The sequence below is a fragment of the Esox lucius genome, chromosome 10, assembly GCF_011004845.1.
Source record: "Esox lucius isolate fEsoLuc1 chromosome 10, fEsoLuc1.pri, whole genome shotgun sequence".
NCBI classification, from domain to species: domain Eukaryota; kingdom Metazoa; phylum Chordata; class Actinopteri; order Esociformes; family Esocidae; genus Esox; species Esox lucius.
In genome coordinates this window covers 14,872,519-15,160,876 of record NC_047578.1, presented here as the reverse complement: position 1 = coordinate 15,160,876, position 288,358 = coordinate 14,872,519, and the positions used below count along the sequence as shown (strand labels likewise).

At 42.1% G+C, this 288,358-nt stretch overlaps 11 protein-coding genes across 22 annotated transcripts; 8 read left to right on the top strand and 3 right to left on the bottom strand.

Moving 5' to 3' along the window:
- Positions 1–4,074: 4,074 nt before the first annotated feature.
- tmem222b (transmembrane protein 222b) lies at positions 4,075–12,965 on the top strand. 2 transcript variants are annotated; one of them, XM_010873599.4, is made up of 6 exons: positions 4,075–4,217; positions 7,097–7,181; positions 8,829–8,860; positions 9,443–9,539; positions 9,685–9,815; positions 10,444–12,965. In XM_010873599.4, the coding sequence occupies exons 1-6, from the start codon at positions 4,099–4,101 to the stop codon at positions 10,529–10,531; spliced, it is 552 nt and encodes a 183-aa protein (XP_010871901.1). In that variant the 5' UTR covers positions 4,075–4,098; the 3' UTR covers positions 10,532–12,965. The 2 variants fall into 2 exon arrangements, with proteins under 2 accessions (XP_010871901.1, XP_010871900.1); XM_010873598.4 differs by lacking the exon at positions 4,075–4,217 and adding an exon at positions 8,123–8,259.
- A 3,712-nt stretch (positions 12,966–16,677) lies between these two features.
- tpbga (trophoblast glycoprotein a) lies at positions 16,678–19,162 on the top strand. Its single transcript, XM_010873600.5, has 2 exons — positions 16,678–17,546; positions 17,802–19,162. The coding sequence occupies exons 1-2, from the start codon at positions 17,284–17,286 to the stop codon at positions 18,682–18,684; spliced, it is 1,146 nt and encodes a 381-aa protein (XP_010871902.3). The 5' UTR covers positions 16,678–17,283; the 3' UTR covers positions 18,685–19,162.
- Positions 19,163–32,901: 13,739 nt separating this feature from the next.
- LOC105012631 lies at positions 32,902–34,699 on the bottom strand. The gene is made up of 3 exons (XM_010873602.5): positions 34,586–34,699; positions 34,441–34,499; positions 32,902–34,355 (listed from the first exon to the last, which is right to left on the bottom strand). Exons 1-3 carry the CDS (start codon positions 34,606–34,608, stop codon positions 33,073–33,075), a joined length of 1,365 nt encoding a protein of 454 aa, XP_010871904.2. The 5' UTR covers positions 34,609–34,699; the 3' UTR covers positions 32,902–33,072.
- A 3,775-nt stretch (positions 34,700–38,474) lies between these two features.
- On the top strand, positions 38,475–47,001 carry kdf1b (keratinocyte differentiation factor 1b). Of its 4 annotated transcripts, none has more exons than XR_002197253.3 (6): positions 38,475–38,724; positions 39,721–40,641; positions 41,699–41,814; positions 44,017–44,142; positions 44,561–44,681; positions 45,152–47,001. XR_002197253.3 is itself a non-coding variant. In XM_010873603.4 (5 exons), the coding sequence occupies exons 2-5, from the start codon at positions 39,743–39,745 to the stop codon at positions 44,623–44,625; spliced, it is 1,158 nt and encodes a 385-aa protein (XP_010871905.2). In that variant the 5' UTR covers positions 38,475–38,724; positions 39,721–39,742; the 3' UTR covers positions 44,626–47,001. The 4 variants fall into 4 exon arrangements, 2 of the variants coding, with proteins under 2 accessions (XP_010871905.2, XP_019905583.2); XR_002197254.3 differs by having other exon boundaries at positions 44,561–45,246; positions 45,446–47,001; XM_010873603.4 differs by having other exon boundaries at positions 44,017–44,094; positions 44,561–47,001.
- On the bottom strand, positions 46,986–47,994 carry nr0b2b (nuclear receptor subfamily 0, group B, member 2b). Its single transcript, XM_010873604.3, has 2 exons — positions 47,421–47,994; positions 46,986–47,258 (listed from the first exon to the last, which is right to left on the bottom strand). Exons 1-2 carry the CDS (start codon positions 47,992–47,994, stop codon positions 47,005–47,007), a joined length of 828 nt encoding a protein of 275 aa, XP_010871906.2. The 3' UTR covers positions 46,986–47,004.
- A 2,274-nt stretch (positions 47,995–50,268) lies between these two features.
- nudc (nudC nuclear distribution protein) lies at positions 50,269–56,483 on the top strand. Its single transcript, XM_010873605.5, has 9 exons — positions 50,269–50,465; positions 50,920–50,997; positions 51,084–51,299; positions 51,404–51,499; positions 51,692–51,805; positions 51,896–52,090; positions 52,206–52,289; positions 52,406–52,524; positions 56,090–56,483. Exons 1-9 carry the CDS (start codon positions 50,394–50,396, stop codon positions 56,139–56,141), a joined length of 1,026 nt encoding a protein of 341 aa, XP_010871907.2. The 5' UTR covers positions 50,269–50,393; the 3' UTR covers positions 56,142–56,483.
- Positions 56,484–69,887: 13,404 nt separating this feature from the next.
- On the top strand, positions 69,888–73,548 carry tbxta (T-box transcription factor Ta). Its single transcript, XM_010873606.4, has 8 exons — positions 69,888–70,204; positions 70,567–70,831; positions 70,999–71,133; positions 71,260–71,321; positions 71,509–71,570; positions 71,792–71,965; positions 72,137–72,260; positions 72,419–73,548. The coding sequence occupies exons 1-8, from the start codon at positions 70,020–70,022 to the stop codon at positions 72,681–72,683; spliced, it is 1,272 nt and encodes a 423-aa protein (XP_010871908.1). The 5' UTR covers positions 69,888–70,019; the 3' UTR covers positions 72,684–73,548.
- A 24,973-nt stretch (positions 73,549–98,521) lies between these two features.
- Positions 98,522–143,124, top strand: arid1ab (AT rich interactive domain 1Ab (SWI-like)). 2 transcript variants are annotated; one of them, XM_010873609.5, is made up of 19 exons: positions 98,522–99,693; positions 116,080–116,295; positions 116,940–117,665; positions 117,940–118,056; positions 129,226–129,466; positions 131,045–131,134; positions 131,643–131,813; positions 132,841–133,177; positions 133,653–133,813; positions 133,921–134,021; positions 134,296–134,505; positions 134,653–134,857; positions 136,653–136,785; positions 137,206–137,375; positions 137,596–137,860; positions 137,965–138,061; positions 138,294–139,134; positions 139,281–139,411; positions 139,594–143,124. In XM_010873609.5, the coding sequence occupies exons 1-19, from the start codon at positions 98,791–98,793 to the stop codon at positions 141,538–141,540; spliced, it is 7,062 nt and encodes a 2,353-aa protein (XP_010871911.3). In that variant the 5' UTR covers positions 98,522–98,790; the 3' UTR covers positions 141,541–143,124. The 2 variants fall into 2 exon arrangements, with proteins under 2 accessions (XP_010871911.3, XP_010871910.3); XM_010873608.5 differs by having other exon boundaries at positions 133,921–134,030.
- Positions 143,125–145,160: 2,036 nt separating this feature from the next.
- LOC105012649 (fibrous sheath-interacting protein 2) lies at positions 145,161–155,401 on the top strand. The gene is made up of 13 exons (XM_034294833.1): positions 145,161–145,235; positions 145,407–145,568; positions 145,783–145,872; positions 146,312–146,451; positions 146,681–146,780; positions 146,932–147,042; positions 147,245–147,380; positions 147,527–147,600; positions 147,786–147,858; positions 150,904–151,015; positions 151,342–151,378; positions 151,629–155,040; positions 155,217–155,401. The coding sequence occupies exons 1-12, from the start codon at positions 145,161–145,163 to the stop codon at positions 153,147–153,149; spliced, it is 2,631 nt and encodes an 876-aa protein (XP_034150724.1). The 3' UTR covers positions 153,150–155,040; positions 155,217–155,401.
- Positions 155,402–158,182: 2,781 nt separating this feature from the next.
- On the top strand, positions 158,183–241,611 carry zdhhc18b (zinc finger DHHC-type palmitoyltransferase 18b). Of its 7 annotated transcripts, none has more exons than XR_004576261.1 (10): positions 158,183–159,274; positions 161,765–161,925; positions 163,859–164,008; positions 164,293–164,430; positions 164,848–164,899; positions 165,078–165,180; positions 166,173–166,285; positions 166,496–166,598; positions 169,325–169,399; positions 170,003–170,090. XR_004576261.1 is itself a non-coding variant. In XM_034294741.1 (9 exons), the coding sequence occupies exons 1-9, from the start codon at positions 159,024–159,026 to the stop codon at positions 240,137–240,139; spliced, it is 1,128 nt and encodes a 375-aa protein (XP_034150632.1). In that variant the 5' UTR covers positions 158,183–159,023; the 3' UTR covers positions 240,140–241,611. The 7 variants fall into 7 exon arrangements, 5 of the variants coding, with proteins under 5 accessions (XP_034150632.1, XP_034150631.1, XP_034150630.1 ...); XR_004576260.1 differs by having other exon boundaries at positions 166,496–166,643; XM_034294741.1 differs by lacking the exons at positions 169,325–169,399; positions 170,003–170,090 and adding an exon at positions 240,083–241,611.
- On the bottom strand, positions 223,109–230,844 carry tent5bb (terminal nucleotidyltransferase 5Bb). Its single transcript, XM_010873612.5, has 2 exons — positions 230,486–230,844; positions 223,109–224,314 (listed from the first exon to the last, which is right to left on the bottom strand). Exons 1-2 carry the CDS (start codon positions 230,639–230,641, stop codon positions 223,283–223,285), a joined length of 1,188 nt encoding a protein of 395 aa, XP_010871914.1. The 5' UTR covers positions 230,642–230,844; the 3' UTR covers positions 223,109–223,282.
- Positions 241,612–288,358: the final 46,747 nt, after the last annotated feature.

The following is a 288,358-nucleotide window of genomic DNA, read 5'->3' as shown; positions in this document are numbered from 1 at the left end:
TTCCCATATATTGAAATCTAATGTGTTATATTTGAATATTGTGTCACAATTTAACAATTGATTTATAATGGTAATCAATCCATAACAAGTGTCAGCTAATATGTTGGATCAGAGTGAGGCTATTGGATATTTGTTTCCAACTACTTCTCATATGGGAATAGGCCTCCTCTATACTGATATGTACTTCCAGGTCCTAACTAGCCTTGCAGCAGCAGTATATTGCTCTATTGATCTTCCTAAAATGACCATCTATGCAAGCACACTGATAACAAAACCCCTGGGACCTTATCAGTCAATATTTCACATTATTGCTATTTTTTCCCTAATTTTACCAGGTGAGATGACCAAGAACACATTCTCATTTACAGCAACTTGGGATTAATTAGGGTTAACTGTCTTGCTCAGGGTCAGAACAACAGATTTTTCACCTTGCCGGCTCAGAGATTAAATTTAGCAACCTTTTGGTTGAACCAATTCGTATTGACAGCAAAGTTATACAACGGACATTAGCTGTTATGCAACCTAAATTGCAATTTTTGTATATACACCGCAAATATCTGAAGGAAATCCATGGACGCAACCGTGTCGCTACTGTTGTATCTGAAAATAGTTTTGTGTCTATTTTCATATTAATGTTTTAATTGGGGCTGGTGGTGATTTCCTTGGTGGTGATGCCTATAGTCATATTCCCTAAAGAGAACGTTCCCTACTAGAATATTCAGGCTGCTTCTTTTTGTACCACTATACTTGTGAGGACCAGAAATCAATGAATATTAACAAATATGTCCTATTCTTAACCCTATAACCCAGAAAACCCTAATCCCTAAATGTCATTGTAACTCTAAATACAAAAATATCCTTTTGGGTTTGTTAGGATCAGCTACCTTACTTCAAATTGTCTATGGTTTATTATACTTGTCAGGACTTTAGGTACTTGTTTGGTAGTAAAACAGATACATACATAAACACACAAACAGTTCATTCACTAATGCAAGCACACAACCTAAAGGAGCATTTCTGTAAGTGAACACCATTACCTTAATGATTTTCGACCTGCTATCTAGGGAATGATGCCTCTCTACATTCTCCTTGGAATCATGGCCTTTCTTCTAGCTAAAAACCTCATCCTTTCTTTTCCTCCTCTTCCGAAAGACACCAGGTCCATGTAAGGGAAATATTATGCTGCATAGGGTAGTAACTCTTACTAAACCTTCCATGCTTGCCCAATCAGGTACTCTTACTAAACCTTCCATGCTTGCCCAATCAGGTAATCACAGATATAAGTGTTGAATAAGAGGAAGGGTGATAAGTTCACACATTGACATTTTACATTTCAAACCTTTTGACTTGAAAAAGAACCCCAAGCTGCCATGAAGATTCAGCAGACTGAGCTACACATCCTCTGGCCTAATTGGGTAGAATGTCTGGGGGCCAGAGCTTGCTTGATATTGAAGTGGCATTTTGCTGGAGAATTCCCCTGATTCCACTATACCGTCAGCTTACTGTTCTTTCCTCTTCCTTCGTTTATCAAAGTCTACCTGCTTTTGCTGAGTAGTTTGTTTTTGCTCTTCGCACAATATATCACCTGTCATATCTAATAGGAGGCTACATGGAATATACTGAACCCAGCCACATCCCATGGGCTCCTCCCCGCTTCCAGATCCAGAACCACACCAGATATAGATGGATAACTTCTTCAATCGCTGCCTTTGCCTCTGCTACTGCTTGCAACCCTAACTCAAAGGCATATGTTTAAATAGGGAGCCAGATTCTCATCATTTTCCCAGCAGTTGTTCTTTTGACCAATCACCTTAGATCATTTTACATCATATCTTTTCAGAGCTGATCTAAGAACCCAAGCCAAGACTATTTGGCACTGTTTACCCTGGCAGGCATTTCCAATATTTTTCCACCAATTGGTCTTAATACCATTTCAAATCAGAACTTTATACCAACTACAGCGGGGACAAACACTCAGAATTGGACTGTAACTCTGCCATTAGGTAATATTGAGAAAACACTGTCTCAATTTAGCAGACGTTTAATGGAAAAGCTAGGGAGTACATTAATGCCACTTGATTTCAAAGTACAAAAGGAAAATTGGGTTTTAGGGAGAACAGCAATCACGCTCCAGGCAAATCTAGCAGGGAGGCACCTTGTGGCTGCTAATTAGCCTGAAATGTATCTTTAAGAAAACAATCATTACAAAATCACTAGTAAGAAACACATGGTTGATATGACTTGGTTAATATTACTAAGTTACAGAGTGTTCATAGCATGCTGAAATCATTGAATCATTGTTAAATATAACATGGCTAGCTGGACATAAAATGGTACCTATAAGAGAGGTGTTGCAAAATATTTTCACATTCAGATGAATTGTCGGAATGCATACAATTCTGTTTTCTAGAGTAGCCTCTGTGGAACACTTATACTGCTGCAGGTTTTAGCAAAACCCCTTTTTTTCACTACTTTCCTGTCCAATAAAGCTTAAAATTCCTGAAAGAATGGGAATGTATTAAATTATTTCTGAATGTTAGGTGTTTGCCAGTTCACTGAGACATCTTTTATTCAACGGGACCTCAATTTCATTCCAAATGAAGGAATTTATTTGCTGAAATTAGATTACAAGAGACTAGGTCCTGGGGCTTGGTCAATCTGCCCAGAACCTCCAAAATGCCCAGAATGTTCAGCTGCATGTTCAGGTCCAAAGATTTTAATTTGTCATACTTAAGGAGGTATCTGGAAACTGCATATGTTGCTTGGTCCTTGACAATGTCTGGAATTGATTGAGGAGGCACAATACATTTACTCCAAGCCATCCTCTCAACCTAACAGGTATTTCAGTGACCAGTTCTTCACATTTTGCCTTGAATGACTCTGTGGAGGGTGGCCTGAATGTGGGGTGGAGTTCTTACAGTACATGGCCTCTTATTGTTCAGATAACACAGTCAGAAACCAAACGGCAACCTAGACAGCACACTGAAAGGCACAACCCCATTGTCATCTGCTCAACCGCGTTGTTGTCTATTTATATTTTTGACATTGTTTGGCAGATTTTCTTTTGCAGAACAACTTGTAGTTAGTGTTTTCATTGTAGCTAGCCAGTAATAGTATGTTCAATTTAGAAAGTGTGCTGTACTGAACAGTCAGAATCAGCTTCATTATCAAGCCTATTTACACATACTACTGTAGATGTATGTACGTAGAAGAGCAGAGGTTTGGTTGCTGTATAATGCAACTGTTTACTTTACATTTAACAGTTTGGAGGTGGCTTGTTGAGTTAAGAACGAGTTGACCACTTGCCAATGTCCACCTGTATTGCCTGCCCACCCTCCACCTGCCGAAAGAAAATTATGGCAACATTGGGATGGGAGGTGTCAGTAATGATTTTACCTGGACGCTTCCTTAACCCAAAGTCGTGAAGGGTCGAGATGCAGGCACTATAGGAATTTAACCCACTGGTCCTTCAGCAAAAATATTTCCCACTAACCTGTCCAAAAGTGGATACGTATCAGAAAACATTTAGTTTTCAAATAATTATATTTTTTATCATTAACTGAATTCTGATGTCTTGCTATGGGGCAATCCAAAGAAAAAATTAACTGGGGGCGTGTCTTGATTGTTTTCGGTACAGTCTCTGGCATGGACTATTCATAAATCTGTGATTTATATTTCATGTACGGAAAAAGCTGAACGACTTTAAGTAAACTCATCATCTATGTCTAATAAGTGATTACTGACATTAATATGAAGCTACTTTTAGAGTATTGAGTGTGCCCGGAAGCTTGATCCTGCTGACAAAAAGAAGACGCTGAGGTACGTTCAGTTCGTCTGAACGTTTGCTCTTATCTGGTGGGTGTGTCGCATCATTCTTGAAATGTGTTCCGGTTGGTCTCATTTTGTGGGTGTGCGAAGTGTGGCTTATAGATATGAGTCTGTAGCCATGCTAGCACAGCTTCCCCAAACTCTACCTGTTTTTCAGCTGGTTGTTCAGCGCATGACCGTATCGGTTCTATAGAACGTCTCATAACGTTATGAACGCAGCCCTGCTTCCCAGGAAGTGGAACGAATTAAGTTCCCTATTCACTGTTGGTGATGGCGGATGTTGTCGAAATAGACACCATGAAGAATTATCATATAGCCATTGAGAGAATAGACCCCGATACGAGCCGTTACCCCTACTGTATTGTGTGGACACCGATCCCCGTGCTATCGTGAGTTCCTGTAGTACATGTACATACATGTCTCGTTTTTTGTGCGTGAATCACACGTAGTGGGGCGAGTTGGTGACAGCTCGATTGCTAACGTTTGCTAACTTAGCCAGTTGCTTATCAGCAGTTTTGAAGTACTGTTGGTTATTAGATAGCTAAGATCTGAAGTCGGACAACGCTTGTCAAATTTGTGTCGGGGACAATACACTTGACAGCATTGCCATCACTAGCCTTGGCCAAGCAAACTAAACTGAAACTGCGAGATCGAGTTTTCGACTAGGGTGGGCTGACTGGATCGCCGACGTCATATATGTTTTCTTGTTTCAACAAGGAGAATATGCATTTAACCAACTAAATTAAAACTATAAGTTCAAGTTGTAACAAATAAAAACAGCAGAGTGGTTATTCCCCTACAAAAAGTAGTCTGTTTATAAATTGAGAAAAAAATCAAAGTACTCAACGCTGACTTAAAATAATTGTTATATCAATATTAAATTGTATTTTCACATGCTTTGAAGACAACAGGTACAAATTCACTGTAACGCTTACTCATGGGCCCCTTTGCAACCTTCCAGCTAATTTAAAACTAAGAGATACAAATACTGTGTATAGAAACATAAAAACGCAGTAAATGTGTATACAATGACTAACAGAGAACACTAAGGAATTTGGCTATACCGGAAGTACCAATGGTATGTGGTAGTAGAGCTTTATGTGTATGTGGGAAGATATGTACAGCTCCGGTAAACATTAAGAGACCACTGCACCTTTTTCTTTCCTTTCCAAAAAAGTTGAAAAAGGAAGTTTTTGAGTGAGGAACAGAAGGGTTAAAATTAAGAGACAACTGCTAATTGAACTCTTCTGTTCCTCACTCAAAACTTTCCTTTTCAACTTTTTTGGAAAGGAAAGGAAAAGGTGCCGTGGTCTCTTCATTTTTTCCGAAACTGTATAATATATATAATAAATATACTGTAGACAATAAACAGTACTAGCTGTCTGTGTGTGCATGTGTATCTTTCGACTCCTTTATGTTTGGATAAAGTCAAAACTAAAGGGTTAGATCAAAGAGGTGATTGCACAGATAGTCCGTGGAGTCACTGATTATTAATTATGACTTTTAACTCCCTTGGCTCTCGTGACACATTTTTATTTTCAATCTCAAGTGGGAAGAGGCTCTGTTGTGCTTTCATCACAACGGTCTGGTTTGTAGGAGAGTGAACATGAAACTCTACTCATTCCACATCCCCTCCATTCCATGTGGATGGGAGTGTTTTCGCATATCCCTTCCCTGTAGTCCACAGTCAGCTTCTTCTGATTGCGGGCCATTGAAGGAGTCTCTCCGCACCGCAAGGTCCCAACTTCCTCTTTATTGTCTTGTCGTGAGTGCATGCTTTGGGTGGTGTGCTGTGTTGGGTTAATAACAAATAGAATGCAGTGCCATTTTGGTTAGAAAGGTCTGTTTCAGTTTCATCAGACCAGATCGCTACAGATTTGGCTGCTTGGTAGCTTCTCCGATCAGTCTATTCCTCCGATCAGTGGTCATCCATGTTGGAAGGACAGCCAGATATAAGCAGGGTCTTGATGATGTCATACACCTTCCCCTTCATCTCTGTACCCATCACCTGATCCGTGTCTTTGCACATCTTTGTCCCTCAGATTCTTTGAATACTCCTTGGTGTTCGGTCAGTTCATTTCCTAACAGAAGAAAAAATAAGTTAATACTGGTACATACTTATGTGTGTGTTGTTTTTTCCCTGATAAATAAATGTAATAAAATTAAATGGGAGCTTTTAATGACAACCTATGTGCCTTCACACAAGATTTTTTGCCTAGTATTTAGGTCAGCATGTCATCCCTGCACTCTTTCCAGGTATCCTGGGAGATGAATATTGCGTGTGTCATGATTTAGTATGCTTCCTCTGTGCTGTGCCTCCTGCAACCATTTTCTGTTGCAAATGAACATCTCTCGAAATGCACAATATAGCCAATCACCAAAATGCTCTGGTGGGCTGCCAGACTTCTTAGCAGCAGGACACCTATGTCTGGCTAAATGCTCTGTGTCCAGACTTGAGCTGTGCATTTCCGTCAAGTCAGAGTGTGCGGTCTGTGGTGCATGCAATGATAATACAAGGAAAGGCAAACCAGAAAAGCAGAAAACGGCATGTCCAGAACTACGGCGGTAACACGAAACAAGTCCTGGCCATTTATTTTCTACTGATTCAAGGTCCATGACTGTGTTCTCATCCAGTCTCAGTATCAGACTTGTACTTGGTGTGATAATGCAGCCAATCGTCGATGACATTTAGGGAGCAGAATACACACTATCCACACAATGTTAACATATTGCTGTATACATTGGGTGGTGATCAGGATTGCCTGGGAGATGGGTGATCCAGTGGTGTGCCTGGTGTCTGCTACGAAGTTGTCTTCTACTTGAGATTGTGTGAAGTGATGGTCCCATAGACTTTTAATGGTTCAGCTGAAGTAATAGCCGAGTCCTTAATCAAACTCCCAGCAGAGCTTGTGAACTCAAGGGGGATGTTTCTCAAAGTCTACTGTCTCCACAGTTTAACTGCTGCACTGGTAGAGCTCTAGTTGTTGGTGTAGAGTGAATAAAGGAGTGGTGAAAGCATGAATCTTGGCCGTGCTCCGGCACTGTGGAGTAAAGAGTCCGTAGGCTTACCCGTTATCTCGTGTTGCGTCCTGTTCAGGACGGTCAGGAAGTCGGTGATCAACAGACAGGTGGAGCTGGTCACTTTCAATTGGGACAATGGGGCTGAACCCTGAGCGACATCGTGCAAACGGTGTCCTGCGTGCAACACCTGGTGTGGTTGCTGTTGTCTAAGTTTGATCTGTAATGCCTCTTCATATTTTATTTTCAGATGGCTGCTACCATTTATTGGCCACATGGGAATCTGCACTTCTTCTGGAATCATTCGGGATTTTGCTGGGCCCTACTTTGTCTCTGTGAGTGCCTCCCCTGTTCATTTTATCTTTCTTTAATCTTCTTCCTCTTCAACCTCTGTTCTTCCTATCCTCTTTTCACCTGTTCTTCCTGTCCTCTCTGTCTGTTCTTCCTCTCCTGGCTTCACCTGTCCTTCCTGTACTCTCTTTGTCTGTTCCTCCTCTCCTGGCTTCACCTGTCCTTCCTGTACTCTCTTTGTCTGTTCCTCCTCTCCTGGCTTCACCTGTTCTTCCTGTACTCTCTTCACCTGTTCTTCCTCTCCTCTCTTCATCTGTTGTTTTTCTCAAGTGGCTCAAGGTAATGGACCTAAATCCTTTATCCTGTAAATGTTAGCAAAAACTTGATTAGATTTAGGGCCTGTTTCTCTGACCCATATTTAGCCAGCTCCTGCCTTAATGTGTAATACAAGTTATACTTCGACCTCGTATGAGTCTGCCCAAAGCAGTTTAGAAACAGGGAAGACCCACTTTGAAACATCATATTTCTTGGCTGCCTGTAGAGGTATTGATCTAAATAACTATTGATCTGCTGAACCTTGAAGTTGAAGTTATATTTTAAGTGCTGCTTGTTGCGTTGGTGCTGGGGTGGTGCTCGACTGGGGACTAGGTTTCATGAGTCTAAGTAGGGCTGTGTGTTTGTACACTATTACATTGATATTCAAAAGAAAATGCGTCCCCTCGTGGATCAATGAAGAGTTCAATATTATCTGATTTATAACTCGGAAGCACAATGAGTTAGTTGAAAAAATACATTGTGTTCTTTGTTATTGCTAAGAAATTGTCCATTTGGAGAGAAATAAATTACTAGTGTCTGTATACCCAATAAGATTACACAGGTCTTACCAATCACAACTTTTGCTACCATGAGCCCTTGAGCCCATAATGTTAACACAATGTCTGTCATAGCTAGAAGTTAATGTGTCACTCTCTGTGGTGTTTGGCAGGTATTGATATTCACAGTACTCCTCATTAAAGTCACTGCCTCACAATTAGCTGAGTCAGTGGGAGAACAGGGTTCAAATCCTGCTTGATGATTAGCCCAGGGGTCCGGCGGAAGGCTGTGGAATTGGCCAATTGGCAGGTATGAGCTCAGTCAAGGTAGAAGGCCAAAAAGAGTGTGTGCCTTCTGGCGTGTAAGGATTCTGGTGTAGACTTCCCGGTTGAGCAGGCAGTGTGATAATTACAGTAGCGGCGTTGAATGTGCTTCGGATGACACATCTGGACATACTTTCTTCATTGAATCTTAATCACAAATTGGATTTCACAAATTGGGGTGAAAAACAGGATAAAAACTGCCTTTCTCTGGTTTGTTCAAATCTAAGCTGGAAAGCTTTTTCTCAGCCCTGACAGGTACCTGTAAGGTAAAATGCTAAAATGTTTTGGCTTCACTTTTACTACGCTTAAGGGTATTATTGGTCTCCACCAGATTGGTAAAACGTGAAAACACACACACAGGTGCTAGGCTAACAGGTCTAGCTGCCTCCAGCCCCTAAAAGCCTTTCATGGTTTGTTGTTTAGTGACTTTATGAACATTAATGCAGACTTTATTAGTATGGTAATTGTACAGTGTTTTTGAATAATTAATTACATTAGAAATATTTTGAACAGATTACCATTTATATTGAATATAATATCTCTGTTTTGTCACAGGAAGACAACATGGCCTTTGGAAGACCAACAAAGTAAGTAGCCTACATTTATAAGCTCTGCAGTATTTACATTTTTATTGTCCTCTTCGTGGTCCAAGCAGTAGAAATTTTAAAACCTCTGAATCAAAAAATCTTGAATTGGCGGCCCTTGATGACCGTACTGTAAAGGTGCATAATTGGAACCAAGGATTTGGATCCTAACAGCGGCATACCAACATTACCTGAGTGTCCAGGCAGTGTAGCTGTGAACTGGCTCAGGACTTTCTGGGTTGGGTGAGAGGGAGGACACAACTTGATACAGAACTGTGATGAGAAGCCTAATCAGCTTTTCATGAAGTAGCTGCAATTAGGCAACATCGTAATCAAGAATTGTGATTATTTTTACATTTATTTAAATGTACTTATCTGGAACGCTCTGGATAGGAGCGTTCGTAAAGCAATTCAACTTTATCTCTCATTTCAAATAAATGCTGAGAGAGGATTTTGGAGAAATGCACAGCATTTACCTCGGTTTCAGATATTTTGCGTGTTTATCTCAGTACAGCACAAACAGATGTGGGACCAAGCCACAAAATAGTAAGTGTAGTTCTTGATAAATCTTCTGTGTACTCCAAGGTACTGGATGCTGGACGTGGCCAAGGTGTACGCAAGCGGCTCCAATGCCTGGGACACAGCAGTACACGATGCCTCAGAAGAGTACAAACACAGAATGGTAAGAAACTGTAGCCAGAAGATTGCAACGGGCATGTCGCTGGAGGGTATCTGGTGGGGGTTTTAATTGTTGCGGGAAATGTCTCCTGTTAACCCCCGTTCAGCTAAACCAGCGTTAATTCTGCTTTCTCTGTCCCGCCCCTCAGCACAACCTGTGCTGTGACAACTGTCACTCCCACGTCGCCATGGCCCTGAATCTGATGCGCTACGAGAACAAGACGTCCTGGAACATGGTCAACCTCTGTCTGCTCTCCCTAGTCCACGGAAAACACGTCAGGTGTTTACTGCTGGGTCACTTTTTGGGGGGCGGGGCAGAACATTTGTTGGTAGCGCTTCATGAAGCCATTTGTTGTAGTTAAAGCTGGATGTTGGGTAGGAGTACTCTCTTGAGCCCAGGGGCTGATGGATGTGATGGATATGATGTGGCTGATTATCCTCTGAATACGCGGAATCATTGCGCACACTGACTGACTGGACAGACGATTCTTTGTGGAAGAAGCTGCAGTGAGTTGTGACATAAGTCTGACGGACAAGTGGTGTGTTGTAGTGAAGGAATGCTAGCCCTTTCCCTTACCCTTCGCGGTCATTGCTAAGCTAACAATGGGCCTCGTGTCATTGTCAACAATACCCCCCCCCCCCCCCCCCCCCCCCCTTTTCCTCTTTTGAAAATGATACTGTGTATGGTTCCCTCCACTATAACTGAACCCTCTGTGCATGCACTGCTGGCCTGGTTGGATCTTAGAGGTTGTCACGGCGACTACCTGAGCCTCTGTGTAATTTCTTATGTGCTTTGTGGGGTCGGGAGTGTGATGTAAACATGATGGCTGGAATTGCTTTTCAGTTGTAATCACTTATGTAGTAGACAAATGACTCTGTCTGTCTCTCTCCTCCACCAACTCCTCCAGCTGTGCAGGGTTCCTGAAGACCTGGCTGCCCTTCCTCATGTTGCTGGGAATCGTCCTGACTGTGGCTCTGACCATTAACCTGCGATGACCAGCCAACCTGGTGGTAGGACACTGCTCACTGACAAGCCAGGGGGGCGAGGAGCAGAGGGGGCTGGGGTGAAGGATTCCCTGCAGGAGGGCGGAGGGGGGTAAGCGAGGTGAGAGCACAGACATGCCGGGGGGAGGGTGGGTTTGGACACCCCCTGCAGGTTGACCTTTGTAAGTGACAAGGTGGTAGGTATCACTTCACACCTACTCTACCCTGCTTGTGAGGAAGGAGAGGACTGTGACAGCCCTGCAACAAACCAACTAATGAGTGGAGGATGACGAGAAGACCAACAACCACTCCACAAAACCTGTCTGTTTCTGGGAGCAGGCAACCTGGCTTTCACTGGAGGAGCTTTATTTGTACATGTGGATGCTTATTTCTGAAATATATATAAATATATATACACACACACACACACATATCCCAACCCCATTTATTTGCAATGCTATTTTCAAATGTTTAGATTTTCAACAATCGCCAACTGTGGGGTTGAAAACCGTTGTAACCATGGTTAAATGCGGGGAACAGGGATGTTGCAGGTTCTGTCGACTGATTATTGGTGTAGGGGGCTGGGCTTTTTCTTCCTTCCACGGGTAGCAATCTTGTGTCACATCTGCCATGCTGAAACGAACACAAACATCCATCTATTGACAAGGTTCTATGATGATAACATACTCTTCTTGGTCTTTTTTGTTAATGAAATTGAAGTTACTTCAATGCCTTTTAAAGAATAATTACATTTGCACTGTACACGTGGTTTCATGGTTGCGTTAGTAGAAGTCTTTCACTAAGTGTTTTTAATTTTTATAATTATTTACTACATTAGACTGTCCAGGATAATAACTCTACTAAAAGTGATGCTTATATATATTATATAAGTCTAATTTACTGCTTGTAACTGCATCTAATTAAAAAAGTAAGATTTTTCTTAGAACTTGGACCTTCTGGTAGATCTCTTCACAATGGTTATAGATGACCGTGTGTAGGTTTTACATATTATTACAGATTTTTTATGCTTCCAGCTGTGGCTATGGTAACTCTGTTAAACTCTAGACTACTAACTTTGGACTGCAGATACTAATGAAATGCATGATGTCCTTTAATGCTACAGAGTTCATTTGTGTTCTGTAAGCTAAAATGTGAGTTTGCCAAATATATAATGTTAAATGTTAGCCCATCCTGGTCCACACAGGAGAGTGCCAATCCCTTTACTGATCTACTCCAACCTCAAACTATGGGTTTCTCCCAGAAGAAGTACCTCTAAAACCTGTCTCTGCCAGGGATATTGACAAAGTGAAAGTCATTCATATAGCTGGTGCCTGTACAACAAGTGTCTTCTATTATGGCACTTCCTGGTCGATGTGTATGTAAATGAACAGCTCAATTTATATGAAACGTTACATTTTATACCATACAATCCATTTAGATTTTGTCTGCAGTCGCCTGGTTTCAAGCAATGGCTAATCCTTGATGATGGTTGGCACACCAAATCCGTTGCCATGGCTTCCTTCTGCGGTGGCAGGTTCAAATCCCCTCATTGTTTGGAGTGAAACCACAAAGCGCTGAGTTGAGCCTTCTCTCTTCAGCTGTGGAGCTGCCAAAAGCAGCAGGTAGTCTGCTGGCTCCTCCAGGTTTACACACCAGTAACCTTGTCACATTACCGAGCTGAACTTAACCGAGACAGAATGTAGATGTGTTGTGCCTGGCCCCGGTGTCCCCTGCCGAAATGTACAGCTAAATGAGCCTTTAGAGCCATATGATGCTATGGTTCTAACGATTAATAGGACACTGTGGTTCTAATGATAAAATATCTCTAGGCTTTTGAGAAAGATTGTATCTGGGCCAGCACAGCTTGGTTCAGGTCGGCACGATATTGTGAAAAGGATAATCCTCTCCTCCTGTGCCAGAGAAGTGCCGCTCCTGCTGTCTCAGATCAGATTAGAAGGACATTGTGAAATGTCAATGCATCTTAATGCAGCCCTTTTCAAGATTTCCTCCTTTCTCTCTTTGGAACTGCTGCTTTGATATTCCGCCAACTGTGGTAGATGTTGATTGCCACAATGTGCTACTGCAATAAGCAGAAATATGTGAACATATAGTTTTGGGTGGGATGTAGGTTTGTATACAGTTAAACATTTTAGTTATTTAGATACTCTTATCCAGAGCGACTTACAGAAATAAGATTTAGATGATATAGGATGTGGTTCCTTTGTTTTTCTTATATTCCAATTTCCTGTGTTGCAGAACAGTGTTGTATGCCAAAATGCCAATTCCGAGGGTTTCACACCCCACTGGTCCGCTAATATTGAGAGGTACTATGGCTTCTTTATAATCTTTGTGTAAATAATAGACCAAGTAGTAATGTCTTAGGTTGATTGTGGTATCTCAAATGTGCAGTTTTAATTTCCTGTTCTAATATATATTGTAGAATAACCATCTGTAATGAGTCCCTTTATTTTCCACATACAATGCCTTGCGATACACTAAAATGCACAGTTCTGCAACTACAGTATCTCACAAAAGTGAGTACACCCCTCACATATTTGCAAATATTTGATTATATCTTTTCATGTGACAACACTGAGGAAATGACACTTTGCTACAATGTAAAGTAGTGAGTGTACAGCTTGTATAACAGTGTAAATTAGCTGTCCCCCCAAAATAACTCAACACACAGCCATTAATGTCTAAACTGCTGGCAACAAGAGTAAACCCCTGAGTGAAAATGTCCAAATTGGGCCCAATTAGCCATTTTCCCTCCCTGGTGTCATGTGACTCGTTAGTGTTACAAGGTCTCAGGTGTGAATGGGGAGCAGGTGTGTTAAATTTGGTGTTATCGCTCTCACACTCTCTCATACTGGTCACTGGAAGTTCCACATGGCACCTCATGGCAAAGAACTATCTGAGGATCTGAAAAAAAGAATTGTTGCTCTACATAAAGATGGTTTAGGCTATAAGAAGATTGCCAAGGCCCTGAAACTGTGCTGCAGCAAGGTGGTGATGACCATACAGCGGTTTAACAGGACAGGTTCCTCTCAGAACAGGCCTCGCCATGGTCGACCTAAGAAGTTCAGTGTACATGCTCAGCGTCATATCCAAAGGTTGTCTTTGGGAAATAGACGTATGAGTGCTGCCAGCATTGCTGCAGAGGTAGAAGGGGTGGGGGAACCAGCCTGTCAGTGTGCGCAGACCATACGCCACACACTGCATCAAATTGGTCTGCATGGCTGTCGCCCATGAAGGAAGCCTCTTCTAAAGATGATGAATATGAAAGCCCACAGTTGGCTGAAGACAAGCAGGCTAAGGAAATGGATTACTGGAACCATGTCCTGTGGTCTGATGAGACCAAGAAACGTATTTGGTTCAGATGGTGTCAAACGTGTGTGGTGGCAACCAGGTGAGGAGTACAAAGACAAGTGTGTCTTGCCTACAGTCAAGCATGGTGGTGGGAGTGTCATGGTCTGGGGCTGCATGAGTCCTGCCGGCACTGTGGAGCCACAGTTCATTGAGAGAACCATGAATGCCAACATGTACTGTGACATACTGAAGCAGAGCATGATCCCCTCCCTTCGCAGGGCAGTATTCCAACATGATAACGACCCCAAACACACCTCCAAGATGACCACTGCCTTGCTAAAGAAGCTGAGGGTAAAGGTGATGGACTGGCCAAGCATGTCTCCAGACCTAAACTCTATTGAGCATCTGTGGGGCATCCTCAAATGGAAGGTGGAGGAACGCAAGGTCTCTAACATTCACCATCTCTGTGATGTTGCAATGGAAATTCATGACATTTTCACTTAAGGGTGTACTCACTTTTGATGCCAGCGGTTTAGACATTAATGGCTGTGTGTTGTTATTTTGAGTGGACAGCAAATGTACACTGTTATACAAGCTGTACACTCACTACTTTTACATTGTAGCAAAGTGTAATTTCTTCAGTTTTGTCACATGAAAAGATATAATCAAATATTTACAAAAATGTGAGGGGTATACTAACTTTTGTGAGATACTGTTAGTAAATCCATTCCTGAATGTGAGTGTATGAGTTGTGGTACACTGAACAGCAGGTTTGTCTATTTGTTTTATATTTTCAATGATGGCATTGTTTAGTACCAACCAGCAGGTAAGATTTTCATTGTGCAGTTTGCCTTGTCTACTCTGAATGTGACTATTACAACTTGAAATGATAGACCGGAAGTGATGAGTGTCACCTGAGCTGCAGGTCAGAGTCGCTATGCTCACTCTGGATATGGTGTTTGTAGTTGTGGAATTGATGAGGGTCTGGTAGATGGGGTCTATTTAGAATGGTCTCGGATCTATAAATATCCCAAATGTGTGTGTGTTCTGGTATTCAAATGACCATAGGAGTTGACTATACATAACTCAGAGACCTGAGATTTTCAGTCTTAGCATCCTTGGACAATGAATGGTAGCCTATGAGTTGGCTGAAGTACTTGTCCTTTTTCTAATTTACAGAGGTTGATGTGGCCTTGATTCCAATGTGAAACCTACTACTTTCCTTTAACAGGAAACAGAGTAGCATGGTTTGTGTGGGCCCTGGAAAACCTCCAAGTTTAACTTGTATTAGTGCTGTTCTGTTATAGAGTTGTGGTCTGTTCTAGGACCAGTTATACCCTTCAGGGTGTAGTTACATTGATATTAGATGTTCTATCATGCCTGGTTGTAACCAGGAGCTGACTTGTGGAATGTGGACACCTGTGGTTTCACACATTCAGTCTGCTAACAAACGACAGTCGGGATGCTATTATAACTGAGGGCCAATAATCATATAAAGTAATAAAAAAAACTTCCACCAATACTCTTTTGTCCCTTTAATCCCTTGAAATGTCACTGTGTTGCAGAAGATTAGTTCAGTTTCCCCTTGAAAGAATCTGCAAGTGACTGGGTAAACTATGAATATATTTAAACGGCATGCAACTATGATACCAATAAAGACATTTATTATGTACTTTGTTTGTGAAGCATTCCTCAAAAAATTTCTCATACATTCGGTGAGGTTGCTATTCCTAGATCGTAATATTAACTATGACTCAAAAAGCATAGGCTTTTTACTGCAATTAAGCGCTCAGAGTTATGCATACTTTGTGTCAAGGAGGAGGCAAATTGAAAATACATGCTAACTTTTTAAAGTGAGTTTCAACTACGGATCCAATCATTATAGCTTCTTTCAGAGTTGACACTTGGCTGTCAGAAGACCAACCTCGGTTTCAATCGCCATTTGTCATATTTGCAAACAGCCTTGAGGCTCTCCGTAAAGAGCAGGCGGTGTGGGCAGACATCAGCGGCTACGTCCCCCTCCCTCTAAAATACATTGTTGAGCTAGTATCTCCTACAGTGGAGCCAAGAGAGCGCGTCTATAACTGACAAACTTTGTATCCGCATATTCAGAAGCGCATCTTGATCTGGAAATATTCACAATGTGCATTAGTCTTTATTGATTTGAATTATAACTGGCTATGTTAATCTTTCACAGTAAATATCAAAAATAAGCCTACACATTGCATGAGGTAGGCCTGTTCATCACATGCATAATTGCTGGTTGAGGAATTAAGTGCTTATGTTTGAAAACGCTTAGCTATTTTGTAGTGTCCAAACGAACCAAAAATTTACCCTACAGTTTTTCTGTCCCACTCCAGTTTAAAAACAAAACTATTTTTATGACTTTTGCATTCATTAACGTTTATTTTTTTTAAACTGAATTGCATCGGAATTGCATAACCCGATGCGAGACCACGGTTGTAGACCGGGTCAAACAAGTGAATTTGAATGTACTTTTTAAATATCGGCTGTTGGTGACTCAGTTGTAGCTTGCAAATTCCGCGAACAGCGGTATGTCACACGAAACGAGTTGCGCTATGGTGCTGTCAGTGACTTTGAGATGTATTCAATTTAATTGCTCAAAAACATTGAATTAATTACAAAAAATTGTATTGAACTTCATTGCTAAAAAATAATTCTTATAAACATTGTTGATCTGGACACGTATTCGTTAAGCCTATTATCCTACATAGATGTGTGAGCTATTATCCATAAGTTACGTGTTTTATCTTTAAGAAGACAGTTAACTTTAAAATATTTCAATTAAGTAAAGTTGTATTGGACTCTACTGCCCGTTGTATCCTGTGTGCTGTTAAAGTGGGAGGGCAGAACGGCTCCGGACCCGGTGCGTGGAAAACTGGAAGGCCCCTCCCCGCATATTGTAGCCTACGCTGCGATGGTGAGTAATTTCATTGTTTGAGGACAGAGACGCCCCGCTTGCATCAACTGTGATCAAACAGCCCGGACAGCGAGACCCTTTTTTCTCATGGAAATCAGACCCTGCCTCTCAGTCACACATGGGCTTCAGAAGTGCTAAGAAGTTTAACATCCATCCAGGACTTGTAATATAGTACCGAACGTGTCAAGGAGACGCTGAGTACAACCTGAGCAGTGTACGAAAGGACTCCCTCACCAAGTTGTACGCTCATCCGTAGCAGGATATAGCGATATATGTAGACTATTTCTATATAGCTCCTCGGTGAAGTATATGCTATGTTGCCTACAGCATATGCACAGAGCTGTAGGCTACTTACTGTATGGCGCGCTATGAACGTTGGCTAGGGAGTTTGTTGTTCTTTTGAAATGGCTAACCATATTATTCGGTCTGTATATGATCGTTTTCCATCCGATGTGTAGAAACTATATTCATTATTGTGCTGGTATCGCATAGTTTGGTAGTTTGGTTTTTTAAAATGCTGGATTTGGCTATAAGTATTGTTTACTGTGCGCTTCTCTATTCGATCTCGGCGCGCGCAACTGGGTGCCCTCTTCGTTGCGAATGCTCTGAAGCCGCACACACGGTGAAGTGTGTTTCCAAAGACTTGCGCAGTGTCCCGTCTGGGATACCGGGGTACACGAGGAATCTGTTTATAACGGGAAACCAGATCAGCAGAATTGGACCGGAATCGTTCAAAGGGCTAGACAATATCACCACGTTATCATTGAGTAACAACAGGTAAGAGAAACATTGCCAAAAAGAAAATAAGCTGTAGTTTAATTTTACAATCAATTGCCCACATTTATATTAGCCTCATGATTTGAATGATACGTTCATAACTAAATGCCTCATAGTCTGTTTATTCACTCTTTTTGGTTAACATCAAACATTTGACTTTTAGTGTGTTGAGAAATCCTGGATCTGTTGTGTGCTTTTGCATTATTACTGTTAATAAGCATGTGTGACTACTTCCATGTCCCTCCCTCCCTGTAGGATAACAGAGGTAGAGTCACAGACATTCTCTGGGCTGCGCTCCCTCCGTACCCTGGACCTGAGCTCCAACCAGCTGTCAGTCATCCACCCAGAGGCTTTCACTGTCCCGGGCTACACCCTGAGGGAGCTCAATCTCAGCCGAGTCCTCTACAACCACTCTGCTGTCACAGACCTCGCCAGCAGCCTCCGCTGGTCCACCCTGGGCCAGCTCCGGACCCTGGACCTGTCAGGGAACAGGCTGATCTACCTGCCCCTTAACACCTTCTCCTATCTGGGCTCCGTGCGGAGGCTGGTCCTGGCCAACAACTCCCTGGTGGCCATTCACAATGGCACCTTTTCTGGGCTGAGCTCTCTGGAGCAGCTGGATCTGACCCTCAACGCTCTCCGGACCATCCAGGAGGAAGGTCTGGCTGAACTGGACACCCTTCCCCCTGGCACGAGGCTCCTTTTAGGGGAGAACCCCTGGACCTGCATGTGTGGCATGGAGCCCTTCGCTGCCTGGCTCAACGCCTCGCGGGGACGGGTGGAAGACGCGGAGGTCTTGGCTTGTGCCTTCCCCCCAGACATGAGGAACACCCCCCTGCTGAGGGTGGCAGCGGCGGGACCGGCCGGGGCGGGCGGGCACGGGGCGGTGCTGGGCTGCCCTCGGGTGGGGGAGGGGGCGGACCTGGCGCTCCAGACGTCCTACGTGTTCCTTGGGATCGTCCTGGGCTTCGTGGGGCTCGTCTTCCTCTTTGTCCTCTATCTCAACCGCCGGGGCATCAAGCAGAGGATCAACGGCATGCGGGAGGCTTGCACCGAGGTGTGGGAGGGCTACCACTACCGCTACGAGCTCGACTCAGACCCCCGGCTCTCGCAGGTCTCCACCACTGCAGACATTTAATGAGAGGAGAGTCTTTCGTGTCTATCAAACATTTTATCTCATTTTCTATTGCATTTATATGTAGAGAAGAAATGTAAAAAACTGTATATACATTGCCTGTAAATATATACATAGCCTACAGTATGTGACTGAGTATTGTTACTGTATTCCCAGTAGCTTGGTCCGTGATTAGAGCATGAGCCTGTAGTACTCTACCCACTCAGCCAGTCTTTCCTTTGTCCACACATGGTCTTAGACTGGGGATTAATCAGGGTAACAAACAGGCATGGACTATGAAAGTGAACTAATTCACTGTTCTACTTTGATTGCCCCCTCTTAAAAAAAAAGTAGTGCTTCTCTGTGTATGTGTCTGTCAGACTGAAACTACAGTTGAACGGTGTCATTTATGTATGTTTTCGTTCTCGGAACTGAGGCTACGTCTATGAATGAATATGCTTTATTCGTGAAGCTGAAGTAATAAAAACGTCAGGACTTCTTATTCATCGTTATTTGCCGTGATTCTACTTGAATATTGTTCTTTAAGAAGACGTGAATTTACATAGCATCTCGACCCAGCTCACATACTGCCAAACTGATCAGTCTCCAGAATGCAGGTTGTGTTCTCCACCCCTGTGAAACCCCATTATGTACTACTTTTGAACCAAGCCTGTGGGTGTGCGCTTTTAAAGGGAGTAGGGTGCCATTTGTGATCCAACCTCATTGAGATCTGAGGGCCAGCTCACCCCAGGACCAAGGACCATGTCTTTGGTCTTCTGTCCCTCTGCCCCAGGGTGCCTGAAAGGAATCTCAGCAGATTAGTCTCCATAACATTCCAAAGGAAGGAGAATCTTTCCTGCTAAAAAAGTGCTCCTTAAATCAACATGCTGCTCTTCTCCCTCTCTCCTCTTCTCTCTTTCCTTCTCTCTTCCCCCTTTTGTCTCTCTCTCTCTGATTCGTTTGCAGAGATGAGGAAGAGAACAGAGGACTGTGCATATACTGCACAGCTCCAGTCTGCCAGCAACAGAAATCTCCAGACGTCCTTTTTCACGAAACATAGCTTTGTTCTACGTCCTCTAGTTTTATTGTCTGGATGATGAAAACCAGGACGGCAGGGCTGTAGGGCTGGGGCACTAGGGCTCGTGTGCATGAGGCTGAGCCCAAAGCAATCCCTCCTCCTTTAAGACAACAGACATTTGCTTTGAAGGAAGAAAAGCCTGGCTGGAGCGGCAGATTTTTCTGTTTAGGGGACTTTTCAGTGATAAGATACAGATGAGTCTGGAACGCCAGCAGCAGAACATGCAGCAGCTACATGATTTCATTCAAAAGTCCAGGTCTGCTTGGCTTCAATAAACCAGTGCCATGGAGAAACTGTTACTATCTTCTGACAGAAAATAATTTTATATATTTCCATTACATAAAATTCCTCTACTGTAAGCAGATATTTGGACCAATTTGAGAAGTGATAGTTTGCCTAACGGCCTGTGTTGGTCATATGAATGATCTTTGAGATTAGGTATTTGTCATGAATGGTGAGGTTTTCATCAGGTTTTCTCTCCTTTTGGTAACTGCCATTCAGTTTATGTTCAGTTTGTTTTGAAGACAAGAGAAAGAGAATTAAAAAAAGTAGGATTTGTTCTTTTTATTGTTTTAACAAATTAAACATTCTAAAAGCATGTTTGAATTACCTTTCTTTTTTTACATGGTCTATTAAAGCACATGTCAGTATGGATTTCTGGTAATAGGGTGGCAGCATAATGAAATGGCTAGATCTGAAATACAGCATAGACCTTACAAAGCCCAACTTTTGACAAGAACTATTAGAATATAGAACTATAGGATATAAGGTACACAAACCATAATTCTGCACATCGTAAAAAAAAAATCTAAAATCAAATAGTAAAAAACAAGAGGTAGATTGCTCATATAACCAGCTGCAATGTGCTTTTATCAAGTGAAGTCACAAAATAAATTATGCAACTCTGGTGGCATTAAACAGAGTTGGACTTTATCCTCCAGGACCAAATCTGACTCACTCCCTTGGTGGCCGTGGTGATGTAGGATGTGTCAGAGGAACACCTAACCACTAGCAGAGAGCCGCTACTACAGGCATGGTTCTGTGCAAACCAATGCAAGAAGGGGGAGCTCTGAAAAAGCCAGAGAGAGAAAGAGAGATGGTTTGTCACCAAGTGTGTGTCGACGATCGACTGTGTGCGTGCTCAACGGCCAGTTCTTTGTCATATCAAAACTATATTAAAATCTCTCTGACGGTAATAATGCAATATTGTTCACTCTTTTAATTATAGTCTTACCGAAAGGGATCATTTAGTCTGTATATGGTCTCTGCAAGTGGAACAGCAGTCTAAGCACTCTTTAGTAGCACCTAGCTGACCACTATAGGGTAGGTTTAAACCTGATCCTGCAGTTAGCTAATGAGTGGCTAGGCTTCAGTGGCCCCCTACGGCGCTTGGGGAGCCCTGAAAGCTAGCTGAGGTTGTCAGAGGAGTGGGCGTGCCCTCGAACACGTTGACCCATGTGACCTCCTGGTTGGACAAGCAGTATGAAAGAAAGATTACTCATGACTACATTTAATCCCAAACAGAAGAATTACATCATGTATGTCAAGTAAATAGCACATGAAGGTGCACTGTGTATCAAATATCACTTTCAGGCTCAGTTCAGGCTTCTACAACAACAGCACAAAGACATCCTCTAACAAGCTAATAGCAGCTTCTGTGAACTATGCACTATGCGCCCTCCCTTTTGATGTCATAGCAGCTAGCTGCTCTCCAGATCCACGGAGAGTCCTGTAATATTGACATATTTAAAATTGGAACAGTTCAAAGGTATGGATAATGGAAGAGGTAAAATTTAGTGAAAATGATTGCAGGTTCATAAAACATATTTTCTTTTGTCATGACCGGAATCTGTAGTGGTACACTATTCCCCGGAGCACTATATTTGATCCGGGTCAGTGGTGCGCTATAAAGCGAAAAACCCTTCTGACCCCTGCTGTATTTACGCAATGGTCAAATTAACTCCCAAACTGTTCTTGGTTACCATGACAAAAACTTCAACTGGTACCAAGAAAGGTATTCGGGTTCGGTCATTCCCGCTCATTGATATGCTTTCACATTTTAGAATTTGTGGGTCCAGTATAAACATTTTGAAAAGACCCTGCGTAATTTTGCCATGGCGAGTTTAAATGAATTCTGGCTTTGTTCCGACCTTCTTGCTAATGTTAATGCTGGGAATGGTTTTGATCAGTGTACTTATGAGGTCTGGCTACGGCCACAGCTGTTGCCTTTAAAATTCCATGCTGTCAGTTTTGAACATGCCGGGTTGCAAGGTTGTCACGGGAGAGACAGGAGAGATAGGGACAGTGGAAGAGAGAGATAGCATCATAATATAAAGAGGAAAACAGGCTAGCTAGTTCACAGTTGCTGTTGTTGCTGTTATTTAGTGTTATATTGATGACAAATCAGATTTTCATTCCCCACTTACAGTTATAGATGATTGCCACAATGACACCACTGTCTCTACTGAAGTTAAGCAATCACTAATAATGTCTCTCTTGCTCTCCCACATGGACACTTGCTATTTTAAAAAGAACAAATGTCCCTGGTATATAATTTGCTTTTCATTTTTACAACAAGTTGTTTTTTTTTACAACTTGAATGATTCTAATGTTTTGTTAGACCACTGGGCAGCTTTTGAAGAGACAACTTTCCTTTTTCCATATTTTATTATTCTCACTAATCTCTTCTATGTGGCTTAGCTATTAAATAGAGAGAGAAAGAAAATAAAAAAATATTTTTTTTCATAGTTTCTAAGTTGCATTTGAAAATGTTCCTCTCAGGCAATTAGCTGTTTATATGAGTCCTTTCTGTTGGGGAACATCTTGGCACCATTAACTGGGTTTAATGGCCATGATAGAAAATATGCCTTTAAAGTGAATCCCACATCTGTGAGAAATTGAACATTTTAAAAAAGAGACCACAACAGTCATCGGCATGACGACAAAGACAAAAGTGGCATCCACTTGGCTGCAGGCTATATAGTATGGCAAACAGACAGACACAGCTCTGTAGATAGAGGAGCAACTTACTCTCACTTGCTCTCTCTTTCCAGCCCTCTCTTTTTCTCTCTGTCTTACACTGTCTTTCTCTGTACCATTTTGATCTGAATGACCCTTTTTAACAGCAAGGATTCTTTGTCATGTAAAGAGTTCTACAAAGAACATGTAAGAATCTAAAGAATATTTTTTTGTGGGAAGAGTTGTTTAGGAAGGATTGTTTTATGATTCTTTGGAAGAAGTTGTAAATAGAAACCTTAAAGGGGCAAGCCTCACCAAAACACATGTTCCTATGATACATTTATAAATAATGAAATACAGTGCTTTCAGAAAGTATTCAGACCCCTTCACTTACTCCATATTTTGTTGTGGTATAGATTTCATTTTTAATCAATTCAATTGGTGGATTGCTGCAGAGGCTATTGTCCTCTTTGCAGAGAAACTGTGAATCTCTGTGAGAGTGACCTCTGGGTTATGGTCACGTGCCTGACCAAGGCTCTTCGGAATTTGTTTGGCCAGACAGCCAAAGTATTGGTGGTTCTAAACTTCTTTCATTTCACAATGATGGAACTCACTGTGCCCCTGGGAACTTTTAGTGCTATAGCAATTTTAGCAATATTTTTAATAACCTTCCCCCGATCTATTCCTCTACACAATTCAAATCTCTGAGGTCTACAGATATTTCTTTGGACTTCATGGCTTGGTTTTGCTCTGACATCCACAGTAATGTGTGGGACCTTACAGTGTGTAGGCAGGTGTGTGCCTTTCTAAATCATGTAAACTAAATTTGCCACAGGCAGACTCTAATCTAGTTCTAAATATATCTCACAGATGATCAAAGGAAGGGGTACTGAGTATATAGGGCCCTAATGTGTAGAGGGGCCCTCGAAATTGTTTGAATCTTGAATAAAGAGGGGAGGGGCCCTCAGAGACTGCCTAAATACAGGGCCCAGAATTTTGTGCTACACCACTCTTTCTACCTACTGTAAAACCAAAATGTTTCCCCATGAGGCAAATGGAATAATCTTCCATGGTTTGATTTAGCACCTTTCTTTCTAAGTGTGCACTCTGTAATTCTCTCCCTCATTCTATTTTCCCTACCCAGTGCACCCCCACTCTCTCTTTTTGTTTACTTTCTTAGCAGATGCTCTTGTCCATTTTTTTCTCTCAATTGAATTTATTTTCAAAGGGCTTTATTGGCATGGAGACGTTTGCTTACATTGCCAAAGCAAGTGGAAAATGTTTGGTAATTTCATAAATCTTTCCTTTTTAGGGCGGTTCTGGCCTTTGACTCTACCCAGAAGAAACCTATGATATGTTCAAGTGGCGCACAGCTGCTTTCAAAGAAACGATCACTATCCCACATCTGACGCCACTGTTGCAAACACCGAAAGAAGTCCGTCCCACGCCCCCTGACACGTTCAGCCCCTCAAGGGAACAACAATTAGTTTGAATCAGCATACAAACAATATAAACTATGTTATTGTAAGATCCACTTCTTTACTGCAGTATGTCCAAGGCTAAAATTCCTTCAACTGATTGGCCATCTCCTTCCCTCCTCCCTCCTGCCCATCCCTTCCTGGACATATCATATTTACCCAGCCGTAGCTGGGCCTCTATAGCATGGTGCAACCACAAAGGGCTCTGGATACAAACTGATCTGGGACCAGGCTCGTGTCCTCTGTCAGGCATGTCAAACCAGTCCTGAGACAATAGAAATGTACACAACCACAGAGGCTTTGGCCAATCCATTGTTCTGGTGCTCACTTGATCAATGGCAGCTAATAGTGTTTGCCAGAAGGTAGGAGAGCAGTTGGTACAGCTGAAGCAATACACCCATTAAAGCAGAGCGGCCTCCCATTCATCACTTTCATAAGGGCTGGCTGTATCGACGCACACTTATAGGTGTACACACCCTATCTCTCACACACACACGCTCTCTCAAGCGCGCACAATCTCACAATCTAACAATTTCCCTAACTGGAACCCTAAACCTAATTCCAAAGTCCTTTCCCCAAGCCTGAATCTTACTTACACGTAAGGACATTTTTCGCTTCTCACTTCCAATATAAGTTTTTTTTTTAGTCTTTGCGTTAGGGTTAGGGCTGGAATTAGGGTCAGGCACGGTTTAAATGGTGTAAAATTCGAACCGGTCCTCACTTTGATAGGAACCCCAATGGAAGCACACAAGCGAGGACACAAGCCTCAATTGTTACTGAAGCCAGAGCTGGATGCAGTATGTTTGTGTGGGGTTTTTATGGTGTGGTACATTTCCTCATAAAACCCTCCCTCTACCTCAAAGTATTGTAAGACTTTCATCCACTAGTGACTGCCTAACATTGGTATTGAGCTCTCATAGAAAATAGAAACAAGGGGATTTGGTTTAGATGAAAACATAGAGAAAGGACCATGTAAAATATTGAAACCACAACAAATCTGGCTTCTCTCAGAAGTCTTGACAAACACCAAAACCACCATTGATCTGAGAACTGAGTATAACTGTAAATCCAGCACTAGTTCAGCTGCACTGCTCAGACTTTTATACATCCTCCCCAGCTCTTTTCCTTACAGCCTCCGTGGCAAAGCATTGCTCTAACCAACTTGAAGCTGTGTTGTGGCCACAGACTTCTCCCAGCTGTGTGAGTGATCCAGGTCAGTGTGTATATGTGCCCCACAAAGGGAAAATGCAATTTCTGGCTCAGGAGTTAGGTTTAGGGAAACCCAACAATCAGGAATAGTGATACTTACATAGTAGTTAGGTTTAGGCATTAGGGCTAGGTTACATTTAGGCATAATCATTTGATTATTGAGGTTAGGCTGAGTGCTAGGGGATAGGGAACAACGGTTGGTCCCCACAAGGGACCCCCACAAAAAACAAATGTGTATATGTACAGTCCTCTTTCCGCCCATCTGTCAGTCTGTGTGGTTTGTAAGAAGTTCTGCTCTGTTGTAGCTGTGGTTGTTCAGAGTTGGGGGCGGTTATCCCCACACAAATACACACACACGCACGCATGCGCACACACACACACACACTTTTTTTCTATACTTGTGGGGATCAGAAAAATATGTTCCCTATATTCCCTATCCCCAACCCTAAACCTAACCGTAGACCTTAAATTGAATGGCCTAACCTTAATGAGTAAAATTGACCTAACCCTCATTCCTGACCCAAAACACGATGCATCATTAACTTCAAACTAACCCCAAATTAATTAACACTAAATCCCGCTATATGTTTGACCCTAAACATAACCCCTAACCTGGAAATAGCCTTTTTCTTTTTGGGGATTGGCTAAAATGGTCTAAACACTTGTGGAAACATCCGTCAGGTTTAACTTACTAAGCTGGGAAAACAAGGATCGCACACACACACTTCACTTCACTTTCCATCTCTGCCTGTTACCCTACCGACAGAAGTATCTGCCAACACAATTCCTACCAGGATTTATATTTTGTATCCTAAGCACCAAACTTGAAAGACAATTGAGACTGCTGTCATCTGATCTAATAAGGACTTTCTGTTGTATTGCAGTGGCAAGAAAGAACACAGGAGGAGGAGGATTCCTGGAATCATGGTTGAATTTGTTATTCCAGGAAATAAAGTTTGTCTTTTAAAATATTTCATGTTCTAGGGTTGAATTGATCACGTGAAGCTAAATTACAATCTAGTCATTGATTGATTAGAACATTCCAATACTAAACCATTATTCTATTCATCATCTAGAGGGTAAACTCCTGCCATTAGTCCTCTCAGAGCACAGAGTGAATGTATGGCAGTGACTGTGTAGTCTTTGGCAATATCTTCTCTGTGAGTAATATCATGGACTTGACCAGTTTTCATACAAATGATAGAGAGTCCTTGCCCATTTAATAAAATATTTAATTAATTAATGACTTGGTATCAGGTATTAGGCTAAGCTGTGAGGAAACAGGAACAAAGAAAATACAATTCATCTCTCTGTGAATTGAAGCCATCTGAAATATTCTAGGACAAACTCCCTTTCCCTCTCATTAAAGACCTAGTGTGATATCTCTCAACAGCCACTTTCAGTAAATGAGAAGGATATGCTTGGGCTTGCTTTTTCTGACACAGATTCAATTAAGGTGTCAATTCAATGAAACCCATGTGACAGTATTTCATGCATTATCTCTTCTAGCTTAAGCTTGGTCTTCTGCGTGAAAACCAACAACCACTACTAGCTTAACCCCCACCGATACGCCCTCACTTTTCAGAAAATTATAGGTGTGTTGACACTGGATGAATATTAAATAGACTGTGTAAACATGCTATGGAGATTTGAATGAATCCTAGCCCATATCTAATCTTACAATGAAAAGGCACCTTCAGCAGAGATTCTCTTGAACCATGCTTGATCCGAGCCACGTGTAATATTAACAGTTTCTCACTATCCTGTTTCAACCTCAAAATGATGACTCTCCTCAATTGTCTTGATTTGTGAAGGGTTAATAATAGATATCCACATACTAGTCCTTAGAAATCAAAGCAAATATTGTATAATATTATTGTTTCAAACACTAGTCTCACACTATAACAAATACATTGTTAGTAGAAGCCTCAACTGTACTGCTAACTGACTTCCAAAACCTAATATTAAATTAGTGGAACCCAAAGGGAAAAAGTAATTTCCCTCTTACATTCAATAAATGGTTGTGCCACATTTAATGACTGCAACTAAATGCTAAGTTGACGATCAGTCTCTCACATCGTGTGGAGTAATTTTGTCCCACTCTTCCATGCAAAGCTATTTTAACTCAGAGACATGTGCAAGTTATTGAGCAGGCACTTCTCTTTATAGGTCCTGTCACAACATTTATGTTGGGTTTAGGTTTGAAAATCATTAGTGTACCTCAAAATTGTATTGCTTTTTTGCTTCTCAGCCATTCTGATGTAGCCTTACTATTTTGTTTTGTATCTTATATAGAGCAGCATTGTTTTTACTTCAATGATGGCATATCTTGCAGGTCCTTATGCAGCAAAGCATCTTCAAAACATTACACTACCAAAACATGTTGATTTTGGGTCAGTAATGTGGAATGCAGTGTTTGGTTTTTGCTAGACATAACAGGACCCATGAGTCAAAAAAATCTGGGTTTGACCCATCTGTCCGTTGAACATTCTCCCTGGAGTTTTGACAGGTGCTTTCAGGTGCGCTTTATTACATGTATCCCATTATGTGTGGTGAAAACCAAATACAACATTCCGCATTATTTACTATATAAACGGTCAAGCGTGGTGATGGTGGTGGGACGTTTTCAGGATGCCTCGCTGCCTGATGACCTGGACAACTTGCCAATATAGAAGGACATTTTAAGAGTATTTTTCAACAGGAGATGCTAGTCTAATTTTGTGTGGAAGGAAGCAGTTATTTATTTATAGAACCACATAAGAGTAATCTCAATGAAAAATATGTTTCTGTTCATGTTAAGAGGTCCAGCTGTGATAATTAACAAATCCTGAGTCCTCAAAGGTGCAAAAACGCAAAGGATTGTATTTTGATAGGTCCATTTACGTAGATGATCAAAAAATGATAGTACTCAACATACTGACAGTTGATAAGCAACTGCTTCCCTAGTTGTCGGTTAGGGTTAGAATAAGGGTAAGGTACAGGTTAAGATCGGGGCAATGTTTAGGATTGCATTTTATGGTATTGGTTAATTAGGGTTAGGTTTGGATTTGGAATACCTACAAGCCATTTAATCTGGACAAACCAACATTGTTTGTGCGGTGGTAGAACTCCAGGATGGAAGTGGACAGGGCTTTGAGCGCTTCACTTCATTTGTGATGATAAACCCGTGATCAGTGTGGTCACAGCGGCTCACATGGCTCACTATAGGTAGCTTGACCACTCGCCTGTCCTGTGGGCGGAGTCTTCTGCTCATTGTGTATCGGGTTATTATTGCCATCGTTACTTCGCCTCCACGACCAGATGCTGAAGCGGGAGGGGGTCCAGTGTGCCCGACAGGGATTGGAATCACCTGATTGGCCGGGAGGACAAGAACGTTCTGAAGGTTAAAGGGCAGATTCTTCCAGAGAGAAGAGAGGAGACACCATCTGCCTGGTGCTTTGCTGACACATCTCTGTCTCTCTCAGAACTGTAGTACTGACATGAAGATAACAGACAACAACAGTTCAGTTATGATGTGTTTTTTTCAGCATTGTTTTTTGCTGATTGGTCTACAAACAGCTAGAAAGTTCATCTCAACTGAATCTGAATCTCTGCTGTCTTGCGAACAAAGCCCTAGTATTGTATGTGTATTTATTAATTTGTTACCATTAAATTTAATAATATTGTATCCAAATATTGTATCTGTCAACTAGAATTCAGCGAGGTAGAGTCTACCTATTGCAAAGGTTCTTTCTTTTTATTATTTTATTCATTTACTAGTTCCTTCCAGACCATTTGTAACCAGGGGTTTATACATTCTGCCAAAAGAAAATGTTTTATTTGCTAAACATTTTTTCCATTGCGAAAGGTTTACTCCAAACACTCTTCACCAAACACTCTTCAAGCTGTTGAGTTCTGTTTTGTTCATAAATGGAAGTTGAATGCAGTTTACTTTTCAAATATTTTCTTGTAATCTGAGAAAGAAGCTAAATATTGGTAACAACATAAACATCTATACATTGAAAGCTCTTCGCACGTGAGTGAAGATGCTGGTTTTAGAAATGGGTGGTCTTGTGAGTACACATCCAGACATTTTTGCTACGTAAATCTTATTTACTGCATTTCTACAAAAATAAATACATAATGGCCACTTAAAACTGTTATTTTTTTCAGAACAGTGAAATAGTAAAAAAAAGAAAAAAAACTTACATTGCCAATATTTTATCGCAGAATTGACAAATAGAAACCAAACCACATGACTTTAGAAAAGTTAATAAAAAAACTAATAATGAATAATGCTAACTTTGTTTTCAATGCAGTTTAGCAGTAATATTCTTCAATATGAAGTGCTATGTATATTATTAGAAACTACCAAAAACCGTGGCTTTATTCTCTGATTGTTAAATGGCTACATTTCCCTCTGCTACGTAACAGATTGTTTAATCCCTGGTAATCTGACTCAGATGGCACTCCTGTCACTGTTTGATTCTGTTAAAATGAGGCATGGCAAAGAATGATCTGCGTTTACTGTATTATTGCCGTAGCAGTAAAGGCATCAGCCCCCATTACAAAATAAACAGTAAAATAAAGATGTCAGGTTGAAATGACAAGCAACATTATAATATTCTCTTCTCAGAAAACATATTAGAAAAGTGGCAAGGAGGGAATTGTAGCCCACCTTAAATGCATAGACAACCTTTTAGATGCATGCACATCTTCATGTTTTATCTTATATCTTAAATAAAAAGTATCATAAAAAATAATAATTGTAGATGTAAGCCATACAGTGCTAGATAACATGTTTTAAAAGTGGTCTAAACTATGTCATATTATAACATAACAACTGCCATGTTCATCTGTACATTACATTATCAAAGAACAGATTTTTAACCAGTTACCATCTAGTTATCTACTCTTTGCCAGGTTAGAAAACACAATTTCATGAAATTAATATCCAATAGCATTGACTTTAATGGTACAACAACAGTCTACTATGTTTTTCTCTCCTTATAAAAAAGTATCTAAAAACCATGTTGTCATCTCTCTCAACACTTATATCTTCCCCACTGCCTCTTATTGCCAGGCTCTGACAAATCTGTTTTCGTCAGTGAAAACAGCTTGATTCTAGCCATTACTGTCCAAAAGATATTTTCTACTGTACACTCTAAAAAGGGTTTATTCTCATTGAAACTGTAGAAAAAGGTCGCCCAGGAGCACGTCTAAAAAGGGTTATTTATGGAATCATTTTAATGGTTCCTCAAAGATCCATTTGAATATATTTTTTAACGGTAGAAGCTTGAGCTGGTTGATTGTTCATATCGTTTTTTTAAATACTGTTGGTCATATATCCTTAAAGAACTTACACGCCATTGTTTCATAGCAGAGGGCATTCCAAAAAAAACTTTCTTTTTAGAGTGTATCATGCAAGTAAAAACAGGGGTTCGAAGTATATTCATTCAGCCTAACTATACATTTTACTTTAATAATAGTTTTTTATTGCTCAAATTCAGGTACTTCCTTCACACTTTCTTACTGTTTGACAAAAACTTATATATACCACTTCCAGTAACATATATTCAATAATTTTATGGCATAGAAAGAAAGAATAAGGGATAGATATACATTTACTGACTAAATTCCTCCTGGAATTATAGCATTTTTCACTAGGTAAATTACATTATTCTGGGTTAATGTGGACACACTGACTTTCAAACAGGATTTGAGCACCAGGATGGCCAGATAGATAGCTACATGAGAAAAACAACAGTCACTGTCTGCTCTGCTTGGTTGTATCTCCTGGTATGATGCAGTTCCTCATCCTCTCTGCAACGGCCTTATTGAGGACACATTTGGAGAGTGTTAGTTGTTTCACTTCGCTTCTTTCTCACAGTCATCCGCCTGCAAGTTCTGATTTTCTTCTAGCACACTGGTTCCGTTTTATTGCATCACAGAGTAATTACAAAGCTAGACAGGGACAAAAATGTAGTTTCAGGGTGGAGAAACTGTGGATCAGTCTCTCTAAGAAAACTCCAAAAAGGCTTCTCCTCTTGCATCAAATAACCCATTTGCACCCAAAACGTAATATGCTACATCTATGAATAAAGATCACTCACTGCAATTATATTTTTTGTCGAAAAGGGCTGTTAATTACATTAACAGTAATATCAACCCCACGTGGTGGCCCGGTAATGGAGACATTATTTCTATGAATATATTTGATTCAGACTGATCACATTTGGTGGAAATTCTTAGAGGTGTTGCTAACCCACATAAATGCACACCACAGGCACATCTTGATAACTTGGGTAACGGATGCATCTTGTCAGAGTTCTATCACTTAATGCTTACGCTGATTGGCCCAGGGCAGCAGTGGATGAATTGTGGGATATGAAGTTTACTATTGCTTTGTTAAACTAAGGAACTTAAAGTAGATTGGACATAATGACTTCAGCGCAAATGAACATAAAGGTGAAAGTGATGTACTTATGTTGTAGGCTTGTGATAAGACATAAGTGAATTGTGTTTTATCCTGGTCTTACAAGAGAATAGATGTTGTCCCATTGGAGAGAACAGAAGTCCTCTGAATTATCTGCCGATCAATATAACTAATTTTCAGTATGTTTTATTACACCCTTCTCATATTACTGCAAATACCTACCCACTGTTTAAACGTGTGAAAACTGTTTCTGCTGATGCACATGAAAGTCTACCTTTCCCCTCTGATTTTTCCTTCCTTTGCATTCATGATTTCTCTTTTCTTCAGTCTGAATGTTCTTTAGCATGATGGGAAAAAATCAATGAGAAGACGAAAGTGAACTGGTAAAAGAAATGGTCTGTGCCACTGCCACTTCCTCTGGCTGGAAATAGCATCTTTAATATTACCTACCACACATGGATGGTCAATGCAAGGATGGAGTCACACTGTGTTTAAGTGTTACAAACAGGGAAAATTGGTGTGCACTTCCTGGCTTCACTGTTACACCTCTTTAAATGTCAGATGAGTCTCCCGTAATATAACATCTAAAAAGAAAGAATCAGTCAGAACTGAGTTCAAGCCTTATGACATATTTTAAATATGTTGAGCATTTTCTTGAGCCAGCTTAGAATGCCAAATGGGCATTAGAAGACATTGTAGTTTGGTGATTATTCAATAGCATCCCCTGAACTAGGCATAGATCAAGAATCTGAATTATTTCAAACACAACCTAAACCCAGGGGTTAGCAATGCCATGTCTGATGTGTGAGGGCTGTCCTGGTTTCAGGCTCTGATGGTGCATACAGTCTCCTCCAGCTCCCTCCACAAGGGGACAGTATTGATCCCTATGAATCACCAACAGATTCACAACTGAAGAGCAATAGACCTGCTGGCAAATTAGTAAGTCACAGAGGTACAAACATTAAATGAGGATTCCTAGGAAGGCCTGCACTCTGCCACAGGGTCATATTCAAGAGAGATGTCCACATCCTCCACTGAACTACTTAGCTCAATGTTAATACAGACAAGAAAGGACTTGAGAACAATTTACAGGAAGTACCATTTATTAATCTTTTTTTTTAAAACCATTGAAGTAGCAAACACCTGGCACTCCATCCAGAACTCTGCACCTCATCTAGAACATTGATTAGGGATCAACAATGCAAAGTCCTTAGCATATAAAGCAAATCAAACCAATGCAAGACAAAACACAGGCTACACAGATCTCACTTCCATCACAGACTGGGCTCCCATCTGGAGACCTTGACACGGACGTAAGCAGATGTGGGAAGCCGTGAAGGTGCATTGGGATTTAGCTGTGGCTTGCTGACCCTCAAGGAACTGGCAGAGTCACTATTCTTCAGAAGAGTGTGTTTGAGCCGACGGATAGGAGATCCTCCATAGAGTTTTGGGATGTTGTGGGTGGTGGTAGGGGCTAAGCGTTTAGGGGTTGAGGCACCATTGCGGTTCAAAGTCCAGGCAGGACCATAGCTGCTGGAGGAGATTCTGTGGTTAGGTCCTCTTGCAGAGCTAGGGTCAGACTTCCAGAGGGTGTAGCTGGGCTGTCCGATGGCAGCCGGAAAGCCAATTGGCTTCTGGATAGTGCTGGCGGTTTGGCTATAATGCTTGGAGCTTAAACCACTTCCACTAGCAGAGGCATGATTGCTCTGGTATGGTTTAACAACAGGGGAGAAGTTGGGCCTTTTGCTTTTCATTGCAAAACTCTGAGGACCTGGTCTCAAAGCTTGTGAAGAACCAAGTGAGGGAACTTGAATTTGAGGGAACTTGTCAGGTGAATTTGACTGGGCAGAGAACTCTACTGGGCCACTGGAAAGAAGCATCTTCACGTCATTGCTAAGTGTAGCCACACCAGTAGAATGTTTCTGATTAGACACAGCGCTACTGGGAAAATCTGGAAACCTAACGCTTTGGCCATAACTTGATTTGAGAGTGTTGTCTCTGGACTTGAAGCTTCCAGTTTGTGTCATAGAAATCTGTTTCTTGCTGTTTAATAAACGACTTTTCTGGGTGGCACTTTGTGCTGATCCAGAGCTGCTGGAATGTGGCCGTAATGACAGAATCTTTTCAGCATGAATGGGATGGGCTCTTTTTGCTTCCCAACTGGAAACGGCCTTCACTGAATTGGCGTTTAAAACACTTTGATCAGAGGATCCGCTGGCCAGGGTGTTATGCTTGTGGCTGAAAGAGCTTCCACTGGCTATGGAGTCAGATAGGAGGAAGTCAAAAATCTTAGAACGGACCCTTTTACCTACCGTCTGGGCTGAGGTGAAGGGACTTTTGGGAGTAGATTTATAGCTACTTGAATCAAAGCTCAAGAATGATGGTCTTTGGCTATAGGGGTTGGATCCAGTCCCTCTGTGGATAATATTATTCTGGCCTGAACCAGAAATGCCTGAAGCTGGTCTGAATTGATCCTGGTCATAGTTGCTACCAAGCATCCTCTGCTCAAATTCAATTTTGGATGAGCCAGAATACTTAGGGACTCCTTTCTGGGCATCTGAAAAGAAAATTAGTCATAAGAACCCTCTCCAAACTAAAAAGGCTGTTCTATAAGACAAATTACAATATTTCTCATGTCTTACCATATGACGCCAAACCATAGCTGAGGTGTTCTGTCCATACTGAACTAAGCAACAAAACCCTGTCAAGAAGAAGAGTTTAGCACCAATACAAGTGAGCTCATACATTCAACAAGAAACCAAAAACACACTATTTAAAGAACCTTACCCAAAACAAATTCCAACAGCCATAGCTAAGTCTTAACACACCCACAGACTTGACAAAGCAAGAGTTGCAATGTCATCAACATAAGCGCCACTGACTGTGTAATTTGCTAGGCATGTATTTATTTCATGAACCTTGCATTTGCTATTTATCCATTGGCTAATTGATTGATTGTGGTCAGCTGCATGTCTTTGTGGAGAGGACAGATTTGAAAACAATTGATGTGACAAGAGTATTTGAGGGGTTGAGTAAAATCAGACAAGACTCTCTCAGAGTCATTTTTGCAATTCACTCATAGAGAATATAGAAGACACATCCTTCTGTAAGGATGTAAGCTATGCCACTTAGGTCTTAATTTTGAAGTTGTTCATATTATTATTATTTCACTACAGTTGGTAAACACACTAAAAGGGTGCATAATGCCAGCATGAGAGTTTTATTTGAAGAAGTATAAAGCCACGTTGGCATAGTGGTAGGGAACTTTGTTCCTTGAGGGCCACAACACAGGTATTTGTCTCTAATGGCAAGTTAATTGCGCTCACCTGTCATTCCTTGCATAAAGGAGTCCCTGATTAGAAGGAGGGAATGAAACTCAGTCCTAAATGAAAAGATGGTTTGAGGATGCATGTTTGAGGCTGGACATTACCATCAAAGGCAGCTGTGCTTTTAATGAAGCCAACTGGATGCAACTTCCAACTTCATTGGCTGATCCTGCTGATGACCCAGTTGGTCAATGACTGATCCCTCTTGATAATTTGATTATTCATGTCATCACAACTCCAACTTGGTCATGAGTAGGGGTAGGCCAATTAATTATTCTGAAATATAATATGTTGCACTTTCACATAGAGTTGTGCTGCCCTGGTGTTGTAATGGCACTGATGCAAAGATTAGACCTCTTTCCATCTCTATGGTCCAAACCAGTTGAAAACTTTAAAATAGTGAAAGCCCTCAAACATGCTGCCAAAGCGACTATCATTATGAGATCCCAGTCATGATAACTGCTTGTTAAGGGAATCAATACACACCACCAGACGTACCAATAAGGCAGTAAATGACAGACAAACTTGGCCTAGGCTTGCAAAGTGACAGCTTTGACTTTCTGTAGTATGTGGCTACTGTGGTATTCATATACATTTTTGGATGGGGACTAGCCTGTTTATTTGACCTGTACTGGGGATTTCCAGGGCTTTCTCAATGGAAGTCGTTCATTGATGGTCAGCTGAGATGACTCATCCATATTCATATAATTTATTTCCAAAAATGTTCAGAAGCTAAATGTCCAGAGCCAACACCCCCGCATCTAATTGCTATGGACAGGGCTCTGTTAGGTGTTTCTGCACTCTGTCCTATTAATGTGAAACCCTCTAATGGTACTCCTACCAACTACATCTGTACCCATAGTGAAACAAAATTCTCCACCTCTGGACAACCTCTGCCAATGTCTGGTTCAGACATAAATTAGAGGTAAACCGTACTCAAGCCGCAATCCACCCCACCTCCACATTATGCTGCAACCAAAACCTTAGGTAAAACGACCAGCTCATATATGAACACATTATGGTCACTTGTGATTTTTTCCAAACTTCATTAAAAGCATGTCCTCCTGGTTTTGGTTTTATCTGACATGGATGTGGAACAATAAAGCTCAGCTTTTGTTTAACTATCTGCACAAAGAGAAATCTATGTAACAATAACTTTTTCTGTATTGCATTTATTTGGCCATCTTATTGTGCTATCTTGAAACCCTAGCCAGTGACTGGGATAGAGATGCCTGTGTGAATAGGAAAATTGGACTAAAGCTCCCCGTATAGTTGTGAATTGGGCGTCATCTACTGGTGAAAGGATGCACTACAGTTTTGACAATGAGGCCCTGGAAGTATGTCCTCTGTGTCAGACAGACCTATGGATGCCATTTTTCTGTCTCTGCATGCATGTTGAAGAAAGCATTGGCCAAATGATTGACCTACCAATCACCTTACCATTGTAAATAATTACTCATTATTATTTGTAGATCAGTCAGTCAATAACAATTGACCAACAGTACAATGGAGTTTTGATCCTCCTGAACATGGCTATTGGCTTCATAACTACTTCTATGTTCTATTATACTCATCGCAGATACAATATGGTATCCACAAGTTCATCTGACTCTGGGAAACTTTATTCTTTCATACAGTAGCAGAGCAATGTTTTAAATGATCTCAAGAGGATTAAGGTCTTAATAGTACTTTATGATCCGAATGACTGTCTATGTGTTAACTTTGGGTTTATTTAGTGGATGAACGTTACAAAGCCATTTTGATATTGTTTTGAATAATTTACCTGCATTTTCTTCCAACAGGAAACCATGATGGCAGCCATTATATTTCCCCGTTAACATCCACAATGGAAATGTACACCGATCAGCCGTAACATTATGACCACCTGCCTAATACTGTGTAGGTCCCACTTTTGCTACCAAAACAACCCTGAACCGTCGAGGCATGGACTCCACTAGACCTCTGAAGGTGTGCTGTGGAATCTGGCACCAAGACATTAGCAGCAGATCCTTTAAGTCCTGCAAGTTGGGAGGTGGGGCATTCATGTATCGGACCTATTTGTCCAGCACATCCCACAGATAATCGATCGGATTGAGGTCTGGGAATTTGGAGGCCAAGTCAACATATTGAACTCATTGTTGTGTTCCTCAAATCATTCCTGGACCATTTTTCTTTGTGGCAGGGTGCATTATCCTGCTGAAAGAGGCCAATGCAATCAGGGAATACCATTGCCATGAAAGGGGGCACATGGTCTGCAACAATGCTCAGGTAGGTGGTACATGTCAATGTAACATCCACATGAATGGCAGGACCCAAGGTTTCCCAGCAGAACATTGCCCAAAGCATCACAGTGCCTCTGTCGGCTTGCATCCTTCCCATAGTGCATCCTGGTGCCATGTGTTCTCCAGGTAAGCGACACAAATGCACCCGGTCATCCACGTGATGTAAAAGGAAACATGATTCATCAGACCAGGCCACCTTCTTCCATTGCTCCGTGGTCCAATTCTGATGCGCACGTGTCCATTGTAGGCACTTTCGGCAGTGGACAGGGGTCAGCATGGTTACCCTGACTGGTCTGTGGCTATGCAGCCCCATACGCAACAAACTGCATCAATGAGCTTTGGCCTCCCATGACCCTGTCGCCGGTTCGCCACTTTTCCTTCCTTGGACCACTTTTGATAAGTTGCAGTTTTGGAGATGCTCTGACACAGTCATCTAGCCATCACAATTTGTCCCTTTTCAAAGTCGCTCAGATCCATAAGCTTGCAAATTGTTCCTGGTTCTAACACCTTAACTTTGAGGACCGAATGTTCTCTTGCTGCCTAATGTATCCCCCCACTGACAGGTGCCATGACAATGGGATTTTCAGTGTTATTCACTTCATCTGTCAGTGGTCATAATGTTATGGCTGATCGGTGTATATTTTTGTTTGGTACATTGAGTTCCTTTATGGACAAATCTTACTTTTTATCTGTCAACATTTGTGTACAGTGTGAGTTTTTGTCATTGTAGCCTATGCCAGATATATTGAAAATCAGAAGTTGTTTTCATACTTGACTTGAGGTATGATATATAATGATAATCTAACATGTTTTTCAATCTGGCCTGTCAAGATACCTGTATTATTTTGATAAATGTATGGCACCTTTTGTATTTGTAATTAATATAGTACAATGACGTGAATGGCACTTCTATGAAATGTTCCTTAATATATCTTGTGTTAATATCCGAGTTAATTACATTCATCTTCACATTGCACCGTTAAATATTAACTGGACTAAAACCACCTAACTTGTGCACCGGGACTACTCGGTCCTTATAATCAAATCCCGTCACTAGGCGATCAACGCCTGGGCACAGAAAAGTGCCCCTTTGCCTCGCAGGTGAAAGATTGTTGTAGGAAGCATTAGGGAAACGAAACTACACTGTCATACAAAGGCAAAACGCAGTAACTATTTTAATCAAACGTAGTTATTGAAATGACATCTGTTTTGTTGAGAATTTAACTAAAAACAAAAAGTATGAAAATGTAAACTTTAGGTCTTTGTGGATAACCTTTCGAAAGAACAGGGTGGAAAACCCGCGATCCTGCTTGTTACGGTGAGTAAAACGTCAACACACGATAATGCTAAAAGCCGTGGTTTAAGTGTTTATTTGAACAAATTCCATATTGCAAAATATACGATACTTCATTTGATATACGTGCATATACGTTTTTTTTTTCCAGAAAACTAGATAGGCTGAAAATGTCGTCGTCAACTTTAACCAGCTGTTTTGCCGGACTGCGGGTGAACCAAAAATAAAAACGTGTATATGAAGTATATAAAGATATGAAGTAGGCAGCAGGCCCTGCCTGCTGTCATCTCACAGAAAATCATGGCATTGTTTTAATTCTAACCTGGCCATGTATGCTGATGACATTCACCGTATTATACATTTGTTGACGTTTAGTAGCCTGCATTGAATGGACAGTCACGTTCACGTTCCCGGTGCAGACTTCCATAATGGTGTGTGTGTGTGTTTACTTTATGTGAAATAAGTTATTTGAACTTATTCATTAGGCCAGAAAGAATGTTTTGAACTTATAGACCAGGGCTAGTTTACGACTAATACCTGAAAGTACTGCACAGAACGCAACAGACACTTGGTCGCTGTAAGTCGTAGACTCTTGAGGGTGAAATATAAAAGCTTGTATATGTAACGGTACCTAACCTTGGTTTTATTTCATTTTACAACAATTCATTTGAGGCGTACATCCTTTAGGCTAAGAGCACAACCTTCACAGAACAAGTTTGGTTGCTTTTCTTGGCACCAAGATATGTGGTGATTGATGTTGGTTGGTGTGCAGGGTGGAGTTGCTGCCTCATTTGACTTGTATACCAAGCCAAGGGACTACTGGATAAGTCATTCACAGAGTCTCGTGTTGTCTTTTAGTGTCAATACTGTATTGTAGCTGTATATTGATTTACTCATAATATTGTCTGACTATTTGAAGCTGCTGATTATTACGACATGGTTCTTTGTAAATGTAAAAGGATTATTTATTAGCGTCATGTAATGCATTGCCCTTTTCTCCCTGACCTTTTGGTGTCCCAGTGACTTGGTCTATTGATCTACAATGCCCAGCACCAGCACCGGGAGCCCCAGACCCACGTCAGAGCCAGAGGTCCAGGACAGCCTCTTGGGCCCTGCAGGACCAAATCATCACCTTTCCCAGGGCAGGAACACAAGCCTGGAATTGTTTTATGAGGAGCGATGCCTTGACCCAGAGTTGAAGTCCTGTGAGCTCCAGAGGCCAAAGGGGAACCCACACAAGGCCCGCTCCAGGGACACGCAGGGCAGGGAGGCTGAGGAGAAGGTTGGGTTCATCCCCAGCTCAGCAGACTCCTCTCCAGGGGGTCAGGGCTGTGGGTCGTGTGGTGGTCCCTGTGCATCCCCAGGCAGCTGTAGGAGCTGTTTGTGCAGTGTGCTGACGTGTGGCCTCTACAGGGTGTTTTGGACCACCGTCCTGGCACCCTGTTTGACCCCCAATCCCAGAGGGAGTTTGCCAGAAGACAGCCAGGGCAAGCTCCACCTCCAGAGTCTCCAGGGCCACCCTGGGACCAGTGACACTCAAACCAGGAAGGAGAGTGAAGGCAGAGGCTCCGATTGGTCGGAGGACGTGTACATCAAAGGGGTTAAAGTAGACATTCCCAGAATGGAGGAGGAGGAGTTTGTCTCTCCCAGACCTCGATTGCACCATGGTTCCGAAGGAGGGGGGTGGTACAGCCGCCCATCCTACTCCTGGGATGAAGAGGATCTGGCCAATATGAACGTTGGGGACGTGGACTCGCTGATCACGCAGAAGCTGCTGGAGCTGTACACTGAGTACCAGATCGAAGAGTTGGCTCGCTGCACCTCGGATTCGGTTTTCCTGAACAGGACCAGTAGGATCAGCCAGCTGATCAGTAACCTGGCTGAAGAACACCAGCTGGATGAGCAGGACGCCGAGTGTCGACTGGTGAAGGGCATCATCAGGTACGTTTCCCCGGCAGACCATGTCAACCGGGGCTGAGAGGCTGGCGCCACAAATGCTCTACCGCGTCTCTCGGGTAATATCAAATGAGAAGTGTCACAGAGCCCCCGCATCTTAATGTTTACCATTAGCGACACCCAAAATCAGCCAACAAATAATAATAAGTCATCGACAGCGAAATCAGAAAACCCAGTTGGGACATGGTTTAGCTGTTCAGTTGCATATAACGTTGTTTCAAATTGCACTTTCACATTGTCCCACAGGAAAAGAAACATGCATGCCTACTGCCTAGTCAGTAGACCACACAGTGTACATTTCTGGTAACACTTCATCTTATAAGTCAACCTGTGGATGATTTACACACTGTAAATACCATTTCAATGAACTGTCTACTAACACTAACCCTAACCCTAATCCAAACCTTATTCTGAACCCTAATCCAATCCCTCTTCCTAGCCCTAATCCCAACCCTGTTCCTAACCCTGTTCTTAAACCTATTCCTAACCCTGTTTCTTACCCTGTGTCCTAACATACAGCTCCAGAAAAAATTGAGTCCACCGCACCTTTTTTCTTTCCTTTCTAAAAAAAAAAGGTTTTGAGTGAGGAACAGAAGGGTTAAAATTAAGAGACCACTGCAAATTGAACGCTTCTGTTCCTCACTCAAAACTTTCCTTTTCAACTTTTTTGGAAAGGAAAGAAAAAGGTGCAGTGGTCTCTTCATCTTTTATGGAGCTGTATTTGCTAATTTAGGTTTTTGTCACGGTACAGAGTCGTAATGATCTGTAGAAAGAGATATGCCTTAAGCTTCAACCTATGAATTAAGTCTGCATTAGTTTTGGCTACAGGTGACAATACTTATTGCTAAATAGATTACATGGATAACAGATATTTTTATTGGCCTTGTTTCTGGAAAAATGCATATTTTCAAATGGGTTTCAGGCAGCATTTTGTATTGATTCCATTCGGGACACCTAAAATTAAGTGTTTAAAATCTACAGGTTTCATAAATAATTCACTCATCTGCGGTGTCATGAAACGTGTTTTGTTGTGTTCTGTCAGAATCAGCACTAGGGCGAGTAAGAAGAGACCTTTACATAAGAGGTCACACAGGAGACAGTCCGACAGTGGTAACGAAACCATGAGCAACTACCAAACATCTACCATCAGCAATAACAGTAAGCAGTATCACAGTCTTATTGGCTGACATACACTTAAGCCGTAGTAAGATGAATTCATTGTGAAATGTTGTATTATTCTCATTGATTCATTTATTTCATGTTGGTGTTATCGTAAACATATGTTATATAAATTGAAGGCTTGTTTCTTAAATTCTCCACCACCTCTACTGGATATACTGTCACCTCCCTAAAATGATTGGCACCCTTCATAAAGATTAGCAAAATTACTATCAGATAATACAGATACTGTATAGGATACTCAAAGGAGCACACTCCCAATAGTCTCGCCATAACAATCATCAACTAAAGGAGCACACTCCCAATAGTCTCGCCATAACAATCATCAACTAAAGGAGCACACTCCCAATAGTCTCGCCATAACAATCATCAACTAAAGGAGCACACTCCCAATAGTCTCGCCATAACGATCATCAACTAAAGGAGCACACTCCCAATAGTCTCGCCATAACAATCATCAACTAAAGGAGCACACTCCCAATAGTCTCGCCATAACAATCATCAACTAAAGGAGCACACTACCAATAGTCTCGCCATAACAATCATCAACTAAAGGAGCACACTCCCAATAGTCTCGCCATAACAATCATCAACTAAAGGAGCACACTCCCAATAGTCTCGCCATAACAATCATCAACTAAAGGAGCACACTCCCAATAGTCTCGCCATAACAATCATCAACTAAAGGAGCACACTACCAATAGTCTCGCCATAACAATCATCAACTAAAGGAGCACACTCCCAATAGTCTCGCCATAACAATCATCAACTAAAGGAGCACACTCCCAATAGTCTCGCCATAACAATCATCAACTAAAGGAGCACACTCCCAATAGTCTCGCCATAACAATCAAACCAAATGATATCTGTGTATTTGACATTAAATCGAATACTGCCTCTATGTTTCAACTTTGGTTAAAAATAATACCATGACATTTAATTCTGTTGTTTTTATTTTGATTACTGTTAGTTTTTAAACGTGGTATTACTTTTTATTGATAAACAAAGCATTTTATTTAATATATTGCTACTAATTTTCTGATGAAATCAAACAAAAGTGAATTTGACTTCTTACGTCTAAGTCTTTTGTGTTCCATGGCTTCTGTCAGGGAAATTTCTTGAACTTTAGAAATTACCATCACATTTCTTGTTTCACTGGGGTCTAAAAACAACATGGCACTTTAGTTTCTTTATTTACATTCTCTTATCCAACTAGCAGGAGCCGATTTTGGCTTTTGTCTCTGGGGATTGATCCTGCAAGGTCTCTGTTACTATTACCACTCTGATGCTCCACACAGCTAGGGTATCTGCGGCCTCCCACGCATAATAAATCACCATGGCAAAAATAACACAGACGATTGTTGACCTTCATCAACTCAGGCGATGGGCACAATAAAATAAAAAACTGAAATGAAATGCATTTAATCTTCAGAACTGTTAGGGTAATCACTAAGATCTGAAGATTTACATCTAAGTTTTAAACCAGTGGAACAGTGGTAAAACTGCCTGGTAGAGGACACAAATACATTTTCCACCAAATACAGTTAGGTAGATGGTTCAGGAAAAAAATAAGAATTCAAGTGCCACGGTAGAAAAATTACTGAACTGGGTTGCATCTACAATTAGACTCCACCTCCATGACAATTGCCTGTTTAGAAGGGTTGCCAGAAAAAAGACAACTGATAACAACCAACAGATTTGCTAACAAAGAGTTTCCAGAAGTAGCATGTTACTTGTTTTGAAAATGTATAAAATGGTCAGTTGAAAGGAAAATAAAGCCCAAGAAAAAGTTGCAAATGATTGCTCCATGTTAAAAGAAGGATCTGTGTTATGTAAAAAGTACCAACATTTTGCCATGGTCATCTCCACCCTTGAAAAACGTATTTTCAGTTAACATGGGCAGTGCGTTAGCAGAGATGAAGGGTTAAATAATCTGGAAAGAATCTACATTGTTTGAATCAAAACCTGTCCACATGTTCCAAAATTACAGTATAGCTAAATATGTACATAGTGCATTTTAAATAGCCTTTTTGCTGATCTTTATGAAGGGTGACAATAATTTTACAAGTGGCTATAAATATGTCAGAAATACTGTGAATGGTTTATCGTATTACATTGTTATCTGACAAAGATTCTTTATTGTTTTTTTGTTTATTTTTGTTTGTTTTCTTTACCCTGAAGATGACTATAACATCCAGATATCCAAGGAAACAGATTCCGATATGAATGCTAGAAATATGAGGATGAACAGTGAAGCTGGTAAGAAATTCGACTCAATCCCTTTTGACTCAGCCCTAAATACTGAAGGTGGGTAGTGTTGTGCCAAATGTTATCTCAGAGAAAGTTATCTGAATTGCCACACCTCCTAATATACAAGCCTTTCCACAAGTTGGCTTGATTGCCTTTAGTATCTCCCTGGATAAGTAATTTAGATTGACTACAAGAGATACAGATTGACTTCATGAGATTTCGCTCGGTACTCATCTGGTAGAAACCAAAATGATGGTCTTAAACCAATGATGAAGTGTGTGTGACTAAATGTTTGCACGGGTTATAACATTTTGCATGTTGTTTTGTGAAATTATTGTAAGATCTGAAAGGATGTTTTAATTGGTGTTTTTACATTCAAACTATGAAGCCATAAGCAAATGTCCACCTTGGGTGGAAAGTGAACATGTTTCAATTCTACATTTAACACTGTCTTTATCTACTTTGGTTAAATCAGAAAGTTCTGAGCATCAGATCTCTGTGTGTGGGATCCCTCTGCACAGGACATCAGTCAGAACATGATGAACATTCTTCAACACTGCTGATGCCATGGATCTAGTTAGCAGTAAAGTGAAGAGGTTGGAACCAATATAAATATATATATATATGTCTTCTATTTAATTCAATGTTTGGACCTTGAAGGAACCAGGTAATTGCACTCAGTTCAAATAAGTTAGTAAGTAGTATTACACATGAATGAACTGCTCCAAAGACCACACTATATGATTCTTTATAGAGCCATCCTATTAGCCTTGTCATTCTGTTTTTGAAGGATTATAATGTACTTATGGTAGTGAATGTTTGATTCCATGCTTGAGGGTACAAAAAGTTTTACATTGAAAAATGTGTAATTGCTGTCGATACAAATATCCCTGTGAGCCTCCCCCAGACCCATGTTTTACAGGTTTAAAACTAAATCTTTTTAGTATATGACATACCTGCATTACTCCTTCTAAACAGATTGCTCTGATCCCTTAGCTGTAAAATGTTTTATCTGTGCTTGTTAGTCGTATAAAAAAAGTTACATATTTTAGAATCCCTGGTTTAGACTTACCGGACTCTTCCAGAAGCTGCTGACATTTTGATGCGCATCTCCCTAAATTCCAGAAGCTTCCGATATTGTGATGCACCTTTGAATATCAGGTAGGTGTGTGTTGGTATGAACGTTGACTCTCAATGCTGCAGGATCTGTTTCAGCATTATCAGTTAGACTACAACACTTTGACACAAGGTCCTGTGGAGTAAATGTGTACAGTGGCTTGACCCAAGAAACAGACACCTGCATGTGATTGCTCCACGCTTTCGTTGTGCAAAGTTTCAACCGTAATCTTCACCTTCGTAGGGTTTAACCCACGTGAATAAAGCATGGTACTTTGGACAGAAAGAACCATCTTGGAATGAATGTTATAGGCCGAAACCACTCGTTATGGATGAAGAAAGAACACACCTCAAAGGCAATAGATGTTAGAATTATTGCCTGTTATTGTTCTTAACTGTGAAATACGATTCTGGATGTAGATTTTTATGCGATGGAAGCATTTTTATTCTAACATACCTTTAATGGTTATATGTTGGCAATCCTTTCAAATATGTGTCTTGGGTTATTCTGTAATATGTTGTCATTGTATACTCCAATGAGTACATTCTTGAAGAGATCCAGTGAAATGTCTGTAATTCTGTAATGTATGTAAAACTATAAACAAGGATAAACAAATTGTTTTGTGAAGGAGCAGAGTTGCTCTCTGTAGCAAATTCAAAAAGGTGCAAAGTCTAAATTGAAGTAGCCCCACAACTAATTGTTGTCCAGGCCGATATGTTTAAAGCATGGGACTAGGTCACCATTCATTAATTAACCAGGGGAAGTGTCAGTGCAGTAGGTTTTGTGTTGTTGATATCAAGCCCTTTGAATGTCTGTGTTTTTATTCTGTGTAAATAGCCTTTTTCTCTCGCAAGTCAGTCACACCACCTACCCTTCAGTCTCTCAATAGCTCCATTCTGTGGAGTTTATGGATCAGAATTAGCTGATGATTTTAATGTGAAGTGCGATGTTCAGATTGTTGCGGTTGAAATTAAGACATCTGTCAGTCTTTTACTCCGACACTGGATGGCAATCGTCTGTATTCTACTCAATACAGTTTTATTGGAATGTTCTGTAATCTAATGTTTTGCACCATATAACCCCACATTTGTGCTTGAAGCTACAGAGACAGTTTACATACACATTGACAGGGCATTCCTTTGTGCACCCGTGGCAGATTTCTTTAAACAATTATATTAATTTTACCTATTGGATAGGATTACTTTCATAGAAATAGAATGGATTAATAATGAACTTGATGTAATTTAGTTTTTATGCATTTAATACTATAGCTGGATAATAAACTTTTGGGGACAGACGTAATAGGTGGTATTGTCAAAGTAATACAGCCCCACAGTACAACAAGGTGTAGATTTTAAGTTGTTAATGTAAAAAAGGTTATGGTTTCAGTTTATTTTGGTAATACACAGGATTGAAATATTGATAAGTGTGAAATTTTTTACATGTAATTATTGATACATTGTTTAGCTAGTGTTAATTACACCTACCCTAACTGCATTAGCTTGAGTTTGAAATGCCCAATACCAGATCATGCTACTCAACTCATCTTTGTAGTTACAGAGCCAGCATGAGCCAGTATAGAATCCAGTGTTTATGGCACATACTGTACTTCATCAGCATGAAATGTTTGCTAACAGATTCCTTTCCAACTATGAAAAATAGACACAAAGACTAAATAATACTGAATAACAGTATATCTTAAAAAGACAATAGCTGACTTTATAGTTATTACATTACAGATATATTGTTGGATGTATGCCAAAGTAATTGTAAATGTGTGGATTAAAGCCAGAAAAACACTGTCAGCTGTACTCCTTTCTATTACACAGCATCTCACTTAATAAGTCAAACATGTCTGCCTGACCAATAACAGGCCTAAAGAACAGTTCTGTGATAAGTGATTTGCTGATGGTCTGTAGGGCGGAGGTCATTAGTAGGATACGGCTGAATCGATCCAGATCTCCTGGGTGAAGTGTCAAGACAACATCCCGAAGAGCTGTATAGGCCTCTTGTTGGAGACTGTCAACAATTTCAGTGGTGCTAAGTCCTAGGACATCTGTTCCGTGGTGGAAAAGTAGAGCAAATTAGGCATTTAAAATTGTTAAATAATAATGCCATTGACTGCTTAAAATATTAAAATGGAATACAATTAATTTGATGTCAGTTCAGCAGTTACACAACACAATGGAATGCTGGAGAAGAAAAGGGCCGTCTTTACCTGGGTTGAAAAGCACAGCACCTTTTAGATATGCATACTCCTTTGGGCTGAGGTCAAGGGCCCACAGTCTGGTCAGACAGGTTCTGAGTCTATACACCTCAGCTAGTGTGGGCTGTGACCCATTCCCATCATGTGTCTCCTGATTGTTAAGAAGGATCCTCTTCAACATGCCATCCTGCGGTACGTCCTTCACCTGGAAAACCGTCTGTTCCTGGGCCATGCCTAGTGAGAACAGAGGCGCCCAGCAGTCCTTCAGCAATGACAGCTGATCCTCTACTGGAAGCTGATTGAAAGAGGGTAAACTCTTCATAAAGTGAATGGTTTTGACCAGAACATTGGACACCGCCCGGCGTGTTCCCTCAGGGTTCTCCAGATACACCACCCGGCGCTGGTCGTGGTGACATTTGTGAGGCATCATCTTGTTGTTTTCATACCGGATCAAGTGTTTGTTGTTGGTCAGTCTGTCATTGTTACAGTTCAGGATGTTGTACAAGATGGTCTGAGGCTGTTCTGGTTGCTTCCAGTAACCTGCCCAGTGGCAGGTGGTTTTCATCTCTTCAAGAGTAAATATCATGGATAATTAACCTTTGAGGACCAACACAGTATCAATTTATAAAAATCTATGTATAGTGTAGTGTTAAAAAGCTATGCTATAGAAGGGACAATAGACATTCTCTAACATTTGGTCCAGCAGTCTGTTCAGCAGCTCTGTCTGACTATACCAGTAGCCCAAGTCCTATTTATGGGAGGATAAGATATCGTCCCCTATTCTTTGTGTGACAAACCAGCCTTGACCCCTCCCCTAGATGACACACATCCACAATCAGCTGGGAACCACCAAGTGACCCTGCTCTGCTCGCTGCGCTAGCTTCTTTCTGCTTTGAGGGAGGTGATAAGGCATATTCAATGCAGTTATTCAGCAGGGAGTGACGTGAGGAAGCTGTCTGCACTACAGGGTCAATGACATTTATCATGTTTACCTCTAGTAATTAACTTAGCTTGTACCAGGCTACCAAGGACTACCAGGTCAACGCTCCACACAGACGGGTTCAGTCTCGGAATATGGGCTGTAGCTAAAGGATGAATGTGAATTCAGATGGCATCCTTTGTTATTGACAAAGAGTGATATAATAAAACAATTATTTGTGGTAAGACGGATGTTACCCAGAACACTACAACATTAGTATGAAAAGATCAGAATGGGTTTGATTGTGTAAGTGTACACATCGATAGATATCATGTTATTCTCATAATGACTCATTTCTTTTTGGAATTGTATTTTCACCACTGGTCTATGTTACCTAGAAAATATTTAAGTCTTTCCACTCAGAACCTTTTTTTATTTTGGTTAATTAGGATAGTTCAGTTATTTCTTTACATCTGGCCTGTTATCTGGGTTAGAGTGAACTGTCAGTCATTGACACTCATTTATTGTCCTGCTAATCACAATCACTGACAGTCATTTCAGGATAAGATTTAGAACGATGCTACGCAACTATGTAATGTCACTTCTTTTAAAATGGATTTCTGAATGTTAATTTTCAATGCTGAGATGATTAGCTACAACTTCTGTTTCATCTAGTGTGTTGTAAAGAAGTGGGAAGCAGGAATATAGCACATAAATGACTGTCCTTTTTGAAATTACTGGAACTTTTTCATTTCAGAGCCTTGTCTTCTCGCATATGGTGACTTATGTTGTCACCTGTTAAAGAAATTATCGAAATGGTCTAGAACTCTATAATTTGATTAGAAGCATAATAGTGTGGCATGGGGCGTTTCAGTGGTCCAGCCACTACGTACGGTACTGTACATGTGTACTGCTATATAGGTTTGAATCCGGTACGCTTCTGGCATCACTCAATGGCCAACCGAGAGTGAAGATGAACGTTTCCACCCACTTTATTACATCCAAATAACGGATGCCTTCAATAGCAAAATCAAAGATGATTCAGTATGAAGACAAGACAGGAAGTTCTCCGATGGAAACACCAGTCACAAATCATGTCATCTCGACGTTATAGCTAATAGTTTCACTTTCCACAGAACGTATCCTTCAAAGTAAAGTTCTTATTTCTACAAAATGTAAAACCTTAATAAATTTTTTACTTTTACGTGGCTGTAGTAATGACAGTTTCACCTACCCAAGACGTTGTCTCGAAACTAGATTTTTGTATTCAATTTTGAAAAAATAAACTACTAAAGACGATTTTCTATTCACTTTTGAAACCCCAGTCCCATGTCTGGTCTGTCTTTTTAATTTTACATTTCTTTGGTTGAAAACGTGTTGAGTGCAATGTTGAATAATGCCATATTTATTAACAATGCTAACTTTTAAATATGGTAGCATAGGAACCGTTTTTTGAATGATGAAAATACAATATAAGATAACTATGTCCAGAGGCGTCGCTAGGATCACAATACATTCGTGGCTTAGCCCACGCTCCCGCCCCGTTCGGGGCAGAAAGTACAGGGTTTTGAATGTACATGCTGAAGATTTCGATGCACACGCTAGTGGCCTACACCGCCATAACGCGCGATCTTAATTATTGAATAGATCAGGGACAATTTTTTTATTATTATTATTTTGGTTCCATTTGAGATACGGGGCTATTCATAAAAGATCCGCCGCTATAGCCACGGGCAAAATACGCTACTGACTATGACAATTATCAACAACGGATTTCGAGAATATTCGTTTGGTGACCAATAAATCATCGTTCCCGCTGCACACGGTTTCCCACCTTCAAACACTGGAACACACATCCGGTAATGTACATGCTATCATTGGTTGTTTGGTTTATCAATCAAATAGTTGGCCTCCTATTGGATCAAACCTTCCGTTTAGAAACCGTGGAGATAGTTTCCAGGGAACTAGCCCAGCAACGTGACTGTACGTATTGCTCCCTGCTGCCTTTAACTTGTCCATTTCAAATAATATTTTTATCTAGTGTATATTATATATTAGGACGGAAGATGAGTGACGAGGAAAAGTATGATGGGATGTTGCTTGTCATGGCACAACAACACGAAGGAGGTGTGCAAGAGGTAAACTAACGTTACATCTTGAGTGAGAACATGCTAGATTAGCTACGTCTAGCTATGTTAGCGAGCTCTGACGGTGCTGTAGTAAGCTAATATATTATCATAGCTAGCTAGCTAGCAGGCTGCTGTAACTCTAGTAGCCTGCTACGTTAGCTTACGGGATGGTGAAGCGTAAATTGGCCGAAGTTATCAAATATGACACAAAATATTTTTATGTACATTGCCTTTAGTCTTGAAGTAACACTAGCTTAAATATCTTGCTGTTTCAAAACCATTCCCTACACTGCATTAGTCTTGAAAATGGCTACATTTGACTTTCTTACTAGTTTGCTAGTCTAGCCAATACTTAACGTTAGTTGTTTAGTCGTGGTGGGTGTATTACGGAGTTAATGGGCCGTGACATGTATCAGCCTCAGATTGAAGCATACTGTATGTATTATCTATCTTCTCCCAACAGTTAGTAAACACGTTTTTCAGTTTCCTCCGGCGTAAAACAGACTTCTTTACGGGTGGAGAACCAGGTGCACCAGAGAAGGTGAGTACTAAAATGGCTATCCAATAGAACAGAAATGTATCAAAAGGGGCATAACAGCTATATTTCTGATCTCCCGTTGTCCTCAGCTGGTGAAGGAATCATTTGCCCACCACAGTGGTCTGGCTCTAAAGGCCCACAGAGAGAAGCTGAAGAGGCAGGAAAAGGAGCAAAGGGAGAAGGCAGAAAGAGCTGCCAAGCTAGCTGAGGAGGAGGAGAAAAAGAAAAGGAAGAAAGCAGATGAGCCTCAAATAAAAGAACTTACAGATGAAGAAGCAGAGAGGCTCCAGTCTGAAATTGACCAGGTAAGAGGGACTTACTCAGGTTGATTTTTGTCGGCTTAACACTCGATCAGTTTCTCCTTGATGTAATATCTTACACTACGTTAATGTATTTGTCTTGGTTTTAGCAAAAGAAACAAGAGGAGAAGGAGACCTCCAACACAAATTCAGTAACTCCTCCTGAGAAAGCTGAGAAGGAAAGAAAAGAAAAGGAAGACAAGGAGGTTGGAGATTCTTTTGGGATGTTAGAAAACTGAGCTGTGGAGATTTATATCACTGTTTACCCCATTATGGAATGGCCAACCTCACAACTATACTACTGGAAAGCATAGATTAGAAGTCAAGGTTATTTTATGTATGCAAAGTATGATTAAGACAAAACTATACTAATTAACCGCACTCTTGATTTCTGCCAGACTGATTCAGATGGAGAAGAAGATGAGAAAGACAAGGATAAGATCAAACCCAACGCAGGAAACGGAGCTGACTTGGAGAAATATCGTTGGACACAGAGTCTGTCAGAAGTGGATGTGAGTTCGTTTCCCTTTTGTGTTTAGTGTGTAGCCGTGAGCATGTTGTGCCCCCATTCTAACTGGGTGTTTCAATCTTCCCTCCGCCAGCTGGTGGTGCCTTTTGATGTGAAATTCCGCTTGAAGGGAAAGGATGTGGTGGTGGATATCCAGCGTCGTCACCTAAAGGTGGGACTGAAGGGTCATCCTCCTGTCATTGATGAACAGCTTTACAACGAGGTCAAGGTGGAGGAAAGTTCCTGGCTCATTGAGGATGGCAAGCTGGTCACTGTTCACCTGGAAAAGGTACATGCTTTTCTTTGTCACAAGGTGTTTGATCAAGAATGCCCCCCCCCCCCCCCCCCCCCCCGCTTTGCGCATTCTGTTTAAGTCTTGGAAGTCAGTATGTCTTCTGTTTCAGATAAACAAAATGGAGTGGTGGAATAAGCTTGTGACTACGGATCCAGAAATCAACACAAAGAAGATCTGTCCAGAGAACTCAAAGGTAAGCAACGCCACAATACGGTTGCCATGCTCCCAATCTACAGTACTGCAACAGAACATGTGATTGGTCATCTCTATGATGTACTAAACATCTTTTTTCTCTCCCTTTTTTGTCAGTTGTCAGATCTTGACGGGGAGACCCGTGGTATGGTGGAGAAGATGATGTATGACCAGAGACAGAAATCAATGGGTCTACCCACCTCTGAGGAACAGAAGAAACAAGACATACTCAAAAAGTAGGTTTCAGCACATGATTAGATTTGATTGAACTTTGTTATTGAACAAGTACAGTACAACAGAATGCAGTTAAGCGTGTAACCAGAAGACCAAATAGAAGAGGGCAGTATTAAGTATATGTATATTACAAGTGTATAGATGTGCAATGAAAGCAAATGCAGTACAAATGGCAATACTAAATGTGCAATTAAGGCAAATAGAGGAGGACAGAAAATGTACAAGTATTAGGTATAGTCTGTGGGATGATAGTTGTGCTGGTACAGATGGCAATTCTAAACGGCATTCTAGATGTGCACTTGAGGCAGAAGGAAGGAGTAAGGTAGCATGTGCAACCAGGATGCAGAGATGGCAGCAATGAGGTCCCTGAAGTAGACATGTATAGGTAACAACTGTAAAAATGCAAGCACAATGGCAATTCTAAATGTTCAAAGAGGCAAATTGAATGTACAAGGTGCATGTGAAACTGAAATGCAGGGATAGCAGCAGTGAGGTTCCCGAGATAGACACATACCTGTAACAACTGAAAACTTCCATTATCGGACTTTGCAAGGCAGTGTCAGAATAGTACAAAGGTGAGTTGTACAACAAGGTCCCTGAGAGGCGGGTGGGGGGGTATGTGTAGTGATGCTTCACAGAGTTCAGCAGTGTTACAGTAGATGGAAAGAAACTTCCTGAGCCTGCTGATGTGGCATCGAAGAGACCTGTACCCCCTGCCTGATGGTAGGAGGGCAAAAAGTTGATGGCATCATTATATATAAAATCCATCATAACATTTTGGTACTGCCATACCTCTCTTCATATACAGTGCATTAGGAAAGCATTCAGCCCTTTTGCCACATTGATGATGGAAACAAAATCTATTTAATTTGTCATATATTACAAATGTGGTGAAAGTGTCTGAATACTTTCTGAATGCGCTTTACACTATGAATAGTTTCACCTGTTGCTGTTATGTTTTGGACCTGGAAACGTATAACGATACTCAGAAATTAATTGTAATTAATGTTGTTAGGGTGTAAAATAAATCTCCCACAATGATATCCCATAAAATGCATACTCAGTGTAAACACACTAAATATCATCTTACTAGGGCACCATAGCTGTCCCATCAACACAGCTAAGTGCACAGTGGTCAGATTAAACTCCTTTCTTCCTCCAACTACTGTAAAGCAAAGAATTTAGTGTTTTCCTCATTCCCCTTGCATCAGAGTTGCCAGGTCCTCTACATTCCTGCTAAATATCAGGCCTTTTGGTAATTTCAGCTGCTTGTTGCCTCAGCTACCAGATAAACTGATTTGAGTTAGAAATGCTATTTTATCTAGGGGAACATGGATTTTTTATCTTTTAAATTAATAATCCAGTTTGTTTAAGCGATTTAATATATACTTCACATGCTGATAGTGATAGATTTGTTTTTGTTTTTATGGAAAACAATTCGAGCTACCTAGACACAGAAATACTCACTAGTTTTGCTCACTAGTTTTTTAGCCACAAAATACCATCTGATATTATTGTCATATATTTGCATTATTTAGCAATGTAATGACAATTTGTGTTTGGGGGGTTAATTATTCACACTGGAAATGTTGGCTGTTTACTTCTTTACTCAGTCCTTAGTTTTACTGTCTGATATTCCAGTAGCTACTGTATACTGGTATTTAACAGAGCCAGAGCATTGAGGTCAGCAGTAACAGTGTATGTGAAAGCCGGCTCCATCTTTACTGTACGACTCCTACTGTGTCCCTGTCAAGGTCAAGTTTTAAATCCCAGCCATAAACATAGACGTCTACCCGCTTTCGACATCAATACATCATAATCAAGGTGTCTAGGGAAGTAGCATGTCTTTTGCTGGAACCACATGTGCCGACTGATTGCATAGTTGACATAACGTCTGTCGCTTTTTTTATTGGAGATCTGCGATACTCAGGGTTAAAGTTCTATGACGGATTCCTGTCATGCAGTCTGAGACAAGGTCGTTTTTGAGATCCGTGGAGATTCCCAGTAAAAAAGGTCCAAGCAGGGGCCGTGAATGGGGTCCTTGGTCATTGATCCCCCCTGAATTTTTTCCCCATAATTGACTATGCAAGTGCTCCATCCAATTTGTCGTCATTAATCTCTAGCAATATTCAATATTCTGTTTATTAAATCAGAAAAGTGGAGATAAAATTTGAGATGCTGTTGGCATCATTGTTTTTATGTAGAATACCCTTTTTAATCTCAAGCACATGGAGGAGATACCAGGAGGCGGGCTGTTACACAAGGAGAGCTGGACATCAGCCCAGCAGTTTTTTGACCTAACAGTCAGAAACAGACTCCATGCGGGTGGTATGAGTGCCCGACATCCTCTACTGGGTCCTGTGCTCACAACCCAGCACTGTGCAGCTTGGTTGGCATTCGCCCGAGAACACCGGAATTGACATGTCCGCCATTGGCGCCCCTTTCTCTTCATAGATGAGAGCAGGTTCACACTGAGCGTGTGAAAGAGTCTGGAGACGCCGTGGTGAACGTTGCTGCCTGCAACATCATCCAGTATGACCAGTTTGGCGGTGGGTCCGTGTTGGTCTGGGGAGGCATATCCTTGGAGGGTCGCACAGACCTCCACGTGCTAGCCAACGATACCCTGACTGCTGTTAGGTACCAGGATGAAATCCTCAGAACTTACACTGGTGCAGTGGGCCCTGGGTTCCTCCTGGTGCAGGGCAATGCCCGGAGTGTGTAGGCTGTTCCTGGATGATGAACCGATTGATGCCATTGACTGGCCATCTCATTCCCCAGACCCGAATCCAATTGAGGACCTCTGGGACGTTATGTATCGGTGCATCCGACGCAACCAAGTTTGAATCATGCTCTCAATCGGTTGGTGATTTTGGTTTCCATTGACCGTTATGTCTTTTTTTTTCTCAACGAATTCCATTGTACTGTGAAGACTGATCTTTAATGTATTTCCTTCATCGAGACCCGACGTGTGATATGTTTCCTTAAATTTTTTTGAGCGTTGTACATAATGTGGCATTGATGTGCCTTCTGCATGTGACCGGACACGTCATGTTTATATAGCTTTGCCACATGACAAGGATTTGTAATAGCTGCCAAATATCAGTGTACAGTACTGGAATCTGTGGATGGATGGATGGATGACTCACTGGACTAGTGCAGGTAGGTGCATGACACTGATAAGGGGAGTGTGGGGTATGGACGGAGGGAAGGAGTGGAGGACGCTCTTATCACCGTGGAGGTTGTTAAACCCTTTCGGCTCTGTGCGCATCATGACGTGTCAAGGTTAGCGATTGGTCTCCCTTGGTTGTTCCTTAGTTGGCTCCTTCTACTCTGCCAGTGAACGTGCCCTATTCAACGTAGGCACAACTCTTTACAACGTTTGACTTCTGCTCGTTACCGTGTAGCTCAGTAGTACAACTCTGTTTACTAACAGATGTTAACACTGATGTATTGTTCTCTAGGTGGGTGCGTCTGTACAAATTCCTTGTCTAACCAGCTCAGTGTTATCAGTGTCAAACAGTCAGGCCCCGGCTACTTTTTCATTGACCCACTCTGTCATTGTTTCAGGTTCATGTCGCAGCACCCAGAGATGGACTTTTCAAAAGCAAAATTCAGCTGAGAGATGTCCCTGTCACCCTCCAACGAATCCACCAACCCCTTTGCGTGCCCAGGAAACCAACAATGAATCCTTATCATATCACGCTTCAGGCGCAGATCTTCTAGCCAAATTGAATTCCCTCTTTTTGTCCTTATCGTCCTTTGTTTTTTTCCCCCTTCCTGTTTGTAGTCCTGAGGAGCTGGCTTTGGGTTAATGTCATTCTAGTGACTGGGATGGTGTCTTGATTACTGTAATAACGGTCAACTTCATTAGGTTGCATGTGTTACTGTGTTCTGAATATTTAAAGAATTGTTTGAAAGTGTTTTACTTTAAAAATAACAAACAATATAAACCATAACAATATGGCGTCGTTTTTCTTCACTGGCATACCACATGTGTTTAGTTACTGTGCAGGTTTGGCGTTTCATTTATTGTGTAGTTGAATATTAACAATGGGAACATGATAGTTTTGTAGGCCATGTGATTAGGTAGTATTCTGTGTGTAATGACCTGCTGTATTGTTTGACAAGGTTCAAGCCTCAGGTTCAAGTGCTGCTTTTATTCTAAGCGCCTTAGTCATTGATAGTTTTGTTTCTGTGTGAGAGCTCCAGTAGAAAACAAGCCTGTACTGACTGACTCATCAGTGTAGAATGGATGATGTCCTTTATTTCATGTTCCTTGTCAAGATCAGGAATCTTAAAACTTTGAAGAGATCATTCACTTTTAAATGCTAAGGAAATGCTAAATGAGTATGAGAATTCTTACATACACACAATATTTCCACGTTATTTTTTAAACCACAATTTTTGTTTAAAAATTTAAATCAATCTATCTAAATGTATTACAAATAATATCCCCCAAAATGTGTTTATTGAATAAGTACTCCTTAAGTCAGTGTTTGGTAGAGGCACCTTTGGCAGCAATCTCCACCTGCTTTGCGCATCTGGACACAGCTAGTTTTGCCCATTATTCTGTGCAAAATTGCTCAGTCTGTAAATTGTCAACTCTATCATATTCTCCCACCATTTGTCTGTACTTTGCTTTAACCATTTTCCCCTCAATCTTCACAAACTGCTCCCACCCAGACACAAAAATCCTAATTATATCTATTCTAATTTCATGTTGTAACAATTATTTGTCCAAGGAAGGTGAATACTTTTGAGAGCCACTCCAGGGTCTGTGTTCATTGGAAAGTAGTTGTCCTGTATTGATACATTCATCACAAGGGGGCAGTATTATCCTTTAGCAAAAGCAGCAGAAGGCCATTTTCAGGTTTGTGAAAAGAGAACTCAATGTTGATTGTTCATATATTCTAAGTGTTGTTATCGGTGGGTAATATCATACACAAAGCATGTGCATCGTTGACATACCATTACATACAATGGTTGGTGAGCATATAAGATGTGATATGAACGGTCATGATATAAAATACATTAATGTTGATGTACACATTTAGGTCTAGTATATGCTTCTATAGACTGCGCCTGTAGAAAGTATACACCAGTTACAGAATAGGTTTCAAAGTGGTGCTTTTAGTTTATAAATCTCTGAATGGTTTAGGAACCCAATACATTTCTGATAAGTTTGAAGACTATAAACCGAGCAGGGCTCTTAGATCCATGCACACAGGTCAGCTAGTATAGCCCAGAGTCCAAACTAAACATGGAGAAGCTGCGTTTAGCATTTATGCTGTACACAACTGGAATAAACTACCAGATGATCTTAGACTTTCCCCATATGTATACATTTTTTAATCCAGATTAAAAACACTTCTCTTTTCATTTGCCTATGACTGAGCACTTAAACTTAACCACAGTTTTTTGCCTTATAACTTCCTATGTTTTTATCCCATTTATAATTATTATATGTTTTCTTACTGTATTTTTTATTATTATGATGTATTCATTTGTTTTGATGTTTTCTTTTTAAGTATTTGTTTTTATGTTATTTTACTTTCATTTTTTTTTGTAAAGCACATTGAATTGCTTCAATGTATGAATTGTGCTATTAAAATTTGTTTGCATTTTGTTGCTTCGCCCGCTGTTTCATTGCATTTAAACTTTTAAATTCCCAACTTATCTACCCAACTGTGAAATTATATATTCAAAGTACCAAACTGAAACATAATTAGATAAGTCTCCGGTCCACTCTGAGTTCGTACTTGCTAGAAAGAACCATCTGCGGGAATTCCTGCTTTCTCTTGGAATAGGTCTTTACCAGCTTTGCAATATTTATATCAATTATTCTTTACTATAGGATTTAGGTTGAAATTCTGGCCGGGCCACTCAGACATACAGCTTTTTATTATTTAACCACTCCTGTGTAGCTTGTCTTGACTGAGGTTTTAAGGCCTTTTAAATATTTGTATCCTCATCCCCTGATCTGTCGTTCCACAAATCATCCTCTGATCTGTCTTTTCACAAATCATCCCCTGATCTGTTTTCCCCAAATCGACCCCTGATCCCTTTTACAAATCATCCCCTGATCTTTGTCTCAGTTCTTCTGAAATCTCCTTTATAGTCATGGATTGCTCTTACAATTCATTACAAAACAGAGGTAACTGTGGAATTTATTCTGATATCATATGATTCTCAACAAATCTCTTTTATGATGTGGGCCAACTAACCTTGTGTGTGATTTTGGAGGTGATTAATTACACCTGAGCTGATTTTGGGTTTCCTGTAGAAGGGGGGTGAAGTCTTACTAAATTTTAATGAAAGAAACTGAGGCACTAACAGAACAAAATAAACTCTATATGCACTGTAGATTCAGGGGATTACTAGAGTTTGTGTGCAGTATAGTGTTTAGTTAACAGTTTTATGATGGCTTTATGTAAGCATTGTCTGAGTCTGTGAAGGAAGTACAGAGAATTAAATCAAAATCTGTCTACTGCAATATTTCCAGAATATCTATTTTCAATCAAATACGCACTGTTGTCTGTTTAAAACCAAACACTGACTCCATATCAGTGGTCAAGCGTTGTGGTAATGGAATGATAGGAGTAGTATTTTGAGAATACTTTTTTGTTAGGACCTGGAAGAATTGCTTTTACTGAAGCAATTGTGAATTCTGTATCAGACATTTGAAAAAATCTGATCATCCACCTGTGAGATAGAGCTGAATGGCATTTGGGTCACAAGGCAAGATGATGATCGGAAAATATAGAAGCAAGTCCATTCAAAATGTTCGTAGTTAAACCCTACAGAGATGTTGCAGTAGGATACATAGTCGTTCATACATAATAACCCACCCTTATCATTGACATAAAGCAGTTTTTCACAGAATCCAAAACATCGCCACTGTAATGTAGGAGAAGGATAAGACTTAAAGGAAACATTTGTTTACCAAAATATACACTAAATAAATGATGTGTTTACTCAACTTGTCTGGCAAAAAAATATTTGGGTATCTAAACAAATAAGCTTTGGAATTAATTACTCAATAATTTTATGTTGGGGCATGTCAAATACTTTTTCATAATTTAGCAGATGCTCCAAGTGCTATGTGCTTACCAAGCTATGCAGGACTGTTGTCGAACTGTTTTGGTTTCTCATCAGTTTGTTTAAACCCATAATCTACATGCAATGAACATCATTTTATTAATGTTTTGTTACGTGCTAGCAGTTTGACTCTGTGGACGAGGTTAGTATATCAATTCATTTTTATTTATTTATTGTCAAGATCCCCCCTCGACTCCCCCCGACCAAGCTGTGAAATTAGTAAGCCTCTGCTCTGTTTGAATCTGCAAGAAAAAATGTAATTTAAAACAAAGCACTGTTCAGACAAAAAAATATGTATCTACACTCACCTAAAAGATTATTAGGAACACCATACTAATACTGTGTTTGACCCCCTTTCGCCTTCAGAACTGCCTTAATTCTACGTGGCATTGATTCAACAAGGTCCTGAAAGCATTCTTTAGAAATGTTGGCACATATTGATAGGATAGCATCTTGCAGTTGATGGAGATTTGTGGGATGCACATCCAGGGCACGAAGCTCCCGTTCCACCACATCCCAAAGATGCTCTATTGGGTTGAGATCTGGTGACTGTGGGGCCATTTCAGTACAGTGAACCCATTGTCATGTTCAAGAAACCAATTTGAAATGATTCGAGCTTTGTGACATGGTGCATTATCTTGCTGGAAATAGCCATCAGAGGATGGGTACATGGTGGTCATAAAGGGATGGACATGGTCAGAAACAATGCTCAGGTTGGCCGTGGCATTTAAACGATGCCCAATTGGTACTAAGGGGCCTAAAGTGTGCCAAGAAAACATCCCCCACACCATTACACCACCACCAGTAGGCTGCACAGTGGTAACAAGGCATGATTGGTACCCGGTGGGGTCTTCTGCTGTTGTAGCCCATCCGCCTCAAGGTTGTGCGTGTTGTGGCTTTACAAATGCTTTGCTGCATACCTCGGTTGTAACGAGTGGTTATTTCAGTCAAAGTTGCTCTTCAATCAGCTTGAATCAGTCGGCCCATTCTCCTCTGACCTCTAGCATCAACAAGGCATTTTCGCCCACAGGACTGCCGCATACTGGATGTTTTTCCCTTTTCACACCATTCTCTGTAAACCCTAGAAATGGTTGTGCGTGAAAATCCCAGTAACTGAGCAGATTGTGAAATACTCAGACCAGCCCGTCTGGCACCAACAACCATGCCACGCTCAAAATTGCTTAAATCACCTTTCTTTCCCATTCTGACATTCAGTTTGGAGTTCAGGAGATTGTCTTGACCAGGACCACACCCCTAAATGCATTGAAGCAACTGCCATGTGATTGGTTGATTAGATAATTGCATTAATGAGAAATTGAACAGGTGTTCCTAATATACTTTTAGGTGAGTGTATATTACATTAGAATCTGCTAATTCCGTCAGGATACAGGCTGTTAAGGAAAAAACATGTTGGCTGGATTAATATATGACACTTTTCTAGCATAATACATTTTTCAGTTAAACCTTTTTCAACATTATTCAACATTATTTTAACTCCCCCAACATATAATATTTTGCGATTTTCAAAGTGTTTGGATTTCTTTCAAGATCAGATAACATTTAATGTCAGGAGCCAGAAATCTAAAAAAGGTTTATCTGGTTACTCAAACGATATGTCAGCGATTGGGCTATTTTTAACAAATTGGAGTGTCAATTATGAATTTCCGAATTCCACTTTACCCACTTAACATTCTTGCTCTGACCAAACCCATCAGTTTAAATTTTTTTGTTGTTGAAGGTAATCAGAGGATAAACGAACATCAGAGGGTGTGGGGTAGTCTGTGACTGCAGCAAGCCACTTGGGTATCCAGAACATACATCCATATAAATACTAAAATCCATCAAAGTAAAGGGTCGTATGGAATGCGTCCGTCTCAAAAGCAAATACTGTCATGGTGTTTTAAAGAGGCCAGGTGGGGCACTGGTACAAGTACCTCAGAGGAGGATTGTAGATCTGTTTAGCCGTTTAGATCACAATTAATGAGATTTTAATGGACCTGATCCTGGATCAGCAGTCCTACTCAGAGACACTGTAAATGTGAGCCCTGAACCCATTGACTGTATGCCTGAACCTTAACCCAGCCTCCAGCCTCAGTGGCTCCCTGTTCGACAATAGGTCAGACGGTAATTCCAGCTTGGTTCTATTGTTAGAGTCGGCATGGGTCCCTGGGTAAAACAGGCTGACTCACTGAGGGGGTCTTGGGGTGCCTTGCCTGCTGCCCTCCCCTTCACCGACTGGAGGAAAAGCTATCCGGACAAGACTCCTGGGAAACAGGGAGAGGGCGAGATCGAAAGGGCAGTCATACCTGGTGTTATAGCTGGAGTTATAACCACCCTGGATCATGCAATGACAGACCCTCCTCATGTCATAAGTGACATTCAATAGAGAACGGGGATCAATCAAACCACCTACTCCTGTAAATGGATTGTCAAGGCGGTCTAGGGCTACTGTTGTATTGAAAACAGGATCTAGAGCATTTAAGATGCTTCATCTGTGTGAACAAACACTCCTTAACACACGTAATGCTGTAATTCAGACGTCATGCATTTTATCTGCAGCCAGTAGGCTGTTTTCAGGACTGAGGGCTGCGATGGGAGAGACAGGACTATTTGACCACCCAGTGGGGGAGATGGGTATCTTGGGATGTCCTGCCAGGTGTGAGCGAGAGGACATGTTTGATCGGTGTTTGCATGTGTTCCCGGATGTGTCTGTGCGTTAGGGTTGATGGGATTAACTGGAGAATTTACACCGTTACTCCCTGCTCTCGCTGCATTTCTACACTTCTCACTTCAGAATTTCCAAGTGTGGGATGAGGGGTTGTGGGGCTGAGTAGGGCATGGGGAGAGACTATGGAGGCGTTGCTCTTTAATATGCGCTGACACAGCTGGGATTTACTATACAGGCAACTTTGTTGGATTTGATAACCATACTTTTTTTGTGTGGGTGGCCTTTATTCTTGTTGGAGATTTCCTTAAATTCATCTGTTTCCTTAAATTTATCTGTTTGTCTCCCTGTCTGTCAACCTATGAAGGCTCCCCACCATGGTCTCTAGCTCAGCTGGTAGTGGATGTTCCATCCAGGTAAGAGACAGGCTAGATTGAGGACATAAAGGTTATTCACAGTCCTCCTCCAGTCTGTAAGTCCTTGAATACCTTCTGTGCGTCAAGCAAAGTTGATTGAAATGTAACTTCAGGTTTAAGAAACACCAAATGTAACCTCATGAATAATAATCACTGTTTAAAATGACGGATGAACGTGACTTTAAATGTTCAGTCCGCTCCGGAAGGCTGTCCCGCATTTTGCCTTTCACGAAATGTAACGCCGGGGAATTCTAATTCCGTGAAAACATTTAATTGCCCTTCTTACGAACAGGTCACCATGATTTGAAAATGCTTTTAAACCTGCTTTCAGTCCTTACATTGCCAATCCATAACCAACCCACAGATTGATATATGAAATGGGGAGGGCGAAGCAACGTGTGTGTGAGGAGGGAAGGGAACTCAGGAGAGAGAGGTCCACTCTACTAAGATGAAGGGAGAGCAGAAGAAAAGGGGCAATTACTGGTCCTTTCTTATGGAAATGGTAATGAAGTGGTGAGCAGCCCAGGGACAATAGGGGCCACAGGCAGGTTGAGCGTCACCGTGTAAACTGCTTCCTGTTAGGGACCATTTAGGCCCTTTAACTTTTACTGACTAACAGGCCATCTACACAGCAACTACAAAGAGAGGGCCTCCCCATCAAAGACACACAGGGGCCAGGGCTGGTAGGGGTCTCTGAGCTCGTCCCGTCCGCTCAGTCCAGACAGACAGACCTTTCCCAGGCCTGGCCTGATTCACCGCCTTCTGTCAATAAAATCTTCTGAATCTGAATCTGCCTGTCGATGCAGCAGTGCTCCTTGACCCAGATGATCGACCGTTTCTGAAAGATGCCTCTGCTGTGACATATACCCACTGTTCTATATCGCTGCTATATAAAGCTATTGTAATAACCAGCGCATGCGAGTCGCAGCAGACAGTTGGTTGTTGTTCCATTTGTTTATCTTATTATTAGAAGCAATAGACGGTTTCACTACTCACACACACGTGAGGAGAAATGCGCGGAGAGGCTGAAATCCTGTTGCTGGGTACCAGTAAAATATTGCAGTTCATGTCCAGAATGACTGGACCGTGAGGAGTAATTGTTCTGGGCAAACTATTTAAATCAGTCCTTCAGTCTTTATTTGTGTATTCCAATGCTGTGTCCCGTAAAAAGAAAATTCACTTAAATCTCAGCACAGCTTGAACATTTGGATGTGGACCAGCCACTGGGAGCAGTGTTGCGGGCCTGATAGATTTTATCACTCAATCTGCCTGGCTTGCCTGGGACAGAACAGACAGTAACGGGCTCTCTGGCAGGTGTAGTGTGAGGAAGTCGATGAGGCCCATGCTGTGGTACAAGCCTGGATCAGGATTGGGGGGGGGTGGGTTCTATCTATTGTCTTTTAATGAGACCCTTTGATCTGGGACTGTGTTTACTGTTTGTACACCTGGGCTGCATCACCGGCCTCGGATTGGCCATGTCCTGCTGGGGGTGGGGGTGGTGGGGTGGGGGGGAGGAATGGTCGGAGGACCCTGCCTGCGTTTTTCCAGGTAGCACTTCTTAGCGAGCTGCTGCTGCCGCTGGCGTGGGAATGCAGTAAAAAGCCCGCTGCTCCGGCCCAACCCCTTTGTTTACCCCATTTTATGGTCTGCTGGCCTACAGCTTCTGGTTAGCCCCCACAGACCGGCCAGACAGACAAGACGCTGGTCTACAGCTCCTGGTTTGCCCCCACAGACAGGCCAAACAGACACAAGATGTTGGTCTCTAACTTCTGGTTAGCCTCCTCAGACAGGCCTACAGCTCCTGGTTAACCTCCTCATACAGGCTTACAGCTTTTGGTTGTCCCCTCAGACAGGCCTACAGCTCCTGGTTAACCTCCTCCAACAGGCCTACAGCTCTTGGTTGTCCCCTCAGACAGGCCTACAGCTCCTGGTTAACTTGACAGATAAGATGCTGGGCTGATGCCTTGGCTGGCTCTTGGCCTGGCTGTGGTGTCTCAATATGAACACTAGAATACCATATTAAAACATTGTTGTCAGTCTGTTCGATGTTAGTGGCGACTAGGGTTTCTTAGATAAACAAGAACTGAACAGTAGCTCGTAGAACATTCATGAGTAGCTGACACCGTGTCGCGTGAACATCTCATTGTAATTGTGCATTTATAAAGAGGAAGTGATGCAACAGTAAAGAATACTTCATGATGTGTCTGTTTCTCAGTGAGCTCACCTCCTGTCACTCTTCAGGGCAAATAATCCAGGGGTCCCACCATTAGGTTGATTCTTGCCTGGTGCTGCGTAACCCTCTCTTGTCAGAGGGATTTCGTTCATGCCTAAGTTTTTATGAACTTTAATGATCTCTCTCTGTACTCCCACACCTAACTCTGAAACTCAGTACAATATGGAATCCAGCCACTTCATATCAGGTGGAAACAGTGTTGGGCTCCTAGAAAAAATTATTAAATACAGACTCATCTTTGTCACTTGCACAATAACAAAGATTGTGCGTGAACTGAGGGAGCGCATATGTGTGTGTGCGCGCGCGTGTGTGTGCGTGTGTGTGTGTGTGTGTGTGATGGAACAGCTGGCCGCTGGACTGAGGAGATTTAACCATGTTTTCTCACACACTAGTGTCTCCTGACCTCAGCAACAGACTGAAAACAGAAACACACTCAAAGGAGCAGCGCTCTCCGAAATGACTTGATGATTTAGATTTAGTCAAACAAACATTTTCCTTAATCATATAGTATACCTGTAAATAGCGATAGATGGATGTACTGAGATATCATAAAGGGCTATTAGAATAGTACAAGATGCTCACAATCATACATTTATACGGTCAACTCTTTTACTGGGGACTGTTTTTGTTTTTAAGTGCTATGAGATTAGAACATCTACTGAAGAAACAGGGAATGGCTAGGTGACCAAACAATCAAAAAATGTGCACATTTATAGGTTTTAGGTTAGAGAAATAGGAAATAAACTAAGATGGTAGGCCTTGCTGTCTTCATGGCAACAGTACACATTTAAACCATCAATCCAATGTGCCCCAATCTGTGTTTCAGCTCAATCCAAGGTCATCAAAGGAGTCCATGAAAAATAATTTTATCTGTTCAATATGTATAAATAGACTTTCAATAATATGTGACAGAAAATGTTTTACACTGTGAGACATATGGGAAACTTCCAATATACTAAAATACATTGCCTTAAGAAAATATTCAGATTCCTTAACTTGCTTTATTTTTTTTTGTTGTAAACTAAATGTATTATTTATTCAAAATACGTTTGTCATCTATCTACACCCAGTAGCCTATAATGAAAAAGTCAAAAAAAGTTTTTAAAAATGTGTAATAATTTATTGAAAATGAGAAATTGAACACTCTAAAACTCATGTACAATCTAAATTAATCTCAGATGCATCCTGCGTCCTTTGATATCATATCCCTGATATGTCTCCAGAACTTGAGTGGAGTCCACCTGTAGCTAATTCAATTGACTGTAGATTATTTAGGAATCTCACATTTCTATGCTCACTTAAGAGATTTGCGTCAACGCCTGGGGAAAGTTGTAAAAAAGCGTTACAGCATTGAAAGTCCCCCCGGAGCACCGTGGACTTTCATTGTGAAATAGTAGAAGTTTGAATCCACCAAGATCCTTCATGGAGCTGGTCGTCCGACCAAATTAAGTAATCAGGCAAGATGGGCCCCTTTGAGGGAGGTGTCCAAGAACCAATGACCACTCTAACAGAGCTTCAGAATTTTTTGACTAAGATGGGGGAACCTTTCAGAAGGACAGTCATCTGTACAGCACTTTATTAATCAGACCTTTATGGTAGATTGGCTAGATCGAAGCCATTGCTGAGGAAAAACGAATGACACGCCACCAAATGACATGCCACCAAATGACATGCCACCAGCGTGATGAAAAATATACTCTAGTCTGATAAACATGAAGGATTAGGCCTGAATGCCAAGCCTTATGTCTTGGTGCAAAATACTGAATGAAGTATCGGAATTGTCATACGTGAGACATTTCAGGTTACGGCAGAGATAACAGCAGAGACATTCCATCATCGATATTGGCTAATAGCTCAGCCTGAGATGAGCTGGCATTAGCATCCCAAAGCGTCCTGCAGAGTGTACTCCGGAGCAGCGCCTTCACCAGTCACCCAGGGCCTTGAAGGGGGTAGAAGGGTAGGGGTGGGGATGTGGGGGGGAGGGGGGCAATTACTGTCCCCACTAATTCTTTTTATCCCTTTCAAAGGCCTAGGTGATTAGAAGAGGAAAGTTTGGATTTCCTGAACTTGAAATGGAAACGCAAAAGTGACAGACGTTTCTTAGGGCTCAATCCGCATCAGAGAGGGCTGGTGTGGGGATTAGGGGGCGGGTTAAGCCGTGGGCAAGGGAAGTGGCTATTGGTGTGTTTTACTCAAGTCCTATCTGGCCCTTGGAGAACCACACCTTTCCTCATTCACACAGATCCACAGTGACACCACTCACTAATAAAGTAACATTAAAATACAATGCAGCAAACACAATTGAAACCCAACACTCACTTCACATAAAACCACCTTGAATTATTGGTGATGAACAGAAGGAGAAAACCTAGGTAATTCCAGAGCCTGGTGCAGTGACAGTGACATAAGAAGTAACATGTGCTTTCATGTAATTAAACTGGGCCCGTCCCGTCCGTTTCATCTGTAACACAAAGACGGGAGGATGAAATGCTTAAACTCTAAAATAAATGATTGGGCCACAGGACAAAAATAGATAAATGAAGATAGTTTATTGTGCAAGTGTCACACGAGACACAATTAAGTGTATATGTGTGTTTGCCTGTGTGTGTGTAGTGAGTTATTTCTTCTTCCCAGGGCTGACTCATCCTGTCTCTGTGTTTACTTATTTAGGCCAGCAGAGACCGAGTCCTCTGGAAAATATGCCTGGTCTTATAACTGTCCCTTTGTGAAGCACCAGGACTCTGTAATATTTCTCACTTAGGTGAGTGTGTGCTGATGGCTGAGGAGACGGAATGGTTTAACCCTCACGTCACCAATGGACCAGGACAACGAAATTATGGGAAGCAAAATGTTACAAATAATTCAATATAATCCCTGTTTCTTGCCCTGATTTTTAATAGCTGAGTAGGGCAGGGATACACTCCCAATACTATTCATGAGGGATATACTCATCACAACCTTTTTATTTATATGCAGAGGTCTAGAGCTAAAGCATTGTCTTTAAACACTTTTTTTTTCAAGTGTACAGCCAACACTATAGCATTACATATATACAAAAATCTTTTAAACTAAATGTGATGCCAGTTTGGGTGCATACAGTTATTCCCATGTGTTCGTGTGCGAGTGTCTGTCCTTCTGACCATCTGTCTGTCTTTCTGTCCGTCTGCCGGGGGTGGAGGAGAAGATATGAGCGGAGACAGAGCGCTAGGTTGGGATGTGGAGCAGTCCCAGTGTGTCACTGATGGTGAAAACCCTATTTTCTCAGGCCTGAAAATAAAAAGGGGAAAAGGAAGAGGCAGCTGAATGATATTGGATGGAAAGGTGTGAGAGAACCCCTTTACATTTATGAGCTTTGTAGAGCTGGAGGAAGTGGAGTAGTAAACTGGAGTCACGCTCCACAGATCCCACTCAATTCCAAGTACATCACAGAGCCTGAGACAGAGCAGACAGGAATACAAGGGCACACCGAACCACTTTATTCTGCCACTCTCAGGATCAATTGTAACCATTAGACCTAGTACAACCTCCATACAGCAGGAAAGACTTCAGCCACACAAGTTGCAAATACTCTGTCTTTTGAAGCAAGCAAACAAGTTTATATGGCACAATTCATGCATAGAAGCAATTAAATGTGCTTTACGAAGAAAGAGAAAAATATAAAAATGCATTAGAATGAAAACAGAAAACACAGATGACAGACAAAATAAAAGAGTTTTGTCAGATTAGAAGAAAGGACTCGGATTGAAGGCCTCATCTGACTTGACTTAAATGTCTAACTATTGGAGTAATCTTCAGGGAACCACATGCAAAAAAATTAAATATTAAATGAATATGAAAATAATAAACTGGAACAAAATATGGAATTATATGATGATACATATCGGTACAATATTGAAGTAGTCCTGTATTCTTTTATTTATTTTATCTTTACCACATCAGTCAATTGAGAAGCAACTGTCATTGACACAATAAAGACCTTGCCAAAGGCCTAAAGATCGTGAAAGAATACTCAGTTGCACATAAACACGATAATCACACTATGTACGAGGGAATTAGCAAATTGTTACAGAATTGCTCAACACCTTTGGTATGTGAAAGAGGCCTATATGAGATCCCTATAATCTCAATCCCTTGTTAATAATATAAAAGTTAATACTTCTACAATTACGTGTGAATAAATGTTTCCTCGATGTTAGTGAGAATGGATGTGACATCAGAATCAGACAGGCGGCCCCATTACGCAGATCTCCGTTGTCACCTCGGGGCTATCCACACTTCGCAAAGTACAGGAACAGAGAACAGCCTAATGGCCCGGCCACAGTCAACACTAGACTTCACACGTGTGTATTTGGGACAACAAAAGATTAGCATTATTCGCAAATATACAACGGAGTTCAAAGGCACCGTTGTCTCTTCCCTTCTTTTGTTTGTACGCAAAGCTTCAAAAAATGTGTTTGGCCTTCTCGTCCAAATGTGTTTCCCCCCGCCCGACAAAAATATGATAGGCCTGTAGCCTAGGATACTTATAAACTAAGCCTATTTAAGATGTAATAGAAATTTATTTTGTATTGGCAAATTAGGAATAATAACATTCAACAGTATTTCGTTAAAGGGTTCATTTAAAATTAAATTCAAGTTTCCGATATATACCTATATATTGGAGTATAATATTTACACACGAACATATAAAATTGGCCTAATATATGTTTATATATAATTTCCAAAATTTCACAAAATGCATAGGCTATGTCTTGGTCAGTCTGTAAATAAAAAGGAAATGACGGCGTTGAAATTCTTATCTGAATATTACCCCCAGAATACATTTTGTAGACTACTGACGCATTTCTAATAAATATTTTTGAATTTGGGACATCGAAAAGATGCTGGTGTCCAGGCCGCAAGGCCGTAGGGGCGTGGTTTATAACGTAGCCACGCCCCTTTCCACATGTTGATAGCCTTATATGATCAGGCCTGGGCTCGCAAACTAGTAGTTCTTGTCTCACTGTCAAAACGGATCTTGGAACAGTGAATCCTATTATAGGGTACATTTCGCGGACCGCTACACCAACTCGTCGTATAGGAAATATGTCTTCTTCAAACTCTGACCATCGGCTAGACCACCTTTTGAGCGCCGTGGAGAGTGAGTTCCAAAAGGGGAGCGAGAAAGGAGACGCCTCTGAGAGGGATATTAAACTGGGACTTGAAGACGCGGAATTATGGACAAAGTTTAAAGAACTAACCAACGAAATGATTGTCACCAAGACTGGAAGGTATGCTATAGTTGTTTTTTTTTATTTTTGGCTACGGATCAAAATGAGGCCTTTGAGGCCTAGAAATTTTTACTGGCACCTAAAATCTTGAGTGGTCTTAAGACGCTCATTTACGCACTTCGCCAGGCAAAAAATAATTGAAATGGGAATGTTCAGACGTCTATATCGGCTAGGCTTTATTCATGCTACATTGTGGCATACGTGAACATTAGCCCAAATGCATAATGGTCTCCCAATTTAAGCTTATTTGAATTAAACAACGGGCCCAAATGTGCAATATATTTATGTAAAACAAAGCGTTTGGGTTTTCTTGAGTAATATACTTTTATATACTTTTTAAACAACTTTATTAAAATTTACAGGCGAATGTTTCCAGTGCTCAGAGCAAATGTGAGCGGCTTGGACCCCAATGCCATGTACTCAGTCTTATTGGATTTTGTGGCTGCTGACAATAACCGATGGAAGTACGTGAACGGCGAGTGGGTTCCCGGGGGCAAGCCCGAGCCACAGAGCCCTAGCTGCGTCTACATCCATCCCGATTCGCCTAACTTTGGAGCCCATTGGATGAAAGCCCCAGTGTCGTTCAGCAAAGTTAAACTGTCCAATAAACTAAACGGGGGAGGACAGGTGAGGCAGCTGTTTGTTTCTGTCCTTTTCGTTCTTATGTCTAGAATATATGAATTATTTCGAGAATCAATATCCGTAATTACTCTACATGATCATATTTATTCTGAATGTATTTTAATTGGTTGTTTTGGATTTCGCTGTTAAAATAATGCCTTATTAATTTCTAGATCATGCTGAACTCCCTGCACAAGTATGAGCCCAGGATACACATAGTGAAGGTTGGAGGCATCCAGAAAATGATCAGTAGCCAGTCTTTCCCCGAGACCCAGTTCATCGCTGTCACTGCTTACCAGAACGAAGAGGTCAGTTGGCCTGAACCACACATGCACAGAAAATCACTGCTCACTACAGTCATACTTATATTGCTCGACTTACAACGAAGGAAGAAGAATATAGTACATTGTAATATTGTGGTCCTTCTTTTCTAGATAACTGCACTGAAGATCAAACACAATCCATTTGCTAAAGCCTTCCTTGATGCCAAAGAAAGGTAAGAGGAATACATTTTATTATGCACTGTAAAAAGGTTGTATTAAGTCCACATGCGCCAGCTCCCACAACAATGCAGGACTTCAGTGTGAAAGAGGTTGATATTATGTCAGGAATATAATGCTCTTTGTTATGTATTGATTGATTTTCTTTGTGTGCAAATTCAGATGTTATTTTCTAAATTCTAGGAGCGACCATAAAGACATCCCAGACCATGGTGGAGACAGTCAACAGTCTGGTTATTCTCAGTGTAAGTCTTTCCCGACAACATGCGCATTATTGCCTTTAGAAATCATTACCTTTCAAACTTCAGTTCCAAAAATCCAACAAATTCATTCCATGACATTTTCTTCAAATACACTGTTGTAATTTGTTATCAAGTCTTTCCATGTCCCCAAGGAAACTATATAGAAAATGGTATTGAAAAAGGTGTGAATTAACCCATCCATTTTCTCTCGTCTCTCTCTCCAGTGGGTGGTTGGTTCCTACCTAGCAATGGCCCCATCTGCCCCAGCAGCAGCCCCCCACAGTTCAGTGGGGCCCCAGGCCACACCTCAGGGTCATACTGTGAGAGATACTCCAGTCTGAGGGGCCACAGGGCTGCCCCCTACCCCAGCCACTATGCGCACCGCTCCTCTGGCTCCAGTAAGTACCTTCTCCAACCAAGCCAGAGGTTTCAGGTTTTTCATATGCCAAGGTACAGATTATGTAAGGAAATAGTCACGTGTTTTAAGATGGTGGTTGAATCCACCCTTAAAGGAAATATGTGTTTTAATCAGAGACATTTTGTAATGATTATTCTTTATACTTGTTTAGACAACTACATGGACAACTCGTCTGGAGCCCTGCCCACCCACGACAGCTGGTCAGCCTTGCAGATCCCTAACTCGTCTGGCATGGGGACCCTGGCTCACACCACCAACTCCACATCCAACTCCAGGTAACAAATAATTGTCTTGCAGAATGTTTCCCAGAATTCTTAATTTTACTGTACTGTAATTTGCTTTCTCATATTTCGTAAAAATGGACCCCCACTGAAAGCATTTATTCTACAAACCGCCATTATTCTAATCTGACTCCCTCCTGTCCTCTTTCTAGCCAGTATCCCAGCCTGTGGTCTGTTGCCGGTACAACTCTTACCCCTTCTGGCTCCGCCTCTGGTTCCATCGCGGGCGGCCTGACCAGCCAGTTCCTGCGTGGCTCCTCCTACACGGGCCTGACCTCCTCCCTGCCTGTCTCCTCGCCCTCCTCCATGTATGACCCCAGCCTTGGTGAGGTGGGTGTAGGTGTGGGCGAGGCCCAGTTTGAGAGCTCCATCGCCAGGCTCACTGCCTCCTGGGCGCCTGTGGCTCAGAGCTACTGATTTATCTTCCGTCTGCCTTGGACTCTCGTCAATGACCACCCTTCTCCATGTCAGCTCCTGTCTACTGACTGCCAGACCTGAAAGCGCTGAGTTGAAGCAGCACAAGTGGACAGCAAAGCCTGTGAAATGCAGAGAGCCACCTCAGAAGACGATGCAGAGAGATGTTTTCTCACATCTGTTTTTACAACACGCTTGGCTTTCATTCCAAAGACCATCAGTTGGCTAAACCAAAGTCATTTGGATGCCTGTTCTAAAGTTACACACTCGCTGTCTCATTGGAAGATGCCCTATTTGGTTCAATTGGGAGTCTCCGTAAATTTCTCCAAGATGCCGTAAAGCTAAAGACCATCTGATTATACATCCTCCTCAGTTGTCACTGTATTTGTGTTCTTGATTAGACCCAGTACTCCTAGACAATCATACGCTGGCGTAAGACAATCGCATATCTACCCAAATCTACGTTGATGAAGAAACCCCTGACAATTTCACTAAAAGGGCCAATTCTTACGTTTGACGGTTTATCGTTACAGTTAGTGCTGTTATTGTTTTAATAAAAAAAAAAAAAAAAAAAAAGATTAAATAATCTGTCGATCTAACATAAAAAAAATGTATATGTGTGTATATAAAATAAATTAACGTCCATTTTCATTGTCGCCGTTTAAATGTAACTGTTTAGCATCCAGTGTCAGAGTGTTGCTTCCTGGAGGAATACAAAGAGGTGCCTTGTGTTCTCCCATAGCAGACCAGGAGAAAGCACTGCATGTCCCAGAGATGTCTCCTCGGCTCTGTTTACATTCCCTCCCTGGCAATCATATGTACATATCTATCTATTTTATTTGTGTTTGTTGGTCATTGGGAGTTTATGTTTATTTATGTCATTTTAATAATAAATTAAAAGTTATTTTGTTTTTCTCAAAACAATGTCTTCCGTGTGTTCTTAAAATATATTTTCAGTCTTTGCTTCTAAAACATCCGTATTCCGATGGCATGAACTTGATCTGTAGAAGTCTGGTGTGCATTACTGCTAACCCACCACAGTACTCTTTCAACAGTCCTATTATTATTTTTTAGCTCATGTCCTGACAAGGTTCATAATATACAAATGAAGAGCCATGTTATTGGCTGTGTATTAAACCCCCTTCAGTTATCCTTTTTTGAAGGAGATGTGTCTCGTTAAATACAACATTCGACATCCCATCTCAAAATGAGCTCCTGAACAGTCCACACGAACTATAAGCTGGCACACGTTTAACAAAAAGACCAATTGTGAGGAAGTTATTGCCAAATAACTATGGAGATAACACATAACCTACACATCACCTATCACACATTACCTACAGTGAGGCTGGGGTCTCCACCAATCATCTTTCATGACTACTGCGTGGAGCGTTCTAAAAATACCAGTGACAACACAGCTATGCTAAGTGACTGGTGGCTCTCCATCTTGTGTAATTGATATCACATGACAAGCGGAGTCAGAACAGTTGAGATCCAGGCGTCCTTCTGAAGGGTTCCCGTCGCTGACACGTCTTTGTGACAATCTTCGTGAAGGTGTGACACACAGCTAACACGTTCAGTATTCCCTTTCTGTCCTTAAACAAAACGAGCAACACGCCTGCATGCCGACATGTCCGACCGCCTGGTACTGAGGGAGAGGATGAAAACGGAAGGCAATTAGGCCTACGCCTCAACACTCTATTTAGGTCTTGACCTGATAAGTCCCTGAAAGGATATTTCCTCAGGTATTGTAGGCGAGGAAGCATCAGTGTATCTGATGAATGCAAGGGCAAAAACAGCATCCTTCTATATGATACCGTGACTAAAAATCACAGGTGGGCCTTTACACTTTGAACTCTTCAGTTCAGTCTTCTTAATGTTAGGCTAGGTCAGGCTGGTTAAACGACCGGTTGATGTGACGTCACCACTCTCTCCCTCTACCTCCGCATTGTTTCTCTAGCGGGCTGGGGGAGCAGAGTGTGGGGACTTGTCCCAGGCCTGGACAGTGATGGAGGGTTCCACACCAGGGTGTAAATGAAGGCTGCAGGGTCACCGGGCCACCAGCAAACAGTAATGAAGCAGCAATGTGACGTCCAGCTGGCAGGCCCGGCAGGGTTAGAATACAGCAGCCCTGTATGCTGGAGCTAAGGTTCCCCTCAGTCAGAGGAAACCCATACCTTTACTTTATGACCAGAAAGTCCATAGCTCTGCCTATTTTATGGAAGGCTGTGAATGCACCCGCCTTTCACATGGGATCAACTTAAGATTGAACGGACTTGGATGTGATTGGGGGTGAAAGTTTGGATTACTTCATATTAAATAAAATAGTAAGATTTGTGTAATACTGCATCACATTCTGTCTTCTTGAATGTCTCTGTTATTTTATCACTATTATTTATTTTGTAGGGGATAGGTAGTTTACTGTTTAGATTATGACCAGTAACCAAAAAATAGCAGATCAAATCCTTCAGAATCTGTTCTATCCCTGAGCAGTTAACCGTAGTTACAAGGTCATTATTGTAAATGAGAATGTGTTCTTAGTCAACATCCTGGTAAAAATAGGGGTATACAAATGTACCTCCCATCCTGTCCCACTCTAACCACCCTGTCCTACCTATCCCATCAAAACCCTGAAGTTATGATTTGACAGCCATTGATGGACTTGACTCCAGAAATCTGCCACGACAGACAGTACTAGAAAAGATTATCCATTGATTATATTTCTTTCTGGTAAGCAAGTATTTGTATGGACTATATCAAATGTAAAAGCATGGTTGTGTCAATTGATGTTTAGTTCATCAGATGAAATACGAAATGCGTGATATTGGTGAATCCGAGATCTGTGTATGCCATACCTGTGAAACCTTTCAACTTGAATCAAAACGTGTACATTTATGGTTTATATTAGTCATTTTGCGTCACGCACGGGTTGAGATTTGTGCCTGCATGTTTCAGGATATTCAGTGAGGATGTTTGCTGATTGAAACACACACTGGTCTTTGCTCTTCCAGTGGTAAATAGGTCCTGCTGAGTTAGGATGTCTGTCTGCTGTCACAGACTGTGTGTGTAGCTGCTGCAGGCAGACAGACAGGCAGACAGACGTTCAGTGACTGAAGTTTGAGTCCGCCCAGAGAGCTGCGTACACAGCAAGTTAACCTCTGCTTGCTCTGTTCGCCATGGCCCGAACTCTCTGTTGGTCTCTGTTAATTGACAATTGGAAATTGGAGCTTTACCTAATGGCCACAATCCCCGGAAGTGTGTGTGTTTATGTGGATGTGTGTGTATGTATGTGTGGTCCAAATACGCTCAACAGAGTGTGTCCCCCACCAGGGTGTTGAGGGTTGGTCTGTGTATCCCAAACAGAAGAGGTAATTGACTTTTGATAAGGTTAATGTTGTTCTGAGGCAACTAAAATCACACACCACACATCCTCCACTTTGTGACAATGTTTTTTGCATTGTGAATTTCTATTCATAGGTGCCTTTAACAGACAGATGAAAGCAGGGTGAGGGAGAAAAAGGAGAGTTGAATAGATTGAAACCAACTCCTGTATCCTGTCCTTGGCTAAGAGTACAGTCACATGCCCCTCTATTTCCAGGAATATTTTGCAGAGTGAAAAAGAAGGCAAATCAGCCTCAGCAATGCAAACAACCCGGTTATGATGAGTGAGTCAGAGTGCAGAGGATTCTGGGTAATTTATGAGGTTCCATCGCCAAAAAACAAGTTGTCAAGTCTGGAACAGCTAGTCAGTGCAGCAGGGCTGGTGGTGTGTTTGCAGACCTCCCCCTTTGCCCCCTCATCTCTGCCTTCACCCTCCTCTCCCCCCTCTTCCATCCCACCTCATCCTCAGATGTCTGTGTGTCTTCGTTAATGAAGAAATTGTCGTACCTGGGTGAGACATTGCTCTCAGCTGAGTTCTCTGCCGCCTCCTCTCCCCCTCTCCTTTCCACCATTTCCCCTGCTCTCAGCCTCTACCCATCAGCCCCGAGCCCAACCAACTCCACCCAACGGCACACCAAGCAGAGTGGGAGAAAGTGGACGCAGGCAGCTAATTCCGGCCAACAGAGGGTTTATTTTAAACGACTGATTCAAGAATTGAGTGCTTGACAAAATGCTAAACAAAATTATTTCTTAAGCCGTACTGTGACATCTGGTCATCGACCACCGCTATTGATGCCTCACTGGTAAAACAGTCCAGGCTCTGGCCTTTGGAGGACGATACCAGAACACTGAATGTCTGTAGATAGATTGGAATTGTAAAATGTGCTTGTGTCATTCTGTAGAAATCCCTGATAGAAATCCTTAAACAAATTCATCCACCCCCGAGACGATGCACTTACTCTCTGAAGTAGTCAGGACGTAGCACAGATGAAGGCGAATGCGATGTTGCCTAAAAGCTTTTATGATACATATGTGACAGTTTCACACATCAAGGACAGTGGCTAGCTAGCATAAGCTAATGTATGTCTCCTCCAGTCACCACTAAGATGGTGACACACTCTCACCATCATGACAGGGCCTGTCAACCGAGCTGTGGACAGTTTCACCAACTAGACAAGACTTGTAAACAAACTGGTCGGTCCCGGCCGGAGCAACATCTAGCAAGGACGCAACGTGTCTGATGTGGCCTATGTGAGAAAGACCCTTTCTTCACCCATTGACAGCAGTGTGCGGATGTGCTACATGCTTGTAATAACAACGTCATAGAATGTCGATTGCTATTCACCTTGGCGATACTACCGCTGCTTCCTGAGAAGAACATAATGTGACACGTACATTAGACGCTATTGTTGGCCACAGATCTATTTAGTTGGAAGTTGCGACAGGGGTATCAAAACCAGGACCTCACTACGACCCTGTGATTTAAATGAACTCTCGCAGAAGCCTGCACATGTACACATTTTCCCGTGTCGTGTTGAGGTCTTGTTTTATGTTGAGGCACATGCGCTGAAACATAGTAAACATTTCATGTTTCTGTTTTATTCAGGCTGGCATTTTAACATTAGTGTTATTGGAAATACACACAGCTGCCCCTCTGTTTCGAGGTTTGGTGAGATTTTCATTGATCCTGTGGTTCTCCCTATCCAATGCTTGCCCTTCCTTCTTTATGACTGACCCGCGGAGCAGAGCATGGGGAACACATCTGTACAAACCAGGAACTGAGGATGGGTTGAGGGGTTTGGATAGGAAAAGGGTGGGCTTACAGTTGGACTACATCAGAGTTAAGATGTGTGTATAACAACTACAGTAAACAAGGGGGAAACTAATGCACATAATCTTTTTTTTACATCAGTAATTTTGACTCTCACTGAGTCTGATCGGGCTATTCAATAGATGCTGTCATCCTCACAAAGCTGATTTCCATCCACTCCCCATATCCAGGCATCCTTTAAACAATTAAATGAAGTACATCGAGAAGTGTTTCTGATCAGTAGAGGTTGACGTTTTTACCTCACCAGTTTCCCGATATGATGCTTGGATGCCCTCTTCTGGTAGGATGTGTTCCCAATTTCCCTCCCATTCAGATCAGTATCACGTTCCTTTCATGTCATGAAGATTGTTACCAAGTCTGAATCAAATGAGAACCGGTTGAGTCTTTAACCAGAAAACCAGGGAGAGTCCTACAACATAAGCTAGTATGAAATGTATTTAACGCTGATAACATGGAAAAGAATCACAATAAAATGTAAAGAATTTCTCATTGCTTTTCTTTTTGTTCATCCTTGGAATCCTCTCTTAACATTCACTGAAATATTTAGCACAAACAATGAAGAAAACCTTTTACATTAGTTGTAGTTAACTTGCAGGTGTAAGCAAGCTAGTAAGCAACAACACTGACATAAAAGGTAGCTTTGTTTAATGCCAGGTGAACAACTACCACAGAACTTTCACCAAACATTTTCATCAGGCTTTAGGGTAATGAAAAAATGTGCCAAGGAAAAATATACTCTTGCACACTGTCACCACTTGCAAATGTTATGGTAAAAAAAAAATACCTCAGTAAAATAGGAAAGAAACGTTCTGAGAAAAGCAACTTGTTTAATACTGTTTAATGACCAGCATAAGCGGACATGTGTTGTGTTATAAGAAAGAAAATTTGCTGCAAGCAAACAAATGTTCTAGCCACCAATTTTTGTTTTCTGTGCAAGTTCGATTGGCAGAAAGAGCAGTGATAGACGAGTGCTCTCAGGCAGAATTATGGTAACCCTACATGTAGGCCTTCAATCCCACAAATGAGCTTTTATTGTGGTTGAACAGGCAATCACTTCAGATGGCTGTCTGTGTTCTTCCTCAGTCCTTACCCAGACACTTCTGAACGTCATAACATGCAATCAAAACACTAGCTTAATTTCAGACCTAGACGTCCCAGCTTTACAGCCAGATGTCTGCTCACAGTAGCCATGACATAACTGTAAATCTGGGACACTAAAATCATGTTACACTTGGAATGGCTTCATAAAACAGAAGGTTCCCAAAATTACATTTAACCTTTGTATTCCAGTGAGACTGTTGTTTTAACAGTCCGTTCAAGGGAGAACTTCAAAGTGCATTTGAGAGAACGTACTTTCTAGCACATTATTTGACTATCTGCCCATGAGACCAGTTAAGCTTCATTGAGATCTGTTGTTACCATCTAACCTTTCATGATGTCTGACACATAGGCTACAGTAATTTTCATTGTAAAAATGTTGTAAATATTGGCATCTGGTAATATAATGCCTTATTTCATGCCCATTTATGTAATTAAGAAAGAGTATTGATTTATTTCAGTGCCAGACAGGAATGAGGCAGGGATGGAGGCAGGGATGGAGGCAGGGATGGAGGCAGGGATGGAGGGGGTTGGGATGCTCATTAAAGCAAATTGGCGTGTTTGGTTCAAATCGTGGTCATCTTGAAAATCTTCACTCCATTACAACAAATATAAAGGAAGAAGCAAAAAACAAATTCCTGTATCATTTTCTGTCTGTTTCTATGTGTATGTTCAACCAAAACAAAAGAAAAAGGAAACAATCATACCCTTCTCCCTTGCTCTTTCCCCTCCCTTTCTCAATCTCCTGTTTTCCATTCTCCTCTTCGATCTATTTGGTGTTCAAAATTCTGCTCCTTGTTGGCCCTTGAGATAAATGGGTTTCAGGACCTCTTCTGGGGGGATGATTGAAGGACCTCTATCACTACTCCTAAAGCCTAACAACAATCCTGCGATTGCTTCTCCTGCATGGTAACAGGCGGCTCTAACTCCATTTTACAGGGTTTTGGCTGGTCAAGTGAAGGAGTGGTCATGCTTGCATTGACACTCCTTATGATTTGTGTGGCCTGGGTTGTAAGCTGCTGATTCCCAAGCATGTGTACCTCTGCAGCATGGTCTTGAATCCAACACGCTAGTTGTTCAGAACATACGTTGTATTTCCTGTCTAATAATTCATGAAAAAATAAACACAATCAGTACACATTATTTGCTCCTGAATATTCAAATTCTTTCTTTTGTTTGCTCTGACCAAGTCTCGTTCCCTGCACGCAACAGCCTGGGGACGAGGTTAACTCTGACCTTCCTTCATTATTGGCAACTTCCAGCTGTTTCAGGATAGGCAAAGATCGTGCTGCTTCTGCTTAACCATTTAGTCTGAGAAAACAGCTGTTCGACTGTTGATCTCAGGTGCCACTTCAGAGGACCAGACATTTATAATCTGTCTGATTTATGGTCACAAAAGGATGCACACTTAGTATTGAATTGATTCTTAGGATAGTCTCTTGAGATGTAGCGTCTCATTTTCGAGGGGGTCATATAGACACATACAGACAAAAACATCATTACATAACAAACATACACAGCAAATACACAGATACAAAAAGCTTGCTTCTCTCTTCCACCCATACCCCAGTCCTCATCTAGCCCTGTCCCACCCATACCCCAGTCCTCATCTAACCCTCTCCCACCCATACCCCAGTCCTCATCTAGCCCTCTCCCACCCATACCCCAGTCCTCATCTAACCCTGTCCCACCCATACCCCAGTCCTCATCTAACCCTGTCCCACCCATACCCCAGTCCTCATCTAACCCTCTCCCACCCATACCCCAGTCCTCATCTAACCCTCTCCCACCCATACCCCAGTCCTCATCTAACCCTCTCCCACCCATAACCCAGTCCTCATCTAGCCCTCTCCCACCCATACCCCAGTCCTCATCTAACCCTGTCCCACCCATACCCCAGTCCTCATCTAACCCTCTCCCACCCATACCCCAGTCCTCATCTAACCCTGTCCCACCCATACCCCAGTCCTCATCTAACCCTGTCCCACCCATACCCCAGTCCTCATCTAACCCTGTCCCACCCATACCCCAGTCCTCATCTAACCCTCTCCCACCCATACCCCAGTCCTCATCTAGCCCTGTCCCACCCATACCCCAGTCCACATCTAGCCCTCTCCCACCCATACCCCAGTCCTCATCTAACCCTGTCCCACCCATACCCCAGTCCTCATCTAACCCTGTCCCACCCATACCCCAGTCCTCATCTAAACCTGTCCCACCCATACCCCAGTCCTCATCTAACCCTCTCCCACCCATACCCCAGTCCTCATCTAACCCTCTCCCACCCATACCCCAGTCCTCATCCAGCCCTCTCCCACCCATACCCCAGTCCTCATCTAACCCTGTCCCACCCATACCCCAGTCCTCATCTAACCCTCTCCCACCCATAACCCAGTCCTCATCTAGCCCTCTCCCACCCATACCCCAGTCCTCATCTAACCCTGTCCCACCCATACCCCAGTCCTCATCTAACCCTGTCCCACCCATACCCCAGTCCTCATCTAACCCTGTCCCACCCATACCCCAGTCATAAACAGGTTGTCTTAAGATGAGAACATATAAATATCCTGAAGCACCGCATGGAGGTAATTGATCTACAAAGAAATTAAGTTTATTCCAGTCAGATGGAGCTTTGTATTGGAATGACATGCGCCCACCTTAACAGAAAAATTTGATTTTGACAATCATGAGTCTTCTATTTTCCAAAGTCCAAGAAAGAAACATTCTTGCCTGGCTGTGCCTGCTTGTTTAATGACAGCCTCTCTCTCTCTCTCTCTCAATCTCTATGTCTCTCTCTCTCCCTCTAAACTGAAGTGTAATCAGCCTTCTCTCTTCCACTCTCTCTTATTTATTTTTAGTCCTGGTCTGTAATAGGGAATGAGGCTGATTACACTTCCAAGATTGACAATTTTATGCTGCCAAATTAAAAAAGAACCCTCTGAATGACTAAGATAATTGTGGCAGTCTCCACTAATGGGCTGTCAGTGATTATCATCCTGCTTAGCCAATCAGCTGTCAGGCACATAGAGGGGGAGAGGAGTGGACAAGGGGAGAGAGAAGGGCTGCGTGCTGAAATGAAATGTCAATCATATTTATTTAAATTAGTAAATTAGCGTGAGTACCTCTTTGTCAGAACAAATAAATCTGGACGCGTCACCTCATGACATGAAAGCTATGACACTGGCCTGACAGATGGATGGAGAAAGTTGAATGAGGGAGATGGAAAGAAATTGCATGTGAATGTAAGTTTGTGACATGATATAGCTACTTAGATTAACATTATGCAGTTTTCAGTTGGCAATAGTGAAGACAATAGTGAAGACAATAGTGAAGACAATAGCGAAGTGCATGGTAATAGTGAAGGCGAAAAGTGAAGCGCATGGAAATAACAAAGACAATAGTGAAGTGCATGGTAATAGTGAAGACCGGTTCTAATACTTTCCTTTAAAAAAGTCCAACTGTGTCTGCTCATTGCTGCTGTCCTTTATAGTTAGTTATTGAATTGTTTGTCTCCCTTTGTTTCCATTGGAAATCACGAAAAAAGTACAAAAAGTGACACTTTATACATGTTTTGATATTGTTATATCATTAAGCCAACTTATGAAGGTTCACAATAATTTGTCTTTTTTCATTCATTTTAACTGGACTTGCCCCAGCAATGTGTAGAGATGTAGTTACATGTTTTGACGATTTATTTTAATTTTCTAATGTTTAGAATCTAAAACTATTTATCTGTTTTTAGATAAATAAAAATGAAAAACAAATTGCTAGTGTAAAGTATGCCACTCAGTTCCATGTCATCTGTGTTCCCACCCTAAAAGATCAGTTCTTACAAAGCTAAACAAGGACATTAGCAAATAACATTAAATTGCGGAGGTGTCTACGTTAAAAACACATTTTCTATAAATTACACCCTTTTTGTAAGTAACATTTCAGGGTTTCAGTGATAATTTGTTTATACTGTCTGCATAATATTAATATGTTTCCCATTACTGATCTTTGAAACATTTAGATTAGCTCTTCACCAGTATATCAGAATTGGGTTCCCTGAACACAGCCTGAATCAAAAGATTCACTTAAAAAAATATATATAATTTAGGGAAATAATATTGTCAGACTATAAATCCTATGATTTTTAGTTAATCATTTGTAATGGATTAATGGTCTTACCTGTAATTATCATTGTCTTCCACAAAAAAGTGTATAAAAAGATAGAAATAAATAAATAAAGGTGACTTCCATAAAAGTCTCCCAAACATTATGTTAAAGCCTCAGTAAACCTTAATTGCAAAGGATTTAACAAAATACAATGATAGTAATAAAATACATTTAAATAAAAACACTAGAATTTTGGAACTTATTGAAACACTGAACAGGGGGTTGTTGGAGGTTAATGCCCTAACCCTCCCCTGTAGCCATTACCCGTGCCATGAGGAAACAAGCTTTCAATCAAGACCGATTTCCCATAGTTGGACCATTCATTTCTCTGCCAGGAGAGGGTGGGGGGCTGTAAATCTCGTGAAACCAGGCTGTATATATGCCCACAGCAATGACTTTAACAAGGGGAGCCGTCCTTCAGGCAATATTCCTAAGTGGCACTTGGGCACAGCCCCCCAAACAACCCCACCCCCCCACCCCCCCACTGTGCATCTCTTAGAGTACTCAAGACCATTTTAAAATATGAACTGGAAAAATGAGATATCCATAACACACGCCCACATACACACTGACGTTTTGTTCCCGTTGTGAATATATCATTTTCCTTATTTAACTAGAAGGATACTTTTGGGGACTTAGTTTCCTGGATCAGAACTACACTGCGTAACCTTAATGTAACCCCATGATACTCCCTCTGCTTCTGTAGTACTGAGTGAGTTCTGCTAGGGCTTCACCAGAGTTCCTGCTAAATTCCACTGACTCCATCTATAACCCCCACAGCCCAGTGAGTCTGTATCATATTCATCTGTTCGGTCGTTCTGTGTATATTATTGCCACAGTGTGATTGATACGATGACATCATACCTGGTCAGCTCTTACTATATTGACTGCTCCCTGGAAATAACATACTAAGTAGACCAATGTACTGTATAACATACACATCAAACATTCTTGATACATTTCTTGTTTGCATGTTGTTATTTTCAGTTTGCGGAATGGATTTTTCCCCCCAACTTGTGTTACATCACTTTCCTCACTAGATGGCAGACCTGAGTTGTATTCTTTTAAAATGTGGCTCATCCAGGCATAGGTTGATTGTGCTTTCTACTCTTCCCCTTCGCAGCTTTAATTACAGTGAATAAAAGGGAAAGTCATTCGTTAGATCCTCTATGGATCTTCCTCGCTGCTCTGCTTAGCTGTAGATAGAATTACAAATTCTCCCATTTTGCAGTCAAAGCTCTTCTTAGATTAAATATTAAGAAAAACTGGTGGTTAGTTAATTAAACATGCCTGCAATAAACATTCAAAATAGCACCTGCCCCATTACCATACACATCCACCCCCTCCTCCTCACAGATTCTTCCTTTATTTCATTCTTTTGTCCCATTCCATTTCTATCAAAAAGATAATGCTATTATAAAAATGGGCTAGAAAAAAAGGGGGACAAATCAAACATATCCGATGCCTCCCTGTTTTATCAAGCAGAAGTGTTTAAAAAAAAATTTATTGCCTCAGTTTAGCTTTGTGTATCACCTAACTCAAGTTCACTTATACATTATATGCATTTTTCTATATGTCTTCCTGGATTGATCAATAGAGCATCCTTCAGTTTCAGAATGACATTACCATAGACATCAAAAACCATCATTAGCATAATCTTGACAGGCTACGGGTATTTGCCTCTGTACACTACTATGCGCATCAATAATTACAAAAAGACAAAAGCAGAGGATGTGTGCTGTGTGTATCAGTCTATTAAAAGATATTCACTTGGCATATCTTTACGATAACCCAACAATCTGACACCGCCGCTATAATGACCTCATGATGTTCTATTGTGAGTCCTACCACATGGATATGATGGAGTCATAGTATGTCACCATAGAATTACAGAAAGTGTGATCATCAGAGTCTGCGGGGACTGGGGTAATGTGTGGCAGTGGCTCAGACAAGAAGAGCAGCTTCTCGCTTACAGTATATCTAATGTGCTGATCTAATGGAATGATTTAAAGGTACAATGCAGCTATTTCTATCTCAATAACAATTTTCTGAGTAACAAGTATCTTACTGTGGCTATTTTTAACTAAGTGCTGAAAAAATAAAGAAAATAAGGAAGTATTTGTTTTGGTTAAAGTACTATTAGATTATTACCTGATTGCCTATGGCTTTCCAAATCGTCCACAATATGTATCCTAAGCTACGTTTAGTTCAGTTTAGAAAAATAAAATGGGTATGGATTGTTTTCTGGTTTGGTGAACCCTATTAGCAAGGCCACTATCCTTTCAACACGTCGCATATTGCTGCAAGCCAAACCTTGCCACACCCACCAAATTAGAGCAAATGCAACACATTGAGAATGTATATTTAACATGTTATTCACTACACATAGGAACATAGAACCTTCAAGCTGTCTGAACACACCTTTTAAAAACTAGATGGTTTGGGTTTCTCAGAGGTTTGAAAATCTGTTATTGGTTTCTTTACTTAGTACTGTATGGTGAGGTGGCCAGGTGGTCCAAACAGCTCCTATTACAATTTCAGAGTATTATCACAATGTAAAAATGTGTATATATATATATATATATATATATAATAACCTCTCACACACACATCTATCTATATATGTGTGTGTGTGTGTGTGAGTGTGTGAGGTTATTTCAGTGTGGTTGTGGGTTGTATAGGTGTTGTGGTGTCAGTGAGACCACAGAGTGAGAAACAAGGTTTCCTCTATAACAAAAGGTCTGTTGCAGGGTCATAACACTGACCCCTCATCTTCTCCCTCTCAATAGGCATTGTGTCAGGTTCCACTTGTCCTGACCAAACTGCAGGCACCGCTGAGGATCAGGGGCTAAACCAGTCTGTGTCTAACAGGCATGACGCAGAAAGACCTCAGAGACTAGGTCAGGAAATGCTGTGTGTTTTGGAGCCAGAGCCCTCTGCCCTTTCTCCTCCCAGGGGTGAAATGTCAAAGGTCAGCTGTCAGCACGCGTGTGTGTTCACCTGTACCGTCTCGCACTGCAGTATCTTCAGATCATCAGCCCTACTCACACCATTCTCTACATCACAGTCACACTGCCAAAAGACAGTCATATAAAAATAATATGTTCATACAACAGGTTTAAATATTGCAAACATCAAAAAAGAAATTGGGGTTGTTGTTGATTCTAATAAATCGATTAGATTACACAGTAATATTTCCGTAAGATTAATGCTTTAAGATTTTGGTTATTAGTCAGTAACCCAGGAAACTCAATCTCTTTCCAAATCCTTATGGCAGAAGCCAGCCTTATGAATGGGGAGTATATAAATCTAGGAAGGGACTAAGAAATGTATAGCTCAGCCTATAGACAAAGGGATTATTTTACTATGACCTGGTTTACTGTCTGGGAATACAAACAGAGCCTCTGTCCTTTGTTTTCAATGTGTTTGTTTGTATGAGTAGGTGTATATATTTGTTGTGAATACTGATGGACATTGGAAAGCTTAAAATCCCCTTTAAAATTTTCTATTAAAAAAAACTGCTCACTGCTTTTAACATTTGATTTCCTCTCATTTCAGACTACACAAATAAAATGTAGTGGGAAACGTTGAAGAAAATGTAAAGAAATATCATCGATTTTTCATTTTTATAACATGAGGTCAGGGGCAACATCCACTCCATGATGTTAAGAGTTTTTACGCTGAGACATCAATCTACAGCTGAATTCCAGGATTATGTGAAATTAATTCAGTTTTACCGGCCCACGGAACAGATGGCTATTTCATTCAGGACTCAGGCTAGTTTTGTTGCCTGGCAATCTCTCCCAAACCAAATCAGAGACCATAAAGTGTCACTTAGGGCCAGCGGAATCTGGTTTTCCACACTAGTCTCGCAGTGAAAACGTCAGTCATCCCTCAAAACGAAGGAACCTCAGCACAGCCAGATCCCCAGACACAAACATCCATGCAAATCAAAAACTTACTCAAAATGAATTGAAGGGTTATATACAATTCTACGCCAAGGGGGTGGGAGGGGCTTCCCCATTGAAAATATACAAACACAAAGAGTATCAATGAGGGAAGAGATATTGCCACAGAATCACTGTTTTAAATGAATGAATGGCCTATTGTGCCTACCTAAAAACTGTTCTCTCTTAACATCAGTTAGATCAAGTGTAGAATAGAGCCAAAAAAGTACAGATTAAAAAATATATATATATGTTTGGGAATTTGGCTTATGAAACTTCAATGTACAGTAAAGACAATACTTAATTGTTGGTGGAATAACCTATTTAATTCCATTACAATATTTCTGTATTAATGAATGTACATGGAGTATATATTTGTAATTCAAGGCGTGCCAATTCAGTATGTTTGTTGATAATCTATGACAAAATGCCTCTTAAACGTCCACTACCAGGGCCTTTCCACTTCTCATTGCCTGTCACCCACTTCTTCCTCCCTTCTCCCTCTCTTCTCTCCTAGTTAAGGCGGGAGTTACAGGAACAGCAGCAGGCAGGCAGGCCCCATCACCCGCGGAGCAACACAGGAATGCATTGTACGCGTTGGAAAGACAGTACAGTCAAGCGAAATAGTGCCTGCGTTAACAAAAGAAAATATTTAGCAGATATTAGCCACGGTACACACACCCGTGTGAAACAGTGGGAACGATGATATTTTCCAGCATCTTTTTCCGCAGTGAAATGGCCGGGTATTTTATAGTTTTCTGTCAAAAAACACAGTCACATATACACACACAAGTGAGCCGCGGAGGAATCGTTAAGGTTGTCGGTGTGCGCTTCGCCACTGAAAGCACACACACAGTAAATTGAAGCTAGAATTGCCTGGAAAACCCGGAGTGGAATTTGATTTTAATCGGTTACAAAAAACGTTTAAAAACATCTCCAGGTTTACATCTTTTCAATGTGTCTGTTTAAATAGTGTCTCAATCTGAGACTATTTAAATATACATTTTTCTGTTTGCATATTGTAGCTGTTGAATCTCATCTTTATGTTCAATGAGAACCGAACTGCTGTACTCTGACCTCCAGACTTGAGCTGATACTTCACCTCAAGATACCAACGATGGGAAAGCCTGCCTGCAACACACAGTGGTGAGGCAATCTATGCTTGGGTATCAACTTTTATCATTTGCTCTTGTAAAATCAACGTATTTTCTGCATATATTATCATAAAACACCCAATCACATGGTTGGCAACAGAACACATAGAATTGTATGGAATAACAATGTTTCCAGAGGAAATTGAATATATTAAACATGTAAAAAACAATAAAAATATATAGATTAGTTCATTTGGACGTGTCCCAGACAGGCGTTAGTCCTCTAAGATAGGCTATCTGTGTCTGAATGACACAACTCCCTGACCACTGACTATAGCCAAAACGATTAATCCAAACTACATGTATACTCCATGTGATTCATCAGTGGTAGACTGACCCTCAGTTTATCCAAGCCAACCTCTCTCCTCTGTCTGCCCTCTTTGTCCTGGAATCCTGCCACTAGCGAGGATTCTTCCCTCAAACAACACTGAAGTATTTGGAATGGGTGGCAAAATCAACACACCTCCCTATTGGTCTGTTGGTTATCCTCTGCTTCCCTGGTTCCTCTGTTCTCCTCAGTCAGATTCCTCCGTCTGTCCTCCATGCTCTTAGCATCAAAGGGGCTGTTTGATGGAGATATAGGCAGCCAGGCAGCACATGTGAGAGAAAAAAAAAAAAAAAAGACAGGCCCACTGTAAGAATGAGACTGGCTCAGCCAGGAGTTTCATCCAACATTGGGGTTGTGTTGGGTGTCAGTGTGCCACCATTTCAAAGAGATGACATGTGAGGGAACACAATGGAGGAAAAAGCACCTCCTGTTGGAGTGTTGGGAGTCTGAATGAATGCACATGCCGTCCCGCATGTCTCTGAAAGAGGTTTGAAGCGGGGAGGTACATTAAGTTGACATGCAACCAAGAAGGTTCTTTTGGGAAGACTTCAAAGAAAATAATTCTCTATCATCACAGTCAGCCCCCCCCCGCTTTCTCTTTCATCTGCTGTAACGTGGACGTGACCAATAAAACTTAAAACTGTCTTTCATTAAGCCAGTTCATGTTTTATTTTTTTTTATCCCCCCCTAAAAAAACATTATGCAAAAGTCAAACGGGCGGAGTGTTTAATGCTAAATACACAGAGTGTTTACATTTCAGTCAGTGTGTCACGGCAACATTTTGAGGGTGGGTTAAACAGCCTGGGAATCCTAAAGCAGATCAACTGTAATTCTGAATCATGGGGATTGGATCATCAAGACTGGACGACACCCTCTCTTCCTTGATGACATCAATTGACGGGATGATCTGGATTGAAGGTCAGCTCATCATTCTGTCACAGAACGTGCTGTTATTTAGATTTTCACTGTACATCACTGACATCACTTGGTGACTGGACGGCTCCTCCCTGTATTAAACCCTGTCAAAGTGTCCAGAATAACCCCTAATCCATTCCCCCTAACCTGATATACCTCAGGGGTGTAGGTCTGTGGCTAACGTCCTGCTCCTCATTCAATCCACCGCTTGTCACGTCAATCTGGTTGACACAGAGAGCGTGCTGCCGTGGCGACAGAGACGGGGAAGGAGCCTGGGGTTCGCCCCTCCCAGTAGCGCCCAGCTGTCGATGGTTACATAATAGCAGGGCCATGTTGGGCTGCCGGACAGCTTTGTCCCCCTGTCACTGAGGGTGATTGTGGCTGAGATTAAGCTGTGGGCGAGGAACCGCCGCTAAGGGCTTCCTACCTGATCTCCAGTGGGGGGGCGGGGGGGGGGGGGCTGGGGGAGCCTGCGTTCCAAATGGCACTGTTCTCTATTGTGCATCACATTTCACCAGAACCCTAGAGCCATATGGGCTCTGGTCAAACAAGGTATACTTCAAAGGAAACAGTGCAGTTTGGGATGCACCCAGACCCAAATTTGGGGAGGCAGCGTTTACAGCTTAAAGCAGTCAGACCCCGAGTCATTCCCCCTTTCCTTTCATACTGTGCTTTGTGTGCCTGAACAGTAGTCCTTGTCTTGATTATGTGGTTGATGTTAAATGTATTGCCAAAGTAAAGACCACCAGGAGAGATTACACTGGCTGCCCTCAAATTACATTTCCTCTGAGCCTTGAATATTAATGTTACAAATTAAAAATATGGCCAGTTGGGAATACAATCTGGGGATTTGAAGGTATGACTAGGCTAGTACAATACAAAATTAAGATAATTTCTTCAGCATGTGGTTCCTATGCACTCACAACAAGTGTTCATACTCCAACACTTGTAAAATATAGGCACAGTCATTTTATTATTATCAGGCCGGTAAGCCACCACTGATTTAAGCAGACTTAAATTCACCACCAGCAGCACATTTTAAATCACTGTCTCCTTTGATTATTGTTTGCATTTATGCATTGTATTATCGCTATGAAGAAGACATGTAATTCTAGTAAAAGTGGTTTAATAATGGGGTTATTGAGCTTCACACCATTTGAATTCAGGGGCAGTGTGTTTGTATGTATTGGTGGGGGGAGTTGTCAATTTATAATGTTGGGGCCTGATTTCCCTGGGGCTTGTGTTGTAAAATGTAATACATTAGTCCAATGTTTATCCACACTACGGCTAAGATATAGTAGTTATGGGCTAACAAATAAGTGTAGTCCTCTCCTTTCCGGAGAGGATGATCACTATTTCTCTGATTGGGCAGAATCCTTTTCAAAAGCTCCGTCCATCTGTGAGCTAACGCCTGTCATCCCCCGGGTTTGTGGATGACAGACTGACTCTGTGGCAGACGGTTATCTCTTCCTCCCCTCTTCCTTCTGTCTCTCACTCTGCCTCCCTCGCTTCTGTCCTTCCGATCCAGGCCAGCTTTTCACTTTCTCTCCCTCTTTCTCTCTCATGGTTATAACAGGGAGCCAAGCCTTACATTAAATCTGTGTTTCTGCATAACCGGCCTTGTGCGTTTTTTTCCTAGTCTGCTGGGCCTCTGCTCTCTCTCTCCCTCCTCTCTCCCTCCTCTCTCTCTCCTCTCTCCTCTCTTGCAGTGGAAGAAGTGCCTTATACAGGCAAAGCAAGTCTCCCCGTTGCCTCCCGCTCAATGTTTCTGTTGCTGTGTTCATGCCGTTCCCTGGGACACAACAATAGCCCTGTAATGTTACAGTTTATTTTTATTGAGATACTGTGAACGCACTGTTGTTTGAACACCCCCCCCCCCCCCCCTCAATGTGTTTTTTTGTTTTTTTTACATTACTCCTCTTGATTGACATAGAGAGGTCTACTGGGGGCGGAGCCTCTTCAGTTCAGCCATTATCCACCGCCACCCCGTCTTTTCATTTTCTTTCTAAATTGCCTTCTCTAAAAAGTAATCAACTCACATCTTTCCCCACTCCTCCTGACTGAAATGGGCTGATTTGCTGAAATGAAGGCAGGAATAAAAGGCTCTCTCACTGTGTTTGAAACGGAATGTAGTGGTTGTCTCCTGGCTCTCTGTGTTCTTAGAAGTGACTTTTTTGTAACAGCCCAGTTGAGGATTGTATTATGAGGCACATGCTGCCATCAAACACACCAGATAGCAAAATCTCTCCCTGAGAAGGACTCACTGTCTCAGCTAAATCCTCCAGCAGAGATGTGGCTTCACGGAAAAGGACTGTCACAGCAGAGAACTAATAAGACTGATATTAGAGCTTTCATTGTACTCTCAAGACTCACACCTATATACCTATTTATGATGCATACATACAAAGTGATTTCACTAGCGTGTCACAGCCTTCCTGTAGTTATTAATTACAATTCTATTGTTAATTTGTTTGTGGGGACTCATCCTTCTAATTCTGGGCAAGGCAGCGAGCTCAAAGCAAATCAACAATACAGTATCATCAATCACTTTTCTTCATCAATACTTCTAGGCTCAGCCTCAGACCCTGTAATGAATTTTACCCTCCGTTTCTCAGGGGTTATTATCCCATTGGAGCCATAGCCAGGCAGCAGAAAGCTACAGTGACACATGCCAAACAAAACCCTCGGTTGGCACTTGGACGATGTGGGCATCATGCCTTTGCCAGCTTCCACGCTGTAGGGTCCGTGCCAGCCTTTTATAAATGCCCTATTTGGCAAGAGCTGTGTTCTGCTCAGCACCGCAGTCAGCGACGCGACAGTGTCTCTATCAAGGTTTCAGTTCAAATATCCTCTTCTCTAAATGGGAACATGTTCCAAATCCTACATGTTCCAAATTCTAGAAGCTCCAAATGTTATGGTCATATTTATAGGAACCGATAGATAGCGTACCGCCACCTCATCTGACAGGAGTCACCGACATATATAATTTAATATGTAGGCTAAGCTTGCATTGTCATACATATTTGTCATGCTTTGTCATGAGTCACCATATACTATAATCATTTGTGTTTGTTATTTTTAGTGGATGCACTCAATGGACAGAAAGAGATGGCAGCTGCTGCTTTGTATGGTCTACTTTAATATCTGGGTTTTCAGATAGGAGGCGTGTCCAGCCAGACTGCTTCATGCTACAGCAAAGGAAGAATATCAGCTCAATGTGTCTCCTCTTTTCTCAGGATTTCAATGCAAACATCTCCAATTCTAAGTCAAATGTACACCAGCACGCACGTGCGCACCCACACACCCACCTTTCACATTGCTCTGCGGCAAGAGCTATGAGCAGTCATCAGGCCTAGATAATAGTTCTCCTCCCAAAGCCCCTGTGGTCCTGTATCTGATGTACCCCCCACAGGGACTTCACAAAGCCAGGACTAAGTTTTGTTTTCACAGTTGACTGCTGGTGGGCGTTGTGTGTGTGTGTGTGCGTGTGTGTGAGGGGTTGGGGGGGGGGGGGACGTAGGTGGATGGTGGCGGCGGTGGTGGTGGTGGGGGGGGGGGGGTGCATCAATGCGAGGGGTCATTCTTGAAGTGTGCCGTCGGCCCCATGTGGAGGCAGGTCCTGTCAGACTGTCAAAGCGGCACCTCATCTCATTGAGGAGCCACCCCCCAAGACAGTCCCCCCCGGCTCACTGGGGGTTTAGAAGGGCGTGTGTGACCAAGAAGGAGGAGCACGGCGGTGTGGAGGAATTGGTCCTGTGATTGGGGGTGCAACATGCCTCTTAGTCTAAACACCATGCTTCACGTCAAACACCTCCACACCTGGTTTTACCTCACTTCTTCTCTGGCATTTAAACAGCATTGAAAGCCTCACATGCGGTCCCTAGTATAGTTCTAATCTCTCCTCATTTGTCTCTGGATCCATATGTTTGCATGTATTTCCTTGAACACCTCTGTCTGTGTGTCTGTGTTTGTTTCAGTGCTCATGCACATTTGTGTCTCTGATCAAACTGAATAATGCTGCTGTTATATCCACAGTACTTTGAATTGTTGTGGTGCTCGGCTCACATTCCAAACAACACATTAGAGACTAGTCTTAGAGACACAGAGTCCCGTCTGTAAACAATATTCTATAATATAGAAATGGAATGATCCCACTGCCAGTGTCTGTAATACTATAGTGATCCTGGAATTCTTTATAGAAATCTCCTTACTGTTATACACTCAGGCAGTTCTAGGAACAATCATAGCAATGCAATGCTGTAAAAATGTAATTCCAGTAATAAATTGTAGAAATATTAATAATAATCAATGTAATATTAAAGCAGGATGGAGTAGATGTTTAAGCAATGGTTAGGTGATGATTTGCACAGTCAAAAGACTCCACTCCTAAAGACACATTTCAACCAACACCAAAGCCATAACTCCTAAATTTTTTTAGAAACTTGTTTTTTCTCTTCTGGTGGGCAACGAGCCACCTGATTCATCTTCTCAGTCTGTCAAGGTTAAGATTGATATGCACAGCTGAAGGGCTGTTCTAAAACCGGCGAGTCAATCCTTCAGTCTGCAATGTGTCAATACTGTCCAGCCCGGGCATCACATCTCTCATCCTGCCCAGCCCGGCCAGACACAGTCCAACTGACCAACCGATACTGTCCAGTCCGGGCAACACATCTCTCATCCTGCCCAGCCCGGCCAGACACAGTCCAACTGACCAACCGATACTGTCCAGCCCGGGCAACACATCTCTCATCCTGCCCAGCCCGGCCAGACACAGTCCAACTGACCAACCGATACTGTCCAGTCCGGGCAACACATCTCTCATCCTGCCCAGCCCGGCCAGACACAGTCCAACTGACCAACCGATACTGTCCAGCCCGGGCATCACATCTCTCATCCTGCCCAGCCCGGCCAGACACAGTCCAACTGACCAACCGATACTGTCCAGCCCGGGCATCACATCTCTCATCCTGCCCAGCCCGGCCAGACACAGTCCAACTGACCAACCGATACTGTCCAGCCCGGGCATCACATCTCTCATCCTGCCCAGCCCGGCCAGACACAGTCCAACTGACCAACCGAGGTCTCTTAAGAGCTCATGTGTAATAGTTGAGGCTTCAAACTTCAATTTGCTTGTTTCCTACCATTGATTACAGACCCTGTTATTCAACTGGCCAGGTTTGAGGTCTGTGTTGAATACTATGAACCAGATTCACATTTTCATCCTGTCTGGTCTACACTGGCAAAAGAAAACCAGATAGATGCTGCATGCAATTTCTGGGTGGATTGTTCTGCATGCAGTGCTGAAATGACTTCCTCTGTCCTGCCCGTCACATCTTCTCACATCTTTATGTTGGCGCTGCTGTGCACCCTTCTGATAACAGCATGCTCAGGGCGATTGTCAGGGTCCGACTCAGAGCGTTTTGTCACCCGAAGTACGATGTGCCCAGTGTGTGTGTGGTGAGTGCGTGTGTGTGTATGTGTGTGTTTGCGGGGTATGCTCTATGACCCACTAAAGAGCCATTCTCAGTGTGAGGGCAATGATGAGTCCCCACCACTACAAACACAATTCTCTCCGGTCTCTCTCCCTTTCTCTCTTTTCATCCCTGTTGAAAGACTATCTATAGCACTTCTCCGTCCTTGTGAGGAGGATACCAAATGTTTTGAGTGCTCTTAACCTTGCTGCAATGCTTTGTGTTTTGCTTAAACCGAGGGGGAGGGGGTTCCCCCTTCCCTGCTCACTCTCTTTTTCTCTCTCACACACTAGGAGAGAAATTGAGTCTTGTGAGGGGTCCATGTGTGCACGTATGTCTGTGTACTCACTGTGCGATTGCAGTTTTCATACAGTGTATTAAGGCATTTTCAAGAATACATCAGATGTGCCCAAAGGAAATGATAGCTCCAGACAAACAGTGCTTTTCAAATAAAAGTGTACTGGTGTAACCTGAATATGTCCTATTAGCTTTGATGTGAAAGCCTGTCAGGGTGCATGGAGGTGTATCTTTGAGTGTGCTTGTATGTGTGTGTATGTGTGTGTGTCCTATCCTATTTTCTGAGAGGATTCCATTTCCAACTGTTTACAAAATACCAGCTGCCTCACATTATTTCTATGACTGAGATGTTATGCCCATTTTAATGAAAAGTGTTTTATCCCCATTATTTCAAACTAAAATACATTGAATGTAAATGTTTGTTTGTGAAACATGACAAAGAGATTACATTGATAGTAACCTTTTCCTAATACCATTATAACAAACGGTATTCCCTGTTTGTTTCAATGGCTAAGTGTTTGAATGAGTTATAGAGTCTGTGCTCTTATGGGTATGACCCTACAGGGAGTGTGCTGGACAGCCACTGGAGTTGTCAGAGTTGTTATTTCCTTCCTTCCTTTGCACACTTCAGACTATGCATTCTGCTGCTGCCTGGCAACCGACTGGACAAAACCCAACTACACTTTGTGCGTGTCTCATTTGATGTGTGTGTATGTGTGGGCCTGTTTGTGTGTGTTTGTGCACGTGTGAGCCAGCATGTGTGGCAGGACTTGTGTGGGAGTGTCCCTGACATTTAGTGCGAGCATGTGCGTCTATGACAGCATGTTGTTGAATGAATGTCAGTTATTTCTCTCTCTGTGCCTGTGGAAGTATATACTGTACGTTTGGTGGGCAGAAGTAGGGGGGCTGCTTTTGCAGAAAGGAATGCAAATGTGTGTGCCTGGATATGTTTGTGTGTGTGCATGTGTGTGTGTGTGTGTGTGTGTGTGTGTGTGTATGTGTGTCTACCAGTTGCTCCAAATTCAACTCCACTCTTGTTTGGAAATTCCACTCCACATTATTGGGTTGTCTTGGAGATCAAATGGCTTCATTCCCAGACTGGATCCCTGGGGATGAAAAAAAACTTCTCAATGATCCATCATCAATTAACTTCCTCAAGACTGACAGTTTTACCTTTGCATGGTGAGGTCAAAAAAGAGACAGAAAAAATGCATACAAAAATGTCTCTCTGTCTATTTATACAATTGAGCTTTATTACACAGACTGAAAAAATAAACTATGAATGGCTCAGCAAGACCTCTGAGTGAACTTGTTAATTCACTTTTTAAGGAACTACACAATAATTTTGGCCAGTGTTGTTGCACTCAGAATATTGTGGTTTTTAAGCTTTTACATTTTCATTGTGATTGAATTTTGAGTATGTGTCCTTTATTTCACTCCAGTATACGTGGTTGGAAATATGCACTGCCAAACTTTTAAACTATAAGGAGTTGTCTTACTAATGCCTTCATAACACTTGATAAATGCAAGTCCATACCAAAAGGTTGTACAAGTTCCATCCAATGCAGAACCAAACCAGGCTTGTTTGAGAGTTTGGCTTTGGATCTTTGTTGAAAATATTTTGATGTAGCAAAATGTTTTATAGAGACTCAATACATGAAATAACAGTTACTGAAATGACTTTTATCTTAGGCTTATATTACGTCATTTTATTATAAGGTATTTATGTTAAAGCATACACATTTCTGTTTGATTGTTGTGAGCTTATATATATTGCTAACAGCAAAACATGCATTTTTGTAAATTACAATACAACTTATCAAATTCTATAGTATACAGACATAATAGGTTTATAACCAAGTGAAACAATGCATTATAATATGTGGGAGGGTGTAAAAAAGTAAAGGGGGGTAAAAACAAGACAAGGCCCCCCTTATAATAAACACCAAGTTTATGCTAAAGAGAAAGATAGAAAGACCCCAACCCCCTTCTCTTCTGTCTCTCTCTATATATATTCTAGCAGCACACAGCAACACTCCTCCCTCCTTTAGCCAATATAGTCAGGGAGGCTGTTGACCCAAACCCTCAATACTCCCTCCCTCCCTTTAAGCATTTACAGACTGTCTGTCCTTCCTCCCTTAATGCACATTTCAAATATAAAAAAACCCCAACTAAACACAACTTCAACTAAGGGGATCCCTTTTCCATACTGGTGAGTAGTGTGAGCCTGGCTGCTATAGCCCGTCTCCAAAATGCCCTGCATTGTAGAGGAGAAAAAAGGCTGTGCTGAGCTGTGTGCTGTACTGGCTACGCCGCCCATCCCCCACGTTCTGATAGCAAAGTTCTGCTGCTTTTGCAAGCAGAGAGAGGCTGCTGCTAGGAGAGAACGCGAGGCAGGCAGAGAGAATGAGGAGAGGGGGTGGGGAGGAAGAGAGAGAGCAGCAGAGTGAGTGTGTGTGTGTGTGTTTGTGGGGGGTGTTTTCATTTGATTATTTACTTCATGCTTTCTTGAAATCTCCTTTGATTCATCCAATGAAACCACACACAGATTTGTATTTTTCTATATAGATATAGAATTTTATGTAGGATTTTTTCAGTGGCCTACACGTTTTTTCTCTCTTCGTTTCTCTTTTTTCTCTTCACTTCCTGCTCTGTGACTGGTTCAGTCCATCCCCCATCCTTCTTCCTTTTCTATCCATCTCTCTCTCTCTTACACACACAGACACACACACAGGGTGTAATTTCATGATTTCCTCTACACAGATCAAGCCCTCTGGTTCTGCTAGTTCTCCTATTCTCTTATAGCACATGGCAGGAGTCAGTCCCAATCCTAATACACTTTGATTAAATTAATCCTTTATTGATGTAATATGTAATTATAAACATACATTTAAATTGTGTATACAATTATACAAAGTTTCATAGTAATCAGTAAGTGTACAAAACACTGAATAAAATGTAAAAATGAAATGCATTCTAACTATACAGACATTTTATTAATTCACAGAATAAAGCTCTGAGAATAACCTATAGGTTATAATGGTCCATAAAACAGCAGCAATGTAAAATGTTATTAATAGGACAAAGTCACATTACTTATGAAGTTATACCGAAGTGAACTAAACCTTCTAATTAAACAAAAATACATGCTCTATACTTGATGTAGCCCAGTCCGCCTCCCTATCCAGTCGGAAATCCGCCCCGTGTTTTGGGTTCATCTGAACGCTTCAGTAAAATGGCTGTGTCTCGCGGAGCCTCGTGCTGGTTTGGTCGGTTTCTTGCTCGTACTCTCGTTCTGTAACAGAAGCTCCCCCACATTTTTTTGTCGGTTAATTTAATTCCCTGGATCCGTATTTATATTCTTCCAGTACCGTTTCAGTCGAATCGGAGACGGGAGTGGATGCCGGATTCGGTCCGGAGGTAGGGGGAATGATCCGGGACACGGGTACACTGTTTTAAATAATTGTATTTATGTTCAATACTATTGAGAGAGCTCGATTGTGAGTGACTCGCTGGGAGAGAGGGATATCATGGCCGCGCAGGTCGCTAGCGTCGCCACTCTCAATACTAGCCCGCCATCCGAACTTAAAAAGCCGGATAGGGACCCACAGGAAGAGTCGGTACCGGGAGACAAACAAAATGAAAATAAGGAACCGGGGTCTGACAACGGATCTCCGGGCCAGAAGGATCTGCAGGACGGGGCCGAGGTTGGAAATGTAGGGGGAGGAGGGGAACCTGACATGAAGAACGGGAACGGGAATTCGTCCAGGGTGAATAATAATAACAACCAGAATGATACCGGGGGACCGGAGGGGCATAACCATCCCGGGATTGGCCATCACCACCCGGGCCCCTTCCCTCCACCTCCTTACGGTTACAACCAGCACTACAGCCGGGGCCCTTTTCATCAACATGGCGGACAACAAAGCCCTGGCATGGCAGCGGGACCGGCAGTGCAGCCAGGCAACATGATGGACCCATACCCGCCCAACTCACACGACCATGGCTTCTCTAACCATTTTAACAATTACAGCCCTTTCCCCAACCGGACTTCTTATCAGGGCCAAGGATACGCTATGAATTCCCCGCGTAATAACCAGCCCCCGGCGGCTGGGGGGCAGCCAGGCAAGCAACAGCCAGCAGGCGGAACTACAGCTATGGCTGCCTCGTACAATAATCCGAGGTATAACATGGGAAACCCGCAGCCCACATCTACCCCTACTTTAAATCAACTTCTAACGTCTCCCAGCTCCACGAGGAACTACCAGAACTACCCCCAAGGAGACTATAGTAACCAGGAAGGGGCAAGTAAGGGAGCAGTAGATGTGGCCGGCAGTCAGTATGGTGGGGGCCATCCGGGTTGGCAACAAAGGACCCACCATCCGCCTCCTATGAGCCCGGGAAACACGGGACAACCTCTGAACAGAAACCAGGTAAACTTTTCTCTCAGTACTGGTCTACTTTGAACAAGTTAGTCAGCAGACAGCTCTGTGTTATAGTATTGGAGGGCTGCATATTGCAATGGACCAGCCATTGTCTATCTAGCTAGCTCTCTAAAATGGCTGCCTCTCTGTTTTCTCCCTTACACCCCCTCCTATAAGAGCATTTAAACTGAGAAACAAGCCATGTTTGTACAAAAATATCAATCCCACTGTGCTCCATGGAAAGATGAGAAGTTCTACTGGTTTGGGGAATAGGGGACATGAGTTTGAGAAGAGATATTGCGAGGCTAAAGGTGATTTACTTAGTAAAGATTGTGCTGCTTCAGTTCCAAGTCTGTGTTAAGCGCAATGACAGTTATTTCTCCAACTAACAAATCCAAGCAAAATGTGCTTTAGAGACTTGTTTTGTCGACCCAGTGCATTTCTCGTATACTCTGACAGCGATTTTAATAGCAAGATGTAAATGATAACGACGACGTTCAATTATATTGGGATAGTTCGTTATAAGCAAGTGCTGCGGACTGTATCTAATGGTTAACGTCTGTCGATAAAAACGCATGTGGTCGATGTTTGTAAATGTTGCAAATAACTATCCCTCAGTTGCGACATTGTTGTCGCGAGGTTGTTGCATTGTATACTCTTCTAATGATTATTTTGATTGTTACGTTGTAGCCAACGACAGAGAGACGTTCTGTTTTGCCCGGAGTTGTCTTTCTACCGCCAGTAAACACTGTCAGTGATTTGAGTTAGAGCAGATTGCTTTGCTTTGGGATTTGAATTATGGAGGTAAAATCCTTCTGTCAAAGCCAGGAGACAGTTGGTCTTAGGTTGACATGCTAGCTGAGATCTGATTGGCTCCCCATTCGTTGCTCCTGGCCATTTATAATTGCATATAATGTAATGCTGCAGAAATCACCCTGATCAGCTCGTGCTTTCTGAAAATGTCAAGATAACATTACTAATAGTATTCACACACTTCTGTTTAATGGATTATGTCGCATGACATTTTTAAATTATATTCAAATAAAAATATTTACATATTCTGGTCTGCATGCTGCTGTCTACACATTTCAGCTGTAATACTGTTGTTTGTATTAGGTGTCCATTTGGGCAAAGTAAAACAACAGTACCGTGCAGCGTATACTTTATGGATGATTTTACTGAATACATGATGTTGTGTAAGTTCCTCTGCAGTAATTTGCATAATGACTGTATTGCCTGCAAAAAAAATAAAAAAAATAGTACAGTTAAGGTATTTGTTTAGTGTGGATCTAGGTAAAATCTCAGCTGTATCCTACATGCAAAAGTGGGTTTAGGTACAACTTCAGAGACACTGGAGAAATGGCAGAACTCTGCTGCTGACTGTGGAACAGCAGAGGGAGTAGGTGTGGCTGTGTTCTCCACTTTAGAAATAGGCATACTTCTTCCTAGCTGATCTCATTGTCTCAAGTCAGATAGAGCGTCTTCCACCTGCACTGATCGCTCTTTTACCCCCCCCCCCCCCGAAGGATAATAGGATAGTTTAAAAGTAAAGCTCCCGAACCATGCTGTTGTAACATTTCAGAATATTGCCTCGTTGACGTTTTCTGACAAACCTTCATTTGAAGTTTGAGTTAATCGAAGCTTTAACCACAATAAGTTGGTCAATAATCGGGATAAGCTTTTGGAATGGATGTCTTATTTGTACCATTTTACTTCTACAAAGGATTTCTGTTCTTTACCACTGGTGTTTTTGAAAAATAGACCTTATTAACAAAAGCTAGCTAAAATCTTTTTAGCTGAGCCAGTTACACTTATAACGAATAACATGTCGCTAACACACGTTGCTGAATACTTGCAGCGCTAGTCTGCCAACTACCATTATTACGCATAATCTTTTTATGTTCATGAGTCAGCTGACACTTTCATATTATTGCTTAAGACATAATGATCTCTGTGAACATGTGGGCGTGGTCGGGTGCGTAAATGTGTGGCAATTTTGTCAAGAACCTTTGTGTTGTAACAAAATTTGGTTAACAGGCTTCAAACACTTAAGACTCAATACACTGTTAAGATGCGATAGCAAAATGTTGGCATTCTTATAATCAAACGTGTTTTGTTTTTTTTTATCTTTGGGACTGACCGAGAAAGTGACCCCCGAAAAAACCTGGCACTTTTACTAGAGTTTGGTGGATGATGCTTCATGTCACAGAGATGTGGTATTTTCAAAGTGGCGTGGATTGGCCAAGGGAGGCGGTGCTTCATTCACGGGAGGCAATGTGTTTCCTCTGGCCTTATGTACATATGATGTTGTTCTTTGGTAGTGCCCCTTACACGCACTTATGTTCCTACAGTTATTACATTAGAAGGGAAACGTGCGTGCCTCTCCTCACCCTTCTTGATGCCTTCTTAATACCCTTCTTCTAGGCTATGGTTCTCAAGTGCCACTGATTGTGGTCGCATGCAAGAAAATGCTTTGGTGTGAAACCTGGAAATTCAATCTTGGAGCGCAGTGCACGAAAATGAATTATGTAAAATAACGAATTCATTTCTTTCTGGAAGGGCAGCGGTTCAGATTCTGACCCATGCTGTGGCAGTACATGTGCTCCCAAGGCCGTGGCTTCAAACCAAGGTTGTCCTTCTCCCAAACTCAAACTGTTTTCATGTCGGACAACATTTCACACAGAATAGGAGTTATCGTTCCAGTTTTGGTGTTTCCAATAGTTCAGCCAAGTGTTTTCATCATAGCCTCGTATTAAGACCTTGTGTTTAACTGGTTTGTGGCTATCTCAAGTCAAATTGCACTATTTAAAACTTGCTGGTACTTTGAAATTCGGTTTGGCTCTACTTTGTTGTTAAGATCACCAGTGTTATCTATGATGCATTCATTGGTGACATGCGTATGCTGCTCTTTTATAAAGGTGCTATCTTTTTTTTGTCTTTTAATAGGATTTTGGACACTACTGTCTTTCTGAGCTCTTTGGCTGTGTTGTTGGTGGAATCTTTATGTGAATAGGTGTCTGGTTGTGGATGGGTAAATTGTTCTTTCTCTGCTCTGTCCAATGCTCTTTTTGGATCGAGTTCCAATTTATTGCTTACCACCTCATCCTTGTTGCTGTTAAAGGGGGAATTGATAGATTGATTAGTGGATTTGTTGATTGATGCAGAAACTGAATGCTTGATTGTGCGTCGGAGGAGGTCACTTTGAGGAAAAGCTGAAGCTGTACAATCTCACCTTATGTCTGTGGGCAAATTGGTCTTTTGGGATTGAAACCTAGCTTAACTGTTGACTGTGACATCCACTGACAAACCCAGGACCTTTCTTGCAGAGGAAAACAATTGCCATGCTAAAATCAAATGAGGTTAGTATCTAGTAGTAGGACACCATTTATTTTGTGTAGATGAAATCCCCCAAAATCATTTAGGTTGCTTTCACATACATTGAGGGCTATAGGTTGAAACAGAGTTAGGCCTGATTGTTACTGTGTAGTTTTGTTGTTGTTGTTGCTTCAGTTGGATTCAGATATCCAACTGTTTAAACATACATTAATGCCAGTCATTACTTTATTTGAGGAAAAATGCATCCCTGTCTATGTCTATCTTGGAGCATTCTTTCCTGTGTTGCAGACTGTATTTTTGCATGCAGTGCAGCATGGAATGAATGGAATCAGCCTTTATCAGTAACCGACTTGCATTTTTTAGTGTGTCTTTCTGCAGGGTTCACACTAGATTAAGAAAAACCTTACCCGAGTTTGGAAAACCGCTTAACTCTTTTGGTGTGGAACCACAGAAATGGATATGCTTGTGAACCATAGTACATTTGGCTAGAGGACTGTTTATAGTTTTTGTTTTGTGTGAGAGGCCTTGACATTTTGACCAAAGTCCGAGTGAAGTCTGTCTCACTATATATACTAGAGCTAGTCTTGTCATGCTGCCTGGTGGTGACTCTGACTTTTAGGCCTGGTTTGTATGTGGCACGTATTCTTTTTAAATGCGTTATGTGTGATTATGGATTCCACTGCGCTGAGTATTATCTTGTCCTGTGTAGCCAGTTCACTGGATGGGTGTTTTCTCTGTCTCTGGATAGTTGTGTTATGGCTCTGTCTCTCTCTTGCTGAGTAATGATTTACACACCATGCAGCCAAGAAGGCATGCTGCCTCATGGTCGTGTGTGTGCATGAGTGCCTGCGCGTGCGCGCGCCCTGTTTGACAGGTTGTGTGTGAGGGGGATGAGTGTCAGTGATGCCTGAGGGAGGGAGGGGGGGGGTGGGTTTGTGAATGATCTTTTGCTGCCTGTGACAGTGGCGCGTTTGTGCGTGCCTGGCGCGGCGCGTTTGTGCGTGCCTGGCGCGGCGCGTTTGTGCGTGCCTGGCGCGGCGCGTTTGTGCGTGCCTGGCGCGGCGCGTTTGTGCGTGCCTGGCGCGGCGCGTTTGTGCGTGCCTGGCGCGGCGCGTTTGTGCGTGCCTGGCGCGGCGCGTTTGTGCGTGCCTGGCGCGGCGCGTTTGTGCGTGCCTGGCGCGGCGCGTTTGTGCGTGCCTGGCGCGGCGCGTTTGTGCGTGCCTGGCGCGGCGCGTTTGTGCGTGGCGGAAGCCTCAGAAGGATCCTTTCTGTGACCTGTTCGGCGCTCCACCGGGTCACTACCCACACGTCTCTTCTCATCAGTCCACTTCTCCTGTTTTTTTCCCCTTTTTCTTTCATCCTTAAGTCATTCCCTCACCACTACCTGTTTGTATGTGGAACAGGATTGTGGGATTTTGTTGTTTCATGGGACAAGGGCCCAATTTGCCTTAACACCAAGGCCATTAACCCAAACAACCAATGAAGTTGATTCCAACTCGGGAAAAGCGTACGCGTGCGTGTGTTGTTCGGCTGACCCCATTCAGTCGCCTAGGTGATTTTGTTGGTAGACTGCTTGTCGAATACTTTTATTACATTCCTTTTTTTTTGTCGAGCTGTCACATGGCCACGCAGCGCCTGTCTGATTCCACCCAGTCTCAGTTGACTACTCCATTGCAGAACTCTTGGCTGGCTTTGTACTCACATGGTGGCGGAAGCCTGGTTAGATGGCTTAGTCCATTTACTCCAAAAAGATATGTGCTACTCATTGTAGGTGGTTATCTTATGTAAGACCAATGGTGTGACAATAATACCATTTTTTTTACATTTTTTTTATAATATATTTTCCGAATTGGTATTGTAATGAAGCCTACCGTATTGCCAAACACCCCCTTTCATGTATCAGCTTTTTATTTTAGCAGATTGCACATTAACTTTTGAGGTCTGGGAATATTCTAAACTGTGCTGCTTATTAAAGCCAATGTACAGTCTTAATATATATATTTTTTTAAATCATCACTATGTGAAATGTTGAATTTTATGAACAATAATAAATATTTTGTATTTATTTATTATTCTTAGCTGTGTTTGGTTCTTAATGTTCAGTCTGATACTGTAAGCCATAAAATTTAATGATATTTGCACACATGTCACTGGTTTGCTGAAAGGAGGGTCTAGAGCCCCACCCCCTTTTAAGGGGTCTGCAGTGCCACAGTTTGGTTGGCATGTTCGCTAATACGAGGGCCTGTTTCATACTACCCTGTGCAACTGGGGCTTTATTGACACCATCCCAAATTGTATTTCTGTTCCCTGACAAAAATGAAATAAAACTGCAAAAAAACGCATAATTGAAATGATCCCATCCGCTAAAGCAATATTTATTTTCAGCATGCTGCTAGCATTGTCTAGGGTGGTGCGCCTGTTTGATTATCAGATAAGAGGAGCTACTGGACTTGCTTGTGCACAATCCATAAACTTTACCTCATTGTTCCAATTTTACCTGCTGCTTTGCAAACATAAACCAAGTTAAAACATTTAGATTTATTGGTTTAAAATAGCTGTAGTATTGGAAAGCTACATCACCACACATTCCTCATTGGCTAGAATTGCAATGAAAGAAATAGATTTGATAAAAGGACTGTTTAAATTTTCACAAATAACATTTTACAGACCACGTTTTTTGTATTTTGAAGAAAAATACAACCGAGTAACAGAATGTAATATAATTTCATACAGTAAGTATGCCTAATTAAAAACAAAAGACTCTCCCTACATGTTTGATATTTTTTTTAAGTAGCTCTCATACAAGAAAAGGGAAAACCTTTGAAAACACGTGTATAGTAGTATGATTTCATCTTTATTACTGGCTGTTATTGTAGTGTGCCTAGATATTTCAGGTCCTATCACATGTGCTCCAGGTAAAATCTGCCAAGTTAGATGAATGGTCTTTGGTTTATTACATTCAATTGAGTCCAGATTTTTAGGCTAAAGGTATTATCATCACTTTCACATGTTAAGGTTATTCCAGTCTCGTCATTTGGTATTATCAATGAAAACGTTTTTTTCCCCAATTTTCTTTAAAAATATTTTATTGGAATTGTTGCATTATTACTGGGTTTATCAGAATGGGTTTCTCTCCATAAGTTGTGTGCTCCGTTGTCTGAAAGGTAATGGTTTGGTCAAGTCGGGTAGTATGTGTTTTAAATAAACTGGACATACCTCGGTAATTTGACCAGCTTCAGGTAAATTCAGTGGTCACAAGCCATGTTTTTTGGGAGGGGCGTTCGATGGCATGGTTGTCAATGCAGCCTGCACATTCAAAGCCTTGTTGAAGCCGTGCTAGTGTTCGTTCTGCTAGATGAAGCCCCCAAGATGGTTTGGAGGTCCATGTTAGCGTGGAATAGGCTACATGCTAGAAATTAGGACATTTCCATTCCCAATTCAGAAGAGAATTCCTCTCGACTCCCCATGTTAGGATAGAATGTTAAACTTGGGCTATTGCTCAAGATCGGGTTGGAATCTAACAGTAATTAAAATAGCTTTTGAGATGCACTAGATTAGCATAATAATATGCTTCTCTCCTAGCTAGCATGGCTTTGCAGACTTCATTTACATGATGTGTCGTGTGTTTTATGGAGAAAAAGGTTAACCTTTAAATGTGTGACTGCAGAGTGGGAATGGCTGTTCAGCTGTTGATTCTCGGGGGTTAGGTAGATCGATGTTACACAACCTCACAGCGCTTAATACACGACACTGTTTGAGGCTCAAGCTGACTAGGTTTTGTGCCATTGCCTTCATGAGGAATGGAAAAGTAGACTTGTCTGGGTCTTTTTACAATTCGTTTGAGTTTACAATCGTTTGGCAGCTTTGAGCAAACTGTACAGTCAGTGCCAAGGCAAGGTGCCTGTGTAAGACTTTGGCGCACAGCTGGGAAACCGGTTGGTTTGATTTTACCTCTCCGCTCAGGCTCCACTATCGTGTAGGTGTGTCTGCTGTCCCGCTATCTCCTACCGTGCGTTAACCTCTCCGCGACCCTGGGATTTGCATAGCTCAGGATTAACTGTTGCTCAGAGAATTGTGTAACTGTTGCTTTGTACTGGATGTGCATATTCACCAATCCAACGGTTCTAATCTCCCTCTTTTGAATCGTTCCTACTGACAGAGGTGTTCAACCGCTTCAGGTCGTGGAGACTGCGGTGATTGGCATCAGTCAGGCGCTCTGTGACTTAGTGTTACAGTGGGTTAGCGGCCCAGTCAGATCCTTAAGCGCCAGGTCCCCATCCCTGTCTCTGTCCATGCCTGCCAGCCGCAGGCTTTGTTCAGATAGGTGTTGCTGGCTTGGTTTTGCCAGGTGTTACTGGCGTGGACATGGCGGTATAGTGACTGAGTGACACACTTATCGTGTGAGGTCAGGGCGGATGGCGGTAAGGTTAAATAGCCGGCATCTGAAGGACAGTCGCTTGAGATGGATAGAGGAGATCATGTGACGTGGCCGTGTGGCTAGGATGTCGTTGGGTTGTCTTCTCTCATTGGCTGATGTCTAGAGCAGGCCCTTTAGGGGTTCTCTTTGTGGCTATCCTAATGGTTCGTATGGCCTGTTGAGCTTACAGGTCCAATATATGTTTTCATGATATCCACACTGATGTCAAAATAGCACTTAACTGGTTTGTTTCACTGGTTGCACACATGTTATGTAAAATGAGATAATACCTTAAAACACGTCTGTTAAACTAACTCTATTGCGAAACAGGAACTAGGAAGCCCACAAAAGTACATGCTCTTTGTATGGGTCCAATGCAACAGTAAGTTAATTTTAATTATTGACAAGTGACCAGATTTTATAATACAATGTGTTTGTGCCTGAAAATGCCTGGAATTACAGCCTGTTCAGGTGGTGTATAAAACACTTTTCAGGCATTTTGCAAGACAGGATGGAGGGGAGAGTTAAATGAGGTTTTTTTGAATGGAACACATGCTGAAGTGATGTGTACTAGAAGCAGCAGCTAGGGGCACTGTACCCCCCCACATCATGGGGATGAAACTCTTAGCCTATCTATTTATACTTCCAGAGTTGATTTCATTGGAAGTGACCAATGATTCTTCTTCTGGGTAGAAGGGTGGGCTCTAGAGGACCATGGAAATAAACAATTGTCCTTATATTTATTTCTTGGTCTCTTAGCCAATCAGGCCTATGGATGTCAATGTTGTCATGTGGATAGTGTCAGGTTGACTATATATCTATATATCTATATCTGTACTATATATATATTTATTTATTTATTTATTTATTTATTTATTTATTGTACAGGCCAAAAGTTTGGACTCTCATTCAATGCGTTTTCTTTATTTTCATGGCAATTTACATTCTAGATTCTCACTGAAAGCATCAAAACTATGAAGGAACACATGGAATTATGTCCTTAACAAAAAAAGTTTGAAATAACTGGAAACATGTCTCATATTTTAGATTCCTCAAAGTAGCCACCCTTTGCTTTTTTGATAGCGCTGCAAACCCTTGGTCTTCTCTCAATGAGCTTCATGAGGTAGTCACCTGAAATGGTTTTCACTTCACCGTGCCTTATCGTTAATTAGTGGAATTTTTCCCTTATTAATGGGGTTGGGACCATCAGTTGTGTTGTGCAGACGTCAGGTTGATACACAGCTGACAGCCCTATTGGACAACTGTTAGAATTCATATTATGGCAAGAACCAATCAGCTAAGTAAACAGAAACGAGTGGCCATCATTACTATCATCATTACTACAAATGAAGGTCAGTCAGTCCGGAAAATTGCGAGAACTTTGAATGTGTCCCCAAGTGCTGTCGCAAAAACCATCAAGCGCTACAAAGCAACTGGCTCACACGAGGACCGCCCCCGGAAAGGAAGACCAAGAGTCACCTCTGCTGCTGAGGATAAGTTTGTCTGAGTCACCAGCATCAGAAATCGCAGGTTAACAGTAGCTCAGATTAGAGACCAACTGAACGCCACACAGAGTTCTAGCAGAAGACACGTCTCTAGAACAACTGTTAAGAGGAGACTGCGCAAATCAGGCCTTCATGGTCAAGTAGCTGCTAGGAAACCACTGCTAAGGAGAGGCAACAAGCAGAAGAGATGTTTGGGCCAAGAAACACAAGGAATGGACATTAGACCAGTGGAAATCTGTGCTTTGGTCTGATGAGTCCAAATTTGAGAGCTTTGGTTCCAACCGCCGTGTCTTTGTGCGACGCAGACAAGGTAAATGGATGGATTCTACATGCCTGGTTCCCACCGTGAAGCATGGAGGAGGAGGTGTGATAGTGTGGGGGTGCTTTGCAGGTGACACTGTTGGGGATTTATTCAAAATTGAAGGCATACTGAACCAGCATGGCTACCACAGCATCCTGCAGCGACATGCCATCCCATCCGGTTTGCTTTTAGTTGGACCATCATTTATTTTCCAACAGGACAATGACCCCAAACACACCTCCAAGCTTGTGTAAGGGCTATTTGACCAAGAAGGAGAGTGGAGTGCTGCGCCAGATGACCTGGCCTCCACAGTCACCGGACCTGAACCCAATCGAGATGGTTTAGGGTGAGTTGGACCGCAGAGTGAAGGCAAAAAGGCCAACAAGTGCTAAGCATCTCTGGGAACTCCTTCAAGACTGTTGGAAAACCATTTCAGGTGACTACCTCTTGAAGCTCATCAAGAGAATGCCAAGAGTGTGCAAAGCAGTAATCAGAGCAAAGGGTGGCTACTTTGAAGAAACTAGAATATAAGACATGTTTTCAGTTATTTCACACTTTAAGTACATAATACATAATGTGTTCATTCATAGTTTTGATGCCTTCAGTGAGAATCTACAATGTAAATAGTCAATAGGAAATGCATTGAATGAGAAGGTGTGTCCAAACATTTGTCCTGTACTGTATATACGTATATCTCGCCCTATATCATATATCAGTACATATATCATGTACTCTATTGAAGATTTAAACAGTATATATTGATATGTCATTGGAAAGAGCAAATATTTATTTTTGTTGCTGAATGGGAAGTGGGAAATCTGCGTGTTTGTTGTGTAAGGTGGTGCCCTGTCGTCTGGCCGCGTCGCTGTCTTGTGTCAGGGCATCCATTCGTTCTGCTCCCAACAGGACCTGGAAGTACTTTAAGGAGCACATTGGGGAAATACTGCATTTGCAGAATCATATCCCATCTGGCATAACAGCAGTGTTTCACATTCAGGTGTGTTGTCCTGTGTAGTCCAGGCCTGAGTGCAGCTTAAAGTGCCTCTTTGTCTTTGCTATATTTAAGTCTGAAAACACAGAACTCTGTTTGTTTTCTACATTTTCATCTTCTTGTCCTGTAAATCTGAAGACATCTTGCCATGGTCTGGTAAAACGTCCTGGTTGTGTAGTCATATAGCAGTTGTATGTTAGTTCCTCAGGATCTCGCTGACCAAAGAGTAAGTAGGAGATGTTTGTTTTTGCATTTTATTCTAGAGTCACCTAGCAGATTTGAGCTTTAACCGCTGTGGCAGCTTAGCTGATATCGTTGGAAGAAAGGAAACTTGAGTAATTGGCTAATCAGACTCATCAGTTTAGCTTTAGTTTTATTTACATTCACTCATTAAAAGGTATGATGGTTGTGGAAAACTCCACCCAGACAAACGACCCCACCAGACCTATTTACTTTCAATCGTCACTGGGTAATTGATTAATTCAATGGGGAAACCTATGTTCATTGTATTTCTTAGCAGTCGCCACATATTTTCCAGATAAGTTTAAGTTGCAGTGATAGTCAGTAGATTATCTAGACATACTGCTGAAGAACACTATTCTGCGAGCATGTTTCTCTCTAAATACTCACTGCTTTAGGCCCATTCAGTAGGTTTACATATCACTTATTAGGTTTGTTTCAAAGAAATAAAATGTTCATGACGTTTGACTAACAACTAACCAGTAAGTTATGGGGCCAAAGTGACAGCGACAGCCCTGTCTAAGGGAGGTTGTGCTCGTGTGTGCGTGCTGAGGTCTTTACAACAGAACAGTAGTCTGCAGGTCCAGGGACATGTGGTGGATTAAATTAGCAAGACTTGTTTATCATCTGTCCCCAGTCCATCTGTTTGAGTCCAGCCCGTTGGTCTCCGCCACTCAACACGAGCCGATAGCATCATCCGTCCCTCCCCAGTTCTGCACCCCGCCGCACAGCCCCGGCCAGGAGACTGTACGCCACACTCCACTGTTTCTGCCAAGACTGCTCTGGATTTCCCCTATGCAGATTAGCCATGTGCTAATTACATTTATTGTGTGTGTGTGTGTGTGTGTGTCTGTGTGTGTGTGGGTGTGTGTGTGTAAAAACCATTGTTTTTACCTTCTTTCTCAGTTAGCTTCAAATGGTAAACAGTTGTGCCTACAGGCAAATAAAGAACATGCCTCTGCAAATTTAAATTTACTTAGGGAATGTTCTTAACCCTTAATAAATTACTATGATAGGAAAGTTGTGGGATATAGTAATTGTATTCTAAAGTTCATTCTGAAAGTAAACATGTCATCGGTAATGTTATTCGACCACTCAGCAGGTGCTGTAAGGTCGACTTACATAACAATCCTTGACCTCCATCCAGGAGAATCAAGAAGAGTTGTGTGTGAAAAGCAAAACTCTCACTCTTGCTTGACCCTCTTGGAGACAGTGCATGTGTGGGTAATAAAGAAGACTAGTACAAGAAAAGCCTGCTAGTTAACTGATCAGGGAAAGAATATTATGGGGATGTGATATTTGTGGTATAACCTACAAAGAGATGGATTGCTTTTTGCTGGACCGCATAAGCGGAGCCGGCCAAGATGAACGAATGTCTCTTACTGACTGACTCTTATTAAATAGCATGGTGGTCAGAGATGCGGACCTGCAACCAATAGGTCCCGTTTTAGAGCCTCATCACAGTCAAAACAAATAATGCGTTAGGATTTGTTCAGGATAGACAAAAAATTCACTGGCTACAACCTTCGGTAGCTACATTATAGGAAGCCTAAAATAAAACAGTTTGCGGTTATATTGCGACTATTTCTTGTGCAGCCCAAGCCATCTTTTTAACTAACAAAACACATACAAAGAAATGTGCTAAAAATACTGCCACGCCACACACGTCATTTATTTAGTGTCCATGTGGACTAGCATGTGTAGGAAAACGCTCAACGTTCCAAAAGAACACTGGAGCTGCATAAAAAAACAACGGCTTTTAAAGTCCCCGTGCAGTGCATTTTATCTAGGCAATGCATTAGCTGTCCTTTGTCCTATACCTGTGGAATCGAACGTGTCTTGGAGGACGATATTGGCAAAGACCTTTTCGGTGTTTGTTTTCCTCCAACACTCTCTAAACCAAGATCTACCCATTGAACCATTTCTGTAACATTTGTTCTACTTCACAGACAATTTTTTTTTTGGTTCCTTGATATTGATTTCTCAGCTTTGAATCTGACTAGACCTACATTTGCCACATCGATCAAAGAATGGCAAGCATATTTTTGCTGTGCATTTTTAGTGTGATGTTTATTAACTACTGTATCTGCATATGTTACTGGATGGATATACATGCCTTAGAGCGGTTGTATTGTTTTAATAGTAGTTGATGACCAGTTTTCGTTAGACTGCTGAACCACCCTAGGCCACAGTTACTGAGATTTTTGGTCGCATGTTCTACTTGAACTAGCCAGCTTATTGTTTAGGTGATTCATATTTAAATGAGTTAGCATGAGATTCCCCCATCATTGGTGTAATATGTTTCAGTCATTATTTTATGGAGCATAAGTCCTTAATAATGCCTGCCCCATGATTGTGTTTAACTTGTGGGAGGGACAAGTAATTCATCATTAACCTTCATCAATGTAGCAGCTACTGTAATTTTTCATACTAATTTGAACTGGTTTCATCTAAACGTTCTCTAAATTGAAAATCCATGATTTACATGGTTCAGGACCTATAATTTACCGTAAAACTTCTTTGAATAGCACTTCTTTGAAAAGTGTTTATTTGCTTCAATCATTGAAAACAATACAGGCTTATTAGAGACAGGCTTTTAGTTGACTGGGGAATCCATTTCCTTAATGCATCAAGCTCTGGCTCAATACACTGTTGAAAAGACCATTGTACTCTTTATTGTGGCTGGTGTGACTGGTCTAAACATTGGAAAAACAATTTCATCACAGATTTTGCCTGACTTTGTCTAATCAAATGTTCACAGTTTATTTATTTATTTTTACCACAAAGGGGAACATTTGGCATAAGCAGGCCATTTTCTGTTCTCTCTTTTCATGTAGCTGGTGTGTCAGTGGGTATTTGTACATAACTGGTTTTGATATTTGTTGGTAAAAAAATTTCTCACATTTGTATCTTGTACCCTGCCTATTTGGCTGGTAAGTATAGACATTGTACTAGCGAAGGCTAATATCTACCAGTTGGCTGATTTTGATTGGTCGGTAACCTGTGACTGAAACTTGCGAAATGACTGTCAGCATTCCATTACTTGGTGCTGAACTCATCCAAACAACTCCAGGCTTCTTCTAGATTGATTGCCTAATGCTGTGAACTTGCAGATTAGAGAATTTATTGCCATGCACTCATTCTCGTGAAGAATGTACGGTCAGTTCTGCCACTTTTGCGCTCTCTAAGTCCCACACTGATGATAAATTGTTAACTTTCAACCGTATTGGTTTGAATGTTATGCCTTGTTGCACGTTGCAAAGGGATCCAATTGAAATCATTAAATTTACCTTGTGACATCGGTCAAGCATTTTTCATTGGAAAGTATATTGTATGGAATAGTCATATGGCAAAGCTTTTTAGTTCGGCTGACGCGCTCCCTCCAGTTTTTCTCCATCCCAGCGGTGCTAGCGCCCCCACTGTCAGGCGCAGCAGGTCAAACTGCTCCCGGTCAACACGAAGGTACCCGCTAAACTCCACTTCAAATGCTATATGCTAGCTGTGAATCTGGCTAAGTGATATAACTCGCACCTGATTAGTAAAATCGTAATGTTATGACATGCGTCCTGATACTAATGTGATTTCAATGTCTTTAAAAAAAAATTTGATTGTGAGAAAAAATAAATACAGTTTTTTGCCAGTGATAGGTTTTGGGACGAGGTTCCAGTTTGCAGCTGGTTGTTTGTTGAAGTGGATGGACCTCTCGGTCCATTTATCGGCTGCAATCACATGCCACTCTTATTTTGCCTGCTTAATCAATGATTGGTTGCAATGTGGGTGTTTTTAAGCTGGAGCAGATTTCAGATGCATGTCATATTACCAGAATGCTACATTAACCCAGTGCTTGTTACGGTAATTTATAAAAAAAATATAAAAAATTTGCCTAGATGTCATGGTATACTAATAAAATGATAATTAATGACCAATTTAATAAACACATCCAAATTACTGAACATGCTAGTCTGTTGTGGGCGTGTCCAGAATCACATGGCCCTGGTCCTCTTATTTAGCCTTGGTACGAAGAGGCTTGAGGTTAGCTGCCTCTACACATGCATTTAGACAGACAAGGTTAAAAGTTCATGAGAGGTTACAGGAGAATACTGGCTTTGAGTGGGGTCCTGTAATGACCATGGGGGAGTGTAGTAACACACACACACACACACACACACGCACACTGTGAACCTGGGATAGCCCTGGAAGAATGAATGAGCGAGAGTCCTGCCCTCAGGGAGACTGGGCTGGCTGGCCCCCTCACTCCACCGCTATGGGACCAGTACCCCCTCCACCCACCCCGCCACTGTCATTCATATGGTGCCAAGACTAAGATATTAAAGCAGAAAGAGAACAGAGAAGAGGAGTCAGTGTTTGGCCTAGGTTCAAAGACCATGCAGCTGGGACCAGTTACATTTTAGGCACACTGCCCCTTCTCCCCTTCTGGTCTGGGCTATAAATAAACCCCACTGGTTGTCTTCCTAACCAGGACTTCAGCTATGGTTTGCGATGGAAAAACATGACAAATTAATGACCGTGGGAAGCGCTAAATAGACTGTGTGTGTTTTGTCTGTGTTCTGCCTGTTGGTTGTGTTCTGGGGTCCTAAAATCTTGAGGTGCTGTGTGATACTTCAAAGCGTCTAGTCTCTGTGCTCTCTGAGAGAGCTTGTGGCTGACCGCCTGTGGTGTACATGCAAAGGTGCATCCTGGCTCCGATGTATCAGAGAACTGTAGCTTTAGTGGAACAGAACTGTCTGTCCGCCGGTTGATGGGGTGGGGATATTTCCCTGTCCTGGGCTATTAGGCCACTCTGTTTCTTTATGTCTCAGAAGACCACCCCAGGTGGGACCTTTTCTCAATTCACTTAAAGCCAGCCGAGCCTGTAAAACAACCATGCAAACACACCCCGCCCGAGCCAGTCGTTCACAGGAAATCTGGGAACTCTGCTGCAGCCTCTAAAAGTCAGCCAGGCTACCCCTGCATAGACCTGTGCACCCCCCCCCTTCCCTTTCCATCCGGTCTGGCTATAGAGGGCAGGTTGACGCCGGCATGGTCGTGTGGCTACCCCCTAGTCAGACCTACCCAGGTCAGGCCCGTGTTCTCCACTGACGTCTCTGGCTATGAGGTGGGCTTGCCTCCAGCCACCGCAGACAGACGGACACGTCCGTTTCCTCCAGATTATTTTCTTAGCAACCCTAACCCTCCCCAACATCCCTCGACGTCAGAACAGAACGTTTCCTCCCGCGGGCACTCGGATCTCCTGGACAGTGAAGGGGGGAGGATAGACTGGGCTCATTCATTCATTCATGGCCAAGTTTTTCTTTTTTCCTCTTAGTGGGAAACTAATCCTGCCAGACTGTTTTGTTAGCATTCTTTCGCTAGCCTATGCCCCCACAGGTTTCGCTTTTCCCACCGGAGGAATTGCTTAATTATTGGTCTCGGCCGTGACATCATGCAGTTCTTTTCCGCCCCGACTTGTGCACGATTCCGTACAGGCTCGCGCTTTAGCGAGTGTAGATCCAGATAATTTTCTTCCAGTGCTACGGTAAGAAGTAGAATGCATGTCTGTCTTCAGTTTTTCATGTGTGTCCTCTCTCTCTTTCTTACCCTCCAGCCTCCCATGGACCAGGTAGGGAAGATGCGAGGACAGGGCTATGGTGGGGCCAACCCCTACACCCAACCGCAGCCGGGCCAGGGCGCCCCTCCAGGGGCCCAACAGGGGGCCTCGTACCCAGGCCAGGGCTACGGTCCCCCTGGGCCTCAGAGGTACCCAATGGGCATGCAGGGACGCTCCCCCGCTGGCATGGCCGCCATGCAGTACGGACAACAGGTTGGTGCCCCCCATCTCACACCTCTCTTTGCCTTTCTCCCCAACCTTTTCTCAGATGCTCTCATTCGGTCAGGTGTTTCTGTTGGGGGAGAGTGAGAGTGAGACGGAGACGGCGTGAGCATGCGACTGGTCTCCTTTGGTGAACTGAATTGCTTCTTTTCTCAGAGGCCTGTAGTGTTTCTGGTGTCAGGTCCATTGTGCTGCCTAGCGCCACAGGTCCGTTGGCCGTTCTGGAACCCTGTTGAGAAGACCGGTCTGGTTTCATTGTTGCCACTCACACACAACAGCCACTTCAGGTGGTTGTGATGCGTGTCTTTTCTTTGAATCCTTGAGATGGTAGTGGGCCTTCTATAGGCTTGGCTTTTGATAAAAAAAACATTCTTTCACCTCATACTTGACAGCAATGTCGGCTAGTCTTCAAAGTGGTTAACTGAAAGGAATAAAAGGCAATTGTGCTGTATTGACGAACTCTGTATAGAAAAGCCCAGTTAATGTTGGATTTGTTTGATCTTATTAAGAAGCATTCATTTCCTTGTTAACTGTTAGCTGTTAACATTTTCTTGTCCACTGATATAGAGTTAAATGACCGTGTGTGAGGTTATGCGCCACTAAACTGGACTACATTTGCGATCTGTCCTCTGTAGATGGCCGGCTATGGTCAGCAGGGTCCAGGGGGCTACGGGCAACAGAGCCAGGGCTACTACAGCCAGCAGCAGTCCCCCTACCCCCAGCAGTCCCAGACCACCCCCGGAGCCCAGGCCCCCTACCCACAACAGGCCCACACTTCCCAGGGCCAGCCTGGGGCCCCTGTCCCCTACCCCCAGGGCCAAGGGCCTCCGCAGGGTGGTCCCCCCCAGGCTCAACCCTACAACCAGGGCTCACAGTCCCAGCCAGGCCACCCGCCCTACAACCAGGCCCCAGCCCCGCCGCAGCAGCCAGGCCCCCAGCAAGGCCAGCCAGGGCCCCAGGGTCCGGGCCCCCAGCCCGGCTACACTCAGCCAACGGGACCTCCAGGCCCAGGGCAGGGTCCACAGCCTCCGCAACAGCAGCCCCCTTCACAGCAGCAAGGACCCCCCCAACAACAGCAGCAGCAGCAAGAGAGGGTAGCCCCTCCCCAGGCCCAGGCGCCCCCAGGCCACCAGCCTCCTCCGGGCCACCAACAACCCCCGGGTCACCAGCCCCCTCCAGGCCACCAGCCGCCCCCCAGCCATGGAGGTCAACAGCCACCCCCAGGCCATCATCCCTCCCCAGGCCACGGTGGTCCTCCACAGCAGCAGATTCAGTCTCAACAGGGCCAGCCCTCGCCCTACTCCCAGACCCCGCCCCTGCAGCAGCAGTCACCCTTCCAGCGCTTTCCGCCGCCGCCGCAGGTAAGTCGCCGCCTTGCTTCCGATGTTTGTTCCTATGTCCCGCCCTGCGCTTGGCCCTCTGACCTGGTGTCTTTGCAGGTGTGCCCATGGCCAAACTAAAGTTTTGGTTGGCTAAACCGAAATGGACGACCTTCATTTTATTCACTAGCAAATTGCTGGAACAGTCCCTCCTTTTTCTGGTTTGTTTCGCGGGGTTGCGTGTTCATCCTGTGAAACGCAGCGCCCCCCCCCCCCCCCCCCGCTGACTCACCGTCTCTCCTCCTGCTCTCCTCAGGAGCTGTCCCAGGACTCGTTCAGCTCCCAGTCCAGCGCGCCCCCTTCCAACCAGCCCATGACATCAAACAAGAGTGGGACGGAGGACAGCCTGCAGGGACGGCCGTCTAGCTTACCGGTGAGCCGTGGCGACGCACGCGTTACCTGTCTGTCACTCAGCGCGGCCGCACGTACACATAGAATGACACTAAGCACTACAACAAACCCCAGCGTCCCCAGCTGTCCGCTCAGCTGTCATCTCTGGCCGGGACCTTATTTTAGCCCATTCCACTCTCCTGGACTGCCTGTCATGTTGACCTTGACTGTTTACATAGTAATCAGCTGGAACTCACACACACCGCTCTTTTCTGGGTTAACAGTTATTCTGACGTGATGGTTCCCTTGGCGCTCCGCAGGGAGTAGAGGTGAATCAGGTTTCTGACAGGAGAGGACAAGAGCGAGAGCAAGGCTTGTTTGCAGAGCTTGGGTACACACAACTACAGACGGCTGAAAGGCCACGTTTACTGACGCATGATGAAACATTGTAAGACGAGTAACTATTCATGAGTAAAAACAGAAATGCGTGTTTTATTTTCCGTGTGGATTATTTTTTTTTAAATACTTTTTTTTATTCAGCATGGTACATTTTTGTTTGACCCCTTTTTTTAATTATCAAATGCTCGGTTCTTGTCCTAAGTTGGTAATGATTAGATTCCAGAAGGGCTTTGAACTTTGTGAGCGGGTAACATTCCAGTAGCTGTCGTTCAGGCCCTATCTGGTTGTTTATAGGTCAGGCAGAACAACAGAGAGAAGCGCATTCAAGGACGGAGAAATAAGATTGTTAATGAGAGCGCTCCAGTGAGGTGGGCATTCCGGAGAAATGGGAAGAGATGTCAGTCGGGATGCCCTCAGGATGTCATGCTACCATTTATTTATTTATACATCTTCCCCGGGCTCAGCGATTGGCCAAGGAAGTGTTTTTTTTTTTTTTTTTTTTTTTTTTTTTAACTTGGGGATTCCCCCATCGGCTCTGCGGGATTGGCTGCTAGAGCCATTAATCTGGCAGAGGATTGGTCGTGCAGATTCCTCACTGCCAGACCTCCTCTTCACCCCCACCCGCGGAGAGCACATGACACAGGGTGCAGATTAGTCCCGCCAACTCTGGCCATGCCGCCTTCTGGCCACACACACACACTCTGAAGCAGGTAAAAAGCACCTCAGAACAGAACAGAGTGAGAACACTGGCAGCCTTATGTGTAATAAAGCCAGTATTGTCTTAGCCAATGCCAACAGATGGCCTCACTGGAACTCTGGTGGTTTATCATTGTGAAGTCAAGGAGCTGGCTTTAGGATGGTTAAGACCGGCTGCTTCTAACAAGAAGTTTATTGGCCACTCTTCACACAGTGTGTACGCAGTATTATGATGGACATTACTTGGCCTATCTTTAACAGGACAGGGCAGGACCTCCCCGGCTGTTTAAAGGCTGTCTGGTCCATTTGATCCAGGTGCTGAATATCCAGTCTTTCATTCCTGTGGGAATGCAAAAGCCGAACTGCCTAACTGACGGTAGTCAAGCCCTGAAAACAAAAACTGTCTGCATTAGAAGGGAAAAACAGCCAGTTAGTCAGGCGATGAGGTTGAAACCAGCTGAACAAGTTGAGCCGGTTCTTTGTTTGTTTTCAGCAGTTGCTAACTGAACAGTCCCCCCCCCCCGTCTCTCTCCCTCTCTCTCCCTCTCTCCCCCCCGTCTCTCTCTCTCTCTCTCTCCCCCCGTCTCTCTCTCTCTCTCTCTCTCCCCCCCGTCTCTCTCTCTCTCTCTCTCTCTCTCTCTCTCCCCCCCGTCTCTCTCTCTCTCCCCCGTCTCTCTCTCTCTCCCCCGTCTCTCTCTCTCTCCCCCGTCTCTCTCTCTCTCCCCCCCGTCTCTCTCTCTCTCTCTCCCCCCCGTCTCTCTCTCTCTCTCTCCCCCCCGTCTCTCTCTCTCTCCCTCACCCTCCGCCGTCTCTCTCTCTCTCCCTCACCCTCCGCCGTCTCTCTCTCTCTCCCTCCCCCCCGTCTCTCTCTCCCTCCCCCCCGTCTCTCTCTCCCTCCCCCCCGTCTCTCTCTCCCTCCCCCCCGTCTCTCTCTCCCTCCCCCCCGTCTCTCTCTCCCTCCCCCCCGTCTCTCTCTCTCTCCCCCCCCGTCTCTCTCTCTCTCCCCCCCGTCTCTCTCTCTCTCCCCCCCGTCTCTCTCTCTCCCCCCCCGTCTCTCTCTCCCCCCCCCCGTCTCTCTCTCTCCCCCCCCGTCTCTCTCTCTCCCCCCCGTCTCTCTCTCTCTCCCCCCCCGTCTCTCTCTCTCTCCCCCCCCCGTCTCTCTCTCTCCCCCCCCCGTCTCTCTCTCCCCCCCCCCCGTCTCTCTCTCCCCCCCCCCCGTCTCTCTCTCTCCCCCCCCCCGTCTCTCTCTCTCCCCCCCCCCGTCTCTCTCTCTCTCCCCCCCCGTCTCTCGCTCTCTCCCCCCGTCTCTCGCTCTCTCCCCCCGTCTCTCGCTCTCTCCCCCCGTCTCTCGCTCTCTCCCCCCGTCTCTCGCTCTCTCTCTCTCTCCCCCCCCCCTCAATACAAGGGGTTTATTGGCTTTTTAAACATTTGTTTACATTGCCAAAGTGTTTTTTTTATTTATAAAACCCTGTAATAAATAAATTGAATCTGTTGGCCCCTCTGTTGGCCCCTCTGTTGGCCCCTCTGTTGGCCCCTCTGTTGGCCCCTCTGTTGGCCCCTCTGTTGGCCCCTCTGTTGGCCCCTCTGTTGGCCCCTCTGTTGGCCCCTCTGTTGGCCCCTCTGTTGGCCCCTCTGTTGGCCCCTCTGTTGGCCCCTCTGTTTGTGTCAGACTCTCAATTCAATATTGGCATGACGTAACAATGTACATATTGCCAAAGCTGTGTGTGTGTGTTTTCAGTTGAGCTCAGCATACAGTTGTTCCCCATACTAAACGAATGTGTCCTGTTAACTTCAAATCTTCCTTTAATAACATTTCCCTTTTCTGTTTTGTAGTATGTCTGCAATGCTGTTTAAGTGCTATTCCTGGAGTAGTGCTATCACAATCTTTTTTCACCAACATTGCTTTCATGCCAACATTCTAGTTGATTTGAATCATTTTATGATAGGGGTGTGTGTGTAACTATGCATAAACATGTAGAGATGCCTTCTGAGGTACGGGAGAAGAAAGAAACATTTATTAACACATTTGTTAATGCATATACACTTTAATTCATGTGAGCGCCACGATGCTTGTTCAGTTAGCCTAGCTGTCTTTTCTGTTGTTCATGTGTGGTTTGCTAAATAATTTGCCCCTGGATTAATGGTCGCTGGATTGATGAACATGATCTGATTTTGCCAGGTAAGAATACAGTGCGTTTGTAGTCTGTGTTGTAATTGACAAGGTTTTTGGGAAAGCCTTTTTATCTGCCAGCCGACTGTTCTAACATTAGCATAATCGCTAACGGCCACACAAAGTGGCAGACAGACAAGCCCACAGACAGGGGCATTCGTTATTGTCTTTTCAAAAAATACTCCTGAAGGAAAATGGGACTCACTCATGCATTTTGTTCATGTCTTCGGATTCGATATTTGTCTCCTATGACAATCTGTTTGTCTGGGTTCTGTGTGTCCTGCTGTGTTTTACACATGGCAGATTTTATTGAGGCCGTTTTTTAATAAAAAAAATTGAAATCCCTACTGACAATATTTCCTTCAACCTCCGAAGCTTTGTAGCAGGGACACAGAATCGAGCTATATTGCGATAACCCACATATGTCTTATAGTTATCAAATCAAAATCTAATCAGATCATTGTTGATGTTGTTTTATCGCCCGGCCTAGCGTGGACATGCCCAAACACACACATTCACACCGTTCTCGGCCTCATGTTTCTGATCTTTCATTAGCTTACTTTCTGAAAGGCATCCCCCACTATCTGAACAAATATCCCAAGATGTCTCTCATCAACAAAACAAAAGTTTCCCGTCTCTCTCTGAAATTCACTTACACCTACAGCCCTGCTGTTTACTGAACACCTCTCGGATGGATGATATTGGCAGTAGCATGTGGAGCAAGGTAGGGCCACCTGAGGTGGTCTGAGAACTTCAGAAAACCCCTCACTTATCATCCCCCTTCCTGTAATATTCTCTAAAGCCGCTGTGGCGTCCGGTTGCAGTAATGACCATTTACCTTGCGAAACCTTTCTTTTGTTCCTGACAGAAGGGTATGGCTCACCAAAACCACAGCATATGTCAGTGTATTGCCAATACCCAACCTTCTCCTCACAATGTTGGAGTTGGGACGGTCCAGTCAGGGCCTTACGGAGCGGAGGGCGTTTGGTGGTGTTGGGGCGTGGGTAGGTGGTAGCGGTGTGTGTCAGTGTGTTGGGGCGTGGGTAGGTGGTAGCGGTGTGTGTCTGAAGTGTGTTGGGTAGGGGTGTGTAGTCGCAGTGGGTGGCGGCCTGTGACTGTTGTCAGTGTCATCCAGCCAGGCAGTTCTTTCACTTTCCCTGGAAGTGACACTTCCTCTCCATGTCAGCCCTCTGTGGGAATGGGGAAAGTCTACACCCTCCTCTCTTTTCTAGCCCTCGCTTTTTTTTTTAATCTCCTCCTTGCCGTCTCCGAGAGGCTCTTTTGTACCCCTCTCGCAGCGCGGGGCTAATCCCACTCAGACACGCCCACTGGTCTTGTGCCCCTGCTGCTAAGGATCCTGGGATGTGACAGCGGCTCCCTTTCTCTCCCTCTCTGTCGGTGTGTGGGGACCGACCGACTGCCTGAGCTCTGGGAGAGAGAGAAGGTCACATGTTGGTCACACTCTGTTGCACTCTTTCCCTCCCACTCTCACTCCCCCCCCCTCCGCTCTCCCTTCCCCACCCAACCACATGGCGTCTGAACTCGTTCAATTCAGAACTTTGTCTGTTGGCCGGTGTGTGTTTGTGTGAGTGATTATAGCCCAATTGGGTTCCACCCTGAGACTCCTTCACACAGGAACTCCGGCGGTTAGCTTCAGTGATAGTGGACCACCCGCGTCTCCCAAACAGCCCCTCATAACCTGCGCTTTGTGCGCGCCAAGTCCTGTCCTGCAGCACGGCTTGTTTGTGCGACACCACCCTGAATCACTCTGCCCGGCCAGGCCAGCCCACTTCTTCTCTCCAGCCCTGCCTGGCCCGACCTTCCTCATTTGCCATTTGTTTAGTGCTAACACCATATTATTTATTCCCCTTTCTCTCCATGTCCCCCTCTTTCTTTTCCCTCACCTGTTGTTGTCCCCCAACCTCTCTTTCTCCCCCTCTCCCCCGTTCTGTCTCTCTCTCTCTGTGTAAATCAGCTTTTGTAACGCTGCTAGCCTTGTTTTGCGAGCCTCTCTCTGCTCTGCTTGTCGTTGCAGTATTCAGCGTCCTGGGCGTGTTTCCTGTTGCTATTCTGGGGCCATAGCTTCCTGTGCCCACGTGTCTTATTCAGATTCCTGGGCTGACTGTCTCTTGGTCTCTACTCGTTTTCTCTCTCGTTTTCTCTCTGGCTCCCCCCTCCCCTACGTCCTCTATCTGGTGCTCGCTCGCTCCGTCGTCCGTACATGATTTTTAATTAATGTACTTGAGAAAATTCAATCTGCTGACAAAGTGTATTGTTTAGATTTGCCCCAGTGAATTGTTTTGGAGCCATAAACCTATCTCACTGTGCCGCCCCCAACCCCCCCCCCCCCCCACCCCTTCTCTTGCGCACCCAGTTGAACGCAAGCACGCGCTCGCTCTCACACACTCGCAGGCCCCTCCCCTCTCCCTCCGTTTCTGCTGGGCTGAGCTGGTTTTACTGCACAAAGACAGAGGCTGACTGCAGCACTGTTTGTCCTCTCAGATCCCTGTCTGAGTGACGCCGGCCCGGATCGGGGGGTGCGGGGGGGGGGGTTGTTGGTTGGGGGGGGGGGTTAGGGGGAATGCAGGCGCACCGAAACAGCTCGTTACGTTTGTCAACTGAGGCTCTTTCAGATGAAATGGCCTTTGTTTCTTGGCTCCGTTCAACCTGGCACTCGTCAGTCCGTGAAGGGTTTGGCGGCGACCTCCGGACTCCGTCGGGTCGTTGCTAGGTGTCTGTCTGTTGGTGGGAAGGACGCTGCTCTGGGGGAGGAGGCCGAGGGGCAGGCCGTGCGGACCCCGTGTCCAAACACCCTGGCTCGGGCAGCTGCCCGCCTCAACGGGAATCTGTGAAGAGCTCTTGGACTCTGCAATACTATTGTGGTCGGTACAAAAGCCCCCCAACCCCCCCCCCCCCCCCCCCCCCCTCTGCGTGCACACCCACACAAACACACTAACTTGCATTATCCACAGCAGACCGCTCCCCCAAGTCCCTCTGCTCTATTTTGCTCCCAAGTTGCTGCAATGTCTGTTACAACCAAGAGCTTGAGCACATTTACAAACCTTAGGATGTTTGGTTTTTTGAAGAAAACTGTGACCTATCGGTGCTCAAGGCATAGTCACTTATGGAATTATAAAACAGCTAAGCCTTTTCATTTAAAACAATCTTCGTTTTATTAAGTGTGTTATACTTTTAGCCGGGATTTCCTCTTGGGCTTCTTTCCCTACTCCCCTTTGCCCGTTAATTACAAGCCCCATGTGGTCTCCTGTGTAAAGTGGTGAGCTAATAGTCTCCAGGGACATGGGTCCAGGTGTGTTGTGGGAATGGTCTGGGAACAGGATGCCTTCAGACAGTGACCTGGGCTAGACGAGGAATTAACTCTGCTGGAGCTTGGTTGGCTGTATGTCTCTGCCACCCTGCCTGTCTCCGAGCCAGAGACTAAATAAATCAACCACACACTCCACATATAATCAGACACTGCTTGAACATTGAGATATTGTACAGTCCTCCTGGTCAACTCTTCACCATTTGTGTTAATTGATCGCTAGGTTGGCGCTGATGGGGCGCTAGGTTGGCGCTGATGGTGCGCTAGGTTGGGGTGATTCTGTCCTATTTAATTTATTTAGCCTTGTATTTCTGGAACCATAATGGCTGCTGTGATGTATGAGGCCTGGGCTTGCCTCCTCTTCTAGTCCCCACTCTCCCTCCACTGTAGGATTCCAGTGCCCCCTTATGGTGGAGCTCAGCCTAGCAAACCCAGAGCTGGGGCTGTGGCTCTCTGTAGCTCTATACCTTCCCCAGGCCGGTCCCTGACCCCTGACTAGAGGGGTCACGGGTCATAGTTTACGCTTGGGCCAGCCTGCAAATAGGGACCATAATGGAATTATAGACACCATCGTATCATTCTGGGTTGAGCCACAGACTTAAGCCGGCCCCCTAACTCTCAGAAATACCCTTTTGGTCATGAACCCAGTGATGTGGCTGGAGTGCTGTTGCCATGTGAAAACAATGCCTCAATGATCCCCGATTGTCAGATGAGAATGACTAGAAGGGAAATCAGGTGAGATGATGTTTGATATTGAAATCGGATCCTGGGAAAGTGATTTCACCTCTTCTAGGAGATCAATAAACATATTACCATAATAACCTCGCATTACCCATAGCAACCAGAGGAAAACCTGCTGTTTAGTGTTTCAGTGTGGAACAGAGTTATGACAGAAGTAAACAAACACTGCAGAAGCAGTTCGCCCGTGTGTGTGTGTGTGTGTGTGTGTGTGTGTGTATGTATGTGTGTGTGTCAGGCCGCCGGCGGCTGTGTGTGTGTAATTAACGTGTGTGTTTGTGCTGAGCAGGGAGGAGAAGGAGGATGGCTCTGGTCTGTCTGTGCTTCCTGTAACAGTGACGGCTCTTCTTTGTAGTAGCTGACTGCACAGTGACCCCGGCAGACTACCAGGGAGGCCCGGAGGGAGGGAGGGAGGGAGGGAGATGGGGGGGAGGGGGGGAGGGGTGTCTGCACTAATGTGTCAACGCACGTGGAGTACGGTTACCATGGCAGCCTCAGAGACACGGCAAGCTTCTTTTTTTTTTTTTGCAAGCTTGCATGTCACTTTGCCCTATCGTGAGTGTATGAGCTCCCCTGCATGAGCACAGGAAACCTGGCAGGCAGCGAGTGGATGAGCCAGAGGGAACGGGTCATGTGACCCGGCCGAACTCCCCAGCGCTCTAGTCCCGAGGTTCTGTTACACTGACATCTTGTCATGACCAGGTCACACACAGCAGCCTCCAGATAGCCCCCGGTTCACCCTGCCTCACTGCCCCCCTGGCCGGGGGGGGGACGCGCACACGCTAAGCACCTCCACTGCCCCACCGTCTCTCTCAAGGCGCCCATTTGTCCCGGGCCACATAGAGCTCTGGTCAAATGAAGTGAACTAAACAGGCGAGTAAGGTGCCATTTTGGAGTTTCCGTAGTTGAAAGAGACTGTGGAGTAGGCTAATTGGCTAGAGTTTAGCCTGATTGATCCGATGAAGTGATCTGTAAATGGAATACATTAGAGTTGAATGGATGGGAGGAAGGCGGGGGGGGGGGTTACAGGAGTGTTGGATAAGTATGGCTGTGTTAGTGGCTGCTTTAGTCTGGACATGGCTGTTTACCACAGGACTATGGAAAGTAAGGGGTGTTACTCTCCTATAATCACAGTTTGACTTTCTTAGGGTGAGAAATATTTTTCTCTAACATTAGTTTGCATAAAAGAAATCTGTACATGCTTTTTATATTTCACTCAGGCTGTTTTCTCATTTTAAGAAATGGACCGAAGCTCTATGGAAGTTCCCATATGAGCTGGATCCACAAAATGGCTGCCACAGTGTACAGAGGTAGATGGTGCTGTAGAGGAGCTGTAACCCTGGCTTCCTCTCTCTCTCTGTCTCTCTCCCATCGCGTTGGTCTAGCTAAGTGTTTTCACCTAACATAGTTTGGTTGTCCACGGGGCTTCGATAGCGCTCTGTTTTTGTTTGTTATTTACATTGTGGTAAACAGCCTTCCTCACTCCACCATCGTCCCTCTGCCCTTCGTCTCCCTCACAACTGGATTTTCCTCTGTGATGAGTGACTAGTATGGTAAATGGCAGCAGTATTGTAGGGTGCTTCCAGCCCAGACAGAATTAAGCCATCAGCTCTCTGTCTCTGTCCAGGCAGCTCTGTGCAGTCAGCACAACTAGACAGGACAGAGCTGGGCTCCTGCTCGCTCCCTTTCTCTCTCGCTGCTGCTGCTAATATCGAGCTGGGGAAAATCAATGGCTGTGGAGTGGGAGTAGCTAGGCAGAGGCTCTCTCTTTCTGCGTGCGTGCGTATACACAACACTGACGGTATCTAGAGATCACAGCTGATAGTTTTGGTTTGGGGTGTTACTGGATGAATTTTAAAGAGTTCTTGCTGGTTATTCCGTTGTTCCCTCGGAACTCCACGCTGTAGTTAACTAATAGTCTTTTTTTTGTTTGTCCTTTTTGGAATTGCATTTCTTTTTTTGAAATCCATAGCCTTAGTCTTCCTACTCGCCTCAAGCGTGAACTGCATTTCGATTGGTGTACAAGTCTATACAGTGATACATGCTTTCAGTGTACCCGTGCTTGTCCAAAAATCTTATTTTGTTTTTTCAGTTTTGATATGGAATCCGTTGTTGTTTAAAAAGAAAATGCGGCTTGTAAACAGCAGAATTTAGCCAACAAGCAGCCGTATGTTTTGACCTGCCATTTGGCTGCTGTGTCTGTGGGGTCCTTGTGCTGTTATCCCTGGGGCAGTAGGCAGGGAGGCAGGCTGGACTGGGCTCTGGGCGCAACGCTACAATTAGCGCTTTAGTAGCGCTGCCCCGCTATCCCTCTCCCAGCCTGCCTTCCATCAGCCCTGCTGTCAGATGACTGGTCTTGTGATGTGTTCTGTGCCCAGTGTGAGGGTGATCTGCTGACTCTGTTCACATTCAGACGTGGCTTTTAAACCAGGAATACCTCCTCACTTTTTGATCTTTTTTTCTTTGATTATCGCCGGTTTTGTGAGAGACCAGACAGATAGTGAGACAGACACAGCTAATGTCCAAGGCCCCTGCTATGAAGTGGAATTACTCACACACACACACACACACACACACACCGCCTTTTCTGTGGGTTTCACATGGGTGCACCCATACACACACTCCATTGAAAACACAGCTCAGTCATGCTCACAATGACTTCGTTCTGGCTTGGGTCACAGCTCTGTGTTTGCCGAGGGGCGGGGGGGGGGGAGGTGGGGGGGCAGCAAAGATAGAAACGAGAGAGTGAGCGAGAGAAGGAGGCAGACAGAATGAGAAGGTTCCCCTCCTCCTGTCGGTCCCTCTGGGTTCCCCCGTCAGGTCACGTTCCAAAAATAGCCCCGGGCTCTGTTTCAACTTTAAAACCGACGGCTTCAGGGCCACAGCCAGCCTCTCTGCTTGCCTTCCACAGCGTGAGATTTCTATGGGAATACTTGGCCACCTTCCAGTGAGAGCGTGTATGGTTCCCTGCCCCCCCCCCCCCCCCCCCCCCCTCCCTTCAGCCCTCCTTGTCAGATGAGCTAGCTACCAGTCAGAGAGGAGCACATGGAATCCACGTGAGGACAGATAGCATGTGTAAACAGCGCACCTTCCCGCTCCCAAACAGTCATCAGCCTCTTGGCTTGTTGCAATCCTTTTTATTGTGGCCAAGCCAGCACATCATCTCCACTCGGTAGCGTTAGCATGTTGCATCATCGCCACAGTGGGATCAAATGGATCTGCTCCTGTGTGTGTTGGAAATCCACCCACACTGCCCAGAGTGGGTGAACTGGCGCTTTGGTGAGGACGTTTAACGGCCTTCTTTGCCACTCTGTACATTTTACCAAGACGTGGAATTGTTTATATTCTAAATCGTTTGATTGGGGTCTTTCTTTGGAATGTGGTTAACGTAATAATAAATATTTCGTAACTTAATATATTTTATATTAGGTGAAGAGATGTCTTTACGTAGTGGGCAGGTTTTCTCAGAACAACCTTTTAGCGTTTTTTAGTTTGTGGACCTAGTCCTTAATTATTTTACAAAAAGCTAACTCGGCATGACAGGCTGAGTTCAATGCTTGGCTCTAACTGAAAAGCTTTTTAGACACTTCTGTGTTCTGTTTGTATATAGATGTTCAAATAGGCATTTAAAAAGCCTGTTCATTTATTTGTATTTTATTGTTGACCCCTGGTCATATGCATCCTTTCTCCAGACTGTGGACAAACAAGATGTCTGTTGACTTCTACAACCAATATGTTCTGACCCCGAAATCCGCAATATCCAAGTGTATTGTATAACCCAAAATCAAGTTCAGAACAGATAAATACTGCATCTGGTCTTTTAGTCCCTGGTGTAGTATTTGATTGTGTTTCTAACCCCTCCCCATCCGCTCCTCTCCTTCCAGGACCTGTCGGGCTCCATCGATGACCTCCCCACGGGTACGGAAGGGGCTCTGAGTCCCGGGGTCAGCACGTCAGGGGTGTCCAGTAGTCAGGGGGAGCAGAGTAACCCCGCCCAGTCGCCGTTCTCCCCCCACACCTCCCCCCACCTGCCTGGTATTCGCGGGCCCTCGCCCTCCCCCGTGGGTTCCCCGGCGAGTGTGACCCCCTCCCGGTCCGGACCCCTCTCACCCACTGCCGTGCCAGGTGAGGAAGTGAAACCGCCGCAGCACCGCATGCTTCTATCAACAGGGTGGGATTACTGTTAACAAATGCAGCTGCGCTCCGATTGGAAATACCTTTTACTCATCGGCCCTTCGACCAATCAGAGCGCCTCTGGATAAGGCCTCTCGCCTCTGTCCTTCGTCTCCCGTGGGTTTTGAGGAGGTGTATATGGGGCCTTCTCACAGGCAGACATGGAGGATGCTTCTGTTAGTCACAGTATCTTTCCCATTATGGCATTGGAGAGTATGCGGCATCCATTTTTAATCAAGCCGTTATCTTCTAGTAGAACTTCCTGACTGATCACACTCAGTAACCCGGTTGGACCTTAGCTGGGTCATCTTAAGTCCCAGCCAGATGATTTCTTCTGAATGTCTGTGTTTTAAATGACCCTTTGGGCACTAGAAGGCTGTTATTGTCTGTGGATCGGTCTGTTTTATGACTGGGGTTTTGAAACTGGGCTCCCCGGGGGTCTTTTTGTTGTTTTCGATATCTAAATTATTAAAGGCTTACTTAATGAACAGGAGTTGGGAAATATGAAGAATGTCTGTCTCTCTTAGTCACCCCCACTGACAATCATATTCCATCCGGTTTTGGACTTGTGTGTTCCCTGCTGTTTCCATTGATTAGTGCTGGGTTGGTCTGCTACACTTGCTTTGGTAAAACCACAAGCAGTTATTATAAGGATGCCAACATTCCATGTTCAACTCGTCTTTTATACAATGCATTCCAGGACAATAAGAATACCCGTTTTTGGTTGCTGGCCCATTTTAAATAAGTGATAAAACAACATCACAAGACCAAAGGTTTTATTTATATATATATATATATATATATATATATATATATATATACACACGCGCGCGCGCGCACACACACACACACACACACACACACACACACACACACACACACACACACACACACACACACACACACACAAACAGCTCCGGAAAACATGAATAGACCAGTGCACCTGTTTCTTTCCTTTCCAAAAAGAAAAGGCAGATTTTGAGTGAGGAACCGAAGCGTTCAATTTGCAGTGGTCTCTTTATTTTAACCCTTCTGTTCCTCATTCAAAACCTTCCTTTTCTACTTTTTTTTTTGGAAAGGAAAGAAAAAGGTGCAGTGGTCTCGGAGCTGTACATATTTGGCCTATAAAATGCATTCCTCGTTGTCGTCGTGCATGCCGTTTTGGGGGAATTATTTTCCTGTGACAGGCCAACAACAATATATAAAAGGCAGTTCTGTGAATATATATTACATGTAGGTCATTGAAGTCCTTGAATTTGACCAGCCAATGTTCGTGTGAACGCAGTAGCTTACTGACTACTTCACCTAGGCCTTAATGTTATGCATGTAGCCATTTGGTTACGGCTATAGGCCTATGTGGTATTCTCTGTATACTAGTTGCATTTATATGTTGGCTTATGTAATATACACAGCCTATAGGGTGAAAGTGCTGGTGTTTGTGTGCATGCCCAACATTTCTTGGGGTCCTTGGCAGGAAACCGCCTGTTCTGATCCCCAGTATGTCTCTGACGCTCGGATGTCATCACACAGGTAACCAGATGCCTCCCCGGCCACCCAGCGTCCAATCGGATGGCATCCTCCACTCTTCCATGAACCCTTCAGCCCTGGGCCAGGACAGGGGTGAGTTGGGTGGCGTTGCAAGGGGGTGTTTGGCAACATGGGAGTCAGTACTGCAGAGTGGAGGAGAACACATCTTCAAACCATGATGCTAATTTATGTTTTCTTTCGATGAGGACAGATTGACCTGATCAACCCCTTCCCTAGATGGGCTTTTAGTAAACGAACTATACTTCTGTCTGCTCGGCTGTGTGTTTTGTGAAGAAACGTGTCTATGGGCCAAGAGAAACACTAATACATTGTTCATGTTTCTTAAAACAATCAATGGGAATAATGTGCATGTAAGAACTCTAAATCACCCGAGGACTACTCTATATTTGGTTTCACAATGCTTAACGGTGATTCCGCCAAAAGAAAAACATTATTTGGGTTGGCTTTTAAAGGAAATTGAATCGTAGATGATAGTTTATTTTGGCCCTAAGAAACCTGTCACTCTGTGGAAAACTTCATGTTGGGAAATAGTGTGATGGTCTTCAGTGTAGCTAACTCCTCCCTCTCTCCGTCTCTGTAGTGTACATGCGGAACCCCCAGATGCCTCCGTATGGGTCACCACAGCAGCCTGGCTCCGCCTTATCTCCTCGCCAGTCACCGGGAGGCCAGATGCATCCTGGGATGGGGCCCTACACTCAGAACAACTCCATGGGGAGCTATGGCCCTCAGGGTGGCCAGTATGGACCGCAAGGTAGGAAGTCTGAGACAGCCTCGTGCTAAAGGCTACATGCTGGAGCAAGGGGGCTTTCCGCAGCTTCAAAGATGCTGCCGATCAAATACCTTATTGTGATGCCAGCTGGAGTTCTGATTTGGGTTCCGCCTCCGCAGTCCTCAAAGTTGCTGAATATTTTCCTCCGCCTCATGGTTCAGTTACAGGAATGGAAAGTGAAAGGGGGGGGTCGAATGACTGTGTCACACCAGCAGGTAACACGATATTTCAGTTGTAGGTGGTATTGAATCCGTAGAGGCCATGTGATCTCCTTTCACATACACACAGAGCTTGATCTGATTGGGATGCCATTCATTGTAGAGGTGGTTGGAGCTCTTTCCTCTCCCTGTTACAACCTAGTATCACTCCCTGGACTGTTAATATACATGAGAGCGTTCAAATCTTTTAAAAGGTGTTTTAATCTACAACCAGCGCAGTGTATCTGAGGGGGACTAGACAGAATACCTTTTGAAGCTGTGTTTTTAAATGTAGAATGGATGTATGAAAATAGACTTTTCTCGAGCTCTCTCCTCAGAGGGCTTTATTCACGTTCTTTGAAGAAGTACAGAGATACATGTCCCATTGAATTAGACTCTAGCATAGCTACACCCTGTAGCCTGTCGGAACAGAGACCGAGAGACTATCTATGGAGTTAAATTTAGTCACGCACCACTGAAACTCCCTTTCCAGTTTCTATTTGATGGAGGTTTGTCTGAGGCAGGCTAGGTCGAGGTTCACCACAGGTATCTATCGATCGGCATAGAAAAACAAACACCTTTTTAAACTAAAATATTGCTGTTCGATTTATTTTCCCACAAATCTGATCAAGACAGTGATCATGCTGGGAGCCTACACTGTTATCCCTTGGATGGGTTCAGTGGAGCCCTCGTGTTTTAAACTGTGTGGAACAGGAAGCTTGTCCTGGACTGGTCTCTGAACACAGTTTATCAACATGCTACAGTGTACCCTCCTAAGCAAGTCCGCTTATCTCTCTCCTCTCCACCCTCAGGTTACCCCAGACAGCCGGGCTACAGTGGCATGCCAAACGCCAACTACCCTGGTGGTCCGGGGGGAATGAACCCTGGTATGAATCCCATGCCCGGCCAGGCTGGTGGGGCTCCGTATGCAGGCATGCCCCCTGGCAGGATGGGTCCAGGTCAGATGGGTGCACGCCCCTACGGCCCTGGTCCTGGGATGGGCCCAAACATGGGCCCTGGTTTGCCCCCACAGGTGGCCTCTGGGATGTGCCCTCCTCCGGGCATGAACAGAAAGGGTCCCGGCGGGCCCCAGGACGCTGCCTCGGCGATGCTCCACGGTGGCCCCGGGGCCAACTCTATACACAACAGGTTGGTTGCTCTAAAGGACCCTGTACTGGTGGCGTTTGGTTTTACATGGGTCTCTGTGCTGGGAAGGCCTGTCAGTGATCCAGAAAAAGAAACTGTTTGATTCTTCCCAGTTCCAGGCTGTTTTGTGTGTAGGCCGAGATTAAAGGTGTGACTGAACTAAGACTTAGACCAGGCAGTCAGGATATGAGAGTACACAGGGACTCAGAGGTACTTCATGACATCGGGGAACCAGACCGCATCCGGCTCACCTTCCCCCTCCCAAACCGTCCTCGGCCTCTGCTTCTTGGCTGGTTGCAACCCTCCTTATTGTGGCCAGGCCATTGTGCATAGAACACATTTACAATGAACGCATGCTTATTAATACACTGTGTTACACATATCAGCGACTACCCAATGAGGGTAAATTATTAATGATGTTCTGATGTGGTTGTGGTGTAACCACTCTGTTTCCACTATGGTGTTGTCCCTCCCCCAGGCCTCCAGGTTACCCTCCCAACATGTCCCAGGGAATGATGGGAGCCGGGTCTCCTTACGGCCCGGGGCCAGGGGCAATGAACAGCATGCAGGGCATGATGAACCAGGCGGGACCCTATGGAGGAGGGCCTATGGGAGGGAACATGGCCAACAACACACCCGGTGAGTCTGGAAAACAGAGCCCACGTGGATTGGAATGTGATTGCTTTCGGCACATGGTGTGATTTTGGTATCCCCCGCCCCCCCCCACTCTGCTTTCCATCACACAGGCATGGTTCCTAGCCCAGAGTTTGGCATCGACGTCAAACTCAACCCAGCCCAGAAGATGAACAACAAGGTGGACGGCACGCCCAAACCTGAATCCAAGAAGGTAAAGAAGGTTTGTGGTACTGACTTGTGGTTTTGAATGGCTCAGTCCGAATGAGAACGCACGGTTGTTTGTGCATAGAAATAGAATCCCGGCAATGGTGAAAGCCCCTCAAACTAAGGCACTGGACTGGTGGCCTCGTGGCTGAGGTCCATATGGCTGACCTGGCAATGTGATTCTTCTTCTATGGGGTCAGTGAGTGGAAGTAAATGAACGTCAACGGTGAACGTCAAGCCTCCTCCTCATCGCCTTTCCCTCCGATCTCTGTCCTTTTCAGAAGTCCAACTCTTCAACGACAACCAATGAGAAGATAACCCGTCTGTACGAGTTGGGCCCGGAGCCAGAGAGGAAGATGTGGGTCGACCGGTACCTTGCGTTCGCCGAGGAGAAGGCCATGGGCATGACCAACCTGCCCGCGGTGGGACGCAAACCGCTCGACCTCTTCAGGCTCTATGTCTCGGTCAAAGAGATCGGAGGCCTCACCCAGGTCTGTTGGGTGCCGTGGCCTTGCACAGGGGTGGTGTGGGTAGTCACGATTTGTGTGTGGATCCTGTGACGTCTCGGCTATCCTGGCTGTTCTCTGCCGGCCTGGACTGTGTCGTGTTGTTCTAAGCTCCCCCCTTCCGCCCACCAGGTGAACAAGAATAAGAAGTGGAGGGAGTTAGCCACCAACCTCAACGTGGGCACGTCCAGCAGCGCCGCCAGTTCTCTGAAGAAACAGTACATCCAGTGTCTGTACGCCTTCGAGTGCAAGATTGAACGAGGCGAGGACCCGCCCCCGGACCTCTTCACCGACGCCAAAAAGACCACCCAGCCCAAGATCCAGCCCCCCAGTCCAGGTGTGTGTGTGTTTGTGTGTGTGTGTGTCCTACATCTACTCCGTACGGTTTGGATCATTCCAGAAGAGAACGTGTCATTGCTCTGGTCTCTCGACGCTCCGGTGGTTACTGTGCTATTTATCACGCGGCTCTAGTTTCCTCTACGCCCCATATAACTGGGCCGTAAACCAGTAGATTTTATTGTATCCTATTAATGGTGATGTTAAAAGGCGATCTTACAACGTCGTTTGTCATCTCCTCTGTATAAGCAGCCTGGCTATATAAATCACTAGTGTTTTGGCGGAGGGTAAACTTGCTGTAAATGATAGCGCCGCCAAGGTAGTGAGTTGTGTGTGTGTGTGTGTGTGTGTGTGTTGTCCTCTGACAGTTTCATGAGCGTATCTGGGGGAATACTTGCTGTCCTGGTCAACCCCTCCTCAGTCTGACCACAAACCCTCATTCCCCATGTTTTTCTTGATATTGGCGCGGTGGTGTTGTGGTTGAGTAAAAGACTGTGTGATCACCTTTCCTGGTTTCATGTAATACTGGAGGAGGAATGTGCTACCCTCTGCCCCCCTTGGGGTTATGTGGTAGGGGGTTCGCTTGTGTCTTCACCCTGAATGCTGTTTGTTTTGGAGGGGCCCACCGCCCGGCAGAACCGTTTTAATGCCAGGACCAGCCACGTGCTCCCCAGCAGTCTGCCCCCCCCGTCCCCCGTCTGGCCCAACCAGGCCCAGGAAAGTCCTGTCATCTGGGGGCAGGAAGTCTGTGCCAGGGGGTGGGGGAAGGGGAGGGGGCACCAGGGAGTTCCTCTGTGCCAGGGAGTCAGTGCCAGAGAGGGGCGAGGAGGAGAGCCCTCTGTGATATGGTGCATGTCTGCTGGCAGCCCCCCAGTAGCAGAGACCGGGGGGGGGGGGGTCATCGTCTGTCGATGCCCAGGCTCTGTCACTTAGCTGTTGCTTGTACTATCGCAGGGTCTTGTGTCTCTGGTTCCACCACTACATAGGCATCCCGCCCTCCCTGGAGTTTTGTGTTGAGCCAGAAAATGATGAATGGGAAAAGTGTGTGTGTGTGTGTGTGTGTAAAGTCACACGCTTTTTTTTTCTCCCCTCCCTCCTTCTGTGTCTTTTTTTTTCTCCTTTCCTGAGTCCCCTCCCTCCCCCTCTCCTCATCTGTAGTAGAGGGAAATCCCTGCCCGGGGGAGTGGGGAAGGGAGGCCAGACTGACTGATGTGAGCGGTGCTGTGTGTGAGAAGTGACAATGTGAATAACTGTGACCTGCTTATGAACTCCTGCGTGCGTGTGTGTGTGTGTGTGTGTGTGGGGAACACATGACTCATCAGACAAGTGTGCTAATAGTGACAAGTCCTAAGCCCGGGCAACCAACGAGCCCTCCCCCTCCATCCCCACACACACACACACACACACGTTACGTCACACACACAAACAAACTGAGTCATGTGGTAAATGGAGGCTGAGGTTGGATCATTATTTCCTGGTGACTCTGGGATACCGGCAGCTTGGCATGCTGGGATGAGCTGAAGGGTTCAGACCTTGTGTTTGTGTGTGTGTGTTGGGTACTCTGTTTTCTGTCTGTGCAGCATGGGATTTAGTGTAGATCTAGCCAGGGTCCTGCTCTGCAGAGACAGTCCAGTGGTGTGACTGTTCAGGCACCTAAACTACTGAGGCCTTCTGTTCCACCCCCTGGTGTCTGGATGGACTCTGTGGGACTTGTTCCTGTGACGTGTGTCCAACCTGTGCACACCTCTAGCGTGTTGTGTGTATGCATCTCTAATGCGTTTCTGTGTGCGTTGCAGCGGGGTCAGGATCTCTGCAGGGCCCCCAGACCCCCCAGTCCACCAGTAGTTCCATGGCCGAAGGGGGAGACCTAAAGCCCCCCACCCCAGCCTCCACACCTCACAGCCAGATGCCCCCCATGCCAGGAGCTCGGTATGTAGGCCGCGGCGCGGCCTCCACCTCATCATCCTGGCTCCCCACATCAGTCTTCCATCTCCCATGGATGATTAGCTCACAAACACACAATAGATTTTCCCATTCAAGGGGAACCAAACTGATTAACAACACAATAGAAAACCTTTTTTTCTCTGTTACTACTCTTTAATTAATGATCGGTCTCTTATTCTTTCTCTCTCGGCCTGTCTCTCTGCCTGCGTGTCTGTCTCTCTGCCTGCGTGTCTGTCTCTCTGCCTGCGTGTCTGTCTCTCTGCCTGCGTGTCTGTCTCTCTGCCTGCGTGTCTGTCTCTCTGCCTGCGTGTCTGTCTCTCTGCCTGCGTGTCTGTCTCTCTGCCTGCGTGTCTGTCTCTCTGCCTGCGTGTCTGTCTCTCTGCCTGCGTGTCTGTCTCTCTGTAGGACTAGTGTGAACCTGCAGGATCCATTTGCTGATGGAGGTGACCCGGCATTCGGCAGACGGAACGCTATGACCCCCAACAGTTACCAGCCTGGGATGGGTGGTCCAGAGATGATGGGTCGCATGGGACCGTATGAACCCAACAAGGACCCGTTTGGTGGCATGAGGAAAGGTGAGAAAACGAGCAACGCTGGCTAGGGTGCCTGGCTCACTTGGCTGGGTTTAAAAAATAAATATCACAATTATGTTTAAAAAAATGTAAAAAAAACATTGTATTTATTGAGTAATAGCTTGGTGGAAGTCTAGTGTTTCCCATTCCACTAACATTGAGATGGTTCTGATCCAACAGTGGTTATCAGTATGTCTATTAAATAGTCTGATTTTGCGTTTAGCTGGAGAGCAGTTCATGACTCCAGGGCCGGGCCCCAACAGTGGGATGGAGGGGCAGTTCAACCGAGGCCCCCCAGGGCCCATGGGGCCCAACATGCAGATGGGCCAGAGACAGCAGTATCCGTATGGACCGGGATATGACCGAAGGCCTGAGCCGGGGATGGGTCCTGATGGCAGTATGGTCCCTGGAGCTCCTCAACCCAACTTGATGCCTTCAGGGGCCGATTCGGGGATGTACTCCCCCAGCCGACCCCCACCGCAGCAACGGTCAGTACCTTTCTTTTCTTTGTTGTTTATTTTAGCTTGTTTATGGTGCATAAAAAATTGCCTACGTTACTGTCTAATGCTGTACTGTGTGCTGGTTGTTTCAGGCATGATTCCTATAGTAATCAGTACCCTGGCCAAGGAGCGCCCCCTGGTGGCCCTTACCCGAATCAGCAGCCAGGAATGTATCCACAACAACAACCCGTAAGAACATTTTGTCCATCTGCTCTCCATGTACCCATAGTTGCTTCCATGGCCTTGTGAATTCCAATTTATTGCATTGATCAGTATCACATGTATAGTAGAATAACCGTGAAATGTTATGTTGGCTGATGTTAATAATTTTTATATAATTAGAAATAACCCAGGGGGTTACTGAATCTATGTGCTGGATGTGTTCTCTGTTGAGATAATGTGGTAATGTGTTGTCTGTCAGAACTACAAACGTCCTCCAGTGGATGGTGGCTATGGTCCCCCAGCAAAGCGCCATGAGGGGGATGGGATGTACAACGTCCCCTTCAGCGGTCAGCAGCAGCCAGGTCCCCAGCCCTCCAGTGGACCCCAGGGCCAACAAGACATGTACAACCAGTACAACGCGGGCTACCCGGGCTCGGACCGCCGGCCTCCCGGCCCCCAGGGCCAGTTCCCCTTTCCCTTCGGCCGAGACCGGGTGCCCTCTAGCGGGGGCCCCAACGCCCAGTCCCCAATGCCTCCACAGATGATGGGGGGCTCAATGCAGGCAGCCCCTGACGGCCCCCAGGGCCCCATCTGGCAGGGACGCAATGATATGGGCTACCCCAATTATCCTAACCGCCAGGGTCCTCCGGGACCTGGCCAAGGGCCCCCTCAGGGCTACCACGGCATGAATCGCTCTGAGGAGATGATGCCAGGGGCCGACCAGCGTATGAACCACGAGGGCCAGTGGCCAGGACACCCCAGCCAGAGACAGCCCCCTTACGGGCCGGGGGGCTCGGGTCCCCCCATGTCCAGACCCTTACAGTCCAGCTACCAGAGCTCCCAGAACCACATTCCCCAGGTGTCCAGCCCCTCCCCCATTCCTCGACCCATGGAGAGCAGGACGTCGCCCTCCAAGTCGCCCTACATGCACTCAGGCATCAAGATGCAGAAGGCGGGGCCTCCGGTGCCCGCGTCCCACATTGGCCAAGCCCCCGTGCAGCCTCCCCTCATCCGACGAGACGTCGCCTTCCCCCCCGGGTCAGTGGAGGCGTCCCAACCCATCCTTAAACCGCGTCGACGGCTCACCATGAAAGACATTGGTACGAAACTGTTGCTGTTTTTAGCTTGACGTTTGCCCTCTGAGAAATTCCTTTAAATTAATGAATCAATTATTATAGCCCTGAATGTCATTTTCATGCGATATAATGATTAGTCACTTATGAACTGTTCTGCTGTGTCCCCTCAGGCACCCCAGAGGCCTGGAGAGTGATGATGTCACTGAAGTCTGGCTTACTAGCTGAAAGCACTTGGGCCTTGGACACCATTAATATTCTACTGTACGATGACAACAGCATTTCTACTTTCAATCTCTGCCAGGTGAGGCACACCACTAACAGGCCATTGACGTAATCAAAAGTGCACATAGTGAAACGTTAAGCTTCACCAGGGAAGCATTGTAATAAACAGAAAAGTATTACACAGAATCTGTGTATGATTAATGAATGTTTAATCTGTTATTTGGATGGAATTAATACCTGCCCGCCCTGATTGTGTCTCAGTTGCCTGGATTCCTGGAGCTGGTGGTGGAGTATTTCAGACGCTGTCTCATCGAGATCTTCGGCATCCTGAAAGAGTATGAGGTTGGAGATCCTGGCCAGCGGACACTCATCGATCCGCATGCTGCCGAAGAAGACTGCTCTGATGAAGAGCTGCCTGAGCAGGAGGACATGGACGATGAAGAAGAGGACGAGGAAGATGAGGAGGAGGAGGAAGAGGAGAAGAGCAACGCCGAGACCACTTCGCCTGAACATTTCCAGGTGAAGCAGGAGGAGGAAAAAGAGGATACATCCATTACTGAGAAGTCAAAAGCAGAAGAGGAGGAGAATGAAGAAGAGTCTTCTTCCTCCACGGAGCCCAGCGCTGGTGCCACTTCAGACCCCCAGGACCACAGCGTTCCGCAGGAAAAGCCCAAACAGGCCAGTAAGTTCGACAAGCTGCCCATCAAGATGGTTCGAAAGAAAGACCCGTTCCCAGGGGGCCGCTCCAGTAAGCTGGGCCAGCGGCAGAGCTTCGACAGCGGACTGATCCATTGGAGCATCGGTGGGGGCGACACCACGGAACACATCCAGACCCACTTTGAGAGCCGGTCCAACCTCCTGAAGCAGCGGAAACGGATGCTTCCTTCAGCCACCCAGGGCAGGAAGAAGGTTTCTGTTCCTTTGACTGTGCCCGAAGACCAAGAGAAGACCTCCAAGCCTGGCGAGGTAGAGGAGCAGCAGCTGTCGGCTTTGGCCGAGAAGACCACCTCACCTGCAGGGAAGACCACAAAGACCTCCGCCCCCACCACGCCCGCCCCGGTCACCGCCACCATCGACGACGTCTTGTCGGCCCGGCCGGGGTCGGTGACGGAGGAGGCGGTGCGGGGCGGAGCAGAGGAGCAGAAGCAGAACGGGGGCAAGTTCCTCTTTTCCATCCGCCAGGCGCAGCAGAGCCGACGGAACATCACCATCCTGGAGGACGAGCCTCACAGCAAAGACGAGACCCCGCTGAGCACTCTGTCGGATTGGCAGGACGCCCTGTCCCGCCGCTGCATCTGTGTCTCCAACATCGTCCGCTCCCTCTCCTTCATCCCCGGCAACGACCTGGAGATGTCCAAACACCCGGGGCTGCTGTTGCTGCTGGGCCGCCTGGTCTTGCTCCACCACCGCCACCCGGAGCGGAAACAGGCCCCCGTCACCTACGAGAAGGAGGAGGAGGAGGATGAGGGCGTGAGTTGCGAGAGGGACGAGTGGTGGTGGGACTGTCTGGAGGTCCTCAGGGAGAACTGCCTTGTCACCTTGGCTAACATCTCCGGCCAGCTGGACCTGTCCATCTACCCGGAAAGCATCTGTCTGCCCCTGCTGGACGGCCTGCTCCATTGGGCTGTCTGCCCCTCAGCCGAGGCCCTTGACCCCTTCCCCATGCTAGGGCCTCATGGCGCCCTGTCCCCCCAGAGACTAGTGCTAGAGACCCTTAGCAAGCTGAGCATCCAGGACAACAACGTGGACCTGATTCTGGCTACGCCGCCATTCAGCAGGTTGGAGAAGCTGTATGGGACCCTGGTGCGTCTGGTTGGGGAGAGGAAGGTGGCTGTCTGCAGGGAGATGTCTGTGGTATTACTGGCCAACTTGGCCCAGGGAGACAGCATGGCAGCCAGGGCCATCGCTGTGCAGAAAGCTAGTGTGGGGAACCTCCTGGGCTTCCTGGAGGACAGTCTAGCGGCCACGCAGTACCAGCAGAGCCAGAGTTCTTTGATGCACCTACAGGGGGCGCACTTTGAACCCACCAGTGTGGACATGATGCGGCGAGCGGCCCGGGCTTTGCACGCCATGGCTAAGGTTGAGGAGAACCACTCAGAGTTCACCCTGTACGAGTCCCGCCTACTGGACATTTCCGTTTCGCCACTTATGAACTCTCTGGTGTCCCATGTGATCTGTGACGTACTCTTTCTGATTGGCCAGTCATGACAGCCGTGGGGGTTTCAGCTCTGCCTCCTCTTTCTGTTCCCCCCCTTTTTGTGTGTGTGTGTGTCTGAGTGTGTGTGTCGGAGTGTGAGTGGAAGAGAGAACTAAGAGCAAAACTGAGTGTCCTTTTTTAATTTATGCAAAATAACCTCAGATTCCACTGTCTGCCCTTTCTTACCCTCCTGCTTGTCACTAAAGGACACACTTACTGAAGTAGCTCGGAGTGGAGTTCAACATCCTGTAACACGGTAACGAACAAACCAACGTGGACATGATGTGATAAGACAGATCAGATGGGACCCTGGGGGGGCGGGAAGGGGGGGTTGGGGAGAGAGCTGCCCAGCCGGAAACAACTTTTTTTTTTTTTATGAAAAGGTTTAAAAAAAAATTGTTGCAAAAAGAAAAACGTTAAAAACTGTAACCAAAGTTGCTGTCTCGTTTACAGTGAGTTTGGGGGGATGCGCCCGGGTTCTCCTCCCCTGGGGTTGGCAGGGGGGCGGGCATGGACAGAGAGCCCGTTTTAAGTTCATGTGTGGAGGTGAAACAGACTCCTGGACTCTGGTGTGGTGTAATGCTGTAACTTGGATGCTATACTCGGCCCTGCAGGAGCGAGGTTATCAGCTGTGAACGAACGGACGGACGGACGGACAGAGCAGACAGAGACGTCACTCAACGGGGGGCCTGTGCAGTAGATTGTAGGACTTTTTTTCTGTACTGTACACCTTAAAAACAACTGTAAACATACTGTAATAATACTGTTTCACACTGAGATACGCTGGCTTGGCAGCAAACTGTAGTTTTTAAAAATGATTTTAGTTTAATGTTGAACTGAGAGAGAGATGACAAAAGGCTTTCCCCCCAAAGTATCGTGAACCTTACAACACCCCGACCTCTTCTTTGTCCCTCGATTGTATGACTTGACCCTTATAAAAGAAGTCACCTCTTAGGACTGCTCCTCTACTCTAGATGCAGTCCTGACTGCAGTGTATATATGATGTTGTACATTACACCTCTCTTTCTCACCCTTCTGTTGATCTTTACCCTTTTTAATCTTTGATGAATTAAAGGTTACACTCAAGTGAAATTCCTTGCATCAAGTTCGCCTTGTGATTACCTAACCTTTGACCCCTAACCCCTCACCCCCCAACCCACTTGTCCGTCTCTCGCTACAGGGACTCAGCTGCTGCAACTCCCTTGCGAACCCCCATCCCAACCCACCTATCCCACTCACTCACCCTCACACACCCCCCCCCACGACACACACCCAGATCAAGTTTCCGTTTGTCTCAAGTACTGGTGTAGAGACTAACATGACCGAAACCATGTCTGCTATGGTTCCATTTCAGCTTCTACATCAACAACAAAGCAAGACCCCCGATGATGAAATAAACCATTTGAATTTTGTTTCTTTTTTTTTTTGTTTTTCCAGTGATATGGATTCTGCATATTTGTATTTCAGAAGATGTAGCTAAAAACTTGATGTAAATTCTTTTTTCCTTTTTTTGGCTTAATGAATATCATTTCTTCAGTATGAAATCTTTATACTATATGTTCCACGTGTTAAGAATAAATGTACATTAAATCTTCGTAAGACGTTTGTGATGGATTTATTTATTATGGTCTTTCAAACGTGTCCGGTTTTAGTATGAAGACAAAACAGTATTGTGGTTTGGGGAATGTTGTAATTAGGGACACCCACAAAACTGAACAGAGTGTTTGGTGCCTAGTCTGCTGACGAACATTTTGAGGAGATCTAGCTTTGTGCAAATTTTTTTGCACTGAATCCGCTGATGCTTACTGAAATGTGTATTAGGTAAAATTATGTAGTTGTGTGGTAGTCCAGCAAGCGAACTTGCTTAAGACCTAAAATGTTTGTCAGTCTATGGCAAATGCGCTAAAACGGAGGGATCCACCTGCACATGTCCAATATGAAACGTTTTTTCTGTTGCAAAATGTTTGCTACACTGCACTGCTGTTAATTCTTTGCCACGGTGGATCTCTGCTGAAGTGTAGGCTCGTTGATGGATATCCATAAAACGGCGCTGATCTTCTATCGCACCCATCCTCTTAGACGGGTTAAATGATTGGTGACTTCGACCGCAAATGCTGTAGCTCTTCTGTAATCTAGTTGTAAGAAGGATGACGTCGATGCTCATTAGGACTACACAATTAACTCGTTTTGTGTTTGGTGTAGTATTAAACGTTATTACAATAATGTTATTAATAAAGTACTTGGGTTTGATTATATTGTAATGAAATACAATCGATACATGTGTCAAGTCCATAGCGATTATACACATGCCGTTTTTGACGGGAAACGTGCTTTTAGTCCTAACGAGTTTCGATGTAACTTTTGTCAGGGAATGTAGCCTAATGTTTCGCAATTAGCCTACAGGTTATATCTTAAACCGCAACTACTGCAGCTATTCTAATGTAGTGATATGTTACTATTGAAATCGGGTCAACCAGGTTGTAGTACCAATACATAAGGGAGCGCTAAATGATAGTGCTTGCCGTTTCCATTTCCAAGCCGGGAATCACACGAGATGACCGAATCTAATGATTACTTGACCTTTTATGCTGCTACTAGTTAATATAATGAACACATTCAGTTAAATAAATGCGTAAATCAGATCAGTAAATAGTTTGTTTACCTTCGTTTGCGAGATAATACAGGTTGAGTGAATATGAATAAAACAATGAACGCGAAATCTATTTTACGTGATGTTTTAACTGTTAATTGCTGAGGAAGCCTGGAAGCTATTTAGGCTATACCCTATATACAGCTCCGGAAAAAATTAAGAGACCACTGCACCTTTTTCTTTCCTTTCCAAAAAAATCGAAAAGGAAGGTTTTGAGTGAGGAACAGAAGGGTTCAAATTAAGAGACCACTGCAAAGTGAACGCTTCTGTTCGTTTTAAACTGAATTCCGAACTTGTATCGTTTTAAGTGAAGTAATGATTGCTGGGCGTATTTTATTTTAAGTACTTTGGTTAGACGCTTATTCCCGAGTGTCTGCTTTTAAAGATCGTATGCTTTTGGGATTGTACTAAAGAAAGTAGTCACTGTCACACTGCTGTCAATTAGCGATCGTTTCGTAGCATTTCTCCCACTGTGCGCAACAGAACCAATAGACTATTACGTCATATTTACAGCTTGTGATACTTCTCGTTCTAGAATTGTACACCTTAACCAAATTATCGTACCGGCTGCTTAATCTTCTACCTGACTACCACGATAAGTTTTACTTTTAACACTGGAAAATTTCCAGTTTTGTTATTTGTGGTGATGATTTAAATGTCATTATTATGGAACATCTGGTATGTAGGCTTTTTATACTTTATATGGTATAGCTATTTTTTTGAATATTTAACTGTTAGCCATTAGGCAAAAAAAACTAGTAATTATTGTAATTAGTGTGTTTCATTTATTATAAAACATGTGTTCTGCGTTTGGGTGTATTTTTGCGTTTTGATATACATTTTGAATTAATTTCCAGTAAAGGAAAATAAAGTGTTTTTACTGTCACCTGCCTTCATAATCTTTATACTATTTTATTGACTGGAAGGTTTTTATATTCACCTCAGGGTTGTGGTAAGCAGACCAACCCTCACCCTCTGGATATGCCCATCCGTGGAAAGATCCCTGCCATCTCTGGGCTCTGCAGTGTCTACCACACAACCCGGCTCTGCGAGAGGGTAAGCCCACCAAGCCCAGGTCACAGTAGAAGAAGAAAATACAGAGTTTTAAAGATGGCGAAGAGTTGTGATTTACAACCAATGTTTGGCTATAATCTCATGAATTGGCTACTGTTATTGATGCAGTCCAAATCCATTTGACTGTGAGAGGTCATTATTTCATCATGTCAGTTGGTCCAGCCGAAGAGTGACTTCGACCTGACAGACCCTAATGGCTACCTGTTGAGTTCTGTGTACAGCAGCCTTCACGATCCCAACCTCAGTAACTACCTCCACCGCAAGGACATCCACCAACGCCTCCTTGATCTGGGCTTCATCACCAAGGAACAGAAAGTGAGCTTTCTGCATTTTACAATTAGCCCTGTTGATTATGTTTGTTAAATGTATTGTAATGTTGTGTGTAATTGTAATAGTTAAGTGCACTCGGATAGTACTGGCACCACTTTTTATTGTAGATATCAATTCTTACCGTTAGACATGTATAAAGTATGATAGCCGTGTATTTATGCTAATAATGTGTTTTAAACTCCCTTTTCTTATTCTTCAGATTATTTGTTCACTCAAGGAGTTGAACCGCTACAGAGATCACCTAGTGGAGGTGGAGTTGGACTGGAGTCGCAGATTCCAGACAGAACAGGTTCATCTGAGCCTAAATTCAAATAACAACTGAGATAGCTATAGAGAAAGAGAGATGAATGTACAAAGGGAGAGATTTAGAGGGTCATACAAAGGGAATGCTAGTCACATGCTAGCCATGTCTTTATCAACTTCAGCTTCTGAGACATAGGTTATACTATGAATACATATTCATTCATACATGTGTATACAGCTCTGGAAAACATGAAGAGACCACTGCACCTTTTTCTTTCCTTTCCAAAAAAGTCTAAAAGGAAGTTTTGAGTGAGGAACAGAAGGGTTAAAATTAAGAGACCACTGCAAAGTGAACGATTCTGTTCCTCACTCAAAACTTCCCTTTTCAACTTTTTTGGAAAGGAAAGAAAAAGGTGCAGTGGTCTCTTCATTTTTTCCAGAGCTCTATATGCAGTCTGTTTTACCATTTTCCTTTTTCATTCCAGAAAGAGTTGGTGCGTAAGTTTCTGAACCTCAAACAGCAAGGTCAGATTCCAGAGCATATAAGCTTGTCTGATGTCACAGAATGGTTACTGCACAGAGGAAGGAGACTCTTCAGCAAGCGGCAGCAGGCCATCATGACCAGGTGAGACAAGGCACAAACAAAGAGGAAAAGATTGTGAGAGGTATACAATACATGAGTCGCAAGCGTATTACCGGATGAGAATTAGATGAGCGTGGTGAAAAAAGTGCAAAAGGACCCATGGTAAACTGACGTGGTGTGTTATGAGAGCTTTGGTGACTGTGGATACACAGTGGCGTAAAACTATTACTGACACACATTACTTTTATCTGTGTAACTGTAAACCCTTTAGGAGCTTTCCTGATAACTATACCAGACTGCCCAAGATTGCAATGAGAAGCAACGTGGTGGATCTAGTCTGCTGCCCCAGCTCCCCCTGCAGGTCAAAAAGAGTAAGACAATGGGGGGTAGCGTTATTTAGTATCATTATTATTACTGGAATGGCTAGCCTAGTTGATTTATGTATTCCACTGAAAAGTTGACTAAGCTCAGACCCAGCGTGTTGTGTGTTTTGACTTGAGAAGCCTTTCTCCTTGTTCCTAGATATGGAATGCCAAGGGCCGTGCATTGCTACATGAGGTCACCAAGGAGGTGAAGAGAGAGATGCGGCTGGAGCAACACATGCTCACAAACCGACAGAAGAAGGAAAAAGCGGTATGGCTTTGTGTTTTCATTTGACATTCTAAGTATCTGTATTTGTGTTCACACTACACTTACTAGTTTCAACTGTGTGCCAAGGAGCATGCAGTGAACAGACTACATGTTGTTGCTTTCGGAAAAGGCAATGTCTTCACTAACTGAAACAAAATACATGTATGCCCACTTTAAAGGTATGGTTTTCATTGCTTACTTTCAGAACCAAGAGAAACAACAGAAGAGAATGTGTTTCAAAGGCTGCAAAAAGAAGAGGCATTCCCTGACCAAGACAGATCCACAAGACAGCCCTGAGAGCATGGGAAATACTTTTGGATCAGATCCTGACAACACACAAGGTGAGGCAGAGGGGTTTGCTCTGAACTGTCAGTCATGTTCGAGTTGAGGAATTATGATGCAATGCATGAGCATTTTGTAGAGGAATGTAGCTTTTTGGGGATTCTTTCATGTTCAGTCTTTGTTCTTTGTTTTTATCCCTCGTCAGTTGATCTGGTTGGCTGTGCTACAACAAGTATCTCAGCTCATCAACCCTCATCAAACCCAGAGCAGAAGTGTGAGGTAAAGAGACTGAGAATCCTAATTGATCACTTATAGTGGAGGGGGGTACGGTATGTTCATGGATGAATTTAGAAATAACACCCTGTCTTTTGAAAACAAGTGCAATACACAGGGAATAGCCTGTAATTCAAGGTACGCCTGTGCATTTGGATGGTCACCCATGAAAAGTTGTCTTTGCATTGTAGGGACTCTCTGCTGTGTGCCAAGACATGATTGAATCAATGAATCAGAAATCCCCCATCTCTTACCACAACCTCTGTAAGTAGGATATCAGGAATCCTGTTTCATTTCTTTTTACATACAAGCCCACTTCCAAAACAAAGTTGGGACGCAATGTAAAATGCAAATAAGAACAGAATCATTTAAACCCTATATTCAATAGAAATTAGTACAAAGACAACATATCAAATGTTGAAACTGAGAAATTGGATTGTTTCTTGAAAAATAAATGACGACTTCGAATTGTATGCCAGCAACATGTTTCAAAAGGTTGTGACAGAGGCGACAAAAGACTGGAAACATTGTGTAATGCTAAAAAGAAAAACCTGGTGGTTGAGGTCACTACTAATTAGGTCAACTGGCAACAAGTCAGTAACATGATTGGGTATTAAAAGATCATTCTAGAGAGGATGGGTCTGTCAGAATTGAGGATCGGGACGGGTTCACCACTCTGTGAATGACTGCGCTGGTAAGTAGTAACAATTTAAGAATAACGTAAAATTGCAAAGAATTTGGGGATCTCATCATCTATGGTACATAATATCATTAAAAGATTCAGGAAATCCGGAGAAATCTCTGTACGCAAGGGACAAGGCCAAAAACCAATACAGGATGGGCATGGACTTCGGCTCTCAGGCAGCACTGCATTAAAAACAGACATGATTCTTTAGTGGAAATTACTGCATGGGCTCAGGAACACTTCCGAAATCAATTGTCTGTGAACACAGTACGTCGCTGCATCCACATATACAAGTTCAAACTTTACCATGCAAAGAAGAACCCATATATAAACAAGATCCAGAACCACTGCTGCCTTCTTTGGGCCCGTGCTCATTTAAGATGAACTGAGGTGAAGTGGAAAACTGTCCTGTTGTCTGATGAATGAAAATGTGAAATTATTTTGGGGAATCATGGACGCAGTGTCCTCTGGGCTAAAGAGGAGAGGGACCATCCAGCTTCTTATCAGTACACAGTTCAAAAGCCAGCATCCGTGATGGTATTGGGGTGCATTATTGCACATGGCATGGGTGACTTGCACATCTGTAAAGGCCCCATTAATGCTGAACAATATTTGCAGGTTTTGGTGCAACAGATCCATCCTGACAACATTGTTTTCAGGGATCGCCTTGCAAGACAATGCAAACCACATTCTGCATGTATTACAAAAGCATGGCTCTGTAGTAAAAGGTGCTAAACTGGCCTGCCTCCAGTCCAGATGTGTCACCCATTGAAAACATTTGGTGCATTATTAAATGACAAATACAACAAAGGAGACCCCGACTTGTTGAGCAGCTGATATTCTATATCAAGCAAGAATGGGAAAACATTTTACTTTCAAAACTACAGCAAATGGTCTCCTCAGTTTCCAAACGCTTACTGAGTGTTGTTAAAAGAAGAGGTGATGGAACACAGAGTTAAACATGCCCCTGTCCCAATTATTTTGAAACATGTTACTGGCATCAAATTCAAAATGAGCATAACAGTTTTCCAAAAACAATACAATTTCTCAGTTTCAACATTTAATATATTGATTTGAACATCATTGCATTCTGATTATATTTAAATTTTACGCAGCGCCCCAACTTTTTTGGAAATAGGGTTGTGCATTAAAATGCTTTCAGAAAGTATTTAGACCCTTTCACATTTCCGCAGTGTTGTGTAGGACTTAATTTATAATTTATGTAATTTTTTTGCTATCAGTCTACACAATAAAATATAATGATGAAACGCATGTTTTTAGAAATTAGTGCTAATTTATTGAAAATTAAAAACTGAAATATCTCATGTACATAAGTATTCAGACCCTTTGCCACTATGCTCCAAAACTGAGCGCAGGTGCATCCATGAGTTTGGAAAATCAAAGGACGCAAGTTTGTCCTTTGAGTGTCCATGACTTTCTCTAATACCTTATTGGAGTCCACTATTGTCAAATTCAATTGATTGAACATGATTTAGAAAGGCACACATCTTTCTATATATATGTTAAATATGCAAAGAGGTGGCTTTTAGGTCAAACAAAGTAACTGGGCAAGAAGGGCGTTGGTCAGAAAGGTGACCAAAACCCCAATGGCCAGTCTAATGGAGCATCTGAGTTTCTCTGCAGAGATGGGAGAACCTGTAGCACTTCACAGCTCTTCTGCAACACTCCATCAATCAGGGCCTTTATTAGATGCAAGAAACTCATATGGACTCTGAGAGCATGGGGGAAAGTTTTATATGGTCTGATTGGACTATAACCTAAATACTAAGTTTGAATGCTATGTCTGGTACCACTCAAACAAGGTACCACTCATCACCTGGCAGTACCATCCCTACGATGATGTATGGTGGCGGAAACATGGTATGGGGATGCTTCACAGAGGCAATGACTGGTAGGCTGATCAGGATTTAGGGAAGCCAGAACAGAGCAAAACACAGGAAGGCCATTGAAGAAAACCTAATTCCGAGCACACAGGACCTCAGACAGGGGCAGAAATGAATCTTTCAGCACCACAAAAATCTGAAGCACACAGCAAAGGCAGCACTGCAGTGGATTCGGGACAGATCTATGAATGTCCTTGAGTGGCCCAGCCAAAGCCCGGACTTGAAGTCCATTGGACCTGGATCTGTGGGGAGACCTGAAGATCACAGTTCATCGGCACTCCCCATCCGATCTGACAGAGCTTGAGAGGAGGATCTGCGTAGAATGGGAGAAACGTATGTTTCTTTATGTACATGTGATATATATTAAAAACATTTCTTCAATAAATTCCCACAGATTTCTAAAAACGCATTTTCACGTTGTCATTATGGAGTATTGAGTGTAGGTTGTTGGCAAAAATTAATTGAATCAATTATAAATTAATTAAGTAACACAATGTGGAGAGAGTGAAGAGGGGAAAGTGAATGGAACAGTGTATTAGTAAGTCCATATTACACTGAAATACTAGAGTGAGATTAGGCAATCATTTTGTTTATAACATTACTATTTACAACAAACTTATAAAGTAATAACCATTAACCTCAGACCTTGTCTTATGCAACCTATTAATTACTTATTTTCTACATGTATTCTGTAATTATTATTTTGTTAATGCTTTGTAGGTGCTAAGGGACCAGGGCTTGTTGACACTATTTCCTCCTCCCTGATCCCCCGTGGCATTCTGCTTGGACAAGGTGGCTACCTTCAGTCTATAACCAAGCAACTGTCTGAAATGTACGTCTGCAATTGACATTTTCTTTTCATGTACTTCCATCCCTGCAGTAGCACTCCGGAGACTCATAGAATCTATGCCATGGTGGATTGACACTTTTCTGCCGGCTCTTGGTGGCCCAACACCTTAATGAGACCCTTTATATTGGTTTTATCTTTCATTTGTCACCCATCTGTAAACATACAACCCGCTCTGTCCTGTGTGACCCATGAAATCTGTGTTTTACTCCCTTCTCCATTTGTCCTTCTGTTCGCTATAAATGGCAAGGCTATGTATAGTGTTTGTTCACTACATTTTTTATGTGAATTTCCAATGTTTCCCTTCACAGAGAACAGAGGCTACTAGAAGAGCATATAAAAGGAACAGTGAGTTTTGATGTATTTAAGTTGTTGGTCCCCTTTTACATTTTGCTCTTTCTGACACCTACTACATCATTAGTCAGTTATTCAGTCAAGACATGGAACTATTGTAAACAGGAACTATTGTAAGTGGGGCCAAATGTCCTGTCAGTCACGTCTACCTGAAATACAGTCGGAATGTAGCATGGGTTTAGTCTGAACAAAGGTTGATTAGATCTTGTGACTGTGCATTGTTCGCACTACCCTCTCATAATAGATAACGGCTGAGGAACTACATGGCATCATGCAAAGTGTGGTGGTGAGTGTAGTGGAGGAAGTCAACAGGATCCTTATACCAGCCATCATGGCCTTTGAGGTTGAGCGCCGAACGAACTCCATCAGCACCACTAACGGAACCAGCAGTGATGTACCCACCTATAGCAGCCTCTCCTACTCTGACTCCTACAAAACATCTTCTGTCAGCGGCAGCCAAAAGTCCTCCTCCCCTGTGATAGAGCTGTCCAGCGAAATACCTGCACCTCCCACCATGCTGTTCAAACCTACTCCCTGTGTCATCAGGCAGGAGACATTTACTGTGAGCGTTCCTGAAAAGGACAATAGAGAGCCAAATATAGAAACTGAGCGAGGGGCTTCTTGCTTTATGGACTTGGCTTCCTCCAGTAGCCCAAGCTCCTCTGAGAAACAATCTTCTCCTTCAAAAACGAGTCCTTCAGCAACCAGTTTGGAATCTTCTGGAGACATTTTAAAAAGTGGAACTAGTATAGATGCAGGAAGGAAGGAAGAAAAAAAGCTTTTGGTGAAGGCTGGAGCTGTTATTCAGGAGGTGATATGGCGAGCTGCGGAGGCAGAGGGGGACAAAAGGGATGGAGGGAGGCTGAGAAACATGAGTCATGCGGAAAAGGTTGAGACGGACTCCAAGACCATTGAAGCTGTATCAAGAGATATAAGAGGTGAGAGGAGGGTTGAGGGAGTGGAAAACAATGTTGACGCAATCACCACTATTGAGGTTCAGAAGTGGGAGAATTTTGCAGATTCAGTGGCTAAGACGGTCGTTCTAGAGGTGTTAGCTATTGCGGACACAACAACCAAAACTGATCATTCAGAAGTATCGAAACTGGAGGAGAAGGAAATGATTGCTGATGTGACACCTAAAACTGAAAGCAAGGAGTTGGCCACTGCTGTGGTTGTGACTGAAAATGTAGAGGCTGAGAAAGGAGACACACGTGGAGGTGTGAAGGTCAAGACTGACGTCAAAGAAGGTTTTGAGATTACCAAGCTAGACATCCAAGTTGCAAAAGCAGAGGCTAGTTTTGATTCAAAGAATAAGTGGACTGAAATGTTGGACCCTAAAACGGAAGAAGCCGATGCTGATATCAACAAACCCGAACAAGACAAAACCGTAGCGCAGAATAACCGTAAGAGATATGATTTCATTCTTTTAGCTGGAGAGTCAAAGACAGAAATCAGGGAGAAGCATAGGAATGCAAAGGAATCCCTTAATAATACACAAGCTGAGATGAGTGAACACCTCTATGGAAGCCATGAGCTATCTCAGTCAATTTCGAACGATGATGATGGTGCTTTGATGTTCCCCATGATCAGCATGTTAAAGAATGCTGCCATTTCCTCTGACCAGGTCAATGAGATCCTAGACAAGGTATGCTATTGTACTGTCCCTTTTTATGCAAAGGTAGTTTATTCTTTTGATTCTGTCATGTATCGTTCCACCAGCCACCAATGCTTGGTTCTACATGTTTTATCTAGGCAGGTCTATTAAACCATGTGAATTATTTTTAAGGTGGTCAGTGTCCTGACTTTAGAGGGCCATGAGGTCATACTCTCAGAAGACAGTCAAGGTATTGCCTATAGTCCGGATGGCAGAACAAATAGTTATACTGCTACCGCAGGGTCCAGACCCAGCAGTGAGCCGTTGTGCTGTGTGTCCCGCAGCAAAGACCAAGTGATCCATGTCCAGTGCCCAGGGGAAGACCCAGCTGAGTCACATAATAAACTTCTTGGAGGCCAGGCCAGCATCCTGAATTCTCTCACCCCGATGCATCTCAGTGAAAAAGATCTGTCAGACACAAAGATAGTGCCCTATGTCAACAGCATTATCAATATTATAATGCAGAATATGCATGAAGATAATGAGTTTGCAGATGGCCAGAAACTATTATGTCCAAAAAGGCAATCAAGTCCAGCTTTTCTGACACAACATTCTCCTCAGTACAGCTCGGAGATCCCTGTGCTTAACGTTCCCAAGACGGCTGATCTGAAATCAATAACATCTCAGAAATCACAGAAGTTAGATGATCTGAAGGCCTTGAGATTAGTCAAGTGGGTGCTGCAGACCATCCAGAGACATCATAGCAGACAGGGCAAAAAGAGCCAAAAGTTTTGTGAGGTCATCCAAGTCCTGCTTAAGAATCTTGAACACAAGATGGTCAATAATGGAGATCAACAGGCAGCACCCTCCCAAACCAATGTTCTTCATACGGACAACAACTTCAAGACAAAGTTGCAAGAGACTACCGTCGCATCCATTTGCAATATCATTGAACATCTGTCCACCAATGTGCTGAGTTCTATGTCATGCCTTGTTTTGCCAAAGACAAAATCAACATCATTGAGCACCCTGGTCAAAAGCTGTTCACTGACCAACCTGGGGAGTCAAGCTGTAGCTACATCTTTGGCCATGGAAATCAGCTCCAAAGTGATTGAAAAGCTCAAAGAATCCTCAGGTAGGGGCAAGGCTACCTGTTCGTTGACCAGCCTTCGAGATTTTGTCAGAGCCATGACCATCAACCATCCAGAGCTAAGCAAACAGGCCGCCTTAAATGGGTCAAAAATACACCAAGTTTACGTGGAGGTTCTGGAGATGGTGGTGTCTAAGCTGAGAGGTTTTGCAACAAAAGGGGATTTATTTCACCAACCCAGAGAGCACTTAGCACAGACGATGGCAGAGAGCTGCGCTGACGTAGAATGTGCATTTACGGAGGTTCTGCAGATGCTTAAGAGTCACAAAACTTGTGATGAAGCAGGCAGAATGAATGCAGTTGACCACATATCCACTACTATCTCTGATACTATGTTTAAACGTGTGTCTGAGGGCCATCATACTCAGGTGAACACAAAGCTTACTCAGAAGGGCAACACTCCCCCATTTTCTAGCATATCACTGCTACAGGATGAACTTGGTGAACCATCAATGCATTTCAAGACAGAGAAACAAGAACATAGCCCCTCCCTTACCATCACATCAGGAGAGACCATGGTACAGCATTCCCATTCCATCAACTTGAATGTAACCCCAATGAAAGAGGTCAAGGATGTGCTTCTGCCTAGAAACTGTAAGCGGCAGGAGGATATCATGCTATCAGGCCAAGTAGGCAGAGATGGAGTGTCTCACAATCTTGCACATGTCTCTGGGGAAACCGTCACAGACTGTGGTCCAATCAGAATCAGTGATATTAACCAGCAGGGCCCTAATATGATCCAGGCTAGAATGACCAAGTCCTCCGTGAACCTCCTACAAACCACTGTGGAAAAGTTGGTGCATAAGCTGATGAATGAGCACATGGCCCTATTAGAACTAAAAGGAATGTCTACTTTTACCAGTCCTGACCAGGAGGGAATTTCTCCCAGTCACAAGTCAGAAAAAGATCCTGGTAAGATTGACAGATTAATTTCTCTATTAATAAAGAAAATATAAATATTTTGTATTTTCTGTTTATTCTTATTTCTTTTTTTAAATGTATGCATTGTGCAAAATAAACAATCTTTGTTTTTGATGCTCTATAATGGATCCTAATTGTAAATAGAATAATTATGTCTTATCTCACAGAGAACTTGCCACAGAATGTTCAGAGGCGATTGATTACTGAGTTTCAATCTGATAGACCTGAACAGCCAGAGTCAAGTGAGCTCTTAAAGAGCAAATTGAAAGGGAAGGAGCTGATTGGTATGCTGTGTACACTGATGACCAAATCCATCATCAGCTCTTTGACTCTGGATAGTGCATTTCAGGTTCCAGTAGGGGCAGATTCAGGTATGAGTCTGGAATACCTTCATCAATGTTTTATTATATTCATCACATCTTGTATTAGATGTATTAGAATAGCAAAATATGCTTCAGGCAATTACTTAACAACATCCTGATTTACAGTGCCTATTGGAAAGTATTCAGACCCATTCACTTTTTGCGCTTTTTGCTGTTTAATAGATTTAATTTCCAACTGAATACATTTTTGTTTTACCATCAACCTACACACAATACCCCATAATGGCAAAACAAATACACGTTTTTAGAAATGTGTGCACATTTTTTGAAAGTTAAAAACTTTGTAGAAGCCCATTTGACATTAATTACACCTTTGAGTCTTCTTGGATATGTCTATACTAGCTTTGCTCAAATGAATTGGGTTAGTTTCTCCCAATCTTCCTTGTAGATCCTTTCAACCTCTATCAGATTGGATGGGGAGCTTCAGTTAACTGCAACCTTCAGATCGCCCACAGATATTCAATATTTGGCTAGTTACTCAAGGACATTCACAGGCTACTCCAGTGTTGTCTTGACTGTGTACTTTGTGTTGTCATTCTGAAGAATCTTTGCCCCAGTCTGAGGTCCTTTGTGCTCTGGATCAGGTCCTCTGTAATTTGCTCTGTTCGTTCTTCTCTCAGTCCTGACCAGTCTCCAAGTCCCTGCTGCTGAGAAGCATCCTTATAGCATGATGCTCCCATCACCACGCTTCACTCTAGGAATGATATTAGCTGGCATTTGCTAGGGGATAACATATATGTTTTTTGTCAGACGTAGGGCTTGTCATTCAGGCCTAATAGTTTGATTTTGGTCTTATGGGATTAGAGAGTATTTTTCCTCCTGCTGTCAGTCCTTCAAGAAGAATGCAGGTGTGTGAACAGGTATGTCTCTCTATTTCTTGCCACAATTCTCTGATGTCTACAGAGAGTTCCTTGGACTTCAAGGATTGGTTTCTTACTCTCCCATGAATTGTGAAGCTTGTGACCTTACATTTGTGAAAAAGTTAATACAACCCCTGGAAAGTTATGTTTTCTTTTTATATGTATTTGGACAAATGGATATTTGAGCTAAATTCCAACCAGATTAATTGGTAAAAGTAACCCAATTTAACAAATCATAAAAAAAAAAAAAGAAAACTCCTAGCTCAAGGGCATAAGTGATCTTTCTTCTGAGAGTCTCAAATATGCCTTTTGATCTTGGCACATGTTAACACACAACCATATGGTAAGACCAAACCAGACCTAGTTTCTAATGTTTATGGAAGGCCGGGACCTCGAAAAGTTACACTCTAATCTACCCCTTTTGGTTTTATGTGATGGTAAAAATAGAGGTGTACTAACTTTTTCCACATAAACCAGAAGCATTTCTCTTAATTTCCATTGCATAATTAAACATTCTGTATTATTGGCTTACCTTTATCAATGAATGTGATTGTAATTTAGCTAAAATATCCAAGTGTCCTAAAAAAAAGTCAACTTTCCAAGGGTTGTACTTTTTCACAACTGCAGTGTCTTTATTAATCCCATTGAATCAGTTGAATTTCCCCACATGTGGACTCTAATCAAGTTCTTGAGGTATCCAACGAACACAGGATGCCTCTGAACTCACTTCGGAGTGTCATGGCAAAGGATTTCAATATTTATGTCAATTAGAGATTTCCATTTTTCATTTTCAATTAATTGGCACACTTTTTTTTATTTTATTGCTTTTTCTTTGACATTGAGGTATTGTGTGTAGATTGATGGCAAAATAAATGTATTTAATCAATTATAGATTGGGTCTATAACATAGGAAACATAGGAGGTCTAACTACATTCTGTAGGCACTGTATTTGTTTCACACCAGATGAAAAGGATAGCAAAACGTCTGTAGTGAAGTTAGGGGTGAGTCCCAGAATACTGGTGCCGACCCCCCCTCTTCACCCCACCCTCACTAACAGCCAGAAGAATCATATGCCTGTTCACAAGGACAGCCGGAGGAGAAACCAATCTCGCCGTACTCTTAAGTCAGCCACTAGGTAGGTATCCCAGAGGTTAGAGGCAGACCATTACCCAAAACGTTGTTTGTTGAAATCCCTGGCAGGGCGATGAGAATGTGATTGTATTGTTTTTATTATTTTATGCTCAACTTTATTTGGAATATAACTAAACAATTTCTATTGTTTTTGTGTCCTACTCTCTGAAAAAGGGTGATTAGCACCATAGACTGCATGGACTATTTTAGGACCCCCAGAAGAAGTAAAATGGTGGCTGAGCTGGCATATCCAATGAAGAGCAACAACTGCCTGTCTAGTAAGCCTCCAAGGCCCTCTGCAGCCACCCCAAACACATCCCTGGCAGCTTCTGAGATCACTGAGAATATGATGTATAACCTTGAAGGGGATTCTCCAGACCTCTTATCGCTCAGCAGCCCCATAACCCCTTCCCCCAGTCAGCAGATGGAACAGGACCCTACTTTTCCAAGTATCCAGGCCTAATATAAAATCATTTTACATCTAGGCCTACATTGTTTGGTCTCTAGTTCATGATTTAGTATGGTTAGCTGATACCTATTCGTACCCTTTAGCAATAATACATATTAAACTACACAGAATCTACCATTTGAGGTGTTAGCAAAGATAGAGGAATCTGAACGTTTGTTACCAGTAATTGCACTTAATCATACCTTGCTGCCCATCGCTGTACTTGTACTGTATTGTGCAAGGAAAAATCTTGACGTCATTAGTTTCTAGCAAATCACAAACGCCGTACAACAATTCGAAGTGTCGTAAACATTCCATAGAAATCATAGCGCTTAATGATCTGAGAAGTACACTTTCTGTACGCTCTCTTGAAATTGCTGGACGGTACAAGATCAAATGTAATGTGAAATAGTATAATTATTTGTTGATAAGTTTATTTATAGTACACGGTTTGGTTAATGAGCGTCGGTTACAAAAACTCAGAGAAGCCCTCATCACCACCGGGAAATTCATCACTTTCATCTTCCTGCTGGCTCAATGGATGGAATGTGCTGTAAGAGTAGGCATTTCTGGTCTGAAAGAGGATTACATTGAACTGGCAGTATTACACAGAACACTGTTTTGTCATAGTACAAATGCATATTTTGAAGTTGTGCATTGGATGTGCATCATACTTTGCTGTTGTTCACTAACGTCATTATCTTCTCCGAAATCACACTTAGAATAACTATGGTAGCTTGTTAGCATTAGCACAGCTAACCGAGCCTGTTTAGCGCGTTCACCCAGTGCAATGATGGACTACACACACACATCTGTTAAGCTAGCTTTATTGAATGTCGGATACGATGGATAATATAAAACTCTACTTTTTCGAGTAGGTGTATTTTGGGGGCATTATTTGTATATCTTTAGATACGCAAGGTGGCATTGTTGGTTAACAATGGCGGCATGTTGTATTTATCATAACGTTATTAGTACTGGACCTAGAACTAACGTAACGCTTTTAGAGGACGGCAACGCGCTAATCCTTGATGTTTTAACTAGTTGCTGTCTGTGTGAGTTAGGTGGTTGACTAGCGAGATAGGTCCAGATTCCCAAAACGGAGAGAAATCAAAAAAATTATAGCCACATCATCGTGTTTCGTTTAAATCATGAACAATTGCGAATACCAGCAAATCGACCCGCAGGCACTTTCAACGCCCATACCAACCCCGACCCTACCGCAGCCAACCGTTGTTGTGGAGAAGGAGAAAAGGGAGAAGGCACGGAAAAAATGGGAAGTTTTTCCGGGCAAGAATCGCTTCTACTGCGACGGACGGATCATCGTGGCTGGACAAAGTGGTGTCCTTCCACTCACCATCGGCCTCATTCTAGTAACCACAGGACTGTTCTTTGTTTTCGAGTAAGCACTGCTCCTCTTGATTTGCATTGCATTGACAATAAGTCATGTTTTCTTTATCCAAAAAATTCCAATGGTCACAAATATAGAGTGATAATTTTAATTCAATATACAATTTCACAGTTAACCCAAATTGCGAGATTGACATGTGCGTTGTGCAATTAATCATATTGAGGATGCAATATTTTAACTCTTTAATCTCCGGTGTTACTTGCACACGTCAAGCCCTGCCCACTGATACAGGGTGTTTTGCGTGCTGTTCTGTTCTATTTGTTCAAATGCATTCATTAAGGATTCTGCTTGCCACTTTTCAATAAGTAATTATATTGCTGATTCCAACAGTTCACCAAAGGTCATGATTTTGTTGGAAATGTTGGATATCTTAGCACGTGAGAAAAAAGTATACAGATGTATTAACTTCCTAATCTAAGTGGCTTTGGATATGAGCATCTGCTTAAAGACTAAGATGTAACTTTTATTAAGTGTCTTGCTGAAATGTTACATTGGCTTGGACTAAGCTACAAGGTGATTTTAAAAGATGGAAAGTTGTTTATAACCCAGTTCTTTGGTGGCTGAATGATTAAAGTGACACATTTCTGGGAATTGCTAGCCATCTCACAATTTTATCACCATTGTTTCACCCGGTGTCATACAACTTCTAACTGATCCGAGTTGAAGATCGCAATGAGCCTTTGCCACAGGCATCCATGCCTAGCCATTGTTCTTATTTGCACACTGTTCTTTCACCCAGGAAGTTATGTAGGTTAACTCGTATGACTGCACACTCACTCATCAGCCTCCTGAGGAACATGCTAGAGTGATGAGACCAGGAAATCCCTGCTGGTTATGCCTCACCCGCTCCCTGGGGAAGGCTGGCAAATTTTCCTCACCCGTGGTTTTACCACGCCCTTGTCAGCTGGAGTTAGTCAGACCGAGCCATAAGAACTAGCTTTGATTAGTGTTGATAACATACACTGTGGGCTAAAATGAAATGGTCTCTCTATTTAAAAATATAGGATAAACTATACGTTTACTTATTGGAGTTTTGAAAAGGTACTGAAAAGTAGCACCAAGTGGTATGCGATGTTGTCAAGTATATGATATTGTATTTTTCTTCCAGTCACTAATCATCAGTGAAATAAGCTGTTTAAAATGCATTTTGAGGTTGTTATAAATGGACCAGTCTCGCGGGTCCCTGACCAGTCTCTCAGTCCCTGCCTCTGAGACGCATCCCCACAGCATGATACTGCCACCCCTGTCCTTCATGGTATGGATGGTGTTCTCAGGATGATGGGTAGTGTTATGCTCGCGCCAAACATTGCGCTTAAAACCTGTATTTTGGTGTCATCAGACAATAGAATCTTCTTCCACTTGCTCTCAGACACTCCATCATTCTTTCTGGCAAACTCTAGCTGGTATTTCATGTGAGTTTGTTGCCAGTGTCCCACGAAGGCCACTTTTGTTAAATACCCGGGATAGTGTTGCAGTTTGCAAATTGTCTCCCAGCTCAGCTGTGGAAGACTAACTCTTTTTGAGTTGACATAGGCCGCTTGGTGGCGTCCCTGCCAAGTGCCCTTCTCACATGGATTAGTGTTTGAGGATGGCGTGTTGTAGATTCACAGTTGTACCATATCCTCGGTCCTCATAGTAATATACTTTATTGTGCTCTGGGGATATTCAATGCCTTAAATGTTTTATACTGGCGCTTTCGAAGAACCTTTATCTGGATTTGCTTTGAATGTTTCTTTGTCTTCATTATGTTTATGTTAGGGATAGTACTGACCTGCTTTTAGTCCTCCCACACACATGATTTAACCTGAAATTGTATGAAGCACCTTAATTGTACACAGTTGGTCTCTATTCAAATAGGCTAATTATGTGACATGTAGGCCTAAATTTAAAAATAAATGGCGCTGCTGCTTGAGTTGTATCATAGCAAAAGGGGTGAATACTTTCTTTTTTTTATATTTGTAATTGATTTAGAGCAATTTGCTTTTTATTTGACTCTGGACTTTATTGTTTCTCAGGGGCAAACACTGCTGTGTTGAATCCGTTGTGGCCCGCGCCACCCCAAAGCGAGTAGTTGTCCTTCCAATCTTGTTCTTTTTAAAATGTGGAGTAAACTTGTTTTCAGCTTTTTCATTTTCATGTCGGTCACTATTTTGTCGTAATTTTCCCTTGTCCGTCTGCATCAGACATATGGTGAGCGAAATGTTTGGAACATTAATTTGTAATAAAATGCGGCAGTGAGTTCAATTCTGCCTGTTGCTATTCCGCCAGTGTTCAATGCAGTTTATAGGTGTCAATAAAAAATTATATTAAATGTGACATTCATACAAGCCTGACGATCAAATTATCCTCAAGAAGTAGCGTGAAATGCACTCATAAGCAGCTTGTGAATGTACTAGCCGGAAGAGGTTTCTGCAACCTATTAGCCTTTTGAACTGCCTGTGTAAACGTGTGCTTGTTGTCCTCTTTGTCCTGTTCTCACAGCTGTCCCTTCCTGGTAAAGCACCTGACTGTGTTCATTCCTGCCATTGGAGGAGTGCTGTTTGTGTTCGTGGTCATCTCTCTCCTTCAGACCAGCTTCACTGACCCTGGCATCTTGCCCCGGGCCACGCCGGACGAGGCCGCCGATATTGAACGGCAGATTGGTAAGGGCAACATATGCAGCAATCGCAACGCAATGAGTCGCTGCTGGTGGTTGGTGGCGCTGCTTGTGTGTGGTATTTGTGCATGTGTGTGCATTGGGGGTCATCCCCCAGGGCTAGTTGCATCTACCACTGCTGTTTAATTGTGTGGAAGTAATATTCTGGCCTGATTACAGTGGGATGCTGCCGATATGTCTCTCTCACAAGCACACATTGTGTGGTCTCTCTCTTCCTCTCTTTCTCTTCCTTTCTCTCTTTCTCTTCCTCTCTTTCTCTCTTTCTCTTCCTTTCTCTCCGGTTCTTTGTGGAGTGGGAACTTCCATTTCAAAGAGGGAGAGAGCACAGAGTTGAATGTGTAGTCAGTGATGTCATGGCCTTGTGGTACGTCTCCATTAGCTTGACTGAGCTTAATTTTCTATAAACATTTTGCAACGTTTTACGTCGCTGCGTTTGAGTTCCAGAAAGTTCTTATCAAGATGTTTGTATTCAGTTCTGAATAGCTGCCTAATATTCCACTATCTATCAAATATTGGGACTCAGAGTTGCTCTCTTGGGAGTACTTAACACTGTGAATGAGCTCATGTTGTGGAGTGACTGACAAAGACCACCAAAGGAAGCTGTGAAACTTTCTGCTATGATGTGACTGCCAGGCACACAGAACGCTTTCCTACATTACACAGAGCCTGTGTTGATTGACTTCCTCCAGATTGACTCGGTTTTAATGTATACCACTCTGCCAGCCATTTAACATAACAGCGCTCTACAGCCTGGATCAAAAGCTGGATTGTTGGGTGTTCTGCCAGCCCAGAGCTATTAGAAGCTGCATGTAGTCATGTCTGGGTTTAGTGTTATATTTACACACACACCTTGTGTAGTAACAGTTTGGGGTCATTTCCATTTATATTGAAACATTAGTGCCCTTCCTAAATTATTTTCAATTGGTTTGGTTCACTTTCTGAAGTGAGACTTTAGCATTCATCTTGGCTAGCTTACTGTAGCTTGTCTGCATCTTTGAGAAATGCGATTGTCTTAAAGGGGCAGCATCCTGTTTTGAGATGTAGTCTGTTGCTAAATTATATTACATAGCTTGCATTGTATCATAATAACCAAACATGGCCTATAAATACTACAGCATACAAACCTATATTGGCCCTGGATGACACCGTTATTTTTTAAATACTGTGTGTTTTTGGCTGGGGGGTAGTCTCTTCTGTTTGCATTTATAGAAGTGTGCTTTTAAGACACAGTACTGCTTTTTTTCCTCCAGTCTATAGCCGTAATGGTTATTGCAAAACTGGGTAAAAGGTTGGAGAAATGGGAGTCTTACTCAGGTATTTGATCATTGCTTTCATTTTCTATTTACCAATTTAATAGAAAGCTTGGCAGCTAAGACGTTTGGATAAGCTAGCTACATTAACTTGATTTATATTCTGGATTGCCTTCTTGGTATAAGTTATGAGGGTGGGAGATGGGATGCCAATCTGAGCTAGCTGAAGCCAAATTTGAATTGTTCTTCAATTTAAAGACTTAAACTGGCAGACACTTAGTTAGGCACAACAGTAGGCGGTCAAAACAAGTCTCCCAATACCAGTTCCAAGTGATTTCTGGGGTCCCACTCCTGTAGGCACCACCATGAAATAATCTGCTCTTAAATGCTTAGCTCATTGACTTCCATTGAAATAAAATGAGGGTGCTGGACGTCTCTTCCCCTGTACCCTTCCTTAATGATGGAATCCCTGCTCCTCAGAAGGAATCACTCCCTAGGGATAATAGCAGGACCTTTAGCCTGGTCCTGGACATGTTTCGTTAACAATTTGGATGAACTATCGAGTAAAAAACAGGGTCGAAATCCTGTTTGGGCTGTAGTCTTTGCCCACTGGACAAAGTTGACCTTGACTGGTGATGTCTTTGCTACCTTTTACCCCTCTGTCCTCAGATAGCTCTGGCTCTTCTTCCTACCGACCCCCTCCCCGCACCAAGGAGGTGATGATCAACCAGCAGGTAGTGAAGCTGAAGTACTGCTTCACCTGCAAGATGTTCCGACCGCCGCGCACCTCCCACTGCTCCCTCTGTGACAACTGTGTGGGTACGGACTGGACACGGGAGGGCGTTGATAGGCTGAGTTATTTACACAATTTCAGTAATGGCCTGTAACAGTGTTTTTTTTGTTTATAGTTTATGTAGAGTTTATGTAAAGGATTTTTTAATGATGTTCCTTGCATGTTTCTGAGAAAAAAAATTATTGATTAAGAAATTGTTTCTTTAATATTTTGTGCAAAGATTTGTTTACATATTTGTAAGCGCTTTTTTTTGTGAAGATGTAAGGGAGTATATTTACATCCACTGTATCTCTTTCCTGCTTTCCACCAGAGAGATTTGACCACCATTGTCCCTGGGTGGGGAACTGTGTCGGGAAGAGGAACTATCGTTTCTTCTACACCTTCATCGTCTCTCTGTCCTTCCTTACAGCCTTCATTTTTGGCTGCGTGGCCACACATCTTGCACTGCGTACGTAGTCTACACTACAGACAGTTGGTAACTGCCCTGGCCACACATCTTGCACTGCGTACGTAGTCTACACTACAGACAGTTGGTAACTGCCCTGGCCACACATCTTGCACTGCGTACGTAGTCTACACTACAGACAGTTGGTAACTGCCCTGGCCACACATCTTGCACTGCGTCCGTAGTCTACACTACAGACAGTTGGTAACTGCCCTGGCCACACATCTTGCACTGCGTACGTAGTCTACACTACAGACAGTTGGTAACTGCCCTGGCCACACATCTTGCACTGCGTACGTAGTCTACACTACAGACAGTTGGTAACTGGCTTGGCTGGGGATTGTCTTCAGTAGTTCCTGGCCATCCTCCTGTCATGAAAGTCATGGTTTGGTGTTACTATCTTACATTTTCCATCCACAGGGGCTCAAGGAGGGAGAGGCCTGATGTTTGCTCTTCAAGAGAGTCCGGCAAGATATCCTTTTACCAAGGATCTGTGTCACTTACCTGATCCCCTTTATAACACCTGTGATGTTACAATACTAAATTGTCATTCACTAACAAGTTAGATTTTTTGGCAAACTGTCTTACTGTCCACACTGGTGATATGTTGATACTCAAACCACATTTGTTCTTCTTGACTTTTCCTGCACTGCTGTGGAGCTGGTGATTTGCTTCTTTTCAGTTTGGTCCATTTTGGGCCTCTCAGGCTTCCATACCTACCTGGTTGCTTCTAACCTGACCACAAATGAAGATGTGAGTAAATGCCAAATCGATGATTTGCCTGTCTTTTTTGAAATAGTGTTTTGTTAGTACAGATATTTTACATTTAAAATTGTTTTCGGGCTGCTCCCAGAAAAGTAGCCATGTAGCATAAAGGGATACTTTAATATTTTGAATTATTTAATGCTTAACTTAGTCAGATGAATTCAGTGATTTTGTTTGTCTGAAGTTTGATGAAAGTTGTAGGTAGCATTCAATTAGCTTAGCGCAATTTCAGTAAGTCTTTGGTGGATACTAATGAGCTCTTCACAACTGCTGACAATTAGTAATTTATAGTCTTACAAAGCTATACTCGTGTTTCATACATTTATACTGATAATTGTAAGGAATTAGATTCTTCTTCCATAGTATATCCTTGCTGCCAGCTACTGTGTGATGGCAACTGGTCATGAACTTCCCCGTTTACTTTTTCCTTGGAGTTCGCTTGCTAAGAGCACGGTTTTCGCAAAAGCAGCGTTGTGGATTTGAATGAATAAGTATGTAGATGGATTCACTCCCCACTGTATGCGGATCTGGACACTATGGAGTGTCAGCTAAATGAAATGTTCTGCTTGTGAACCCTTCCTGTAACTAGTGGTGTAGTTTAGTGAAGTACCTGGACAGCCTAGGAGTCAGCACGTTGTTGCTTTGCTCGCAGCTGTTGACTGAAGATTGAATGGAAAACGTAAATTTAGCAGAATCTGTTTATATGCACAATAACACTGAAGGCACTTACATTGTAATGTCAAATCATGTTCCCTTATTTTGTCAGGGATGCTACAAATGTCCTAAAACCATATCAAAATACAAAATGATCTCTCCGAAATCCATCTGGGAAAAGAATGACATATGTGATAACTATAAACCGGTTCTTATTACCGGAGGCCCGTATGCGTTAACCGGTTGTCATGTGCATGGTCTCTGACACATTATAACTGGACTAGGAAGAGGACCGTTGGTCAGTGTTGTGTTGCTCGTGTTCCCAGATCAAAGGCTCCTGGTCGGGGAAGAGTGGGGCTGAGGACACGGTGAACCCATACAGCTACAACACCATCATTACCAACTGCTGTTCTGTACTCTGTGGGCCCATGCCTCCCAGGTGAGTTTTGGATTGGGCTCCAGTCGGTCCGTTTTAGGATGGGATTTAAACCTCATTCAGTTGAAATGGCCCGCTTGCTTTCCGATGATTGGGGTACAATTTAGTTATTGAATTCGATTCGCGCCTTGAACTGATTCAACGGGAATACTCGATTAACCCCCGACCCCCTGAATCCAGACCCATCTGGCTAACATTTCCCCCCTGTGTCAGTTTGATTGACAGGCGGGGCTTTGTGCCGGTGGAAGCGTCGTCCCAGACTTCGGCCACGGAGATGGAGCTGCCCATGCTGCCTGTTAAGAAGGAGACGAATGTGGTAGGAGGGCCTGCGCTGTCCCAGCTGCCCCCCCATGCTTTTCAGGTTCTCCCTTCCCACGACGTACCTGCTCATCTCCACCCTAAATCCCATCAGCCAGACAGACAAATCCCGCTATTGTTGCCTGCTCCTGCCTTACTCAACCCTATTTTGATCCCTTATGATTTAACCCCACAAAACAGTATACAGTAGACTGTTTTGCTATTGGTCAGAATCCAGTACACAGCGCAGTATACTGGATTCCTGTTGGTCACAGTCCTCTACACAGAGCAGTGTACTGCATTAATGTTGATCAGGATCTGGTGTTGCGGACATTACAGCTGGTGAACATAGCAGAAACACCAAAGACACCAGACGTCTTACTGTTGCTGTGCCTTGTTGCTGTTGGCGCTGTCTGCCCACAGCCATACATTGTTCACAATGTAAGTAGTTCTCTTGAAAGAGGAAGTGAAACCTTCTGCTTTGTGACTCATTTGACCAAAGGTTAAAGTAGCTCAACTGTTAGTAGTCCAGCCCATCCTGTCTTAACATTACAGTTGAGCATGTTGCGGTTCAAGGTTTTCATAGACAGACCTTCAGTTCCTGTTGGTCCTTGTCAGTATGAAGTTGAGGAAAACCTGTTAATGAAACCTTGTTGCTTGGATTTTATTAAAAGATGTTTGTTTACAAAGTGCCAATGCCATTTAGCAGAGTCTTGACAGCAGTGGTCGTCCAAACCTTACACACACTGCCTCTCCCAAGGCATCCAGGTCCTCAGGTTTACACATAACCGATTGGTGCCAGTAGCCGAGTTCACCCTAACCTTGCCTTTTAGGATGTGACGGCTCTGTCCTGTCCTGAGACCATACTCCGTATCTGTTCAGAATGTATAATTTTGACAAACGCAGTTACTACTGCGGTTCTACCCGTTGCAAGCATTTCTGAATATGAAGCGTGTTTCTATGTCTGAATTGAATGTGGAAACCTCCCTTTAGTTTCCAGTCAGGCTGCTGAACGTGAGGTGGTGGATGTATTGCTGCCTATTGCACACACAGTATAATTATGGGTGTTTGCAGAATGTAAGAGAGCAGTTGTTTTTTTTTTATCGAGTTGTTTCCGGCGGTTGTCTCCGTGTTTTGTCTGTGTCTGACCAGACTTCCATTGGAGTTTGTTGTATCGTGTGTGTGTGTGTGTGTGTGTGTGTGTGTGTGTGTGTGTGTGTGTGTGTGTGTGTGTGTGTGTGTGTGTGTGTGTGTGTGTGTGTGTGTGTCTGTGTCTCTCTGTGTGTGTGTGTGTGTGTGTGTGTGTGTGTGTGTGTGTGTGTGTGTGTGTGTGTGTGTGTGTGTGTGTGTGTCTGTGTCTCTCTGTGTGTGTGTGTGTGTGTGTGTGTGTGTGTGTGTGTGTGTGTGTGTGTGTGTGTGTGTGTGTGTGTGTGACATAATGGTATGGTCAAGTTACAAAAACACCCAAGCCACGTTCTTACGCTTTTTATATTATCCTGTTTGTCTTTATTTTCAATGTGTTTATATGACATTTTGGAATATATTTTGTCTATCTGAAATGTACAGTGTTGCGTCTTCCATTTTAAAAAGAAAATAAATACAGTAAATAAATGAAAGTTGTTCTCAATAATTTCCTTTTTTTTGAATTTTTCTTTTACATCCTCCTTTGCCGATGGCGATAGTTACCGAGTGTATGTACTGTTAAGATGTGGCGTGATGTGAACCTTCGCTTTGTTGCCTCAGTCAATGTCTGATCTCTTTCCCTGTTCACTGTCAATGTCTTTGTGTCCCATTATTACCCCCCCCCCGCTAGGAGGACAACTGTGTGGACTTTGCTCTTTCCTGTGCTGGCTAATGAGCCAGGTTGGTGCAGACTGAGAGACAGACAGGGAGAGTGGGAGTGAGGGATAGAGGGCGAGGTTGGTGACATTACCCTGCGTAGTGATAGAAAGCAGTGCAGGGTGTTTGTCTGGCTGCTGTGTCTGTGTCCGTTCAGGAAGTCAACGCGTTCAGTTGACCGCTGAATAAAGGCCACCCCTGTCTGGCTGGCCCTCTACCTGGGTGTCTAGTCTCCTGGTGGCCTGGCTGTCTTCTCATGGTGCTCTCCCTGTAGCACTGCTGATTCATGTCATGTCAGGCTGGATCTCAGTGTACATGGAATCAGCCTTTCTTCATTTGGATTGTTTGCTTCTTGTGATTGAAAAGTATTTGTCCTCTATGATATCTTTTTTTAATGACGTGCATATTTTGACTGTAAATGTTGTCCGATCTTCAGCGCCGACTTTATGATAAGCGAAACAGTACATTTTGTTTCAGTGATGGCCTACTCATTGTTCAGACCTAGATCCCGTTGAATAGTGCGCCATGACCTAGAGAGAGCAATTCAAACCCAGTACGCCACAAACGTTGCTGTGCTGAAGCAGCTCTGCATGGAGAAGTGGGCCAAAATGGTGAATGTTAGAGATCAATCCACAACTAAAGTGTTTTTTTGCAGTAATTGCTGCCAAAGCTGGCATAACCAGTTCATTTATTCACTCGAGTTCCCTTTATTTAATATAAAGTTTTAGTTGAAGATCTGAAAAAATATGCGCCCCAAAAAAAAGAAGTCTGAAAGGGGGCAATGCTTTTGTATGGCAATGTTTATGCTTACAACAGACACTTGTCAAAACTGTCTGCTGTAAAAATCATTGATAGCTTATAGGAATGTGGTGTTCCCACCCTCCCCTTTTCTATTTTCTCTTTAAGAACTGAAGCTTACGTGGCTTGACAGAATTGTTCCACAGAGAAATTCCCAAAATGAAAACATGTCCCTCTGTCGCGGTAGTACCATATGTTATTTTAAAGTAATCACTGTGTATATTCACTGTGCACTCACCCCCCCCCCCCCTTACCCAGATCATAAGTAATTGATCTACACTCAGTATGCCAGAAGCTCCAGGACACCTGAAAGCCTTGAAATACTATTTTATTTTCACACGGCTCTTACACACAAAAAAGAAACTGCATGATCATAGTTTTCAGAGTTTTATTCTGACTTCGTAGTGGGAAATCAAATCTTTCACTGCACTGGGCTTTATACGTTCCCTTTCATGTTCGCCCGTCCTTTACATAACATCTTAAGATGCCTGTTGAAATACCTGCATGTCCACCCCGTACCTGTTAAGTGACTTAGCGTAGCGCTTGATGTGAAAACCACTCTGCCTCTGCACGGCCCTTTCCCCCTCCTGGAGAATTTCTCTTCTTAAACACTGCTCCCTTTTTTCCTTTCACCTAAGCCGACTGTTCTTACTTCTGTTCTTTTCTTCTGACTTGATTCTCCCTGACCTTTTTTCAGGCTGTAATGGTTTACCTTCTATCTCTCCTTCCCTTTCTCCTTCCCTTTCTCCTTCCCTTTCTCCTCTCTCTGCATCACTCCTCTCCCAGTGCGCACAGGGAACGAAAGACCTGTTGGGTTCAGCCTCTCGCTCTCCGTGCCCCACGACGGGGAAACCCCAGCCTGTTGCTGCCGCCGACCCCGCGGTGACCTTTAACCCCGCTCTGATCTCCGACCCCGCCGCCATGCCCTCCCTGACCTGCGGTGGGCGTCACCACAGCCACACCACCAGCCCTCCAGACGAACCCCGCCACCACCACCACCACCACAACCGGCATCACAGGACCCGGTCGAGGCGGGGCCGCGGCAGCAAGCGGCCCGCTCTCCACATTTCTAACCCGGCTTACAATGCCAGCCTCAGCCCCCCCTCCTCTCCGGGCCCGAGGCCTAGTCACACGGGAGCGCGGGACCCTAGACGGGACAGCATTGTTGCGTTGCACTGACGTCTGCGTTCACAGTATATATTAACTGAATGTACCTGTGCTACACTTCTCAGCTCGGAAGCTCCGCATGCTGTACTACAGTCTGGTCGGGCTTGCCTGACTCATGGAGTATGCCTGTCGGTTGCGTCCTCAGGTCCGGCAATGTTGATGTATATTTTTTTTGTCCTCAGTTGTCCAATGTTGGTCGTCACATGCCCACGTGAGCCGCTTGAACTTGTTTGTAGCCGATTAGCGTTATTCGCCTGTTGTTGCCTGCTTGAATGATTCTTGCCAATGTCCTTCTACCTCGGTCAATAGCTAGCTGTTTTTGCCTACAGGACTGCCTGTTTCTGCACCGTGGCCCGGACACAGACAATCATACCACACTAAGAATCAGTTTTAGCGTTTGTTTTGTCCGTTCCAATATTCAATGGGTCAGTCACTGAGTGCCTGTCTGCCTGCTTTTTATAAAAAGCCGCGTGGCTCAATTTCTGGGAGGGATTAATTTTAACGGGGGTGGTGTGTAGAGCAAAGGAATTGGCCTCGTGCATAAACAAACCGTCAGATATAAGTGAATTGTTTAACTCTCATTGTTTACCATGAAAAGCACAAAGAAGATATTGGTATTTTGAGTCGTGAACATAGCTAATCTTAATGTTCTTTGTCTTGACAAAGTCAAGCTGGCACTATAAAGCCTCAATAAAGAAAACGTGCCCTGTTAGGAGGGTAATATCTGGCCTAGTCAAAAAAATGTAATCCTTTATGCAAGAACTAAATCCAGTGGATGACATTGAGTTTAGTATGTTCTAGGAAACCCCATTCATTAATACTAGTATGTAGCAATGTCTCTGAACGTGAAGAGATCCCTACATCGATAACAGCACCTCTCATGTGTAACCACAGGCCGAAGGCCATTTTAGATGACTAGTAATCACGTGGACGTAACTGAAGTGAATTGGCAGACAAGGGCATCTTGAAAATCTGAACCTTTTTATTTTTTGGGGATTCTTAGCCACTTATTCAACAAATAACTGTCAGTACTACAGTATACCTCAAATGCCTCGCTCCACACCAGAATGTTATTTCTCTTTACTTACTAAGCATTGTTTCTTGTGTAAACCTCTAATACTTCTATATACTGTATCCGAGACGTGTTAACCGTGTCGTACATTGCATGTGGTTACTTCAAGCCATGTCCAAAGAGTCCTTCACTATCAGGCTGTGTTATTTAGTGAGTGCTAATGGGTATTCCTTCACTCACAAACGATGCAATGCCTGGATCAGCCCTGTTCCTTTGGCAATACTAGACCAATTATTCCCCTTTTGGAGCGTTTTCATTTGCGGGTTTGACATCTTGTACTCTGTGATAAAACGTAAGGGAATACCAAACCAGCTGAACTGAAGGGGGAGAATTGAGACTGTGTTTTCAGATCGAGATTTGTCTATGCGTGTCCAAGTTTGAATGATTTGATATGCAAGTTAAATGTAAAGGTACGTGTTGATACACTGTATACGCCTGCAATACATGCACAAAAAATGCGGTGAATCGACACTGACCCTGAAACGTCACCAATATGGAGTCGAAGGCACACAATGTTCACTAATCACTTTCACAAACATCCTAGGTATACTGTACTAACCAGGTTATTGTAAGGTTTTTATTTTTCCCCCTCGAAGATTTCGGTTTGTTTTTCAATTGAATTGTTATAGGTCACATTAAAAGTGGAAAAAGTTCTGACATGAGTTATCTTTGTCTCATTCTTTTACATCACCTAAACCTGTCATTTTAACAGGGGTGTGTAGACTTTTTATATCCACTGTACAAGTGTATACACAGGTGCTGGTCATAAAATTTGGATATCATCAAAAAGTTTATTTCAGTAATTCCATTCATGAAGTGAAACTTGTATAATTTATATATTCATTCCACACAGACTGATATATTTCAAGTGTTTATTTCTTTTAATTTTGATGATTATAACTGACAACTAATGAAAACCCCAAATTCAGCATCTCAGAAAATTTGAATATTACTTAAGACCAATACCAAAAAATGATTTTTAGAAATGTTGGCCAACTGAAAAGTATGAACATGAAAAGTATGAGCATGTACAGCACTCAATACTTAGTTGGGGCTCCTTTTGCCTGAATTACTGCAGCAATACGGCGTGGCATGGAGTCGATCAGTCTGTGGCACTGCTCAGGTGTTATGAGAGCCCAGGTTGCTCTGATAGTGGCCTTCAGCTCTTCTGCATTGTTGGGTCTGGCGTATCGCATCTTCCTCGCCACAATACCCCATAGATTTTCTATAGGGTTAAGGTAAGGCGAGTTTGCTGGCCAATTAAGAACAGGGATACCATGGTCCTTAAACCAGGTACTGATAGCTTTGGCACTGTGTGCAGGTGCCAAATCCTGTTGGAAAATGAAATCTTAATCTCCATAAAGTTGGTCAGCAGCAGGAAGCATGAAGTGCTCTAAAACTTCCTGGTAGACGGCTGCGTTGACCTTGGACCTCAGAAAACACAGTGGACCAACACCAGCAGATGACATGGCACCCCAAACCATCACTGACTGGAAACTTTACACTGGACTTCAAGCAACGTGGATTCTGTGCCTCTCCTCTCTTCCTCCAGACTCTGAGACCTTGAATTTTACTTTCATCAGAGAACATAACTCAGCAGCAGTCCAGTCCTTTTTGACTTTAGCCCAAGTGAGACGCTTTGACGCTGTCTTGTTCAAGAGTGGCTTGACACAAGAAATGCGACAGCTGAAACCCATGTCTTGCATACGTCTCCAGCTGCAGTCCACTCTTTGTGAATCTCCCCCACATTTTTGAATGGGTTTTGTTTCACAATCCTCTCCAGGGTGCGGTTATCCCTATTGCTTGTACACTTTTTTCTACCACATCTTTTCCTTCCCTTCGCCTCTCTATTAATGTGCTTGGACACAGAGCTCTGTGAACAGCCAGCCTCTTTAGCTATGACCTTTTGTGTCTTGCCCTCCTTGTGCAAGGTGTCAATGGTTGTCTTTTGGACAGCTGTCAAGTCAGCAGTCTTCCCCATGATTGTGTTGCCTACAGAATTAGACTGAGAGACCATTTAAAGGCCTTTGCAGGTGTCTTGAGTTAATTAGCTGATTAGTGCGGCACCAGGTGTCTTCAATATTGAACCTTTTCACAATATTCAAATTTTCTGAGGTACTGAATTTGGGGTTTTCATTAGTTGTCAGTTATAATCATCAAAATTAAAAGAAATAAACACTTGAAATATATCAGTCTGTGTGAAATGAATGTATAAATTATACGAGTTTCACTTTTTGAATGGAATTACTGAAATAAATCAACTTTTTGATTATATTCAAATTTTATGACTAGCACCTGTATATGGTTGAATTAGACCGTTAATGCTCACATCAACTAGTAGTGATTAGTGAAGTCAATCCATCCTTTTATATATACATTTTTATATATATACACAGATGGTCTTTTGGTGTTTCATCATTGATTCTCTCATCACATGAACTTAGACATGGATTAATTTCCATTGATGAGGAAAACAATGCCTTGTGGGATTGTAATTCTACTAGTTTCACAAGGGCTTGTTCTTTTTTTTTTTTTTTAAGCCAATTGATAAAAAAAATAAGAGAATTGTGAATAAAATTGTGAATTGTCACATGAGAAAGTCTCTCTTTGTTAATTCATTTTCAATGTATAAATTGAGTGTTTCCAAAAAAATGAATCGCCACGTTCATGTATAATCAGAGTCCACCAGATGGCGATGGTGACAATCAAATGGTGACAGTAATCAGAACACCTACTGGATTGCAGTATAGATGTGACTAACCATGATTAATGTGGCTGCTACCCCATGGAAAACTGCTTTACCAAGATTCTACATTTGTTTCAGAGTATATGTTGAAATAATTGCATTATTTGCTACCCCCCTAGAGAATGCACATCTTTGTTTAGATTTGGTCCTAAACATAAGTGTTTGTGTTTTTCATAGTTTTACAGTAAGCAATTCAGACCGTTAGTCAGTGCTCACATCGCCCATTTAAAAAAATTGAATTCATAAAATGTAGGCCAACTTGAACAATGTGTTGCCCGATAAAAGAGACTCCAGGATAGACTTCAGTAACAGGCCTATGCATGCATCTTAACTGTTGATTGCTTTTGTTGTCTAAAAGATGGGAGTTACTTAGGGAATGTCCGTGGACTCTGCTAAGGGTTTAACTTCCCCTGCTGAACTGCCCCACACTGTAACTACACCCAAACCACTGATCCTCTGGTTGCAAATCAATGTAACCTCCCTCTAGGTTCTGGCAGGTTCAGCCAACCCAAAGATACTTCCTGGATGGCTCCATCCATATCATTTCTAGCTCATACCCATTCTAACCATTTGAGTCGCGGCACCAGTCTGGAGGATATGCCGCTGCTTACTGTGAGTGTCACTTTCTCCCTCTTCGGCGCATATCTCACTTGGACCGGACACCTCTTATTTGCAATTGCGCGTGAGCGCTCGTCTTCAATCTTCTTCACCGTTGGCTCCACAAACAAGTCAGCGCTTAAGCCACTGAAAAGGGAAAATCTACAGATTCCACATTGATTTTGTGATGTGTAAATTAATATGCCCGTTGATTCTTGAAAAATATAACAAATTCCTCATGAGCTTTATTCAGCCGTTTTTTAAAGCATGGTAAAAATTATAATTTGAATGGCATGGATGTTCTGTTCTTACATCCATAGTCTTGTCTTTGAATTTGACGGTCGCCAGCCCCATTGCTCGGCTTATAGTGAAACAAACAGGGCGCACTATGTTATTGTTTTAACTGTTTAACCATTTTCAGGCTTAGAAGTAGGTTTTACACACATCCATGAGATCCCTGAGGGAACTGAATCAAAACCTTTGCACCACATTGGCTTTTATTTTCTTCGCTAGTCTTTGTATTATAGTACAGTGAAATAAAGGGGGAGAGTTGTCGGGAAATCATGTATTCAGTTCCCTACACCAGCTGATGAGGGCTTTGTGTTGTCACATGCAGGGGCGTCTGGTCATTAGGGGCGGGTACAGCCCCACCTGTTGTCAACAGAAAGAACTGCAACACATTTTTAAAAATGTTTTCTCGTAGATTACTTCCTACAATTTATTATCGATTTTATTTAATGCTCATTGGTCCCTGCCTTGCTGCTTCAGGCTGCGTTATGCCAATTCAAATTCGCAGTAGTAGGCCATAGGCTGTGTGAATGTGGGGCTAGCCCCTCTCTCACAATGCAATGTACATTGTACGTGTGAAAATATTAATACGCATGCTCAGAATGTTAGTGTGATCAATGTAATTTGATGCCTTTAAAAGTAGAACACAAATTTGATGCCAAGTGGGGCTGACAGCCGGTAGCCCCACTACAGCGTAATTTCGTATTTCAGACCTGATTGGCTGTTTGTCTGGCGCCAACATTAGTCGGCAAAAAGTGCGAGGAGGGTACATTTTCTTAGCTAGCTTGTTAGCTTCAGAAACGCCAGATAACTTGAGAAAATTAATAAAGTGGATTTCATACTCGAGCACCAGTTTGAAACCCTTAATTTGGAGGAGAAACTTGAAGTAAAGCGACTTGGTACCCATCAGCCACGGGATTTTGTCATCACTCAAACTGCTGGTAAAAGTAACCGTGGGTTTAACGTGGAGTGGTTTTTGTAGAAAAAGTGGCAAACGTTTAGCTTACAAAAGAAGGCGCTCTTCTGTTTTCCATGTCTGCTATTTGGTGGAGATGGTACTTGGTCGAGGACGGGTTACAAAGATTGGAAACATCTTTCTGAGAGGATTGCAAAACATAAGAGCAGCGGGAGACATCTGGACAATGCTGTGAAATTGGGCTTATTTGGAAGGGTAAAAGTCGCAGCCCAAGTTGACAGTGCATACAGGAGCTCCATTGAGCAGCATAACAAACAGGTAGAGGAAAACAGGTACGTTCTCAGTCGGATCATAAAATTTATTAAACTGTGTGGAAAATGTGAAACCACATTGCGGGGGCACGACGAGTCGGTGGACTCCCTGAATCCTGGAATATTTAGAAGCATTTTCGAGGCTATGTGTGAGGGTGATTCGGGACTTCAGAGGCACTATGACCCTCAGCCCGTAATTAAAGGGAAATATAGCACGAAGTGTATGAAGTGTACAGTGAGAAAATGGCCAATAAAGTGGATGAGACATTTGTTGCCATACAGGCAGATGAGACAACCGATGTCTCCTGTAAATCACAAATGGTGGTTGTATTGCAATACATGTTGCCTGACAATACAGGTTTTTGGAGTTTAGGAAGTCAAAGATAAAACTGGACTCGGCCTCTAATAGCATCAAGGGTGTGCTAGAACCACTGAAGCTGGGAGAAAAGCTGATCGCTCAGACATGATGGTGCGGCTGTAATGAGTGGAAACGTCCGAGGGGTACAGACATACCATGAAAGAGACATACCCACATGCTCAGTTTGTTCACTGCTATGCTCACCAGCTGATCCTGACCTAGCAGCAACTTTGTTCAGCAAGGATAAGCATCCTGAAGGTGTTTTCTGCAGATTTAACTGCTTTTGCCACCTTTTTCTCTGGCGCTCCAAAACGTGTTGCGGCACTTGCTGGGACAACACAGTGATGCATTCCAAGGCCACACGTGATGGAACTTTAAAAGTAGAACTGTCAATGCAGTTTGGGAAAACCGCGCTGCGCTGCTCCTGTGTATGGAGGACATACGCACACAACCGGGATGGGATGAGGCCACCATAAATGAGGCATACGGCCTGTCAAAAAATCTCTGGGACCAAGCCTTTCTGCAGCTGCTGGAATTCTTTTGTTTCCTTATTCCAGAAGTTTATGTTTTATACAACACTCTGTAAAAACAGAGCATCGATGCGTCTGGGATTAGAAGTGTGCTCACCCTTTTCAAGGAGAATTTCCAGAATATGCGGAAGCAAACTGATGAATGGGCTACCACCATTCACGATGGAACAGACGAGCCAGGCCGACTAGTAACCAACACAGCGCCAGTGATGAAGGAGGCATGTGACACAGTCATCTCCCAGGTGGAGCAGAGGTTTTCACAAAGTGACCACCTGATCGCTGCCAAGCTGGTTGACGGCTCTCTCTTCCCACAATGTGTCCTGTAATTTCCCTACATCTGAGCTTGACTGTGCGGTGAAACTATGGCCTCTAGGAAACAAGGAAAAGTTGAAGTCTGAGCTGACCACTCTGTACCGCCACACTGAGCTTCACACTGGTAAGACGGCCCTGTCTCTGTTAAGATCCATCCATGAGAACAACCTAGAGGAGGCTTTTGCTGAGACCGTCACTCTGCTGAAAACTATCATAACAACACCTATGACGACATCCGAGTCAGAGAGGAACTTTTCCACCTTGAAGAGGGTAAAAACCTTCACTCGCAATACCATGGGACAGCCGCGACTCAACGTATTGGCCATGTTGTCCATCGAAAGCCAGCTGATTCAGCCGCTACACAACTTCATTCCCTAAGTCATCGAAAAGTTTGCCCAGAGGAAGAACCGCCGTGCCACCTTTCTCTTCAAGTGAGCCCTCAGCCTTGGTGGGTGAAAGCACATTTTATCATCCTGCCTTTGTGGTGCTGGTCCGTGCATTGGTCATATTGTTGTGCTGGATCGATTGATATAGATGGTGACGAGTGTCAGTGTGTCCATGCCTATCTATTAAGGTCGTTGTCATAGAATGGATCTGTATCCCTAAAAAGTTGTCTTTCCGCTTCGTTGTGGCCTTCAGTGGTGTTGAGCTCATTGCTGTTCGCGTATGGCCCTGTAGGCACATTGGTTCTGAGCTTGGTTGCATTCCTAATTTAGGTTTGTAAATGTGACAGTGATAATTTTACATGTGTGTGAGAGAGAAGGAGAGCAATTACACAAGAAGGTCTCTCTCTCTCTCTCTCTCTCCAGTATGTGTACACCTGGTAGAAGCAAGAAGCTCTGTCGTTAAAAATGTTTTGTGAAGCCACGCTGTTTGTTGATGTGTTAAATAAACACATCAGTAGCAAGAGGGAGTTTTGTAGCTTTACTGGTATGTATCCTATATTTTTAAATGGTTTGTGCCCCACCAATTTCTTACATATAAAAACGCCACTGGTCACATGTAATCTTTACTAATGCTCTTTCTGGCATGGGATCCTTTTTCTGATAGAATCAGTGATTTTATCAGATTTTTTTATTTTTTTATTGCAGGCATATGTTTTTCAATCCGGAAATGTATTAAGAGACAACTTCTGAGGAGAGGTTTTTGCTGGCCAACCCTAATAACAGGTTACAGTGTTTATAATAATGAGGGCCGGTATCCTATTTCAGCCATAATGTGGCCATGTGAAATTGTTTTGGAGAGAATGATTGCAGAAAATCATAGTGATTCCCATTCCACTGACAATGATCCATGATTGTTCATGCTACATCAACAAAATACTGCTCCTATTTCAAGCCTGCCGGTAAGTATCCGATTGGGATCCTGATCAGTAAAAATAGACAAAATGCTAATTATCCACTCCTAAAAACACACACACACACACACACACACACACACACACTCTACAGATAACACCGATAAGGCTCTCATTCCTTTTCGTTGGATGACCAGTAGAGATCATGGTGATTGAACGTCTCTTTTGTGCTGTCTTGTTCTATGCACTGTGTGGCCAGTCTGTACACAAGGCCGTTCTTAGGTGTGGTTATCGCACCAGTGTGGTACCCTGAACCCTTTCCATGAAACATGAATGGAACAAATCTTGATAATGTAGCTGTCTGCCTCACAGGGTTTGCCATGTTAATGAATTGGCAACCGAATATGACCTGGTGCAACTAGCTTTTTTTAAACTAATGCCCATATACTGGAATTGGTTTATTCAGTGATGCTTTTGAACTGATTTGGGCAGACATGAAATATAAACCACTAAATCCCTGTTGTTGTACAGGTTTTATGTTACCTCCCCACGTTGTAGGCTGTATGCGCTCCTTTTTCTCCGGATTTCATTTTAAATGATTTATTAGTCACATTACAACCAGGCCGGCTTTGTTTAGCTCATGCTTCAAAATGGGCCCTATCTAAAGTAAATTTACATCTCAAGAATGTCTCTTAATAAAGGTTACAATGAAGGTTGTGTGTGGTATAAAAATGCTCTGTTGGCATATCAGGTCATTATAATGTGCATTCTACTTGTGGTGTGTAGTTCAGTCTAAATATCATGTTTCATTTCATTTAATAACAAGATTAAGTCTGTTTTTGGGTTCTAAATTGTTTGGTTCACATAGCAGAAATGAGGCGCTGAATAATAATTCTTGCAGCCATTAAGTTCAATGCATTCTCAGACTTTCTAAATAAAGGTATATACTAGATGTACTCCAGTTCAGAGAGATGAGGATAATGTCAGCTATGAAATATTTTGTCTGCAGAAGAAAAAAAGATATTTTGTACAGTACATATTTCAGCAGCACCAGGTGGAGAAAATAAAAATGAAATCTGTTTGGAAATATTTACTGTAGTAAGCCACTTGCTTCATTACAGCCCAAAATGTTTATTTAGACGGCAATGCTTTTTCAATGGACAGAAATATGAATTACCTTATTTGGCTCTAAGGGACTGTAGAGGCTGTAGAGAGCAACAGACTACATACCAATTCCTGTGAAAAGTGCCGGTCAGAAAAACTTTCACCCTGCATATGCATGTTGTCTATAAACATTTACTGGCCATGTGTACACATGAAGTCGAGTGTGGAACTAGGAGTTCCTCTTTGTTGCGTCTTTGTTTGTCCATGCTCTTTGAATGATGTGGATGTAAAAAGCGGGTGTCCTTCATTTCTGAAACGTCCATACCTGTTGACATGAACTGTTCCCTGTTATCCAGCATCTCTCATGAGAGGCCTTACTCTCCCTCGCCTTTTTTCTTCTCTCCCAATCTTTTTCTTTAATTCTCCTCTCCTCATTTTCTCCCATCCAGGACGTGTTCATGTTTTTGTTTAGCCACTCTCTTCCCCTCTCTCTCCCTCACGTTTTACATGTTTTCCGCAAACAATCTGAACCACAGACCGCTGGTCCCGCTGAAAGACAAAGACTGAACCAACCTGGCAACCCGACGTCGAGGCCTCAAGCCCTTGTGATGGAGGCAGTCTCCCTGTGCCCAAAAAGAATGTCAAGAAAAGGAACAAATAGGTTTTATTGCTACCTAGCTAAAACAGTTAATTACACATGGTCTCTGACGTGGAATCTTTTCTGTAGGCCTTTCTGTGAGCAAACTCTGTGGTTCATTGTAAGCTGCCTATTTGACCTCCACTTTCTCCTCTGGCTTTTGCAGCACTCTGTTATACATTGACAAGTGAGTGTGTGTTAGACCACTGTGTGTGTATTTATGTGTAGCCATGCATGAGGCACGAGTGAACATAGACACAGGGACAGGAAGTTATAGGTCCTTACACACGTGGAAAATGAATATGTAGATATGCACATATACGGAGAGTGAAAATAATGGCAGTGTGTTTGTATGGTTGTTTTTTCCCGCCCTCTTCAGCCTAGCCGTGATTTGGCTGAGAGCAATTTCATTCACTAAGGTAGTCTTCATCCTTACTTGGTTGTGTGGTCGTCCCACCTAACTATCTTAAGATGAGTGCACAAATTGTGAGGCGCTCTGGATGAAATGTCATGTGAAATGTCATTTAATTGTACACAATGTTTATTAACAACTCAGTAAGGGGACACAAGGAGACAGGAGTGTGTATTTTCTTTTCTCCCATTCCGCCAGTTGAGAGGGACTGAGTGGAGTAGGGGAGATCTGTCACTGTTTTAATATCTATGCTCGTGACCAAAATGATTGGCACCCTTGCACTTTTTGGCCACCCCTGAACAGTCCAGACTCTTGTCTTGAATCATTTCTGGTTGTTTTTTTGAAGTGTTTGACACTGTCCTGGCTGGAAGGCCAGTGCTTAATTTGAGCCGGATCAGAATCCGGCACCCGTCAGATTTGTTTCATTTTGTTCTGGCACCTATTTTCCACGGATCTGGTATCTGTCGCACATTATTTGTCTTGTCACTGAGTTCACTTTCTGCTGTTGCCCATTACCGATGAGCTTCATTCGTGACAATTTCCTTTCTCTGAGTCACGCTGCAGGAGCAGGTGAAAAGATCTGCTCTTATTTCCTTCCTTGCTCATTGCAGAATTCCACATGACACAGAACAGGAGAATGACAATTCGGGGATTTTGCGGGGAAATAAAATGAAATGTCAAACACAGAAATATGTATTTCTATGTCCTTTATCTCAGCAGGATTGTCCAGAGTACTGACAGCTTGGAGCTACATGAATATTCCAAACTACAACAATGGTAGAGTACAGACTGAAGTTAGTCTTATTGTAGCCTTTGGTGTTTCTTGTAACAGGCTTTCCCGACGCTCATTGTAGTCACTGTACGGTAGTCCTCAAACTGTCCAGCCTGGTTTTAAGGGCATTTCTGATAACTGGTGTACTCAGTGGTTCTCTGCTTGTACTCACCAGCCTGGTTGAAATAGTGAATTCACAGGTGAGTTCAGTTTCAAGAGTGAAGAAGAATCACTTGCTTGAAATCAAATCATTTTCATTTCCTCCAGAAGGTGCTATGTGCTTTGAGTCATTTTAGCATTAATTGTGGAACACACACATTTTTGTTTTTTGTTCAGCTGCAAACCATAGAAATACAGCACATACTGTACGTGGATAACCACATTTATTTTTTTGAATTTCATCAGTTTCTAGTAGAAATGGTGCCTTATTTTAAATGGGGGCAAGAGTGCCAGTACTTTTTGCCATGACGGTACTTGGTCTAGTTCCCCTGCGGTGAGGCGGCAGGTTGACTGGCTCTGCTTGAATGGTTAATCCACCAGAGAAGAAAGTATATGTGATCCACTTAGTCCCCTGTGTAACCTGCTTGTCCTGTCTACACTTTCCTTCGCTGCAGATCAAGAGCTTAACACTGATTCCACTTTCCCTTTTTCCTGTTACTCAAATAGCACTTCCTGTATGGTTGCCAAGTCAGTCACTGGGAGTTGGATCGTTGATTACATGGACAGGTTCTTGGATTATGCCCAGTCCTTCTGAGCACCTCGTCCCCGGGCAATTACCCACAACGCATCTGCCAGGCACAACAACCATTCCAAGTTGGCAATATTGACCAAATCATTTTATGGGAGTGACCTTACTGAGTCAAGTATTTATCATGTTTTGATTTTAGTGACTACAAATACTGAGAGAAGAGGCTACAAATGGAGCTGGATTTCGGATGTTTGATTGAGTAAACAAACACAACCATTACAATCAGTCTATCCTGAGCCGTCTACATATTACATCAGAAAAGCAAAGCAGCTAGGAGGCTCCAAAGCCCAACGCAATTGTGTTTTAATGACAGGGTCATGACAGGAGGTTGATGGTACATGAAGTGTGTTCCCTGGTGTTCCACTGGCGTTGTAGCCTTGCACATATTAACTTGTTTAACCATCACATCTAGCTCTTATGCAAGAGAGTTAATGCTTTTTCATGACATGGTAAATTAATGAGTAATGGGGAGTATTCTGAATGCAGTGGAGTGGCGCGTAATTAGTTTAGTACACGAAGAGTTTAAAACATTTAAGAGTATCTGCAATTACAACAATGAGCTCTAGTCCTGAGTTCTGGTCCTGCTCTGGCAAAAACGCCTAGTTTCCTTCGCCCTTCTTTAGATTCAGTCATAACCCGCGCAATGGGCTGTTAAAATGGGGAGTCATTCTTCTCGGTTAGCTTGCTTCGAAATCAGACGACCCCTTCCATAAGTTCAAAACAAGATAGGGCATTTGCTCAGTTCAGTTTCTGAATTCAAAATGCATGGAGTAAGTGTGGAGATTTGGAGAAGAGCAACATGGATGTTGAGGGCCCAGGGTGGCTTCAGGCAGCCAATAGCAGAGAGGCAACATCAGCCTACTAGCTGGGCGTACTTGTAACACTCCCGACAGCTAAGACAGCCATGCAGTGAAAGCAATAGCATGTAATTCAATTTCAATACCGTGTCATGCCGGCTGGGTCTTGTTTCTGCTCCAACAATAACAACTATCAACATTTCCCTCCGCATTCACATAATGCTAAATACTGAAAGTGTATACTTATTTATTCAGGAAAACCGTGTGTGTGTATGTGTGTGTATGTATAGTGTGTCTGTGTGTGTATATATATTTAATATATATATATATATAATATATGTCATCTGTTAGTTGTGTGGTGAGGTGCCAGGGAGGGCTCTGACTTGAATGTTGTCTGTGGGCACTGTGCAGTGGCCTGGGGTAGGCTGTGTGATTTCATGTTTGTCTGTGAAGAGAGGCTGCCAACATCTGGTCTGCTATGAAAGGTGGGTCACAAGCTACAGTAAGAGAAATATGAAATCATATTGACTGTCCTCTGTTTTACCATGGACGTGATAAAGGGTCTGTTTTTACCTTGGCTTCTCTGTGTGTGTTTCTCACGGGCAGTCCCTCTTTATGTACATGTGTGAGCTCTCGTGTGTATGTAGGTCCGTTCTAACTCAGTGAAGTACGCAAAGGCCAACCACGTCGGTTTCCTGAATGAAGTTCATTTTCCATTTTGATTTCACAACTCTGAAATACAGTATGAATATGTATGATTTAGAGCACTGTTGCCTGACCCTGTTCCCATACTGTCCTGTACGTTTTCTCTTCAAACCCGATTTATGACTTAACTGATTTTGTTTTTTATCCAGGTAATTGTTAGATTCAGGTGTGCTAAATTAGAGTTGGAGAGTAAACCTACAGGACAAAAGATCTCCAGGAACTGGGTTGGGCAGCTCTGCTATAGAGAGATCGAAGACAAGAGGCGCTATGACCCCTGTCTCCAGGTGGTCTCTGTGAGATAACGGATTACGTCAGTGGGATTGTTATGTTATGGTTGTTCTGCATGATCATTTCTCTGGGATTGTTATGTTATGGTTGTTCTGCATGATCATTTCTCTGGGATTTGACAGTTACAGAAGTACCTTGCTGGAGCGTTTGAGCTTTAAGTGATAAGTACTGTGTAGTGGAGGCTGAATCTTCTGCACGTGGCCAGCTATCAGCTATCCGTCAAAACAGTCTTTCGCGTAACTTTAAGCAAGTAGAGATGTTTAAATATGGGCTTGAACTGGAACCAGACCAAAAGAAAAAAGTCAAAACCTACTTTGTGTGCTTGACTAAGCTTGGATGTGGGGAGTGTTCCTTTCCTGTTCCCTAGAAATTGTTTTGTTTTTGGTTGTGAGTATTTGAAGACATCTGATATTTTTTTCACATGTAGGACTGTTAATTTCAATAAAACATGTGGAAACAGAAATTCTAATGTAATGTCATTTTCCAGATGGGAGCAAAATATGAGTGGGAGGGATGCAGAGAGATAGGCGGGGGGTGGGGGGGGGGGGTTTGGAGGTAAGGAAGGAAAAAGGGTTATGAAACACAGCATGAAGCTCCACACCCAGCTAACGACCATCTCTCTCTACACCCAGCTGTCCCTGGACAGCACTCCCAAACAGATAGGGCTTATGGCAGCCATATGGGCTCTATTCTTTCCTGTCTATCTGCCCAAAGGAAATGGGGCCAGGGTTAATCCAACCACCTTCAAAAACATTTTACATTATTGCCCCAGGCAGGAGAGTAGATGAAAAGGGACTTTTATTAACATTTATTTTGAAATGCATTTATATTATGTATCTATGTATATATTTCCTTATCGGAGGTTAATTGAGATCTCTAAACTAAGTGAAATATTGTGGTTTAGTAAACCGTGGCATCTGAAGTGTAACTCATTTGCAGAGGAAAGTGGAGACGATGCATGAATGACTTCTTACTGTCACAAACTGCATTAATAGGAAGAGATGTGAAGCGAACACACACCAACACACACTAATCATTCTAATATTGCACATTCCTCGCATATCTTGAAATTACACCAGAATATATTCCACATTTTCTACACATTGTTCCTTTTTTCCATTTCATTATATTGAAAGTATATTCTGTGTACCGTTAACAAAGCATATATATACAGAAACATTCCAGACTGTACAGCAACAACCATAAAACCAAATGGTTTGTGCCCTGAATGCTGATTTGGTTGAAAGTTGTGCTATAACGTAATTTTTTTCTTGTTTGATTGTCAGAGGTATGACAGTTATTAATGAGTTAGGAAAAAGAAGAGGGTCGATTCAGACCGTGAGTGTATTAAGAGCTGCTTGCGTGTTCTAAAGTGAGACTGAAAAGACATTCCAGAATATTCCACCTGTGGTTTGATCCATCTGTCCGTCAAGGGTGGACGATCAACAGAAAGAGTGAGGTGAGCGTGTGAAGACCAGTGTCTGTATCCAAAAGTTAAATTGTAACTGAGTTCCAGATGAGGCTTCACTGCACACTCAAAAATGGAGGTACGAAACAAGGACAGTTCTATACTTATAGGTACACTTTTGAAGAATGTTCCCCCAAAGGTACAATATTGGTCTTTATGGGGACAGAAGAGCACCTTTTGATTAACAGAAATGGTACAAAGTGAATTAAAACAAAAGAAAGTACACTGAAGGGTACACAAATGTCTCTCAAAAATGTACCCCCCCCCAGCGACGAGCATTTGTACCCTTGTAAGTACACACCGGTACATCTATTTTTGAGTGTGTGTGAGACTGTTGAAGCGTTCAGAGGGAGGAAGTGAGTAGACACTTTTTGGTTTCTACTCGCTGCTGCACTGATGGAACAATCCCGGGTCAAGATTCCTCAATTATCTTCTCCTTATTCTGACACCCAGATAGCATCACACAACCTTTCCTCTGATTGGATGTGGGACCGCTACCTCATGCTAACGTCACTAAGACAGAGCCAACGCCGTTCGTCCTCTATGCGCTTCAGGGCATTTCAGTCATACCAAAAACCCCATCATGTCCCGCTGACAAAATACCACCTTACCTCACACACACAGCCGCACTGGCACGGGTCCAAGCAACGGTCATTTAATGTTCACTGAGGAACTACAGGGGGTTCTGCGGGATTCTAAAAGTGTGGAGAAAGAGATGGAGAGAAGCCTGAACCAGCTTGCGTATCATTAGCGCCCACTTACAATATGTCAGAGCCATTGTTCTCCCGGGTCACATCCTGGTTGCCAAGGGGTTGGGAAAGTACATCCCAGTGATTGGCCTCTTAGGGCAAGCAGTCTGCTGCTTACACTGATCTGATCACCCCCCCCCCCCCCCCCCAATGACACAGGAGGAAAACACAACCTGCTACCTGTTGATCGACTAATGCGTCTTTGAGTCTTTGTATGCAGCACATTAGCCTCGGTCCTCCCATCTCCACATGCATCATCTTGTTAATTGCCTCTGTACTGTGTCAAAAAAAAAACTCAGGGTTTCCGATGTGAAGATTGCTGTATAGCTCTTTGGCGGTCAGTTATCTCTTTGTCGTGAGTTATGTAATATATAAGTTTTAGCTCCCGTGTGTCACCACCCAGCCGCGGCCAGTGGTCAAGACGAACATTCCCAGACAGAGATGCTGCTCCTCAGCAGTTCGATTTCATTTTCCGCTTTTCGTCCATTTTCCCTGCGTTTCCCCACCCTGCCTTTCAAACTGTAATTAGTAACTCTGGCTTCATGCTCGGTCCCAAATGGCACACTATTCCCTAGGTAGGTTGCTGCTTTTGACAAGGCTCTGGTCAAAAGGAGTGCACTGTACATGTAGAGGCAATAGGTTCACATTTAGAAATTGTGATTTCTGGATCTTTCCGTCTCAGTTTCCAAGCAGCCACGTTTGATGGTCACACTCCGGCGTTTATGAGCTCGGAAAGTTCCTTCTTAATTAGGGGTGTGATCGGGGAAAGTCTCAGGACTGTGAGTCGATGCACATTCTGGTTAGAATCTGACTGTGCTCTTACTTGAACCAAATGAAGGGAAAAATATAACATTTTCCTGGGAACGTGTGTGTGTGTGCGCGCATGGATGGATGGAGTTCCAGTTCAATATGATCTTAGGAGTTCACCTCAAATTAAGAAATGCCAAATATCACTGCTAATGTGATTTTTGCCCAACGAGAAGCTTAATCTCAAGCAGAAAGTTTGGGAGCCTTGACTATACCGTCTGTCTAAAAGCCCAAGGAATGAGTGACAGGGAATCTCTCTGGCCCCGAATGCTGCTAACCCAGCCACCCATTGTCCAAAACCCCTTGGTTATGGAACGGACAGACACAGGCTGGCTGGGTCCAGGGAGAGTATTTTTCTGGCTAACCAATACCCTCTTAAAAGGTGGGTGGTGAAGAAGAGAACAATGCAGAGACCAGCTGTGAGGTGTCATAAATTGACCCTGTGTCCAGACTGCAACAGCTTTAAACTACTGAAGATTTGTCTCTTTCTTTCCTTCCCCATTCTTCTGATGAAGTGTGTGTGTGTGTGTGTGTGGTCCTCTGCATGTACGAATGCCTGTTTAAGTGTCATTGTGCGTGTGTTAAGGTGAGGATTGGGTCAGGTGTCAGGCTCCCAGTGATGAATTGAAAGGAAGATTAAACAGTGAGAGAGGAATGGCTGCAGAGCCCTGCAGGGTTAGCGTAGCAGTTAAGAGGACAGGGGGAAGACTGTTCCCTCTCCGGGGTCTGTGTTACCCAACTAATGGTGGACTGAGTCTGGGACTGGAGCTGCTGGAATTTGCCACTGTGGTGATGTAAGTCTGGGGCTTTGCCAGCCAACTGTCAAAAGTCAAATACTCAAGTATATCTTCTTACATTTTGTGTATCTCCCTCACATCAAGGTATCATCTGTTTTACAGTCATGTAGAGGCACATTTGAGACAACATAGAATATTTGAATTGGCTGAAGCCCCTCAACCATTATTTGACCTCTGGTCAATATTAAACTAAAATACATTTTAGAATACTTGCCTAATACATTACTTCATTGTGTCGTACATCGTCTATTTTCTATAATTATCTTTTTTTTTTTTTTTTTACCATTTGTACAAATGTTTCATATCCATAGTATATTACGAACATGTTGTGCTTAAGAATAAGATCCTAGGCTGCATCCTCAGGAAGGTAAGTTGTTTAGTGTCACAACTGTAGGACTGTGGTATTGTTGGTATTCGCACTGTGTGAGCATTGGGGTTGGTCTCCTGACCAGCGGTGTTTGTGCCAGAGTTTAGCGGTACTTGTGCCAGAGTTTAGCGGTATTTGTGCTAGGACATTTTCAGTAGCTGGGTCAAACCACCAGGCAATTGGCCTACCAACTGATACAGGGCAGAGATGTAGCCAACTGAGGACACCAAGTTCTACATAGTCTCTTCCTTCCTTACTTTGTCTATAACGACTCAAGCGAAAGTCCATATGTGGAAGGATAACCACTCAACCCAATGACACAGAGTCGCTGTTGGAAAGCTTAATTCAATCCTGGGGTGGTCTTCCTTTGAGCCTGCTGTAACTTTAATAAATACAGAGATATGGATTTCACACTGTTAGTATATCTTGGTTTGATAAAACCAAGGGCCACATTGGCCAGATGTGGAGACAAAGTGAAGGTGGGAGAGTGGATTGAAGCAACATGGGGGTGGGCTGATAGAATCAGGGTCTTAATGCTTGGTGTTTAATGAGTATCATGTGTGAGCTATTAGACTGTGGTTTCATGTGTTTCTTGGACAGAAAAGTATTTCTTCGAAAGAGCACAGAAGATGTGTTCCAGAGACTCGTGCAGGCTCAAAACCAGACAGGACAGGGCGGGCTAGGCTGTTCCACATCACGCCACACCAGAACTCAACCAGGAGGCCCTGGAGATCCAGGCAAAGTGAGGACCAACACTTCACATATGTGTGAATCAGTATCTAGCCATTTAAATGTATCTAAGATGAATTGCTTTGACGAATGAAAATGTTTACTCCAGTTCAATTACAACATCCAAGCTATAAGGAAACAAGGATAGAATAGTGTATTTGTAAAGTACTGGAGCGGACACCTGGGATGACAGAACTGGGATGACAGAACTGGGATGAGCAGCCTCAGTGGACCAGGATCAATCCAACAAACAGTGGCTCAGGTATTGGAAAATCCTATGAGTTTCCTTGACTGACAAACTCCAATTTCAGGCCAAAGTCTCTCTCTCTTAAAATATCAAAAACATATTTTCTGCTGGTTGGGAGTGAAAGCATACAGGTCACAGTCTGGTATTAAGAAGGCTAGGGAGGTATTTAAATTAACCGAAAAGATTTGGAACTACCTAACCTACCGTTTGAAGAGACCAGGGTTTTTCCTGGCACAAAATTAGTCAAAGTTGGTACCCCTACCCCCGCTACCCCATGCTCCACTGGATGCCCCCCCCATGATATATTTTATCCAGATATTTATAATATCTGGATACACTCTGTGATTTACTTTATATAATATCTGGATACACTCTGTGATATACTTTATATAATATCTGGATACACTGTGATTAACTTTATATAATATCTGGATACACTGTGATTAACTTTATATAATATCTGGATACACTTTGTGATATACTTTATATAATATCTGGATACACTGTGATTTACTTTATATAATATCTGGATACACTCTGTGATTAACTTTATATAATATCTGGATACACGCTGATTTACTTTATATAATATCTGGATACACTCTGTGATTTACTTTATATGATATCTGGATGCACTCTGTGATTAACTTTATATATTTTCTGGATACACTATGTGATTTACTTTATATAATATCTGGATCCACTCTGTGATTTACTTTATATAATATCTGGATACATGCTGTGATATACTTTATATAATATCTGGATACACGCTGATTTACTTTATATAATATCTGGATACACTCTGTGATGTACTTAATGCAGTATCTGTATACACTCTGAGATTTACTTTATATAATATCTGGCTACACACTTGCAAAAAGAAAACTATTGTAGTGTTAAATCTGCCCTGTTGTCCATGTCCACTTGAGCAGTTAAAGTACGCCACAATGCCTTCCCTAAAAGCAATTAAAATATATAAAAAAATCTATTCTTTACATATTAATACGTTACATATTTAATCTTTTTTTTCATATGCAGATTTGTACCCTAATGTTTTTTTTTCTATAGTTTCGACTTGGCTGTTAAATAAGCCCCCAAACACATTGGCTCCACAATGCTTTCTAGCATTCAGAGCATATCATTCCCTCTTCATTATGTCTGAGACACCCAAAAACATTTAGCCAATGAGCATCAAATCTATGTTTATTCGAAGATCTACGAATCACATAAAAATATGAAATCACTTATCAAGCTTTATAATTAATCACAGTCGGTATTATTGTTGTCTATTTTTGCTGTTATACTAATGTTCTTGTTCATTTGACTTGCATTAAAAACACATCAGAGCTGTATATATTACAGCCATGTTGCATTGTTTTTTTCTCCATCCTTGCCTTGACCCCACATCATTTATGTGGGGTCAGCTGTACTTGGCTGTGCTGCTTGCACTGGTCCAACATTTTCACGTTCATGAATTTATATTGTTAGTGACTTAAAGATGCTTATTTTTACACCGTATATTGCATATATAATGTCGTTGGGGACATTCCCTAATCAAATCGTCTTTTACGAATCATCCTTGTCTGTCTCACAAACTCTTTTGAAAAAAGTCATCTGAAACGTTAACAAATGTTATGTGGGTTGGATGTAGTTTAGGCGTTATTAAGGTTTCATGGACATTTTTTGACATGATTGGGTGTAAAAGAAAACTAGGATCCACATGTTTTCACGACGTTACTCATCTCCACGACTTCAGGCCCCGTCTGGTCCTGTACGCATGGTTGCCAGGCCTTTGACAGTAAACTGTGAAATCTGCATACTCCACAAAAACTACTCAAACGCACATTTTTCTATATATTCTGTAGATCGACCCGACAAGCCCATTAAGAATAATCCGAATGTGGGGGAAACCTACCCGCCTGGCAACACTGCCAACATGAAAAAAGTTCCCACCTTTCACATTTGCTACAGTATTTCGCTGGTGAGGTATTTAGAGTATGAGCTAAAAATTATGTTTTACCATGCTGACACACAAAAAAAATTATTCTGCTGTTGTAGCCCATCCGCCTCAAGGTTGTGCGTGTTGTGGCTTCACAAATACTTTGTTGCATACCTCGGTTGTAACGAGTGGTTATTTCAGTCAAAGTTGCTCTTCTATCAGCTTGAATCAGTCGTCCCATTCTCCTCTGACCTCTAGCATCAACAAGGCATTTTCGCCCACAGGACTGCCGCATACTGGATGTTTTTCCCTTTTCACACCATTCTTTGTAAACCCTAGAAATGGTTGTGCGTGAAAATCCCAGTAACTGAGCAGATTGTGAAATACTCAGACCGGCCGTCTGGCACCAACAACCATGCCACGCTCAAAATTGCTTAAATCACCTTTCTTTCCCATTCTGACATTCAATTTGGAGTTCAGGAGATTGTCTTGACCAGGACCACACCCCTAAATGCATTGAAGCAACTGCCATGTGATTGGTTGATTAGATAATTGCATTAATGAGAAATTGAACAGGTGTTCCTAATAATCCTTTAGGTGAGTGCATATACAATGGCTCTAAAAAGTTTTGAACCCTTTGACCTTTTCTATATTTTTTGTAGCATAATGGCAAGTGGAAACAGAATGGTTAATTGCCGCTGATCAACGCAAAAAAGTCTAAGTGAAAAATAAAAAATATTATATATTTCTAAAATAATGGCATTGAATGTCCCCTGGAGCACAGTTAAGTCCATTGTTAAAACATGGAGAAAATATGGCACAACAGTCAGTCTGTCTAGAACAGGCCATTCTCAAAAATAGTGTTTGCTGGCGAGAAGGGCACTAATCAGACTTATATTCAGACTGTATCTTCTCTAAAGAAGATACAGTCTTCCACAGCTTGTAGACACTGGGCCAAAAGGCAACAATAGCCCAGCACTTCACAAAAGTGGCCTATATGGGAGAATGGCAAAAAAAAACAACACACCTCTTGGCTAGAGTTTGCCAGAGGCATGTGAGCGAGACCAAGTGGACAAACATTCTATGGTCTAAAACCAAAATAGAGCTTTCTGGCTTCCACGCAAAGCTGTATGTTTTGCACAAGCCTATAGCACTGCACATCATCTTGAGAACACAATCCGTACCATGAAGCATGGTGTTGGCAGCATCATGTTATGGGAATGCTTCTTTGGGTCAGGGCCTGGAAAACTTTTGAAAATAGAGGACAAAATGGAGGCAACAAAGTACAGAGAAATCCTGGAAGAAAATCAGTGAACCCAAACTTACAACCAAAGCCACACTGGAGTGCCTTAAAAACAAAATGTAAATGTCCTGGAGTGGCCCAGTCAACCTCAATCCAAATGAGAATATGGAAGAGTTGAAAGTTTATGAAATGAGCAATTTTGATGAATAGGCAACAATTGCTGTGTCATGATGTGCAAAGCTGGTTGATACTTATCCAAATAGACTCATGGCTATATTTGCTGCCAAAGGTGCCAAATATTGACTAAAGCCGGTGAAATCCTCTGCAAACGATTATTTTTGTTTTGTATTTAAGTCTCTAATTAAAAAGATTGTATTCACTTATCTTGAGGCAAGGCAGACGTGGTACCACTCTTCATTACCAGAAATCAAAACTGTTGAGTGATCAAGCTGCTTTTGTTCTATACTTTTAACTGTAACATTACTTTGCTGTTGAGCTTGCTTTCAAGTAATCCAAACATGACCAGGCAGCAAACTATTTTCCAATTATGCGTTTGTTTTATATCCCATCTGGTTAAGGCTGCAACCTAGATTTATTCATCCAGAATAATGTTAGCCTTGTTTGTTGATCTGTAAGGCTAGCTATGCAGTTCCAACCCACCCAACTGCTGTTAGCAATGGTCACGTAGCTAGCTAGCTTAATAATTAATGTACAGAAGACACATTTTCAGATTGCAGTTGGATATCAAATCCCTTTCAGATAGAAATTGCGTAACTGTTTTGGCATTGTTTCCACCATCACCGTTTATAAATAGAAAGATGTTTTATACAGACATTGTGGTAGACTAAAAATATATGGATACACTAGCTTGATGTGCTAAATAACTATGAAATACTTCTGTGTTTAAATAAAGCATGTATTACGACACAATTTAGTGTTAACCATTCTTTATGGAAGAATAATTACGGCTGTTAAACAGCCTGCCAATACAGTTACAAATTTACAGTTGATTTTCGACTGTCCCTGTCCAGGGTGGTCAAGAAACTAGGCTGTGAAAATGTGTAATTGGTCCACCGCATTGAGTGTCCTCCACCAGGACCCTGAAGTCACAGTACGTAGAGCGATTTGAGTTGGGCATAATGCTGAAGCTGACTGAATTCAGTAAAAATCACTAGGTCCATTGCAGTCTATCACCATCCATACATAAAAGGAAGACTGCATGTAATTCACACCATGGTCAAACTGGCTTTATTTAGGCTGTGTGTAAATGGGATATTAGTATTAGTTATTCAGTGAAATGTCTATAATACTACCAGTACATTTGGCATTGATACGATTTAAACCCTGAAATGTATCCTGTTCATTTGGCATTGATACGATTTAAACCCTGCAATGTAACTTGGTCATTTGGCAATGATACGATTTAAACCCTGAAATGTATCCTGTTCATTTGGCAATGATGCGATTTAAACCCTGAAATGTATCCTGTTCATTTGGCAATTATACGATTTAAACCCTGAAATGTATCCTGTTCATTTGGCAATGATACGATTTAAACCCTGAAATGTATCCTGTTCATTTGGCATTGATACGATTTAAACCCTGAAATGTATCCTGTTCATTTGGCAATGATACGATTTAAACCCTGCAATGTAACTTGTTCATTTGGCAATGATACGATTTAAACCCTGAAATGTATCCTGTTCATTTCAAGCAGATCACATGGAAGTGAATGGCTTTATTCACCCTTCAATGGCTTTATACACACTTGTTGCTTTTGATGTTACAAACCTGTTTTTTGACCAGACCCTACTGACCCTAGTCAAAAGCAGTCCACTACATGAGATACAAAATACAGTCTAACAGAGCTCCAGGTGATTCAGTTAATAAGGCTGTAATACCGAATAACAACCACTTTCCCTGCCCAGCCTCCTTCCTCCTGAGCCTCAGTCACTTCCAGTTGAAGCCCTTTCTCAGTAAATCTCTGATGAGAATAAAATGGAACACATGCAGCTGGATCCATGACTGCCCCTCCTGCCTAACTCTCCATCCAAGGGCTTTCCCCCTGGATATTCCTCCCATTTACCACCACCCTCCCACATCCGTCCACCCCTTCTACTCCCCCTTTCCTGAGCCTCAGTCCCCCTGCCGTTTTTACCCCACAAGTCCCCCGTCCCCCTAGACTTTATGCTTCCAACCCCCGTCCCTCCATCCCCCTATCCCTGAACTCAGCAGGAAGCTTGAAGCCAAGTTGGAGAGGTTTGGGGGTTTAGGGTTTTGTGTTTATGAGGCTAGGGGGGTTTAACAAGGAGCCTTAGAAGGTACAGAGGTGTTTCATATAAAGTTGTCCCACAGGCTCCTGTATTTCTTCCCCCCTGCTGTTTCACCTAGAACCTCAAGGAGGTTGTTTGGTCTGGGGGAAAAATCTGCACATCTCTACAACGAGCATCAGCGTTTGGATCATGTTTGACTGTGTTATATGGCATGGGGGAAAAGGGCTTCACTAACAAGGACAGGAGGTACTGGAGCATTACACACATTACTGTACAGAGGTACAGTATGTTTTCATGGAAAACAAGAACATTTCTAAGTGACCCCAAACTTTTAAACGGTAGTGTATGTGTAATGTATGATGTGTCTCTCCCTTTGCTTATTTCCTGTGTCTGTAGGTGTAAAGGCTGCACTTGTAATAACCCATTTTAACTGGGAGAACCTGAGCTGCGTTTTTACAGTCTTGATTGTTCAGATGCAAATAGGCTTTGGAGAACAAACATGCTTCTTCAGAATGTATAGTCAAGTCTGATCTACTTGTTCACTGTTTGTGAACATTTAATAACACAAAAATACTTTCTGAACTGCAGCTATTTCAACTGATAATTACAAATATTGGTAATTGAAGGAAGTGAAATCTGCTATGTACACGAGAAGATTGGACAGGCTCGCAAGTAAAATGTTGCTGTGTCTCCTATTTCCGACTAGCACATGAATGCAGCAATAATCCGCTACTGAGCTGGTCTGTGTATACGTGACAGTAAGGCTGTTATTGTGCAGACTGTGGGGGCCTTCTGTACAGGAGCCTTCCCCCTGGAGTCCCCACACATATTGCATTACTCCTACTTTCCATCTTCACAGATCTTCTCATGGAGGAGGATCAACATTTATTTGAAATACTTTCAATTAAAAATATTTCTCTATGTGCCAAAAAATGTAATTGAATATAAACTGTATCCATTGTGGTCAATTAATTTGTGTGTTTACACACGTTTTACTCTTATCTGATCCATCTCTGAGGGCCACTTTATTTGGCTTGAGCTCTGCTGTTGCGTGACGCAACATGTTAGAACTATCAAGCACCTTCCTAACTGACATCTACTGTTATTTTGAATTCGTTTTTAGAGTTGACATGAAAAAAGAGCCAAAGAAATCTCTAAGGTAAGATAAACTGCTCCACAAAGAGTGCATTGTGTTTGACTCTTAATCATGTTTTTAAGATATCGTCATTCTCAAACAGGACACCTGCTTTTCCCATTAAAGCTCTGTTTTTGCTTGTATTGGCTGGCAATGCCCCAAGTAACTGTTTCTCTTTTTGGTTAAAAGCTTGGCGAGGCCCCCGATACCAACTTCTTATTAGCCACAGGGCTGCTATTATCTAAGGTTGTATAACATATGGGGATATGGCATGGAATGACTCAAATAAGGATATGAAAAGCAATGAGAAATTAAAGCAGCGAGCATCATTGAGGGGGTTTCACTGCTATGAGGTGTTTTTGCTTCTGTCTGTAAGTGGCACATGTTTTTTCCTGTTCAGTGGTTACCCCATGTGTCAAAATGGATCAGTTTTTTTGTTTATATATTATTAAGTGAAGATTGGTCATTTGATGCTGTAGCGTTTGAAGCATTTCCCAGAAAATCCCAAATACCTGAAAGTCCAATATGGTAGACTTAATGAGTCCCATTGACAAAAATGTTTCTTATGTACCAACTTTCAGAAATCTTCGTCACATGGAGTGGTATGGCAAGCATGCACATTTGATCCCTTTTGCGCCATGGTCTCACTGGAATTTCCCAAAAATGCTTTTTTATGGCAGAATAATAATAACAACCATCTCAAACAAATAAAATAGCATTTTACAAGTGATCTGCTGAATCTCTAACTAACAGAACCACAGAGCCTAACTAACAGAACCACATAGCAGTATAACCCGGAATGCTTTGGCTGATTGCACATGAATAAGCACTTCAAGCCTGAAAGTAGTTGGCTGGAGCAAGCTTCTACATTGACACTATCACACCACGCCATCTTGAGAAATGTTTGCAATCCAGCATGTACTTTTTTTAGCTACAGTGTAATCCACTTGACGGAGGATGTCCAGCTCACTCTTGGAAGGACTCTGTATTAAGGACAGGTAAGGGCAGAACTGTGTATTTGTAGTTGTTCCAACACCACCTGCCGAATTGCCTGGGGCTAGGTGGACGGGTCGAATGTGTCAATGGACAGGTAAATGAGCAGAGGGAAGCCCATCCCCATCTAGCAGGCTTTGCACTTCCAAAGGATCAACAAGCCCTGACTGGAAGGAGGATTTTCCACATAGTTAACGCAGTGAAGCTCGGAAACTCCTCTGCTCTCCTTCCTCGCCTAAGCGAGCAGTTTCAGACTAAAGCATCGTCATCACTTAGGAAACTGAGATAAGCAATGCTTGTACTCAGCGTTTTGTTTTGGCAGGCATTTTGTTTGAATGATGGTGGTATGAACGGCCCTGGTTTGTCATCTGGAACGGATTTCATTGATCCTGCAGAGATGGGAACAATATTATGAAATACTCTCATATCTATCAAAATATCAAATGCTAGTTGTTTTACAACTGGCTGAACAAAACAAAGTTGGTAAATCATTAGCAAATCAATTATATAGAAATAGTGGATTGGTATTGTGTTTGGAAAGATGGGCTAATCTGTGAACATAATTAGATTTAAAAAAAAGCATTAAAATAAAATATGAAAAATATATTGAAACTGAAGTACGTAAATATGAAAGTGTCTCAAAACGTTTAGAAAAAGCAATTTTCCAGCAACTCAAGTCCCTCCCGAAGACAAATAATATTAGCGAAATGCTGAGGTCGGTTTCAGACCCGTACCACTGAGACTGCAAGGTGGTGAATGACCTTTCAATGACATCAAACAAGGTTCTGCATCCATCCTATTGCTTCGTGACCTTAGTGCTGCCTTCAACACCATTGATCACTCCATTCTCTAAGAGAGATTGGACATCTATGTTGGGCTATGCGGGCACGTTCTAGCCTGGTTTAGATCCTGTTTATCCGCAAGATATCAGTTTGTATGTGTGGATGGCCTGTCCTCTTTCAAATCAAAGGTATGTTTTGGTGTTCCTCAAGACTCGGTTTTGGGACCACTATTGTTTTCGCTATATACGCTGCCTCTTGGTAATGTCATCCGGTAACACATTGTAAATTTTCACTGCTATGCGGACAACACAGTTGTATATTTTGAGGAAACATGGAGAAGCCCCAATATTTTCTAACCTGGAGGCTTGTGTTTCCGACATAAGTTAGCGGATGATGGAATATGTTTTGCTTTTGAACACTGAAGAAGCAGAGGAATTTGTTGTCAGATTTTACAATGAACCGCGGCGGTTGTACGGTCATATCCCCCCAAAAATGTGAGAGACATCCGGGTTGAACATATATAATATTTTTCAAGAGCAGCATTTTCCATAAAAAATATTTTGTTTCTTCAAGATTAGACTGTTACAAAGCTCTTCTCTCCAGTTACCCTGGTAAGTCAAAATAAACTAAATAAACTTCAATTAGTGCTGAGCACAGCTTCTGGAATACTTCGAAGCAAAACATTTGGTCACATTACTCCTGTAGTATTTACACTGCCCACCTGTTAAGGCTTGGGCTGATTTCAAGGTTTTACAGTTAAGCTACAAAGCATTACATGGTCCTACTTATCTCTCTGAATTGGTCCAGCTACTCATTCATACTGTACACTATAATCACAAGACGCAGACTTCCTTACTGTACCTATGCTCTCTCAACAAACACCTGGAGGCAGGGCTTTCTCCCACAGAGCTCCACTACTGTGGAAAGATCTGCCGATAAAGGCGAGAGACTCAGTCTCAACCTTAAGTGTCTACTAAAGACTCATCTCTTCAGCAAGGTATACGATTCAGAGTAGCCTGGCCCAGGGGTGTGAAGGGGAAAAGAAAGGCACGGGATTTAAAAGACACCCCTGCAGTCTTTGCCTGGCTGACTCTTACCTCCTGGGATGTCTTCTCTCCAAAGCCAATCGGGGTGTAGTCACTGCATTAGTAATGTCTTTCCTTGCCATCCTCGTGCGATGGGAGTGAACTCTGGGGGCAATATTCTGCCCGCTTTCAGGGTGGTTGTGGTTACGCATTTTTGATACCCCTCACTCTCGCTTTACCTCCTTTGTTGTTGTTTGTTTTGTGATGTTTGTGCTTATTTTGTCTTTTTTTCTGTTTTTATTCTCCTGATTTTCTAGATTTTCAGTCTGTTTTTCTGTTTTTCTGTCTTATATATAGCACGAGTGGAATTGTTTAAAATCTGTCAGCCCTTTTGGCCCAGTTGAGGGTAAAGGAATGCACCTTCTGGTTGTGCTGCCTTATGGCCTGGACCTAGGTCCCCGCCTAACCCTGTTTTACATCCCAGGACGGCTGGTATTGTGTTTAGCAATGTTCAATGAGCAGGGGCCTTTGTAGTGCACCCTGTTCCAGTGGCACCCTCATTGAAACCCTGACCGCTATACAGGAGCCTGTTCGTGACTTAACACGGATAAAGGAGAAGCCTGGGAACCAACTCACAGTGGGCGGGCTGGGCAGCGATGCAACACTATATCCATGATATACTCCCCAGTCGCCAGCCAAAGGGTGGCCCAAATGGAAAACTATCCTCTAAATAGTACACTACATTTGACCAAAGTCCTATAGGCTTTTTTCCAAAAGTAGAGCATATGGAATAGAATGTGATTTGAGACGCAACCACAGGACTGTTTTGTCATTATTGTCCTCTACAGTATAATGTAGCAGGGCCTATTCTCCCGAGGGTGTAGGTCCAAACAAGCCCTTTCCACTGCATGTGAAGGATCACAATGAACCAAGTATTCTTATGGTAGATTGTCTGGACCCTTGACTGACTGAACGACAACAGTGTATGGGGCAAACCAACTACTCAGCTAACACAATGGCTTGAGGGCACTGTAAGAAGAGACAGCAAACCAGCTCTGTTGTGTTTAATTTAACCTTTCATTCAGTTGTGTTGTCATTTTACTGCATATACTGTATCCATAGAAACCATAGAGACCGCTGTTCCACATTGGAAAGGGAGATGGCAGCTGTTGGTGCATATCTAATGCTAGAATAGACGCAATGGGGATAGTATCTAGATGTTTTTCCAGGCGAATGGGCCAGTGATTGGGCAGTGGTTTCCCAGATGGAGCGGAAAACAAGTAGTCTATTTTCATGTCATTAGTATCAATATTTTGTCAGCAAGAATAGCTAGTGGCTCTTTCATTTATCTCTATAAGTCACCAGGTTACACTTTACTGTTGCTATAGCAACTTTTATCGAAAAACATCGTCAAGCTCAGATCATTGGGAACTTGCTAAATGAAATCTGTAGAAACTTTCTGTATCAAAACTCCCCAAAGAGGGAATTAACAGTAGCTTAATAGCTGCAAATATACTAAAGTGACCAAATGCCAGGCTAGAAGCCAGGGGAAATAATGTCCATATGCTTTTTTGCATTGATTACATTTGACTGTTTAGTTTTTACGTCTTCAGTAAACCAATTTCTCTTGGTGTGCCATAGCTACACCACCCTATGTAGCATTTTTCCACCATCTCCTTCCTCACTTCCCTACTTGTACCCTTCTCTTCTGTTTTGCACTGACAGATTATTCCACTCTATTACTATTTAATGGCTAAATGCTACAGAAATCATAGAACCTCTCAGCGGCTAAACTCCCTAACATAGCTCAAAAATGGGGTTGAATTTGTTGCTAGCCTCTTTAAAAAATCCCCAATAAAAATCACTGGAGGGGTTAAAAAATGTGCTACATACAGTAAGGGCAGAAGTTGCAAAGATAAAAACATTGTGCCTATTAGGTTTTCTAGTTGTAAACATCTATTTTAGCATGGCTGAAAATCTGTCACCATCGAATTGAGAGGGTGGCTAAACAATTTGGCATGGTTGTGTTGTGGTCGTCAGGCAAGACTATAGCTGGGATTTATAAAACCTTCAGTTACAAGTTAAGAAAACCGATCTGTCATTCTGTGTTTTGGTTGAACAATAACTGTGTCTGGGGGAGCCTGTGCTCGTGTTTTAAGTCTCAGAAAAGGATACTGATCCTCGCTCCTAACCATCTCTATTCCCGAAACAGTGTGCCGGATTTTGGCAACCAAAAGAAAGAAAGTAGTTTGTTCACGTGAACATCCCACCAACAAACACAGTAAATGTGAGGCTTGTTTTAACTGTTCCACTATTCCAAGAGCACACATTGTGTCAGGTCCAAGTTCAGAACAGGTCCTCTGGTGTAATTGTTACCATATGTGGACAGTTTACATCAGCTTTCTTTTCAATCAGTTATTCGTGTTTAGATTAGCCATTCAACTATAGGAGCGATCCAGAATCCACAATAGGAATGACTGACAGCTGTATTATCCAGTCCCTCCAAGGTCAAATGATTCATCTGAGAATTGAATACAGATGGAGGGAAGGACATAGTAGCAGATATTGGAATCGATATAGACAGGAATCTGTCTACTTGAAAAATGGCTGTGGACATTACCAATTGCATATATACTAAAAAAATATATTTAGGAGACAGAAGTGGAGCTGTGTGAGATTGTTGTTGTAGCTGAAAATTGACACACTGCCAGAATTGCTCCCCCCTTTGCTTGAATGCGCACACACTATTCTTCTTTGCTGAGACTTGCTTCCTTGTAGAGATGTTTGCCCTTGACTCCATTGTTAATATAGTCCACATTTCACTGATCTCTGATCTTAGTAGCAGAAAACATTCTTGTCCATTTTTGTGCCTGCTCAAACTCTATCCACCCTTATAATTTGCTTCCTTTTGTCATTAGAGTGAGATACTTTCTGTGGCGCACACTTCTCAACAAGTGTACCAGAACTGGTGGTCGCCCAGCCATAGTTATAATCTATTGCTAGATAGATGATAACACACTTATCCTTGTCGAGTAAGACATGGAAGAGGTGGCCGAGCTGATGGTTTATAATTTTGGTTATTTTCCATGTGGTCTTGCTGCTTTTTTGTCAAGCCCCTGTATGCCTTTTGATTTTATGCACACAAATGTCCAAACCATTTTCAACTTAGAAGAATTGATGCCTCTTGGGCTTTCCAAAAGGGCTTTGCCACAAATATTTTGTATGTATTAATATTCTGTATAGAAAGTACATCTTTTTGCACTGTAGTTCTTTCTATTGCTTATACATCGTTTCCCTGAAAATGTGTCTCTTTATCTCAGTGTTACCTAAATAGTTTCAATAATATGAAATCTTAAAGCTACAGTTTGGTTTAGATGTTTTATTGTAAGAATTGAACATGTAAATCCACTGTGTGTGACTACTGTATTAATGATTTCAAAGTGGTCATAAACAAACTTTACTGTGAACTTTAGGTCCAGGTTTTTATCTCCCTGGACCCCAGGGCCATCCTGGTTCTCTGGTATTCCTCCTCTGGCCATGGAGCAGAGCGTAAAGATTAGGAATCTCTGGTATGGAGTAAAGAGGAGCTTGTGCTGACTTTCGTCACCCCCCCCCCCCCCCCTGATATCAGTGATATTAGATTCCGTTGGCTTATAAATGGGCTGTTGCAACAACATTCACAAACAACTTTATTCATGCCAGCACTACAGCCCAGAAGAAGACGTTTATAACACACCCTGGTTATGTTTGAATTGTCTACACTGAGTGGAGGGAGGTCTGGGGCCATGGCAGAGGGCCAGAGAGCTGAGAGGGGCATTTCCTGAGGAGAGGTGTCAGTTCTCTCCGCTCTATCTCTCATTCTTTCCCTCTCTAAGAAATACAGTTTCACAGCAGCTTCCCAAAATAGCTATAAAAATCTAAACATCTCGCCTTCTTTATATAGTATTCTCAACCTCTCCCTCGATGTCCCCCCTCTTGTTTTTTGGTATTTTTCTGTCTTGCTCCTCTTCCATCTTTCTACCGCTCTCTCTCTGACATTTCTCTCCCTCACTCTTCATCTCTCGCCCCATTGCCCTCTTCTCCTTCCCTTCCTTCATCCCCGTTTATTTACTCTGCTGTGTGTACTGAATGTGAGTCCTCCTGAAGCAGTACAGCAGCGTTTTGTAGAACCACAAGGACCCTGTGACCCCGCCTGGCCACTGAGCGGCTTCTATAAAAAGCCATCCAGCTCTCATCCAAACCCAGGAAAATCACAAGCTCCACCTTAAGTTAAACCATGGCGTATTTCTACCAAAGGCTCACTGCTTTAGTGAGAACACTGCAAACGTAGTCATGAGAGGAATGTTGCGCCCATACGATGCTGTTTGTATGTTACGAGAATATTCAGTGAAAATACTTTGTTAGTCTGGAAGTAAGCTTGACTTGGGTTGCGACAAACAACTCTCAAAAACATTCTGTGTTGTTAATTTGAACCAGCTGCCGGGTTTGAACCACAGAGTCAAATTTTAGTTATTAATGCTGGGTTATAGTGTTATGGCCTAGAGGGTCAGAGTGCAGGCGTAGTATAGCATGGACGTGGCTTTCATGGTCATTCGGGAGATGTGAATCCTGTTAATCTATTCTTTTGAATATGTGTCATGTTAAATTCGAACATTGCATACACTGCTGTGTACGACTTACCAAGAACTCAATGGCCACTCTAACAGATTTTCAAAGTTGCTCTGAAAAGATGGGAGAACCTGCCGGAAGTAAAGCTTTTATCGTAGCATGCCATCAATCATGACCGAAGACACTATTAAGTTTTAGGCATATGTCATGCCACATAGAGTTTGTGAACGGCGCTTAAAGGACCCTGCGAGTCTGAGTAAAATGTTAATTTGGTCTGATGACACCAAAATCAATGCCAAGTGTTAGGTCTGTCGAAACCAAGGTACCGCTCAATGCCTGGCTAATACCATCCCTACGGTGAAGCATGGTGGTGGGAGCATCATGATAATGGGACGCTTCTCAATGGCAAGGACTGGAAGACTGGTCAGGATCAAGAAAAGGATGAACAGAGCAAAATACAAAGAGGTCCGTGAAGAAAACCTGAACTAGAGCGCACTAAACCTCAGATTGGTGCTTAATTCATTGTTCAGCATGACAACAACCTGAAGCGAACAGTTCTGGAGGGGCTTTGGGAAAAGTCTGCGAATGTCCTTGAGCGGGGGAGCCAAAGTCTGGACTTGAACATGATTGAACATCTGTGGGAAGACCTCAAGAACGCATTTTACCTGGACTTCCATCCAATCTGACAGAGCTTGAGAGGATCTGCAAGGAATAATGGGAGAAGTGCCAAACCAGGTGTGCAAAACTGGTAGAAGCACACCCAAGAAGACTGGAAGCTGTGATCATTGCCAAATGGACTTGTACAAAGTATTTTATAAAGGGTTGGAATATTTATGTACATTATCTATTTTTTATTTGTATTAAATTGGCATGGATTTTTTTAAATGTGTTTTTGGTGTGTTGTTTTGAGGTATTGTGGACAGGTTGATGGTATAAAAAAACAAAATGGCAAAAAAAACAATATGTGAATAACGTGAAGTGGTCTGAATACTTCCAAAGGCCTTATATATCAGCAGAAGATGCTCTGCTGTGCATGGAAGCAAAGTGGAAAAGGTTCATGGAGACTTGGTTGAAAGGTAGTTCTGTAGCTCTATTGAGACCACATGTTCAAGGACCTTTCACAGAAAAGGCAGGTACTGGAAATTGTTCTGTAATTGCTTAGAGTGTTGGTGTCCTGTCCAGTCCTGTCCTGGCTTTTTTTCAAGGTTGGTGTAATTCAAGCACTTTTTAGGGAATTTGGCCCAGTGCCTGAATTAAGAGAGTCATTCATGATTTTGGTTATAGTGAGTAGCTGGATTTTATGCTGTGCTAACAGTGTCCATTGGGTTGATAGTTTATCTTCAGACAGACAAATATTGGGGTAGTGATGAGAATGGGCTATTTTGTCAAGAGCTGTACACAGTCTCTGATTAAATTGTTCAACTGCCATTTCTAGTGTGGCTGAAGATATAAAGAGTAAATTATGAGACAATCCTTGCAAATTAGTAGTAGGGTTGAGTTATGAAAAATCTATAGAAATTGGATAATGATAGAACAATGCAATTAAGATCAACTTTTCATCAGCATCTATTAAGCAAAATTGTGAACATTTTAATACAATATTATGACAAACTTTCAAACCATGACTAAATTATCTCCCAATCAATAACCTATTCCTGGCTAACATTGTGGCCAGATATTTACGGATATTCTGTAAAGATTGACAAATTGTGACATTAATTAAAGAAGATGAAGAGAAAACACCTAAGGTCGAAAAGGGATAGTGTCAGTTCATTTAGGCAGTATCAGTGCAGGCCAGCATCATCTTGTATTGTCAAGAAGAATTCTATACTTTTACGCTCATTGCTGGACAGGATTTTACTGAAAACACAGAAATACGGACCCAACACAGGCAAACAAGCTATATATGAATGCTTTTTGTTAAGTATTATACTTATAGTGAGCAGGTCAAAGATGTACAGCTGTTTGTTGTTCCCTTATCTTGACTGATATCAGATGTGCCAGTTATATTCAGAAGGATGGCTGTAGATTCCAACTGGAACAGCCTATTCTGTCTCATTTCAAAGACGCTCATTTGGGTTAATGTCTGGGGAATGAACCAAACTCACTATCATGTTTCTTAAATAAATGACTGCGCACACACATACCAGTTTTGTGGACATTTCTTTAATCCTTGAAAACACACAATTCCCCAGTGAAGTTGTTTAAAATACAAAGTTGGTGATTGCTTAGAAATTGATGTGAATGAAATACAGTAAAATAGTATTATAGTTCATTTCCCCAGGAAAGCTGAGGGTCAGTTGTTTTTCCTGTCTTGAACAGGAGGTCTTTTAGCCCGCTTCTCACATTGGTTTGCTAAGTGGTTCCCATTGACAAACCGTTTCTCTTGTAACATTTGCCAGTGGTTGGAGACTTAGGCATAAACTGGCTTTACATTTCATGTCTTCATGTTGGATGAAATGCTTGATTCCTACTTTTAGCCAGCTATTGATCCAATTGTATAAAATCTGGGAGATGATTCAAAATGTGAGGTGCAAAAAATCGAAAAGATGTTTGAACTCGATCATAGGGTTTCAGTGAATTCCTAAGACTGTGTCCGATAGGTTGTACTTCTATATGTAAACAGACAAGGTAAAGTTTGGCTACACTTTATGCAGGCAGCTATAACATTTTCCTGCCATCTGACAAAGACATGACCTATAAAATAATCTACAAATTGGGTGGATGATGAATTGGAGGCATATTATTAGATGATCCCTCCAGTGATTGCATCCTAGCTTAGGTGAATCTGAGTACTCAAGTCACTTATAACGTTTTCAGAATCAGCTCAACAAACAGCAATATTATAAATTTTTCCAACTTGGTATCAACTGCCAATTTGGGACTGTTTTATTAGTGCAAGTGGTTTCTCCCATGTGTAGGAGTGTGTTTGTACACACTGCATGCCGATATGAGATCATTGGTTTACCACCTGCCCATATTCATTCACACCTGCGGCATGCAGTACAAATGCCCCTTTCGACCATCCGCTCAATAGTGCCCTTTTTGATGTTTCCACTGCCTGTGTTCTCCTGATGCGCGTCTTCTGCCAACAGACCCAAAGCATCCACGACCATATTGGACTGTAGGTATCAGTCCCTTTACTTTGTGTGCAGTCCCCTGTTGTCGCCAAACATACTGACGGGGTGAATAAACAGAAAGTGTCATTTATGTCCCATCTTACCACAACACACTATTCCAAATGTAGTTTCAATTATGCTTGGCAATAGTTTAGGCACTGCAATTTGTGGTGACATCTAACAGTTCATTTTGAGACTGGATAGCCCCAAGATTCCCTAGACTGAGTACTGAAACTGTGATCCCTGGATTCTTCTTTGCCTCCCGCACGATGTTTCTCGCCATGGGTGGGGTAAATATGCATATATAATGATATATGTACTGTATGTTTGTGTGTGTGTGTGTGTGTGTGTGTCTGTACAAGCACAATAGGGTTCCCAGTTTTTCTTTCTTACTGACTGACTTTTTGTCTAAGAGGCAAGAAAAAATACCACGTTCCAAATGCCACCCTATTCCCAATGAAGTGTATCATTTTTTTTTACAAGAGCCCATAGGGAGATGGAGTTGCATTTGGGAGGTATTCATGTACCAGAGGCTCAGCTGGAAAGAAACATAATTAAAGATGAAATACATAAAAATCTCATAAATGTTCTCATAAAATTTGCACACCAAGCGATCAAGATAATAGGAACAGCCTGAGCTGTTTTAGAATGAATGGGACATGGAAGCTCTAACAATGGCAGATTCACTCACGGCTGCAATAGATGCAACAGTGTAGATGCAACAGAAAATGTTGTGGAACGCGACCCAATACAATGCAAATGTCATAACAATATGCGAGGGAAGATTGCAAACCTCCTCATCGCCCCCGAGCCAAATCAACCTAGATTAAGGCTGTTATTTGTACACTATGTTTAGGTTAAAATCTGAAAAGTATTGATTGACCTCTTTATGACATATACGGCTTTCTGCTATTGTACTACACTATCCTTTATGTTAATGTAGAATGTTCCTTTAAATTCTGCTCACTTTATTGAGACAGTTCAATAAAGCCAGCAGTTTTAATCCGGCAGTTGCCCGTCTCATTAATGGGCAATGGTTGTGAAGGAGGAGTGTCCCGCCCATCTCTGAGAGTTCACACTAGGCCATGGGCTGAACAGAGTATGGCGGTCTTGTAAACGCAGATTTTTGGACATTAATTAAAGGTGCAGTGTTAAAGAAAAAAAATGCTATGTTAGTTGAGTTACCACTTGAAAAGACATGTTTCAAATTATTTTGCTCAGTGGGCATGCCCAAAATGCTCCACTTTAGACTTGACTAAGAAAATTCTCCACAAGTCTTACATCCTTGTGTGTTTTAGTAAGCTTATATTGAAATTTGGAAAAGCATGTTTAGCGTTTTATCTGGCAAAAACTAAACACTGAATTCCACTGCGCTGATCCCAAATGTGATCCAAGGTAGTGGGATGTTGTGGGGAAGCTTTTCGGCAAAGCCCTCAAATATTTGACATGATAACAAGTCATGTTTTATTTTTTTACTCAGGTTCCCTTCATTTAAGTTTTGGCTCAAGATCTAAAACACATTTAGATGACAAAACTCAATAAAGGACAAATAATTATTTTTACAAAATGTTTATGTATTCTATACAATGTTTTTATATACCGTTCATGTATTTCCATAATGGATTAATTATACATTAAATACTGTATTTTTTTAAAATCTTTAGAAAGCCCTTTCTCCATTTTGCTTACTTAACCAAAAAGGAAGAGAAGATCAAGCATGACTAGATGGTAACAAAGTTATAGAATGTAGAGGAGTCTGACTGGGCCGCCCACCCAACATCATTTGGAGCAGCTGTACATTGCTGAGCTACGTACCAGTAAGTGAGATTAGATGTGAAGAGGTCTCAGTTTCTCTGTCCTTGAACGTCTGACGATGCTTCCTTTCACATCCTCCCTAACAGCTCTCCATGGTGATGAACTCATGCTGCTCTCCAATGATTGTGTGTTTGTGTGTGCCTGGGTGTGCGCCTGTGTAATGGCGTGTGTGTGTGTGCGTGCTGACTGAGTTGAGAAGTATAAATCACGGGCGTCCCCTGCCAAATTTTGGTCGGGTTTTTGAGTCTATGAAGCTGCTGGGTCATAAATGAATCTTGTGTTTGCTGAAGCCAGTGGAAATGATAATGATCTATTAGGCTTTATAAACTGGGTGGTTTGAATCATGACTGCTGATTGGCTGGCTGCCATGGCTTGTGAAACAGTACACCACACATATGACATCACATCACTTTTTACTGTTCAAATTGCATTAGAAAGTAGTTCATAAATGGAAGAAGGTATCTGGGGGTTTCTGATGCATGGCCAATATACCATGGCTAGCACTGTGTCCAGGGAATCTGCATTTCGTTACGCCTAGGAAGAGCGCTCAGCCGTGGTATATAGGCCATATACTACATGTCTTATTACTTCGGTACATGCTTGTAAACAATCACATTTACCATTCACAAAGTTTCAAGACCAAAATCCTCGCTCTGACAGTTATAATGATTGATGAACTTTATTACAGTGATTTTATTTGTATCAAAGAAAGAATCTTGAAAGAGCAGCACCATTGAGGGATATTCTCTGGTCAGTCAATTTGATGAAATCTGCATTTTGTGTATTTTTGCATCCCTCCAGTATGGAGTCATTCCATAAACGTGAATGAGCCACTGGGGATGTGGGACGGGATCAGGAAATACCGATGTGGCAGGCTGTGCCTCTCTTTAAGATTCCATTGGCCGGGAGGCCCCCCTCTCTACTCTCACTCTCACTCACTCTCTCTCTATCTGACTACTCTGTCTCTCACTATTCCCCCTCAACTCTCTGACTGGCCTAGAGTCTGACTGCTGAAGTATGCAGCAGGGAAAGGAAGCCAGCCTCAATCTCACTAATACCTGCTGATCCTTCTTAGGCTGTTGGCTTCATAGTCAGAGGGAGAGAGAGTTGAGAGAAAGAGGAGGAGAGAGAGAGGAGAGAAGGAGGTAGATCGGAGTACATTTTTTCCCAGAGAGGAACTGAAGCTCAGCATTCCTGGCATTGGCACTTGCCAGCAAACAATCCTGACTCTATCCTGTGTGCTGGGCAGGAGCCTGCCGGCAGGGCTGAATGGGCTCAGTGTTTAAGGCCTCCAGGTCCCGGTTTGCCCAGCAAGGGCCAGCATCCATCAGGCAAGTGCACTCAGAACCCTGACCGGACCAGTCTCAGACTCCTGCCTCTAAACTAAACACTGGGAACGCATCCCAAACGGCATCCTATTCCCTATATAATGTGTTACTTATGATCAGAGCCCAATAGACATGAGTAGAAAAAGTGCACTCCCTAGGGTATAGGGTGGCATTTTGGGACTGGGCCTGGGCAGTCTAAGAAATTTGGGCCACCACATAGACACACTAATGCTGTAAACATACTCCAGAAAATAAACCGCGCAGGGCCCAGAGAAGAGCAAATATTTGATACATTTTTTAAAAGGTGACTAGCGAGATTAATATGTTTAAAGGGAGAGAGGGAGGGAAAGAATGAAAGGCCTTGGAGGACGGAGACATGTTTCCTACATTAATCATTCATCGTTCTGTAGGCACCAGTAGAATGATACCATATGATAATCGGGAGAAGAACAGCAAGTAGGGGGTCATAGGGACTCCGTTTTAGGGGGGGGAGGCTGTTATTATAACCGCTGTGTTTCATTTGGCTTTAGGGCCGAGGGTTGGGCAAAGGTGAAGACCTACAGATAAGTCAGAGTAGAGGGAAAGTTAAGGAGGTGGAGAGAAAGAGATTGTGTGTTCTCAGAAGTACTGTGGAGTGGAGATCATCCTGAGGGAAAGGAGTGACAGAGTGATTACAGCTCAACTAATCTTAATGTGACTCACCATAGAAAGACAGAAAGAGAGAGGATGAGACAGAAAGAAAGAGGGAAAGAGAGGAAGAGGACAGAAGAAAGAGAAAGAGAGGCAGGTTACAGCAGTGGACTCTTCCTCTTCTCCCTCCCTCCATTCCTCACCATCCATTCCCTTCTTCCCTTCTTCCCTTTTCTTTGGAACGTGTGCTTGGATGGGACTGTACAGCCTGCCCTGTCTGCAGCTCCTTTGTACCGTCATTCCTCACTTATCGCTCAGTCTGCAGTTCCATTCACAGAACAAACTACTTCAACCAGCTGTTGCTGTTGGGTGCTGCTTCACACCCAGGGGAATAACAAAATAATTCTTGACAAATGCTCATGCGCTCATGCGCTCATGCAATGGTTACGGAGAGTGGGCCGCGCGCGTTTGTCAGATTCATTTAGGGAGCCTAAATGTGAGGCTCGTTTTGGTCCCACCAGCCTTTATAGGGTTGAGGAAGGAAATGAGCAGGAGTGGGACCCTGTGTCCTCTTCCCAGCCAATCGCACCCAGGCCCCTGTCCCCGAGCCCTTGGACTCTACCCCTCACATTCTACCTGCTACTTGTATACTCAGAGCACACCGTCTTGAAGAGACTGACTGTCATTTCCCCTGAAACCAAGCCAGACTGAAACCCCTGCATTTCCCCTGAAACCAAGCCAGACTGAAACCCCTGCCATGTGGTCACAAGATCCCCTCGTCTACCTCCGCTGCCTCTCTGTCCCAGCTAACTCCTACCGACTCCTCGTGTTCAGCCTCTACCTTCTATTCTCTGATAGAGAGCCTTCCTTCTCCTCTTCCTCCTGCTCGTTTCCCTCTTCCACCTCTTCCTCTATTTAAGCCCTCAGTAAGAGTTCAGGACGCCATCTGAGACATATTTTGTAAGGAAACATCTAGTCAGCCAGTGGACCATGAACTCTCTTTAACAGCTGTCATACAGCCCAAAGAGATCCTATCGCAGCAGAGAAGTGAGTCACAGTGTGCTGGTTTACTGGTAGGATGCAGTAGGGGGTATTGCAAAGAAAATATTTCAAGTCGTGTGTTGACATTTGGAATTGTTCCAAAATGAGTTATTAAAGTAATCCTGAGTTAAATCCAGGCAGCTTTTTGTACTTTTTCTAAATGTTATAGTAGATAAATAGCCAAATCACTCCCTGTAACCATGGATTCTTAATATCAGTCTTACACTTGGAGGTCTTGGATTCAGACCAGATTTTTCCCCCATTTAAACCTAAATGAGGAAGGTTATGGTGAACACTGGTTCTCACAAAGCTGTTCCATATTTATTTTCTAAACTTACTGACCTCCAGTAGTTTTGGACCAGAGAGGTATGCTCATCACTGTCCAACCCTGTACGGCCAGCCCTCTCAGCCCTGTCCAGCAATCACTATTGTGGCTTCCAGATGTGGGATAGTGAGGTCTGTCCACAACTCAGTTGTCCACGTATGTAGGTGACGGTGAAGGAGAAATACAGTGGATTTTACATTCAAGTTTAATCCCAGAATGGTGATTGGCTGAAAGCTGTAGTATATCAGGCCGTATACCACAGGTCTGACAATTTTTATTGAATGTACAATTGTGAGGACTTTGCTAAATGATTATAATGATAATAAGGCACTTCGAGGGATACATTATGGTAAATATTCCAGAGCTAAGGGCTGTATTCAAATGATTTGGTCAAATTTACTGTTTGTACAATAATATAGTAATGTTTTAATATGGTTGCATGTCCTTTGCAAAGATTGCCTGCAGTTTGCAACACATACATCACTGTACGCTGGATATTTGACTGTGCTGCCGCCAGCTCATGTTCCCGCTTGTTTCCAATCCTTTTTTGCCTCCAATTTTGTCTTCAGTGTGTTAGAGGCATGATCAATTGGATTCAAATCAGCTTCGAAAAACTCCTTGTTAGCTATGGAGGTAGTGTGAGGTTATTGTCTTGCGGCACGATAAAGCCCTATCTGAGCAGTCAAGAGGTTTTTGAACAGCCACAGAATGAATCCCACTGCGGTTGTACGCAGTTACATCATGAGTGTTGACAAGTGAGCCAGTCCCAGTATCAGCCGTGCATGCCCAACACATTTCATCTCTGCCATATTTCATAGATGTGGTAGTATGTCAGGCCCTTTCTTTCTTCATACTTTCCTCTTGCCATTGCTCTGATTATTGTTAATATTTGTCATATTTATCTGTCTACAATTTTTCTTCCAGAACTCTTCAGGCTTTCTTAGGTAATTTTTAGGCCATCCTGTTTTTGAGGGTGGTGTTTTTGTACCTTGCAGTCCAGTCTATGTAGTTTGGCTTGTGATGTATTCTAAGGATGGTAGTGGCTGTAGAGCAGAGGTTCCCAAACTAGGGGTTGTGATCCCATGTGGGGTCAACTGATATGAAAATGGGGTCGGAGGAGAATGTTTTACAATTTACTCTTATAGCCTCAAATAAAAAAAAATAGGATTATATAATTTTTCTTCAAATGGTTGGGGTCGTGAGATATCGAAATGGGGTCGTTGGCCAAAAATTTTTGGGAAACCCTGCTGTAGAGTCTTCCTGCTCTGTCGGACAGTTTTTATTTATTTGTGTCTTTGTTATGGTGAGCAACATTTGGTGTTTCACTGTAAATGTATTTCCATGTGTAGTAGGACATTTGCCGTTGCTGAGCTCAGCATTGTTTTCTTTCTTCTTAATACATCAAACAGTTGATTTTGGCACACCTAATCTCTAGTCTCTAAACAATTTATTCTTATTTATCTGTATGATGGCCAGTTGACATGCATCACCTGTTCTTTGGTTCTTGTATTATCAGACACCAGCTGCCGACTCCAAATGCAAATACAAAGGCTAGAGCCAAGATCGAACATTAATAGCTCTCTAATAACGCAAACAAACATAGTTGCCTTATAAGAGACAGCTGATAAGCCAATTGCCCAAGTACTATGTAGAAACAGTGCTTTAATTTCTCAATTGTATTGGGCATTTCACCCTATAGTCAGTGTATAATTTCAAATCCAAATAGATGGAACATAGAGTCATTTATCTAATGCTTTTGGAGTTCACTGTAGGTCCTTCAGTATACAATAGTTCTTAAGTCTGTATACCATACAGGGGAAGGCAGGATGTTGTATAGACATCCTCGAGTAAGGGCCTCCAAGGAAAGGAGTAGTCCAAACCAGTTTGTCAGACTTTAAAGTTATACTATTGAGTTGTTCTATGAAAGTTATTTTGTAGAACATCCCTTTGATATTTGAAATAGAATAATATTGATTTTAAAAGCCTGCTATTTAAAATCCCCATTCTGTCTTTCAACTAGATCTTGAAATCATCCATTCAAGTCTTAAATAGTATTTTTTCTGTATACATGTACACAGACAGACAAGCCCGGCCAAAGTGATTTTTATTTAACTGCAGTTAAATGTCAGTTCCTGTTACAAACAACAATTCAAGACGAGTATGTCAGATCTGTTATGATCAGTTCTGTTACGTTGTTTATCCTTTTAGTCTTTTTTTACTGTTTAACCTCTTGAGAAAAATACAACAGTTTTATTAAGTTGAACATCATGCTGGGGGATGTTTGTTTTTAAGTTACCAAGTTCACAAGGCACTGAACTGATGGAACAACATTAGTGCGTAAACAGTATAAAACAAACAGCCCAAGCCTGATAAACAAAGTCCTGTGCTATTTGTTAAACGGACAGTGACCAGGGAGGAATGGTGAAGTCTGCAATCAATCAGTCATATCAGTGTCAGTTACTCATGACATACATAGGAAAATGTTCACACTCCAGATTCATCAAGTGACATGTCCATTCCCATCTCTTATAGGTGATCAAGACATCTGCTCTTTTTGTGATTTATCTGTAGTGATAATTCATAGATGAGGCCAAGTCCTCCCTGGCCAAAGGACATTCAGCATGCCAGCGAACCAGCCAGACAGCCAGCACGGAGTCTGGGTCTAATCTGATCCATATGCCCAGCAGGCCTGCAGCAAGGAGCTCCACATGCCCAGGCTGAGCCACACTCTCAGGACCCGTGTGTGCTCTCCCGGGGGTGGCGGAGTCTCTTGCCTTGTTGAAAGAGAGAAGGCTGTTAACAGATGATGGCTCCATTCACTACGGTGTACATTAATATTGATGAGGATGGAGGCTCAAGGGGGACAAACAGTGCTACCTTTCAGAAGGCTAGTGTTTACTGTGGCTGACAGGAAGCAGGCTGGATAGGGGCGAAGATCCCATGCCTCGACTTCCCCATTCCCACCAACCCCCTCGCGAAAGTAAATGAAAGCAGGCTGGTGTTTGGGACCAAGCAGATGTTCTTAAATGGTCGGTTTAATGACGTTAGACTTCTGACGCTGCAGCGACGTCGCACTGCAACTGCTGGTGTGTGTCAGTGTGTGTCCGTGTGTGTCAGTGTGTGTCCGTGTGTGTCAGTGTGTGTCCGTGTGTGTCCGTGTGTGTCCGTGTGTGTCCGTGTGTGTCTCTGCGTATGTGTTCAACCTCCTTTCGCCAGCTGACACAAAGGAACCTTTTGTGCATCCATTTCAAGACATGACATTTCCATTTACTGCAATTTTTCCAAATTGTCTGTAGCTGCATTCCAAATGGCCCCCCTGTTTGTGCACTTCTTTCAGAACTTTGGTCATAAGCAGGGCTCAAGCCTGGGAGTAGAGCGCCGTTTTGGACGTAGTCTGACACACTTCCAGTGTGCTTCGTTCTTTGTTTACAGACTCCACCCTGCCGTACGGTCTGGATGTCTGGTTGTCTCCCTTAAGAACGTGGTTCTTTCTTTTCAGTCGGGGAATGTTTCAACAGGTTAAGACTCAGAAAGTGTTCCCTTCCCGCCCATATTTGTCATGACAACACATAGAAGGTCTCTGTTGAGTGCCTGTGATGCCAGTTATAACATAGAGGTTAGCTAACTTCTTCCCTGAAAAGGACATAATGGAGGTTTGAGGTGGAGTAAGGTTTTTCTGGAAATGATCTCATGACTTCACACGCAGATCCAATAGGGTGGCAGGTAGCCTAGCAGGGGACATCAATTATAGCTGCTAGAGTAAAGCGCTACTGAGCCGAAAGGTTGCTGGGTCAAATCCCTGAGACATCAAGGTAGTCAGTCGAGGGGTCACACTTAACAGCTACAACTTAGTCTTTCAATCTGCCCTTAAGTAAATTGCTCCAAGGTCACCAACAATGTTGGGTGTACTTTGGCAATGACCTCAGTGGTGGGTTTTGACCCCCCCATGACCAACATCATAACTGTAAGTCAAGATTCTAAAATGGAAACTTAACAACAAACAACAAACAGAAAATGTAGGCTAACCAAGGATTTGTTATAACCGACCATAGTCCCAGATCTGTTTGGATGGTCCTGTAGTTACACTGCAGTTGGCAAATATTTCCAGTTGTTTTTATACTGTAGCTAGCAGTTTATAGGTAATCTCATGATATACGACACATTTTGCCATGAGGCTGGGCAAAAACATTTCTGTTTAATGAAAGCTAATATATTTAAATTGTAAATACATTACAGTCATTTTTGTTTCACAATATGGTAGCCATGGGGCTAATATATAAAAAAAAACTTTTTACTTCAAATCTCATGTTGTTCTTTTGCTATAAGAAAATTTAGCCTTTTTCTGAAATATCCTGCTCCAGTAGAAGTATTGTTAATGACAAGTAGTGCAACAACTGCGGCACAGAATTATATAAATACAAATTTAATAGTAGCTTATTTAAATAGTACTCTGAATAAAAATTATAGGATTTGGGTGGATTGACTTCCTGCCTTTTGGGCCCTGTCCGGGGCCTCCCCCAGATAGAGCCACAGTGTCACTGGACTCCCTGTCTCAGCCCCAAGGTTTTACCCTACTATATTATTGTGCCGGGGCAGTAGGGTCAGTTTTCCTTCTCCATTGTAAATCCTTGTAAATCTAAGGAACGCGGTCATTAGATTATTCTTGTCTCCTGCTCCGTTTAAACTTGAGTATATGATTTTTTGGCCCACATCTCCGGAGTACCAGGTTTGAAAGACTTGTTGCTGTCCCTGTCCTCCTGGCTGTGTTGCAGATCAAGACGATACCTGACGATTCCATCTGCCACTCTGCTGACCATTCCTCCCTGGGTTGTCCCTGTCCTTGTCCATCTGGTCATGCTTCTGACCTGGATTAGGTTTTATAGACTCTGGACACAGCCGACAATTTTTTTTTATTATTACAACTTGTACTCTTAAAATGTTCAACTGGCCGAGCCTGGTTCCTCTCTAGGAGTTTTTCCTAGCCACTGTTCTTCAACACTGTTGTTCCTTGCTCCTTGGGGTTTCAGGCTGGGTGTTTTGTAAAAGCACTTTGTGACAACTGCTGATGTAAAAAAAGCTTTATAAATACATTTGATTGATTACTTTAAAAAATCTATACGTATTTATCCATTTTGCCAACACTCATATTACTGAATGCATACATTTTCATACTGGTACCAATAGGAATCGAACCCACAACCCTGGCCGTGTAATCACCATGCTACCAACTGAGCTACACCACACAACCAAATGCACAATTAACCTCTCTTTCATATGTTCATTAGTCACTCCCTCTTTTCTGGCCCTGCCTCTTTCCCTCACAAGTAGTTGTCACGGATCTCACGTGTGATATTATAAAAACTCCTGCCCAAATCTATAATCATATTAATCAGAACCCATATCCTGATGGTTTATAATGAATACAAAACACTATACAAATCTCATCTTCTATGCATTTCTACTAAAATAACTCTGCTGCTCTGGAGAATATTAAGGCAATTACTAAACATACTTTTATAGCCCTACATTTGTGGACAGACCAGATATTTAACATATATGAATGCTCAAGCAAGAAGCTATGTAACAAATAAATGAATGCGTACAAATTAGCGGACGTCAGAGCAGATTCAGGAGTGAAATGCAGTGTTTCCACACAGCCCTTACCTTCTTAACATTTTAAATCAGATACATCATTTGAAAATACTAAGTCGTTTAATGTAACCATGATTCAGAAAGGCCAGTATTCCTATTGTCCAGGAGAGATATTACAGTGTGGAGTGAAATCAAGATTGCATTATCTCTGGATCTGAGGGCGGTATGTATCTCAGGTCAAGCTGATCCATACCAAAATAAGTCAAAGATGAGGGATAATCATATCACATTTATGAGAAAGACACAAAAAGTTTGTTTTATTGAGTGCAAGACCTCCAAAGATATATTGTCTGGCAGTGAATGTAAATATTAAACATGCATTTTCTTTTGTACCTATGGAAGAATGCTGTTCATTGACTTCAAGCCAGAATATAACACAATATCTTCTAAAATCATCACTAAGCTCAGGACATACAAGGCTGTTTAACAAGGCTGCCAAATGATAGATTATCAATGACAGTGACTACTTTTGCACTATTGAATGTACTGTGTGTGTACACACACACACCAGACTCACTAGCCCACACACCGACTCACTCACACACATACTTCACACACACACATGGCAAAACAAAAAAGGTGACAAATGTTGAATTGTTGAAATTGTTGAATTGTTGAAAACTTTGAATTGATTCGCTAGCAACGAAATTGGAAACTAACAGATTATACTATTTTACAGGCTTTGGTGTTAAAAAGACGATGTAGTAAAAAACTAAAAAAGATAAATACAGAAGTAAATGTGATGTGCTTAACAGCTTGTTTACATAAAAATATCTAAGCCTTTTAAGTTGAGTAAGCCTAAACATGAACGTTGGTTTGATCTCCCTTGCTTGAACAGTTCAAAAGAAAATGTTTTAAAGTTAATGCTAATTATAAAAGTTAGAAAAATCTATGTAGTCAATGTCAATAAACATTTTAGAATTTCAAGTTGGGATAGCTTGAACATGAGAAACAAAGTTGGTTTAGTCTCTCTAGCAAAAACGATTCAAGAGATATGGTTTTCAAGTTAATTAATGCAAAATCTAAAACTTATGTGAATCAATGTATTCATCCTTGGTACATTTTGGAATTTCAGACTGGGATAGCTTAAACATGTGAGACAATGTTGGTGTCATTGCTTTAACTTGATCGGCTATGTTACTGTAATTGTGTAAAGCAGGATAATGAATTTAGTCATAGTTTAGATATTTAGGAATTATAAATTGAAATAGTCTATGCATGTAACAGTTTATTTGGTTTCTCCAGCTTGAATATTTCAAGAGGAACTCTTTTAGGGTTAATTAATGCTATTTATCCAGATGACACATTCATATTTTGTTACATGCGTTACTGCGAAAGCCCACAAGCCATCTTTGGAGATGTTAATAAAGGAAAACCTCAAAACCATCTACTGACATTCATCACATAAAATGTATGGAATGTACTACAAATTACTGGGCTTCCCCAATTTTGGGTTTTTGCACTGACAGAACGTTAGTTTTTCACATAGATAGTCTTTATTCCACAAACTTCTAGCCAATACTTTTAGTGGGGGAGAGCAATGTAACCAGGTGACCTTGTACTCACTCTAGCTTGACAATGCTCTACCTGAGTGGAGAGTTGCATGCATAGAGGAACAGCCCAAAAATTACTTCAAGCGATTTATGAACATATAAATAACCTCAATGAAACATTTAACCCTTTGGCGCGTACGATCACACCAGTGTGATCAATCTAGAGTGGTCCCTGGAGCGTACGATCACACCGGTGTGATTAGAACGTCATGTTTAGAACGCACCATTAGCATACCTAGCTACAAGTAACGTAACAATGGCTGGTAAAACCGCGCTATTATTTACTCACATTTAGCTCAAACAGTGTTTATAACTATATTTCCTGATTGTAATTGTTTCAAGACCATACTATGATATTAACCAGGTAGAAAGCATTCAAATCGGGACAAGAAGTGTTAGTTACGTACCAACAGACAGCCAACACTAATGCACAAAAACGAATTATATTAGCGACTACTACCGATCAAAACCATTGCAAAAACTTTCTAGAAGTTACGTTCCCCGTTGTATGCATTTTATATAGTTTATTCATTTTCACTGCATTGAATAACTGGTCACGATTTGTTAGCTAGCAGGCAGCTGACGTTTGCTAGCGGTTAGCTGACGTTTTCTAGCTAGCTACAGTAATAAATCAACCAACTTTTGTAGCTCTTAGAATTCGAGTCAACGAGAGAAGCTTGCAATGCAATGCATGTAGTGTTCCTTACCTAGCAAGGTGACTGTTCAAAGGCTGGCGTGAGTTCAAATGCTGCAGAGTACCGAAGTCACGTGCAAAAAAACTCACGCTGGGGGGTCGGTAAGGAATATTTGAAACTCACGCGTGAAAAGGTTAAGCCCACACTTAAATGTTAGGTTGCCGAAATACCTTTTGAGGACTGATTTTTCAGGTTTTACATTGTGGGGACTTTTGAGTTTCCACAGGTACACATAGACCTGGATTTTAAAATCACACACACACACAGTCCAAACTTTTTTCTTGGCCCACAGATTCACAGTCCTATAGTATTTCATTTAGGAATTTGTTGACAGATGTAGGATAGACCGATAGATTAATAACCAGCCAGACAGACAGTGACTCAGTGAGGAAAATGTGATAATGGGTCAGTATGTGGTGGGAAACTATCTAACCCTCTTGGATGTGTATAAGAGAAGACTGCCCACCCACGTTGCCTAGAGAAGACAGGAGATGAGCCTTAGAAGCTGCTGCTGCGAGGGTAGAAATGTTCAAGACTACTGAAGACTCTGGCTAAGTCCCAAATAGCACCATATAGTGCACATTCTTTTTAATCACAATCCTATAATGTGCCTTTTTGGGTGAGAATGGCTGAAGTTCCATTGGAGGAACTAAGTGCATTTCACACACTGTGAATTAAAAGCAAGAATTTTACACTTTTTCCCTTTCTTTCACCCTTCGTTGGGTGAAAGAACAATTAGGGGAAATGCAACTGTCATATTCTGTCGTGTTTCAGCTAACTGGTTTTCCACATTTCCACACTGGCTCCATATTGCTAGCTATAACGCACCCACAGCTCTAGTTCATGAGGTCCTGAGTACCAAATCCAAAAATGAATCGATACTATGAATACCTCATTGCTTTCTCAAGTCTAATGTTCATGTGTGTTTATTCCAGGGGAAAATGCCAAAGGTATTCCTAGTTCCTTTGCTCTTAATTCTTCTTAATTCTTCTCTGCTATGCCTTATCATAAAGTAATCAGCGGCTCTGCCAAGTATTCGAGAGAGGGAGATTTCCCATATTGGCTCTTTAATCATGATGACAGGCTCTTTTCCTCTTACAATACCCCGTGTTTGGTTTATATCAGATGCAACATTCCTGCGGTGTGCCCGTTTTACACTCCATTGCATGCTGTTGTAAATCACCAGGGCTTATACATGCAAGAACACTCCAGGGTCAAAGTTCAGAGAAACAACATACCAGGTCTGTATACTGTAAAGCCACTACCATATGGTAATCGAAAGGACTGAACTAACTGATCTATGACCAGATGATAGAATGACCCTTTATGGGAAATATGGTAAAAGTAATAACAGAGACGAGTGTGGTATAGTGCTTAACAGTCAAGAATAATGTACATCCTGAATGTTGTAGTGGCTCAGTCCCTCAAATGCATGCAATGCAATACAATACCACCCTCAGTCGAACCTTTCCATTTTACCACCTGGCCTTCAGCTGTCTGCCCAGCCAGAACACACAGCATACAACTCTTCCATGACAAGCAACAGCAGTCTCCTCTCCTCTCTTTCCACTGAGACAGGGGGCAAGGAACCCCCTCATTGGACATCATATAGGCATAACTAAATGGCTAGAGGGCAGATGGGATTTTCAGTTCTCACGGTAACACTGAAAGAGTGGAGAAAGAACAGAAGTGTTTACATGTGTGAGGGCCAAAGGTATCAGACTGATGGGATCAAAGAAATGGAAGAATGTAAAGAAGCAAATTAATTGTATTTCTATAGACTTGTTCACATTTCGCTACATTTGAGACGCTAGATTACTTTGTTGAGTAAACTTGCAAATATTGATACCTCGAGACACCACCTTCTGAGGAAGCGTGCGCCACATTTTCGCTAGAGCCACCTGGAGTTTTGCGAGTGTGAAGACAATTGTCAGAACTTTATTAAGTTTGATGCCCCCAAATCCAGTGTGATGCGTCGCGAATATGCTGGTTTAAATTCAAACGCTGTGTTTTCAAACCAAGATAAGTCTGTGTAGCGTTTTACTGTCTCATAATGTAGACAAGTCCTTTGTATGGGACTCTCACAATCCTCTCTTATAGCTGGAGAGGAGAGCCTCAACCACCCAGTCTCAACAGTCTGACATTCTGTAAAGCTGAGGGATAGAGTATGTCCGTGGGTTTAGCGTTCATTTAAAAACAACTGTTATAATTATTGCAGACTGTGCCTGTAATGTCAAGTCTTTATCTTCTCATTCTAATGGGAGTTGCTGGAAATGATTAGACCTGTATGTTTTACACATCCATTATACATACAACATATGCCTTAAGCATACATAAAACAAGTACTGAACACGGAGCTCAATGACAACAGTGCTGTACTGTAACAAGAGTTGAGAAATAGACTAAGATTGGGTTGCAGGTTGAGCAATGCTGTTAGAATGGCCACTGCCCTTCAAGTCACTAATTGCTTTAAACCACACCTCGCAAGACCAACCAAATTGAGGAAACTTACCTCGTAGTATGCTCAGTAAAATTCAATAATGTTTTGGGAAAGCGTGTCATTCAGCAAAAACTGTTCCACAATGTAGCAAACATTCACGAAAACTGAGCACACTGTGAAATCATTGTGTAGAAATTGAGGGATAACAAAAAAGCTGTACTAGTACTGACTTTGCTGATAACTACTTTATTGAGGGAAATACACTTACTATGAAATGGATGTCAAACCCAGCTATCTCCAGAGGAATCATATGGTAATTATAGGTTGCTCTGGATATGAGTGTCCGCTAAATGATTAAAATGATAAAAATGTAGAAAGTAAAAGATACTTTTTTTTTTTTTCAACATGTTTTTTAATGATGTGAAAAGGAAATACCCTGACCCTGGATACAGATGTACAGTAACCTGGGTAAAAATATTATAAAATTGCAAAATTATACAGAGCTTTAAGATGTTGGTTGTTTTCTTAGGCACTTAGTAAATATTTTGTCTACGTCTTTAATTGAAAATATCAGTTGAAACCACAGTCAGACCAGAATAAACTTTTTGTGTTCTTATTATTTTCCTGTTTATGACACACAAAGTCCCTTATCAAGACTGGGAAGATTTAAAGTTCTTCCATCACATTTTTACCATTCTTCACACATTAAATGGACCACAATTTTCATTGTGCATGTAATTAAAGACACCAATGCTTCAGAACAAAAAGCAAGCATACCAAAGTTTCAAATCTGATTTACAGCAGTATTCATTGATATAACTTAGTGGGAAGGGATACAATGCAACATTTGGCAAAAAAAACTAAAACACAATACATAAATTTTTTTGGGGTCCTCAGTGGACTTGGTCCTTATGTCTCCCACAAGAAGCCTTTGTGCTACATACAAAATTTGTGATTTTATTAGGATTCCCATAAGCTACTGTCAAAAGCAGGCGCTACTCTTCTTGGGGTCCACACAAAACAGAACAGGTGGACTGAACAGACTCTACGGAACTGCTCATCTCATATTACCATAGGTGAGATGCATTTCAAATGCCCCCCTATATACCACAGTACACTGATCATAGGAAGTAGTGTACTATAGATGGAGTATGGTAACATTTGGGACTCACATATAAAAATGAAAAGCTACAAAAAAAAATAAAAAAAAGAACAGTCTTCTTAGCTCTCTACTGAACCATATCACTCAGCTGCAAGGCAGCCATGTCCTGTGGTAGGAGTTGCTATAAGAGTTACTCATGGCCGATTGGACGCGTGCTACATAGTAATTACTGAAGTTGACGTCCCTGACGTAGGGTGCCGGCTGGTAGTAACAGGTTATGTTAGCCAGGGCAGGGATGGCGTTCTGCTCGGCCATGGCCCTTAGCGCCAGCGCAGAGATCAGTGCCAGCGTCTGGCGGCGCTCGTGGCCCATCAGGCACACGGTGCTCTCGTCCACCACGTGCCGCAGCGTCACCAGACAGTCGTAGCGCTTGTGCTCCATGCCATTGAAGTGGTTCTGGAGGTATGCCTCCAGCTTGCGTTGCTGCTCGCTGATGTCCGGGAAGTCGATGAAGAAGCGTGAGCACATGTAGCGTTGTAGCAGCTTCATCTGAGCCTCTGAGTCTGGTTTAAACCCCCGCACTAGCAGATGGCAGTACTTCAGAAGTCCTCCTCCCCGGATCTCCTCGGGGCTCCGAGTGGCAATGGTCCTGGTTCGAAGATGTCCCAAGGCCTCCTGGAAGTCTCCATACATGCTCTCTCCAACCACAGTGGGGTGGAAGCTCTCAGACATGGGCATGGCTGTCTCCGAGCAGCGATCGAAGAGCAGCAGAGAGTCAAGGCCAATCTGGAACGAGTCTACGCTGAATTCAAACTGCCTCCGCAGGGAGTCAACGAACTTCAGCTCCACGTTTTTTCCTGTGTTGTTAGAGAGGGAGATCAGGCTCCAGCGGTCTGTGTCATTGCACACCTTCACGAGCTTCTGGACATAGGCCTCTTTGAGGGTCATGGGTGAGACACGGCTGAGCCCCGGAGGTAAGAAGTCCACAAGGCTGTCCAGAACCACGTCTTTGACCACACGAAAGGTCTTGTCGTCGGTCAGGTTCAAGCCAAAGATGAGGTCCAAGTCCTTGTAGCCCAGTCCGGTGTCCTGGTGAAGCACGTAGCTGGCTGCTGAGCCATTCAGCTTCACATCCCGGACAAGCACACCACGCTCTTCCAGACGTGCCCGAACCACCTACACAAGACAAAGAGACATGGGTGATTGATTTGAGGTGTAATATTGGTAAGATACTTTATTGTCCATTTTCTTTCCTGACTCAATACTTTTTTAATTTTTTTATTTATAGTGTTCTGTTAGAGATAGAGCACTTATTTAACCAAAACTGGTTGATTTGTGTTCCCAGCTTGAATGGTCACTGTCGCTTCTCCTGATAAGGACATCAACATTTTATCAAGAACGGGTTGAAATGTCTGTCAGACGATATAATTAAACAGTGAAGTTAAAAAGGATAGCACATTATTCATATATATCGTACTGTGATGAGGAGAATAGTGACTCAGGGGTCATGAAGAGAAGTGGAACCAAGCTATTAATAACGCAATGATATGAAAAAACAAAAGGAATCATAATTTATCATAAATGTATAAAATCGGTAGACCTGATGAGGTTTTGGCTACTGAGAAACACAACTACCTGGCTTGTAAAAAGTATACTGGACAGAGATAGCACAGCTGCAGGAAGATAGGGTGCGCACAGATTTCCCTTTGAAATGTATGGCGAATTTGGGATTTCTCTGAGGGAAACTGCAAGCCAGTGCTTGTCTCTTGCATCTTTAAATTTTGGAGAACCTTCAGGTTATCTGCTTGAAACTTCCTAACTGTTAAATCACTCTGAAGACAAAAACAAGAAACTAGGTCAATCCTTACCAGGCAGGACCAGTGTTACAGAGTACAAACACACACACCAATTAACGAGACCCCAAACAGTATTTAACCAGACACAAATTCAACTGTTCAACGAGGTAAGTCTGTAGACAATCACGTAACATCTATTTTCACTGGAACAAGTTCACAAGTTAATCCTAAAATGTACAATGTCCTCCAAAATTGCCCGCCCCCCTGTAATGAAAATTTTTATTGGCAAAATAATCTGCTTGATTTTACAATCAAAATATGAGGTAAGTCTAACCTAGACTAAAACATTTCCATGAAATCTAAATCATAATCAAGAAATTACATTTTTTTCTCAAACTTTTTATGAAGCAATCTAATAGAAAGTACTGTATCTTTCTTTTTTAAGTTTTTAAGAGTCATTAAGAACTCTTAAGTGGTAATTCATGACTTCCAGTTTCACAGGGGTATAAATATGCAGTGACACTTCCCTTACTGTCAACATGGAGATCAGAAAAAACAAATACAATTTGATAAAAGGCTTTTGAGCTTCTTAAATTAGGTAATGCCTATAACATATCATCTTGCAATACATCCAAGATCTGTAGAGCGCTGTACATTACAATATAAGCTGTACACATTTGTTCCTGTCAAAACATATCTTTGATTCAGTTGTTGTCCAAAACGTTTTCAGAGTGCCAAAAGTGCCCATCAGTCAACGTTGAAATTTGCAACATGCACTCATGGTCTAATATTTACAGTAATGTTTAGGCATTATCCATCATCCCCATCCACAATACCCTAACAGGCCACAAGCCTACATAATTTTACTAGTGTTGACCCAAAGTGGCCAAAGTTGAGCTAATATCCCTAAGTCCTGGAGACCTGCACAAACGGTGAATAACACAGTTTACGTTAATGTAATCTCCCTCAAAATATGTTTCATACTTCTTAAGTCTGTCTGTTTTTCCCCCTCCTAGAACACATACAGGTAATACACAACACCATGAAAAGTCTATTGAGAAGATGGTTCAAAGTGTTGAGTGACACAAATTAAGGAATGACATATCTACTAGATTCTCTCCAAAAGCAAACTATTCCATGAAAACATTATGTAACATGCACCTGGTGATGTTGAGTTAAGTCTACTTAGAGAAGCAGAAGACTTTTAAAAATGTATAAAACACAGTAGGCTACAGTGGGAAGAACAAGTATTTGATACACTGCCGATTTTTCAGGTTTTCCTACTTACAAAGCATGTACAGGTCTGTAATTTTTATAATAGGTACACTTCAACTGTGAGAGACATAATCTAAAACAGAAATCCAAAAAATCACATTGTATGATTTTTAAATATTAATTAGCATTTTATTACATGACATAAGTATTTGATCACCTACCAACCAGTAAGAATTCAAGCTCTCACAGACCTGTTAGTTTTTCTTTAAGAAGCCCTCCTGTTCTCCACTCTTTACCTGTATTAACTGCACCTGTTTGAACTTGTTACCTGTATGAAGGACACCTGTCCACACACTCAATCAAACAGACTCCAACCTCTCCACAATGGCCAAGACCAGAGAGTGGTGTAAGGACATCAGGGATAAAATTGTAGACCTGCACAAGGCTGGGATGGGCTACAGGACAATAGGCAAGCAGCTTGGTGAGAAGGCAACAACTGTTTGTGCAATTATTTGAAAATGGAAGATGTTCAAGATGGCGGTCAATCTCCCTCGGTCTGGGGCTCCATGCAAGATCTCACCTCGTGGGGAATCAATGATCATGAAGAAGGTGAGGAATCAGCCCAGAACTACACGGCAGTCAATGACCTGAAGAGAGCTGGGACCACAGTCTCAAAGAAAACCATTAGTAACACACTACGCTGTAATGGATTAAAATCCTGCAGCGCACGCAAGGTCCCCCTGCTCAAGCTAGCGCATGTCCAGGCACATCTGAATTTTGCCAATTGACCATCTGGATGATCCAGAGGAGGAATGGAAGAAGGTCATGTGGTCTGATGAGACAAAAATAGAGCTTTTTTGGTCTAAACTCCAAAAAATTATGAGTACAACCCCCAGAACACCATCCCAACCGTGAAGCATTGAGGTGGAAACATCATTCTTTGGGGATGCTTTTCTACAAAGGGGACAGGACGACTGCACTGTATTGAGGGGCGGATGGATGGGGCCATGTATCGCGAGATCTTGGCCAACAACCTCCTTCCCTCAGTAAGAGCATTGAAGATGGGTCGTGGCTGTGTCTTCCAGCATGACAACGACCAGAAACACACAGCCAGAGCAACTAAGGATTGGCTCCGTAAGAAGCATCTCAAGGTCCTGTAGTGGCCTAGCCAGTCTCCAGACCTGAACCCAATAGAAAATCTTTGGAGGGAGCTGAAAGTCTATATAGCCCAGCGACAGCCCCGAAACCTGAAGGATCTGGAGAAGGTCTGTATGGAGGAGTGGGCCAAAATCCCTGCTGCAGTGTGTGCAAACCCGGACAAGATCTACAGGAAACGTACAATCTCTGTAATTGCAAACAAAGGTTTCTGTACCAAATATTAAGTTCTGCTTTTCTGATGTATCAAATACTTACATCATGCAATAAAATGCTAATTAATTACTTAAAAATCATACAATGTGGATTTCTGGATTTTAGTTTTAGATTCCGTCACTCACAGTTGAAGAGTACCTATGATAAAAATTGACTTCTACATGCTTTGTAAGTGGGAAAACCTGCAAAATACTTATACAAATACTTGTTCTCCTCACTGTATGTGGCGTTGACAATGTCCTGGCAACTTGTTGCGTACAGTCCCTCTGCATTCCTACCCCAGTCTGGAGGATTTTCTTATTGACCTTCGGCTAGATTACAAATGGTGCACTAATCCCTGTATAGCATACTACTTCAAACATAGTGCACTAGTATGAAATAGGGTGCCATTTAGAACACATTCTGAGTCTGAAGGCAACCTGGTTGTTAGATTATTTTAGTAAGAAACTGACACATAAGAAATCATTAGCCAGCTAAACACCATAGTCCCCTTGACACCAGTTAGAGTCCTACTACAGAAAGACCCTGGCATCCTGTCCGATCAGGCCAGAACATAAGTCCAATGAACAGTATATCAGTGAGATAGCAGGAACAGATTATGGGTGTTTCCTTAAAGGTAGATGGGTGGCCTCACTGTGGGTGGTCACGATGATATGGAACCAAGCACACTAGTGGTGATGTGTTTACAAAACCTGACGGGTGATACAGTATGTTTCTTTTTTCTCTCTATGGCTATCTTTACACAAGTACACAAATTCAGATCTTTATTCACTAGTTCTTCTTCTGAACAATTAGACTGGCTTTGAAAAAAATCGGATGAGAAAATATCGGATGTGAAAAGACTGGATGTGAAAAGACTGGATGTGATATAAAATTAGGAGGGGGAATAGAACTTGTGCAAAGGAACCTATGAGGTGAAATTTAAAATCCAGATTGAAAAAATACACTTAATATTTGAATTGTCATTTGACTAAAATGTTTCCTCAATTCTGACCAGACAAACAGACACAGACAGATGGATGGCCAGACAAACAAACAAACAAACAGAAACAGATACATGTAGAAAGAGAGATAAAGAGATGGGGAAGGTCAGATAGAGAGACAAAGGAGAAGACAAATGAGAAGAAGAGCAAAGGAAACCAGTCACACCATTTTTATTCTGTGCACCAATTCTGAGTTCAGCTGGCATCTCACCACAGTATAAATGGCCTCCTTGAAAGCCAGGAAAGCATGCAGCTATATTTAGAGGACTAACAAAGCTATACACTGTAGTGTAAGTCCAAACCATGTTCCTTCCTTTCCTGCCACTCTGTGGAGAAGTAAGATGTTATTTTTCTATTTTTCCTCAACAATGATAGATCAATACAGGATGTGACTCACAAGCTCAGAAGGCCTACAATAGAACCAAGTGATTGGGCTAGTTTTGTATTGTTTGTATGTGCAATTGTGTGAGTGCATGTGTGTATGATTGGAAGAGTATATTTTGTTGTACTATTAACACACTGGTATTATGTCAACCTTGTTGAGACCGTCTCTAACCAACATATTGGAAGGAGCCTACCTGATAAATGGAAGCCATCACAATTGACCCCATTCAGGAAAGTTGAGCTCGCTTCCAGTAAACTCAAAATGGTGAAATAAGAACACAGACATTTTTTATTTTTTATAAACTATATGGGACACAGTCCTGCTGTGGGCTTATAGACACAACAGATTTGGCTTTTTATTCTCGTTTTCTCCAGAATCTACACACAGCCTACATTTAAAATGAGCAAACCTATAATGTGGGTTCCCTTTCCTTGGCTGGCCAAACCCAATATAAAACATACTCCATGTGGATTTGTAATCTCAGCAGTTTAAAAACAGAACTGTAAACTGGATGTGTGCTTATCTCCTCGAAAACCACCGCACCAAATTAAGGGCCAGATTTTTGGTGGGCACTAAATTGGCAACACTAAGACTTCTCAATTACAGGCGGAATGTCTTAATATTAACAGGGAGTATGTCTTAATAATTCAAATTCAGTCACCCCACCACTCTCCAAATGTTTTACTTGCGCTGCTAGTGGTAACTATTCATAATGTATTTTTCTTAATGTTGTTACTTAGGTCTCGCCCACGCTACGTATGCTAGTGTTGAGAAAGGTAGCTACGTATATAGCTAGGATTTGAATTGGGTTGGCTATACACTAAGGTTCCCAAAGCAGTGATCAACAAGGACGAATGCCACTATTGGGATGTGGGTCCCCATCAGACATTTTATAGCAGCCTTCTATTATGTATGGCAGCTGAATTTCAACCCCGTTTATATGGTTGCCACTTTTCTTTATACGAAAACACCTACAGTCAGCAAGACGCGTCAATTCATTTAAGCTACAAGAGCTACAAGCACTATTGATAAGTTGTCATTTTCCATTCTTCAAATAGTGCAACAGCACAGGAAAACTACTTTTCAAAGGGATTTAAAAAACGGAGTTGAGACCTATGACTGATTCCGCACACACTAAAGAAAAGTTTTACATTGAATGTCTTTACTACAGCTTATAAAACATTAAGAAAATCTAGATCCCCTATTGTCACGTTATATTTCACACTGCCTAAATTATTCAAAGTTACTGTATTGTGCAACTGTGTATATTTGTGCATGACGGTGCACTCGCGCGCGGTATGAACCTCTCACGCTCATTCCTAAGTAGACGACTCACTAATGCCCTTCACGATGAGGCTGCGTCACATGAAAAACCCATACTTATAATGTTATCTTTCTCCTATTTTATATGAAGCACTATCATGCATTATGAAAATAATCACATCTTCGATCTAGGCTAACGAACGGACACGCAGGATACATTATTCGTTAGAAGGCTATTGGCTCGAGAAAACTATCTTCTCGCATTGTTGGCAGTAGTCGCTCTACCGCGGGCAGCTTGGCTCCAGAGCTTTCCAAACCAAAGTCAATATCTCACCTGGACTATATGCCGCGGCTGCACGGAAAGCGTCGGGAAATTTCCGCGTCCGTGAATAGGAACGCTCTCTCCAAGTATGGAGTCCAATCTCTGCACCTGCTCCCAAGACAACACACAGAACCGCCGACTCAGCTGCGACGCATCCCCGGAGGACATGACGATGGGACGGGGGAAAGTAGTCAGATTGCCTAAGAACAGGAGCAATTCCCAAAGAGGTCTAAGGTTTCTTTTAAAGTTGTAACAAAAGTTATTGTTTTACAAAGTCGCTCCTGTTGCGCCTATCAGGTGTCACTTGGAGTAGAAGTTTCAAAACAACTAGGCTGCAGATCCGACTGTTCTGCGCATACAAATCATAGACGGGTGAACGATCTAACTAATCTAGCTGGATCATACTGACGGGTTTTAAAAAGATGGGATTAACATAAGAGTCCTGATTGGCTGTTCGGGAGGTTTATGAATACATACAGATGAGAAGAGTACAGGCAGCCACGCGCACACCCCCATTTCCTCTGCGTCAGAAGCTGTCCTGCTACTGTCATTTAAGAGCCTACTTCAAAGTATCCCTACTTTTAGGAAAAAGGTGCTGTGTAGAACCTTAACAGTTCAGTTATTCTGATTTTTCCGTTTGGGAAAAGTTTTTGGTGCCAGATTGAACTATTTGCAGAGGAAGGGGTTATTGTTGAAATTGTCTGTCTTTTTTTATCTCAAACCAGTGACAACATTTTAAACACGATCTCAAAATGTCTAGAACTTTAACCATTATTGTAAAACCCTAGTCATTATTTTGTTTTTAAAAATTAATTTGGCACCATTGATTCTTTGTTTGTTCCTTAATTTAAGTTCTAATAAATCTATTAGGTAAACCAAACTCCTATTTCATTATAGTGAAATTATTCCAACTTTTTAAAACAAACAGTTGTACCCTATTTGGCCATTTGCTGGTGTTTTGTAGCTCAAATCCTGACAGGGTCAAACATGACACAACCAATTTACAATGATTTATGATAACTAAACAAATATTAATAATTATGTAGTAATTCATATTTATATACTTAAAAGGAATGTACACAGTGCTTTTGGAAAGTATTCAAACCCTTTCATTTTCTCCACATTTTGTTGTTATAGACTTCATTAAAAAAAAAAATCAAGCCTTTAAAATAAAAAGTGCTAATATATAGACAATGAAACACTGAAATATCTCATGTACATAAGTATTCAGACCCTTAGCCAAGTCACTCCAAATTGAGAACAGATGTGTGTTGTGTCCTTTGACCATAGTTAAGATGTCTCTGGAACTTGATTGGAATGCATCTGTGGCAGCATCTATTGATTGGACATGATTTAAAAAGCTACACAGCTGTCTATATCAGGTACAGCACTTTAAAGTGCATGTCAAAATCCAAGCCAAGAAGTCCAAGGAACTGTCTGCAGAACGCTGAAATGGAATAGATCTGGGGAAGATAAAACAATTTTTCTAAAGCATTGAGTTCAGTGGAAATTGAGCACAGTGGAAATTGAAGACATTTGGAACCACAAAGAGTCTTCATAGACCTGTCTTTCCAGCAAAACTAAGTTACCAGACAAGAAGGGCCTTGTTTTGGGAGGTGGCGAAGAACCCAAGGGGCCACTGTAAAAGGACTTAAGAGAATCTCAGCAAAGATGGGAGAAAATGCCAGAGGGATAGCCATCTTTGTACCCTTCCGTCAATCCAGCCATTATGGTAGAGCAGCTAGACCGAAGCCACTCTTCAGTAAAAGGCAGATGACATGCATCTTGATTGACTCTGAGGAAAAAGTATTCTCTGGTCTGAGAAGACCAAAGTCAAATGAACTGGCCTTAATGCCAAGTACTATGCTTTTAAAAACAAGGTAAAGCTCATGACCTGGCTAATACCATCCCTATGGTGAAGCATGGTGGTGGGAGCGTCATACAATGAGGATGCTTCTCAGAGGCAGAAACTGGGAGATTTTTCCTCCTTTAAATGATGATGCTTGTCCTGTGTTACTTTAGAGATTATTCATTGTTACTTTGTAACCTGTGTATTCTCTCCTTGCAAGAACAAACTGTTTATTGTGCATTTGAGTTTTCCTCTGTCCTACCATTTTCGTAAATTGTTTGGACTTTAGAAATTGCCATCATAGAGATCGGTTAGGATTGAGGGAAGGATGAACAGAGCAAAATACAGAGAGCTCCTTGAATAAAACATTATCCAGATTGTAGAAGATCTCAAGACTGGGGTGAATAGTCATCCTTCAGCAAAACAATAACCCCGATTCTGTGAATGTCCTTGAGTGGCCCAATAAAAGCCCAGACCCTACTGAATATCTGTGGAGAGACTGAAGATCACAGTTTACCGACACTTCCCATCTACTCTTATAGAGCTCTGTAAGGGAACCAGTAAACAACTGTGCAAAGCTGGTAGAGGCATATCCAAGAAGACTTGAAACTGTGAAGTACTGCGAATGGCAGTTCAATGTAGTAGAAATGTCTAAAGAAGGGTCTGAATACTATTGAATAGATTGATGGCAACATTAATCGATTATAATTCAAGTTAATAACACAACAAATTGGAGGAAGTGACTCTGTATCATAAACATTTCCAAGTTTGAAATCCAGTCGTTTAGAGGACTTAGGGCATGTATCAGCACGTACATTACATGGTACAGGGCCCCTATAAGCTCGACAGCACCTCTTTAGTACAAAAATGAGAAAGTGACAAATTGACATAATCTGTGTAATGCTTAAATGAGTTAGGTCATGTAAGGTCACGCTTCTACTGTTTTGTATTGGGTAATAAGCTTTACACGGTAGACATGCAAGTGATATGTACTTCTGTTTATTTAGGTTTTTATTGGAAGGGCATATGAAGTAGTCTGTCCTGCTACCCCAAAGAGTTTATCAAGAAAAACATCTAAAAAGAGGGACTTGCCTCCAGATCTCTGGACCTTAAAGGCAAAGAGATTGGACCTTAAACGTGAAGCTTCGATGATACCAATGTGAAGAGTCATAGTGGGTCATGAGGTTTAAATGGATTAGGACAGTGTTTGTGCACTCCCGTGGGGTAGGGACATGGCAGTGAATGTTTCATTCAACTCTTAATGACTGTTTGACAGAGACATTATGTAACCATGCTGAACTAACCCTAGGTAAACACTGGCACATTGCTTCAGCACAGCATCAGTGTTTAGAGTGCTACATAAACACGTTCAGATGTTTAATCCTGTCAGTGTAAATCATGCAAAATCTACTTTTTTACAATTATATTGTAGTCATGTAGCTGACCCTACTGTCCATGGTTACTTACATACATTATTGATGTCATAGGTTTGGAAGTTAGGGAGGCTGTGCTCATGATAATATGAGATTGTAAATTTAAAAGTAGCCTTTATGGGAGAGCGGAAAAAAACATCAAATCCCGGCTAGAGTTTGCCAAAAGGCGTGTGGGAGAGTCTGAGACATAGTGAAAGAATATTCTATGGACTGATCAGAACATCAAATATATTTTTTTAAAAGCTTATGTTTGGTGCAAGCCTAACCCTGCACATAATCCTGTAATGCCTTGAAGCATGGTGGTAGCAGCATCATGCTATGGGTATGTTTCTCAGCAGCAGGGACTGGGTGACGGCGCAATATTCCATGGAGGCACTTGAAAAAAACATAATCCAGAGCTCAAATTGGGGCTCATATTTATTTTTCAGTGCAATAATGACAGATTTTGGACAGTTCTGTGAATTTTGTTGTGAAGCCCAGTTGTGAATGTTCACACCTCAATCCAGTTGATAGTCTGTGTACAGAGTTGAAAATTGCTTTTCACCAAAGGTCTTTATACCACTTGATAGTGCTTTTGCAATTTTGATAAGAAGAATGGGCACACATTGCTGTGTCCAGTTGTGAAAATCTAGTCTTTCTGTAGTGATTAAGCACAAAATACAGTGTGTTATGTGAATAAAGATGAATTGATGTGGTGAGTGAAAAAGGCTTACTTTCCAGTTCCCTCACAGTAATTCAACAATAGTGCTTACAGAATGTGTGTTTAGTCCACAATCAAATGTTCTGGGTTGGGCTGCAGTGGATGTGGATTACTCAACTGGTCTTTCACTTTGCTGGTTCCTTTTTCCCCCAGTAGTAACACTTGTCTCTTTTTTCTTGGGTACGTTGAAATGATCAAACCCTTAAATTCAAGGGAGCCCAAGGTTTTTACAAATTGCTGTTGTCATCTGTGTTTTTCTCTACTTAAGACATCGTGTTTTTGGTTTTCCACTAAAATGGCAGATTCTGCTCTGACCTCGTATGAAATTATTTTAGACAGTATGTTGACACTGTCAAACAGATCCACAAATAGTCACAAAGATAAATAAATTAACAGTCCAATAACATCAGTCATCCAGATTAAATCTACATAAACATTAAGTCCAAAAGTATTTCCAAAAGTATTTCCACAGTGAGCCAGTAATTTGTATTTGAAAAAATACAATGATTGATTTAATATCACAACTAGTGAAAATGAATGAGGGCACTTGGGTAACTGGTTAGGCTAGGAAGAGATGTTAGGAGAAGGAAGGACACTGAGGGGTTGATATGTCTTAGATTTGTTCTTGATGAATTTATTTTACATACAATAATATATAATTCAAGTCAACATCATTAATGGCCAATGGACACAACTGACATGAACAATTCAGGCATCAAGACGATAGAAAAAGAAACGCAGTTCCACATTTTAACGGATAATTCTAAATTTGACCACAAAAAAAATTACAGCCAAAAAAAAAAAAAAAAGGCCATAAACGTCTGATACCAGGAAACAATAGCCTAGATTGAGTAAACGGTAAAATACATGGGAATCTAAAAGAGATTCCTCCACATTTTATGTGGTGGATTTTAATAAGGCATACTTAAAGGACATTTCCTTGAGGGACAGAAGGAAATCCAGTTAAGTGCTTTCTCAGCCTCTCACAAAGTAATCGGGCACCAAAGTACACTCTTCGACCGTGAGAAGAATTCATGCAAGAATTGGTATTGTAAGGCAACACGAGGAAGAGATTGCACACACATATGAATGGGCAGGACTCCAGTACTGACATGTGAAACAGGGAGATTGTCTACAGACCTTTTTGTTAAGGTGATCATTAGATATAAGTCTTTCAAAGCTTACAACACAAGGAGGTAGCACTGAACAAGTCTCAAATGTCTTTTGTCCTGAGTCTGTTTACAGCTCCTCAATCGAAACTGCTGGAAAGGACTGCAGTGAAGAGTGAAAATATCCAATCATAATGTGTCTCCTTTTAGAAAAAAATAAGAGAAAAGTGAAAACAACATTTTAAGTTACAGAATATTAACACAGGGTAGCGTGGAGAATAGTCCATGGCTTTGGTCACTGGGGTCACTGACTATTTTGTAGGGCTTTTCTCAGCTTTTCCCAAAATTGTCAGGGTGCCTGTGCAATGTTTTTTTGGGCACTAAGAAACATTACGTTTTTCACTTGTTCCTCGTGTCTGGTACCTCATATTCCTACAGTTCACAATTAGCTCCTAGCTGAAGGTGAGACTGTCATCCTTTCACTGAATTGCCATGTCTGTGACCTGGATGGTGCTTTTGCACTTTTGGGTACAAGGACACTGGAGGTCTTAAGTTGACCGGGAAGACCCTTGTCAGCTTGTCTGCGAATGCTCTGAGGCAATCAACCTGGCCGAACAGCTTTGCAAATCTTATCCAGTTTACTCATCTCAGTGACAGAGAATAAAAACAGATTGTTGTCCAGAACAGCAGGTGTTCTCATGTGTGTTTTGGTGTTACTTGCCTCGGAGTGTACATAGAAGGCATTTAGCTTGTCTAATATGTTTGCTTCACTAGACAGATCACAGCTGGGTATCCCTTTATTGTCAGTGACAGTTCCCAATCCCTGCCACATCCCATGAGCATCAGAGCCAAGTTTACAAGATTCAATCTTAGTCCAGTATCGATGCTTTGTTGGTTTGAAGGCTTCTCTGAAATCTTTTTTTTCATGAGGGTGCAGATTCATGTCCAACTCCTTGAAAGCAGCAGCTCTGAACTTGAGCTCAGTTCAGGTTCTGCCCGTAATATGCTTCTAGTAAAAACTTTGACAAAATGGTAATTGTGGGGAAGATTTCATTGATGCACTATTACTGAATCCAGTGATAGTTGTGGTAAACTGATTCATTTTGAATGAATGGATCCCTAAACATAAAACAGTCAGTGTTCTTGTAGTTTAGTATCTGACCAACACTTTTATTTAGCAAATCACTGGTGAATGTGCACCTGTTTCGGTTACAGAATAATGTTTTATATGTCAGATTTGCCGAAGTGGCAAATATAGCTATTGCTATACGATATGCTGTATTATTTTCACCAGAGAAAAGAAGAAAGCAGAGATTATTGAAACTTGTATGTCCTGTTGATATTGACAAATAGGATGTTGCACAGACAGTCTGCTGAGCCTGAAAAGCCGCCTGGATGCTCATGAGGTCCGGAGTTGAGAGCTTAGATCGGTACAGCAGACTTTGGCGCAGAACGTCATGTCATAAAAAATAAATAAAATAAAAATAAAATATAACTGCAAGTATTAGCAGAGTCGATGCAGTCCAAATATATTTTAAGAGCCCACATGGAATGTGAGACAGTGGCCTTGTTTTCACCCTTCCGAAGAATAGCTTTGGACTTCTTGGAGTGAAGAACTCAGGCGCAGAAGGATGTTCAGATCCTGCATACTGAGTCATCATCATTCGGCTGTAATATACGTACAGCAATGAGAATCAAGAGAAGACAACCTATTTTCAACCTCCCAACAGTATTCCAGCAAAACAGCGTTTTACATTGCATTCTTATGATGCAAACCCAGACAGCAGCCAGGGCCCAGGGCATGTTTACATGCAGTGTCCACAGAGGCCCTGTCTTTCCACTGCCTCTCTTCACGGAGACAAAACAGAGCTCAGGTGCAACAAGATGTTTACAAACACGTTCTTACCGTTTCACTTGAAAGTTTGACATAACGTGGACAAATGTCTAAATTGACATTCTTTTGGATTTCATTGTTTCTTTCCACATCACATTTTGCAATACTGTTAAAACAATAGGACCTTGATGATTTACATTTTAACATTCATTCAGAATGTTTATAAAGGTTTAGCTTAGGTTTGGAAAAGTGTTAAAACAAAAAAACACAGGCTTGTGGATTTAATGTCAGTCTTTGCAAGTCATTAAAGTGCAGTCTTATGCCTGTGGGTTTGAGGCCCTTCCAAATTTCCATCCCTTACCAAGTGGATTTCAGACATGCACACACATACATTTTGTGCAAGCACTCACACATATGTTCATGTACCTGTCCAAGCAATTATAATCCAAGACATCGGACGCTAAAATCATATTTATTGTTGTCTTGCCTGCCATTCTGCTGTGTCTTAGAGAGAATTCCTCCAAATCTAATCTAGAGAGATATGAGTAGAGATATGATTAGCGGTCTGTTGCCCAGACATGTTTAGTGCTCTAATAGGGATTGGAGTAAAGTTGTCACTGACTGAGAAACTCCGCTGAATGAAATGGAATTAGTAAACTGCCATTCACAGGAATTTGTTATGTGTAGGTTTTAAATGTGTAATGAAGTCCTTATGTAGGTAAATAATAACATGGCATATGCAGGTTAACTACAGTAAAAAAACTGAACCAAGAGTAAGGTTGAATAATATCGGCATCAGTGAAGCAAGTTAGAATATGACCCATAATTCCTAATCAATTGTTCTTTTTTTAAATGTATTTATATTTACCCCATTTTTCTCCCTAAGTTCGTGACATTCAGTTTCTGATTAAAGCCATGCTTCATTGGCACCACCGCTACCAAATATCCCAGACATTTTCGTTATCTGTAATTAATTGAATGAGAACTTGAGACTGCTTATTTCATCCAAAGAATAATTAATAAGATTTTTACATGGCCCACATGCTGAAAACAACAAAGACATCAACCGCGTATGGTTTGTAATAAGGAAAGGCCTCCTCACTGAGAAATGTTCTCCAGGCCCGGAATCCCAGAGACTTCAAGCCCCACCCCACAATCCAACTGGGCCCACTTCCGTCTATCACAGGTGGTAATCACAGGTGGTAATAAGGAAAGGTCTCCTCACTGAGAAATGTTCTCCCAGGCCTGGAATCGAGAGACATCAAGCCCCACGCCACCATCTAACTGGGCCCACTTCCTACTATCACAGGTGCAGCTCATCACCTGTAATGAGAACAGGAAGAGGAGAAATACATGTATAGAAAAAATACTATAAGACAAAAAAAAATCATGCTGCCATTTGTACATATACTTAGGAATAACTGACCAGAGTGTAATGATAAACAAATCCATTTTACTTTAAGCTTATGAAATATGAAATACGACATTGTCCTGTAGAATAAAAGAGAAACACGTAAACACTCACACATCCACTCTCACAGCCCTTCCAGATGGACATGGCAGGAGCCCCAGGAAGGCTCCCCTTCACTGTGTCCTCCTCTGTCCACTCAACCAGGAGGTTTAGCATGGAATCCCTGAGCGCTGGAGGAATACATTTTCCAGCCCTTTACCTTAATTGAGCTCACAGACGCCACAAAGAGTCAGTAGAGCATGACAATGCAAAGCAACCATAACAGTGAGTTAGTATAGAATACAGAGGCAGAGCAAGGGAGATGTGTCTGAAGGCATTTATTTAACAGAAACAAATGGATGATGGGGAAAAACAAAACTTACATAAGCAACTCATTACAGAAGATTCTGTTTTTGGACTCCCTCTCCTATGTTCTAAGGCCTGGGTTGAAGTTTTAGTTGGTGGATCAAGACACACATAAACACAACAGAATTGCATTTAAAGTGAGGACCGGACATTTAGCAGGCATAAAAATGCCTAACACTTACCCTAACCTACCCCTACCCTGAATAACATAACTGTTATTCCTAAACTTAAACTAACCCTTAAACCTTGACCTTAATGACTAAACATAACTCAAATTTTAAGCCTAATTCTAACCATCAACTTAACTTCAAGTCTAAACAGTTGTATTGTGTGTTTGAGGAACTACCAAAAGTCCTCACTTTCCCAAATACTCCTAAACTTAATAATGTAAAACAATAGTAATAGTAAAAGTAAAACTCAAACAGGTCCTCATTTTGATAGCAATTTGGACACACACACATGCTACAACAATGAGCACTGCTTCTTGCTGCTCTGGTTGCTGAAACAGGGCCTCCAAATTGTATAGTGGTCTAAGGCACTACATCATACTGTCAAGGTGCTAATACACAGCAGGTTCAATACCAGCAGGTTCAATGCCGATAGAGACTAGGACGCTCTAAACACGTATATAATCCCCCACCCCCAACACATTCACACATACACACAAAACCCCTTGTTAAACAATACACTTTTTGAGGGGATCACAATGGATTTCCATCATTTCTAAACCCATTAAACCCCATTATAACCCATAATTTAACCCCAAACCTAAAAAAATCTATTGTCATGTTTACTAAAAAGTTATGTGAGAACATTTGGTTCAGACACACACACTCACACATGTTACTGTTTCTTGTTTTTTTTACAGAGAGAGATCCAGATATCCAAAAGAAATGATTACGGAATATATGCCCTGGGGGCATGAAGCACCTCTACATCTGACCTCTCGATACTCCATCCCTCCCTCCATCCAGAGAAAGATGAGTTCTGAGAGAGGGGGCAGAGTGTTAATGCATTTTTTGCTAAATGTCTGAGAGCTCTGCTGTTTATCTAGGTCTCTGGAACACTCTGGGGGGCCTTTAGCAGATCCTATTTCAAACAGTTATAATCCAGTATAGAGCCGTGGGTTGGAGAGAGATTGAGTGTAGACGGGTGTCAACAATCATCACCACTGCCCTAACGGACTTGTGAGCCAGTATGACTTGGAATGTTCTGGGTGGGTGTTGACAACAATACCATGCCCATTTGACAGACACATTCAAAATGTTAAAACAAATATTTAGGACGATAAGGATAAGTGTTAGCATATCATTAAACATTTCAACATATTCATGGTAGATGTGGTACCATCTCAATAACTAGCGAGTTAACCTTTCGCGTTGTTGAATTTCTTTAGATGCTGTGCTGATTATATCTTAGGAAAATGTTCCCCTGTGTCCTGGGTTGACACGAAGGTCAGAGCGTTTCAGTTAATCCCCTGTGTCACGGGGTTGATACATTTCTGTCCTTGGAGGAAGGTTTGAAGGGGTGTCAGGCTCATCAACCCGGTGCAGTACTGTGTAATGTGTACCAACACAATTGGACTTTTGCTTACTCAACAAAGGTGGTGGTGGTGGGGGGGTTCAATCTAGCCCCACCCATTCAGACTGGGAGCAAAACCAGATGAGAAGACAAATCAACCAGCAACATTGTCAAATTTTGAACTTTTATGTTTAAGGGATAACTGTCCAATATGTTTCAATATTATTGGACATGCTTGTAAGGTTTTTCTTTAGACAAATGTTTATCAGAAGGCATGGCTCACAGACATCAAAAGTAACTATTTTGTGCTAGAACGAATCAAACATTTTATGGTATGAATATTCAGTTATACAAATGATGGTGTCAGATTTGTTCAGGTACATTATTAGTTTATAATAGTTCTACCCAATTATTGTTAAGTCACAAAGACTTTACAAAAACTACTTTCTCCAGACCCTTTTTTCAATATATTGCAGTAAACAGTGAAAATATGCCACTGTGTTGTTGCTTATGTCAATATATGCCATTTTAGTAAATGGGAAAACACAAGGATAATTGTTCTGACGTTAATGGGACAATACTGCCACTGTTTGTAGGTTAATACATATCAGTCAATATGAGTTCCACTTGCCTGGCACATATTTACTGGTCACTAGCCAACATGTGATCATGAATGTCGGACTCCGATAACAACCTGGAACTTAACCCAAACAAAACTGTGGAGATAGTGGTTGAGGAAACACTCCCCACATCTCTCTCTGGAGATTCAGCTTTTAGTTCAGCTGAATTCTTCACAGTCTGTGGGAACATAATATCTCACCATCTCATGCGGGAGAACCAAAGCAATTATCAACAACACTCACCACTGCATGTACTGCTTGTTGTGAAATAGAAGCAGATTGTAAACTTTCAATTTATTTTTTAGCTTTGTAAGAAGTTAATTTACAAAAATATGGATCACCGCATAATCTTTAACAGAGCCTGAACCATGTTACAGGCAGCATTTGTGTCTGAAACTATGCAGACAATCACTTCCAACTAGAGTTCATTCCACAAACACTGCAGGTCCAAACCTGCTTTAGATCCAGTCCATGCAAGACGCTATTATCTGCTACATAACATCTCTGTGATGTAGGCTCTATACACACTCACCCAGCCCTGATGCCCCTCCAGCTGTGTGCCCAAAGGAGGTTGAGGATCCAAGAGGCTGACACACGTACACACCTGCTGGGGTCTTTGATGAGGAGGGGGTGGGCTGCGAAGTGAATCTGTTTAAGTGTCTCCCTGAGGTAATCTGAAGTTTCATCAGTGAAGAAATGGCTACAGCTCCTGTCACTGCTCCACTCTGGATTACAAATTGACTTTCTCTTGAGGAAGGAACCTTGTTTTGCCTCAGGAGATGAATTCTTCTTAATACCAGCTGTGTATCCTGTATATATTCCACATCAGCCCAACATAATGATAACCCAAAGGCCATACCATTGTCAGGTTAGCTGACAGTAAACCCAATCGCATTGTGGGATAGCCTACAATAGCCCCAAATACTTTTGCCTACATCGAGGTCAACACAGGCTAGCCCTCACCAATCCCACATCAACAGATTAACATACAAAAGCTGAACACAGACTAGGCCGACAGCAATGTATTATAAGTAAGGCCTAGACCAAATCTAGCCCAGCCACATTAAACATGGTACTTTGATACATTTATTTAAATGAACACATTACTTATGCACTTTCTTATATACAAAAGACATAATCATGTTGTAATTTCATTCCTTATCACAGTTTAATTTCAAAATGTACATGGTATATGTTGTTGATCAATCACAGCTTTTCAATTGGCCACTACTGAACCTGTGACCGAAAATGGCAATATGGGGATAACATAACTTTAATCTTATTTCAACAATGGAATATACAGCTGATTTCAAAAGGTAGATTTTAGTAAAAAGGCTGCCCTCAGGACCTTCTACACTGGGTTCAATGTGTAGCCGTTGATCAAAGTTTCACTGGTCCATTTGGGCAGTCTACATTTTAATCAATGCTGAACCGAGATTCTTCTAATACATCTCAGTGTTCATTCACGTTTATACATTTCAACCCTGCGGTTGCCGCACACTATTCTTTTCACGATAATAATGAAGAACAATAAAAAGACATCAAAGACCACAAAAATAGAATAATAAGGCAGAATTATGAAAGCTTTTAAAAGCGACATAAGAAAACACAAAATTCTAAAGGTTTCTTTTAAGCTCTGTTTTAAAAATGTCCACTATTTCACCGCCCTCAGATTCTCTGGCAGGTTGTTCCAGAGGCTGGCAGCATGAAAGCAAAAGGCTGCCTATGCATGCTCCTTAGTCCTAGGTTTTTAGATAGTAAAAGGCCAGTGCCAGATCCCTGTGGCAGCTTCTGGGTACATACCTGCAAATAATGTCTGTCATGTGTTAGGGTTACTTAATGTGGTAATTCACCCCAAGTAAAATAAATAATGTCACTTCTGTGTGTTCTTGTTTAAAAATATGTATACACAGTTCAAAAGAAGCCTTGCAGTTTGCTACTACTCTGCCAACGGCAGCTCTGTGCATTGGGCTTGACAAATTGCTTGCTACAGAGGAGAGCTACGCCAACAACACATTAGTATTTCAACACATGAAACACAGTATCCCGTTACAGACACTCTACAATTATCTAAGCTTTGCCCTCTGATCCTGGTTTTACGGTAGCTGACTCTGAATCTGGCTAGGTCACCACCTGATGTTTTCCAGCTCCCCCAAGGTCCATCATGGTACCCAAGGCCCCAAACCTGGCTCTCCCTTTCCCCCCTGCCTCCCCTTCTCTCACCTATCAAAGACAACAAAGGTTCTGTGATACCCATTACACACTGAGGTAAAGATTGAGCCCAGATGTCAAACTGCTTTGGGCTAGGCCCCAAAATCCTATTTTATAGCCACATAAATGTATTGCAGGCCAAGTGTTTGATGTAGAGGAGAGAAGCATGCGTTATAAGATGGACAGGTTGAAAAACCTTTTGAAGTTAGGGTCGGCAGTACTCCTGATATCTTGAAGGGATAAACTGTTGGGTATGATACAATCTTCGGGGTGTCTTTTGGATTTATTATCTCTTCTGTGTTGAATCTTGAGTTGATGTATGGATAGGAGATCATTCTAATAATATTACCATTAACCTTTAGACTGCCTAGTCATTTCACTTCTCATTTATTGAAAAATATATGCCCACTTTGAATTTGATGCCAGCAACACGTTTCAAAAAAGCTGGAACAGGGGCAACAAAAGACTGGAAATGTGTTATGTATACAGGCCTAGCAACGCCACTGGATCTCATCATCGACGGTACGTAATATCATTAAAATATTAATAGAATCCTAAACGGTAGACCCTAAACTGTAGAGCAGATCCTATATCAATCCTATACATTTCACTTTCAAAACAACAGCAATTGGTCTCCTCAGTTCCCAAACACTTACACAGTATTGTTAAAAGAAGAGGTGATGCAACACAGTGGTAAACATGCCCCTGTCCCAACTTTTTTGAAACGGGTTGCTGGCATCAAATTCAAATAGGGGTTGTATTTTTCCAAAAAACTATAAAATTCCTCAGTTGCAACATTTAATATGTTGTCTATTAGCATTTTACGCAGCGTCCCAACTTTTTTGGAAACATAGTTGTATTATTATATAGCAAAATGGTAGGCAGTGCATTGAGGCAGGTGTGAATATGGAAACTTACAAGACATTACATTTCATAACCATTAGCATTAAATTGGGCAATCTGTGCAGTACATAATGTGCTAGATCATAGTCTCTTTTGTAACCAGTGCTTGGCAAAATAATGCACCTTTGTGTGTTTAATGCCTTTGAAACTTTAACCTATTGTCCTGTGTTCTTCCATTGGTGGAGTATGCTCAGCGGGTATTGATTCCCTGTGAAGCATGTGTATTATTGGACTTGAGAGCCAACAGGAGAGCAGTTTGTCCTCAAATAAAAACAGCTCCTGGGAGGATCAAAACCTGTGGTCATTTCATCCTGCCATCAATAGGTTCACTGCCTGTGGATCAAACCAAATTCCAACCAAATAAAACCATGGGTGTCTTTCTAATGTTGGCACAATTTACGGATAGCTATAAACCTTCATCATATGATTCTACTATATCTTCTGCGCAAACTGTGGAAACACAGAGATATGTGTGAACGGATAGGTAACAATATAAAACGTGGGACATGAAAATGCTGTGCAGCATTAATAGTTAGATGAATTGATCGATCAACGCAACACAGACACACAACATTTGTTACAGTCCAACAGATCAAAGGTACACCTGAAATGTTTAGGTTGAAAATATCTTTCTAGTTGGCCAGGGTTGACCTAAAGTATTTTCTAAATGCCAGTAATAGCAAATGCATCTAGCAATAGAAGTCAACAAAGTTGCTTATAATACAGTGACAAATTCTCCCATCAGAAAGTTGATCAGATAAGGAGCCTCATGCCAAAAGATGGAGCTGAGATGGATGCCTCCTTGGTTACAACCCCTCAAAGTGCTTGAATAGCATCGTTACTGTGCTGTCTACCACCAACCAACATCTGCTGACAAACCCCTCCCCCTGATATTATGTAAATATATACTGTACTAAGAAAACAATTATTGCTCGGCTGGAGTGTCAGAGTTCAGACATAGTTTTTTTCCGGTTGATGCTCCTTTTTCTTAAAAAACATTTTAAGCTTGTGTAATAAAAAGCACAATAGAAAGTAAATCCATCAATCACCTTATTATTGTTACCGGGAATCAAACAGCATGTGCTAATGCAATTTGGGCCTAATGAAACTCCTGTAAAAGACAAACAATAATTGGGCCTAACAGAGACTACAGAGAACAAATAAAAAAAAGAAAAATCCAGGACTGCCACTCAGGGAACAGATTATTTGTAGGTTGCAGGAATCAGGGAGGATTCCGCAGGAAGAGCACCACAAACAGAGCTCGAGCTGAGGTCTGAATGGTGCCAGCCGACCCACGAGTTATTTGGCTCCGGCTCTGAGGATTTGTTGGGAAAACTGTCTTGAATAAAAGCGGGTCAGGCAGCATGGAGCTTAGAGTTGTTCGTACATGTTGTGCAACAGAGAACAAGAGCAGTAGATTGCAGACTGTAATGCTGTTTATGATCCGTAATACGTGAGTTCATTTGCTCCTTGTGCAAAATGTTCAAACCCTGGGCAACAGGTCTGAAGCTTGAACTGTTTACATGATATTTCCAGACAAATATCAATACTCAACAGAATATTTTTTTATGAAAAGAATAAACAGGGTGGTTTGAATGCTGAAAGTGATTTGACTGAACCTGGTGGTATGAGAGCATACAGTGGGGAAAACAAGTATTTGATAACCTGCAAAATCGGCAGTGTTTCCCACTTACAAAGCATGTAGGAGTCTGTCATTTTTATCATTGGTACTCTTCAACTGTGAGTGACGGAATCTAAAACAGAAAATCAAATTGTATGATTTAAGTAATTGATTAGCACTTTATTGCATGACTTAAGTATTCGATACATCAGCAAAGCAGAACTTAATATTTGGTACAGAAACCTTTGTTTGCAATTACAAAGATCATACATTTCCTGTAGTTCTTGACCAGGTTTGCACACACTGCAGCAGGGATTTTGGCCCACTCCTCCATACAGACCTTCTCCAGATCCTTCAGGTTTTGGGGCTGTCGCTGGGCAATACGGACTTTCAGCTCCCTCCAAAGATTTTCTATTGGGTTCAGGTCTGGAGACTGGCTAGGCCACTACAGGACATTGAGATGCTTCTTACGGAGCCACTCCTTAGTTGCCCTGGCTGTGTATTTCAGGTCGTTGTCATGCTGGAAGACACAGCCACGACCCATCTTCAATACTGTTACTGAGGGAAGGTTGTTGGCCAAGATCTCACGATACATGGCCCCATCCCCTCAATACGTTGCAGTCGTCCTGTCCCCTTTGCGAAAAAGAATCCCAAAAGAATGATGTTTCCACCACCATTCTTCATGGTTGGGATGGTGTTCTTGGGGTTGTACGCATCCTTCAATGAATCAAATGTATTTATAAAGCCCTTTGTACATCAGCAGTTGTCACAGTGCTTTTACAGAAACACCCGGCCTTAAACCCCAAGGAGCAAACAACAGTAGTGTAGAATTTCAGTGGCTAGGAAAAACTCCCTAAGAAGGCTGAAATTTAGGAAGAAACGTAGAGAGGACCCAGGCTCAGAGGGGTGACCAGTCCTCTTCTGGCTGTGCCGGGTAAGATATTAAGAGTCCAATTGGAATAATTAATAAATGCATGTGGGCTGTGTCCAGAGTCTATTTAAACGTATTGTCAGTCAGAAGCATGACCAGATGGACAAGGACAGGGACAACACGGGGGAGGGAGGAGGTGTCAGCACAGTGGCAGCTGAAATCATCAGGTATCGTTTTGTTCTGCCACACAACCAGGAAAGTTTTGGACAGGGACAGCAACGGGCCCCCCAAACCAGGTACTCCGCAGGTGTGGACCAGGACCTCATGTCCTCCTAAAGTTTAAAACGGGAGGAGACTGGGAAAATTCTGAAAATGCATTCCTCATATCAAGAACAATTTATAGTGGAGAAGGAGAACTTAGTGGGGAAGGAGAACTGACCCTACTCCTCCAGCACAATAGTATAGCAGCGTAAGACCTCTTGTTCCTCCAAACACGGCGAGTGGAGTTTGGACCAGAAAGCTCTATTTTTGTCTCATCAGACCACATGACCTTCTCCCATTCCTCCTCTGGATCATCCAGATGGTCATTGGCAAACTTCAGATGGGCCTGGACATGCGCTGGCTTGAGCAAGTGGGACCTTAATCCATGACGTCGTAGTGTGTTACTAATGGTTTTCTTTGAGACTGTGGTCCCAGCTCTCTTCAGGTCATTGACCAGGTCCTGCCGTGTAGTTCTGGGATGATCCCTCACCTCATGAAGGTGAGGGATCATGCAAGATGCCCCACAAGGTGAGATCTTGCATGGAGCCCCAGACCGAGGGAGATTGACCGTCATCTTGAACTTCTTCCATTTTCTAATAATTGCACAAACAGTTGTTGCCTTCTCACCAAGCTGCTTGCCTATTGTCCTGTAGCCCATCCCAGCCTTGTGCAGGTCTACAATTTTATCCCTGATGTCCTTACACAGCTCTCTGGTCTTGGCCATTGTGGAGAGGTTGGAGTCTGTTTGATTGAGTGTGTGGACAGGTGTCCTTTATACAGATAACAAGTTCAAACAGGTGCAGTTAATACAGGTAATGGAGAACAGGAGTGCTTCTTAAAGAAAAACTAACAGGTCCGTGAGAGACGGAATTCTTTCTGGTTGGTAGGTGATCAAATACTTATGTCATGCAATAAAATGCTAATTAATTATCTAAAAATCATACAATGTACACTTCAATCTCACAGTTGAAGTGTAGCTATGAAAACAATTACAGACTTCTACATGCTTTGTAAGTAGGAAAACCTGCAAAATCGGCAGTGTATCAAATACTTGTCTAGAGTTTTGTTTGCGCAATCTAGAGTTTGTTAGCAACATAGAGGGCAACACTGTATCTCACTACTTGATTAACAGCTCACATCTGAACTGCGTTGGTAGTTGGCTGTCAAGTGACAAATGCACACACACAATACAAATACAAATGTGCATTTACTTATTATTATATTTATTTATTAATATGGCACATTTTGTCCTCCATACAATAATGGATAAAGCTTTATACAATACAATCAATTGTATTTATCAGGAAAATCTAATACTTTAAGGTCAGGGAATTATATGTTTTATGCACACACACACCCATATGCACACACATTTCAATGAGAAAGGACTAAAATGTCTTGGGAATACATTTAGCTGTATACTTGGCATTCAAAATGTGTTTAATTGTCCCGCAGAAAAATAAAACTCTCCGCATTAAGTCGGTATACCAAGGCCAACATTCCTTTTTTACTCATGCTTTCCTCCTTTCATATTGTCATCCTGACATACTCTGCTTTATATAATGCTGTCACCCCATTCTTAAGAAATATTTCAGTCATTTTGAGGCAGCCCAAAGCCAGCAAAATAGGGAAATTGGGCACAATCTGTGTAGACTCACAAGACTTTCATTCATATCTGAGTGTTTACCCTTTAACCAGAGGAGGTCAACAATAGTCAGAACAAGTCTAGACCGGACATGTTGATAGACCATGGCCTATAGCTGACCCCTGGTCCAGCCCTGTCATGCCATTCCATGTCAGCTGTCAACTCAAAAGACCTGAAAGAACTGTTTTGTCTGCCAGCTGAGGAAACAACAGTTGGACAGCCAGCCTTTCTGCCAGTCTGCCCAGACAGCTACAGGGCAACAATCTGAGAAAATCGCTTGCATGCTTTCAAAATAAAGGCCCGTCCAGTGTCAAATAGGGAGTATTAAATATATTCAAAGGCTAGAAAGTGTAACATGAATGATGATATGGGGTCTGTGAATATTTCAGTTGTAGGATATTTATCTATTATATAAATGTACTGTACAGTATTCTTACATTTCTCAAAATACTAAAAAGTACCACCACAAAAAGCTGGAAATAAATCTAACATCTGTATGACTGTTCCATCATCCACTTGCACTCCCATGCTTTTTTTCTCAGGCAGTGATTCTATAATGGGACATCAGTGACCCCTATTGGTGTTTTTGGAGAATTTGTGGTTAGTGAAACCTCTCACTCTGCTTCCCTTTCACTCCTGATAGGACAGCATCTGGAGAGAAGTACTGGGAAATATTTCTGACTACTGCATTAGTTGCCGTACATGCGCCCATCTCCATTTGCAGGGGTAGAACGAAAACGTAGATAAGACTCAACCGTGGGAAGTGTACATCATATGAATCAAATCTGATGGATTTGGGTGGTTGTTCTGTACTGTTGTTCTCCACAATCAAAAGCTACAGCACAGCAAGTACCAAAACCTCAAGATGGCACTATTGATGTAGCCTACCATTTCAAACCTCGATCTGTCCTACATACCTTATATTCTATGAAGTGCAACTCACCCTGAAGTGCAACTCACAACAGTAACTCATCCCCTGTTTTTATGTCCAAAGGTGGACTTCAAAAGTGAGGAACCACCTAGAAAACAGACATTTGTAGAGCCCAATATGTCACTGATAGCCTATTGGTCGAAAAGCACAAAGAAACAATCTTCTAATTAGACAGTTGACTGTGATGATATTCTGTCTGCATTTGGGCAAATAAAAGTCTAGTAATGTCTCACCTTCTTCTACACTACAGCCTGACTAACATTCTACCCAGTATTTAAACAGAGACCGAAAACATGAAGGCACTTCATTGTGACAGCATTGCTGAACTCATCTCATTGTCCCTAGTTTGTTTTGAAAAATCACAGTACCAGACTGACACCAGATACTGTATGTGATTTCATGAAAGTTTCAATGCCTTGTGCAGTCCAAAACATGATCTCCTTGTTTTTCTTTTTTTAAGTAGTACTGTGTTATATTATAAGTTTGTTTCAGGATTTACCACAACTACTGTTTTTACTTTGGATGCTTTTTGTTCTTTCCCTGTCCAAGTGAACCCACACATCATGAATTATACTGATGTTGTGTCTCTGATGTGTGCAATCTGTGTTCAATCTGCAGACTTCTGCTCTTTGTTAGGTCTTAGTCACCATTTTTGGGGTAGCTATTACTGTTGAAATGTAACGGTTTTGCCAATCAGTCAAAGATGGGCATTTTCTATATAATTATATTGTTAATAATATAGTTCCAAATAACATTTCGATGCTCAGCAAGCACTTTACTGGATTTCTTTCTGTCCCAAATACTGTTGCAGAGAGCAGTTTGAGTCATACATTACGTTTTCTATCTTAAACTGGCAATTTTCTTACACATTTCTTCATGACAATTCTTGTTGCCATTTTAAAAGATACCAATTACTCTTTGTACTTACAGTCAGGGTCAATGGAACATATATTTATTTGCATGGGGATGTTTCAAATGTCAAACCGAAGTAAAAAAAAAATTCTACTAAACTATATAATTTATATAATTTACCATACATAAACAAAATGTGTCGTTTAGTTGGCCACTTTCTCAAGAAATTGCATCATTGCAGAGTTACATAGACTCATCTACACTTCCATCCAATACTTCTGGATGTCAATATACTGTAACCTTGGTCTTTCGTTCCACTATTGCATTAAATTATTTGTTTATTGCTTCCTTCCTCTCTTTTCTACCTTTCATCAGATATTTCACATGGGAAGTCTCCTCCAAATAAATGATAGAATTGCTTCTCCTCATCAAAAAGCAATTGCCTGTAATGAAAAAAGATTAGCGATATGGGCAGGGAAATCGGCCATGCATTTCAGTTATATGCTACCAAAGCAGAGGTCGATAAGCAGACATTTTTATTGCCAGCTCACGGAGTAGAACATTAGTGCCCGTGGGTCTGGGGTTAAATTTACCTTCTGACTCACAGAATGATAGTGAAGGAGTTTAGCCTCATATTATGCTGGGGACCTTCAGGGCAAGCCTCTACAGAAATATATATATATACTGTATATATAAATAAATATATATATATATACAGAAGAAGCTGAACTTTTTTCACTCATCTCTTGTGTTCTTTTTTCTTTGACATACAGGTTAAATTTTGTCAGACAGACAAATGGGAGTTTGGTCAGGACCCCTGTCAGAGTGGGTGGAGCGCATAGAGACATATTAAATGGAATATTAGCAGACTTTGGAATAACGTTTAAGACAGTCAAGCCGGGAGGGCGGGGGGGGGGGGGGCGTAAGTCGATGGGGAAAAAATGCTCTACTGGGGGACTTGGAAGGAAGAAGCAAGAATGTCCTGGGTGTAAAATGACTCTTTTCAGATGTTAATATGGTCCCATTTCATGTACTTCATTACAAATAGTACAGTCCCTGTTTGATGTTGACTATTCATTTTTGCAGCTATAGGCTATTCAAGTGGTTCAGCATTATCGAGTATTAAAGACTTGAGAGGCGTCGTCGGCTGGAATTTCCTGATCTCATCACGCTTCACCAACTCCCATGGGTGGCTTAGGCTCCTTCAGGGGTCATGGGGTTGTCAGGTGAGTGACCTTATCCTCGCTCACTTTGACCCATGTGACCTCCAAGTTAGAGTGCTGTGGAAGGAAACAGAATGGCTCGCGGATGCCCACAGCATGGGGAAAGCTAGTTGCGTTTCTTTTAAGTTTCTCGATTCAGTTGGGATAAGACAGAGCCGTAAATGCTGTGTTCCACATTATTATGGAGAATTAAACATGTCACATACACTGGAGGCTATGGCCGCAAGTCTGATCAACATCTGTAATCACTTTTTGCAAGCTTGTACATTTAGTTCCATGCTTGCAAGCTTATTTTTGCTTAAGTACGTTTGTGCTTCTAAGCTGTATTTAACAAGCTTGTACAATGCAAAATGTAAATATTGTGTAACGTAATATTTCTATATATTAACTCTCATCCTACCGACTGGGGTATCCACAGACCCCAGAGGTGTACTTTTTGTCATATCTCACAGGTGCTTTATTCTAACATTCAAATATTTCATGACTTTGTCAATTAATTTGTTCCTAATGACTTCATCTGATTGTTTTCTTGTTGTTTCTATTTTAATAAGTGCTTTTTAAAAATACAAATGCCTTGTGGTCCTCGGGGACCCCAGTCAAAAGCACCCAATTTTAATAAATAAAACTTATAAAATATAACTAATTTAAAGTATCACAAACAATTAGGGGGGGGTGGGGGCACTCTGTCAGTCATTTTGAAGGAGACACACATTTCTTACCACAGGTCTCTTTTTTCCAGCACCAGCAGGCTCAGGAACAGTTTCTTTCCAGCTACTTTAACCCTGCTGAACTCTGTGACCCATCACTAACCATACTCACCCACCCACCACTTAGTACTGCCTCTCAGGGACCTTGTTGCACTACTCTCTTTGTACTACAAGACTCTGACCCTGCTTTGAAAACTCTGATAAGGACTTTTTCAGTTGGTACATGTACATGTCTACCACGGGAACCTCATTGCTGCTATCCCTGTATTTCAGTTGCATATGCTACCTTGCACCTTCAGTTTGCCTTCATTGCATATTTAGAATTGTCATTTGTACTTGCATTTGCCTACATTTTTTGCACTCTTCTATTTGCACTTCTGGTTAGATGCTAACTGCATTTAATAGTGTACTTGTACATGTTCACTGACAGTAAGTTTAATCTAATCTAATTTATTTATTTTATATTAGGGTCAAAATGACCCCAGTTGGATTCACCATATAAAAATAATACACTTTTTTTTTTACATGACATTACTGAAAACTAAATGATACCAGAATCAAAGGATGGAAAATAAGCTTTCAAGTACTAATGTGGATTGTACTTGGTACCAAAGCTGCAATTTGTATTAAAGAAAAGTTTATATTTTCATTTTACACTATACGCAAATTAACTGTAACTTTCCTAAGATAATAATAATCAGTTATCTTTGATGCCCATATGATGGTTGTACACTCACCTAAAGGATTATTAGGAACACCTGTTCAATTTCTCATTAATGCAATTATCTAATCAACCAATCGCATGGCAGTTGCTTCAATGCATTTAGCGGTGTGGTCCTGGTCAAGACAATCTCCTGAACTCCAAACTGAATGTCAGAATGGGAAAGAAAGGTGATTTAAGCAATTTTGAGCGTGGCATGGTTGTTGGTGCCAGACGGGCCGGTCTGAGTATTTCACAATCTGCTCAGTTACTGGGATTTTCACGCACAACCATTTCTAGGGTTTACAAAGAATGGTGTGAAAAGGGAAAAACATCCAATATGCGGCAGTCCTGTGGGCGAAAATGCCTTGTTGATGCTAGAGGTCAGAGGAGATTGGGCCGACTGATTCAAGCTGATAGAAGAGCAACTTTGACTGAAATAACCACTTGTTACAACCGAGGTATGCAGCAAAGCATTTGTGAAGCCACAACACGCACAACCTTGAGGCGGATGGGCTACAACAGCAGAACACCCCACCGGGTACCACTCATCTCCACTACAAATAGGAAAAAGAGGCTACAATTTGCACAAGCTCACCAAAATTGGACAGTTGAAGACTGGAAGAATGTTGCCTGGTCTGTTGAGTCTCGATTTCTGTTGAGACATTCAGATGGTAGAATCAGAATTTGGCGTCCATCCCTTTATGACCACCATGTACCCATCCTCTGATGGCTACTTCCAGCAGGATAATGCACCATGCCACAAAGCTCGAATCATTTCAAATTGGTTTCTTGAACATGACAATGAGTTCACTGTACTGAAATGGCCCCCACAGTCACTAGATCTCAACCCAATAGAGCATCTTTGGGATGTGGTGGAACGGGAGCTTCGTGCCCTGGATGTGCATCCCACAAATCTCCATCAACTGCAAGATGCTATCCTATCAATATGGGCCAACATTTCTAAAGAATGCTTTCAGCACCTTGTTGAATCAATGCCATGTAGAATTAAGGCAGTTCTGAAGGCGAAAGGGGGTCAAACACAGTATTAGCATGGTGTTCCCAATAATCCTTTAGGTGAGTGTCATTGTATGTTAAAAATAGGGGTTAGATTGTTTTTTAAGCTTGAATTTCAAATTAGTGAACATTTTGATGTTGATTTAACATTGAAAAGACATCTATGTACAATGTTTCCAAGGGGAAATCAGGTGCAGAAATGAAAGTTCCCTTTTGCTGGGAAGTTGTGATAACAAAAGATGACCGTGCTAAGACAGAAAATCATTGATACAGAACAAACTGTATAACACATTAAAACTGTATTACTTAATTGCTTTTTATTCAGGTCTATTAATGGTGAAGGCTAATTTTTTGTTTTGCATTGGTCTAACTGTTGGATAAAGTGATTAATGAATGCACTACTTGCAAGGCAATGCCAGTTGCGCAACTGAGCATGAGGAGCACAATTGACTCAAGATACAATTTACATGTGATACAATTTGGTATGATACAATTTAAATGTTCAATATTTACGTTTGAACAACATTTATCCTGCGACTAGATCCCTGGTCTTTTGAGATTATTGAAGAGAATTTTGAAAAAAGGGGTTTTCTTGAGGCAGTTGTTTCAGTAGCCAGCTGTTTCTGTAACCAGTAGCACAAGATAATGAGAGAAAGTAAATGAAAGCAAGAGAAAGACAGACAGAGAAGATGGAGAGAGAGAGTGTGAGAAGTATTAATTAATTGGCATCAAGCTCTCTCCTGAACATATCAAGAAGGACCAGGCAAGAGGGCAAATCTCTTGTTTTACTGCAATCCTGTCCAGCAGACCTCAGCATTTTCCTTTATAATGTCTGGGAGTTTACAGGGCCAATGTAATCGCCCAGGATGTACATCATTGGTTAACTGATGTGAAGCAGACCTGGGGTCAAAAAGTGTTAAAAATATTTCAGAAACTGTGATTATTATACCGATTATTTGTCTACCTAGATTACCATATTGATGAGTTAGGATTGGATTTATACATTTGGCATGCTCAATCAAGCACAGCTGAAGTATCTGAAAGAAAACCAATCCTATTTGAACACTGGTCTGATGTGATGAGAAAGGATTAACTACCTGCGCCTGCCTAATGCTTTTCAGAGAAGCTCCATAGGTCAGGGAAACAGCCATTGAAAACTGCTTTCTCTGAAAAGCTATTAGCAATTAGCTAACAGTCGACATGGTCTTGCAGAGGGGAACTTAATCAGCATGTGTGGGATTCAGAGCTGTGGCCGCAGGAGATGAGGAAGAAAGAGAAAGCGAGACAGATAGACGTACAGACATGAGGAATTGAGGGAACTGTCAGTTTAATGAAAAGCTGTGGGAGAATTGCGGTGCCATAACCGACGATGGGGATTTGACCAGTCAACCGGGGAATGGTTCATAAACTAGCTAGGCTTAGCTAGGCATAGAGAAATATTCCTTCAAGAATTTCAAGCTCTTTCAGATTAATAGCTCTGAGGATTGAACTGTTGCTCAGTGGGTAGACTGACATTTGGTATTTTATAGTATATATTAGACACACTATGGATATTCCATGCTTGAGATATTTCACTCTATCACTAACTTTCTCTCTCTCTCCTCTTACACAGCATGAATCATCTCAGAGGGGACTGATCCTCTTGTTGTGTGACATGTTTCTTTCTCTGTTGTGCTTTTTTATCTTCATATAGAAACTAAGTGGGACATATTCCGCTGTGTAGCGTGTTTCAAATCAAATGCAGTATTTCTCTCTGGCAGACCAAAAATATATATGTCTCACAAAGAGACTACGTTGAAATCTCTAAACATATGACATCCTCTAAATTGATGCTCTTTCTGCTATGAGCAAACACTATTGTACAGAAAATTCCTGAGGTCTTGTTACTATGAGAATTGCTTAAAGTGGAAAAGAGATAAGTGAAGACCATCACCAAACACTTCTCCAGCCAAAGGTCTTCATATTATTGGGGGTGCAAGAATCTGTCAGCTTGGCGATATGTGGCAAGCATTAATCAGAACAAACTAGCTAGAATCATTAGCATTTCAGTAAAAAACAACTGTTAATGTCCTTTCTAACTCGTCTGTGGGACCAAATTTTCCCTCAAATGCTCCCATTCTCTGGTGCCACGTTGATTCTTGCTATCACAACTCACAGTTCACCTTGTCGTCTCTGGCCTTGTCCACCTGGTTGAACAACTAACCTGGATACTGTATAAAGTGTGTGGACACAGCCTAGCTGTATTTATCTAAACATGCAAAAATATTGACCTGTACCAAAAGTGTACTTTTAAATCCTTCAACAGGTGCAGCCAGAAGAGGACTGGCCACCCCTCAGAGTCCTGCTGCTCTGTAGGATTCTTCCTGGGTTTCAACCCTACTAGGGAGATGTTCCTAGAGACTGTGATTCAATTTATTGTTATTTCTTGGGTTTTAGACTGGATATGTCTGTATTAACACAGCAGCTGATGTAATTAGGGCTTTATAAAAATAATGTATTGTGCTTTCTGATAACAACAGAGAGGGACACGAGGAGAAAGAAAAGAAGACAGAATGATTAAACGAGTGGGAGGGTTGTTGAGAGGGCTGGAGAGATGCTGTGTATATTCTACCTGGTCCCCAATTTGACAAGCCTTGGGAATTCATCAACCATCATTTATGATTAGAGGTAACAGTGTTCATGAAAGGTTCAGTGGTTGATGATCTGAGGGTAAAAATCAGCCTGCGGCAAAGTCATTAGAGGGAGAAGCTGAGGTCTTTACTGTGTGTGGAGACCAGAGGTAAAACATAACAATTTTATTCCCACAAGGTTTTTTAGCTGGTCCCCACAAGTTCAAGTGAAAGTTCAGGGGCTATGCGAAGGGTAAAACTTACAACTGGAGTTTTGGGGTAGAATTGCGGTAGGTTTCAGGTTTAGGGATTTGGAGTTAAGTCTAAGATAACAGTAAATATATGCGAAAGATTGGGGTTATGGTAAGGGTTAAGGTTTGGGTTAAGAGACAGCAAAAATCGAGAATAATTTTCTGGTCTCCACAAAGATAAATAAAGGAAAAAATCCTCACAAGGAAAAAATCATTTCCAGCATACGGTATGGATCCGGTTTAGGGAAAAAATGAGCATAGTTTTAGAACTGGGATTACTTTTAAGTCACACATAAACGTGTGTGTGTGTGTGTGTGTGTGTGTGTACAGTATTTGCAAACTGACACAAAATACAATTTATCCCACATGCAAAATAATTACTTTCCAACTGATACTTTCAAGAAAATGGCCTGTGGCTTTCACAGTGCTTTGCAGCCCTCCTAATTTTCTCCCCTTGCACCTCATTGTTTCTTTTCATTACTGAATCAGCTACTTGTTTCAATCTCATCTAGATTCATGGTTCTCCAGTTGCTCTCGAGGAGGCAAGTTACAGTGCCTATATTTATAAAGGAAAATCATTTCCACTTGCCATTCCCAATGGTAAAATAAGGAACGGAACATCTTTGTCAGCTCGGCCAATACAACCAGCAACATTTTGTTATTAGTGTGTTATGAGGATTCAAGTAAATTTAATTAAAAATTATCTCAATTAAAATTCAGATTGTAGGTATATTCTTTGTACATTACAAAACGTAACAAATAAATATCAATCAGAAATAAGTAAAAGCAAAGTGTTACATTTAAAAAATGAGTGGCATGATCTATTAAATGACATTAGAATTTGAATTCCTGAAAGTTCTATATGAATGTAGGGGGTATACAAAGTTTATCAAGTAATCACATCTTATGACATAACTACAATCTAACTACAAGCACATTTAATGTTATGCAAATGCATCTGGCTAGTGCCGGCAAAATGTATTTCAATGAATCTTGACCATCCACAATGTCAAAATTGCTTCACATGGTAGAGTGCCCACCCATTTTTCCCATTGTGAGTGAAAGTGCAAATCACTCATTATACTGCATTCTTTTGTGTTGCTTCTAATGTAACTTTTGATTGAATCCCAAAATATGCATGGATCCTCAAGCAATCCATTCTTAATGCTAATGGACTTTGAGATGTATTGCAAAATGACATTTTAAAGTCTCATTTTCTCAGGAGAGTCAATTTCCATTTTTATGTTTCTGTTTTACACTAATAAAATTAATAAAATTGTTGTTTTTTGTCTGTGATTTTTAGATCTTTCAAAGTCGTAATGCCACCTTTACAGTATACAGACAGTGCTGAGAACAGCCTTTTCCATGTGTGAGAAGCAATGTTGCAGGAATCTAATCTTACTTTCTGTATTTGTGAAATCCCAACAGCATACAAACAACTGTGAGAGGTGGTGAGAAAGATAAGTAGAACAAAACATGTTTGAGAATAGAAATATATAGCTACTGACATACTTGCAACTTTGTATTGCGGAAGACGAAAAACTCTGGCAATTGTCAATCTCATGAATTTGCTGAACCAACATGTCTCTCTATGTCTCTCTCTAAAGTTATGCTAAATGTGCGTGAAAACAAAGCCTTTTCTAGCACTTATCCATCTTCTTTTAATGTCTTTTGTTGTTGTAAATTTTCCATTCAATTTCTGTTCACGAAAACAGCATACTACCAAAATAAAGGCAAAAACGTCATGTTGTGTGAGGCCAGGAAGTCTTGTTAACCCTTTTACGTCAACCCCATTAAGTCAACCCCATTACGTCAACCCCATTACGTCAATGCTATTACGTCAATGCCAGTACGTCAACCCTATTACGTCAACGCTATTACGTCAACCCTATTACGTCAACCCCATTACGTCAACCCCATTACGTCAACCCCATTACGTCAACGCTATTACGTCAACGCTATTACGTCAACCCTATTACGTCAACCCTATTACGTCAACGCTATTACGTCAACCCTATTACGTCAACCCCATTACGTCCACCCCATTAAGTCAACCCCATTACGTCAACCCCATTACGTCCACCCCATTACGTCAACCCCATTACGTCAACCCCATTACGTCAACCCCATTACGTCAACGCTATTACGTCAACGCTATTACGTCAACCCTATTACGTCAACCCTATTACGTCAACCCCATTACGTCCACCCCATTACGTCAACCCCATTACGTCAACCATATTACGTCAACCCTATTACGTCAACCCTATTATGTCAACCCCATTATGTCAACCCCATTACGTCAACCCTATTACAACAAAAACAGTGGGGACCTAATTGCTCGCCTGCTTTTGAGGTTTCATTTTAATTGTTTATACATTTTTTATAGTGTCTGAAGTGTTTATAGATATAATCGTACTGCTAAAATTAGAAATGAAGAAAACAGTTTAGATTTTTCATAATTGCGGTATGGTAGAATAAATACAACATCTGATGTTTAGGTTATTAGCAGTACATAGCAGAGCATGATTTAACAGTAATTGCGAGGGTTACATAAGCACATGCACTAATGCCTCTGAGCAGGAGCAAAATATTATATAAGGTAGAACTCTGCAAAATACATGCTTGTTTTCCCTGTGTATTTCTTCTGAAATTGTGCCTTCCCACATTTGGGTGTTTGAGGTCATTAAAAACACTGTCTCTTACCACAGGGTCATGCTGAAAGCCAGAGACAGGACACAGGCGAGGGAGAAAGGAGGACTTCAAAAAAAATAACGAAGACATAATAAAACAGAAACTAAGACATGAAAACAGAAGCAACATTAAACTGGAACAAAAGCGAAATTATGACTAACAAGACATACCAAGGAAAGAGAAACTTATATAGGGCCAGTGAATAGGAACACAGGTGGGAGCAACAACAACTAACAGGTGTTCGTGCTCCAAATCAACAAGATAACAAACAAAGGGAGGCAGGCCTACCATTCTAGGAGATACGGAGATCATTTCACACTTCAGATCAGGGTGTGTATTCGAATGTTTGCAGTGTGAACAAGAAACCCCAGATAAAAAAATATTATTATTATAAATATAATTTAAAGGCAAATATTATTATAAATATTATTAGGCAAAATGTGATCCAATTGTTTTTGCCCACTAACCATTTCTTTTTGCATTTTAGTGTGTGCTTAGGGGTCCCATGAGTCTTGGTAGAGAAATGTATCTTTCAACACCAGTGCTGTGGGTTTTATGGATGGGCCATGATGAAAAGTATGTGCTCACTCTTAGTTGTTACGCAAAATGACATACATTTACATGTGTCTTGCAGGAAGATCCATTCATGGCAGAGTGCCAGACTCTTGACAAAGACAACTAGTTTTAACTAAAATATCCTGGTACTGGGTAAAGTCCATGATGCCACTGACAAGGAGCCCAGAACCAGCAAAAGCAAAATAGCCCCATTACACGGATCTTCCACAATATTTTACAGTTTACAGGGGGTTCATTTCTGCTCATGCATTGTTTTTTCTCAAACCTACCCAGGTGTAGATTTTCATTTAACCCAGTGTCTGAAGCATTGACCCTTGGTTTGGAATTGGTGCTTTGGACAGATTACTTCAAAATGGAGGTCTTTGGTCACATCTGCTGTCAGATTTGACATACCAGTGAGCAGATAACATGAATAACATATTGGCAAGTGACTGCAGTTGATTTATTAAACAATACTTGCTTATGAGTAACCTTGCTTAAGAGCTGAATAATTGCTACACTCTGAAAAAAGAAAAGGTTCCTGGAGTATCCTTTAATTTAAAACTGTCTTTAATTAAAAAAATTCTTTATATGCACTTTAAGATAAAAAATATCATTGAGTATTTTAAAGAAGTATTTATACAAACAAAAAAATACCCGCTCAAAAATCTACCCAAAAGATAATTTCAAAATAAATGTGATTATTTTTAACAACATTTTAAAAGGGTTCTTGGAAGGACTTAAGGAATAAGGATTCTCCCAAAGGTTCTAAGTACAGAAACCCCAAAGGATCCTCCTTATTTTTGTATAGTGTAGGTTCCCCTCAAGTTAATGACTAGTAATCTTTAACTTAGTTTGTTTGTTTTTCATAGATTTTCTCAGGATTCCTGTGTAAGGGCTTTGTGAGCTTCTATTAATAGAAACAGGAAAAAGCCTATGTATACATTCCCATCACAAACCATTAGACTTAATTGAATATACTTATTTAAATTGGAGTAAAAGGTTCTATTTGATCTTAAGTGCAGCTGTAATCATCAAGCAAGGAACTTAAATGCCTTTTGGAGGCTGGTTTTCGTTTTAAATGAAAGGATGGGTGATTGAAATGAAAGAAAATAAATTGATAAAAACATTAAACACAAAATGTATGTTTGATAATGTTCAGTTTATTCCATTCAAGCCATTAAAATGAACCCATCCTCTGTACAAAAGGATCAACTCTTGTGGCATAGTCACATAAGAGGATTATAACAATCAAAGGTGTTGTGGGAATTAGCTATAAAGCGAATTTCATTGTGTTTATCAGATAAGACCCCATACTAGATTTTTTCCCCCTCTCTAAATAATCTGACTAGGTACTGACAACTCTCTGTTGATCAAAGTGATCTCTCTCGACTCTCACCCTTTCCAACCAGCAGGCTCATGGGCATTAATCATAAATCTGTGGGATTAACGTTAGAACCGCCTTATACTTCTTTAGAGGTCGGCACTGACTGGGGAATGACAGGCTTGATTCAACTGCTCAAATAAAAGTGCCTATATTTCAAATACTTTACTTTGTTTGCCACAGAGCTGCCAGAAAATAGTTAATGATTAATGTTTTTTTTTTCTTCAATTTGTTCTTGAAAGCGCCAATGACTTGGGAAAAGTCTGACTTTTTTCGCCCACAAACCACCGAGATTGCATTTGGATGTATGAAAGCCGTCAAATGATAGATCCATTTCTACATTTTGCTGAAGGCTGAGTGTAATACATGAGCCCTGGAATTAACCTTAAAAATATAAATGTTGCCCAGGGTGGTTTAGCATCTAACTGCCCGCTGCCTTTTCACCCCCCGCAACCCCCCCCCCCCCCCCACACACACACACACACATACACACACCCTGACTTCCTAAAACAGTTTTATCTCTATCATAAAAAGACAAATTACCAAAAGGCTGACAACAAAGAAGAGACAGACAAAGCACAGGGAAAAAAGAGATAGAGACACCCCGTTGCTCCTCATTGTACACGGTTTAATAGCCCACTAGACCTTCAATCATGCCTAATTCATTGTACTGAGCTAATACATATAAATTACAATAAAGACATGACTAAAATACATAATAAGTAATTCCCTGACTCCAAGCAAGGGCCTGTTATTAGCTCATTGTTTTGGAAATTATGGGTTCATCCTGGGTCTGTTGAATGTGTGTAGAATAACATAGTGATAATGTAATCATAGGTACCTTCACTCATCTACTAGTGATTCCCTCTAACCAACACATTGTATTTTGGCTTTAATTAATGAGTAAAAATGAAGGAATTTGTCAAACTGAAACATTTTGCCTGTTCTTTTTGATGAGACCCTCAAAACTGTGTTTGTAGTCAAGTCATGCACCCAAATGGCACAGGTTTGCTTGCATTTTATCTAAAAAAAAAAAAAAAAGAACACAGGAGCCGATGGCATTAAAATGCTCACTCTCCCTCTTTCCGTAAAAATTATGTCCACTAACGTCATTCAAGACTTTCTTCACATGTATATTTTTTTCTTATGTTAGTCAACAAAAATAGAAAATATTTTTTGTTATGTTTTATACTATGTCCATTTAGTCAGTGATTGTCTCGTAAACTGCCTCTTCAAAATGGATGTTCAACACATATTTTAGCCACTATTTTTAACAATGATTTAACTGGCCTGTATCTCCTTCTAAAAGACACAAAGACGAATTGCTTGTGAAATGTTTATGAATTATGGTGGATTCCAGATGAACACCGAGTCTCAACCCCCTTGGCACCACTGCAGTTAGATAACATTATTTAAGGTTGAAAACAATATACACTCCTAAAAGAAAAGATTCATGGAGTACTTAGAAATTGTGGTGCCACCCTTACAGTATATTACAGTAAGTGGTTCAAGCTATAATGTCAAAGGGTTTTTCAAAGAGCTATACTTGTTACTCAAAAAAACATATGAACCTACCCATTCAAAAATCTAACTATTTTCAGAAGTGATTATAGGGTGTAAGGTGCAATAAATTATGATATTAATTGACAAATTTGTTTCAGTTTCCACCTTCCAAAAACAGACAAATGCTACTTACATTGCAAAGGGTATGGGGAAAAGTTTGAAACAGAGTACTTCCCAAATAATTTGTAAATTTTTGTGCATTCATGCTTAGGTTTGCGTCTTCTTCGATGGTTTCCTCTTTTTGCCGGACTGCGTAAGCAGAACTGCCCAAGAAGAGTGAATGTCTCTAAATGAGTGAGTGAGTGACTGACTGACTGACTGCCAGCCCCTTGTTAAATTGTATAGTGGTTAGAGATGTGGAGTGCCAAGCAAGAGGACCTTGTCATAGTTCAAGCCTTATCATAGCCAAAACAAATTATGCATTAGGATTTGTTCAGGATAGACAAAAACTTTGATAGCTACAACCTTCAGTAGCTATGTTATAGTAAGCCTAAAATAAAACTGTTTATGGTGATATTTCCAAATATTTAGTGATTTTCTGAAGTACACATCTGTGCATGCTTTTTGGGGTAATATACAGTACATCACCTTGCTCCATAAAAGAGGAGGAGTTTCCACAATTCTCTCGTCTTTTCACTTGTCAAAAAAGTCAGTTATCGTCACCTATACTGATAGTTATTGTAGCAATGTCATTCAAGAATGAAAGCAAAACCAGCGTTGGTGTGCCATGAAATGAAATAGCTTTGGCAGTGTAAAGTTCATCTTCAGTCTTGCTAGAAATTGCTCAATTCTTTTGACTTTTCCAAGTAGTAAGTTAGTAGATAATTACTGTAATTATCTGTAATCACGCCAAGTAATTACTGGCTAACAAGCTGTTAAAACGGCAAGTGGAAAAAGCCATACAGTCCATAGATGATTAATAAGAAATCAGTTTAACACAATGCTTAATGGTAACTAGCGAAATATTCAAACTTGGTGTGATGTTTATGTGTGACAAAATTATCTAATGCCGAGATAGGCCCGTTGAATAGCCCCCCCCCCGTTTAAGTTTTTAATATATAAAAATATCAACAACAAAAATGGCATCACTTTCGAGCAATGGAGGAATATAGATATTAAGCCACCCATACATCCCTGCCCAGCACCACTGGCCTAGAACACGTACACAAAAGCATTTATTCGCTTGGTTATATTAAAGTTATATTAAGGCACCGCAGCATGTAAGTTAACAAAAATGGGAATTCCAAACTATACATTGTTATATGTTAGCCAGAAGTCCGAGCCAACTAGCTGTTAACTACTTAGTTCCTAAACCTAGGAATTAGGCAAAACCTAGGAATCTATTTGTTTGTTTTCTACTAGCTTAACACATGCACACAAGAAGCATTTGTTCACTCATAGTTATACCAAGGACAGTACAGGCTATTAAAAAAAAAAAAAAACACGTTAGCTAGATTGCCAAGCTAAAGAGGCAAACGTTTCTCACATTTCTCATTTAATAATATTATATACATATCTTCATGGCCCCAAAACATACACAAACATCTGCAAACTTGAGAACAACTGAGTGATTTGTTACAGTGAATAGGCCGTTTGATTCTAGAGCAGCAGGATCTCCGGCAGGGTTGACAGCTAGTCATCTGGCTCAGTGCTTTGAACAACAAGTGTTTGTTTCATGTGTTTGGAGAGAAATGAATCAGGCTGCAAGCAGCAATGAAGAAAAACGCGTGATAGCTGGACGCATGGTGCAATTTTTTAATACGATTATTTGATTATTGAATTGTACGACTCTTTCATAGAACCAAAGGGCACGGCTGTTTGACTCTGAGAGAGCAATTCTGTGTGTACCCGATGCTATTCTCGACTCAGTGTGAATACAGCGCCCACTGACACTTGTAGAAACCTGTATAAACTGAAATGTCTCTAATAAGCAGCGACCGATAGATGGAAGAGCAGGAGGAAAACACCACTACCTCTCTAATGAGCTCCCAGAGGTGTCATGCCACCTCCATTTCCACCCAGAACATCATTTTCCTTTTTCTCTCTATTTCCATCGAGGACATCGTTCTCCATCTTTCCTTTCTCTCTATTTCCACCCCTTTCAGTTTGGTATCCAGCCATGGCAGACACGCAGTCCAGACTGAGATCTATGGCCTTCCCAATACACATTAAACAAATCTCTGAACTATAACCTCTGTGAGAGCTCCTTGGCAGCACTTGCATAGCTGAAAGAGGACTCAGACAAAAGGCTTAAAACATGATATTTCAAACATTATGCAGATTTTAGACATGGGAATGATGTGACCTGTGAAGTTTAAAATGTTGAGGACAAAATCAGACAGTAAAGGACTGTGATCATGCAATAAATCATATTGGCATCTGTGCCTGTACAGTGCCAACAACATAAGTGGCCTTATTTTCTGTTGCTGATTACCTAAATAATAATTTTAATAAACTCACTTAAATTGCAGAACCACTCACCCTTTTTACACTGTATAATATACAAATAGTTAACTTGCCATTTCACAAGAGGTGAAATGTTTGTAAGATCAATGTTTTTAATCTTTCTGATTTTAAACAACCTCACCTTCTCTCTGTAGCTACTGTATGCAAATGTTGGGCTGCAAGACCGCAGAGCACCAAGGCTATGCCCATTTAAACATCTGGCACCTGCTGTAACTGGCCTGTCTCCCCCCTCACGCCTCAATCACCCAACCTCCCACAGTCTCCTTAATTCCCCACCCACTTACACATTGCCCTGCACACTTATGAATACTTTGGTAAAGATAAACACAAAAATACATGAAGAAATATTGTTGTTTGTCAGCTTGGTCCAAATACTCTGTAAGCAAAATCTGAATTCAATTGGTAATGACACACACCTTCCTGGTTTAAACACCCTTTGAGTTATTTTCCCTCATCCCTCACTACATATATGACTGATTGTGTTTTCATCACTCCCTACATGCAGGCTACATCAATAAATACAAACGTCTAATTATTCCAACTGAAAAGGAGAGATCCTGGTGAGAAACAGGCAATTCATAAAGGGGCTACTGCCTCCAGGGACAATGTGCCCAAATCAAATTATCCCCGTTCCCTTCTGAACCTGGCGACTGAGGTGTACGCTATTGTCCAACTATCTTATAAACAGAGAATGGGTTTAATGGCACCTCAATATATGTCTTTAGTCTTTATCTGCTCTCTCTCTGGTTGACTCACTGACACAAATCTAAAGAAAATGTAGTCTCACAGACACATATCGTACACTGACTAACGACACCTCCACCTCTTCCAGTGTTAATGATTAAGTGTCAACAACAAGGATTACGCTGTTCGCCTAGACCTTTGAAGGACTGCAATGCATATTGTAACGCTACAACGGCAGCATGCAAAGAATGGAAATCCACTCTCATTGTATTTGAGCGTATGACTGTGATTCCTTCGTGAGTGGCTGTAAATCTTTGCAATGCACTGCATTGTTTGTGTGTGTGTGTGTTCGTGCATGCACATATGTGCGTCCTTTAATTTATGTGAGAGAGATTGTGTTCCCTCTTGTTCGAGACAAATTGTCCCCATAAATTACATCACTGTATCTGGCGGCTCCCAGAAACTGTGACTATTGCTCTGCTCCTTAATTATTAATTCCAATGTTTTGGATATGCTCTATAATTACAGTATTGTTCTATTATTTATGTCTGTGTACCTACCCAGTTATGGGGGTGGGGTTTGTTGTAGAGAAAGGGGGTGAAGGAGAAAGGGCAGAGGGAGGGGGTGAGAGCAAGAAAGGAAGGGAGCGAGAGAAATAAGAGGGAAATGGGTGTTAGAGAAAGAAAAAGAGATAAACTGATAGAGAGGGAGCCTTCACCACAGCGCCTCAAGGCAAATTTGATTAACCTACGGCCTTCAGTTTAATGGAATGAACATGAGGTTATATCATGCATGTCAATACACAGAAAATGTAAAAAGAATATAGTGCTTTGTGCGTCCAATTTGCAACTCTTGCTTGAGTTAGTCAGATCTTGCATCTTGTTGTCTGTGAATTCGAGAGTGGTAATATCTCCAAGCCCCATACTTATGTAGTTTACCAAAACAAGCGTGGTGACTGCATATTGTCACTTTAAGATTCATAACCTTGTAGTGTAAAAAACAACAAACTGGATTTACATTACGTCCAAAACATCAGAAGCTGAAATGACACTCACTCACAGTTGCACAAAAAACACTGTACACAAACCACCCCTGAGAATTCCGTCACCCTTGCCAAGGAACAAATGAGGAACAATTTTTTAAGCTTGAGCATATAAATGGAACAATACAATTTTCTTTTAAGACTAAAAAGTTCTCATTTTCCCTCGCACACAAACAATGATCCACACCGTGGTGGGGAAAACACTGAACTTACATATGAACGCCAACAAGAGGCAACACAGTGCAGCTGCCTCTAATACTGTCAGGCCCTGACTATCACCCCCAGGCACAGAGATGCCTAGAGGCTCCCCACAAGACCGGACACTCCCTTCTATTCTGTTCCCCTGCTGTATCCAATATAAGAGGATGACCTTTTATTCCTCAGGAAATCTTGTCCGATTCCTGTTTTTTGTTTAATGAATTGCCATGATGTATTAGCGTGTTTTAAAACTGGTCACGTGAAAGCCCTACATTTGTAGGGTATGCAGGGTATTGTAGGGTATGTAGGGTATGTAGGGTGTGTAGGGTATGTAGGGTATGTAGGGTACTGTAGGGTATGTAGGGTGTGTAGGGTATGTAGGGTACTGTAGGGTACGTAGGGTGTGTAGGGTATTGTAGGGTATGTAGGGTATGTAGGGTATGTAGGGTATTGTAGGGTATTGTAGGGTATTGTAGGGTATGTAGGGTATGTAGTGTATTGTAGGGTATTGTAGGGTATTGTGGCAAGTCACGTACAGTATACTGACTCTACTACCAAATCCACATCGGAGCAGGAATTCAACAGTCTATGGGAAAATTCTATTTATTTGTCATTACTTTGGAAAATTACCATTCCACATTTTGCCTGCTAGTGCTCTAAACAAGCTAACTCTCCATATGGAATAACCCCAATAGCAAGGTTATATCAGGATAAAGTAGAAGCTAGTCTTATAAAAGTTTACTGAGAGAACAAACATGCTGTGCTGATCCTGCTACTGCAATAACTTACTTGGCATAGTGGGTTCGATCAGGCTGTGTAGGGACTTATTTATGTGACATTAGTACAGAGAATGAACATGCTGTGCTGTTCCAACCAATGGTACTTTCGTTGGTATAATAATACAGGTTTTGACCGGGAAAAAGGGCTGCTGTCCAATTTAATGTCTGAGCCTGGAAATACTTTATAAGGGGGCTGTAATGCAGAGAGGTTTTGTGTTTGTGTGTCTCAGGCACAGAACAGGGAAGGCAGTCTGTTTCTACCCCTGAAAAGGATATAGCTGCTCAGCTTCAGTTTAGTACACTGCTGGAGCAGAGGGTAACTCTTTCTTCAAAGCATAATGTCATAACACCTTATAACACAATCATAACATTGTTTGCTGTGAAAATCTGTCATCATATTTTGAAATAATACATATTTGGACTTGGTGTTGCATATATGTTATTCCACGGCTGGTTAATGACCCCTTCATAAAAGGAATACGCAAACATTACACAAGGGTCAATCATTCCATTAACCATGCTTGTAAATTGGATGTTTGTGCGTTTATCGTTGTCCGGCGTGCTCCTACCATAATGCTCTGTTGCTAATTACTGGGATGAATGCAGATGCAGCTTTCAGGAACAGAACACCTTCTCTGGGACTGATGACTGGGATTTTGATAGTCATAATGTTTCGTGACTGCGCCGTAGAGTTTATTAGGCAATTCCAAGTAAGGTCACACAGGATGGTTACAACAGCTTTGTGATTTTCTATAGAACAGCTATAAATCTACACTAACATCAATTGCTAATATGTTTTAAAATAATTGTTTTAGAAACATTATCTGATAAAGAGAGGTTTCTATTATGCCGTGGAATAAATTCATTTAATAGATTTGCTCGTTGTGGAAGTACTTTTCTTACCGATGTAACTCATGGAGAACAGAATAACAAGTAAAATGCATCAAACCCAGTCACTTATAACATAACCATATTGCTTCAGAAAGGGGGATTGAACACGCATGTTTTTATAACATGAATCACATTTTAAAGACATTCGCTCCCTGGATGCAGATCCCAACATGCTCTGGATGTTGATACCTTCAGCGAATGCTGATTGAGGTTCTCTGGTATCATGTCATCTTCAGCATACTGATTAGTTAGAGAGCAAGAGGGAGGGTAGCAGAAGAGAGGGGGAGGGAGAGAGAGAGGGAGACGTGATGAGAGGAGATGGAGAAAAGAGAACCGAGGGAGGGAGCTTGAGAGAATTGAGGAAAAGGGGACAGAGAAGAGGGCAATAATGAAAAACCAAGTATAAACATAAATAAGAATTTGACATGCTCCTCAAGTCTTTCGCTGAGCAATACGTTCAAGTTCAATGCACTGTCACGAGGAGTTATTGGTTTTGTTTACTACAAGCCGTTCCAAATTCAGCTTCCAAATTATATGACTGACCGTCTTGCGACTGACATAAGTGCTAAGTGAACGAACAGCCAGCCCCTGAGGGACATAACTGGCATCACAAATGGGAGGCGGGAGTTTGAGGGAGGTGGACGGTTGGCAGAAATGGTAGCCAAAGGCCTGCCGGTGGCACACTGTCCCCTGGGTTTGAACCCCCGACTGTGCCAGCGGCTGGTAACTCTGTGGGGCGATGCGTTTTCACCAAGCGTAGCCTGCAAGGATTTTCTCGACTCATCGCGCTTTGGCGATTCCTTCAGCCGTGCCAAGTGCCTGCCAAACGGAGGTCGTCTGTCGAACTAGGGCATCCTCACATGCGTTGATCTGACTGATTACTGTTTGGAATATCAGGGCCGGTTTTATAGACACAGATTAAGCACAGCTTTTACGTCTAGTCTATGTTTTTGTCCTAGACCAGGCTTAATCTGTGTCTGTGAAACTGGCCCCATAAGTGGTTTATTACTTTGCGACTATTGAAGAAAATAAAAAATAAAATAAATAATTGTACTCTTTATGAGTGTTGTAATTTTGGTAATTCAGTGCCATATATACTGTAGTATGTTACCAGTACAACATACTCATGTTCTTCGGAGTAGACCATATTACTAATTTGAAATACAACAGTGATTTCAAGGGTTACATAAACACAAATTCACAGTCGTTACACACAAATTGTTGAGTTGAACATAGCTATAAATTAATATGCAGTGGATATAGAGATTATCATGGATATACAGTTGATGGACACATTTACAGTGTCAGCATAGAGTGCAAATGCAGTGTTGTGCATTTCATTTTATTACAGGTTAGAGGTGGTTGATGGTGAGCATGATGGCATTAGTCTGGGGCCAGATGGTTAGCTGGAGAGGCCCACAGTGTGGGAAATAAATGGTTTAGGTGGTGGGAGTTTTTGATCATGATTGATCTGAACAGCCGAGGAGAAGTAGGACCACGGTGTGCCAAGACCATTGTCCTTAGACAAGATGTGAGGAGGTTCTGCTAAACAAGAAAAGCAGGGCATTGTGGAGGTACTACACACGGTACATCTTTCAGTCACGTTACAGACCATAACTTGTTTCAGTTTTGTTAATTGGTTGCCTGTACTAAATGCAGCACTCCTAATGACAGTGCCGCAGAGTGCTAATAAAAATAAACAATCTTTGGGAAAAGTGTGAAATCCCAATCACAGTTAGGATCTGTTTAATCGCTAAGAGAGTATATTCAGAATGTACCTGGTGTAGTGATGTTGCTAGTTTTAGATAACATACACAACATGTTGACAATGTTTACAGAGGGAATGAATGATGAGTCAGTGAATGGTGAGTTTTAAGTGCAGTGTAGTACAGCTATTTAGCTAACAGTTTTGAGGTGGCTTGATGTGATAAGCATTCATTCAAGAACAATTTTCTAATTTAACTGAAATTAACATTTAGTTCTGTTTGATATTTTATTTTAAAACACACAATCTATTATTGTAAGCTGACATTTGTTTCATTTCGGGAAATATTTGTAAGAAAAAAATAAACCTAACATGTTGCTTGCCAGTATTCAACCCCTGTGCTGTGGAAGCTTCTATTTCACACGGATGAAAGTAATAGACTGAACGAGGAAGCAGTTTCAAACATTACAATTGGCATCCGCCTGTGAAACAATAAAACTGCTCTCACATTTTCTCCACTAATACCACATTTTCTCAATTGGTCAAGCTGTGAATCTGAGGGAAAATGAAGACCATCGGGCATTCTATAGAGGTTAGAGATAATGTAATGCAAAGGCATAAATTATGAAAAGGGTACAGCATATTATACAAGTGTTGAGATATCCCAATGAGCCCAGCTGGATTAATAAATTGAGAAATGGAAGCTGTGTCTCTCTACCCAGGCACTGCTAAGAAAAGTATTTCCCTAAAAGTTCAGCATTGGAACAAGGAGGAGCCTTGTGATAGAAGCCATAGAGAGGCCAACAATCACTTTATAGAAGCTACAGTGTTCATTGGGTGGGACTGGACTAATGGTGCATGTAACGAGACAAACAAATACAGAGTTCTGCATAAAACTAGCTTGCATTGGAGTATCTGAAAGTATTGCAAAATGTCTGAAAGGTCTGTAGTTCTAGTGTCTAGTGTCTGAAAGGTCTGTAGTTCTAGTGTCTAGTGTCTGAAAGGTATTTAGTTCTAGTGTCAAGTGTCTGAAAGGTCTAGTTTTACTGTCTAGTGTCTGAAAGGTCTGTAGTTCTAGTGTCAGAAAGGTCTTTACTTCTAGTGTCTAGTGTCTATAAGGTCTGTAGTTCTAGTGTCTGAAAGGTCTGTAGTTCTACTGTCTAATGTCCGAAAGGTCTGTAGTTCTAGTGTCTAGTGTCTGAAAGGTCTGTAGTTCTGCTGTCTAGTGTCTGAAAAGTCTTTAGTTCTACTGTGTAGTGTCTGAAAGGTCTGTAGTTCTACTGCCTAGTATCTGAAAGGTCTTTAGTTCTAGTGTCTAGTGTCTGAAAGGTCTGTAGTTCTAGTGTCTAGTGTCTGAAAGGTCTGTAGTTCTAATGTCTAGTGTCTGAAAAGTCTTTAGTTCTCGTGTGTAGTGCTTGAAAGGTCTGTAGTTCTAGTGTCAGAAAGGTCTGTAGTTCTACTGTCTAGTGTCTGAAAGGTCTGTAGTTCTATTGTGTAGTGTCTGAAAGGCCTGAGGAGACAGTTTATCTTAATTAATTCCCTAAGGATTGTTTCTGTAAATCAGAATTGGTTCTTAATCAACTTGCCTGGTTAAATAAAGGTTAAATAAATCAAATTAAAATGCTGGGGGGATGCTCCTCACCAGCAGGGTCTGGGCATCTTGTTACAGCTGAATATAGAGTGGCTGGAGCAAAATGAAGTGAAATACTTTATGAGAAACTGCTTCAGTTTGCCCAAAAAGTCAACCTTGCAGGACAATGATCCCAAGCACAAAGCCAAAGCAAAATGTGAGTGGCTCGAGAGCAAAACAGGTGACAGCCCTACAGTGGCCCATTCAAAATCTCAATCCCATTGAGAATCTGTGGCACTATTTGAAAATCGAGGTCCACAAGCAAATTCCAACCAGTCAGAACAACCTGGAGAAATGTGCCTAATATCATGGGCCAAAACCAGTCCAACAGTGTATGCAACGCTGCTACATACTTGGAAAGAAACGTTTATGTCACTACTAAATATTAACGTGTGGTGGTTAAATACTTAATTTGAATCTTTTTTATAAAAATATCCTTATAAAATGTTAATTTATTATATCAGTGATTCAGCAAAATTACTGAATTGGTCAAGGGTATTAATCATTTTGCAGAGCACTATAATATACTGCTTTTGACCTGGGCTTTGATCAGACGTTTTATGCCATGTAAGGAATATTGTGTCATTTGAAGCGCTGCCTAGGTGGCAAGATGGAGGAACTCAGGTAATGGAGATATTATGTGGGGTTGGGGGGTGTATCCATTAATAACAGCCCTCATGAGTATCTACCAACCAATCTGTGTTGTGTGGAACGATTAACAAAATGTAGAGGATGGATGATCAATGAAACAAGGGAGATGATTAATTGGCTCGTTCAGCCTTCAACGGTGGGTCGCTGTACTACCAGACACCAAATACACTGTAGTACCAAATATCAATTTCAATTACCTTACAAAATCGTTTTCTAATTCAATCTCTCCAAATGCTTTTTCGAGAATAAGCCTGCCAGGCTTTATCTCACGTTTCTTGGCCCATGACGTTTTATATGCTCGATTCACAATCTTGGCTAAGTCCCCCAGGTCCCAGAGTGTTTGGGTCCTCATTTTTCCTCTGTAGTTAAAAGGTCTTCCTGTCCTCCGGTTTATAGTGCAACTCATTGGATGGGTAATTACAAGCCATTGTGGAGATGAAGGGCGCATGGACCTTTACTTCCCTCTCAATTAAATGTCACAAGGTGTTGCTCCGCCATGCTCTTCCCAAAAGACACTCATTACACTCAAGAGAGCTAGCCGTGTCTGGAAGAGGGAAGGAGAAAGAGGCAGCTGCTCTGATACTGTGGATACTCCCTGACTGACTTCTCAAGCCGCTGGCTTTGTAAAGCGTGTTTGAGAGTGTGCATCTGCTTGCATGCGTACCTTCACATGTTTGTGTGAATAGTCGCAATCCTTGCCATCAGAAATCTTTCTCCCCAGAACAACCATCTCTCCATTAAAGTGAAGTACTAAACCCTGTTTATTCTCCTCAACCTAACCCAACACACTAACCCATCCAAACCAGTTGTTAGTGAAAAGTTCCAATGAATTTGTATTCTATGCAGTAGTATGGCTATGTCTGTCTCCCTGTTATTAAATCAGAAGACCCATTATGGGCGAGTCATTTGTGTAGAGATGTGGAAGATAGATACAGGTAGTACAGCATCTAGCAGCAGCTGTTTTGAATCTTTAATGTTGTAGCAATTCATTATTGTATTCTTCTCTTCTTTTCACAGTTATTGTTGTGATTATTTCTGTTTATTGCTTTGTATTTCTCTGTATTCTTTATCTGTGTTTTCAGGATGATATTTTATATTAATTCTTCCCCAGGCAGTCTGAATACATTGGGATTTTACAGTGTCAATAACAATGCTTCACCTAAACCCAGAAGTTGACTGATTGACTTGGAAATAGGCAGCAACAAAAGAGGCAACAAAAGACTGGAAAAGTTGTGTAATGCTAAAAAACTATCACTAATAAGGTCAATTGGCAACAGGTCAGTAACATGATTGGGTATTAAAAGATAATTCCAGAGAGGATAGGACTGTCAGCAGTGAAGATGGGAAGGGGTTCACCACTCTGTGAAAGATTGCGTAGGCAAATAGTACAACAATTTAACAATAATGTTTGTCAAAGTAAAATTGCAAAGAGTTTCAGAGATCTCATCATCTATGGTATATAATATAATTAAAAGATTTAGAGTATCTGGGGAAATCTCTGAATGCAAGTGACAAGGCCAAAAACCAATGTTGGATGACCAATGTTTGTAGTGGACATCACTGCATGGGCTCAGGAACACATTAGAAAACCATTGTCTGTGAACACAGTACGTTGCTGCATCCACAAATGCAAGTTAAAACTCAATCTGATTGAGAGGGGATTGAATACTTATTTCACTCATTAAAATGCAAATCAATTTATAACATTTGTGACATGCGTTTTCCTGGATTTTTTTTGTTGTTATTCTGTTTGTCACTGTTCAAATAAACCTACCATGAAAATTATAGACTGATAATTTCTTTGTCAGTGGGCAAACGTACAAAATCAATCAAAAAAAATTTTCCCTCACTGTAGGTGAAATTCTGGAAATCTTTATATTTATCCTTTTATAAAAGTGTTTTAAATTCCTCTCAGCATTGTGGAATGGATATTCAATAGTGTCCTTGTATCTGATGCTTTTGTAGGGCACTGAGTATAAAATTTCATTTTGTGTGAGAAGTCTGGACATTAGAACTGTGTAGAGAGTTTTGAGAAGACGTAGAAAACATTTAGAAAGTGTTAGCAGTTGTGAAAATATAAAACACTTCAGTTTTGTCTACAGTTAATTCCTATATTTTATATATTTTTTATAATAATAGAGTGATATTTAGGTTTGTATAAAATTTATTCTGTGTTATATGTTCTCTTTGAAAACCATGTTAACTCTAAGTCATGTGATGTTGTACTAATGTCAGTATAATTTGCATGTGTTTGCATAACTTGTAATGTCAACAGTAGAATGTTTATCAGAAATTCATTGTCAATGTAAAAGTTCATCACCAACACAAAACTGATTCAACAGTTTGCCACAAAACTAGTTAGCATTTGAAAATATGAGCTTAATGTTTGTCACAAATTGGCCAAAGATAGAAAGTGATTTATTTTTTGGAAGGGTTGCTGACAAACTGTTTAAAAATCAGCATAGCTTTCTCAAGACTTCACTAAAGAAAGTTGATTGTCATTTTCCAAAAAGGAATTAAGATTCTGCATGTTAAATTGCCATTGAAAAAATATAATACTACAGGTGTTTGTTTATATGGCATCCTCATATCCATTATGTTAACATCCTTTCTCATCTCCACTTTCTCCTCACAGCGGTGGCAAGTCCTTCACATTTCCATTCAGGCACTGACCTTTACTTTGGAAATGATGAGGAAACTTCAAGGGGAGAGAGGGGAAGAGTGTAATGAGGCTGAAGCAATGTGGGCTGTATTGTTTGCTAACATCCTCTGGTGTCTGTCCTCCAAAATTACAACGAATTTGGAATTAATGACAATGATTCCCTTTTTCTCTGTTTGATTTTCTATATTAATTCTTATATTACAAATTTTAGAGAAAATAACATTCTGCATAACCACTGAATATATATATATATATACATACACTGTGGGAGAACAAGTATTTGATACACTGACGATTTTGCAGGTTTTCCCACTTACAAAGCATGTAGAAATCTGTAATTTTTATCATAGGTACTCTTCAACAATGAGTGACGGAATGTAAAACAAAAATTCAGAAAATCACATTGTATGATTTTTAAGTCATTAATTAGCATTTTATTGCATGACATAAGTATTTCATACATCAGAAAAGGAGAACTTAATATTTGGTACAGAAACCTTTGATTGCAATTACAGAGATGGGTTAGGGTTAGGTTTGACCAGGTTTGCACATACTGCAGAAGGGATTTTGGCCCACTCCTCTATACAGACCTTCACCAGATCCTTCAGGTTTCAGGACTGTCGCTGAGCAATACGGACTTTCAGCTCCCTCCAAAGATGTTCTATTGGGTTCAGGTCTGGAGACTGGCTAGGAGACTGGCCAGGACCTTGAGATGCTTCTTACAAAGACACTCCTTAGTTGCTCTGGCTGTGTGTTTCTGGTCGTTGTCATGCTGGAAGACCCAGCCATGACCCATCTTCAATGCTCTTACTGAGGGAAGGAGGTTCTTGGCCATGGCCCCATCCATACTCCCCTCAATACGGTGCAGTCGTCCTGTCCCCTTTGCAGAAAAGCATCCCCAAAGCATGATTTTTCCACCTTTTGGGATGGTGTTCTTGGGGTTGTACTCATCCTTCTTCTTCCTCCAAACACAGCGAGTGGAGTTTAGAACAAAAAGCTCTATTTTTGTCTCATCAGACCACATGACCTTCTCCCATTCCTCCTCTGGATCATCCAGATGGTCAATGGCAAATTTCAGACGGGCCTGGACATACGCCAGCTTGAGCAGGGGGACCTTGCGTGCGCTGCAGGATTTTAATCCATGACAGTGTAGGGTGTTACTAATGGTTTTCTTTGAGAATGTGGTCCAAGCTCTCTTCAGGTCATTGACCAGGTCCTGCTGTGTAGTTCTGGGCTGATCCCTCACCTTCCTCATGATCATTGATGCCCCACGAGGTGAGATCTTGGATGGAGCCCCAGACCGAGGGAGATTGACCGTCATCTTGAACTTCTTCCATTTTCTAATAATTGCACAAACAGTTGTTGCCTTCTCACCAAGCTGCTTGCCTATTGTCCTGTAGCCCATCCCAGCCTTGTGCAGGTCTACAATTTTTTCCCTGATGTCTTTATACAGCTCTCTGGTCTTGGCCATTGTGGAGAGGTTGGAGTCTGTTTGATTGTGTGGACAGGTGTCTTTTATACAAGTAACAATTTCAAACAGGTGCAGTTAATACAGGTAATGAGTGGAGAACAGGAGTGCTTCTTAAAGAAAAACTAACATGTCTGTGAGAGACGGAATTCTTTCTGGTTGGTAGGTGATCAAATACTTATGTCATGCAATAAAATGCATATTAATTTTAAAAATTGTACAATGTGATTTTCTGGATTTTTGTTTTAGGTTCCATCTCTCACAGTTGAAGTGTACCTATGATAAAAATTACAGACTCCTACGTGCTTTGTAAGTAGGAAAACCTACAAAATCGGCAATGTATCAAATACTTAATCTCCCCACTGTATATATATACACTCACCTAAAGGATTATAAGGAACACCATACTAATACTGTGTTTGACTCCTTTTCGCCTTCAGAACTGCCTTAATTCTACATGGCATTGATTCAACAAGGTGCTGAAAGCATTCTTTAGAAATGTTGGCCCATTTTGATAGGATAGCATCTTGCAGTTGATGGAGATTTGTGGTTTGCACATCCAGGGCACGAAGCTCCCGTTCCACCACATCCCAAAGATGCTCTATTGGGTTGAGATCTGGTGACTGGGGGCCATTTCAGTACAGTGAACTCATTGTCATGTTCAAGAAACCAATTTGAAATGATTTGAGCTTTGTGACATGGTGCATTATCCTGCTGGAAGTAGCCATCAGAGGATGGGTACATGGTAGTCATAAAGGGATGGACATGGTCAGATACCAATGCTCAGGTAGGCCGTGGCATTTAAACGATGCCCAATTGGCACTAATTGGCATAAAGTGTGCCAAGAAAACAACCCCCACACCATTACACCACCACCACCAGCCTGCACAGTGGTAACAAGGCATGATGGATCCATGTTCTCATTCTGTTTACGCCACATTCTACCATCTGAATGTCTCAACAGAAATCGAGACTCATCAGACCAGGCAACATTCTTCCAGTCTTCAACTGTCCAATTTTGGTGAGCTTGTGCAAATTGTAGCCTCCTTTTCCTATTTGTAGTGGAGATGAGTGGTACCCGGTGGGGTCTTCTGCTGTTGTAGCCCATCTGCCTCAAGGTTGTGCGTGTTGTGGCTTCACAAATGCTTTGCTGCATACCTCGGTTGTAACGAGTGGTTATTTCAGTCAAAGTTGCTCTTCTAGCAGCTTGAATCAGTCGGCCCAATCTCCTCTGACCTCTAGCATCAACAAGGCATTTTCCCCCACATGACTGCCGCATATTGGATGTTTTTCCCTTTTCACACCATTCTTTGTAAACCCTAAGAATGCTTTCGGCACCTTGTTGAATCAATGCCACTTAGAATTAAGGCAGTTCTGAAGGCGAAAGGGGGTCAAACACAGTATTAGTATGGTGTTCCTAATAATCCTTTAGGTGAGTGTATATGTATATACAGTATTTATATACTGTATTATTATAGTTTTTTTTACAAAATATCTCACCTTGTTTGTAAGAGATGCGACCCAGTCATTCATTTCTGTAGTTCTACTGTATATGGAACAACATGATATTTCTAATTCCTTATGCCTCATTTCCATTATCAATGATAACATCATATAATTACAGTGTATGCTTATAGAACCACAAACGATGGGATGGCAGATATACAGATGGTTTAGTCACCTGTACTTTAAAGCACTCTAAACTTCTCCTTGATTTTCTTCAAACATGACACAGCTACAGCTCAAAAATAAAATCCAAACAATTATAATGGGGTCTGCTGTTTGAACTCATTTTTACTTAAATCCACAGCCATCATTCAGCAGCAGCTTTAAAGTATAAAGCCAAAAGTCTAGAAGAGTTAAAAGGGTTCAAATAAAGAGGTAATTATAGGTACCCAGGGGTCACAACTGGTCACTGTAATTAAGCAACTGGAGGAAGGTGCTGCTTTGAGAGAGGGAGAGAAAGGGATAAATATTCACACAAACATTTACACACACAAAGAGAAGAAGTTGTACACTTTTACTGTTCCCTCCAGTCTCTTACTGGACTTGGTCTCGACTGGCAATATCAAATTATCTAATGGGGCCTTGAACCAGTTTCATTCCTGATTAATCCCACATGCAGGGACACCAATGACTGCAAGATAAGAAAGAAATTCAGTACTTCAAGAAGAAAAGTATTTAGAAGATATTCTTGGTGTTTTCTGTCCACTCCACCTCGTCCATGAGATGACAGTTAAGATCAGTTGATGAGACAAAGTGTCCAAACAGTGACGTGTCACTGTGTTTTATGAAACTGTCACTCATTCACCAGTGACTAGTAGCTGAACAAGAGCAGAGACCAAAAATCACATTGTTTGTTCTACAAAACAGTAAAACATATAAAACATATATATAAGTTCTATCACACGTTTTTCTTAAGGAGAAGCGCAATAAATTAAATGCTCTAGTAAGTGCATATTCCCTGCCAAATAAATGAAAAAGGTTACAGGGTAAATGCTTGTATCTTAAATCAGCCATAGTGTAATTCTCTAGTGACAGGAGGGATGAAAGCCTGGTGAGTTCAAATGGCAGTGGCAACAGAATGGAAGACTAGACCATGCATGATTTCTGAGTTCCAAGAACTAACCATTGCAAACATGATAGTTGAAATCCTTGTGTGTAGAGGAATCCAGTCAAAAATAAGAAAATAAGACAATCACTGTAACCACATACCAGTGTAAAAACACTGTTATTTCAATTGTTTGTAAATTATAATGCAAATCCCCAAAGTTGTCATTGTATTTTATACTTTTGGGGGGACTACTGAGGGCAAAATTTCATTTATATGACAGATGAAATGCTTTTGAATAAAATGTCAAATTTTGTGTGAGAATTTATGAAAAACTCAAATATAAACTATATATAAAACACAAGTCAGTGGAGAACAGATCTTTAATTTACCAATTCCATGACGCCGGGTGTATGATGTGATCTATAAATAATCAATTGACATCTGTGAATTTCACAAATAAAAGGGGGGCTTTCATCTTGGTGATTGAACAGACAGGACTGCGCAGACTCATGATGAAACAGAAACATGGCATCAACTCTTCGGGTACTGTCCGTCATTGGTTCACTTCTGGAGTTATTTCCTGCTGCCGAATCAAAATGTCATGCTGGGATTGAATCTGCAGATGGTGGGGGACCTGTGTGAACACGTTCAGTCAATCTTGCTCTTGGGAGTTCCATATGAGACACCATGGTAGAGTGGGGGACCTATTGCAAAGGGAAACAATACCAATCAAATATCAGGAAAGCCAAGCTGACCTGTGGACACTGCAGGTTAAGAGTTGACACTTTGATAAGGTTAGCTAAGGGAACCTTGCCATTGAATGATGGGTAGCTAAAGATGTTGTTTTCTGTTGTATTTTTTGTCCAGTTAGGTATAGGGTTAAACAGAATCATTAAAACCCTATTCACATGGGTTTCTCATGAAACATTTTCCCCTTGAAGGTTACATTTTTCAACCCCACAAAATTCTTCCAGGCATGTTACATCTATGAGAGTTGAGTAACAAGCAAAAAATTATTTTGCACTCCGGATGTCCAGGTCGCAACACCATGTTGGTTGAAACCGATGTCCATTCTGAACCTTACCACCACGCGCCAAAAACAAGTTGGTCATTTCCCACCCACCAATTACTAACCTTTTGTACATTAAATGTTTCAAATGAAATGAATACACCAAATAAATACAGCTAAGTGTCCTACATTGTAATGATCCATGTTTGTGTCTGAAGCACATTTACCAAACGAATCACCCTGGATTGTTTCGAATACAATATTGTGAAAGAACTTAATGCCAAACACACATCTGAATGCCCTCGTGACTCAGTTCTACACGAGTATGCATGTAAGTTATTATCTTCATCCTTCTCTGTTACTACCAGCCTGTGGCTACACAATGTTTGTATCAGAGCCCTTCCATGTGTAAATCCTTCTGTCTACTACTGAGACAGAAGTAAAACGCCAAATGGTGTGGAGAGAGGACACAGGTGCACTGTTGACTCACAGGCTGTTTAAACAACTCTACTCAGGTTATGAAAGCAACTCCGCCCATATTTCGTAATCAGCCAATCAAATTCAAATATCAAATATTACACTAATGTAGAAGCTTATTTACTGGTTTGTTATCAGCAGTCAGACAGCAGTTAGTCTAGCGGTTATGTAATCTGACTAGTAACCAAAAAGTTGCCAAATCAAATCTCAAGCTGGCAAGGGCAAACATTTACATTTTGTTCCTGAACATTTACATGAGGTGTAAGTCACCATGAATGAGACTGTCTGCTTAATGCCCAAAATGTACTGATAAAATGTAATCTTTTAAAACAAATGAGCCAACATTACATTGATTTTAGGTAAAGGTTATGGTTCTTTTTTGTCAAGTGTGCTTGATGATGCTGAATAGGTGTATTTGCTTACACCTGGAGGTAGTTGAGACATTGGACCAATAGGTTCCAGCCCAGAAGGTGACTTGACAAGACTGAAATTTGACCGTGATTATCTCCGTTTTTATATCTGTGCCACCTGCAGGTTTGGAAGTAAATTCCAGGAACATCTCCATCCAGGCCCTATTGCTCTCCATTTCCTCTCTTGCACCCAGGTCATTAGACAAGACTGAAATGGAAAGAGATGAATAGAGGGCCATAAGGGAAAGTGATGGACAGTAAGAAAGAGAAAGAGAGGGACAGATAAATCAACAGACAGCCACCAGCCCTGCCAAGGCTTTACCCTGAGGGGTGTCTGACGCGTCTGGGGTTTGGATGGGCATCCACTGCCTTTTGAACAGACAGTCTGCAATCATTTCATCTCCAGAACTAACCAAAAGTGGGGAGAAGAATAATAAAGTATTGCAGAACCAATAACCACTCTTTACCCTGGGGATAAAACCGAATAATTATATAAAGTTTGTTTAGTTTTTTGTTTCACTTTCTCTAAGTTTGAGGTAGAAACATAGTTCTATGTGCAGTGGATTGATTTAATTGCAGTATTGATATGATCATACAACCAAGGGACCAACCATCCAACCCTACAGACAGATGAGAAAAAGATGAACCTGTACCATAGTGATGTAAAAAAGGAAGTGTGGAGAAAAGAAGGAACTCCCCAAGACCAAAAATGCACCACTGTAATTGGATGGCTTTGGTTGGAACTGGCTCACTTGTCGTCATTGATGATGTGACTGCTGACAGCAGCAGGATGAATTCTGAAAAAACATAATTTTTCTGTTCACATTCAAACAAATGCCAGCTACATCATGAAGCAGCACAACAACCACAAGCACACTGTCACAGTTCTAAGTTGATTTTCAGGAACAAAAAGTGTAATGTTCTTGACTGGCCTAGTCAATCACCTGATGTTAATTCATTTGAATATGTCCTTCACATATGGAAAAGACTAAAGACAAAAAGGCCACAAAAAATGATCAAGAACTGAGGGTGGCTGCAGTACAGGCCTGTAAAAGCATCACCAAGGAAAATAATTAACATATGGTGATTTCTTCAGGTTGCAGGCTATAGGTAATGATTGCATGCACAGGATATATGACCAAGTACTAAACATCAGTACTTTTTTGTACATGTTAATCTGTACCCTAAAATTGGAGGGGGAGTGCAATGCATAAAACGTGCTGTCATTTCTAAATGGTTCATCCCATATGGATGACAATACCCTCAAATTAAAGCTGACAGTCTGTTCTTTAAGCCCATAGTAATTGCATATTTTCAAATCCAACATGTAGTTTCACTGTCGAAATACTTCTGGAGTTTACTGTATATTATATACATACATTATACATATATAATATACATATACATATACAGTCTACTGTAATATACAAATCCAAGCTGACAGACGATTTTACTGACCCATTTCCTAATCTGCTAGAGCAGTCATTACCAGAGCTGCCAACTCTGTCCTGCCTGAGTACTGGGAGATATGACATATTGAAGCATATCATTTGTCTAGTTATGTAACGGTTAAGGGAATTGGATGCATGTTAAAGACACACCCCTCAAGGTTTCGAGTGTAACAATCATTTGGACTGCTGGTATTTTGTGGGCTAAACTAGCTGAGCACTGACAACAATCTCATTGGTAATTTTATCTACAATAGCATGTCTGCCAGAAAGACCTGATTGCATCCTTGACAGGGAGAACTGGTTTGTCAATGTTAAAAACGTTTTTTCTTTGCAAGAATGGGAACCTGTAAGTTTGATTCAAGAATCTTACAAGAACTGAATGTATGTTCTCTCCCTTTCTCATTCCCTCGCTGTGGCTCTTTCTTGCACTCGCACTCTTAATCGCTTTTTCTTGAGTCTCTTTCCAACCTCTTTTTCCTGTCAGCTTCAGGACGACAGCCGACAGGCAGAGGGAGAGAAGCTTGAACTTTTAGTTACTAACAAGATAGGGCAAATGGAGAAAAGTGCTTTATTCCACTTGTTTACAACTTGTCAGCTGTCATGTCTAGAACACCCATGACGGTACGCTCACACACACATGACAGGCACACACACGCACAAAGATGTTTGTGAAAACCGCATGCGTAAAATCAGATTGTCAACAATTTGAATGTAAATATTTTTTCAACCCGATTTAAACTATTCACGTTTTCCATTAAATGTATATTTAATTCATTCATGAATTAAACTTATACTCAGCTAAGGCAGTACTCCGTTATTAAAAACTATTTTTGTTGGAATCTCCATCTACAGTACTTGATGAAATAACCAGTAGGCAATTTCCTGAATGTGTACTACATTTTCTCAAAACTGTAAACACACTTTTCAAAACTTACAGCATATTGACTAAAACCGAAAACTCCCCTCAAAATTAAAGATTATGCAAAAAAACATGCTTGGAGGAATTGCACCCTGCTTGGAGGAATTTAAAACACAATTATAATATAAAAAGTTATTAATGAATTAATAACAATAAGGTGTTCCAGATGAATGTTGCACTTTGTATGATATTATTAACTGTAAATGTCCATGCTAAAATACACAAATATCTAACAATTCTTCATTATGTTATGGTGTTTTGGATTGTAATGTTACATTTTTCCCAATAATGATTTGTATTTAATTATTTGACAAATGTACAGGGTCATAAATATAAATGTTTATTCTACCTTACCCTAAACATCCTTTCTCTGAACTGGGATCTTCATCTAGAGTTGTTACGTATTTAATTCCAGCATACAAAACAGGCAATATTTTGTGAAGGTCTCGTATAGCTGACAATTGGTGATAACTGTGCTTTACAAAGACAGTTGTGTGTGGGGTTTTGCAAAGAAATAAATAAAGAAATGTGTGTGAAAACAGGTGAGTAATACTTATGAGTTGGGATAAATGGTCCAGAACTTTGGGACAACTTTGTTACTGTAGCTAATGTGAAAAACTGTAATAGACTAATTAGAAACCCAATTTCAAATCTCTCAGTCATTGGCAGCTAGTGTTCAGTTTTGGTGTTTCCAGTCAGACCAAATTAGCAAATGTCTTGCTTGAGAAATTGTCCTTTGCTAGAAAAGCTATTTTTTGTCACATTGTATGATTTAATTGAAAATGTTTCATAAATCATACATTGAAACCTTTTTCTTTACAACAACTCAATTTGAGTTGGCACCTTTAGGAAGCATATTGCTATGAGCTTCCGTACATTTGTGAATATTTTGTTTTATTTTTCTGTGTTTTGAAACAATTACCAGATTATAGCCTAGTGCTCAAGCGCTTAGGCCAGGAAACAAAAGGTCACTGGTTCTTAGCACCATTACCTAGTAAAGTATCTGTAAAAAATGTGTTTGTGAGCTGGAATAACTTATAGTCTTGACCTACATAGGAAAATTAGTCTTGGCCAGCTGACTTACATCATTTGAATGATGCATTTATAGTCCAAACAGCACCTGGATGCTTCCAACTAGCTATTCCGTTCTCCCCAAACCAGTTTCTGGAGATGGACTTTGTAGGGACTGCAGTGCTGATGTTTAAGATGATGCACCTTGAGTGAGTGTTGAGGGCTACCACAGATTTGTGGTGGTCTCCTAGGTACTGCAAACAGCTGCCAAGCGTCATCCAGGTAGGTGCTACCTTTTCAGCGGCTAATGGTCTGGCCAACTTACAGAGGTGAACATGGTGACCGTGAACAATGAAGAGCTATAAGCCTATCGGTCTGACACTTACCCCTCCCTGTGCCATTGACCCTCCCTCATCTACTGCTTTTCTAAACTGCTTTAACAACATGTCGGCTCTGGGAGAGAAAAAAAGAAGGCATCAATGGTTTAACAGAAAAGGTACAGTGCCAAGAGAGAAAAATGTAGAGGTGACTTGAGGAAGGAAACGTTTTACAAAATATGTTACAATGGCCCAGTAGAGATGAAAAATAGAGATGAGCCAGTAAGGTAGATTCCCTTGAGCATCACTGGAGCAGAGCAACTGTGTGTAGGGTGTGAAGTTGAGATAACCGCTTGCTGGAGATGCTGCCAGTTTCTATAAGACAGCCAGAGCCTGATACTATCACATCATATATATATATATATATATATATATATATATATATACATAATAAGTACCTAGTCTGCAGAAACATTGGACTGTGCTTTGAAATTCTGACCTCAAAAATAGAAATGATAATTTTTTTAAATGTAAATTTTTAGCATCCACCAAATATGACACAGCTGAGAAATAAGGAAAGAATATAAGAATATAGAGAAATTGGGTTATGTTTCTCATTTTCTTTAAACAGGACGAATAACAAACCAAGGCCAGAGTCACCATATGGTAACTCATAATTCTTGACTATGTTGTCAGAATCCATCATTTTCTCATCTAATATCTGTATCCAGGAGAGTGTGAGGAGTGAGGCAACTGGATAATGTGTCTTGACATCTTGCCCATCTCTGCCATCTGCCCTGGCTGTCAACAAAAGGCTGTACGGCACAAACTATCCCATTAAATCTCGTGTTTCAGGGGGAGATTTAATAGACTTTAACTAAACCACTTGCCAGTTGCTTGTTGCCAACATGGCAGAGGGAGAAAGTCATTGGCATAGTCAGCTGCTACCAATTGAGCAACTGGGCAACCTGGCATAGTGATTGGCACATCACCTGTTACTACCTAAGCATAAAGGAAAGGAAAGCTGCTGTTATGTATTCTGTTGTAACACAATTGTTTGTACAAACATTAATGTCTGCCTCTCAGATGTTCAAATCAAATTTTGCATTGTTATCTCATGTGAACTCTTCCAGACAAGACAGCTTTTCGGATATGGAGGAAAGCAAGCCCCAGAAAAGTGTATATGGATATTCAAAGACAATAGAATAAGAGGTCAAATACTTGCGGATTAGCTGAACAGTTGCAATTGGCCTGCAGGGTCCAACCTTGTGGCTTCATCGTTTCACGGCTAAGCAGGACATCAGAAAATACTGGGACATTTTTATGGATAAAAAAGAAATGTCCATTCCTCTTGCAGCATCTGTGGAGGACTTTTATTCCGATTCGGGTGCATGCCCCTTTTCAGATTCTGCACATTCCCCTCAAAATGTCTTTGCATAGCCCTAGCAAGGCCAAATCTGTAAATGCTTATGAAGAAGACAGCAAATGCTCCTAAGGGAAACGTTACAGAGTTTACTTAAGCTTACTTAAGGAAAGTGCTGTGCAGCCATAATTTCCAACATCTTGAAAGAGTTAGAAAGATTTTTGCAGGGTAGGCAAGCATCTAGGGCATATGACTAGTGGCCCCTGGTTCTAATCCCCCTACTGCCAAGGTTAAAGCTATGTCAATCTATCCCACAGCAAAACAGTTAACCCTAATTACTCCTCATCCCCCTGTATCTTTCCCCTGTCAATTAATTGGTTATTAATAAACTTGAAAACTTTGGAAAAGACTGCACATTCTGGCGAAGTAAACCATTAACTTCTTGTGTGGGAGCAGTGCAGGGGTGCCACCATTACAAAACACACCATAATGGTGGAAATTAACTCAATTCCAAAACCAAATTGCAGTGTTCAAAGTTTTTTTTCCTGTCCTCAAGAAAAATGTATCTCAGTCCCAACACACTGGCAAAAAATGCCTGTGCCAGCACCAACACAAAACTAAAATAATGTGCAAAGCAAAGTTGGGGGGTTTGCAATTCACAGGAGGGTGGAATTAAATTCCATTCAAGGAATCTAAAAAAGAGAGTCCGAACACTAAATACGGCTCAACACTTGTTGGAGAGCCAGACAGCCAAAGACAGGACACTTCTTCTCTTCAGTTGGTATAATTCTTTCTTCTGAAATCTTGCTCCCTCTTGTGCTGGACAGGTTCCTCCACGGAATGTGAAAGGGCACAGCAACATTTTATAGAAGGAAAATTGCTTCAATTTACAGTCTGTTGTCAAAAGTGGCCAAGTTGGAGATTTAAGGGGTTGAAATATGTTGGCTCTATTTGAGGTACGATGAACCTTTAAACAACCAAGCACGGACCATCAATTCAAAACATCTAAGTTTAATTTGTAAAACTAGAACGAAAAAATGTCAGAAACAATTGAATCGTTCACAATTGAATTCTACACTGAAAAAAATTATAAATGCAACACTTATAAACGCAAACCACTCACCCACACGATGCCATCTGCTCTGTACAGTGAAAACCGGGATTCATCCGTGAAGAGAACACCTCTCCAAAGTGCCAGACGCCATCGAATGTGAGCATTTGCCCATTAAAGTCGGTTACGACGACGAACTGCAGTCAGGTCGAGACCCCGATGAGGACGACGAGCATGCAGATGAGCTTCCCTGAGACGTTTTCTGAC

Excerpts from the sequence above, each read along its gene's own strand:
- nudc (XM_010873605.5), top strand. The coding sequence starts at position 50,394 with ATGAGTGACGAGGAAAAGTATGATGGGATGTTGCTTGTCATGGCACAA. Across the intron at positions 50,998-51,083 it reads AACCAGGTGCACCAGAGAAG|CTGGTGAAGGAATCATTTGC; the intron begins GTGAGTACTAAA and ends CGTTGTCCTCAG. Across the intron at positions 52,290-52,405 it reads TCTGTCCAGAGAACTCAAAG|TTGTCAGATCTTGACGGGGA; the intron begins GTAAGCAACGCC and ends CTTTTTTGTCAG.
- tpbga (XM_010873600.5), top strand. The coding sequence starts at position 17,284 with ATGCTGGATTTGGCTATAAGTATTGTTTACTGTGCGCTTCTCTATTCG. Across the intron at positions 17,547-17,801 it reads TTATCATTGAGTAACAACAG|GATAACAGAGGTAGAGTCAC; the intron begins GTAAGAGAAACA and ends CCCTCCCTGTAG.
- kdf1b (XM_020050024.3), top strand. The coding sequence starts at position 39,743 with ATGCCCAGCACCAGCACCGGGAGCCCCAGACCCACGTCAGAGCCAGAG. Across the intron at positions 40,642-41,698 it reads CTGGTGAAGGGCATCATCAG|AATCAGCACTAGGGCGAGTA; the intron begins GTACGTTTCCCC and ends GTGTTCTGTCAG. Across the intron at positions 44,143-44,560 it reads CTCAGCCCTAAATACTGAAG|AAAGTTCTGAGCATCAGATC; the intron begins GTGGGTAGTGTT and ends TGGTTAAATCAG.
- LOC105012649 (XM_034294833.1), top strand. The coding sequence starts at position 145,161 with ATGCCCATCCGTGGAAAGATCCCTGCCATCTCTGGGCTCTGCAGTGTC. Across the intron at positions 147,859-150,903 it reads CATCTCTTACCACAACCTCT|GTGCTAAGGGACCAGGGCTT; the intron begins GTAAGTAGGATA and ends AATGCTTTGTAG. Across the intron at positions 151,379-151,628 it reads AAGAGCATATAAAAGGAACA|ATAACGGCTGAGGAACTACA; the intron begins GTGAGTTTTGAT and ends CTCTCATAATAG.
- tbxta (XM_010873606.4), top strand. The coding sequence starts at position 70,020 with ATGTCTTCTTCAAACTCTGACCATCGGCTAGACCACCTTTTGAGCGCC. Across the intron at positions 70,205-70,566 it reads ATTGTCACCAAGACTGGAAG|GCGAATGTTTCCAGTGCTCA; the intron begins GTATGCTATAGT and ends TAAAATTTACAG. Across the intron at positions 72,261-72,418 it reads AACTCCACATCCAACTCCAG|CCAGTATCCCAGCCTGTGGT; the intron begins GTAACAAATAAT and ends TCCTCTTTCTAG.
- arid1ab (XM_010873608.5), top strand. The coding sequence starts at position 98,791 with ATGGCCGCGCAGGTCGCTAGCGTCGCCACTCTCAATACTAGCCCGCCA. Across the intron at positions 131,135-131,642 it reads AGCCCTGGGCCAGGACAGGG|TGTACATGCGGAACCCCCAG; the intron begins GTGAGTTGGGTG and ends CCGTCTCTGTAG. Across the intron at positions 137,861-137,964 it reads CGACCCCCACCGCAGCAACG|GCATGATTCCTATAGTAATC; the intron begins GTCAGTACCTTT and ends TGGTTGTTTCAG.
- tent5bb (XM_010873612.5), bottom strand. The coding sequence starts at position 230,641 with ATGTCCTCCGGGGATGCGTCGCAGCTGAGTCGGCGGTTCTGTGTGTTG. Across the intron at positions 224,315-230,485 it reads AGCCGCGGCATATAGTCCAG|GTGGTTCGGGCACGTCTGGA; the intron begins GTGAGATATTGA and ends TGTCTTGTGTAG.
- nr0b2b (XM_010873604.3), bottom strand. The coding sequence starts at position 47,994 with ATGATATTTACTCTTGAAGAGATGAAAACCACCTGCCACTGGGCAGGT. Across the intron at positions 47,259-47,420 it reads TGCTGTGCTTTTCAACCCAG|ATGTCCTAGGACTTAGCACC; the intron begins GTAAAGACGGCC and ends ACCACGGAACAG.
- LOC105012631 (XM_010873602.5), bottom strand. The coding sequence starts at position 34,608 with ATGGCTGTTGGAATTTGTTTTGG. Across the intron at positions 34,500-34,585 it reads GCTGTTGGAATTTGTTTTGG|GGTTTTGTTGCTTAGTTCAG; the intron begins GTAAGGTTCTTT and ends TCTTCTTGACAG. Across the intron at positions 34,356-34,440 it reads CTATGGTTTGGCGTCATATG|ATGCCCAGAAAGGAGTCCCT; the intron begins GTAAGACATGAG and ends TTTTCTTTTCAG.
- tmem222b (XM_010873599.4), top strand. The coding sequence starts at position 4,099 with ATGGCGGATGTTGTCGAAATAGACACCATGAAGAATTATCATATAGCC. Across the intron at positions 9,540-9,684 it reads AAGAGTACAAACACAGAATG|CACAACCTGTGCTGTGACAA; the intron begins GTAAGAAACTGT and ends CCCGCCCCTCAG. Across the intron at positions 9,816-10,443 it reads GTCCACGGAAAACACGTCAG|CTGTGCAGGGTTCCTGAAGA; the intron begins GTGTTTACTGCT and ends CAACTCCTCCAG.
- zdhhc18b (XM_034294737.1), top strand. The coding sequence starts at position 159,024 with ATGAACAATTGCGAATACCAGCAAATCGACCCGCAGGCACTTTCAACG. Across the intron at positions 161,926-163,858 it reads CGATATTGAACGGCAGATTG|ATAGCTCTGGCTCTTCTTCC; the intron begins GTAAGGGCAACA and ends CTCTGTCCTCAG. Across the intron at positions 164,900-165,077 it reads CTTCAAGAGAGTCCGGCAAG|TGCTGTGGAGCTGGTGATTT; the intron begins ATATCCTTTTAC and ends CTTTTCCTGCAC.